This window comes from Coturnix japonica, chromosome 2 (assembly GCF_054131305.1).
Source record: "Coturnix japonica strain WE chromosome 2, WE-NBRP24, whole genome shotgun sequence".
Lineage (NCBI taxonomy): Eukaryota > Metazoa > Chordata > Aves > Galliformes > Phasianidae > Coturnix > Coturnix japonica.
Genome location: NC_140664.1, coordinates 20665717 through 20898886, shown reverse-complemented (window position 1 = coordinate 20898886; position 233170 = coordinate 20665717). Strand labels below are relative to the sequence as shown.

The following is a 233170-nucleotide window of genomic DNA, read 5'->3' as shown; positions in this document are numbered from 1 at the left end:
GCTTTAATGGGATCTGCCACTGCACATGGGAAATACTCACTTTTGTGAAAGAGCAGATAGAGCCTCCTTATCAGAGGGAAGACTGTTAGGCAGCACCATGGAAAAACACTGTTATCAGTTCCTATTTGGCCAGTTTTGATAACAGCAAAGTTTCTTATCCCACTTTTCCTACCATGCAGCTTTAGCCACCCAAACCAGGCTGTTTCTAAGCTATTGAATGCCTGAAGTGTTTCACTTCTATTTTGGTCTGTGGATGTGGGTTTTTCTTCTTTTCAAAGACTGCAAGCTGAAAGTAAATATGCATTGATTAATACAACTTACACATAAGTACCCCAAGTCTGTGAGTATGTAATTAGTATTCTCTAATTAAAGCTGCATCTGGTCTGATGCCTGACATCCCCATATCACTGTGCCCGGAGTGGGCTCAGCTCCCACCAAAGGAGCTGGGAGTATTCAGAGCTGTTCAAGCTGGCTTTGTCCCTCTTGCTTTCTTTTACCACCTCTGGTTTGTAATGGTCACAGAACAGCTTCTGCAGAGCAGCTTTGCAGAACAGGGCCAGGATGTGTCCTGGTCACAGGAGCACAGGCAGCTTTGAAATAAAGCCAGCTGGAGATTTGATGCTGTGCTGTCACCCCGATGATAACATAAGGACGCTGAATCAGCCTGCAGGTTAGTTCCAGTAATGCTTCCAGTGATGGGTGGGCAGATAGAAGACCAGCATGCTGTTATGTGAACTCTTGCACCTGGAAACAAAGCTCCTACTGATCTATGAGCCTGAATAGACCACCAGCTGAAGCTGTCCAGGGTCCCTGGCATTGAATGCCTCCAGGGATGGAGCATCCACTGCTTTTCTGGCCAGCCCGTGACCCAGGGCCTCACATTCTTTATCTGTAGAAATGTTTCATTCCACGTGAACTGGCTTGCAAGGGAAAGAAGGAAAGGATGCTACATGGGATAAATGTTCCTATAAGTGATCGTAAGTGGGCACAAAGCTATGAAGTAACAACACTTCTAGCACACCGCAGTGCTTGGGAGCCAGTTCTGTTTAGAAGACCCTTGCCACTATGGTAAAACAAATCGTGGATGAAGTTTTTTACTGAACAAGAACTCAGACGAAAAATATAGTTCTAAACAGATGGAAAAATCCAGTAACAGGGAGCTGATAGATAGGTTATAATACCTGACTGTGATGGCAATGCACCCATTTGGGATGAAGGGGCCTTGCTGCCAGATCCCCAGCACTGAGGGCTGCCTGCTCTGCACAGCTCAGTGCCACCTTCTGCAGAGCCCTGTGACAGCCCCTGGGCATCCACGTGTCACCCTGTGCTTCAGCCAGCAAGCGGGCGGCTTCTGTTTGCTTTGGCACCTGTGGCCATCAGGAGTTATCTGCAAGTGGGAGAAAGTACAAACAGCTTTTATCATGGAGGAGCCAGGCAGTGTGCCCCCACAGCTGGGAGCCAAACGCATCTGTCTGCAGGGTTAAAACTGCCGCCCATTTATCTGCAAAACCTCTCGCAACACAGAGACCCGCAATATCCTCTTATGGTCACTGAGACAAAGGCATGGGGCTGCACTCTCCAGTTGCATCCAAGCCATTCTGCAGCAGGGAGACGTGGGTGGCAGGAGGGCAGCCTGCTTGATAAACATCACCGGCGTGGAGCAGGGAGTGCTGCAGCACCGCGAAGGGTCTTTCAGAGGAGGAAAACTGACGGCACTGTTGTGATTTGGAAGCTCAAATAATAAATGATTCAACAACTGTACAGTTACCATGGGGACGAATTCTCATTGAGCCTAAAATTACCAAGCTGCTGACAGGGACCTATTTTTAGTATCAGCAGATGTGTATCTTTAAAAACATCAGCACAAGCCTACTACTGTGTGTTTGGGTATGCATGCGTGCTCACGCGTAATTGAGTTTTCTGATGCTGACAACAGAAGCAGAAATAAGGGAATGTCTGATGGCAGCACAGACAATGCAGCCATTTGGGCAGGCGGTGGTGAGTGGGAGCTGCAATTAATACCTGATAAATAAAGCACGAAAAGCGGACAGGTTGCCAGTGTGTAACTAAACTGGTGAGCAGAGCCCTATCATTACCGCCAGCCAACATGCCGCTGTAATGGAGTGTCCGTGTGCAGTGTCTGCATGGCTCTAATGGGAACTGTCCGCATTGTCACAGCCCTGCTGCTCGCACAGGGGGAGGCACAGAGCCCACACAAGCTGCAGGCGCTCCTCCTGGCTCTCTGTGGTCCCCATCCCTTGCACACTCGAGATGTACCTACGTACACACACAAACTGGCAAGGCAAAACTCAAACACAGTGCATTACGGCAGAGGAGCGTAGTAGAGCATTACAGGAGACAGTTCAGCAGTTTAGTTCAGTGCTAGACAAGCTGTTCAGGTTTCCCAGAGGCAGGGATAGAGATGAGTGAGCGCCCTGTGGTGTGCAATAGCAGCCAGCAGTGACTGCTGCGTGGGTGCCGGATGTGCCTCGCACTGAGCAATGGAAAAGAACGGCAGCTCAGTGAAGAGAAAGAAGAATTAAGGGTGGAGAAAAGTCCTTCTGCTAGACATGTCTAGAGAAGCAAAAACAACTGTGAATGATGTTCTGTCTCATAGCAAATGATGTGAAGGGGCTTGATTAGAACATCCATCATTGCCCAATTTTGAGATTTAATTTAATTATTGGCTAGAGTTGGCTCTTTGATATGTGCTGGCCATATATACTCTGCTCTAGAGATTCATGCCTCTATTACAGATGCCACTCAGCTCAGAAATACCATAACATTCCACCACCGCAGAGAACTCCACCCACTTTTTTGTATAACTGGGCTTGTAAAATTTGGGGCTTGAGGGAGTTTTGTTATTCCTGGAAGGAGATGTCCCTGTGGCAGGCGGCCAACCAGTGCTGCAGAGGAGGTTTGGAGATGCTCTCATTCACAAAGACTGACTGAGCAGTTTGGCCATGTTACTGAAGACTAAGCCAAGAGCACTGGAGGGCTTGGATAGCCAAATTGCCTGGGCCGGCCCTGTGCAAGGAAGGCCGTGCTTATGGGTTCCCCTCTGTGTTTCTGAAACCTCCTTCCTTGGGCACTGGGCTGGAACATATTCTGATAAGTCAGTGGTTCACAAGAAGCCACCTCATGATACAGAGGGTGTTGTCAGCTCTTGTTGAGTCCCAGGGCACTACATTTACTGAGACAACACCTGCCATTAGGAGCACGATCCTAACAATGTGAGGGATGGGTTCCTTCCATTCTGGAGGAGGGCTTTTTCTTGCTCTCCTGAGAACCAAAAATAACCCTTACCCTGGGGTGCACAATAACATTGCACCCATTTGTCCCCTCTTAAGTCCAAAGGTAACAAGGGGTGACCCAGATGTGAGCCATGGGGGAATGACTGAGCACCGGAGTCATGAAGGTGACATCTGGTCCTTTCTCTCAGTGATGGCAGAAAAGATGCAAATCTGCCCAAGCAGTGTTGGCTGATCCCTGGATTTCCTCCCTGTGGTGGATGAGCAGCAGGCACCTGGAGAAAGGCTGTTCCTACCTTTGAGCCCTTGCAGATATCAGTGAGGAAAAGCAAAACCGCGATCTTGGGAAGGGAAGGGCAGGTGGAAGAGCTGAGGCAGTGTTACATGGGGATTCAGAGCTGAAGCACTGAGGCAACAAGCAGCACCAATACAGGAATAAGTATGGTAAAACCCTCAAATAATAGCTGTTTTGCTGGGCCCCGCAGGCCAAAAACTAGAGGCCAAAACCCAACAGTGCAGAAGGGAGATGAAGTTGTGCTGACCAAGGGGAAGCCCAGCTGCCAGAGGCCTGAGGAGACCTGGGGCCGTTCCACCATTCAGTGGGCATGGAACAGCCGACCAGCACCCCAGCTATGGAGCTACCAGAGCTCAGCATTACAGTGCAACGGTTGCCAGAGTCCTCCAGATTTAATTACATGGAACTGTCACTTATGACAGATCAGCTCCGGTGTCAGTCCATTAATCTCCTCTGCTGAGTCACAGACATTCAAATAAATTGGAGTGGACTACTTGCGGAGTTCTAATTGCCCACTGAACATCTTCTCTCTTTCCATTTACATTCAGAGGTGCTCAACATAGGATCATCAAATTGTTTAGGCTGGAAAAGAACTAAGTCCAAATATAATCATCAAATCCAACACCTGTAGCTCCTCTTAAAGGGAGAAAAACAAGGGGGAAGACTGCACAAATGAAGAGGTGGGAGTTCTTCTCTCTTATTTCCATTCTGCTACTGTTCTGGCAGCCCCTTGTCTGCCATATCACTTTTTTTTTTTTTTTTTTAATGAGAATGTCCTTGTCCTATGACTTGGCAGGAGGGACTTAGACCAGGTTGAGGATGGAGCAGAAGGTGACAGAGGAGGTTTGTATGGGAGGCCTTGGAGGAGGGAGGGCAGCTGTTGGAGCAGGCTGATGTGAGCTAATGGAGGAGCTACAGCAGCATGATGGAAAATATACATTTTGTGGCCTTCCAAACAGACACACAGACAACACAGCACATTGGTAGGGCATACCTGCATGCTGCCCGGCAGCTGGGCAGAACGCCAGCTGCTAAAGCTGCCTTCTGACAAGGAGAAAGGATTACACACCCCCTCGGTTTCCATCCTCCTGGAGAACCCAGGGACACGCACACATGTGCTCTGTCATCTGCTGCAGCACCGCTTGGTTTCCTGTTGAAAACTGCTAGTTTTCTAAAACCAAAAAGGCATTTCAATGTGGATTTAAGAGCACTAGTAACCCAAATCTTCACCTTAACTGAGAGCCTGTGATTCTGCAGGCTTAAGCCTTGAAACTAGGGCAATTGTTGTGATACAGGCAGAATAAGTCTCGACCTCCTGTAGGAAAATGCTTAGAGCAGCAAATAAAGCCAGCCAGGATCCATTTCCTCTAATTAAAACATTTTCACGTTGGTGCTGTTTCATCACACAACACCAAACGCTGCTCCTAAACACAATGGCACTGAGCTGTAGGACTAAACCTTTCCATCCAGCAGAGGCCACCAGGGACAAGATGGTTTTCAACCATTTGTTTTGATCACTGATGTCCTGACGCCTACAGGAGTGAAGAGTACCCTCGGCTAAGTGTATTACTCCATCAGAAACCACCAGATTAGATAAAGGGAAGCAAAAATAATACAGTTTAAAGCCAGGATATTGCATAAGGAGCCACTAATTCTCTCTGCCCCGGAGCTGATGAAGCCTGGCTTCCTGTAGCTGCCTCTGGTATGGATTGTGCAGCGTCTGCTGCCGTGCTGCCCACTGAGGGCACCAGCTCCCTCCCAGCACACTGCCTTTCCCCACAGCTTTTGCAGAAGTTTCCCACTCAGATTAATTTCTAGTCACCCACACAGAGAAAGCATCGCTTTCAGAAGCATTTACAAAATACAGGAGGAAATTCCCACAGAAGCTGCGAGGAATTTTTCTGTCCTTTTCATCTCGTGTCACTGCAGCTGGGATTTCACCCCCGACTGCTGCCCTACATTGTAAAAGCAGGTATGAAAGGTACCTGCAACTCATCCTCCATATAACAGATATAGGAATTAAAAGAGACCTGGGCTGCCCAGAAGTGGCCAAGCTACAGTATTTGAAGCCAGATGGAGAAACGTCAAAAAATACTTCCTGAAAAGCAACAAAAAGGGCCCAGGTAAGGAGAGAACACAGATGAGGAAGGGAGAATCACAGGGTCAGAGAATGGGTGGGCACAAGGGACACCTTTCCAGTGGACAGAAGTATTCAACTTCAGGTCCACCCCCCAAATACACCCCTCCACCCCCAGACATCTTCACAAATGCATGGCCGTACCATACCGCAAATGCCTCACAGGGTTATTTTTCAGCCCCAGCTCATACACGGACCTGCTGTAATATCTCTTGTTTGAACAGATTTTTCCTCATCAGAGGGAACAAAAAAGGTGGTGATAAAACGTAGCTCAATGCCTATTGTGAAAACACAACTTTCAACACAACACTGCTTTTTCATTTACTAATGAAGACAAGCAGAACATACAGTGAAGGCCAAATGTAGCACATACCTGAATTTGCTCCTCCAGAAAGCAAGCAATGGGTAACTGAGGGTCGGGACAGGAGAAGCAAATGAAAGAACCCCCACTCCACAACACAGGTATTAAAGCTCACAGAAATGCCTGCTTCGCTGCTCAGCCTTTGGGCACCAGAGTCAATGAGGACTTCTGTATCAAAGCTGGTTTTCGTTCCATTCTCACAGAGCACAGCGACAGTATTTGAGACATTTTGCAATGAATCGATGGAAACCTTATGGTGGTATTTCCATTGATCCAACGTGGTGTCACACTTGGCTCCCAGCAGCAAAATAAAGCGCGTTTGATGTGTTTCTCCATGCAGAAGCGACACGTGCACTGCTTTGAATGAGCCAGTTTTAAAGCTTTAAAAGGCAGATGTATATCAGGATGAAGGTTAGTGGTGTGAGCCGGGGATGTTCGTGTTACAAACGATGGAGACACATCACTGAGTTATCCCACACAAGTGCCCAAATCCCTGTGCACACCATCCCACACAGCATTGCATTGAGCTCACTGCAACCCTTCCCATACACACACCGCCCCGCTGCTCACAAAAGGAAAGTAAGAGCTATTTTGGAAGTAATTTAGGAAGCTTAAAAACCAGCCCGTCACCGTGAGATTTATTAGCATCTTTTCTAAGCCTCACTCCAACCGCCAGTTTATTGAGAAGTGTTATTCTAGTAAAATCCATCCAAGGAATGGCTCCGGGCTTTCAGCGACTACAAAGGACACTTGTAAAGTTAGCTGCTCTCATTAGTACACAGGGCTGAGGTCTGGCAGGGGGGGGAGGAGAGGGGAATGCAGAACCGATGCATAATTATCGGTAGGAAGAGACTGCGGGCGGCCCAGCGGATCCCAGCATCGCAGCTGGCAGCGCAGCCATCTGACAGCCCTACCGGCCCCATGCTGTGCCGCCAGCCCCCTCCGGCCCTTTGGGTGCAGGAATCCGAGTACTCAGCCCAAGCTCATCCCGCTGCCGGCACAGCGAGCACGGATCTGCCCGGCCATCCCCACGGCACAAGAGAGCCGCTGCAGTTGTATTAGAGGCTGGGGTTTGATTCTGGGGTTGTGTTCCCTTGAAGTTTTCTTCCTGGATTAAGAAGGAAAGAGCAACACGGCACAGACAGCTCCTCTGAAGCGAGGATGACCTCCACACCGCATGATGTGCTCGAGGTGAAGGACACAGCACATCTGAGCCTATTCCAAACGCTGCAAAATGCCACAAAAGCAGCACAAGTTTGGAGAGGAAGGACTTCGGATGTCTATAACGAAGGAGGCTCTGCGAGTCGCTGAACTTCTTCCCATGCATTTCACACGCCTTGAGACTGAAGCGCTGCATTCTGCTTAGAACTGAACTGAGACAGGGGTAGCGGTAGCGGTAGCAGCGCGTCCCGCTCCCGGCATAGAGGAGCACGGCGGAGCGCCGGGCAGAGCGACACAACGCCAACAAGGGCACGGGGCGGACACGGCCCCTCGGACAAAGGCGCTGCCGTCCGCTCCCGCAGCCGGGGGCTGCTCCGCCACTCGGGGAACCCTCTCTCGGGGTCGCGCCGCATTCGCACCGGGTGCCGGAGCCCAGCGACACCGCGTGCTGCGCGTACAGCGTCTGTTCAAATAACGTGCCCTTCCCGCTGCCTCTCCCAGCGCCTCCTTTTGTCCTCTCCCCTAAAAGCCGGAGCCCGTCTATCCGCGCTGCCCTCGCTCTGCCCTCGCTGCGGCCCGATCGCCCGGCTCCGAACAAAGGCGGCCCGGCGGCGGCTGTTTTACGGATGGCCGTGGCCTTTTTGTTGTTCCGTTCCTCCCTCTGCAAAATGGGGGATGAAGGCACCGGCCGTTCCCCCCCGTCCCGCTTCTCCCCCCCCTTCTCTCCGAGCAGCCGCCGCGGGTTCGTCGGCCCGAAGCGGAACCGTGTCCCCGTTAACAATGAGAAGCGGAGCGCACGTACAAACACGAGCACGTTTATTCGGTACAGACAGGTTCAGTGAGACATCGTCCTGCGAACCAGGAACACATTGCACACACTCCGGTACGAAGCGCATAAATGGAACCAACAGCCGCATCCCGTAGCGGAGCCATTGAGAGTCTGTCGGGGAGGGGGGGATTTATTTTCCTTTTTTTTTTCTTTTTTTTTTTTCTTTGTAGAAAAGCCCGGTTCCGGCGGCCTCCTGGAACAATGAGCTCCGGCTGCAGCAACCGTCGGCCTCACAGGGTAAGTCCAGCTGCCTTCCTCCTCCCGTATTCACATTTGCCTTTCCCCCCCGAACTGCTTCATACAGTCACTAAGAAGGGGAGGGGGGGGGGAATAGATAGATAATAAAGTCTCAAAATAAAAAGCGATAAAAACCTCCCGCCGGTCCCTCCGGGGTTATTGCACGGGGCTCCGCGTTGCTGGAGGAGCGCTCCGTCGGCCGGGGGGCACCGGGCGGGGGGCACCGAGCACCGGCCCCCTCGCCCCCCCCCCATATCCTCCCGCCTATTGCGGAGCCGCGGCCGCCGCCTCGCCGTCCCCTCCGCCGCTCCCCACGGCGGCGGCCGCCAGCTGCAGGCGCCGCACCGCCTCCTTGATGAGGTTCCCGGAGAGGATGAGCTGCTGCAGGAGCCGGTGCGGATCCTCCTCGTGCGGGTCGGGCGGGCCCGGCGGCGGCCGCCGCTGCTGCTTCCTCCTGCGGGCGGCGCTCCGCAGCCAGCCGCGGCCGCACAGCTGCTTGGCCACCCGCTGCTGCTCGGGCCGCGTCGCTCCGGGCGGCAGTGCGGGCGGCAGTGCGGGCTGCGGGCCGGGCGGGCAGCAGCGCGGCGAGTAGGGCGCGGCGCGGTCTCGGGCGCTGCCCGGCCCCGGCTGGTACTTGGGGCCGCGGGGCGGCGGCGCCCGCTGCGCGCTCAGCTGCAGCACCTCGCCCAGCTTGGCCACCAGCGCGTCCACCTCCTTGGAGCCCGCCGGCCCCACGGACACCGAGCGCTCCAGCAGCAGGAAGCGCTCGCCCGGCCGGCACGGCATGGCGGCCCGCCCGCCGGGACCGGCACCGGCACCGCCGCCAGCACGCGCGGCTCCGGCGGCTGCGGTGGAGGCTGGAGCTCGGCCCGCTGGGGTTGGTTTGTAAACAATGGGTGACGCGGGAGCTCGGGCACCTCCCACCGCGCCGGGAGGGGGGGACTCGGTCCCAACGCCGAGCCGCCCGCACCCCGCTCCCACAGCCGGGACGCGGCGCTCGGCCTCGGGCTGGATCCCGCCGGGCACCGCAGCGCGCTCCCGGTGCTGCGGGACGGGCCCCGCTCCGGGCCGCCCCCCGGGCCCACACCACGCAGCAACGAACCCCCCCGTCTGCGCGGAGCGTGGAGCGGCCCGCGTTCAAACCCCGCAGCTCGGGGCGCGGGGCGGGGCGCCGTGATTGGCACGGGGCAGGGACGGGGCGGGGCGATACGAAGGCGGGATGGAGCGCGGGGCCGGGCCTTGAGCCGCCTCACTCAGTGCACGGAAGAGTTAGCAGCACCGGGCACAGCCAGTCATAGAACCCCATGTCCTCAGCTCTCTTCATGCAGACCTTTGTGCTGTCCCCTTGGCAGTCCACCAACTAAATACCTGCTGGGTCTGTGAGGACTGAACCCACTGAGGATTTACCACCTCTACGGAATGAGTGTTGTAAATATGCCCGAAGGCCATTTCAGTTTTGGTTCAATCCAAACCGACTCCAAGAGTGAGGTCTGCACTGTCAACAGCCGTGATCAGATGGAGGTGGCAGCGATCACAGCAGTGCCCTGTCAGCTGTGAGCTGATCACTCGTGTCTCACTACCAGTAGAAGCAAGAACACAGAATCACAGAATTGTAGGGGTTGGAAGGGACCTCTAGAGATCATCAAGTCCAACCCCCCTGCCAAAGCAGGCTCCCTACACCACGTCACACAGGTAGGCGTCCAGGCGGGTCTTGAATATCTCCAGAGAAGGAGACTCCACCACCTCCCTGGGCAGCCTGTTCCAGTGCTCCGTCACCCTCACTGTAAAGAAGTTCTTCGTACATTCATGCGGAACTTCCTATGCTGTACTGTACACAAACAGTGAGTTGTGCAATAACGCAGCTGTCAAACAAATACGTGCCCCGATGCAGATTTTGTGGGCATAAATAACAGGGTTGGCTGCTGGGTAGAGGCCGGGGTTCCCTGTACTGCAGCCATCAAGTCTTTTGGCTGAGCCTCAGGTCAGCTCTAGCAAGTGCCCTTGGAAAACAGCCTTCACATTCAGACTGGGAGAATCGAAGTTAATGTCTTTTGCCTTCTAGTGCTGGTGGTGTGTTCTTGAGCTCTGCTTTTGCTTTAGCAGTTTAGCACAATAGTTTTCATTACAAAAGAAATAAAAGCCAAAACATTATGGATAGGGGCAGATTCATTTCAAAGTAAAAGGGTGAAGACAGCTCCCAAACTGTTGACAACGTTCTCTGACCACTAACAGCATTTTTGACTCTGCTTTTATTTTTTCCCCTGGGGTTGCTACAATTCTCTGCATTGTCTGCTTCTGTTTGGGGCTGCCCAAACTACCACCACAAACGGTCGTCTCAGTCATCCTATTAACCAGGTTGCACGTGATAGTGGGTTCCTTTCCTCTCACTGCTGCGGCTCACCTGCTCTCTTCTTTTGCATTCACCTGTTCACGTTAGAAAACAGTCTTTAAGCTATTTTTAGTAATCCTTGACTTTGAGATGATACCTCTGGCAGAGGCTGGAGCCTGCAGCTTTCGTAAACAAGCACTAATTGCGTCCATTATGTGGCCACCGCCAGTTTTCACATCATTTTACAGGGTATCCCGGAGATGTGTTTTGTTTCAGAATGGCGAGGTCAGTTGATAAACCTTACCTATATTTGCGGTTCTGATCCTGACAAGGTGGACCAGCAGGTGTGACCTGAGCTTTAAACCTATTAAGCACAAACAAAGAAAACCCTTAAATCCCGCGTGAAGTCTGCAATCCGGTGTAATCTCAGCTGCGTAAGTAGGAGTCCTTCCGCTGCATGTTTGTATGTGTTCAGGATCATTCTGAGCAGTGACACAGAAACAACAACCCAGGCGACGTGCTGTGAGAAATCCACCAAGTTTGTGCAGGTGTTTACGTTTCCAACCCCTTTGTGCTGGAGCTGGTTGATCTCTGATCTCAGGCTTCAGTGTTGCATGTTAAAATAAATCAGACTGATAAGTTCACGAAAGAGGCTGCGAAGTGTTGCATCATGATGGTCAAGTATTTATAGAGTTGTTTATGAAACAGTTGGAGGGCTTTGCCCTCCCTGAGCCCCGGGCCGAGGAGGTCCTTTCCAGCCCTTTGTTTCCATGGTCGTTTCTCATGTCTTTTATTTTCAACAGAAACTTCTGTCATATCTATTAAATATGCAGAGCTTCTCTTCGTAACAATAGATGCGGTGCCAGTGACTGATGCTTGTGCAAAGGAAATTAATTTCCTATGCACGCTTTACAATGCAGAATGGGGAGAGGCCAGAATGGCATCCAACTAAGGCGAGTTTAGATTCCCCAATAATCGTTTTGTAACCTGCCTTTATAATACATTTCCAAGAACAAAAGACATTCCTTTAGAAACAGCTGAGGTTGCTAAGTGACACAAATGTATTTACTGTGTCATAACTTGCAAAATCCAGCCACACTAGAGCCAGGCAATTAACAAGGAGAAATGTCATGAGTCTTGCACCGACTCCCAGTCAATATAAATACACTGGCCAACAGTTTTATGGGGCTTTGGATACCCAGTCAGAGACCTTAAGGGAAACGGCATTGTCCACTTTGGAAGTGAAGGCTTTCACTCTTAAGAAGCTGAACTATGCGTCATAGCACAAGAACCTTCGTTCAGATCTACGGGATTTGTTTCTTTCATGCTCTGCTTCTGTTGATCCTCATTCGGTTACCTGAGAATTCTCCTTTAGGGGTGTTGAATACCAGCAAGGCCATCGGTGTAGCCACCTCTGAGGCTTTTGTCTGAAGTTCCTGCTGTTTGTTCACCTTTAGCCAGACCAACCTGCCGTATCTGTGCACACAAGGCAAGAATGTGTCTCTAACTGGGAAGTATTGGTGATGGTTGGACTGGATGACCTTCTAGGTCTTTTCCAACCTTGATAATTCTGTGATTCTGTGATTCTACTCTGGAGAGACCATAGAAGCCCCATCCTTCCCTTTCCCTAAGCTGCAAAACCTCCTCCGTATCCTCAGACATCCCACAAGCGCTTGTGCATCCCCTGTGCCCCAGATGTGCAAATGGTGTACAAGGATTGCTTCAGATCAGTGTGCCGAGCTACCTGGTTATTATGGGCTGTCAAGTTGCCTTGCACAACAGCCCCTGCTAGTTCAGGAATGAGGCAGCAGGCGTGGGAAAGGAGCCTTCAGATACCTCAGTGATGCACTAAACTACGGGGAGACCAGGTCTTTGTTTGTTTATTCACATAATTGACTCACTTCCAGCTTTCCTAATAACCAGAATACATTTAGTGTGTGACATTACATTACAGGCAATGGGCCGGCGCAGTCGGTTGTGTGGGATGTTATGGATTTTCCACATACATATTTCCTTTAAATAATTTCCATTTGTCTGATCTTTTCAATATTAAAATGCATGAAGAAGAGATGAAAACAAAACATTGAGCCAGCCCTGAAATTCTACACAAACAGATTTCTGTGCCATCACTTGAAAAATACCAAAGATTCAGGAGAAAACCTCATGTGTGTGTTGTCACAATTCTCAGTGCGTTTCTCTACCTCTTGACAAAATACCCTTGCTAACTGTTATACCTCCAATCCGTAATTGTTTGTTAACCAGACACGTCTCCTGACAGTTCTGTTAAAACAAGTCTATCTACAGCGAATACTGAAAAGCCACAATCAATAAACTAGTATATAATGATTACAAGTAATGTGTCTCACTTGGCATGCAGGCCAAAAAAAAAAGGGGGGGAGGGGGAAAGCCTCTTGTCTAATTGCGTTTGAAGTAGACTTGTCTAAAATTAAGGGAGCTCTTGTCCCACAAGGACTGTAGCCAACTACGCTGAATCAATGGAACCTGGGTAAGACTGCCAGCTTGCTTTGCCTAAATCCTTCCTTCGTGCATCCTTTGGACATTAAGCTGTTAGGAAAAATGTTGTTTAAAAGGAGAAAAGAAAACACGGCAGCACCTGAGATCTGATAACCCCGCTTTGTGTTTTTAACTAGTTGTTTGTGTAATTCAGGGCCCAACGTGTTCAAGAAGCAGAGCCACTCCTCGGTGAGAAACATCCTGGTGCCATGGCTCTGCTTACGGATATGTCACCTTTCCTCCTCTCTGCTCACTGACTACATCTCTCCCAGCACCACTCCTTGTGGTGTTATTAATGTCATCATGAATTCCTCACTTCTCCCACTTGTTTTAGTCCTGGCCACCTCTACAGTTCATATCTGTTTTTCTAAGGCCCTCAGATGAAGACAGGTGGGTCTTGTCACAGCTTCTCTTTTTGCCTCTTAGCAACGATGCCTGTGACAGCCAAATCCCCTTTTAAGCTAACACAGTCCTTTTGATCTGGTTGTGTTCCTTCTATTCCATTTTTTTTCCCTATTAACACTTAAAAAATTCACGAGCATTTCTGAAGCAGTGACTTATTTCAAGCTCTTCTTCCTTTTTTTCAACCCTGGCTACATGTTTTTTCTTACAGTCACCTATTTGGTCAGCCTGATTTTCCCTTATTAAATCAAGCCAATATATTTAGACAGTGAATTTCCCAATAGCAAAGTCAACAAACAAGATCCGTAAATTATTACCCAGTAATAATTTCCATTGCATTAGCAACTGTGTTTTCCTGTATATTTTGTTTAGAGCTAAATTCACCCTCAGTGGATAATGAAAAACAGCCCTTTAGATTGCAGACCTTTCAGTGTTCGGTGTCCAATGTAATAGATTTCATGAGGTCCTTGGGTGCTGTTAAACATGCATAATTTAGAGTAAGTATCACAGGTCATGTCACTCAGCTTCTTCTGATGTACAATGCTCAAGACTTAGAGGGAAAAAAGCCCTGGCACAAGGGAAGATGCATGGAAACATTCTCGCCTCGTTCACATTTCCCCTCTTCAGGGTCCTGCTGAGCCGCCATAGTTCACAGCTAAGGGCACCAAAGTAAGTTGGCCGTGGTTTTCACTTTCCTCTACAGCAAATATAGACTTGTAGCAATTGTGGAGGTACAGAGGTGCAGGCTGGGCATGTTGAAATAACTTCCCGCTCTTCCTTCTTGCTAGCATCATGTAAATTAAGAGCAAGTAAGTAAGTAAGACTGCTTTTGCCTGTGAAAACTTTACACTGTGAAACCATAGGCTGTGATTTCTGAGACCGCTTACGGCTCTGGTCAGCCCTGTTACTGACTGAGCCATTACTTCTGGCCCAGGCATTAGCAGGATCCTGCCAGGAATAAAGAAGGATGAGTGGGAAGGCATAGGAAGACCAGCAGCATTCAAATGGTGCAAACCTGTGCTCACAATACATAGTAGCTGAAGAGCTGGGCTCACTGTCATACCAGCCTGTATCTTCCCGTTAGCCTTGCTGCCTCAAATGAAAAGCAACTTCAGACTCAGGCTTGTTTTTCTTTTTCTAATGTAGAAAGGGTTCTGATTATAATCAAAACAAATTCTAAGTCAGGTTAGCTTGGCAGTGAAGTTAAGCCCAGAGAGCTTGTAAACAGAAAGCCTGATTGCAAAATTGATGTGAAACTCTATAAGGTAGGTCTGCTGGCACAATTCCATTTTAAAAATGAAGGCAGGACCCCAAAGGCCAACATTTCTAAGACAATTTGTCCAAGAAAGAAACATCCTTTTCCAGTTAATGAACCGCTTTATAAAACACTTAATATTATTTACTTTCATTATAGTTTTCCTTAGAAATACACATTAGATCATCATATTCAGCAAGGAGGGCATTACTCAGGCCATGTATTTCTGGTGTTTGGAGCTCATGCATTTCAGAAGTTCCCTCCTTTGGGCTTTTATTACATTTGTCTACATGATGATCCATTGTAAATGGTTCCTATTTTAAGTTTGTTTCTCTTTCTGAATGCCAAGCTTCAGGAGAAAACTCTCCACGGCATTTGCCAAGATTAATTGTTGTTACAACTTGGTGGGTTTTGCTACTTCCATTTAACACTAAGTTGACTATGAGAGTAAGCTGGGCAAAGCAGTGGTAAAACCAGGGGTTTCACCATGGTTTACAAGGATGCAAATGTATAAATGAGTTAGGTGCAAGGGAGTCTAGGCATAGTCTGTCAATGCGCTTGCAACTACATCCCTTTTACCTCAAAATCATACCTGATCTGAAGCTGTACGACACAACAGAACAAAAATAATTTTAAAATATCAAAGGCACTTCTGGCTTTGGATGACTTTTTCATCGCAGCTATCCTGCTCCTTGTATTCATGCAGATTCTTACTGACATCAGGCATTGCATAGCCTGGGACAGCAAATAGTGGTACACTACAGCAGGGGTAGCAGTGTAAAAACCAAAATATTAATGATGATGATTAAGGTTTTCCTGGGATTCCCACATGTGCTGTCATGTCTTTCTAGGCAATCTCAGTGTTTCTCAGGGGGTAGGTGTGTAGACAAGCCTCTGAAAGCCGTGAGTGTCTGATGCAACCATTCAGCTTATAGAACTGGTGTTTGAAACAAGGATCAAGCACTAAAAAGAGCTATCTCTGTTGAAGTTGGTGAGAGTGAGGTTTTTGGGCCCCTCCAGCTGAGGGTATTTGTCAAATACGGTATTTATGAAGCAATTTTTGTTTGGAGAATGTGGCAGAGTTCAAACAAATTATTCACTATTTTTAGTGAACTCCTTCTCCCAACCTTAGATGTTTGGAATCACACAACTCACAATGAATGCCTCCTGGTGCTACAGCTCAGTCAGAATGTGTGGTGTATTTTGGCAGATCCTCTCCCACCCCTGTCAGTATCTAAAGGAGACTAATACTGCTGGTAAGAAAGCTATGAAGAGCTTTGTGCACATAGTTTCTCTTTTTGATAATAAGGTTCACATGAGTACAATGGAAAGCAACTTCTTTCTGAACTGATTGGTAGTACATGCATTGCTGTTTGGAGCAACAAAGAAGCTGTTGTAATACAAAAAATGTCAGTCCTCAAACAAAAGTTGTTGCTGCAGTTATCTGAACACATAAAAGGTGCTGAGGAACTGCAAAACTCTCTAATATTTATTCTACAAAATGCTTGAATCCCATGCACACTTTCCCAGCCATGCACGTGTGCATGTTTCTTGTATGTCACTTAATACGTGCCGCACTTTATAGCAGGGTCTGAGTAATACGTCACCTTGATTTACTGTATGATTTCCTGAGTATATAACAATCCAGAAATAAGTGCCTTTTTGTGGGTAGCAAAGATTTTGAATGCAGCTCGCCGCCTCCACTGCGTCAGTTAGATCTATTGCGCCATCGTTAACGGTGTGTTCAGAACTACTTCACTACTAAAATTCTTCTAGTGCTGTTTTTAGCTTTGGCAAATATTCCCCACGTGTGTTTGAGTGGCAGTCCATCTTTGGGTGTTTATATTTGCCATCTGGAGACGTCAGCTTTGTTCTGCAGAACTATGAAATGGTGTAAGTAAATCTCAAGAAGTTGTAAAGAACATTTTTTAAAAGGTTTCCACACAAATATAGCCATAAAGAGCATAGAAAAAATGAAAGTTTTAGTCATGTGTAATGGTTTGGACGTGTATTTTTCCTAAGTTATTTTATTATCTGATTTTATATATATTTTTTTGATCCTGTTGCTACAGATAACCCCTAAAGAATTGTAATTCACATGTATCACAGAAATAGTGAACATTCTCATTTTTAGCTTCTTAATTTTATGCATGCGATGGTATGTTCAGCGTGATCAGGTTCATGGTTCTTTGAGCGCTTCTATACCGTGGCAGATTTGCATGGATTTTACACACAACAACTTTTGTGGAAAAGACTTGAACAAAGGATGATCCACTCATAAGATGCAACAAATCCTGGATTCCTTGGACAAGCAGTTGTGACTGTGCTTTGTTCTTATTGCTCTCTCTCTTGTTTTTCCTATTTGTGAAGATTCAAGTGTAGAATCTGTATTTCCTTGTTCTCAGGTACAACTTAGATAGGCATCAGAATTGATTAAATGTAACCGTGTAAAGGATGTAACCTCCAGTTATACTGCAGTAGGTTTGTTCTGCCACCAGCTACTGCCAGATAACCGCTAGCATGACGCTCAGGTCCTGGCAGGTAAAACATTTCCAGCTGAATGTCACCGTTTCCATAACGTGGAATATTTGGAATTATTGCCATGATAAATAGAACAAGACGCAGGCAATGGCTATAAAACACAGAACAATTAAAACTCAGTCCCTAGAAAAGTATTAATGTTCTTTCTGGTTATTTACACAATCGAGATGGGCAGGGACGTCTACAGTACTCATCTCTGTTTATACCGCTGGGAAAGGCTCTGCCATCTGCTTTTCTCTGTCTACTCTTTGCTCTTTGTAAGATGAACTCAGCTCCAATGTCATATTAAGATTTATTGCTAGCGATCTGCTTCAAGTTGTTTTCTGGTCACCAACAGCTTGTTTGGAATCCCTTTTTTCTTTGCTGTTGGCTTTTGCCTCTGTGGGACTCTGGCTTGTCAGAGTTATTTTATACATCATTAGCTCAGCAGTGCAGGGGACGATTACTTTCCCATAGAAAAGTAATTCTTTCTTGGAAGACACTTGTAAATCTTGGCTGTTGAGATGGTGGCTTTTGTAAATTTCCTTGAAAGCCGAATACTCAGGATTTTATTCTTCACAGCCTTGCACCTCGTGCCATCATTTATAGCTCTGCCAAGTGCTTGTAGAACACTTGCTGAAGCAGGGGGATCGGAGGCAGCCCATGCTGTGCGTGCTCGCCTTTGAGACTGCTTGCTTTGCCATCTCAGCACCTTCGTACGTAAGTCTTGTTTACTTCTTCAGATATGATTTCAGCTTCATTTCCTTTAATGATCATAAGTGGGCGGCACGGTTTAGCCCTGAAAAGGAGAGATCCCACAGCCTGCCTGCAGCAGGAGAGGAACTAGGGCAGAGGCCAGCTGGGCAGCGGCCAGGGCTGCGGCTGCTTCCCGGGATGGAGCGCTCCGAGGTGAAATACAATCGGCCACGCTGGAAAACTAGAGGCTGTAAATAGAATAAAACAAATAAGTGCTTGGAAATAAACAAATAAAGAAATAAATATGAAAAAATAGAAGAAGAAAAAGAAAGGATGGCAAGACCTGGCCTCTTTCCAAACATTCTTCCTATTTTTTTTTGATAGAGTCATCATTTCATTGTTACGGCGATGCATGGTCCAGTTCTCAACACTGCCTTTTCCACAGGGTGACACAGGGATAGGATCAGCATGGATACAACACAGATCCCAGACCAATACAGGCCAGATTTTCTGTCATGTTCTTCCTTGTGATACAGTTTGCTGTAAGTCTCATGTGTGGTCCTTGCAGAGTGCGTGAGTTTAACCAGGTGCTATCAGGACAGAGATGCCTGCTTTAGGTTCTTCGGTGTCTTGCTGCTGACATTGGCATGCCTGGGGTTTAAATTACAGTATGTAAGATCCTCCCTGTCCTTCAAATCCATAAGATCTCGGGACCCTCAGCACTACCTTTATGTTTCTCCAAAGGTAGGGTCTGTATTTTAGAACAATTTCTCCTGTGTGCTGTTTGGTTTTCAGTTTGCAAGTAGCCAGGTAACACAGCAGTGCACACTTAGCACTATTCTAATTGCAGCAGAGCTGTGAGCCTTCCCTCCACACTCGGATCACTTCAAAGCCTAGGTGAGCCCATGTACATGCCAGTACTCATTAGCTCAGAGCTCTATTAACCAAGCTGTCAGCCTGACTCAAAGCATTTTCCATTCAGTTTTTATCTTCATGTTCCCCTACGCGTCCACCTTTAATTTCTCCCAGATGAGCCCTGTCCATCATTATCAAGAACAGCACTTTCTGGAGTAGATTAGAAGAACATCAGTGATTCCTTTGTCTTCCATTATTTCCATTTTATTTTAATTAAAACATTATTTTATTCTTCCTGCAGTGTAGCGGTATCACTGAAACAATGTACGTCCTACCAGATAATGGAGAATGGGTCCCCCCGTTATTAATCTGTGTTATTTGTTAAATTCCAATAGTTTTTCTTTATTTAATGGCTGCATAAATTACCTCCCAAGGAAGGCTGCAGAGTTATTAAAGCTTATATCTCTTGGGCCTAATTTTCTCTTGGTTTCTTGCTAGCCATTTATACTCTTGCAAAGTATACATCAAATGCTAGGAGGAGTGTAAATTTGAGATTTAGTAGTATTTTATCTGCATCTGTGAAAGTCTACCGAGTCAAATGTTACGCCAGCACTATGACACTTCTGGGTGAAGGTCTCTTGCTGTGTTCCCACTCTTCCAGGTGAACACCAGACCACAGGTCCTTGTCAAGTTACAGCAGAGACACAAAATCCTTGTCACAGAATCACAGGATCATCTACGTTGAGACCTTCAAGATCTTCAAGTCCAACTATCGACCTACAGAGTTCCATCACTAACCACATCTCTCAGTGCCACATCCACACATCTCTTAAGTACTGCAGGGATGGGGACTCCACCCCCTATCTCCCTGGGCAGCCTGTTCCACTGCTTGACCATCTTCCTCACAAATAAACTCTGCCCAATGCTGGACATAAACCTTCCCTGACACAACTGGATGGAGGAGGAGGGCAGGCAGCTCTGCAGCTTTGCTGCCCATTTGCTTGATGGTTGTTAAAGTGCAGATCTGGAAATATATTCCAGTTGGAGCGGATTTACTGGGGGACTCGTGAGAGAATGGCTGTTTTGCAGGCAGCGTGTAAGGGTGAATTACTGTATAAAATGCATGGGAACTGTGGAATGAAATATCCAAATGTATGAGAGCCTCTGTTTATCCTTACAAGCACACTCAAGATTATTCCTTCATGAGAGGCTGCAAGAAAGAGCCCAGAACAAAAGGAGAAAAAAAAACAGAATCATAATTCTTGTTGATTAGCCAGCAATGCAATATGTAAGGGAAAAAAATGCAGAGAATTTAGGAAGGCCATCAGCACATGGCAGTCATTTATGCTTAGCACCAGCCTGCACCTATTCCTATATGTAGAAGAATAGCAAACAATTAACATAGAACTGGTTAGTTATTACTTGGGCCTGAAGCCAAACCATGTTATAGCTGAGGGTTTATCTGCACCAGCGCCGCTCTCCACCTGTGTTGGTGCCAGCTCCAGCTGCAGGAACAACTGCAGAAGCTCCAGTGGACCAGGCCTGGGCATTTTACTGCCGGGTGGCCTCATCTCATTGTGCACTCACATGTGTGCAGCACTGTGGATGGATGAGCGCTTTACAGCCTCTCCTTAGAAATGGCTTTAATATGCACACCAACAGTCTGCATATAAAAATCATTTCCATCGAGTGATTTCGGTTTATGGGGAAGACAGATTACAAGGCTTGTTATTATGCTACTGTGATGGGCTGTAAAAAGGAAACATTTTTCCTGGCATGTTGTAAATATCTCGTCATGACGTTGCAATCAGAAGATAGGAAACTGTTGCAGCTACGCATGAGAAAGTCAGCACCTCAGCTACAAAATCTCTCCTCTTCGGTCTTCCTAATGATGAGCTGCAAAAAGGAAAACTCATTTATGCCCAAATATTTTAGTTTTAAAAAAAAGAAAAGCTTGTTGTTTACTACAGGCATTCTTACTTTGTTTATAGTCTGTTCTTTACTGTGAAGCACGTGAAAATGGAGCCAGCCCCTGCCTGGCAAGGCTCCTTGCTCACTAAGCTGCTCCATAGCTATGCTCTCAGAAGGACCCAAAATCAGGTTTGAGTGACTGAATACATGCCACTGTCTCAGAGGACTCAGGGATAGGGACATTTGGGAACATAAACCTAAATTTCGAAAAGTAAGCAAGGAGTTAAACAATAAGCCATATCAGGTAGCCTGTTTATTACCATATGGCTATTTCCACTCCTGTTCCCCATAAAGTTGTGCCAGCACTTTCATTTTAAACACTGTTTTTCATTAGTTTATATAACACAGCTGTAAATGTTTCTTTAGGCTGAAACTTGGCATCCAAAATCACAAGGGAGAAACTAGGAAGAAAGAAACCACCCCTGGCTAAACTGCTTCTGGATGATATGAAAGTGAAGTTGCTGGGAGCTTTTCAGGGAACAGGTATGTTCAACTCAATAAAAGCTTTGGATTAAGAAGTGAAGGAGATACAAAGCAGCCTCAGCAGAAGCTCTCCACAAAGCAGGGATCCTGGGAGAGGATGGCGCACGTGTTCATTGAGTCTTGAACTGGAATGGAACTACTCCATAAACAAAATACCGATACGGTGATGATGAAGAACATAATTAGTCATTGTGTGCTGGACTTCTGCTCCCTAGTGTTTACATTGTAAATGTGGATTGCCTCTTTCAAGCATGGGGAGGCCCATGGATGTGAATGCATGCCCTTATGTAAGTAAAAGAGATTAAGGGCCTGATCACCTAGGCTGGAGAGATACAGGACAGCTGAGTAATCTCACAGTCTGTTGGAAAACTTTCCTCCTTGTTTTTTTTAGTTTTCTGCCAGACTAGTGAGTTCAAACACCTCAGAAAGGCAACCAACAGATGTGACAGTCATCACAAGCAGAACAGTCATTTCCTAACACAGGTATCACACAGTTACACAAAGAATTTGGCTGGTGCAGCTCATGAGGCTGCAGGTAGGCTCCAGTGACTGGCAGGTTGGAATGTAGGACAAAGAATCATAAAATCATAGAGTGGCTTGGGTTGGAAGGGACCTCAAGGATCATCAAGTTCCAGCATCGCTACTGTAGGCAGGGTTGCCAACCCCTGGATCAAGTACTAGATCAGATTGCTCAGGGCCCCATCCAACCTGGCCTTGAACATCTCCAGGAATGGGGCACCCACAACCTCTCTGGACAACCTGTTTCAGCACCTCACCATACTCTCAATAAAAAACTTCCCTCTGACACCTAATCTAAATCTTCCCTCCTTTAGTTTAAAACCACTCTGCCTTGTCCTATCATTATCTATCCATGTATAATGTTGATTTCCCTCATGTTTCTAACCCGCCTTTCAGTACTGGAATGCCGCAATTATGTCTCCCTGCAGCTTTACCTTTTCCAGAATGAATAAGCCCAGTTCCTTCAGCCTATTTCCATATGAGAGGTGCTTTACACTGACAGCTTATTGCCAGCTCCCCTAAAAGCCAAGACAGATGGGTCAGGATATCCATTAAAAGCTTTGTTGCATTCAATCAACATGGAAATCAGCTCCAAATCCCACTGAAGTTGCTCCAACACCTTGGAATTCACGCAGCAGGCCCTTCAGGCATGTAGCTCTTGTTTTTGGCATGATTATTAAGAACTCCTTATTTTTGGTTTGTTTTGGATCTAGGCGCCAAATATCCACTGTAAGTATCAAAGCTTTGTCCAGGAACTCCCAGAGTGTGGTGATACCAAATGACAGTTCTCTCACTGAGGGTGTTTGGCTCTTAGAAAGGAGCTCTCAGCACCCTGAGGAGAAATCAGATGGCACAGGGAGGAAGTTTCTCAGTTCTTATACCTGAAAAAATGTTCATGACTACACCTAACCTCAGAGAAAAGCTGCCATGTGTGGAGAGCCCATTGGTGTGTATGAGGTTAGCACTGTTGCCTGGCAAGTGGCTGGAGTAGGTGGCCCAATATTTCAGCTGTGAGTCAATGAAGTTACATAATTCGAAGTACAGCTGTGCTGTGAATGCTACCTGCTATAAACAAACTGCACTATCACGTATTTACTAGGGAGGGTAAACTGGCTCAGCTAAAATAAGAACAGGAAAAAACCTGTGTCCTGCAGCCTTACCCTGTGTAATATCCAGCACAACCTGTCCTGGCTGAAAAGAATTAGCAGAAGCCTCTTTTTTTTTTTTCTTGAAGTCTTTATTGCTTAATTGGGGGAAAAAAAAACAACAACATAACCAACAACCTATGACAGAAACAAGTTTTTATGCAGCATTTCAGCCAAACTTCCCAAGCTGAGCAGAGCAATAAATGTCAGGGACCAGCTGCTTCCTTTCGTACATAAGTCCATGTGGAGAATGTGTGATTCCCTGCAGATCCCCCTTTGGGGAATGCTGGCTGAGAGCACTATTTACAAAAGAAATAAAGGACGTTAGCAAACAGAGGTGGACTTTATATTCCCTTCTCATTTTCCTCTTGCCAACCCCACCTACTGCTCTGGCAACCTTCAGGGGACTTGTAAAACCACTCATCCCATGGCCATTGGGTTCCACTGTTCTCTGGAATTACGTCCTATGTCCCACTACTGTGTGGGAAGAAGTAGGAGCCAAGTGCTTAGAGCCCAGCACGCGCACTCAGCAGGCTCTGGTTGTCCCCTCACCCCATCCGCGGGGACACGCTATGTGTCCTGTGGCACGTCACCATTCTTGCACATGGTGTGAGGATATGAGGGCCTCATCCCCTCTGGAGAATGCTCCGAGTTCCTCAGTGCTATGTAAGTGAGTGATTATTAGAGAGAATTGCTTATGCAGTGCACAGCTCCAGACATCCTGAGATTGCAGTGCTTTCTGTGTTGTTTTGACAATTACCTCGCATTTATATCGCAGGAGCAATCAGATGTGCTAGAAATTGTACTTTCTGGTAGGGAAATTCAGTCTCTGTCACTAGGGGACACTTTTAAAAGAGAAAGAAGGTGGAGGCTGGGGGAAAGGAAACCTGTGTCTGTCTCAGACATAGAGGGAGGGAATGACAGGAGCTTCTGCACACACTTGGAGCACATGTAAAGAAATATGTGGGCAGGAGAACTGTAAATACCAGCTTTCCTGCTTGTGGTATTTGGTTAGAAATCCAATTTTGGAATCAGGGAAGACTTAGCATAGTAGAAGTGCTGGAGGGGAAGAGAGTTAATTGGGATAAGAAAGATAAGTTTGGTGGAGGAAAAGGAACAGAAAGAATGGAATGGAAAAGATACAGAATCATAGGGTGGCTTGGGTTGGAAGGGACCTCAAAGTTGATCCAGCTCTAAGCCCCAGCCATGGGCAGGATTGCCACCCACTAAATCAGGCTGCCCAGGGCCCCATCCAACCAGGATTTGAACACGTCCAGGGATGGTGATGTAGAAGGAGAAGGACAATGGCATCCTGGCTTGTATCAGGAATGGTGTGCTGAGCAGGTCTAGGGAAGAAATCCTGTACTCGGCACTGGTGAAACCTCACCTTGAGTACTGTGTTCAGTTTTGGGCACCTCAGTACAGAATGGACATGGAGGTGCTGCAGCAGGTCCAAAGGGCAACAAGGCTTGTGAAGGGCTTGGAGAATACGGCCCATGAGGAGAGACTGAGAGAACTGAGGCTGTTTAGTCAGGGGAAGGGAGGCTGAGGGGAGACCTTATCGCTCTCTTCCAATACTTGAAAGGTGCTTACAGCGAGAGCAGGGTTGGTCTCTTCTCACTGATGATAGGTGACAGGATGAGGGGAAATGGCCTCAAGGTCATGGTGCCAGGGTGGGTATTTCTCAGGTGTAAACTTCTTAACAAGTAAGCCCTTCAAAGTCATTCCTCCCTGAACACTGTGAGGAAGCCACACCTGCTTTCCCCCAGAATACCATTCCTGACTTGTAGTTTCTTCCTTATCACACCAAAGAAGAGACATCACCTTTGCTCTTCTTATTTCTTTCTTTCTGCTTTCTTTCTGTTTCGCATACACCTGTAATCAGCTCCAGGAAGGCTTTGGGGTACCCTTACCAATGCCTCCTACACCCAACACCCTACAACCCCACACTGCTCCATCAGCTGTGTTACTGCCACTGCTGCTGTGCCAGACAGCGAGCAGGATTGGTAAAACCAATGCAGGTTTGAGGTAATGCTGTGAAACTGGGAGGAGAAGGGAGGGAGAGGCAGGGTTATTTTTAACTTGGATCAATTCCCTTACCCGCTTCATGCCACAACCTTGCAGCCACTCGCATCTGCTTGCAGAGCAGGCAGCGACAAGCTGGTGGCTTGGGAGCATGTGCTGCTGGACCATTCCTTGCCAGCACAACCAGTGTCCCATGCTATGCTCTCTGCTCTGCTCAGCCCTTGCTTTCTATTGCTGTCACCTCAAAACCACACTCTTCATTGCTCTTTCCACAGAGCCGGACCCATTGCTCAGGTGGGTCCCTACAGCATTACCCTGAGTTCTGTGATGTCAGGAGGTTTTGGTTAGGGACCAGCTGCTGGAATCACACCATCGTATGTGAACACATCTTCTTTTTCCTTCCTTTCCAGCTTGTGGCAGGAAAACAAGGGAAGCCTAACAGCACGACACAAAGGCTCGAGCATTTGACGGGCCGTAAAAAAACACTTCCAAAGTACACATTTTGTAAAATCTCATTATTTTCTGAGGGCTGATTTATGATGGTTGAATCGCCAGGCCCGGCAATATTCATATAATGCAGAAGAGCAATAAACATTACAGAAGTAAAAAGGCGCAGCTCTTCTATATCACACGCCAGCTGCAGCGACACTCCGCCTCAGCTGGATTTATTGTGGCATCCTCGAGCAGAGCGAGTGGCAAAGTGCTGCCATTACTTCTGATTATGAACGGATCGGGTGAGAGCATCATGGCTATAAACACCCCCATTACATCACAGGCCACACAGTCCAACACCTATCATAGTAATAATGTGCATTTCTTCTGTTTCTAAAATAGAGCTCTCAGGAAAAAAAGAAACAGCATTCTAGTCTGACACCTGAGAGGAAATGGGGAAGGAAATAACTGTAACTGGCACAGCTAATAGCGGGCTATGATCTTACCCTCTGGGGAGCCAGGAGGAACTGTCCTGCACTTCAGACCGGAATCAGCCTGACTTCTTAAACTTGAATCTGAGTTAATCCTTATAAAAGTTAAAAAAGAAAGGGAACACCTGGTCCCCATCCTGCTAGAGGAGGGCCAGTGATCTGCTGACCTGTTCCACCCCCAGGCTCCCCACAGACAAGGGACATCCCAGTCACCCTTGCTCTCCACTTTGGGTGGACAAGGCTGGAGCAAGCTGCACTTTGGTACCTCTGCCAAATGTCATGGTGCCTGGAGGCCACAGCAATGAGGGCTCATCCCTCCACAGCTGCTCCCACGGCCCCGGGAAGCTCAGCTGCTCCTCTTGCACACCCCAGGAGTGTGCCCAAGTTTCATGGCTGGATGAGAAAGTGTGTTTGGTTTCACCTTGTGATTTATTTTCTTCTGATAGCAGAGGTCAAGATTCAGCCAGAAGGAGCGCAGAGACCTTAGGTATCACCAATGGATCTCAGAGTGGTTTTGGAGGTAGGCAGTTTTATGCTCCATGCAGACACAACACTGATAGCACCAAGTAGATGATTGATTTCCTGAAAATCACTTAGCAAATGACAGATCTGGAAAAAAATGTCAACTTCCAGTGACATGCTCACTTTATTACAGTAGAAGGGTCCTCCTTCTAAACTAAAGGTGGATCTCTCTGCAGAGGCCAACCTTCGCTAAACGCCTGCAACTACAACCCCCTGACCGAGAGGTAGTTTTTGAGCTGAGCCTGTCTTGCTCCCACTTAGAACCCTTCCACCACTCCAGTTCTGCATGAGGGTCCCAGCCTTTGCCCATCCACCCACCCTGCAGAAGTGTGATGGAACACACCCAAGCTATGAGGCACCCCAGTTTACACACTGCAGGCTAAGGCTAATGTGGCAGCTTTGCTTAAGATATGCAGGGCTATGAACAGGCTGCAGCGGAAGGCTGTTGAAGCCTTTTTCCCCTTTCTTCTTTCAGACCAAGCAGGGCACTAGCACAGCTGAAGATCCAAGCTATTTTGTAGTAAGTGTAGATCAAATGAATCTGTCTGAACCTCACTTGTACAATGAGAGACTTCTTTAATGGCAGGAAGTTGGCTGTTCCCATATTCTTTGCCCAGACAAAAGTTCTGGCCACTGCTAGATGAGAAAATAGCGACAGCATTTTCTGAAGTGCCAAGGAAATAAAATCACAGAAGGAAGTGTTCTAAAGCCCTTCAATATAGCAAACTGTGTCGGCAAAGCAAAGATTACATCACCTCCCAAAACAAGGAAACAGTTCTGTGAAGGTAATTACAAAGTATGATGTAAACAGCTGGACAGGGGGATGTGTAAACACTGCAAAACTCAGAGAATACTGAGTGCATTATCCCAGAGAATCGAATGAGAGCATTTCAAGGCATGTGTTAATACACCAGATCTCACCATTATCCCTGAGCATGAGAGGCTGAGTTTCAGCGTTGTCTGAGAAGCTGTGAACACCAAAGCACAGAGATGCACATGCACAACCAGGTCCAGAGTAAAGGATTTTACTCTGCAACGTGCTGTTTCAATGCAATTACATCACAGACACCGGCAGGTAGGAGCAATCTGCAAATGGACACACAGCTTTTACTTCACGAGTCATTATTTCCACTGGGGTAAACAGAAGGAGGACACTTCAACAGGACACAGATGATGCCATGAGCTGTGATCCCACATCACCACAAGGTGCTGCTGGTTTGTGGGATCGCTCCTGTGGTACATGGTGGGGTAGGCAAAAAAAGCATAGCCAGAAGTCACTGATTTCCATTTAGATGCTCACCCTATTAAAACCTTATTATTTACCTTTTGGGGGTAGATGGTACCATTTTTTGAGTTCCAAAACAAACCACTGTGAACAAAGCAGCTCTCCCTGTGGTAGTTGGACCGGTCATGGCGCATATGTGGCAACCAGAGTGGTACATCAGGGTCAGACAGCGGGGGTTTGACCCAGGCACAACACTCCCACACCATTTGGCTGCCAATTTTCTGATTTCCTCTTCCTCACCTGCCATGATGCCAAAAGAATGAGAATGCAAATGAGGAGCAGAGGAGCTCAGTATGGCCGGGCAAGGTGCTCCCCTGGAGGAACTGTCCAAGCATCTTCCCCCCGGTCCATGTGCTTTCCACAGGAGCTGCTTGCAGGTGAGACTGCCATCACACTGCCATTAGCAGTGCTGGGATCTCTCGTTTTGTTTCTCCTGTCCGCAGGACCCTTACCATCTCCCTTACAACCCACATCACACCAGCATCAGTGGCAATCTCCCATGCTTGTGTCAGACAGCCCTCCTACACCTGGGCTGAGAGCAGCACCCCACATGGCCCTGACACAATGCCTGGGATGTGTGTTATGCTTTATGGCACACAGCCTCAATGATGCAGTGGCATGACCTGCTGAGCTGTGTGGGACATTTGCTCTGTGATGAGGTGCAAGTTCTGCATGCTCGGAAAACCTTTGTTAATTTTAAACAGAACGCTGGATGTCAATTTTCCTGTGGGAGATGTGTCAGCATTTGTTAACGCTCTCTGTATTCCTTTATTAATTTTTCATACAGTCATGCATACGCGTCTGCTCAGGGGAAACATCAACAGCAGGACAGCACATTTCCCCACAGGGCCCCATGTTGGGAGGCAGGGCTGGAGCAGAGGGGGAGCTTATCAGAGTGCCTGAGCACACTCACAAATGTATAAAATCACGGAACTTAGAATAAGTGACAGAAATTGTTCTCTGGAAATCGCGGTTCTTTAACGTTGTGCAAAGAGAGTAAAGGCAAAAGGGTTAAGTTAAAGGAGCTGGGAGCTCCTGGCACCTTGTAGAGAGTCTCCCAGCATATGCAACCAGCTCTACCCATCTAGGAAACTGGGAAACTGGTGCAGCACAGCCCTCCAGTCTGTTGACAGCACTAAAATGTGGCTCCACCTCCAACAACCATTTTTACACCAGTTCTTTGATCAGGAAGGGTCGTATTTCAGTCCTTGTACTTTGCTCCTCTCAGAGGATCATTTTCCATTCCTGCACGCTTATGTGTTTCTCGGAACTCAGATGACGTCACCAAACATTTCCTTCTTTGATTATCCCTTTTTTTCAATCTTCAGTCCTCCCAGTAAACCTCAGGCACAGATCTGGTCAAACTGGAGAAGTCACGGACAGATTGGCAGGTGTGATTCTTTCTCCATGGCAGTGGAATTAAGGGGGTTGGATCCACTGCCCCATGTCGAGGTTCCACCCGCAGAACCTTGCCCCACTCTTGGGAAACTCAGGAGCTTGGGGAACCCACTGAGACCCATATTACTGCTATTGATGGTGAGGACTTGGCTGATGCTCTACTTGGAGAGAGAGATCGCTAACGGATTTGGGATCCTGGGGAAGCTGGCCCAGAATTCCACTCTATGGACACCTAAAATGTAACTCCTTGTAACCCTGCTCTGACTCCACAGAGACTTTAGTGCTGCTTTGCAATGAGTTTTAAGGCATGAGGAACCAAACAGACCAAAGCCTTACTACTATAACTCTTCAAGGTACATCCTACTCAGACTTCACATGCTTATTCTGAAGGAGAAATGCCACTTCAAGATATTTATGGACTGGGAATGCTCATCTGAGCTTTATAGTGTTAGAGAAGCCAGTTTGGTTTATGCACTACTGCATAAACCTCCTCTACTCATCCAAAATTTAGAAGTGGTTTTTCCAGTGTCTTGTTGGCTCTGCATGTAGCTAAGCAGAAAGCTGTGATGCCTGTGGCCCTATATTGTGCTGTAACAACCCCTGCCATATCTTGCATGGCAAGGAGACAAAGAAGGTGGATACAGCCCCACGTTACCTCAAATCAGTGTCCAGCAGAGAAGTGTCCTAGCTTGGAATGCTCCTTGTAATGTACCTGGTTCCTGGCTGACCTTTCCCTTCCATGTCTCGTCCTGTTCACTGTGCAGCATGGCTATGGAAGGGGTGCTCTGCTCCCAAAGCTCACAGGAATGTTAATAAATGAAATGGTGAGGGGCTGGTCTTTGAGGTGCCTAAATGCTCCTCATCCGTCCCACCTTCAGGGGAGTGGTCCCTGTTTTGTATGTATCCCTCAAAATGGGCTAACCTGTAGTCTGGGCCAAAATCATGCCAGGAAGCTTGAAGTATTTTTGCTGTTCAGAGAGACTAAAGAGATACAACAAAGTCTGTTCCAGAAGGTCTTTGGGGTAAGGTCTCCAAATGTCCTAGCTGCTCCGCACAGATATTTGAAGGTCAGTTGTTCTCCAACAAGTGACATTGCCAGGCATTGTGGAAATCTTTCTAATCAACTCACAGATTCATATAGCTGATAAGGAAAATGTTTCCTTCCAGATTTTCCAGGTCAGGGCAAGCTCAGTCCTGGGAGACGAAGAGGCTTTCCCTGACTATTCTACCTGCAGTGGTGGGGGCTGCATAAGTCAGGTTCACAGGTCTGCAATGAACATGGACCTGGAGTAGAAATGTGCTGTCGTGGGTGAGGAAGTTCAGCAGCGCTAGCAGTCACAAACCGTAACAAAAAATGGTTTCATTGAGTGAATTCCCCTGAGGTGCCCAGCAAAACATCGATCAGCTACAAAAGGTCCATTTACTCACAAACACTGTTTAGAGTAAAACTCGGCTTTGAAGTTTCGAAGGCACTTTCGCAACGGAGGGGTTTGCCCTGCTGTCCTTGGCCAAAAATAGTCACTTCTCTTATTTTGGTCCTGCTAATGTACGCCAGCTGGCTGCCACCCTCCATTCCAGACACGGCTGCATTTCACTTCTGCTGTTTGTGTCAAGTTTGCGCAGTATGATTTAGGGTCCTTTGGGATGAAATGTACCATGTAAACATAAACTTTTGTTTCCAAAGCATTTCTGTAGCCATTAAAGGCCCAATTCATCCTTCCAAGTACGGTTTACAACCAGCATCATCTGGCACCCAGCAGGTTCACCTCTGGAACATCCTCAAGTTCCTTCTGGAAGTAACACAGCGCTGCTCAGTGCACCAGCACTCAGGTTCAGTTGCTCTCACCAACAAATCCAGCCGTACTGAGAAGCTGTGACTGTTTGTGTGAGGAGAAAATCTGGTCCAGTGTGATTACATCTCTCTGCCTAGGACAAGCAGGAGCCTATCCTAGACTGTGCAACACATACCCACAACACAATGCAACATTTGCAACATAGCAAAGCAGATTATCTATAAGATACAGTTGCCTATTTAAATAAGTTAAAGTGCTCCTGAATATCTACCCATAGAAATTCCCATGTCCTTCCAGCTGCAGAGGGAGCGGAAAACTGGGGTCTTTCTAATACATCTGGACAAATACAGGCTGGTTAAATCAAGGGCATAGGGTAACATGTGCCAGATCAAGGGTATTCAGCCTCCACTGAATGCAGCAGAAATGACATTGAACGATAGATTTCCCTTAGTGTTTAGATGCTGCAAGATGTAAAGCAGAGCTCATGTGCCTTAGCAGCAGCTGAAGGTGTAGTTCTACCTGTGCCCAGCCAGCTCCAGCTGCTGCCAGACCAGGCAAGAAAGCCCAAGCCAATGTCTGGGAGATGGTAAGCAGGGAAATCTGAAGTCTTCCAGCTTCACCTCTGGGCCAACTCCGCAGCACAAGCTTGAGTGCACTTTGTATCAGCACAGCAGCAGCCAGAGCAGCAGGAAATTGGGGAGCTGCCTCAAAGGAATGCTGAGGAGCATTGCCCTGTCAAAACTCAACCATGGGTGGAGAATTGTGGCTATTTGCTGCAGGGTGAGTTCAATGAAGACTAGAAGCAACACACAGAGACCAACACCATGCCTCATGTCAGGGGCTGTGAGTTAGAGGAAGAAGGTCTTGTCTGGCAGCCCTCTTTCCTTCTGAACACTGTAGTCATCAATAAGATCCTCACAGACACTGAATTAACATTTTGGAGATGGTAACTGATACCTGGGGACACACAAGGATCACTGAATCCAGCTCCTGGCTCAATACAGCACAACCCAACACTTAAACCCTGTATATGAGAGAGCAGACCAAGCGCTCCCTGAACTCCGGCACTCGGGGCCGTGCCCACTGCCCTGTGCAGCCCGTTCCATGCCCACCACCCTCTGGTGCAGACCCTGTCCCTCACCCCCAGCCTCCCTTCCCCTGACTTCACTCCATGCCGTTCCCTCGGGCCCTGTCGCTGTCACACAGAGCAGAGCTCAGCGCTGCCCCTCCGCTCCCTGTCAGGAGCTGCAGCCGCCATCAGGCCTCCATCAGCTCCTCTGCTCTGGGCTGCACAAACACGGGCCCTCATGGCAGGACAAGCCCTCCCCTCACCCGCTGGCAGATTTGTGTGCACACAAATCCAGGTTCAGAATCCAGCACTTGTTCTTGTTAAACTTGGTGCAGTTGGAAATTGCCCTGCTCTCTAATCTGTCAAGATCTCTTGAGAGGCCTCTCCACCCTCAAGTTAGTCAACAGCTCCTCCTAATTTAGTATCATCAACTATCTTAATGTGCATTTGAATCCTGATTGATCATTCATAAAACTAAAGAGAACTGGCCCTAAAATTGAGCCCTGGTGCAGCTGAATTTACAAGCAGTATTCACCTGGGCATTTAGCAGGTGAAGGAGACGCTATCCACACCTCCCTTCATTTATAGGATGATACGCCTCCATTAGCCACTCCAGCAGAGCCTATCTCCTTCTAAACAAGGGACTCATTCCTGGCACTTCTCTGAGGAAGAAGTGACCACTGCAGAGAAGAAGCCTGGGTATCCACACATGGGCACTCCTTCCAGGACACCTTGTGGGTACACTGGGCTCATCAGGCCAAGGTGTAATGGTAGCAGAGGATCTTAGGATGCTTGAGGTCCTAACGGCTGATCTGTGAATTGGTAAAGAGCAGAAACTGACTGAAACAGTGATGCTTACAGACCTCCAGAGCTGGCTTGTCCTTGGACACCATGCTGGTCCTTTCACTGTCATCAGACACTGTGAAATGCCAGCATCCCTGGCATTAAAACAGAACAAGACAAAAAACAAAGCAGTGATGGACTCCTGCCATATGCAAAGAGAAAGATGAATGACTCTACAGCATATTGGGCCCTTACTGCTTCAAAGGTTGCTATTTCACTCATGGCAAGCACGTCACCGTAACTGAAACACAGGACCAGTGCCAATGTGACATCATTTTAGCAGAAGTACAAGAAGGGGAAACAACAAAAAAATAACAACATCCTCTTTGTATACCCAGAGCTCTCATAACTCACTTTTCCTCTCCATGGTTCACATTTTCTCATTGTGTTCCCCATATTATACTTCCATTTCGATGAAGACAAGTTCATGTTGTGTTGTTATTCCTGATGTGAGAGGAATGGCAGCAGAAGGTGCACCACAGGCTGGCAAAGGTGCCACCATGTGTAGTCTGCCATCTCCAGCATTGGCTTGGGATGAGTCAAGCAGATAAGTTAGGGAACAAACAAGTGGGAGAGGGAATGGGCCAGTCACTGGTGTGGCAAGGGTGCGCCTGTAGCTGACTCAGAGACCTAATCGATGCATTATCATTTCTCACGCATTCCAGCACAAAACCTCCAGGAGTTCTTATTGGGCTGATGAATTCCTCCTCCTCAGGAACAGGCAGCTGAGCCCTTTGTGTGGGAAACACTCGCATCCTGCCCGTGTGGCAGGAACATCCAGCCAGAGATTGTACACTTAGGCTAATGGATGGACACATGTACCCCAGCTGGTTGGATCTAGCTACATTATCCCTAGAGGCAACTGGTATCAGAAGTCCATGGAAGATTAGATATATTTTCTAATGCAATTAGGTAATTGTAAGGGAAATGGAGCCTCAAAGGAAGAAGTTCAGACATCCTAAAGAACGTAAGCGTATTACGCATATTATGCTAAAACCTAAGTCTGATAGAGACAGTAAAGTCCTGTTTCACAAAATTTGGCAAATGCCTACAAAACCCCATAAGACCTTCTTTCAGAAGATCTCAATGTGATAGGACTGTAATATGACTTCCCCCAACTGCATCTCATTGTACGGGGGGCTAAGGCAGCTGCAAAGCAAGATTCTGTAGCACCAATCTTGAATGAAACACTCTTTGGCTCCTTGCATATGGACATCTCCCAAGGCTCATTGCCTTGTACTACCCTTTTCTTCACCTCTTTTCTGTATCTCTTCCCTCTGGACAGAGTAACAGTGAATGTTAGGGGCTGCTGATCATTTGAGACAGCGTTCTCCCTTCCTCAAGGCTCGCGACCCCTCTCTATTTTGTGCCTGACTGTAAATGATAGTCTTTCTTCCTGCTTTGCCTCAACTGTTCTCGCTGTTCTTCTCTGTCCTTCTCCCACGTTCTCCTAAGCGCATCACCTACAATCTTTCATCTGCCTAGGGTGGGCTCCATGGGTATGCAATGAGCACATAAGCTAATTAGTGACTGATGCTTCAGGGTTTTAATTTGAACCTCGTGTTTCTGTCATGCTTGGAATGTAAATAAGGCACATGTTTTTGGGTGAGCATATGTGGTGTCGTTGGAGAGCTCATCAGTGGAGAACAACCTGCTGCTGAGGCCCAGGTGCAGCCTCTGCAAACGCCCTCTGAAATACTCAGAACACTAAGGCACTACTCACAGATTGTTATGAAAAATCCATCTCTGCTTGAACTTGTGACAAATTCCATTGGTAACTTCAACAAGTGACTTGTAACTGCACACGCGTGTGAACATTGTCAAATTTGCTATGTTTCTTTAGAGAGGTGACAGTGAGCAAAGTTTGAGGCAGTGGTCAAGCCTAGAGATGGCCAGCTGGCCTCCACTTCCAACCCTCCTCTGGTCCCCCATTCAACTAAAGTAAGCTCAACTTAAACAAGAGGAGTACAGTCAAGGCAAAGATGCTCATAAGGTTAAGCTATTAGCATGACAAAGAACAAAGCATTACAAGACAACAAATAAAAATCAAATAAATGCACAAAGATTATCTCAATAATCTCAAGAGAAGAGCAGCTAATCTTTATAAATGTTAAGGAAGGACCTTTAGGAAGCAGCTGTCCTTTTGGTTACAAACATGCTGAAGTTAATTTAACATAGAAACTAGAGCTGCATAAATAGTTTAGTTTTGAGACATCACTATCTAATGTTCACATCAGAGAGCCAGTTATACAGCTGCCTTCTTAGATTTCCGTTCTCACAGAGTGGCTAACCCTTTCCTCTCCTCTGCAGGCATACTATATCAGAGATTGCAACAGAGCAACTCAGACATTATTTTGATGTCTCTTATTAATCTCTCTTATTATCCTGAAACTATGCAGGGCAAATTTAGGGGTTCTAGTTTTTTGTGTGTTTTCTTCTTCTTAAAAGTTTTTATCTTAATGAACCATCACTTAAACCTAAAATATTTTCTGAATGGTGCAGATTTTAGGAATGGACACTTACAAGCACACACACAGCAGTACTTTTGTGATGCAGTGTAAAGTCTAAGAAAGCCCAGACATTTCCCACAGGACTGGGTCTGGAGCAGCAGACATCCCCTTGGCTCAGAACTCCTCTTGAGAAGTCCTTGCTTGGGGGCTAGCAGAGAGGCAGGGGGCAGGAGCAACGCAACCAGAAGAATTTTGGCTTCTCTTTGATGAGACCGTGCTTGGAGAGACTGTAGAGTCAGTCTGCTCTCAACAGCCTTGTTGACCTTAAAGGCGAGATAGCACTGACTTGTCCTTCAGGTCCCTGAACTTTTCTTATTCTTCCTGGTGACATCTCCCTTCTCAGCCAGCAAACAAACTCTGTGCAAGGGCAAACTTGGAGCCACCCCAGATCTGAACTTAGCGAGCGGCAGACTTGGAAAAAATCCCATTTACATCTCCAGAATAAAAATTGGTTGGTGTCTTACAGAGCAGACACTGTGTGTCTGCAAACGTTCCCCTGAGCTTTCATTCTCCTCTCTCCCTCCATTTTTGTCGAGAAAAAATTAAGCAACCAAGATGTTTTCTGAGCATTTTGGCATGGCCTTATCTGGATAAAAGGTCTCATGACAGCCCTGTTGCCAACTTATAGAAATTTCAACAGAAATCTATCCTATAAAAATAGCTGCTTGCCAGGGTTTGTTTTGTTTTCTTCCCAACCACCTCTCGGCATTCATCCATCTGCAAACTCAAAAATAAATGTGCACAATTTATTACTACTGTCATCATTCTTTTCCTAAAGAAAGCAACTTATAGTCATTGTTCTATTTTGGAAATAAGCTAGAAGTCAAGTAGTTTGTCTCTTGCCCTCATTTAGAATAGAAAAACCTGCCAGCTATTTCTTTGCTGAATTGGAGTGGTGCTGGGGTATGATGCTCCCACAGCTGGTGCCTTCTTGGTCTTCTCTACATAGCCTTCCTCCCTTCCCTGTTTTGGAAGGGTGGTGAAATTGATACCGCTGCAATGCTGGAGAGGGCAAGGCGAAGAGGCCCAGAAGGGTTGGACTTGGCTATGTGGGCTGTGATAGGGATGGCGCCTTTCCTACAGCAGCCTCTATTTCCAGTAGATGTGGCACCATGGAGCAGGATGTCTATTTAAAACCATGAGCAGTAGAGTGAAAACTAAAAACATGAACCCTGTGGCTTGCTGCCAGAGAAAAATGGCAAGTGCCATTGTTAACTCTGGCTCAGCATCTTAAGAGAGAGTTATGAGGGACACAGCTCAGCACTGGTTTAGCTATTTATGTTCATTAGTTTATAGTAAATAGTAGCGCCATCATGTATTTGTGTTCTGGACTTGTGTGTCCTTGGTCCTGCACAGCTACAAGAAAACCTCACCCCCAACACAAGAGTTTGAAAACATAGGCAGAGCCACTGGTGAGACTGTGAGAATCCCCTTTTTCTTTTGCTCTAGCTTTCCAGAGCTAGAGAAACACTCAGTTGGCTTTTCCTTTGAAAATTTGACCCTAAACCTCCTGTTCCCAAACTCTCAATCTTCAGTTGTGATAGAATATTTCCCTCGTAGCACAAGAGTTGTATCAAAAACTGTATTCCTATTTGAAGAGCAGTTAGTGGCGGGGCAGCCAAGTGCCAGGCATGGGAATCTCTGCTGATGGAGATGAAGGTTCTGCTGCTGCATGGTATGAGTACATCCCTCCACATGGAGCCAAGAGTGGTAGAAGCTGAGCATCAAATGGGTCTCATGGCACTTGGAAAAGGAGCCATGCCTTTTGCCTCTAAAGAAGAGCAGGCTTAGACCCACTTGCCTGATATAAACATTAAAAGGATTTTGCATGCTTATACTTCTTTCCTCAGAGACAAATTATCCTGCTCTTTGTTGCCATGGTTTCTGGTTTCCCTGGCTACCCTGTGATATGGGGTGGGGGACTCAGGAAGGTGAGGGTAGAGGAGGAGTCCAAAAAGGATGAGAGCCAATTGCAAAGACCCTGAGCAACACAAATGACATCAGCAGAGCTTTCTTTTTTATCCCCGGGAAAAAGGACAAAAAGCTGAATGGATGTCTCTTGGCAAAGACAGTGGCTATGTTTTGTGCTCTTTGATGTTTCATAATTCAGCAGTGGAAACAGTGTGCAACAAAATTAATCATCAGCAAAAGCGTCTAACCCAGTATCCTGTATTTCCTTACAGTTAGCGATAAGAAAATGAGTGGGGAAAAGAAGGATGGTAAGGAACACAAGTGATGGGCGAAGATTAGGCCATAGATGAGCTGGCATGTGAGGCAAGTGGGATGTGCCACCTCCCGTGGCTGGCCAGGTGATAACAGCATGAAACTAACAGAGTGGCTCTCCTCAGTAATATCCCATACAGACTAATACAACATCACAGCCAAGGACTGACCTCCAACCCCCAGCAAAAGCCTCCATTGTTTTCCAGCATGTGGCCAAGCCTTGAGCAAGGGCTAAGCTGAAGTGGCATGAGCCCCTTTTATACAGCCACATGTTTTTGCTTGGGCAAGAAACCCAATCTGATCTCAGTGGCAGCACACCAAGAATTCTCTCACCTTTCTCTTAATATCCTGTGACTCAGTGATAGATGTCAGGCCATTTAAGCCCAGGCAGTGAAGTTCTACACCAATTATATTGAGTAGATGGGGAGACACGCTAGTTGAATGGGAAATAGGTCAGAGGAATGACTTGACTAATAAATTACATTAATGAAAAGTTCTTTAGAGAGCTGTTGGGTTTATGGTTCTGCACTGAAATCAGCTTCATGTGGCACACGGAGTGATTCAGAGATACCTGAACTCATTCACATCAGGAGGAAAATCACTGCTTCAGCTGAGCTCTCTGCCCAGATCACAAAAGCCAGCGTTTCAGCAAGGCTAATTAGTCAGGATTACCAGCAGTAATTCCAACCTTCTATCCTTGTAGAAGCTCACCTAGACCCATCCTGGGTGTCTTCACCCGGCACTATCTTTGCCATACAGAAATATCCATGAGCCTGTTCAAAATCCATTGACGTCAAGTCTTGCCAGTGCTGGCCTCGGAATCCAGCCCAATTCTGGTGTCTAGAAATAGAGTTAGCAGAAAATGAGGAGCTTGCCAGGAACACATAGTATCCTTGTGTTGCCTTTATTAATGGTTCAGTTTGAAATGATTCTTGAAGACTAATTTGCTGTGCTCTGATTTGGAAATTGAGGGGAGGATTTCAGCAGGTTGAAAGGAGCAGAAATTCTTCAACTTCCTGCAGGCACTCATGGATGTATGTCTCTTGCCTGAAGACAAGTTAAGTCAAGACAGGGTTTTGAGGGTACTAATGGCAATTCATTAAACATCCTACAGGGAGTGCAGAGCATTACTGTGTGTTGAGTAAAATTGACAGTGTTGAGTAAACACGGTCCTTTGGAGCCCAGCCATCACCTGTGATAGCAGTGATAACTTCAAAGTGACATTCTCATCACAGCCAACTCAGGCCTAGAGATGTGTGACAGGCCTCGGCTGAGGTCAAATCTCTTCTGACAGTACCTGTTTCCTTCCCCTTCTCAAACAGAAAGCCCAGACACGTAACACCAGGTGCCTGATTCCTGGCAAGTGGACAGACACCACCTGTACCTCCCCAGGGCTGCTGTGGTGAAAGCTGTGTTCCCTCTGCCCAGAGCTCCTGCCACCCCAGCAGCTTTCCCCTCAACAGGAAAGCAGCCCTTCTTCCTGGACAAAATTCATCAGAATATTCTTTTTCAAAGTCTGCCAGTGCCTGCTGGCCAGGAAACAATGCTTCTTTTTCAGTTGTCTGTATGGAATGTACTTTGTGATCGCATGCAGCCCTGAATCGCATTGCACGCACCTGAATTAGGGCCTGCAGGCCTTGGGGTGCTACTGGAACATCTGCCTGGACCAGCAATGCCCTGCACACTGCAGGATGACTTTGGCCAGCAGGCAGAAGGCTGAGCAAACCCTGACATCCATGGGATGGCATTGAGCTGTCAGGGGTGGTGGCCATGGCTGTGGGTTTTGCAGATCAGTATCACGCTTCAGTTCACCCCTTCAGATCCTTCTGTGCCTCCTAAGGAGCAATCAGAGGAGACTGACAGCATGCAGCAAAGCTCAGACAGCAGCAGCAGCCCATCCTGCACCAAAATGGAGCTGAAATGGGGAGAACTGGTGAAACACTGTGATAAAAAACAAGTGCAGTAGACAGAGGCTTAGATGCAGGCATCAGTGTGCTTTACTTGCCCTATAAAGATGCTCCTTGGGCCCCAGAAGTTTGACCTTCTGGTTTCTCCCTCTCTGCCATACAAGACCCAGTACATAGAGTCGTTTATTGCAGGTTGGTGCTGAATTTCATATAGGGCTGATGCTGAGCAAACAGCAGAAACTGGACCTTTATCAGAACTTGCTGTTATTTTTATAGTGGGGTTTGAAGAAGTTCTACAGCACTAACAGTTTAAAAATAATCTTAAGCATCCACGAGATGTTATAAATTGGGGCTTTTATGTATTAGAGACAGGGCAATAAATGCCAAAGTGGATTTATTGGTTATTGCTGCTCTGATAAAAGGGTCATTAAGAGTTGTAAAAGTCCAAACGATAATGGGGGGATGCTATAAATGCAGTAAGTGAATAGAATGAAAGAACATGATATACTTGTCAGCTGAGGTCACTTCCTAATAGATTATAACCCTCTGCTAAGCACTGAAGAGAAGCCTGGCTTTGCCTGACCAGGAGACTGAAAATGCAAATCAGTTTCTCCTCTGGGATCCCAAGCCTCCCACCCAGCCCCTTTTTGACCAGCCCAATGGAGTGAGCCTAGTCCATGTGAGGATGGCGGCACAGGGCACATTGTGCATCACACACGGAACAGTGCCAAGGACCTTCCATCCTCCTGAATGCACAGGGAGTTCCACTGGCAGTCTCCTGGGGGACTGATGATGACTTCACAAGTCTATTTTCTAGATTGACCCTGCACGCAGCACCTGATCAATGAGCCCCATCAACATTTAGATGTGGAAATGATTTTACAACGAGCACCATCAATTCCCACCGCTTATTACAAGCAGGGGTGTGGACAACATCTGTTACTGAGGTCTCCATCATGCTACATTAGAAGCCTTGTTTTCTGTTGCTTACAGTTTTGTCAAACCTTAGACAGTATTTTAGTTCCAGATCTCTGTCTTCTATTGAATTATAATTTCAGGCAGATCAGCTTCCTGTCCAGCTGTGAGGGAAAGAGCCGTCATTAAAACAACCAGCAGTGACTCCTTCTTTGAGGAACCCTGATTTCTTTACTGTTAGAAGATGGTCATGGAAACAGCCTTTTTTTAGTGATCTACTTTTTGCTGTTCCACAGGAAAATTGGAGAAATCTGGTGAATTTTCTGGGAGCAAAATGAATCAGTTGATGCAGCCAGGTGGAAGGGCAGACTGATTTGAATGTGGAGAGTTTAGGATCTGATATACCATATAGAGAGTGGTCAGGCACTGGAATGGCCTGCCCAGGGAGGTGGTGGAGTCGCCATCCCTGGCAATGCTCAAGAGGCATCTGGATGAGGAGCTACGAGATATGGTTGAGTGGCTTGTGGTAGCAATGGTAATGGGAGGATGGTTGGACTGGATGATCTTGTAGGTCCTTTCCAACACTGTGATTCTATGATTCTATACAGGATACAGACAGAATTAATGCGAGGAAGGAGGCAGGAGACAGATGAATTTCAATCCCATACCAGAAAATCACCATCAGATTGATTTTCCCGTCCCTCACCACTCTGTTGCAAAGGAACAATATTGCAGTTGCCAAGCCAAGCACCCGAAGGTGGGAAACGTTTGAGCCGAGTGAGCTACTCTGGAGATCTGATCCCATGAAAACCTGACTAGGAATAAATAGCTCTGTTTTCAAAGCAGGCTGAGGAGTGTACAGTAAATATGGGCTGGGCACACAGCATGGTGTAAACAAACAGCTCATCCTCTGCACAGCAGAGGGGGAAAACTGTGGGCAGTCCTGTGGCTGGAGATGGTATCAGAGTAATTTGGCATTGAGAGACAAATTACAGTTGAGCAAGTGTCCTTAATTCTGGCATTTCTTAACTTTTGAGTGTTTGCCTTTGCAGCCTAACCACATTTTTAACTCCCGTGATACACACGATAGCATGGCACTGCGTATCGCCCAGCCATTGCAGTTCCCTCTGACCTAGAAGGAGAGGCACGTCAGATTACTTCATGCAACAAAACCTGACCAGGCACATTTCCACAGTGTTCTCTGCAGCAGATGATCTCAGGAGCCAGGCATTTTACCTGCCCTCAACTCCTTCCTTTGGTGCAGATCATTGGAACACAGAAGCTTCACTGGCTGCATCTTGGTCAGCAACTGATTTGCTCTGATAGGTACCAGAGCACCTTGGAGTATCAATTTCACATGAGTAAACCGATCTGAAGACTATTAAAAGATTGGCTGGCATTTGGGCAAACAAGATAGATATTTTTTCCTAGTGTGAGTCATCTTCTTATTTGACAAATCAGACAGCTTTTGGATAGTAGGGAAAGTATGTCAGAAGAATGTACTTGTTTTAATCAAAAGGGCATTGCTGTTGATTACACCTGTTTTCAAAATGTCACATTTTCCAGTTAGGAGCAAGCACAAGGATGCAATTATTTTATGGCTTAGCTATAAACTGCAAGTGACCAGAAGCAGGGGATTTCAAAACGTCAGATGAAATGAGAAGGCAGTGCCTGAATCACCTGTAGAACACTTGCAAATAATGGATCAGTGGTGGGAAGATGGAGGCCACGGTGTATACTTGAAGAAATTCATCAATAAAATAGTGTGAACAACTGCTATTGTAAACAACATCTTAAACAACATTATGAGAAAGAGTAAAAGCGAGCTCTGGCAGAGAAGGCTTCTCAGATACATATTTTAAAACAATTGCTGATGTTACTCAGATAAAAGCAGTCTGGTCCCAGTCCTACAAAGACCTGAGCAATTATTTTTTGTGAGGATAACCTCATTTCCAGGGCACGGTTGAGAACAGACAGGCAGGTTTGTTTTGTTTTCCATTCCGTTTTCATCTTCTCGTTGTTGTAAAGGGCATGCTGTTGTTTCAGCTTCCAGCATTATGGTTAAGCTGCTTATATATACAGCATGACTGCAACGTCACTCATGGAAATCATGGTGGGTTTATTTACAAGATTACTCTTGTGTAACTGAGTGGTGAATTCTCCTTCAACCTGAGTGTTCTTGCCTAGCATTCCTCCTTGTTTTTAATAACATATAATATGCATGCTAATACATTTAAGAGCTTTGCTCACGAAATCTACATTTGCAGTGGGCTTGTAATTTACAGCTTGAATGTTATTGTTCACTTGCTTCTTTCCAATAACAAAGCACTACTGCTGTTCCCGATGTTGTCAGAGGATCTGAACGTTCCCTGGGTGTGCTACGTGAAGCTCATCCCGTGACAGCACCTTCCTTGGGGCTGGGGTGGGACAGCCCTGCCTTGTCCTGCTCAGCACATCCCTGCTGAGCATCCTCTGTACAAAGCCTGTGGGGCCCAGAGGGAGGGTCCTTGTCTGAAGCAAAAGAAGAGAGGTTGGTTCCAAACCCCACTCTCTCCAACATTCCCACTTCTTAACAGAAATGCAATCCACCTCTTCCCCCCAGTTTCTAGCTGTGATGCTTGTTTCTTCGATTGCTTACCCAGCAGCATGGCTTTCATCAGGCAAAGCATAGCATGTGCCTAGCATACACTAGCAAATCACAAATCAAGAGCTTAACTCAGAAGTCATTTGATTCCTTTTTTATAAAGCAATGCATTGGGTACAGATTTGCTGCAAGGTTTTGTGTCTTTATGTTTCCATGTTCCTATTTCATGGTGAAGGTTGGGGATTAGCTTTAAAAGAAATAATAGAAAAACACAAAACAGAAACAAAACTGAAGGAGAACAGTTTCTTCCTCAGACACGTGACTTCTGGAATGTGAGTTAAAACCAAAACATAAAACAAACAGAAAGCTTTAGAAGCCACGAGAAGCAGAACCACAGAAAAGACAGATCTTTGCATGGCTTTTATTGTGCCACATGAGTAAATAAACGATGAGGTCAAACAGCAAATAATGACTGTGATATATGATCTACACTGTAAAAAGCTCTATGTTTGGCCTGGATTTATAAACAAACTAAACAGTTCTCAGAAAAACCGTATTTCATATACTTGTACTTTAAAAGCTCTTTTACTCCGTGGCACTATGTGAAATAAATAAGAATCTGACTCTGCATTTACATGCAGTAAATGTGCACAGTGATGTTTTGAAAAGGACGAGAGTTAATAATGCATGAAGGGTGATACAGAGGGAGGTGAAGCATTGGACTGGCTGCTTAAAACTTCTGAGGTGCAACGGGAGCCACGTGGGCCCTATGGTGGGTTTTCTTGGGTCAAATCTGACTTGAACCAATGGAACAATAAATACTAAAGGGGGATGCTATTAGCAGTAAGAGAAAGAGCAGGAGACTGGCTGAATTCTGTCCTGGTACATATAACAGAAAATGAGCAGCAATGTGACACTAACAAAGATGCAGTGAACATAAAGAGTTGTCCCACAGAGGCTGGCACCAGCATGGCAGCCCAAAGCTGGGTCAGGTAGGCATGCTGGCTGCCCTTCTCCATCCCTAACCTATTTGTGGACAAACTGTTAAACTCCACATCCCAAAAGACTTTGGTATTTCAGCCTGACTCTAAGCTCCCTCTTTGCCGAAGAGCTGTTTATCAGTGCTAACTATAAACGATATTGTGGAGTGAGTCTTTATCTCGGCTGATATACTGTGTTCATAAAGGCTGATGTAACAAGGGTCAAAAATGTCATGTGATAAATCTCTTCCATCCTCTTTAACCCCCATGTGAAATCAACCTTCACGTATCCTAGCTTTTATACTGCTGGGCAAGGAGACAGCGTCTTGGCACGAGTGTGTGCAAATCCCTCAGGTGCTGGGAATGAGAAGCAAAGATTCATTACAGTAATAAACTTTCAGCCTTCTAGGGATGAGGTCAAATGAGAGCAGCAGAGGGCTGGCAAATGGGGGCAGAAACTTCTGTACACGTGAGTGATAAATCAGCCTTCCGACTTGGGTTTGCTTCACTCTGCTGAGTAAAAATATCCTCACCACAAAGTAAGAAATGTCCATCGATCAGTGCCATAGAATGGTTTTGTAGCTGAATTTGCATTTTTTGCTTGTTTATCTTTGAGCCTGACTGCCAAGTGATGGGCCATGTCCATTTCTGTGTGTCTCACACCAATGGGAGAGCAGTACAACACAAAGGTGTGTTGAACAATTGGGTATTTGCTGAGTGCTGTTCATTGTAATGGAAGAAATCCAGCATTTGGTGTAAGAGCTGCTCCCTGTTGGAAGCAGGAATGGTGCACTCCAGCATGCTACCCTCTTCTTTCAAGTCATTTAAAACACATGTTCCTGTTAATACATTACCACATTATCTGTGTTTTGTTATGGAGTAGAAACTACTGATCCAAGTGACAAAGCAAACTGAAAAGCATGAGGCCTACCGACAATACGACATGTTGCCATAACATTTCCAACAAACAGGAGCCTCCCTGGTGTGCCGTGGGTGGCACCGCACACCTTTGGGCATGGCTGCACTTATCTGCAGCTGGGATGGCCTTCAGCTGGGCTGTGTTCTCATAACATCCTGAACTCCCCTCACAGATCCCTGTTGAGGACAAAGGCAGCAGCTGAATTTTCCCAGCGCTGCTTTCACAAACAACCTGCCCCTCTGTGCAGCTCAGCGCTGTTACATGGAGGCACGCTGGCTTGCATTTGGCTCCAGATTGCTGCAAGTGCCAATTGCAAACCTACAGTGAGGAGGAGGAGGGAAGAAAACCCTGTAAGCAAATGTAATACAGCTGATACATACACAAACTTTCCTAAGGAAAGGCAGGAATACTGGTTCTCTAGCAGTCTACCAGTTTGCTCTCCTCTTACTTGTGTACGCTCTAGCCTGGCTATAAAATGTTTAGCACAAGAATTTATTGCAGGGGACTGGTTATTGATTTGCAACCACGCACATCTGGAAAACATGAACCAAATAAATCGTCATTCTTGAAATGAAAATTTAATGAAAATATAAACTCAATACTAAAAAAAAAAATCATTTTGGTATAACCAATGTTTTGAATGCTCATCATATAGGCTTGGTTCTCATTTATCATCAAAAGCTCTTAGAGGAGGTCCAGTGAAGCTTTGTGGGGCAGTTTGAATGGTGTTAAGCCACACGAGGGCCTTACAGAGATGATCTACACTGTTCTGAAGTATTCTAGGGAAGGATTACGTGATGGCTGTTCCCAGGGTCAGTGGGATTCACGCTGTGGTCTCCCACGAGACCTCCCTGATGCTTTCTGTGAATGAAACAAGCCAGCCCGTGACCAAGCAATTCAGCAAACTTTCTCTCTGGGAGGGAATCCAGGTTCCCTCTGTGTCTCTTTTTGTTTCATTCTTTCCCATCTCTGCCAAAAATGACGAGTTCAAGGACTAAGCCTGAATTTCCTGCCAATTCCTGTCCAGCCATTGCCATTGACGTGCCGACTCACTGAATGGGGAGGTGTTATCTGCCTCTGTCAACAAATACCATTCTCTTTGCAATTCCCAGGGCAGGACCAAACTCTTCACCTGTAAGGTCAAAGTTACGTAAGCCTGGGAAAGCTATTTAGTAAATGAGTCCAACTCTGATACATGCAGGAAGAAGCAGTGCAGCCAGCTGAGCTGAAACGCAATGCCTCCTTTCCCATCGCAGGAGCCATGTGAATGCTTGGCACTTTCACTAGGAATATGAACCAACATGAAAAATGTTTGCTCATCTGAACTCTTCGTAAATGAATCTCTTCACAAATTACTCACTAATGACAGATCTCAGCCCAGATAGCTGTTTTACCTGTGCAGAAAGCACTTGCATAATCCATTAAAAAACCAACAACATCACACAAAACAAAACTGAACATAAAAACCCCACAGAACAAAAGACCCAGAAAAGTCTTATAAGCAAAGAATGTACCTTTTGTTCTGAGATCACTGTATTCAGACCAGATGTCCAGCTTTCATACTGTCTGCTTGAAGCAAACCCATGGCTTTTGTTCCCTCCCTTTACCTATATTTGCCTCTTCCTTAAGCACTGAAATAAGGTATTACAGTAATAACCATTATAACACCACTAATAACACTGATAATATATATCTAGCATTGAGACAGTGCCTTTCCTCTGAGGTTCACACTGTGCTTTAAAACATCAGATTTGGCTTTTCTTCCACAGCTTCTGTGTGAATGGAATAAACTGAGGTCTCTGCCCATCGTGCTCCTCTCTTGTGCACTGCTTCTCTTTGTGGCATTGCTCCTTTTGCTGCCATCTCTGTCTCAGCAGTTCATTCAACACAACGAAGTCTACCCAGAGCAAACTGAATGGGCTAAACAAGCTGTCATGGGTACCAGAAATGTTATGGCTACTTCAGCTGGGAGCAGAGCACAAATCCAAGCATTGCTGTAACAGAGTTGTGCTGCTCTCTATGCTCAAGTTTTAATAAACTTTATGTGTGTCATAAGCTGAGGTAGGGAGCAAAGATGGTTGGTGGCACTATTAGAGGAGAAATACACTGCAGAAATGAATGAGAGTGGCATAAACAGAAAACTATGGAGAGTTTGGATGAAAGAGGAACAAAACAGCTAAATCATAGCTCATGTGTTTATATCTGTTATCAGAGCAGATAGAAATACACTTGTGTGGAAGAGAAATCGTTTGTAAACAAGGCAGTGATGTTCTAGTAACACTATGAGCTTTGACATGAGGGTGAATCACTCCCGTCAGTCATAAACCTTCCTTAGAAGACCCATCTTTATCATGCATCCATCTCTCATCATCATTAATTGCTAATGAAATTGTAGGCATTTGCTTTGGAACAAGCAGGAAATAGATTGTCTTGAATGAGTACCTCAACCAGTCCAAACATGACAGCAAGGCTTGCTTCCGTCATGGTGATTCCCCAGGAAAAGCACTTATGTAACTGGAGAGTTATGCATAATTATAAAGCAAGTCCTGCCCACTTGTCAGATGTGTTTGTTCCATGCGTTTTTCATAATGCATCACATCTCATAAGAGCAGCTATATGGAATGATGTAGGTGCCAGTAAAAGCAATGATTTCCAATGAGGCCATTCAACTTGCATGAGTCTGGATTTGGGAAGCACCGGTTCTGGGACTGATGTTCAAGCACAGCAATGCTGAGAATGGGTCAGGGAGAGAACAAAGTGCAGATGAGTGCAGATCTTCAAAACATCCAAAAATTACTGCTGTGATTATCAGTGATGCTTGAGAGCTGCAAATCAGATCCCCGGGTAGAAGTTGCATTAAAGAGCAGCGCATTGCCTGAGCCACCTCTCCTGCTGTCTAGGAAATTCTAGCAGCCAACAAACAGCTCAGTAATAGGTGCAGTCCATAGCCGGACTGTGCTTTGCCCTTGCTGCAGTCTGCTCCTACTCAATCCCCTGAAAAGCAGCACCAGCTGCTGAGAGCTGCTCGAGTCCTTTAGTAATATGAGATGCAACTCTCCAGGAGGGATCCGGTGTCTGCTTCACATCAGTGCTATTGGTTGTTTTCCTGATTTATAATGTCAGGACAAACAGCTTAAATCTGGAAACCCATCAGAAGCAGTGTTAGTGCCCCTCCTTCTGTGAGCAGAAAGGTGGGCTGGTGGGCCAGCACCAGGGAATGGGGGTGCAAGGAAGGGAACCTGTGTAAGAAGGGAACCTGTTGGTACCTTTAATGAGACACCAATATATGAATATGTGAAAGATGGCGCTGCACCTCTTCTCTGACAAATCCTTCTGTGACAATGGACAAGCACAATATTCCCAGAGCAGCTTCCTGGCTGCAATCAATCATTTCTGCTAGTGGCAGTGCCAGGAATGAGGTATTAGCAACTTCCAGCCACGTCAGCCCTGCCCTGCACAGACAGCACAGTTATTGGGAAGTGACCTGGATTCTTTGTTTTGCACCAGCTGAAGTGTTTGCCGAGACCTAATCACCTGCACCTGTGAAACGCCACCAATTGCACCATCATCCCACCAGTGTCACCAGGAGCTGTTCCAGGCCAGACAGCTGCTGAAGGGGCAGCGTTGCTGCACAGGGGGGCAAAGGGCCAGGCTGCCTCTTTCCTTGCAAATGCAGCCCTTACAGTAGGGAGGAGAGACCCCCAAGGCTGTGCAGTTTGCAGGGGATGGGTAGAACAGAGTGGCTACCAAATAAACCCGCAGGCAGGGAGATGGGAGCCACCAATAAAAAACCAGCATGAAAAAGCTCTGAACCGAAAGAAGTGATAGTGAAATCAGAGAGATGAGTTGTGTGAGTGTCGTCATCAGCAATAAAAAAGAAATAAAATATAGCAGTTTCGTAAGAGCTGACCAATGTCCAAGGTGGCAAAGTGTGAGTCAAAGGAAGTGCCGAGCTGTGAGTCATCCACCTCAAAGGCCTTTATCCTTGGATAAAAGTCAAAGCGAATGCCCAGAGAGAAAAGGCATGTGGGGAGGAACAGAGGTGATGGCAAGGCACCGAGTCGTCTCACAGCACAGAGGCCAGGCAAAGGGCAAGGTTGGTACCGGCCCCTGGTGCTGCCTTAGAGCTATTTCTGGCCATGAGCGAGGAGTCGCTTAAGGTGGTACAAAGAAATGATGAAGATGACTTCAACAGACTGTTAGAGAGGCAGAACAGAACACAAACAGGACGAGAGGCTGCACAGCACCCCACAGACCTCAACACCAGTTGGCTTGGGAAGTTGTCCTACATTACATGGAAGCAGCAGGAGTGGCAAGGAAAGGAAAGAAAATGAGCACGCTAGATCTGCTGCTTCAGAAATGGCATTGGAAAAGTCATCACTGAAGACATGGCAAGCGCAAGAGGTGGGATAGAAAGCAGAAGAGGAAGGTAGTCTTTGTAATCACATCAGCAGCACCTGCTTTGGTGGAGAGTTGGTACAAAGGATAAGCAAAAAAGGCCCTGGTAGAAATCAAACCACAGATTTACAATTAGAGGACTCAAGCAAACAGAGAAGAGTGTTAGAAGCACATTTCTGGGTGCCCAACTGGTTTCACTACTGCAAATGTAAATAGGCTCTGTTGATTTACTTAGTTTTACAATGAAGCAGACGTCAGTAGAATCTGACTTACTCACACCCTGGGCAATGAAGGAATAGCTGAAGTAGTCGGGCCCATTTGTGCTGAGAGGAAGAAACTCGCATGGAAAATGATCTTTGATTCTCTTACCTTCCATTTTCCCATCTTGGAACACAATGACAAACCATTGAGCAGGTGGGACACATTGCAGCGCTGTATGAGAAATGGAAGAAGGGACAGAATGAAACAGTGATACAAAGAGGGCTTGAGAAGACCAAAGATCACAGCATAACTGTACAGCCATTTGCTTTGCTCCTGTCCATGTATTGATGGTCTGATTACAGAACTGCTTTTGTTGTTTTGATTGCGATGATTATTTGTGCTCATTCCAGTAACTTATAAGGGAATCAAGCTATGAAAAAAATCAAACAGATAAAAACCAACTCCATTAAAAACGCAACGGGTAATTTATGGATCATTACAGAATCACAGAACTATCAAGGTTGGAAAAGACCTAGAAGATCATCTAGTCCAACCATTACCAATACTTCCCAGATAAATCATATTCATCAACACAACATCCAAACGTTTCTTGAACACTCCCATGGTCGGTGACTCCACCACCTCCCTGTGCAGTGCATTTCAATGACTGACTACCCTTTCCGAGAAGTAATACTTCCTAATGTCCAGCCTGAATCTCCCCTGGCACAGCTTAAAACCATTCCCTCTAGTTCTGTCATCGATTACACAAGAGAAGAGGCCAACCCCAAACATTACAAACATAAGCAACTCTTTTAACTATCCAATAAATCAACAATTGCAGGAGTACGTTCAATTTTATTAAAAAACCCAGGAAACCTATAAATCTCATTTTACGCTCCAACAGGACACACAAATTGCTTTAGTTTCTCCTTTCATCTGCCCGACAAGGAACCCAATCAGCTTCCCAGCAGCTGACGGGGCACCAGCCTGTTCCACTGCCGCCTCTGTGAGGACCGTCCCCCGTGTCCGCAGCCGGGCCGCCAGGCGGAGGCGGCAGAGCGCAGCACTGCGCTTCCCATTGCCATAGAGCTCCGGGAACACCGAGGGGCAGCGCCTTCCCCCGGAAGCGGGGCAGAGCGCGCCGCCTGCCTCGGTACCGCCTCGGTCCGCCACCTCCCTCGGCCCGGCCGCCACCGTTCCCCCGCGGCAGAGGCCGCCCGGCTGCGGCGCCAGGAAGCGCGGGGCCGTGGTATGCGAGAGCGCTGCCGCCCGCGGGGCCGACGAGAGCCGGGCGGCGGCGGACGGAGCGCGGGGGGGGCGGCATCGCCTCCCCGCACGGAGCGGCGCGGGGCCCCGGCGGCGGGAGGCGGCCGCAGGATGGAGGAAGGTGAGGGGCGGCGGCGCGGGTGTCACCCCCAGCACGGCCCGGCCGCCTCCGGGTGACGGGGGGGGGAAGGAGGGCGGCGCGGCCCGACGCCAAGAGGTGAATCCCGCTCCCCCCTCGGGGCCGCTCGGTCTCGCTCCTGCGCCGAGCTCAGCCCTCCTGGCGCGGCCCCTCGGCCCCTTCCGTCCGCCGGCGCTGCGGGTGCTGCTCGGCTCCGCATCCCCTCCGTTTCCCCGCTGTTACGTTTTGCAGCTCTTGGCTCGTTTTCCGCCGTGTCTCTCCTGGCCGTCCCCCTCTGTGGGGGTTGAGATGGCGTTCAGCTTTCCAGTGAGCGCTGTGAGAAACGCAAGAGGGAAACGCACGCCCCGCGCTGTCCCGCTCCATCTCCCGGCTGTCCCAAGCTGGCGGTGATTTCCGTGTGTTCTGAAGTCTTCGGCTCGTTGTGGGGCCGTGTGAGCTCTTCATGCACGGAGCACTCCTTGGTAGGAACACCCACAAGCCGGCTCCGGTATCCTCATGTGAGGAACAGGGCTGTACGCAGATATCTGTCCCATCAGCTTTGCAGAGCAACGATAATATCCTAACCTGCGTGCTGAGCTTTGTATGGGAGCCATCACACGCACCTTTCATTGTTCTTTTGGTCCTTCTCTGAACGCTTCCCCCTTCTCTGTCTGTCTTTCGATGGCAGAACAGGAACTGCAGACAGCAGAAGCTTTGCAGGCAACAGATGGATCACTGGAGTGGCTTGCAAGAGCAAGGAGATACCCACGACTAAGTGGAGTGTGTTCTCTAGGCAAGAGTTAAGAACGTATTGAGAACTTGCAGGGAACTAAAGAGCAATGTTGGATGATAAATTGCTTGCTGAATAGAGAGGTACCAGACAGAGGCTGTGTCATCAGTTCGGACTCCTACATTATTTTTAGTCATCACCTTGTTTGACTTTAATTTCACCCCATGTAAAGGATTCAAAGAAGTGGAAACAGCACTTTACTTGTTGGAGGCAGCTGCAAATGAAACAAATGGCATGTTTGGACCTCTTGTTATTACTGTTGGGGGTGGGGGGTGGGGAGCTACTGAGCATTATTTGCTGACTGAGGTGTAGCCGCTTCAGAACTAGGATTTTACCTTAATTTCTCTTTAGAAGTTTCCTGTTGCTGCTGCTAACCCTGGCCTTTACAGGCGTCCTACGCTCCCACTTTGCCTCACTAATGTCCTAAAGGAATGAAGGAAATGCACTTTCCCCCAGTGTTTTCGCTCCATAGCTTTGCTTGTAACCAGGATGACAAGGCCGTGTGGTTGGCTTTGCAAGCAGTTCTGGTGATCTAAATACTTTCTCCAGCATTATCTTGTGTGATACAAGTGATTTCCCATTGCAGCACACTGTGTTTGAGTTGCTGATTGACTTAATGCACAGCACACGGAGAGGTACCAGTGTGTCTTTTGGTTTGGTTTGACATCATGGCATATGTATTACTGCCTCGTTTCTAACTTATAAATCCAGGCACCGGGATTTAAAAGCAGACCCATTTTGCTGTGAATATACCAGCGGAGTCTTTATCAGCTTTACTGGGGGTTGGAAGATAGACACTGCAACTGAAAGTGGAATGGCTGTGCGATGGGGGAGCACTGTTTGGAGTTCTGTAACCACTGTTGGGCAGTAGATCAGTGAGATGATAATGCTGGAGTGTCATTACAGTTTAACCTGAGTGGAAGTGGCACTGATTTGTCCCAGTGTCTGTGCCAGCTTTACCTGCTCTTCCTATTTCCTTCCCTTGTGTAACATGTTGACCAGGGAGTGAAACAGCTCGCTTCCTGTTTGAGCTATGGGCAATCCCAGAGTCTGGCCTCTAGAGAAACCCACTGAGTTTTCAAAGGGATAGCATCCAAATTGACCTCTGCATTGTTGCACTGTGCACTGTGGATTTCTCAGGGTGCGATTTTAGCAGTACCATTGCAATAACATCCTACCAAATGTCCTCAGGGGCAGCAGACCTGCGACAGAGAAGGAAACAAAACTGCACTGAATCTGACAAAATGGCTCCAGAGGAGAGAAACAAAGAAAACTCGAAGCTGGGAAGATCGCCAAAATGTAAGTACAGAATTTTCAGCCGAGTTCTGATTTGATTTTATTTTCATTCTTTTTTTTGACATTTTATAGGAATATATTTCTAGCGCAGTAATTTAGAACAGGCTTATTCAAAAATCTAACGCAGAATGTTTTGAGAGAAACTGGCATTCGCGTTAGAATTCTTTAATGATGACATGTTATGTACTGCAAAGTGCTGTTCCTGGGTTGTTTCACTCGAAGGGAGGGTGTTATGGACCTGATCGTTGTCTATTTGAGCACGTATATATATTGTAATTGCATCTGGAGTAATCTTTGTGTTGACAAGCTGGAAAGTATGAAATAACCGCACTGAAACAAGCATGCACAGAGAGTACCTACAGCTTGTCAAGGCACAGAACTAAGGCCAGGTGTAATTTCAGGCAAAGGCCCATCGAGCTACCAGAAGCTTTTAAGTTAAAAGCACATACTGGCTTGAGGGAGCTACAGGGGGAGTAGATACCAGTTGAATGAAATGGGTAAAATTTGGTTCATTTTTACATTTGAAAAGCAGAATTGGGAACAGAACATCTCAGCACTGATGTTAAATGTGGCACTGAGACCTTTTTCTGTTGACGTGTGTAAGAGTTCTACAGTGTTTTGAGTGAATCCCGGAGTTTTCTCTCTTTACTCGTAATACATTTTCCGCTCTCGAAATTCCTTTACAATTGAAGCTTGTTAGAAGGGTGATAAATTCACAATGCAGTGTGTGGGTACTTCATGCTAAAGGCCCACGAGGTAGCGGCAGTAATCAAGAGAGAAAACTGGGGCAAAGGAAGAACAATCCAGTTCTAAGTGTATCTGTGCTGATAATTCTGATGCCGGTATGTTCACTTGCTCTTCAGAACAAGTCGTGCTTAGGACACGCTCTTTGTTTTTCTTAAGTCCTCTGGACTATTTTAGCTTTTTCCCTGTCCCTTTTCAGGTATGTTAATTCAGCGTTTTGCGAAGCTGTTCTTTGGCTGCCTGGCGGCAGTCACTAGCGGGATGATGTACGCCGTGTACCTCTCCACATATCATGAGCGGAAATTCTGGTTTTCCAGCAGGCAGGTAAAGAAAAAGTTAAACTACCGAAACAAAGGCCAAATTGTGTCCTTGAAATCAAAGCTGATCTGTGCCAGCTTGGAACTGCTTGCTTTCACAATCCTGTGCCTTTCTACTCGGGGGCCTCTGTCTTTGAAATAGCTCTTTAAAACCTGGTGTTTCTGCTGCTTACAGCGGTTCTGCGTGGTCATGTTTTTATCTGATTTTCCTTGTTGTCATGATTAGATGAAATAACTTCTCTAAAATTTGAAGGGGAAAAAATATGCGCTGGGATAAACTATGTTTAGTACAAGCTAAACGTCAGGGATGTGTGCTGTAAGAACTGTTAGTGAATTAGAGAAAGTCAAGTGAAATTCAGGTCTGTGACTATGAAGTGATCTTGTGGGTCTCCTACTAACTTTCTATGTGGATTTGAGTTGCTCTCATTCTGAGCATGCCTGCTAAGTTATAGAGTGTTATATATCTGACAGATGAGCTGGGAAGATTAATGTTCTGTGAGATACTTTGGAGATGTACAGTGGAGTCATAACCATGTGCAGTATTACAAAACCAGACTATCTAAAAATGTATGGTTTTCTATGAGAAGAGATTGTAGGTGAATATATATCTATATATATTTTTTTTCCCTAGGAACTTGAACGAGAAATTACATTTCAAGGTGACAGCGCCATTTATTATTCATTCTATAAAGAACTACTAAAGGCTCCTTCCTTTGAAAGAGGTACAAAACTGTTTGTTTCCTTAACCTTAAGAGGTCTCGTTTTCCTTTTGAAGACAAATACTCTTGTAATTGTTTAGGTTAACTAACAACTGCGCACTGACCAAACTTCAGAGAGTGAGATTTATGTGATGCTGATATTGTCTTATAGTTATTGTTAGGTTTGCCTATGTTGCACAGTGGATTTTTAGTCCTGTAAGCATTATATATATTTAATTTGGAAATATGGGATGGAGATTCCTGTTTCGTCCCATCAGAAGATAGAACAGTTTCTGTCAGGAGTTTATCTGCTCAGTGCTGTCCTTGCCAGCTGTTCCTAAACCTGACAGCTCTAATTTATAGATGGTGATGAGGGTTGAGAAAGGAGGACAGAAGCCACAGGGGAGGAGAAAAAGCCGGTTGTGATGGTGTCTCTTCCCTTCGTGCCTCAGCACTCTGTCCTGCACTGGCTCTGGAGCTCTCCCATCCATAATCTGGGTCATGTCCTTGAACCAGTGGAAGATTAAAACATTGAAAAGAAGCTTGAACAGTGTTTTGCTGTTTTAGTGACTCCAGAAGAGCACCAGGGTTAGCTCAAGGGGAAAGGTGAGAATTCAGGGAGGGAAGAAGGAGCAAACAGCTCTGCCTTGTAGAATTAAGCCACCGAATCAGTTCAGTCCTCTTATGAAACTAAATCTGAAGCCATTTGAACTTTATAGGTATAGTCTTTTTGGTAGCAGTTTCCCAGCTGATGTGCAGCATGTGTCTGTAGGGTACAATAGGGCTTCGGTGTAGTTAGTTTCTCATCATCTCCAGGAAGTTTAATGCTGCTGTGGGCAGATGGGCTGCCCTATTCATGGGCATTCTGCAGCTGGCTCTGCAAAGCCTGTAGGTCTACTTGGTATTTTGGAGGTGCATGGTTTACAGAGGTGTGTCATGGCAGTGCTGAGAGTGGCTTTTTGTGCTCTGTTAGAACAAGGTTGGCCCGCAGAGAAGCAGCTGCAGACCACACATCAGGATATGTTTGGAGCTGGAAACAGTGATCTTATTTTGCTGTTTCATTGTTGTTGGGATTATTGTTCTTTTTTTTTTCCTTTTTTTTTTTTTTTCTTTTTTATAGTTGAAGTATTATTCCCCTTCCTTCCATTGTCCGAAGTAATGACAAGTTATTGTTTCAGTTATAATGTCTCTGAGAGTGATGTATCCTACAAGTATGCCAACTTTATCTCAGTCCCATACAGAAGTGTATTGTGTTGAGAGATTCGTGGAAGTCTCACAAACGCAGGGCTGAGAAAGCCGTCATATCTGACTTCTTTGTGTATGCAGGTTTAATGCATCCTGCTCATCCTTTATAGATCTTTGTGTCGCTTCTGAAGAACCTCCTGTAAGGTGACCTATAGGTAGCTTGTTCCAGAACTGCATGTGTGTGTTGTTTCTGAAAAGACTATGTTTTTTTATGGGGAGGGGTTGACCTTCTACTTAAAGACTAGTTCAAAAAACATTAGTAATTTAATTGCAGCATCCATAGGATGCACTGACATCTAAAACAGTAATTTCTGCTTCCTTTTAAAATTAGAAATGTTAAATCAGTGAGTAGCTTCAGTGGTCAAATCTGTTTCCCCCAACCTTTGAATATACATGCTCCCTTCCAAGAACAACAATAGTAAGTGATTCCAAGAATAACATATTTTCTTTGGTCTATAGGTGTTTATGAGTTGACACACAACAATAAGACGGTATCGCTGAAGACCATAAATGCAGTCCAGCAGATGACCTTGTACCCCGAGTTGATTGCCAGTGTATTATATCAAGCATCTGGTAGTGAAGTATGTGCATTTCTCCTGCTTCTTCTGCTTTCACTGTGTGCATATGTGCCTTTCTCTGTTGTATACAGTAAATACATGCAATTTTTGTTGAATGAATTTAGCTAAGCCTACCACTTCTCTTCAGTTCTCATCAGCATTTGGAGTAGGATTTTGTGGGAGCTTATATGCACTACACTTTTCTGTCTGTTATTTCTTTGCTTCTACAAACCACTTAGAACTGTTGAGAATAACTGTGCTACTCATTCAAAATAAATAGTTAGATCCTTCAGAGTACTGACATTTCCTACAGCAGTACCTGTCTCTATCCGTTCAGTGTGGGTAAAAGGGAAAAACATTTTTGTATATGCACCTACTGTCTCTCTCTGCTCCACGTGGGCTTTGTTCTGCTTATGCTGCACACTTGTGTTCTACCTTATACTCTCTCATTTATCTCTTTAGTTTTTTTCTTATGTATGTGTCCTGTAAACTTATACCTCACTGCAGTATGATTTTTCAAACCTGACACATACAGTGTTGGTGCTATAGCGCATGCACAAGTCATAGCAGTAGCAAGCTGAATTCTGCATGTGCTGTCAGCAGACACTGCTTTGTCCTCCTGAGCCCCAATAAAAGCGTGATTGATTCTTTCTTAGGATAGAAACTGTCTCTTACCTGTTTGTAAAGCATCTAGCACACTGTTAGCAGTATGCAAGCAGTAAATAGCAATAATTTCCAGCTTCGGCTCAGTTGCTGCTATCTCTCTTCATTTTTATTTGTAATTTCAGGAAGTTATTGAACCAGTGTATTTCTACATTGGTATAGTTTTTGGACTGCAGGGAATTTATGTGACTGCATTGTTTGTAACCAGTTGGGTTATGAGTGGGACTTGGCTGGCAGGAATGCTGACTGTAGCATGGTTCATTATTAACAGGTAAGAAAAACATCTTTATACAATCTAGTTTCTTAATAAGGCATTTGAAAATATTAGAGTGGAATAAAATGCTTGTTATTAAACTTGGTGTTGTCATTGTGAGAGCAACCTCTTGTACTGAATACAGAATGTTTCCCACTGACTCCATTGATGCTTTTGGGGCCTTCTGCTGTCCAAACAAGCCACGCTGACAATTGGCCTGAGTTTATGAGCATGTGTGAATACATGAATATGTTCACACAGTTCCATTTTGCAAAAGTGTTCATCAGAAGGTTTGGGTTTTGTTCTGATGAAGGATGAAAACAAATTGCTGATGTTGCTGCAAACGGAGTTATTGTCTGTGGCCAGCTCTAAACATTGTGACCATTATTTTGTTGCTTTGAAGGAAATGACCAAGCACATTTTTTTCTGTAACAAGACTTTGATTGTTTTTTGTTCTTTTTTGGTGGCATTTCTCTGTGCAGTGTGGAATCTTCTTAAATGATTCTGAGCTCAAGAGTTTTTTATCTTACAATGTTTTGTTTGCATGAAAGTATCTCTTCCTTTTATGAAGCACCACAGTGGTAGGGAACTTCATTTAGGCAATGACAACAGTTGTGTTCTGGTTCTTGCTTTGTCACCAGATAGCTCTGTGAACTTGAGAGCACTTATCATAGAATCATAGAATGGCCTGGGTTGAAAAGGTCCTCAAAGATCATCTAGTTTCAACCTCCCAGCCGTGAGCAGGGTCACCAACCACCAGACCAGGCTGCCCAGAGCCACATCCAGCTTTAACTCCAGCACTTATTAATTCTAAAACAATGTTGAGGCCCTTTAAAATAGAAGAGCTATGGACAAGCAAAATATTAGAGATGTACCTTTAAAGCTGAACTGTTGAGAAGCATCTTTGCATCTTTTTGGAGTGTGAAGTCATCATGAACAAACCTATATAGGTAATAGATAAAATAGGTAAAAACACTGCTCACCAACCTGATGTGAGCAGTGAAAAGTAGGAAAAACTGTGAATAAATCTGTCTTTTTCCTTTTTTCACCAGCAAGGAATATTAAGCACTTAAACAATTGAAAGATCCAGTAGTTTAAAGCTCCAGATACACCTCTGTGAGATACTTCAGAAGTAAAAATGAAAGGTGACGCTTTCAAATATCCAAGTGATAAAGGAGCTTGAAGCTCCTTTTTGAAAGCATAGTAGACACAAAGAAAATGATGTATCTCTGAAACCAGTGCCTTTGATTACATGCGAAAGCGTCTCTTGTCCTTCTGAGTCACTGCAGCACTGTATAACTTTCTGCTGTAGCTTTAATTGTGCAGGTACTGTCAGGTCATCCCACAAGAAGACTCTGCTGCTATTCTGTCCCATGCTCCCCATCCATCTTTAACCTCTTGTTTTACTGGCCAGGGTTTTCTCTGTAGACAAAGTATCTGCTGGTGCTGCACTGCTTTGTATTCCAAGTATGCTGCACTCTGCTGCCCAGTCCACTCCTAAAACATCTCCTGTGAGAACTGGAAGAACTCTTCTCACTCAGCAGATGTTCACGTTAGCATGAAAAGCTGCTGTCATGTCCATAATGGGACTGTCACAATGTGACATTTCCTGTGGAGGTAGGGAAAGATGGCTGGAGGTTCTGCTTCTTGGCTTCGGTCCTGTAAATGCCTCCTCATTAGGAGTTCTGCTTAATAAGCGAGTAAAGATCAGACCTTCTGTGCTGATATTAAATTTGTGACCTGTATCAGCAGCAAAACTGTATTAATGTTACTTTGAACCTTTTACAGGAATAGCTTGCTTGCAAGGCCACGGTGCTAACTAAAAATAACGTTTAGGCTTTCCTTGATATTTTTGCTCCATAAATCTTTAATAATTGTGTTTGTCTGTACTTTATTCTAGGACAGATACAACAAGAATTGATTACTCCATACCATCAAGGGAAAATTGGGCTTTGCCATATTTTGCATGTCAAGTAGCAGCTCTCACAGGCTATTTAAAAAAAAACCTAAATTGTTCTGCAGAGGTAAAAGAAAATTAATTTCTTAATAAAGAATTGGTGATAGAACTGTGCTCTAGAGTAGTTACCTGCAGAAAACAGATGTTTTGTTTGCTCTTTTCAAAACAGCCTCTTGGCTTTCAAGTAGGCGTGTGTGGGTTTTGCTAAGCAAAAGTGCCCTGCCCTGTTATGCCCCCAATGAGGGTTAAGAGAGAACAGTGTGGTAATTAGCTGTGTGCTGCCTTTTGAAGATGAACAGAAGCCAAATTTCTCTCAATGTTTAAGCTATTCTGTTGTTTTTCTTGTTGCTGGGAGAAGATGGTGGTAGCTTCCTCTCTCCAACAAAGGCGTTTCTTCCGACTGGCTTTGAATGCTTTTGAATGTTTCAGTAATGACTCTTTTTTTCTGTCTGAAGTGTTAAATACGTCTGAGTTCTGTATCTGAATTATTTCCTAAAATAGTGAATTTCTGTAATTTCTGATGTAATGACCTCTCACTTGCTTTGTGACGGAGATCCATAGGTAGCAAATTGAAGTGCTTTTTCTTTTTTTCTTTTCTCTCGTTCTTTCTCCCTCTAGAAATTTTGTTACCTTTTGGTGAGTGCTTCGACATACACCTTCATGATGATGTGGGAGTACAGTCACTACCTCCTGTTTGTCCAGGCCGTGTCTCTTTTTCTGCTTGACAGTTTTGCCCTGGCACAGTCAGAGAAGGTATCAGAACTCGTCAGCCTACCTATAGCTAAGGGCTGAAATACAGCCTCATACTGCTCCAAAGTGCATCACTTGGGTGTCTCATGGCCTGAGTCCAGCTGAAGTGCATGTCCTGACCACTGGGGGAATGTAATAGCTTTAAACTTGTTCTGAAGAATCAAGTTTTGAAATGTATGAGATCTGCTTATCAATTAGTAAATAACAAAGTGAGTGTCAGTAGCAGAATATGTATTCCTTAGGATAAATGAACAAGTTTTTTGTGAGGACAGGTAAAGGACATGTTGACAGTAATCACCTCCTCCCCTCAAACTGTGTTTTCATGCTGTTACATTGTGGTTACTGCTACAGCACAGTGCTACAGAACAAAGAGCCCTTGTAAAACACTACTACTACGTCTGGTATTTTTCATATTCCCTGTGGAGCAGTGGTGTGTTAGTTACTGAGGCTGACCAGGGTTGTTTTGGTATGAAAGACTTTTCATATCCAGATGGTACCCTGGTAGCCTCCTGAGCTGGAGGATTGAAATGTATCCGTTAATCTCCTGATCAGCAAGGAAATGGACTGAACTGTCTACTGCTCTAGGAAGCAGACTGTGTATCCATTGTAATTTTATCTTTTCTTGTTGACAGGTGCATGAAGTGTACAAAATCTACATGTTTTCTCTCTTCCTGGGGTATTTATTGCAGTTTGAAAATTCAGCCTTACTAGTGTCACCATTACTGAGTCTTGTAGCAGCTTTAATGCTCTCTAAATACCTTCAGGTAACAAGACTCTCCTCTAACTCTGAATGCAGTTTTTATTACTTAACTGAACTCCAAGTGATACAGCATTCTTAAACTGTTTTTGCAGATGAATGTGAAGAAAGGTACATTTATGTCAAGATTGCTGAAAATTATGTACATATATTTGGTACTGACAGTAACACTGACACTAAACTTATTACTAAAGGTAAGATTCTGCTGTACAAAGTCATTTTAATTGTTATAATCTAAATGGAAAGCAATGGCTATATATTGGAAATATTATTTGACATGCTGCTTATCTACATGCTTGGAAAGCATTCAAGGCCAGGCTGGATGGGGCTTTGAGCAACCTGGTCTAGGAGGAGGTATCCCTGGCTATAGCAGGGGGTTGGAACCAGGTGATCTTAAAGATCCCTTCTAACCCAAACCACTATGTGATTCTATGGTACTGATCTGAGAGGTAATAGCTTAATTCATAGCAAATTGAAATACTGAAGACTGAGTAATTTTGTGTCCATATATTTATCTAAAAACATTTTATCTAACAACTCAAGCAGCTGTTTTTCATTTGGGGTTTGAAGTTTTTGGATTGAGATTAAAGCATAGTATTGAAATATTCTTTAAATCACACACTAGTTATAAATGTGTTTTTTGTTATAACTTGGATCACCTCTACCATTTGGGTTGAATATTAAATCAGTATTTCTGTGCATGGAAAAGAGCTAGTAGTTTTAAAGTAGATTATAGTTTTCAATGGGATTTTAACCTGGTCTTGCATTTTGATTATTAACTCCCACTTATCTGCCCTTGCCTTTTGCATAATTAGTGCTTTCCCCTTATGTCTCAAGCTCACCTTGGTTGTATTAATAAACAGTGTCAACATATACATTCAGAACGTAGTGAACCCTAAAAAACGTCGAGACAATGCTCAAACCTGATGTTTTCTTGCACCATTCAGATTAGGCAGCTTTGCTGTGTATCCAGGAATATAAAACCTAATCTTGAAAAATATGACTTAAAATGTGTAGACAGTGCAGAGAACTTTGGCAGTTCAAACAATTTATGTGATGATTACAAATGCTCGTAACTCCTGCTAAGCTGCAGTCCTGTTGCTTAGGAGAGCCAAACACAGTGTTCTTTGGCTTGCTCAGGGGTAAATGTAAGTCCGTTTTCCACGGTCCTTTTCACATAACTCAGTAACCTTCCAACACTTTGCTGACAGCTTTCATTTGCCCTCTCTTTGGGGTGTATGTATGAAATGCAGTGTATGGTGGTCTCTAGGAAAACCTAAAGATAGATTCATTTAAGTGAAGATTTACGGTACCATATTGGTACCTTAACTGATGCACTTAATCTAATTTATTCATTCTAACTAAATCTCAAATAACCAAATTTTCCCTGCCATTTTGTAACCTGAATGAAGTGAGTAATGAAAGCTGCTTCCAACACTTGATAAGATTTTTTTCTCTGCTAAATTAATTTTCAGATGTTTGTTCCTCATAAAGAAAATGAGCATTTGCTGAAGTTTCTTGAGATAAAACTTGGCTTAAACACAACTAAGTAAGTTTATTTACTTTTTTTTTTACACCCTATAAGATATTCAAACTTCTGAAACTATTCTGAGAAGTCTAAAATTTCAGTGGCTTGTCTGTATTTATAGAGGAATTAGAGAAACTTTACCTTTTTCACTTGGTCTTACAAACGAGTTTTAAGAGATGCATATGTAGAATTTACTCAAGGTCTGGAGGTTTCTGAGGCACTTCAGTATTTTTCATCCCCTGGGAGTGAAAACTTTACATAGATTTTTGCTTTATGATGAAGGGCAACAACATCTTCTACCCCAGCTGATGTTTCTAATGAGACTTGGAAGCAGAGATAATACAGTCAGGGTAGTGGTCTTAACTTCTCATGGCTGGAAAACAGGGCTCTGAAGGGTGTAATTAATTCTTAAGTGTTTTGAACAAAAATTCAAGGCTGCCTTTGGTCAGGATTTTGGTTATTTCAGCCATCAGGTATTGCAGATATGTTTATTTCCCCAACAACTTGCTACATGTTACTCTCCAGGCTGTGCAACCCTGTATTGAAGGTGGTGATTGAAACAAACTGGATGCAGCTACCCCTGGAAAGTTGTGTAACTAAATGCTGGAATTGTGGTTTGCAGCATAAAAACTTCAAGATTTGTCTTTTAAGGCTTTTAACATGCTCAGCTGTTAATCCTAAAACTGGTTCTGTCTAACTGAAAGTGGTAGAATTCTCTTGTCTTCACTTGAGGTTAAAAGAAGAGGGGGAGGAAAGCAGAAGAGAATAAGACAAGAATGCTTTCATGACATGATGTGTCACATCAATTCCTGTTGAGAATATGCACTGATAGAACTTCTTGGCAGAGTTTGTTGTCTTTTTGCTCATTAGCTGAGAAAGAGGAATGATCAAGTGGGATCAGTTGCAGGATTAGAATTTCAGCATTGTGGATTCCATCCTTGGCGATGCTTTGGGCTCGTGTGTGATCTCCGATGACCACTTTCCCTTTGGAATGAGGACAAGCATACCTTCTTGTATCAGTATCGCTAGAATCTTAATCCACTGTGACAACGAAGTTCTTTGTGTTCTTCATAACAGTTATACAGGAGGCTGGGTTTTTGTGACATAGAAGAGTCATAGTGTGGCCTCTTCAGATCACAGGCTCTTTTTTTTTTTTTTTTTTAAGATAAGCTTTTGACAGTTACTGTAAGGAGTACTTATAAAGCAGTTCCAAATTATAGAATATCACTTTTCAAAGATGAATTTCAAATAGTTTCCTGTGACATGAGTAGATGAAAATGTGCTTGCTTGTCTACTATTTTTTTTCCCTTCCTAATCTATGTGGCATTGTTATTGGTTTTTAATGGGATGTTTTTGCCTTACTAGGAATTTTACAATGAATTGGCTCCTTTGTCAAGAATCTCTTCAGGCACCCTCCCAAGACTTTTTTTTGCGGCTAACACAGTCATCGCTGTTGCCTTTCTATATTCTAGTATTAATTATCTGCATTTTTTCTGTAACTCAGGTCGTTTTTAGGAGAATTTGGTAAGTAACTTATTTTTATTGGAATATAAGAGGTTAGAGATAAGACCTGCTTGGATATAGAAGTGAATGGCCAATTGTGTAAGTGGCCGAGGCCTTAGCCTAAGTGAGGACCCACTGCACCACTCAGCTTGTAAGGCTGTGGGCAGCAGTGGAAAGCCCTAAGGCTTCTGCAGAAAGTTTATTAGTGAGGAGCTTCCTGAGCATCCCTCTAGTGAGGACAGGGAATTGTCTCTGGTTTTACTTTCTTTTTTTCTTTTGTTTTCCAAAAGGGAAGTTCCTGCAGAGATCTGGCTTTCAATTTTGTCACATGTTTATGTCTCTTACCATTGTGAGAAAGAGGTTTTGTCTGTTTTCCCTTTCCAGCAGCAGTCACTGGATTGTTGCTGGAGGACTTGTCACTCTCTTTTTTCTTTTCTTTCTTTGGTTTTGTGGGGTTTTTTTCCCTTCAAGTTTTCATATTGCAAAGAATGAGAAGGGCGGAGTTGAGAGGATTTCCAGTTTGGATGCTTCCATGTTATTTATTTATTTATTATGTTTACCGTGATCAGGTTCATACCTCTTTGCTGCTTGAAACAGAGCTGAAGCTGCACGGACTCAATTATTTGTAGTTTCACAGTGATTTACAGTTCCCTTGAGAGAAGGGATACTGGAACTGTCCACGTGCAGACTCAGAATGCAGCACTGTGTAAATCCCAGCATAATTTATCCTGGAACTGAATGGCTGGGAAATTACATCTCCCTGGTAGGAGATAAATAGTATAAGTGCTCAGGTTTTAAGGCAAATTTCTCACTTTCCAGCAGCAAAAATCAATAACTTTTTTTTTTTTTTTTCCCTTCTTTTCAAGGAGTAAGACTTTCAATAGATACAGATTATAGTGGTGTAAGTGAAAATGTATGTCATGTTGGAGGTGCGATGATAAATTCAAAACAAGAAAGCAGACTCTACCGATCTTTGCTGTTGGCCCTATTAGCTGCATAATGTTTTGTGAAGTGCAGTAACTTCATTATATCCTATGGGTTTTTAAGAAGAGTTTAAAATAAACTTTCTCCCTTCTCAAAAGAAAAACTTCCTGATTTACAAGCAGTTAATTGCTTATTACAACTTTCTAACTGGTATTGCTTAATGGTGGAACAAAATGTATGTCACGTGTCTTGCTATCTTGTTTTCAGAAGAACATTCATTGTAAGATTTTGGTTGTGATTGGCTTTTTATTTGCAGTTTATTCCTGTAAGTTCTAGTACTGTGACTAAAAACTGGTTTTGTAGTCTTATTTGTGATAAGATGGTGTGTATGTAGTAATATGGGTTCTGAATTTTTTCAGCAACTTAATGACATGAAAGAACTTAGATGAAGCACTCTGTAGATGTATTTTAAGTGTTTGTGGTGTATGTGTGCTCTTCAATTAGGTTGAATCTTGTTGCTGAAGCACCATAGATAGAATTTACGGTCCTAGATGATGACCCTATTGTATTAATTCATAACTGTTGCTCCAAAGAAGTTGTAGTCCAATACAAGGGACTGCAGGTCCCTATAGATCACTGACAAAGATCAAAAACCAATTAAGCAGTGCAAACAGTAGTTTATGATATGAAACTGAATGATCTCAGTGTACTGCTTACCTAATGGTCATAAAAATATTTTTATTGACACCTTTGCCTGAGATAATGTCTGAATTAAGTGATGTCTCATTTTCTCCAACTGCAGTGGTGAACCACTGAAAGAGACAGTTAAACTTGAGGATGGTCGAATTGGAGAGAGGCCAGAAATAGTTTATCATGTAATTCACACAATTTTACTTGGTTCTCTAGCGATGTGTTTGGAAGGGTAAGTCTTGTTTTGATGTATCTCTTTTGAAAGCAACAGTGATCTCTTAACTGGATGTGATGGGCTATTTACCCCTTTCAAATGTATCTACAGCTCAAAAGTCTTTTCAGAAATATATTTGGCATACAGTGGTACACGTTGGTAGGGGAGGTAGCAAAGAGAATTTTCACTGCAAATCAAAAAGAGGAGTATGATGAATTGTGCTTGGTCTCTTTAGTGCATTCTGTAAGCTTTAATGCAGCCAGAATCCAAGAAATTAATTAGAGGAAATTGAATCCCTCTCCTTATGGTATTTAAGCACAGAAGTGCTCTATCGTTCTTTGAATGTTGTATTCTAGTGAGATCTCGTGCAGTGTTTGAATGGATAGTGTGTGTTCTCGAATGTTCTTCAAGGTGTGGAAGATTTCTCAACCATCTTATTGTATGTAGACAAGCACTGAATATACCTTTGCCTGACATGTTAGGCAGCAGTGAAAACATCATCAAAAATATTGTTGAGTATTAGTTCTTAAAGCTACAGGAACTTGTGCTTGGATAACCATTTTGTTCCAGTCTAGCTCTCAGCCAAATCAGCTGGAAAGTGGCAGTTGTGTTTATACATTTACATTAATCATCCTAATATCTGAATATGCATAAATTATTAAAGTGAGCAAACTGTTGTGTTGCCAAATATCTGTCTTGACTCATCTATCCTCAAGAGGCAGAAAAAAACCAACAAATAGTAAATTGTTTATTAAATATTTTCCTTTCCTTTCTTCAGGAAATCCCTTATAATACAGTGTCTGTACAACTTTGCTGGATAGCTGCTTTTTTGTCCTTATCTGGCTGGAAAGCTGTAACAGCCAAGTGACTTCACAAGTCTTGTTTGTTTTATTTCTTTCATCCTCCCCTGAACTCTGTGAAGGATTTTGTTATCTGGGATCATACCTCTACATCTTACAGCAAATAATCAGGTGCCTGCTCTTCTGCTAGAAATTTCCTTTGCCCTCTGATGCCACCAGATTTGATCTTGGATTGACTTGTTTGGAAAAAGCCAAAAAAAACCTGTTTTTTTTTATAAGTAGCCTGAATACGATGATGTGTGCAAAGTGCCAATGTAGTTCTTGCAATCTTTTTCAGAATGAAATACCTGTGGACTCCATATGTTTGCATGCTCGCTGCATTTGGTGTTTGTTCTCCTGAGCTTTGGATGACGCTCTTCAAGTGGCTGCGACTGAAAGCTGTGCATCCGATACTGCTGGTGAGCTGCTGTCAACGATGTCTTGGAAAGTGAAGCTCACTGTCATATCACTTTTCCAACGACAATTACTTAAGACTTAACGAAAAGCCCACTAAAAGGACGTGTAGTTCTGTAAACAGTAGATCTTGTTTTGCATTCCTAACTGCGTGTTTTCCCATGTTCTCTGGTACCTGGTGATAAAGCAGAGCCTTTTTCTCATGAGGAGCAGAGCAATCTTTATCCCTCTTTCTCAAACACATTTAATTTCTTTTAATAGATCTTTGAGACCTCAAGCCCTCTGTCGTATTTAGTTGAGACTGGCCAAGAAGGTCAAGTGTTCTGTAGAAAAAGCACACAAGAAAAAGTACAGGCATGCAGACATGCATTGACATAAGCCTTGTTTCACTAGGAAATTTGACTAAAAGGTGGTAGGTATTTAATCAGTGAGAGTAAAACAACTTTCTAAGAAATAGTAGCTGCAGTGACTTTGTGTTGGATGTGTTCTGGTGTAGCCATTTCAGAGAAGTGCTGTTCTTAGATGAGCAGTAATTAACAGTCACTAATATTGGTGGTAAATATAACATGGGTCAAATCAGTTACACAGTGCTAAGTTAGACAGATTATTTTTTGCAGAAAGCTTTTTCCTGCTAGAAAATTGCAATGATTCACCTGCAATCACTCTTAAGGTTTCAGGCATAAACGTAGCCTGCTGCTATACAAACAGCAACAGCTTAGTTGAGGTTGGAGAATGGAGAACAATCCATAATCCTTTTCTTCTAACATCTGTTTTCTAGGCTCTCATTCTGAGTATGGCAGTTCCCACAATAATTGGATTCAGCTTGTGGAAAGAGGTAGGAAACATACTGTTCTGTATTTTGTTTTGTCTTTAGGCAGCATATGAGTCAAAACACTGAGCAAACGTAACGTCAAGGTGAAATAAAAGCTGGCATCCTCTGAAAATGTGCTGGCTTTTCTATTTTATTTTACTTCATTTTGTTTTTAAACAAAATTGTTTATGTTTTTCAGTATGAGGTATTTAACAATTCAGCTTAGTAACAATGACTTCCTGTAATTAAGAAGCATTTGAATTTAAATGAAAACATTATAATGTTCAGCTTTTATGCTTTGAATACATGCACTAACTCAACAAAGAAAATATTGCCAAATAAATACTTGGAATACTGAAAAGCAAGTTGTGTGTCTATCTTCTTTTTAGTGAGAACTTACATGGAAATAAAATTACGGAAGGTCATAGGCAAACAATGTGTTTGAAAAGCTGTCAAATTATAGCAGAGTTAAAGCCTTACACACCAATACAGGGAGGAAAAATCTGCAGATTTAAGTATTTTTTACAAGGCATCGAAATATATAAGTCAGTCTTCACTGACTGTACTTTAACAAACTGTATAATGCCTGTCATTAATAGATTTGTTTGCAGCATAAACTGGCTCCTACCAGAGTAACAGATAATTCTCCTGAGGGGGGAGGAAAAAAAAGCTAAAGATGCTCAAAATTATGCAGTCAGTTACAATAAAGAAAATTCAATTGACAGAAGAATTCATCTACAGATTATTTGTTAGTAATAGCAGTGTGGGGATTTGGACTCTAGAGGGCTTCATCCCTTGGAAATCCCACTTCTGCTTTTAGTAGTGAGCATGTCCTCTCTGGGTTCTTAACTCACCCCCGCGCTTGGAAAGTTTGATTAATAGGATGAGGGTAGTGCAAATGGCCTGAGACTTGTACTCTGTTACTCTGGCTTTAAAGAGATGAGTGTACAGCTCAGCATCTTTCTACTTGGCTGCCTTCTGTCTCAGTCAGGCATAGTCCCTCATCTGCTACATTTTTCTAAGGGCTCTGAGTGATCTTGATCTGAGTGATCAAGATCTCTCTCTCTTTCTGTTTCTGAGATGGTGCAGGTATATGTATAACAGCTCCTATGTGCTAGAACTCTCATATTAACATGGGACAGCTGTTATTGTGCTACCTTAATTTGTCTGACTGCTGACTGGTAACGGGGGTAGAATCTCCTCAGCTAAGAGCAGGTTCCCATTTCCAGATATCATACCTACTATAGGTAATAAGTTGTCTCTTTAGTCTGCCATAGTTGTAACCAAATAACATTTCCATCAGTTTTTCCCTAGGATAATGACAGAGCTTTCAGAACTACAAGAATTCTATGATCCTGATACAGTAGAACTTATGACATGGATAAAGTAAGTATGAATTCCTGCACTTCTATTTTAATTCTTTGCCCGGGTACTTATATCTCAGTATATTGTGGAGCTACCTATATTAATCCGAGCTTTCCCTTGCCAAGTCATTACATGATGTAGGGGGAGATGGGAAGATAAATGATTACTTTAGGCTTGGTATTCCTCCCATGCAAAGTAGCAGGAATTTATCATTGGTTACAAGATCCTGAAACGTGCAATCCACTTATCTTTAGTATCATTACTAGATATGATTTCCAAAGAAAGATGAGCATCTATTACATCCTGATTCTTTACATGCTGACTTTTCAGCAGGTTAGAAGACTCATATTGACTATAATGCCACAAGGGAGAGAAACAATGAAATTTGTGTGTATAGGAGCCAGTGAAACACATGCCTGATGTAAAGATTTAGAGATTTTATTCAAGGAACGTGGAGTGTAATGTGGAATTCAAACTTCCCTTTTAAGCAGAAGGCTGCAGTGGATCTTATCTGGCTGACTGGGTAGGGCACAGCAAATGCTGAGCTTAGAGTCAGGATATTTTCACAGATATATTTTTATCTTCATCCAAAGTTTCAGAACTAGATTCTGGTCTCATTCAATTTAATTTGGATCTGTGTCATTACTAACTGCACTTCTGTGAAAATGAGGTCCCCTGCATTCAAATAACTTACTTACCTTTGAATGCATTTATTAAAGAATATTATTTTCTGTATTTATGGAGTCTTTAATGCCAACCTGTTCATCTTCAGGAAAGACAAGGCTGGTAATTATGGTGTTCCAGCCAATTTCTTCTTTCTGTTAATAGTAGTGTATGTTGTTTGTCACTGCTGCAGCTTTTGAAGGCAGCAAGTGGAATAATGCCAAGTATCCTAATGGCTTTTACATTAGTCTGCATATATTACACTTCAAGTACGTAATTAATCATGGTGAATTGCACTGAGATTCACTCAGCTAAGAGCAATTTGACTACCCTTATTTGTAGCAGCTGTTCATATTTTTAATGAAAAGGATTTTTTAGTGCTTATGCCTAGATATCCATATTGGAATTTTAATTGAATGTCATTATTATAAGTAAACTTCCCTATGATTTTCTCTCTGATAAAATGAATTTACTTGAATTTTCTCTATGGGAAAAGTTGCTGGAGATCTGTAATAAGGTGTGATAATGGTTGTTTTCTTTCACTAACACTGCAATATGAATACAAAATCAAAATCTCGAAACGTAATTACTGTAGATGTTATTCTGTAGGACAGTATTTACTCATAAATGATGAAATATCTTGTCCTACGTATCAAATAAGCATAACCACAAGTCTTTCACTTACAAGATAACATCATGCTGTTCTGCTGTCTACCTGCCCTCCATCTCAAGCTTATTTTGTCACAAGGCAGCAACCACTCAGAAGAGCAATAGTTTGATCCATTCTGGGACCATTCTGAGTGGTGCTTCATGAATTACAAGGAGAGGATGGCCATCAGCTCTTAACCCAGCAGACCTTCCTTGCAAATTCCTCATTGCTGCCAGTCTGTGCTTTTCCTGGTAGGGAAAGCAATGCTACTGGAGTGTTAATGCCAATTGTAATTAGACCCCCAAAGATCACAGAGTCATTTGAGTTGGAAGGGGTTCTTAAAGATCATGTAGTACAACTCCCTGCATGAGCAGGGGCACCTGCAGCTTGATGAGGTTGCTCAGAGCCCCATCCAGCCTGACCTTGAATATCTTCAAGGATGGGCATCCCCCACCTCACTGGGCCACCTGTTCCAGGGCCTCACCACCCTTATTCTAAAGTACTTTTTCCTTGTATCCAATCTAAATGTCCCCTTCATTTCCCCTTGTCCTATAATGGCAGACCCTGCTGAAGAGTCTGTGCCCTTATTTCTAGGTAGTGTCATGCAAGCCAGTTCTTGCCATAGCATTTGCAAAGATTTGTACAGTTATTAAAATTAGAAGTATAATTTTGGGAAGTGGGTCCTGCACTCAGACATGTATTTTGATGTTGCTTTTGCAGAAGACAAGCTCCTGTGGCTGCTGTGTTTGCAGGCAGCCCACAATTAATGGGTGTGATTAAGCTTTGTACTGGATGGATGGTGTCAAGCTTGCCTTTATATAATGATGATGATCTTCTAAAAAGAAATGAAAATGTAAGTATCCAATTCTATAAATATGTGTGTATTACCAATGATTTGTAGACTGTTCCATCCTGTAAGACTCAAGTACCTGATTGAGATGTGTGGGAGTACTGTGAACATTCATAAACAGATGTTTTATAGCTTGGCATCTACATATAATACATATATAACTTGTTATTAAAGATAAGTCATCCTTTGCTCACCACCGTTTTCACGATATTAAATTTTCCACTGATCTTTACCATGCATTAAAACGTGTTCTTAATTTATAGATCTATCAAATATATTCAAAAAGGTCAGCAGAGGATATTTATAAGATTCTCACATCTTACAAAGCCAATTTTTTGATCATTGAAGATTCAATTTGCAATGAAGTGGGACCTGTAAGAGGATGCAGAGTTAAAGATCTACTGGATATTGCCAATGGTCATGTAAGTAACAGCAATGCAAAAGTGAGTGTCTGAATGTGTAAATAATTCATTTTAAAGGAAACATTCTTGCAGTGTTGATCTTACTTTTCTAATTATAATGGGTGTGTAGACAAAGACTTATAAGACTTCAAAGTGATCCATTCGGTTTTGAGGTGTCTGTTTCTTAAGTAACTGTAATCTTACCTCATTCTATTCCTTACCTGTCCTAATTCCTTCTCACAGTATCACAGTCTGGTGCGGGTTGGAAGGGACCTTAGAGATCATCGAGTCCAACCCCCAGGATTCGAGCCTCTGTGCAGCAGAGCGGCACTTCTACCACTTGTGCCACAGGGGGGATACGAACCCCTAATACATTAATATCAAGCATTGCTGCTTTTATGCCAATCATTAAATACAGTTTAGGTATATATATCTGTTTATGACTGTAATACCTGCGGAAGTTATTACAAAATCAGCAAAGCCATTCCTTAAAGGTCATTCTTCACTGGCTATAAAGATGAAAACCTTTACAATGGATAAACTCTTCTTCTGAAGCTTTACCAGGGAGCATACTGGCATGAAGTCCAGCCTACTGCTCAATTCAGTACAGCCTCTTTGCTACTGATCAGGCTGTAAGTCTGTTTGATCCAGTCTTTTGGGCTAGGTTAGTCACCCCTTAGGTAGACTAAGCCAGAGCTGGTAGAAAGATTAGTTCAATAAACTGTGGGGCTGTGAAAATATACTACTGACATCAACATGCCATGTCTGTTCTGAATGCCATCAGTGTTGTTGAAGTAGGAAACAGGGTGGGTTTTGTCAAGTGCTCTCATCACCTGCTTCCTGAAAAGCCAGTTGAAGTTTTGACCTTAAAGACAGGAGTGGCTCTAAACTCACACAGCTATTCATTATTTATTCTCAGGTCAATAGAGGAGATAGTGCCAACAGTTACTTCTGAGCAATCATAGGTTAACTTGTCTTCATTATTTTTTTTTCCCTGGACAGGAAATGCAAGCATGTTTGACATTTCAACCTGTTATGTATTAACTGTACCAAACTGATCCTCAACTTGAGTACTTTTTTATTGGTTGGTTGATTTGTTTTCAATGGGGAAGATAAATTTCATGTATATAGTCTTATATGTCATTCTTGGGAAAAGGAGAGGACGCTGAGAGGGGTCTATGGATCTTCATTGCTGTGTGCCATGTGTGCTGTGTGATCTCCTCCTTGGGGATGTTGAGAAGCTGCCTGGCCATGGGCCTGGGCCCCCTGCTCTGGCTGTCCCAGCTGGAGCAGGGGTGGGCCTGATGGATCCAGAGGTCCCTGCCAGCCTCAGCCACCCTGGGGTTCTGTATTTTCCACATTGCCATCCTTTAGGTGAGAATGTAGGTACTGCATTCTAAATTGGACTATAAAATTGGACTATTGGACTATAAATGTAAGTTGCCCGGTATCCTATTTCTGACCCTGGCTAAGAGCTTTTATGGTTTATACGGAGCAAGACAGAAATGTTCTCCAGCAGTCTGATGCTGAAGGTCTATCTCACTGAGAGAAACTATCTTGGTGTTTTGGGAGGAGGGCAACAAAGCTGGTGAGGGGTCTGGAGCACAGGCCATATGAGGAGAGGCTGAAGGAGCTGGGAATGTTCAGCCTGGAAAAGAGGAGGCTCAGGGGTGACCTCATTGCTCTCTATAACTTCTTGAAGGGAGGTTGTAGTGAGCTGGGGGTCGGCCTCTTCTCTCGTGTCATTAGTGACAGGACCAGAGGGAATGGTTTTAAGCTACTGCAGGGGAGATTCAGTCTGGACGTTAGGAAATATTACTTCTCAGAAAGGGTGGTCAGGCACTGGAATAGACTGCCCAGGGAGCTGGTGGAGTCACCAACCTGGGATGTTCAAGAAGCAATTGGATGTTGTGTTGAGGCACATGGTTTAGTGGGAGCTATTGGTAATAAGTGAACGGTTGGACTGGATGATCTTTTAGGTCTTTTCCAATCTTGGTGATTCTATGAGACATTGAAAGATTTGTTTATTTACATTTCTGCATGAATTCATTCTATCACTTTTTATTTTTACTTTATTTTATCCCTGCAAACTTCTGCAATTGGAAAGGGTAGAAAAGTGATGTATTAATTCACAAGGCTGTTTTAGATGGTAAAACCAATTGTAAGGGAGTATAATTCATACCTTACTGGAATCGTACAGTATGGAAATAAATATCTGGAGTGTCAATGAAATAAATGAATGTACAAAGTTGCATCCTGCAGTCATTTATCTTCAGTGTTTTAATCATTTTTCTTCTTTCCTGACAGGTGGTTTGTGAGGAAGGTGACAGTTACGCCTATTCAAAATATGGACGATTTTGTCATGAAATCAAAATGAACTATTCTCCATATGTGAACTATTTCACTCGAGTCTACTGGAATAGATCCTACTTTGTGTATAGGATCAACACTGTGATATCCTTCCAGTCGTGAAAAAGCATGCAAGCTTCTTTTTGAGGATTGACTGTGGTGGAATTCAGTTGGAAAAATTCCTGTTGATTAAGAGAATGATTTCTACAGACATGTGGGTGCAGCGGACTGACCAGGTTTTGGAGTTTTGCTTTTTTTCCACCAAACTGGAACTGTTTGAACTCTACAGACCAACTGTTACAGATACCTTCTTTGAAGGAACCAGGAAAATCAGACCATTTTACAGTCTCTACAAGAAAGCGTGACAGTCTTCCATGTTCTTGCATTTGTCTTCCTGTTGTAAATCATCTTAATCTTCATTTAACAGGCATTTCTAACTTCAGCATTAGAGAGCTGATGTGGATAGACTTTGGCAGAAGTTATGTTGAAGAGCTCGTTTGAGTCATGTAGCTTCTATTTCTAGTAAGAAATCACGTGGTGTATCCTAAGTCTTCAAGTGTTTTGGTTTGTTTAATATTTCTAATATTTTTCTTTGGTTCCTGTGTTGTTTTTTTTAATTCTTCCTGTTTTCCACTATAAACAACACTACATTTATCGAACACATTCACACGCCTTATGTGTAGGTGAAGTATTTGTGTAATTCAAGTAAGGAAGATGTTATTTAAACAATTCCACAGATCGAGGCGCTGATCTCTGCATTGTTGGAGACGTTTTGGTGGAAGTGCTTGGACTTGGATGTACCTGTAGGAGCTGACAAAGTCAGATTTCCAGCTTGGAAAGAACTTGACTTCAGGATTCTTCCATGCTTACATATGTGTGTATTTGTGTTTTAGCAGCCATCAGAATGGGCCAGTATACAACACTATGCTGTACTTTAGACAAGTGTAGCAGGACGACTAGGTTTGCTGCTGAGATTGCTGCTCTTCACTCCTGTGTGCGAGCTGCTGTGTGCGTGTGTGTGTGTGGCAAGGGATGGGTGATGGTCATTTCATTCAACTTAATATTTCGTGATGGATTAAGGTAGTCATAACTGTACTTTTAAACACCATCATCGCCATCATTGATCAGTTACGGCACAGTAGTTCATAGCTTTTTATACATTAATTAGTCAACTATGCTGGCAACTCTGAAAACGTGGGAAAACACTCTGTTATCTTGCTTCCCTCCAAAATTTGCCTTCATTATGTGACCCCATTTGTCTCTACAACTTCCTTAAGTTTTTCTGTTCATCCTGTTTTATTGCTAGAGAATGAACAATTCTTTAATTCCAGCTCTGGGCCTAATCCTGGTGTTGTGAATGGGAAGCTCCACGAAAGGTAGTCTTAACTTTGCTGACGTAGCTGCAGCTGGACAGAAAGCCAGGACTGAAGTTCCACCAGGAGCTGCATGCAGTTATGGATTATTGTCACATCTGGCCCAGAGACCAGTCTGCCAGGCATGTGGGAATGATTCTTTGGAGTCGATGTCTTTAAAGAAACATCTGGCTTAATAGGATGAACCTTCAACTGAACAACCAATGAAAGCTGCAAAACTATCCCATCCCTACTGCATTTGTTGGCTAAAATGCAAATTCAGAGGGACTGACCCTGAAATTGTTAGGAACTGCAATGTGGTGATGTATATACACGATTCCTATCTGCTGTATGCAGATACGGTGTTTACACTAAGAGATAGCGCAGAGGTTTCTAAACATCTATTATCACTATTGGAGTGATTTAAAAGAGGAAAGCTTTACTGTTGTAAATGTCAACGAGTCTGTAATCTGTTTGTTTTTCCTTATAATCTGGCTGTATTTTTAGGCCTGCGAGTTTAGACCAAGTATTGAAATTATTCCTTCTATTTGAAACCAGTGCTCAGCTAAACCCATCGAAAATATCCGATGCGATCATTGGGGGAAACATCTATTAGTGTAACTGGGTTACAAGTTAGGAGTAAATATCCTTTCTAGGGATGCAGTCATTGTGCTGAGGGTAGCATGCATATCTCTGGCTGAAAGCAGCCTGGTTATTTCCTTATGCACAAGTCTGTATGTTTTGTTGCACTGTAACAGTTTCAGACTTTTCAATTGCAATATCAAGATAAGTTTGTAAACTAACGTGGATTATGGCAAGCAATCAGGAACCTTGTATGTGCTATGGAGTCAATAATTGGAAGTAAGTGTAGAGTTCCATATACAACTTACGTTTGTTTGAATCACTGTGTGGAATTACATGTCTACGTGTCAGTGATCCGCTCTCTTGAAGCTGATTGTTCACAAGCACCATTTCATACCAGCAATAAGGCATTCCAGGTACCACATTTCAGGGTTACAATTGCACTTGGGTGGATGAAGCCGCTCAGCTTATGGCTTCTTGCCTTATAATGCCACACCAATGTGCAGCGTTCAACTATCCTGGACTGCCTGTTGTGTTTTACTGCGACGCTGTGTGTATGTGTGACCACATGGAGCGTAGTTTGAATACTTACATGCAGAACACATGTGTTAAGAAAAACACAAATGAGGCCAACCGTACATGTAAGGAAATGACATATGTTGTAGCACATTAGCCTATATACATGTTTGAATGAACGTGTTGAGTTTTATTTGAACTGTGACATAGTTGTTATTAGTTTTATCATAAAGATGTATTCTTGATACTCCAGTCGATTCTGCATTAAGAGAATCAGTTAAGATTTTTACCTTGCTTTTATATTAGAGAAGATTGTACAGCAGCAGCCTTAAGTAACAGAGAAGGAGCCTTTTGTTGGGAGAAACGTCGCTGTCGTCATGGAACAACATGGAAGATTCGTATCTTGTGAAGAAAATGATATTCTTGAATTTCTTATCCAATTACGGATTAGCAAAAATACTGTTGTATGCTCTAATCTCCACCTTCCGTGGGCAAAGATGGCAGCAGTAAGTTGTGTGATATCCCTCGGAAGGACAACCATGGAGCATAACCACATCTGACTGGTGCACACACCCCCAGCTCGGTTATCAACCCAGGTGGTGGGTTTCAGTTCCTGAGAGGGCTGGGGGAATGATTTGCAAACCTGGATCTGTTTTGCTGTAGATGTTGCAATTCAGTTGAAACATGTGCCTTGCGAGCTTTGATTAAACAGACAAACGACTCCATTGGTGTTTCTCGTTGTGAAGGTGCTTCCATAAGAAATTCCCGTGCCTTTGATTCCTATGGCTTCTGCTGTGTGGGTGGCTATTTTATCAAAGGGATGTAGCAATAGTGGATGATAGTGAATATTTTTCTCTTGCGACAAACTTGCATTGCCAAAAAATAATGTGGACAGATGTGGCTCTGGGCAGCCTGGTGTAGTGCTTGGACACCCTGCACAAAGCAGGGGGGTTGAAAGTAGGTGATCGTTGTGGTCCTTTTCAACCCAGGCCATTCTATGATCGTGTGATGTCTGGGACACAAACCATTTTATGCTTTCTTTGCCATTCTGATACCTTTTTGAGAAAAGAAGACAAGAGTTTAATAGTTCCTAATGAATGAACCTTTCTCTATTGCTGTAATAAGACAATGTTTGTATCTGTGCTGACTATTTTGTAATCATGTACTATATAACAGTATGAAAACCTTGAGATTATGATAGCTGAAGTTTCTAAAGATGGTAAAAAGATCAGAAAAAATAATTGGTCATACAACCAGCCTGTTCTATAAGATGAGAGTGAATGTAGAACCACTGTGGCACTCGCACCTCATTCAGAAGGCTGGTAAAGGACAGGCAGGAGTGTTGCTCCTCTTCTGTGCTACACCATAGGAAGCTCCATCAGAGCCCGGGCCTCAGAATGGGGTATGAGGAACAGCTCATGTTTGCTAGATAGGAATCCCAAAGATGATTTCACTGTGATCTTTCAGCACCAGGAGCTGGCCATTTATTCCTTCCCTGTTTCCTATCTGAGCAAAGAGCCACTATCACCGCCAAGTGCACCTCCACTGCGCTTGCATCTCTTCTCACTGTAGAGTGGGATTTGTGTCCACCAATATATATGTGCACGTATATCTGTTGTCACTGCAATGACTTTGTGCAATCAAGGGTTGAAAATAACGTGTCTAATGCTCAGGATGTGGCTGGCTCAGATTAAGGACTACAATTTAGTTTTCTTCCTGGTGCCTTTCTGAGGTCGGTTATTGTTCATGTTCATTTTAGGTGAATGTACAGGGGACGCACTCAAACCTTGGGGCAGTGAGTTGCCCCTTGCTGGATCCTTATGGCCAGCTCTGTGGCATTAGAGCAAACCACTGCTGGAAGTGGTTGGGTTCCTAAGCTTTCCCTTGGAGAAGGCAGATATTGTGCTTCATGTTAGCAGGAATGGGAGGCTGCTGGGACCCGTGCTTGGAGGAAATGTGTAAATGGGTGACCCTCCTTTTGATGAGTGGTGGGAAGTGGTTGGCTTGGGGTCACACTTCCAGCAATAGGATGGGATGTAACGGCCTCAGGTTGTGCCAGGGGAGGTTGTGCCTGGCTCTGTGGGACTGCTTCAGTACCACCCGTGAGCAGCACGTTGTCCACCCCCCGGGATATCCCTCCCAAAGACTGAAAGGTAGTTGGCGTGTTGCGCTGATCCCGCTCGGATGCCCGTCCTTGGAGGTGTTCAAGACCAGGTTGGACGGGGCCCTGGGCAACCTGATCTAGTAAAGGTGTATGTTTGGTGGCCCTGCCAGGCAGGGGGTTGGAACTACATGATCCTTGAGGTCCCTTCCAACCCGGGTCATTCTGTGGTTCTGTGGAGCTTCCCATAGGACGCGGCTGCCGGCAGGGCTCCCCGGCCCCTCCTATAGCTGCAGGGGGGGCGGGCCGGGCCGCACGTGGTTGTGGCTCGGAGCCGCGGTGCGGCAGCTGGGCGCGATGCTGGGTGCGGGCGGGCTGCTGCTGGCCCTGCCGCTGCTCTGCGGGGCGGCGGGGCTGGGGGCTCCCCGCCCGCTGCGCTTCTCCGGCCAAGTGCCCGAGAACAGCCCGGCGGGGACGAGAGTGCGGGGCCCCGCGGAGCCGCCCGCCCGCTGGGCGCTGCGAGGGGACGGCGCGCACCGCTTCGTGCAGCCGCGGCCGGGGGGCGAACGGGGGGCGCTGGAGGCGAGACGGCTGGACCGGGGGATGCGGCCCACGTCGCGCCGCCTCCGGGTGTGGGCGCGGGACCGAGGCCGTCCGGGCGCGGCGAGGAGGCGGCGGGCGCGCTCGCTGTCCCCCGTCCCCCGGCGGTACGCGGCGCGGCTGCCCCCGGGGGCGCGGGTGGGAGACACCGTGTTCACGCTGCCGCGGGGCCGCGAGTCCGACGCGTGGTTCGAGCTGGCGGCACCCGGAGCTGCGCAGCTCGGCGTGGACCGCGCGTCGGGGCGGCTCTACCTGCGGCGGGAGCTGCCGGCCGGGGGCGGCGCCGAGGCGCTCGTCAAGGTGCATCGCGGAGGGGGGACAGGTAAGGGCGGCCGGGAAGTGGGGAGGGGGCTGGGCTGGGCTGTCGGGGTGAGGCACGGGGTGAGCTTATCGCTCTCTGCTACTGCCTGGAAGGAGAGTGTGGCGAGGAGGGCAGCTGCCTCTACTCGCAGGTGGTAGCCGTAGGATAAGAGGTATAACGGCTTGAAGTTACGCCGGGGAGGTTCAGGCTGAATATTAGGACAAATCTCAGGAAGAGCACGGGCTGCACAGGGAGGTGGTGGAGTCAACGTGCTGCCTGGCGGCCTTGCTTATTTTGAACGCAGCAATTAACCTTGTGAGCGATGTTGTGTAAATCAGACATTCTGTCCTCTCCAGTGCAGCGCTGTGCCATGTATTTGCACTCACATCCGTGCACAAATAACATATTGACACGGGATGAGCCTCGGGGAGAAAGGAGTTCGATGGACAATTGGGGCAAGGTCGTTTTGGTGCTCCTTTGAGCTGCTTTTAAAATCAAAACTGTTCTGTAGCTTTGTCCAGGGATGAACTGAGGATCTCGTATGTTACGTGATCAGAGCTGGAGGCTCTGAGCTGCTTTCACTTGTGTCTGCTTGTCATTTCTCCTTCCTTGTGCCCCTTGCCAAGTATAATTAACAGCAGGTGACTGGCAGCCTCAGGTTGCCCAGAGATGCGGTGGGTGCCCCATCAGTGGAAACACCCAAGGACAGGCTGGAGGGACTCTGGGCAACCCAATGTAGCTGTAGGTGTCCCCGCTCATTGCAGGGGAGTTGGACCTGATGGCCTTTAAGGGTCCCTTCCAACTCATCAATTCTGTGATTCTAAGACACAGCACTTGTGCTGCGCAGCTGAAATACTGACATGTGTTCTGTGTGTGGAGTGCCACAACCTCCTGCTTCCCAACTGGCTCGGTAGCGCTGATGGACATGGGGTGCGAGGGCTCCATAGCTGGCCCTGTGGAAACACAGCCAGTAAGGACCATTTACAGCTGTCAGTGAACCCAAAGGAAATAGACCATAGCTCTGAGCAAGGAGCCCACTGCTCCTGATTTTGGGGTGGTCCTGTGTGGAGCCAGGAGCTGGACTCAATGGCCCTTTCGAGTCCCTTCCTTATCCTTATTTGTAACCAAGGGATAATGCTGAAGCCTTGGGGACATGCTGGTATATCCATGAAAATCAGCTCCTTAATTTTGACTGCTGGCTGGATCTTACCAAAGCTCTTATTCAATTGCATGGTTTCAATCCCAGTGTTTTATCCCATTGTCTTCTTCACAAGCTACAGAGCCTGCTTTCCTGGATTGCTTGTTTTCAGCAGATGATTCATATTGACAAAACGGGTGAGCTGTTGTGTTTGGAGTTGATAGGATGCTACAGTTGTGACAGGGGAAAAATAAAACATTATTGATTTCAATGACTTGATCTGTTAATGGTTTTCCAGTTCTGACAGCTGAAAAACCAATACAAAGCTGGAAGATCTTTTAGGTCTTTTCCAACCTTGGTAATTCTATGATTCTATTGGGAGCTATTAGTAATAGGTGAATGGTTGGACTGGATGATCTTTTAGGTCTTTTCCAACCTTGGTGATTCTATGATTCTATGAAGAAAATTATCTTCCTTGCTGGGACTGGTTTTGTTGTATGCCTGTACATCTGTCAGGCAGAAGCTTTGTGTGGTTGTGTGGCATCTGCTTTCTTTGGACTCAGACCTGGAGAAAAGATGGGCCTGAGACCTGAAAGCAGCTCAAATGCTGAGCAGGAGGGACTGAGGCAGGAAAACTTAGCTAAGAACTGCTAAAGAGATCTGCACACCTCAGGTGCGGGCCTTAGGCCTATGCGTGCACCCACAGCCACGACCTGAGCATCTTCCATGGTCCAGCATTCTAAACACAAAGTGCCTCATCTTTGCTTTGTTTGTTTGTTTGTTTGAACTTATTATGTGCATTTAATGATCCCAGGACAGATATAAACTGGGCACAGAATGGACTGAGAGTCGCCCTGAGGAGAGAAACTCATGGGTGTTGGTTGATAAGTGCTCAACATGAGCCATCAGCGTGTCCTTACAGCAACCTGTGTCCTGGTCTGCATCAAAAGTGGTGTGACCAGCAAGTGGAGAGATTTATGCTGTATCAGTTGAAAATAAAATGGTCAGGTTTCACCTGGCTTTAGATAAATGTGCATTTAGAACTGTTTGATGGCCAAGTGGTATAACTGGCGCAGTGTTTAACATGCATATCTAGTTAATTTATATCTATTATTGTAAGTACTTTTAGGTAGTTGTTAACTGTACTCAGTGCTCATCAAGCTGAGAAAGTCCATGTGTAAACTGAATTCTTCATGCATGCAGTAGGATGAGTGTGATGGGTGATTCAGCTTGGTTCACAACTGCTGAAGGATCTGACCGTAAACGCTGCTGTGATGATGAGAGTTTGTGAACAATCTGCCTGGCAAGGTGTGCATCTTTTGCAGATGATGACTGGTACCTCTGCCACGTGACTCTTCTGGCCCCAGAAGAGGAGCTCCTGTCCTGGGCCATGTACCCTTATCCCTACCTGGCACGCGTTGATCCGGATGCACGGAAAGGGACTCTTGTCTACCAGCTTGCTGCACAATACAGCAACAGCGAGAACACCAGTGCTTCTGTATCTTACACACTGATTGCAGGTAGGTCTAGTCTGAAAGAAATGGTGAACTTCTGCAAAGCTGCAGGTTTTTCCTATCAATTTCCCCTGTTATCATTTTAGTTGATAGATCTTACCCCTTGGGAGGTTCTTATGGATACAGCAGGTAAAGAAGGTAGAAGTGCTTTAGGAAGAACAGGTGTGTGGGTGGGAGCTTTCCTTGCTTCACTTTACTTCTATTTTGAAAGTGACTGCAACCTCACATTTTTTATACATTTTCTCCTCTTTTACTGCCCACCAGTCAAGATAACATGATATGAATTAGAGACAAGGAGAGGGAAAAAGAAATGCATGCAAGGATACAGGTAGATGATTTGAGGGTAGTTTACTTTAAAACTCTGAAGACGTCAATGTGGCTGCCCCCTCCCTGGAAGCATTCAAGGCCTGGTTGGATGGTTCTTTGTGCAGCCTGGTCTAGAGGGAGGTGTCTCTGCCTATAGCAGGGCTTGGAACTAGATCCCTAAAGGTCCCTTCCAACCCGAACCATTCTATGATTCAAATGTTCGTGCTGTGGGGCATTTTTCAGACCAGCTCTGTATGTACACTGGTAGGTGGCGAAGAGCGATTTCAGGTCGATGTGGATACTGGGATCGTGATGACCACGGGCTTACCTTTGGTATGGAACAAGGAGTATGTGGTCACAGTGCAAGCCTCGGATGAGTATGGCAACAAGAGCCCTTTGGCCTCCATCTCTATCCTGGTGGGCTCCCGACCTCCACAGTTCACTAACATGTCCTACAGTGTGTTTGTTCCTGAAAACACTCCACCAGGAGAAAAGTAAGTTCTGCTTTGTTAGGTGAGCTGTCTCACTTGTGTCAGGGATCAGTTTGGAGTAAAACACTATTCTCTCTCTCTTTACAGAGTGGCAGTGGTTGAGGCTGTTTCCTTTCAGAGCCAGCCACTCTCCTACTCACTGCTGACAAACCCCAGTGGGCTGTTCACTGTGAGGCAGGAGAGTGGTGAGCTCTTGCTCACCCACCCTGTGGACTATGAGGGCGAGCACCACCTTTACCACCTCCTCCTGAAAGCCGTGGAAACTGGGAGTGCACTGAGCAGTGTGACTGAGGTACAGGGAGTGCTTCGCTTGACACCCACTGTCCCATCCATCTCCATCACCTCATCATCTGAATGATTTATCATGTATAGAGAGTCCAGTACCTAAAGGGGGACTGTAGGAAAGAAGAGAACCGACTTTTTAGAAGTGTCTCTTGTGACAGGACAAGGGGAAATGGTTTCAAACTAAAAGAAGGGAGATTTAGATCGGATATAAGGGAAAAGTCTCTATGAGGTGCATATTTTCCTAAGCATAGAAAACGAAGTTATGTCTCAGCATGTCCTTTTTGTCTCAGGTTAAGGTCCACATCACAGATGAAAATGACTGTTCTCCTGAATTCCAGAACTCCATTTACAGCAGGGACAACATTCCTGAAACCATTCCTATTGGCACATCTCTCCTGCAAGGTGAACACCTTCCTGGCACCTCTCACCTCAGTCTTGTCACAGACCCATTCGTTGGTGATACAGGTTCATGTTTCTGTCGTAAGAAAATACTCTTCTGTGGTGGGCAATGGCTTTATAAAACGTGTGTTGTGGCAGCAGCTAGTTTTGTCTCATAAACAGTTTTTAATACTGTATAACTGACTTTAAAAGTGTTAAAGGAGAAACCTTTGGAAAACTCATGAACTTTTACATTTATTCTTGTGGATTATTGATCACTGTTCCAAGTTTGTTGTGTGTAGGGTGATCATGCATTACTTGGATGTGAACCCTGATCACAAACGTGAGGCTTTTAGGTTGGAAGAGACCTTAAAGCCTACTCAGCTCCAACCCCCTGCCATGGGTAGGGCTGTGCCCCACCAGACCAGGCTTCCCAGGGCCCCTTCCAACCTGGTATTAAGTGTCTCCAGGGATGGGGCACCCACCGCTTCTCTGGGCAGCTGTGCCAGGACCTCACAGCCTTCATAGCGGAGAGTTTCTTTTTTATATCTAATCTACTAATTACATAGCCAATCATGATGCCACATGTAGAACAGAAATGCACTGCTTAAAGCTCAGGCCTTCCTCAACCCTGCTGGCTGCTGCAGTGGCCACGCTTGTGTCCTGCTGCCTGAAAGAGGAGGTGGTTTAGTGCTGGTGTGGGTATGAGCTGAAGCCTCGTTGTTTGAGCAGGAAAAATGGCAGAGTAATTAAAGAGGTGAGCTCCCGCTCTTACAGTGCTTGTGATACAGCATGTAAGCACTCTTTGTTCTGCTGATTTGCTGCTGCCGAGCAGATGGGACACCGCTGTACTGAGCAAACACTTGCCAGGGAGCGATGTTTAATCACTCTTTATACCTTGAAGTGCCAGGTAATTAAAAAGCGCTTTAGCTATAACGTAGCTGGGAGCTAATTAAATGGGAACGGCATCCCCTGAGAGAGCGAGGACACAGTTTGTGGCTGATAATGCTCTAACAGTGTGCATATTGATTGTGTGGTAATTACCGGTGCTGAGTGCTGCTGGCACAAGGCAGGATGCAGTGCTGGGCTCCCTGCTTTTGCATTGCTGCTGGGATGCACGTGGGACAGAGCTGTTGGCTTGCTTCCTGCTGTGCTCCTTCCCGCAGCAACACAACTTCCATGGAGAAAAGAGTTTTGCGCGAGGTCTGTCCATAAAGAAGTTTAGTGGGTGGGAAACAGCACAGCGAAACCTTCTGTCTGGCATGACAGGTCTGTTAAATGTGTTCCCTGACAGTGCGTGCCACAGACTGCGACTCTGGCTCCAACTCAGAGATCGTTTACTTCATCCAGAGCACTGATTTTTCCATCACCCCCCACGGGGTCATCAATTCTAACCAGCGGCTGAACTTTGAGCGAGAGAAACATATGTATGAGTTTGTGGTGATCGCTGTCGATAAAGGACACCCCCCTCGGACGGGAACCACGTCAGTGCGCATTCGAATGGCCAATGTGAATGATGAGGCCCCTGTGTTCTCCCAGCCTGTGTAAGCCAGCCTGAACACCTGCTTTGCTTTGTACAGATGCTGTTCATGTGTGTAACCTTGATAAAGCTTGACTAAATGCTTGGGGTTTTTTTTGTACCAGTGATGTGTCTGAAGGGCTTTGGAAGCTGTAAATGAATGTGATTGATTGCTCCCTTTTATGCCTCAGTTACAGAACATTCCTCTCAGAAGATGCTGGTCCCAGTGCCTTAGTGGCTACTGTCCGGGCCAAGGACCCCGATGGAGATGGGGTGCTCTATCTAATTGCTGGAGGAAATGAGGAGGGCAATTTTGAACTGGATAGTCAGAAAGGTAAGAGAGCTTTTACAGCATGGCTGTAAGGGAATGCAAGTACCTGGATTAATCACTCTGAGGCAGATATTCAGAGAGGTTTTGAAGATTCCATCATTAGTTTTCCTATAACTCTAAGTCCACATCCTTTTACTATCCATAGTTTTAACAGCATTAGTCTACAGCAGTTAACCTCGTATAGGCACATTTAGGAGATATAACAATTCTAAGCAATCTTTTATATTTTAATTTCCATACTCCAAACACAAATTCAGCATAGGAGAAAATGGATCCTAAAAAGAGAATAGATTTTACTTAAAATGAATACATTCTGGGGCTACCAAGTACCTACAGCCTAGTTTCTGCTGTCACATAATAAATAGTGTCTTACCTCAGCACTAGTCCTTAAGTCACTTAAATGTCTGCATTTTGAATGAAGTGTGGCACTGTTCAATAAAGGAGGAATATCTAATTGGCTTCTATGCAGGTACATCTGTCGAATGCACAAAGCAAGCATGTTTTGAAACCTTGAGATAAAAATAAATAAAAAGAAAGGTATTTTTGAAGGTATAACAGTGGTTCTTAAGGACTGCATTGTCTGATGTGATGGCTGATGTGATTCAGTGATGACTGGGCCCTGTGCTTTGCAACCAAGATATAGTGGCAGGGAAATACGATGCTCTATTTATTTTGCTTATTTGTTTACATGGTAAAATAAAGCACTTCATGCTTCCAAATGCAGGTATCATTAAGCTCCGCAGAAGCCCTGCGCCCAATCTGAAAGGGCCTCAATACATCCTAAACATCACTGCAATAGATGACAATGTCTCCGGTGGACCCACTCCTCTCAGCAGTTTTGCTGAGGTTATTGTAGGAGTTAATGACATTAATAACAACAAGCCTGTCTTCAGAGAGGTAAGATGTCTTCCTTTCCCATCTATTACTGACCTTATAGATTCTTCTGAGTTCCTGGTGAAGGAAATGTGTAAAACAGAGTAAGTCTGTAATTGAACACATTTCTTTGTACTTACATAGAAAAGTCTTCATTCTATTTTTTTTCCATCTTCTTTCTTCCTTCCAGCTTTATTTCTTTGTGCCTATATAGTTTTCTTCTGAGTTCTTCTCAGATGTGCTGCCACTGTGCAGCTAATTCACATGGCTTGGTGTAATGCATAGGGCTGGATGTTTGGGTGTGTTTTTTAGTGCACTTACTACAGTGACAGCACCTGGGTTCTGGAGAACCAGCCTCCGGGCACGTACGTGCTGCAGGTAGAAGCCTATGATGCAGACCTTGGTGTTAATGGAGAGGTGAAGTATGGGCTCATGCACCGTGATGGAGCTTCCTTGGGCTTCAGCATCGATTCGGACACCGGTCAGTGGCTTTTGGGTTGCTGTGTTGAAATGAAAATGCCATTGTATTTCAGTGAGAATGCCATGGTCTGATTGGTGGGTTAACTATAACAGCTACGTGGATAACCATGTATATTGATTAACTTAAGTTGATAGCGATTAAAAAGACAAATTAGGTAGGGCAACAAACCCCAGTTCAATACAAATGTAAAAAACTATTTGGAGTCAATTCTCTTCCTATTGGATCAAGTGCAGCTATAAAATGTATGGTAGAATCAAACAGCTTGAGTGTGTAGTTCCCTCTCTCCTGTATGGGAGCAGTGGTGGCCCCTCTTTGCAGGCTCAGCCCTGAGGCTGTGGCACACAGTCAGGAGGTGTCCGTGTCCTCAGGGGTCATCACCACCACGCGGAGCTTTGACCGTGAGGAGCAGAGGGAGCACACCCTGTCTGTCACCGCGACAGACCAAGCACAGGAGCCGCTGATGGGCGTCTGTCAGATCACCATCCTGATTGCTGATGTCAATGACAACGATCCCAAGTTTGAGAACAGTCGCTACCAACGTGAGTGATTAGTTAACCACCTGTCCCAGAGCTGTAACACGAACCTGATCAATAGTTCCTAATACTGATTATGAGTTTTTATGTCTTTATTTGCTGCCAGCTGAGCCAGTTACTGCTTATCTCATTGCTAGCACAAGTATGAAAAACTGATCACTGTTATAAGCATTTTATTCAGTGCAATACTCTTAAAAGCAGTCCTACAAACTATCCAAATCTGATCCCTTTCCTATGTGTCTTTCCCTTGCCCCGTCTTTCTGCACACTGAATTTTTGTTCAGTATCTTAAAACAATGCATGACATTGTGGCTGAGAATTCGCCAGCCCTGGCTAGAAGAGCAATCATCATCTTTGTCCCCTTGATGGAGTGCCCCTATTCAAATGGGTTGGAGTGATAGTAGATATATCTCTTGTCAAACAACCTGAAATCCTTGGCTTGTAGTCTGCAGCTGGCTGTGAGCCCTGATCCCTCATATAACTGTGCTGCTGAGCTTGCTCTTCTGATTTGCCCTGGTGCCATTCCCTTTTTCATCCCTACATGATGCCCTTTTCATCAGTCTTTGATCTAACTTTACTTGCTGCTCCTCCAACTGAATGGTGCACTTGGGTACATTTCATGCCATCCATAAATGACAAGCATGCTCCTTAGATGACAGACTAGGACAGGTAATAACCTCGTCAAGAATGGCAAAAAGAATAAATGGCTGATGACGTATGAAAATGGCTCAGTTTTGGAGGCTTTTTGCTAGTTATATGGAAATGTCACACAAGACACCAACGTTCTATTCAGATGAAGATGGCTCATAAGTATGTTGGCTCTAGCATCAGAGAGGCCAGAAGTTTTTTGCAGGATTCAAAAAGTTGAATGCTTTATGGCGGGATTTTATAATGGGGAAGTGAACTGCTAAGAAATAATCTAAATATATGTCTATAGAATCACCGAATGGTCTGGGTTGAAAAGGATCACAATGATCATCTAGTTTCAATCCCCCTGCTATGTGCAGGGTCGCTAACCACCAGACCAGGCTGCCCAGAGCCACATCCAACCTGGCCAGTCTATACATTAGCAATATGCACAAAGACAGAAATGAATTTATTTTGCACCTTTTAGAGTATCTTATACTAACTTCAAGACCCGCCTGGATGCCTACCTGTGCGACGTGGTGTAGGGAACCTGCTTTGGCAGGGGAGCTGGACTCGATGATCTCTAGAGGTCCCTTCCAACCCCTACAGTTCTGCATTCTGTGAAATGACAAACTGGTTAAAAGGTACTGACTGGAGATAGGAATTTCTGCATTTCCACCAGTGTTTTCTCTACCTTCACTGTGAAAGCTGTGCCCTTGAGTGGTGGCACTCGGTAGTTATGGTGACTGGCACTTGTGAGGTATGGGCATAATTTTTCTTTTTGCACTAACCAGCAGAGGTCCTGTAGCAAAGGCAGATCTTTGGGATGGGGAAACTGCAGACAATGAGGTCACTTTATGTGGAGCACTTTTCCAGTGTCTGCAGCTATGTGATCAATGTGCATACGTCACAGAATTAAAAATAGCTTCCTCTCTGCCAAGATCAAATGCCATTAGTCATAGGTTTCTGCTCTTCTTGGAAGTTGTGGTTCTTTGTTTCTGTGCACTATCATATGAGTCAAATCCCTCATTTAAGCCACGTATCTTATAAATCTGCATGAAAGGAAGGCATTAAACAAATGCTTAACTCTGCACAGTGTGGATGGCACAGTAATTGCTAGTTATGTCAGCAGCAAGTAAAAGTACGTGAAATAAGAGAGAAAGACCCTTCCAAGTAACGTTTTTATTCACAACGTGATTTAACAGGACTTGACTCTAAAAGTATAAATCTAAACACAAAGAAAGGGTATTTTACAGTGTTTCTTTGTAATAAATCCCATTTTCATTAATCTATTTTAATGCTGGTAGATCTCTTCTGAGTGCAGTTCTGGCTGTACTGACACACCGGGGACATGAATCCTAGGCCAACTAAACACCTTGGGGGATAAGAAGCTAATTAAAGCTCAACTTTGTGTTCGTGGAGTGGTGCTGGTTTATAATTTTACTGCCCTGCTGCCAACAAATGTAGATATTGAGGGAGAAAAAAATTATGCACCTTTTTGCTGGCAGGTTTTCAGATGACAGTTACAAAAGCAGGTTCAGAGGAGGGCTGGGCTGCCTCAAACCCTTGGCACGAAGGCACTGCCATCACACCCTGCCTCCCCGTTTGGGTGCTACTGCTCACATTCAGCCCCGATTCCAGAGTCCCTCATGATGCCAGGCACAGAGTGACAGAACGGTTCTGACAGAGGCAGTCAGAACAAATGTGCTGACAATACCTTTCTCTTCTCAAAGATTTCCTCAGTGAAGACACTCCTGTAGGGATGAGTTTCCTTCGTGTCACAGCTCATGACAGTGACCAAGGTGTGAACGCTGCCATCACGTATTCCATGTTAGCACATCAGGTTCAGTACTTCCAGATCCATCCCAGCACGGGTTGGGTGTACGTGAACCACAGGATCCCCCAGGTAATGACCGCTTGCTAGAACAGAGCAGCCCCCAGACCCATCACAGAGGGTCTTGATGTTCACAAAATGCTTTGCAAATATCCTTGATCCTTCTTCATTTTGTAGACAGCACGCATTAGTCACTATATTGTAGCAACGGATGGGGGCAACAGGAGCAGCACAGTGGAGCTGACCGTAACCATCACCAGTGCATTCAGCCAGCCACCCTGCTGGGAGCAGCGCAGATACTGGGTAACGATCCCTGAAAACACCATCCGTGACACCAAGATAGTGGTATGTTATGAGTGTGATTGCTTACCTCCCTCTTCATTTCCTCTTTCTTTGTTGTGCTCTCTCTGCATCTGTGGCAGAAATGTAGAATCACTGAATGGTTTGGGTTGGAAGGGACATTGATGACCATCTAGTTCCAGCTCTTCGCTATGGTCAGAAACACCTCCCATTAGACCAGGTTACCCCAAGCCCCACCCAACCTGGTCTTGAATGTTTCCAGGGTTGGGGTATCCGCAGCTTCTCTGTGCAAGCTACGTCAGTGCCTTAACATCCTAATAGCAAAGAATTTTTTCCTAATATCTAATCTAAATCTTCCTTCTTTTAATCTAAAGCCTTTACCCCTTGTTCTAGCAATGCATTTCCCTGACAGTTAATCCCTCCCCAGCTTTCCTATAGGTTCCCTTTAGATACTGGAAGGCTGCTATGAGGTCTTCTCAGAGCCTTCTCTTCTCTAGGATAAACTGTACAAGCAGGTACATTTGTTCTTGGTTAAAGACCTGCAACAAGCATAAATGTTGTGTGTTGAAATTCAGATATTCAGAATGGACCTTAACTGTTTCTCTCATCTGTTGTCCTAGTCGTGCATGCACTGTTCTCCCCATCAAACCGAACACTGAACACTTCCAACCCTGTGCTTCGTCAACACACGTGGTGGCTCTTTTCTCCTTCAGACCATCAAAGCCACGTCCCCTCTTGGAGATCCCAGGGTTACATATAACCTGGAAGAGGGTCAAATTCCAGAGACAAACTTGCCAATTCGTTTCTACCTGAGGCCAAATAGAGCTGATGGATCTGCTTCTCTTCTTGTTGCTGAGCCACTTGACTTTGAGACAACCAAATTCTTCAGGCTGACAGTCCGGGCACAGAATGTGGCAATGACTCCTCTAGCTTCCTTTACCGTTGTTTATGTTAATGTAACAGGTAAGCGTTGCTGTTGGTTGAGCAGCTCATTCAGAACAATATTCTCCTTATTTCTCTTTATTTTTACTATAACACCATGAGTTAAGGTGAAGCACATGAAATGACAAACTTGCCTAAGAAATTCATGCATTTCCATGCTATCAAAGGAAGTTGTACAGTCATAAAAAAGCCTGAGACGTGTTCTAAGTACAACCAGAAGTTCTGGAAATGTAGTAATGCAGAAATGGTGTGTCAATGTTTACCTGCTGCTAATACTTGCTTTTCTAAATGTAAGCACAAAGAATTCTTTTTGTAGAGGGGGAAATCTAATAAAGATCCCAAATTATCACTGGAAATATTCTTCACTATAGAAACAGCTACAATAGGTTACTTTTGAGCTTGATATAAGAAATTTAACTTTTTCATTACGTTCATAATTTTTTATTTAACACTGAGGTAAAAACAGTTTAAATGAAAATGTCCTTACAACAGGATCGATTTTGAAAGATTTGACCTAACACACCATGTATGAAAATCTCTCTGTAAGGCTCTACTCTTACAAAGCCACATAAACCTACGCCCATTTTTTTCTCCAAACAAGATTACAGTTGTGGGGAAAAATTAGAATAAATAAAGATGTTCTGGAAGACTTCAAACATTATCTCACTCTGTCATCTTTTGCAGATGTCAACGATAATGTTCCATTCTTTGTGTCTTCCAACTATGAGGTGTCTGTGCCAGAAGGAGCTGATGTTGGCACATCAGTGGTTCAGGTTTTAGCAACAGACTTGGATTCAGGTCTTCATGGACAGGTTTGACCTTGCATCCAACTTTTTTCCTTTCAGCAGGCAAGTTTTGATATTGTAAATAATTTAATTGACTCCTGCCAGCCACTGTTGGAGGTGAGACACTGTGCTTGATGGGCCTTGACGTGGTTGGTGCAGTTGGCCTGAGAACTGTGTTGGGTTTTTTGTTTGTCTTAATTTTGAGACAGAGAAAAGTCTTCTCAAATTCTGTCCAGATGAGAGCTTTTTCCCTTAGAGCATTGCCATCTTGCAGAGAGACCCAGAAAGCTATTGGGGGAGGGGGAGGTCATGACACCTGGACATGCAAATGGAAGTGGAAAATGCAACTCGCCTTAACTATTTGCCTTTTAGGTTCGCTACTTTATATTGAAAGATGCTAGTGAGGACTACCAGTTCTTCAGCATTGAGCCTGACACAGGAATTATTTCCACTCGTGCATCTTTTGACCGAGAGAAAAGAGCCTCCTATTTGATTGAAGTTCAATCTCAGGACTCTTCAGAATCTGCCAGGCCTGGTGTCCGTGGGCAGCCCAACACAGGTAAAACTAGTAATAAATTCTATATTGGGTATATATCAGAAAATGGGTTCCTTAGCTTTACTGGATTAATCAGGTGTGCGAGATGTCTGGAATAAGCGTTTCACCTCTGCCTTTCAAGTGTGCTTGTTCATCTTGCATCTCCTTAGACACGGCCTATGTGAGGATTTTTGTTAGTGATGTGAATGACAATGCCCCAGCATTTCCTCAGCCGGTGTATGAGGTCAGCATAGATGAAGACAGGGATGTTGGAAGTCCTGTTGTGACAGCAACGGCAGATGATCAAGATGAGGGTGAGTGGTCTTGCCCTGCATGCCTTTCTCTTTAAGTTTTCTTAGTATTCCTAAGCGTTGTCCATAAGGTTGTTTCTCTAATGGTCAGATTTACAGGTCAAATGTTCTCAGATGAATTATTTCTCAAAACTGAGCAATGCCATTATATTTTAGCACCATCCAGTGGTAAAAAAAGAAACCAAGAAAGTTAACGAATGTTGGCACTTGAAGTAGAAGGTTAAGGAAACCCTATGCAAAAACAGCTTCTAATATTTTGATTGTGCTTTACTTTTTTATTTTAAATGAGTGAACAATAAATTAGAGGTACACGATTCTTTCGTTACCAATAAACAGGGACTTGTCTGTGATTGCAAATCATATTTGTGGCTAAAAATACAGATCTGACCCCAAATCTCCCATACATATACCCTTCAGCTTACATGCATGGATCATGTTTGTGACTGTGCCTCCTACACACTCTGTAACATCCTTTTCTGATTTGAGTGAATAAGGTTTGTCTCAGGTACGTGTCCACCATGTAGAACTGAATTGAAGAGTGACCGTACAGGCTGCAGTCATTGGCTTTCTCTTGTAGGTGCAAATGCCAGACTTAGGTATCAGATCACATCAGGAAACACAAAAGGAATTTTTGATGTGGAACCTGAGGCTGGTACTGTCTTCATCGTTCAGTCTCTGGATTATGAAGAAGAACAACGTTATGAGCTTCGGCTTGTAGCATCTGATGGAAAATGGGAAAATCACACTCTTATCATCATCAATGTGGTCAATAAGAATGATGAAGCACCAGTGTTCACTCAGGATGAATACCAGGGCAGTGTCCTGGAGGAGCTCACAGATCTGCCTGTGCTTGTTCTAAAGGTAAAAGAGTTTGCATGAAGCTGGACAAAACCTGACATTTTTTTTCCAGGATTGAGCTCAGGATGGCTCAGTCCCATCCGTTCACAGAAATACAAGGAGACAGTTTCAAGTGAGTAAGCCCTGGTAACTGGGATTCAGCCAGGAACTTTCTGTAAGTAAGAGAATAAGGAGAGCCTGGTTGACTTTTCTTGAACTTTCTACCTTGACCACCACAAATGCTGAATGATAAGTTGGCTTTCCTTACAAAGCAAAGGAATGTTTATTTGAGCTCAGACATTTAAATTCACAGGCACGCATACCTCATAACATTTAAGTTCACAGACTCTTTAGCTACACATGCTACAAAATAAACATTTAATGGGATGTTCTTGGATTGTGGGACTCAGCCATCTTCACTGTTTTGTTGTTAGAACATGCCCTGGCAAGGGGTTTGCCTTTCTGACTCAACCAGTAGACTTCCAAACTATCCCTGGGTGCAGATCAGGAGCTGGGAGTTAGTTCTCTATGCTGGTAATCAACTTGGATGTGCAGGCACCCTGTCTTCACAGCCTTCTGTTCGCTCTGAGAGAAAGTTGCTATTTCTCTTTGTATTACAGCTCTGAATAGTTTAATAAGAAACATGTGCTCAACAGATCTATTATTACTCCCACTTTCTTCTTTCTGCAGTTATTTCCTCTTTCCAAAATAAAATGGGAAGTAGAATACATTAGTCTCTCTAAACATGATCTTTTTGTTTCTCCAGGCTGTGCATTGATGTTTATTGAAAGTACTTGACCTAGGTGACTCAAGCCAAGAGTTGTTTGTTATTAAAATGCATGCTATTTTTTTTTAGTCTGCACAATCCTAACTGCTATCAATAAAAGAAGAATGTTTTACTGGTTTCTTTTGCATAAATGTTTCCTTGCTGTGTTTTTGATCTAGGTTTCTGCAGCAGACCCCGACCAAGAGGCAGATCAAAATGCTATTAGCTACTCCCTGCATGGGCAGGGAGCTGGGAGTGAATTCAGCATCAATGAGAACACAGGTGAGATCAGTGCAAACAGAAGATTGGACCGTGAAAAACAATCAACGTGGCGTTTTCTTGTTCTTGCAACAGATGAGAACGGAGAGGGACTGACTGGCTTTGCAGATGTGATCATAGAAGTGAAGGACACGAATGACAATGCACCCCTTTTTCTCTGCATGTCGGATGATTGTTTCATGGGTTATGTCCCTGAGGATTCCCCAGCAGACACAGCTGTCATGGAGATGACTGCAATGGACCTTGATGACCCAAAGGCCAGCACGAATGCTGTGCTAACATACCAAATCATTCAGAATGTCCAAAATGAAATCAACCTGAACTTGTTTTCAGTTAACCCAGTTAGTGGCACCATCTATACCATGCTTGGGTCCCTGGATCGGGAGAAGGAAGACAAGTACCTCTTAGTGGTTGAGGCCAGAGATGGAGGAGGACTCACTGGGACTGGCACTGCTACTATTCTGGTGACTGATGTAAATGATCATGCTCCGGTCTTCCTGCAAAGGATCTACACAGCATTTGTCTCTGAGAATGCAAGTATTAGCACTGAGGTTGCGGTGCTGTCTGCTATGGACAGAGATGAGGGAGAAAATGCCATGGTGACATTTAGCATTGTTGATGGTGACAATGACCACAAGTTCTTCATAGAGACAGATGAAGTCAACAACTGTGGGTTTATACGTCTACGAAAGCAGATTGATTTTGAGAAACCTCATGAGAGGGTGTTTAATTTGACTGTGAAAGCTGAGGACTTGGATTTCTTCAGCATTGCTCATTGTGTGATCTATGTGGAGGATGCCAATGACCATGCTCCTGTCTTCTACCCCCAGTTCTATGAAGTGGCATCTCTGGCAGAAGATGTGCCTCTAGGCACCAAGGTTGTTCAAGTTTCTGCTGTTGACTTGGATTCTGGCCTGAATGGAAGGTTCTCTTTCCACCTGCTGAACAAGTCTGATCCAGGTGGCCAGTTCTCTGTGGCTAGTGATGGTTGGGTGATAGTTGCAGGAGTGCTGGATCACGAGACAGTGACACAATACCAGCTCATTGTTGTTGCCACCGATATGGGACACCCCCCTCTGTCTTGCAGTGCCACAGTTCTAGTGACTCTGCAGGATGTAAATGACAATGGGCCAGAGTTTGAGGCTCATTATAACCCAGTGGTCTGGGAGAACACAGCTTCTCCACAGTCTGTCCAAATGAACGAGACTTCTACTTTGCTGTATGCAAAGGATCGTGACACTGCAGTTAATGGAGCGCCTTTCTCCTTTCACTTACTCAGCAATTTCGATAGTCTTGGTAACTTCCACTTGCAGGATCTCCATAACGGCAGTGCCTTGCTTACTGCAGTGCATACCTTTGACAGGGAAGTGCACAAGGTCTTCCACTTGCCCATTCTGATCACAGACAGTGGGATTCCACCCATGAGCTCCACCAACACATTAACTGTGAATATTGGGGACCAAAATGACCACCCGCATTCTGCTGGCTACATGGAATGTCTCATTTACAGCTATGATGGTAAGTCCTCTGATGCTTGCATCCAAGTATTACAGTATCAAAGGAGCAGCTGTGAGATTCTTAAGAGGACTTTGTTGTGTTCCATATAAGTTCTTAGCAGCAGTGCCACTGAGGTTTGCTCAAGCCCACATAAAGAACGGTAAGTGGGCAGTGCACAGGTCTCTGGACCTCTTGCTTTGTGAAAGGCGCTGAGACAGCCTTGATTTGAGAGGATAGCTGGCTGCTGTTCTGTATGTTTCTATCAGAGTTGAGTAATGGCTGCTTGTTTCCGGATGCACTTACAGCACAGTTAACATTTCAGAGAAAAAAAGAAAAGCTGACAATTGCTGCTAGAGGGCAATTTTCTGCAGATGTTGGCTGCAGCACTGCGAGAGAGACCTCCTTTCCCTCTCTGCTTTAGCAATTAGATTGCAGTTCTCCTGTGATCCAGTGTCCTACACAATATGCCCATCAGCAGATTAAACCACACAAGTAAAAAGACATTAGGTTGCTTGCATCCATGTAGGCTCAGGTCAGTCCTTCCTTCCCCTTCTCCGCTGTATGACATATGGTGCAATAGGACACTGAATAGGGTATGAATTGTGGGCGTTCTAGAAACTACTTCTGTATAGATGCTCCGCTTGACCCTCTGTTTGTGTTGAAATGTTCTGCCTGTTCTATACCCACTCTTAATTCAGCTTATTGTAAAGCTGAAACCAAGCCTGGCTTTTTCTTTTCTGTCAAACACTGGGAGTCTGCTTCTAAGCCAAGTACCAGATCTTTTCATTAAGCCTGAATTTTCTGTTAGCTGCCTCTTTAAAAGTAAAACTCATCTGTACTGCTGATTTCTGGGAGAGAGTGCCATTTCCTTTCACAAGGTGAAATCCTGCATTCTTTGGTCTTTATGTATCGTTGGTTCTTTACTTAGTGGATGTATGAATTCAAATATTTGTGGATCTTTCCTTCAGAAATGGCTATTGATTTTAAACAAAAGCAAGCCCCAAACCATTTATCTGTGAGTTTTTCTTAGAGGATTTATAAACAGCACAATACATACCACTTTCCCTCTCACCCCAAAGTCTTACCACCTACACCAAATAAGCCTGAGTACTGTATTTTGGACATCCTCTCTATCTTGCTGAAGTTTCTTCCAAATTGTTATTTTTTTGGTTGTTCTTTTGGGTTTGTTGTTTTTTTTTTTTCCCTCTGTAATTCAGTCAGTATTTTGGTTGTTTATTCTGCCAAACCCCAATCCCTGTCTAAACCACTCTTCAAGCTGGTTGGGGACTACAGCCAAAATAGTGAAAAGAATTGTTCTGGCACTGTTTCTGGATCTCTCTTACATCTTTCTTCAGAGGTGGCTGTTTTTTTTCCTTCCTGATTGTTTTTTGTGCAGCCCCTGATTGAACTGAATCCATACAGCCATGTAGCAAACACCCAGTTAGCATTACAGTAAGTGGTATTTACATGCTGGTGCACATCATCAAGGAATCAGCATAACTATTCCTGTAGGGGTTTAAGGCAAACCAGTAATCCTTGAGTGGCCAATCTATTTGTGTAGATATGATTGTTCTGACTATGCTAGTTATGTGCTGTGTTGTTTTAGGTATCCTGCCCACGACTGTCCTGGGTCAAGTCCTTGCCCCTGATGAGGATGATTGGGATAGTAAAATTTACCAATTTGAAGGAAAAACATCAAGGTATTTAAACAGAAAAGTGGAAGTGGGGTGAAGTGTATGGGAAACTTACCCACACACAAAAACACTGAATGCATTTAAACTGTCTTCCTTTAAAAAAAAGTGTGCAAAAGCACGTTGTTGGTAAGACTGCTCTCCAGAATCCCGACTGAGTGTGAGACGACAGTAAATAATGCTGTGTGCCAAAGCGACCCATTTCCTGTTGCCTGCTGGGATGCCCTATCCACCAGGACACTGTTCCAAAGTCCCCATTCATAGTCATATCCATAACCAGTATCAGTGAGCCACTACAGAAAAAATACCCATTGCCTTCCAGCCTGTCTTCTCCAGACTACTGGAGTTTAGTGTTCCAGTCTCACCACTGTTTATAAGAACATATATGTGTTGGATGTGTTCACACCAAAGTTGTGAGCAGAGTTGGGATGTACGCGTGCCATTGGGGTGGGTTGTGTCCCTTGGAATGAACGTACCTAAATTAGCAATTCACACTGTTTGCAAAGGTTTGGCTACACTAGCATCAGTCTTCCTACTCAGTTTTCTATAGCACAGAAGCAGGAAGAAACCTCAGTGTACTCGTGGAGGTTCTGCCCTGTTCCTTCATGAGGGAACACATCTGCCATCTTTAGTAGCTTTCCCAAAATAAAGTGCATCAGAGGAACCATCAGTGATAATAGTGACTTCTTAGCTTTTTAACTTCTCACAGCTTGTTCCTTGGCTTAACTCTTATTGCAGGTACTTTATCCTTAATGATAACTCAGGTTTGCTAACTATTAAAGAAGGAACCCCACCAGGAACATACAACATAAGGGTTAGAGTCATCGACGGTGTTTGGCCAGATGTTGTCTCAACTGTAAAGATTATAGTGAAGGAAATCAAAGATGATGCCCTCCATAATGCTGGTTCTTTACAAATCAAAGGTAAGCATGGTGACAAAGTACACTGGGATCATAATGCTGAAATCTACCTCTTCAATGTTACTGCCATGTTACTTCAAATTTTAATGCTCTTTAGTATGATAGGAGTCAGCAGCTTGCTAGATGAGGGTTTGAAAATGCATCAGCATTTGCATGTTCTTCTAACGGATCCTTACTGTATGTAAGGAAAAGGTCTGGAGGAAAATCAGCCAGAGATGCATGTCTGGTGCAGAAAACAAAGACACAAGATTTCTACACCAACATTTCAACAAAACACCAATTTATGTTTCAGGGGAAAAAAAAAAATCCTTGTTTGAACAACTGCCTGCCTGAAATTCAGCAAATTGTTTCAATCTTGGTGAAAAAGTAAAACATACTTAACTATGTTTCTGATTTAAAAGAATAAAAGAAAGGAACAAGATTCAAAAAGCTTCAGAATGCAAATTGTGAGCAGAAGCCAGCATGAAAAATTTCAGAGCCTAAAAGTGAAAAGAGTGATGAATTTGCAGTTGAATTCATGTTCTGCAGCCTTAATATTTGCTCTGCGGTGGTCTCCTCTCTTATTGCTGCAGCAGTTATGAGGTACGTGTTTGTTTAAATTCTGTTACAGATATCACCCCAGAGGAGTTCGTATCCCAATTCCCTGAAAAAGAGAGTAAATACAACCAGTTGAAGAAGCTGCTCTCAGAAATCATATCAGTCCAACTTGAAAATGTCCACATTTTCAGTGTACTAAAGTCAAGTCAAACACAAGGGGTTGATGTTTGGTTTGCAGTTTATGGCCCACCCTATTATAAAGCAGAAAAACTTAATGGCAATGTAGCGGCCTCCAGAGCATGGGTAAGTACATATAAGAAACCACAGCATCTTCTTATTGTATCTGTTCAGATTATGTCCACTGCCTAATGAATGTGCCTATTTAGAAGTACTGAGGGATGTGTGTGAGAAAAATGGATAATTTTAGTCAAGAAAGTCAAATTGTCCCGTAGTGTTTATATTAGAAGTTTCAACTAGGCAAGTTTTAAAAGCCAGCCTATAAATTCATGCTGAGTCACAGTGATCTCACTTTTGGGGATGTGAGCATGTTTTTCCTGTTGAAAAGACTGTAAAACCCTGTAAAAAGGACGTTGTCTGGCGGCTACCTTTCTACATGGGTGCCTTAATGTTTCAGTTTATTTTCTCTTGAACAGAAATGTTCTGTAGCTGAAGCTCACAAACCTGTGCTTACTCAAAAGTTCCAGCTTTCTGAGTAAAGAACACAAAGCAATAAAATAGCCATTATCCAGTGGAGAAACAAGTTGGACGTGTGCATTGAAAATGTAATGAAGTTTGCGCGCATCCTAAATAAATAAATAAATAAAGTAGTCTCGCTAAGATCTAAATGACTCTCTTTTGGAAATGTGTAATTGGTGCTGCAGTAATAATTCACTGTTGCCAGAAAAGGTTTGCCAAGTTTAGTTCACCCTTCCCAGTATTAAGTCACAAGTCCAAATTAAAAATAGATCTCAGATTCTACATAAATAATCTATCAGAACTAAAAGTGAATAGAACTTACTTAACTTATGAAGACCATGACAAGACTTTTGTCTTCTAATGCTTACTCACACTATAATTGACTTCTACCAAGGCTTTTGCCTTAATACATACCAGGCTGAGCTGCCTTTAGCTGCATAGACTGAGGTAGATGTTGGAAGGAAATGGCACAGCAATCACTTTTGAGAATAAATAAGGCTTGGTCTTTTCATGGCTGTCATTTGACAGCTTCCTCTTGTGGAAAAGCTAGATGAATATAACTAATTGTTCTCCACAGCTGGAAAACATCTTGGATATAAATATCACCCAGACTGGCATTGATGAATGTGTGACCGCTAACTGCACTCATAGCAGCGGATGCATCAGCAAGCATGAGCACAGTCATGTGCCAACGATAACCACAGCTGGAAGCATTTCACTGGTATCTGTGACGGTCCTGAGCACTGCCCTGTGTAGCTGTGCGGCTCGGGAGAGTCCTCGTCTCTCCTGTTCCTCAAACCCATGTCTGAATGGTGGCACCTGTGTGGATACTGATTTGGGCTACAGGTTGGTTAGAGCTTTATCTGGGGTGCAGCTTCTGCATTGGTCTATAAGGAGGAGGACAGGCAGCTTTGGGGGATGGATGTCATTGCATGTCTCCTCACTGTGACAGGTCTGAGTTCCGTTGTACTTCACACAGGTCCAGCAAATGGACTTGTGTTTTCAAGTAGGTATCTGGGTTTGTTGTAGTCTTCATGGAACCATTGGGAATTTTGCAAGCAGTCATGGTTCCCTTAATGTCAACCTGCAAGATGTCCTTGTTTCTTGCAGCCTACCTCGATGTCACTGAACACTTTAATCGTGTCACTTAGATTACCGAATAACCTGCTTAGATAGTGGATTTTTTCTTATTTTTTTTTCACAGATGCAGGTGTTCTGCTAATTTCCATGGACCAGACTGCCAGCAGACAAAACACAGCTTCAAGGGCCATGGCTATGCCTGGTTTCCTCCTCTTAAGCCTTGCTTTGAGAGTCGCATCTCCTTAGAGTTCATCACTGAAGTCGCGGATGGCCTTCTGTTGTACCAGGGACCAGTAGCACGAGGGCAGCCTGGACAGCTGGAAGATTTCATTGCGTTGGGTTAGCACCTTCATCAGTATTTTTTCTGTGTTCTGTGTGAAAATGAATTACCATTTGTTTGTTTATGATTCAGAAAGATACTTTTGGGGAATAAGGAGGATGCAGTACAGACCAGAATTAGCGGCATTTGGACTCGGTCATCCCTGTGGGTCTGTTCCAACTGGGGATGTTCTATACCCAGCAGTTTGAGTTCTGTCACTGTATTGGAAGTTGGACTTTTTAAAACTAAATTCCATCCAGTAGCTAAAGAACTCCTCAAACTAAAGCGTTATTTTGAGCTCAGCTGGGTGTGCATGGGGACATGGGTGCTTATCCAGTAACAATCTTTTCTCTGCAGAGCTGTCTGGTGGTGTCCCAACACTGACTGTGAGCCATAGCTCTGGTGAACTTTACCTCCAACTGTCCAAAAAAGTTAATGTTGCAGATCGCCGCTGGCACAATATAAAAATTAAAAGTGATGGAAAGGCAAGTGTACATATGGACGATCCTGATGAAGTACTAATTTATGTCTCTAGTTATCCCTTAAGAACCCTTTCTTGCTTCTGTAGAGGTTTTTCATCAATAATTATTTTCTTCAGAAAGTGAAGCTGGTTCTTGACCACTGCATAAATGGCTCAGCTAGAGACAGTGATGGTGTTGTTAAGAAGATCTCTCAAGTGGATCTGTCCTCCTGTGAAGCCTCTGAAGAGACTATGGGGACGTGGAGGTAAAAACAAATAATAATATTCCCTGAACTGGAAACATGATTACTTAAAAGAGCTAAGGGAAAGGAAGGGAGGGGAAAAACCAAACCAAACCAAAACCAGCCAAATGTGTTCTTTCTTTCCATTAATTCTTTCCCCTTCTTCCCCTCAGCATGAGCAGGATCTTCAGTGGTCACCAGCCCCTACAGCTGGGTGGAGTGAAGAAGATTTTGCCTCATCATGACTCACAAAGGCGCTTCAGAGGGTTTGTTGGCTGCATACGCAATGTCATTGTTGACACTAAGGTAGAGATGCTAAGGCCAGTCTTGGGTCTACCGCTGCCAACTGTAGACATTTAGTGTGATGCTTCTCCTTGTCCTTTCCTAGGTTTATGACTTGGAACGCCCTGCAGAGTCCCTGAACAGCTCTCCAGGATGCATCCTCACAGATGAAATGTGTCAGAGTACTGGGATGGTCTCCTGTGGTGTCCATGGTCGGTGTGTTGGTGACTGGAACTTCTTTCACTGTGACTGTACCCCAGGATATGCTGGACCCACGTGTGACAAAGGTACTGCAAGTTCTAGTGGGAAACTCATGGCAGGGATCAGTGGGAACAGCATCAAACACACTGCTCTGAATTTGCCTTTGCTTTGAACTTAGGATCTTAATAAGACCATGCTGTATTCTGGGAATGTTTTAGATCTGCAGCGAAGCAAAGATCCTTCTAAATCTTGTTGAATGAAGGTAATGACACAGATGAGGGTCTTCTGCTTTACTTTGTGGAGTAGGCAAATGGTCAAATGCATTGTTTTGCCTTTTTCATCACATGGCACCTTATTTCTCAGTGGTTTAAGATGAAAAAAAAAAATGCTTTGTGCATTCTTCATCTGACCATAGTGATCAAAAGTTTATTTTAATAAGTGTGGTGCTGTTTGTCATCCTGCAGCGGTCTGAAAAGTGATTAGGTATCAGCTTGGAATGTTCTCTCTATGAAACCTGGGGATACAAAACTAGAGTCCTCCGGCCCAGTTTTCTATCCATAAAAGGAGGATAATTGCATTTTCTTCTGCCACTGGAATGAATTGGAGGTTGTGTAATGCCATTAGACCACAGCAGTGAGTTCGTGTAGGGACATAAAGCAAGGACAGCTCCAGCAAATGTGTTATCCCATGCAAAATCAGCATGAAATGTGCATCGGAGAACAAAAGCATGCAAGAGGCGATAATGAAAACCTCTGACGCATTGTAAGAAAGTACAAAGTTTTAGCAACATTCAAAAATCTAAACAATGAAGTCTTTAATGTGTGAAGTGCTTCTAATAGCCCTCAGCCATGTTCGGTGCACATATGCTTGAACTGGCTTTGACTTTCTCATCTTAATACCTTCATCAGCCGTTGCTTGGAAACACAAACCAGATGTGAGTTATAGGTGCGTATTGGGACTACCTGCCATGTGCCTGTCTTCTATCTCTAGGAACAAGATAGGAACAGTGAAGTTAGTTGTAACAGTCTCTATCAGTACCAGTGCCCCATAACATCTGAAGCTTTGTGTGAAGTTGGAGGGGAACTAGCCCCCTCTGCACCTTAACCTGAATGCACTAATCAGTTGGAAAGGAGTATATGATAGGTAGCACTGAATCAATGTGTTGCAGGACAGGTGTATTGCACGTACCCTTTCAATTTAATGCTATTACTTTTCCATCCTGCATACAGAATAATACCCTGCAATCATCCAGACCCTTTCTTTCTTTCTCTACCTCCCACACAAGGCTTAAAAGGTGACATTAAATGACTCAGTGGAAGCTTGCCTGATGGGGACTCGAGTCATGATTGGCCCTCACTGTTTATAATGACCATGTGAATGGTCAGTATAGTTCAGTTATTTGTATTAATGTTTTGCAGATATACGATACTTGTTCATAAACATCTGCCTAGATTTAATTCTCATTCTATTTTGCATTATACTGGGATGCTGATTCAGAAGCCCAACTGCTTATTTGATATAGATGTATTGGTTTCTACTTCTCACCACTGTGGAAGAAACTAAGTGCTCAGAGACAAGTTGTTTAAAATCCACAAGTCATACCCTGATGTGTTAGGATCACTCCATTTGGTTCCAGTTTCTTCTTACATGTCGAGCTGCAAATGCTAGTGTTGAGCTAAACAAAAACAAAGGGTTCTTTTCTTCTTAATTCTCTTAAGGAAGATACACGCATATGTGAATTTAATTGTTTGGAGTGGGGGAGCGCTTTCCAGAATGCTTCATTACTTTCTAAAAGTTTCTTAAGAACTGAAATTCTGATGTTCAGAAATGGTTAATTCTCAAGCACTGAAGCTCTGAAGGAGCAGCAGTTTCTGAGATTTTCTCTTTGCTTTGGTGCATGTTGTGAGTAGTTCTTCCAGAATGGGCTTTTGGAAGGGACAGCTGGATCCATTATGAGCCAAGGAATACCCTCAGCACGCTCAGCACTCGGATCCAGCTGATGGTGCGCACCCGCATCTCACGCAGCACGCTGCTCAGCTTGGCTTCTGCAGATGGGAGCAGCTTCATCCGGCTGGAGGTGGGTGCTTTGGAGCCCTTCTGCCTCAGTCCTCCTAATTTGTATTGGGGTGTAGCAACAGGAAGAAATGATGCAGTTTCTGATTAAGAGCATCTACTTTTGAATGTAATAAACAGCAAGAATTGTCCACACGAGGGCAACCACTTTCATTTGTGTTGTCCTCAGAAATGAAGCACAATCAAAACAGTGATGCTTGCTGATGCAATAATAATAATAATAATAATAATAATAATAATAATAATGAAACAATAAAGGAACATCCTCTGCATAGTAAAAAGCTGATAACTCCTGAACCTGCAGTTTTCTTGTGGTAACTTTTTATCTGGAAATAAAGCACTTTTCACACCCTTAAAAACAAGAACGCCATTTCAATTTTAAAAACTCAGGTTCATTTTTTGAGGCAGGACAGTGCAATAACACTCAGAAGGGGATATCTGTTATTAAAGGTCTTTATTGTCTTTTTAGGTGGATGAGGGCTACTTTTGTGTTAACTTCAGCTTGGGGGACAAAAGTCACACTCTGAGAATGAAGACGTTACGTATAAATAATGGCCAGTGGGTCCTGCTGGCCATGGAGCGCTACAACAATGAGTTTACTCTGCGCGTCAACAGTGGTGGTGGGGATCAGGAAGTGACATCTGTCTTGGGCACAGATAGGTGGTTTGAGATGGACTGGGCAAGTGTTGTGCTAGGAAACCGCCTTCCCAGTCATCCAGAGAGCGATTTCCAAGGTAAGTGATGTAATGAGCTGTCAGAAGCAGGGAATTACAGCCTAAAGGCAGCATCTTTGAGTGCACTGGAGCGTCTAAAACCCAAGTGAGAATTCTCATGTAGGCTGCTATGCTCATGAAATTCCTCCTCTGCTTTGCTTCAGGTTGTTTGCGTGATGTCCAGCTCAATGGCCAGCCTCTACTTGTGGAAGGCAGGAGCACAGAGTTTGGCTTCGTTCTGAGGCGGCAGGGTGTCACGATGGGATGCCATTCTGGTGCCTGCAGCAGCCATCCCTGTTACAGCCCTTTCCTTTGTGTTGATCTCTGGAGAAAATATGAATGCCGGTATATTAAGCTATTTCTTTTCATGCAGGGATGGTTGGGAAGCTCTTTATTTTTCCACCTTTGGTCAGGCAAATTGCTTTCAACAGAACTCCCTGCTGTTTCTTGCCAGAAGGATGCCAAAGACAAATCCTTCTCTTCATCTCATCTCCTGTCATGGGCCAAACTTGCAAATCTGGTGTCAAACCTACTTATTCCACCATTTTTTTCTCCCATAATAATTAAATAATAATAATAACAGGCACTCTGTTCTTCAGTCCTGGTGCAAAAGATCAGTATTGAGTCTCTTCTACAGAAAACAGATCTGTGTTCCTCACAGTATTCCTGCATGGCCCCTCTGACTACACATCAGAAGAAATTATTTTCTCTGCAGATTCAGTGGCTGTTCAGAGCAGACCAATGACCATTTATTTCCCAAAAATCCAGATGAACATTATAAAGCTTATTCTAAGTACTAACCAGCCTTTTTCCCATTAATCTCAGCTACCTACTTCTGGCTAAGGGTTTTTGAACACCTCTGTAGAAAAAGGCTTAGTGCACTCAAAAGCTGACATTTAAAAACAAATGCTTCACCTGCCTTAAAGATACCTTGTACTTTTGTTGGACAGGTGTCCAGCTGGGAAAGTGGAAGTGACTGACAATCTTACAGGGCTCAGACACTGTACCTCATCACCTTGTGGACACTGGACCTGTAGGAATGGGGGTACCTGTGTGGCTCAATCCCAAGACAAGACTATCTGTCAGTGCCCTGAAGGCTACAAGGGAAGATGGTGTGAAATTAGCCAGGTGAAGGCTGGAAGACCTGTTGGACTCAGCTCTGGCTCTATTTTGGCAATCAGCATGTGTCTCCTTGTCTTTCTAGGTAGGAAAGAAAGTACATTTCCTTTTTATTTTCAAATCTTCTATCCTACTCCATTGAATCAAGTGTTTTAGCCTTGGATGTTGTGATCAGTATTTCTCCTTTTCTGGAAATCATCAGTTAGGAATTCATTTAAGGATGCTAAGGAACATATATTTACAGTTTACTTGCTTGAAGCCACTTGAGGCAAATTTAGGACTTCTGACTTCCAGAATCACTTATTTTCAGTCCTTCATAAATAAGAATTTTCACTTGTGTGTGCAAATCTGTGTGCAGCCATATCCATCTGAAACTCTCACCTGCCCAGGGCCCTCACATTCATATTAAGTAGGATCTACTACTAGGATCTAGCATGTGCTGTTCACATATTAGGAAGGTAGAGAGCTTTTTTCCAGAGGGTTTATGAGCTTAACAGGCAAGTCTCATTAAGAGTGCAGGGCAGAAAGAAATGTTCACAATGTATACTCTTTTAGGCACGCTTTGGCTGAAATGTTGGTACACTGTAAAACTAGTTGTTTCTCATATAAAAAAAATGAAGTGCATACATATCTCAGAATAGTAATGACTCCAATGATTATATTACATTTGTAACCTTCATTAAAACAGTGTTTTACTTACTTTGGATATCTTATTTACTCAGGATTGGTGAAAGGCCAGAGATTGGCCAAAATGCCTTCTATTTAAATGGATTCCTTTAGGTAAGTAAAATACTCTTTTAATGAAGTTTATGATATAATATGCATATTTGACTCTTTACCTTCCTGAATATAAATTGTTTATGTATTAATGATTACACAGTTTTTAACTGGGAATTTGATTGTCAGATTAAAAGTGGATTAAATGTGGAGGTTGGCAGCCCTGCATGCTGCAGGGGGTTGGAGCTTGATTATCCTTCAGGTCCATTCCAACACAAGCCATTCTGTGATTCTATGATGGTTCCAGGAATCATGTAACTACTTGTTTATTGTACATCAGATTTTGTCATATGTCATATAACAAATATATGTATTCATTTCTTTCAGCTCTCTTAGTTTCCTATACAGTGTGGAGTCAGTGGGGAAGTTCAGGGTTTCGGAAAGGAGGAATTTACCACATTCCTGAAGAGCGTGAAAGCTGGGAGGATGTTAGAGAAAATGTCTTCAATTATAATGAAGAAGGGGGTGGAGAACATGACCAGGTATGATGCAGCTTCAATCCAGTCTTTGCAAACCCAGCCTTTGCAAATCTAGCTTTTCCTTACTTTCCTTTCCCATCATTTTTATTTTTTCCTCTATTGTCCTTAGCTCTTTGAGTGGGAGAATTCAGTGTAATCTGGCCTTTTCGTGCTTGTCATCTGTGGCTACCATTAGGGGGGGCTTCTCTGGACACACCATTCTAGATTTATTTGAAGACTGCCATCACCCAAAGGGCATGATCTGAACTCAGCCCTCTCTTCAGTTTATATACAACTTGGAATCCAGTTTTGTGTTGCATCGGTCTTAAAAACAATTTTTTGACCCATTTTCTTTTACATTCTCTCTCTGACATTTGTATTTTTGTTTTTGGTTGTTTTTTTGTTTGTTTTTTCCCAGAATGCTTACAATGTAGATGAACTGAAGAAACCTCTCCGTAACATTCCCCACTTCTCCTTGAGGGCAGCGTTTCCATATTCCAGGACACCCACCAGACCAAAAAGAGTCTCAGTCCCAAACCGTGCACAGCAAAAACAATCAACATCAGCTGTTAGTGGTGTTCCAGACTTGAAGGAATATTTTTCTCAAATCATCCGGGATGCAGACAATGATCTACAGAACCTTCCAGCTGACACTATTCATTTCTACTGCTTGGAAGGAGAATGCCCTCTAGCAGCGAGCCTTAGCTCCTTAAACTCCTTTAGTGGTGATGAAGATCTAAACTATGACTGCCTCCAAGAGTGGGGGTCCAAGTTTGACAAGCTCAAAGAACTCTGTGAGCCCTCACATGAACATTTGTAACTGGATTGGAAGGAACTCGAGATGTTGGTGGGACAGATGGATGCTACTTTTAAAACATGCCCTTTTTTATACATAAATACACCGAGTAATTTACTTGATACATGTTTTTAGTTATAATAGTATGAAACACGTTTCCCAGGAAAATAGTCTTTTTGATATGTACTGTATAAATTGTTATTTAATGGTAGAAGCTATAAGGCTTTTAGCTTTCTTCAAAGCTTTGGAATGCAGGATTTGAGTACTAGAGAATTATAATATCCCTTTTTGTTTGTGTGGAGAGCTACTAGAATCATCCTGAATGAAAGAACTTTACTTTCTCCCTGATGTGACTTTTACCGGGGGGTAGCAACGTGTAGGGCCCTCTTGTTTTCAGCTGCATTCATTTCAGATGTTGAAATAAGGGTTATAAAAGTTAAATATAAAACACTGTAAATGCCTGTGGTTCTCGTCAGCTTTTCTTTTCACAGAATGACCCGGGTTGAAAGGGACCTCAAGGATCACGTAGTTCCAACCCCTCTCGGTGCTTTTAAGCAGCACCGAGGCCTGTGGCGGCCTCCACAGCCGCCATCTTCCCCCGCCCCCTCAGCAGGCGGGGTTTGGGCGCAGCGCCGCCCCTGACGCAGCGGCGGCCATCTTGTTGTCGGGGCCGCCTCCTGGCGGGCGGGTGCGGTGTTTGTTGTGTCCGTGGCTGCAGCCATGAGCGCCGAAGCGGCGGACCGGGAGGCCGCCACGTCCAGCCGGCCCTGCACTCCGCCGCAGACCTCGTGGTTCGAGTTCCTGCTGGAGGAAGATCTGCTGGAGCAGCACCTGCGCAAGCCCTCTCCCGGTGCGTGCGGCGCGGTATCGTGGCTGGAGCGGTGCGGGGCCTGCGGGCCGGAGTGCGGCACACCGTGCTGCTTCTGCAGCAGTCATCGCGTTCAATGGTTTCCTGGGTTCTACCAGCAGGGGATGCGATTATTAAGTTCTTCAGAACAGCCCTGCGGTGCTGGGGAGTCTTTTATTGTATGCTGGAGCATCTTTGGTTTTCATATATCCCCAAAATAGCCCGCTGTAGCAGGAGATGTTGGACTTGGTGATCTCCAAAGGTCCCTTCCTACCCCTATGATTGGTTCTATGTGTGATCGTGGCTGCAACAAGAAATGGATTTCTGGGCTTAGCTGCCTTCTGACGAGTGTTCAGCCTAGAGAAGAGAAGGTTGCAGGGTGACCTCATTGCAGCCTTTCAATACCTGAATGGAACTTACACCCAGGAGGGGAGTAAACTCTTCGAAAGGGCTGACAATAACAGGACACGGGGAAATGGCTTTAAGTTAAAAGAGGGAAGATTTAGGTTGGATGTTAGGGGGAAGTTCTTCACTAGGAGAGTGGTTAGGCCATGGAACAGGCTGCCCAGGGAGGTTGTGGATGCCCCGTCCTTGGAGGTGTTCAAGACCAGGTTGGACGGGGCCCTGGGCAACCTGATCTAGTAAATGTGTATGTTTGGTGGCCCTGCCAGGCAGGGGGGTTGGAACTACATGATCCTTGAGGTCCCTTCCAACCCGGGTCATTCTGTGATTCTGTGAGTGTCTGTGTTCTCTGCAGATCCTCCCCCTGTGCAGCTGATTGTCCAGTTCCTGGAACAAGCTTCCAAACCATCGGTGAATGAACAGAACCAGGTCCAGCCACCTCCTGATAACAAAAGAAACCGCATTCTAAAACTTCTTGCTCTTAAAGTTGCTGCTCATCTGAAGTGGGATTTGGATGTATTGGAGAAAAGGTACGGTCTGAATAGCTTTATATGAAAGCTACTGCATTGCAGAGTTACTTAGGTTGGAAAAGACCTTCAATACTAACAAGTGCAACCACTGTACTGTACAGAAAAAAGCACCTGGTGTACAATAGGTTTTACATATACTTTAGCTGTATGTGCATTTGCACAAGGTAGGGTTTTTTAAGGCTGCTTCCCTTCTTGCTAGGAGTGATGGGACCCAGTCTGTGTGCCTTCTGGTTTTACCAAGGAAGGTTCTGTCCCACCTGGCATCTGGCTTCATGTACTGCAGCTTGCAATGGAACGACAGGGTGCTAATCCAGTTCTTAGTCTTACCTTTGCTGTTTGGTGATGGACGCAGAAGAAAAGGAGATAAGCCATTGCAGCACAGATAGATGTGGTCTTTATGTGAGTAAAGTTCCCCGTGATGTGGTAATTGTTTACCTACTGGATGTATGATCTGTAATTGCTTTGAGACTTCCTCACTAACTTGGATGTGCTGCAGTAGATGACTGAATTGTTGGGATGTGTCTGAACCAGACTGATACAGCATGCATAGAAGTAGTTCAGCTCTGTTGGAACTGCTTTCCTCTTCGACTTAATTTAGGCTAATAACATTGGTAACTGTTTTACATCCCTGACCTAGAATGCCATCAGATGTAGAGCATTTCATTCTGCTGAATAGGTAAGAAGGTATAATCTAGTTTTCAGAAGAAAGGTTGAGAGAACTGGGAACTGAGAAGTGAAGGCTCTGGGTAGGCCTCATTGTGGCCTTCCAATATTTGGAAGGAGCATATAAACAGAAGGGGAACAGCTGCTTAAGAGGGTGGATACTGATAGGACAAGGGGGAATGGTTTTGAACTGAGACAGTGGAGGTTTAGGTTAGAGATTAGGAGGGAGTTTTTCACACAGAGGGTGGTGATGCACTGGAACAGGTTGCCCAAGGAGGTTGTGGATGCTCCATCCCTGCAGGCATTCAAGGCCAGGCTGGATGTGGCTCTGGGCAGCCTGCTCTGGTGGTTGGTGACCCTGCACACAGCAGGGGGTTGAAACTGAATGGTCATTGTGGTCCTTTTCAGCCCAGGCCATTCTGTGATTCTATGATTCCATACTTTGTGACAGTTAAGCAATAAGGTAGTACTGAGTACCAGCGTGTATGTCATGTAAAGATTCCAGAAGTAGATTTACTGTGTCAAGTACTTTATACTCTTATCTTTCATAGCTTATCTGTTCCCGTATTGAACATGCTACTGAATGAACTCCTGTGCATCAGCAAAGTTCCCCCAGGGACTAAACATGTGGATGTTGACCTGTCCAGCTTACCCCCAACCACTGCCATGGCCATACTACTCTACAACAGATGGTAAAGTACTTTTAAGGCAATGGCCTTAAAACCACACTAGGGCTATATATTTGTAAGCAGAATGAGAGAATCTCAAAGTAGTGTTAATATTGTGATGTCTGGGTAGGTTATAGTGCGGAGCAAAGTCAAAAAAGTGATTTTAAAGCTGTTTCTTTTCCAATAAAGTAGTCAAGGGAGTGATTAAAATAAAATATATGAAAATAAAAAATATTCCTGCCTTTTAACTTTTTAAACGTTTCTATAATAGCACAGGATATATTCTAGTGATTTAAAGTAAATGATATGATAAACTGATATTTTAAGAGGCATATAATCTTACTATACTTTTGAGGCTAATGCCATTGTTTGCTTAACGTTCTCCCCTGTGTAGGGCCATAAGGACCATTGTTAAAAGCAGTTTTCCTGTAAAGCAAGTGAAACCTGGTCCGCCTCAACTAAATGTGTAAGTTACCAGTACAGTTCATTTGGACTTAATATGTATTTTGTAATCAGAAATATAACTTGTAAGTATATTAAATCATGCTAATGTACAGTTGTTTAATATGGTTAATGGTAATGTGGTAAACTAGCGGTTATTTTAACTATATTTCTGTTAAGCACATTTAATTTATCTGTATTTACATGGTTCTACTTCTTTAGTACCTTATCTGACATTGTAGAAGTGTGAAGAATCACAGGCAGAAGAGAGCTGGCAGTCTCAATGGGACAGAAAGCTTATTCTCTAGTTTAAACAAACTACTTCTTACATCCTGTTTAACTTGCTCTGGCTTGCTTGATACAGTTTTATTATAACAATTTGCCACACTGTATATCTGATAACCTGAGAAATAATGAAATGATTTTATTGGTTTCATTGGGCAGTACTAACTTAAAGTCAGTACTGAGTTTACATGCTAGAAGTTGTGCAGCTTCAGTTACTGCCTGTTCTTGGAATGGACTTTTACATTCCATGTTTCTCGTATAAATTTGGGAGCATCTCAGTGGTGCTTTTCGTATGTTTTTGGGGCTGTAGATGCCCCATCCTTGCAGGCACTCAAGGCCAGGCTGGATGTGGCTCTGGGCAGCCTGGTCTGGTGGTTGGTGACCCTGCACATAGCAGGGGGGTTGAAACTACACGATCATTGTGGTCCTTTTCAACCCAGGCCATTCTATGATTTTGTGATATGATTCTGTGAATGATACTGTAACTGGGACGAGTCTGTTAAGCATGTTGATTGAAAATAGTGCTAGTAATTCTATTTGTAATCCTGAAGTGCCCTGTCTGTATCCAAATCTGGTTGTGATTTTGCTAGTGAAGCTTCAAGAGACTTCAGGATGTGCAAAGTGATTGCTTTTGCTGATATTAACAATGTGATTTTAAAAATAAATAAAAATACAGTAAAATAAAATAAAAGGAAGGCAATGAAAACTTTGATACTACCTTTTAATTAAATCATATTCTCATCTAAAGCCTTTCATTTTATTTTTATATAATTATGTCAGATAAAGATAGCTAAGAACATTCAGTGGTCTGGCATAGCAATGTTAAAAAGGTAGTGAAGCAAAAGGTATTTAGGAATTAATTGTTGTGGCCTTGAGCATGAAGTGATGTGATGGTTTGCTGTAGAACTGAAGTGTTGACCACATCCCTCTTTTTCCAGAATGAACCAGATGCAGCAGGAAAAGGAACTAACTGAAAACATTCTGAAAGTGGTGAGCTTCTCTGTGCTCTTAATTTTTTGCTTGAATGTACGTGTGATGTGATTATCTCCCGTCCATTCATGTTTACAGTTTTGTTGGATTCAGTACACTGAGGTGATGTTTGCTGCTTCTAGCATTTCCTACCATTCCTTCGTGTTTGTTTTGGATGGTGTTGTTTCTGTATTGGATGTTGTGTGGGACTTGTTTTGTGAGGTTTAGCTGTTCTCTCTTCAGCCCATACTTGGAGCTGTAAGAAGCAAGCAAGCTTCTACAAAGTCAGTGTGTAATTAATTATTAAGGCCATACATGAGCTATAGAAGTGCATGGCAGCAAAATAGGTGATAATGTGTCCCACATTGAGAGAGGCAAGAAAGGAGAGGAATAAAGCCTCTACTTCCATAAGCAACTTAGCTCCTTCTATTAATCTTATACTTAGAATCAGTTACAGTGACTGCATTTATTCTTTTCTCTACACTTAAAAAAGAAATCATCGAAAACTTTCTTTCTCAAATACTGAATGTAAGTGAAGCTTTACCAGTTTACCATAAAATCTGCCAAAATTTTGCTATTCATAGAATCACAAGGTTGGAAAGGACCTATAAGGTTATCTAGTCCAACCATTCTCCCTTTACCATACCTACAGGAAACCCCTAAACCATATCTCCTAGCTCCCTATCCAGATGCTTCTTGAACACTGCCAGTGATGGCGACTCCACCACCTCCCTGGGCAGCCATTCCAGTGCCTGACCACTCTCTGAGAGAAAAAGTTCCTTCTTACGTCCAGTCTAAACCTCATCTCATACAACTTGTGGCCATTCAAAGAGAAGCTGCTTCGATTACAGCTGTGAAATAATAGCTGAGAATTTTCAATCCAATTTCATTCTCCAGAAGTGGACAGAAACATGGGTATAGCTCAGAGAAAAGTATTCTATTGGAAGCTGTGATCCTGTTTCTCTAAGCTTCTGAAATGACGGTGACACATCTGTTTTTTGTACAAGAAATACAGGTGCAGTGAGACGAGTGTGCTAAAGAAATTCTTGGCTGTCTATTTATTTTGCTGTTATAGTGTTAATTTGAAGCCAAAAGCTAAACTCCTAACTATGTTAATGTATTTGAATTATTGTAGTTGAAAGAGCAGGCTGCTGATTCCATCCTGGTGCTAGAAGGAGCACTTAAATTGAACAAGGATCTCTATGTGCACACTATAAGAACTCTGGATTTGTTAGCCATGGAGCCTGGTATGGTGAATGGAGAAACAGAGAGTTCCACAGCTGGGCTGAAGATCAGTGCAGAGGAGATACAGTGCCAGGTACTGTACCTTCTAGACCAAAGGTTTCTGTTTATTTCTGTTTCTTTTGACAAGTTGTCATGTAATATTTTGAGGTAAGCTGCAATATTTTTCTGTCAATCTTTTCTTTGTTCTTTCCATAAAGCAATAAAATACCACTGACATCATTTTGATGCTGATTTATGCTTCTTTCAATATTGTAAATATTATCACTCTTTTTTTCCCCCCCCAAACTCTTTTTCCCACTCTGGAGTAAAGCACAGTCTGACCGGGACTGCTGTTTGCAACATTGTTACTGTTATGGAAATCACTCTGTAGCTTTGTACTGCCCTTGCAGAGTTACCCCTACTGAGATCACACAAGTAAAGAGGAAACAATTAAGGCATGTGGGGAAAGATGCACTGTGAACGCAAAACAAAACTGGGAGTAGTTTGAAGAACATGTAGGAAAAGATAGGGCTGAAATACTTGATGTTATATAAATATCTGAGATAATGCTTTCTATATCAACGCTATTTGCAGGTTTGCTATGACTTGGGTGCAGTCTACTTTCAGCAAGGAGCGACAAATGCAGCTCTTCATGAAAATGCTAAAGAGAAGTTTTTCAAAACAAAGGAGTTGATTGCAAAGGTAATGAGTGTTTTATTACTGCATGTTCAACTCTTCTAAAGTTTTCTTTCTAAACATTTCTGAGTTAAGCTTATGTTTCATAATATTTTTGATCACTAAGTTTTAATGGACTGCTGCTTTTCAGATTGGTTCATCTTCACTTCATTGTACCATAGATGAAAAACGATTAGCTGGATATTGCCAGGCTTGTGGAGTTCTTACCTCATCTGATGATGATGCGTCTCAACAGGCATCTCCGTATAATCAAATCCATAACTGCATGAAATCTGGCAACTATCAGGTACTGTGGTTAATGCCCACTTAATGGCCTCAAGTTGCGCCAGGGCAAGTTTAGGTTGGATATCAGGAAGAACTTCTTTACAGAAAGGGTAGTTAGGTACTGGAATAGGCTCCCCAGGGAGGTGGTTGAATTGCCATCCCTGGATGTGTTTAAGAGCCATTTGGATGTGGTACTCAGGGATATGATTTAGTGTAGGATTTTTAGAGTTAGGGTACTGGTTAGGCTGCGGTTGGACTTGATGATCTTCAAGGTCTTTTCCAACCTGGGTAATTCTATAAGTGGCTTTTTCAGTCTAGCTGTAATTCTTTGGATTTCAGAGTATATTGCTTCTAAGATGTGTATGTTTTTACCTCCTGATTCTCTGATGAGAAAGAACCTTTTTGTTGTTAGTTTGCTTTCTAGTGGTGTGTAGTGATTTTTAATGTTATATGTGGGTATAAGCTGCTTTACTTTCTTTGAATATTTTAACAGATAGAAAATTTTTCATATTTGAACTATCCAGTGAATGATTCCAGTTGTGTCTGTGTTGCAGGATTTGGTGAAGATATTCCTTGAAGATAACTTAGCCCTCAGTTTACCTGTTCAGTTCAGACAATCAGTGCTAAGGGAGCTGTTCCAAAAAGCTCAGCAAGGGTGAGACATATTTTAATGATCTATGCAGTGTTTATGAAAATATATATATACACACACATTTGTTAAACTTATAACTAAGTTAGTGCCTCTTTGAAGGTCTTCTGAAACTTGAAATCAAAGCTGATAAATCTGCTGTACTGAGCAGTGATGTTGCAGGAGATGTGGACTTCACTGGGAGCACTGGTCCTACAGTTTGCCTGTGATTAGGTGCCTTGTGCACTGCCACACCAGCCCAGTCCAGGAGAATCAGTATGGGACTTTAAACAGACATGGATATACAAGCATGTTACGGTGGCAGCTTGTGGATGGCTCCTGAGAAATGCTAAGTGTGTGGCCATATCTGAAATTCAGCCTTCAGTGGAATTTAGACACTTGAATCAGGGCTCTGTGGAAGACGTCTTCATTAAGTGAAGATAACATGTCTCTGAGGGGAAGGTGCCTATAGGCATGTCAGTTACAGAGAGTAAGTCTGTATTTCACAAGCAGACATGGGAAGGAAAATACATTAATTAGGATAGTTTCAGTTTTCAGGATCACAAGATTTAGAAAAGGATCTTAGAGGGTGTTCTTATCAGTGTACTCATGTACATGAGGTGCACACTTTGTCTGATGATTGTGCATTCTGAGGTACATGAACATGCCTGAAGTTTTGGCTGTCAGTGATGAGTAGAGTGTGCTGACTGAGACATGCATGTCAGCCACCTCTGATTGGGGTCCAGCAGTGCAGGGAATGAAGGTTGCCTGTAAAAAAGAGCAGCGGTCTAGGAGGAAATTCTCTGTGAAAAAAGTGAGGTCTTGGGTAAAATATGTAGATTCTGAGTCATTTTTTTCTGCGGTGTGGACAAAGGCGTGTGCTCCAGTCTTGTCTTGGGATCTGATGTGGAGATTTGATATCAGCTGTGTTTGTCAGAGAAGTCATGACCTTGAGTTTTGTATTCATGCAGGAATGATGCTCTGGATGAAGTTTGCTTCAAAATCTGCGTGTGCAACACTGTCTGTGATGTACTGCAGGGTCAAATAATTGATATTCAGTTCTGTCAGCTGTTCCTCAAGCCCAACAAAGAGAAAATAGACTTCCTCTTGGAGGTAAGGAATTATCACCTGAAACTAGAGGGAGAAATGGTATTTAATGGAGTACATCTTTCCTTCATTAACTGTATTGCTGTTTCAAGTAACGCTTCTGAAGCAGAGAAAAGTGTGTTATAAGGTAAACTCTCAAACTTTATTCAGCTTTATTACAGCTAGCACAAATACACTTTGTATCATTCTTCCATCTGTATTCTTAGTTCATCTGCTGGGCTGAAGCTGTGCTGTATTGCTTCAGCTTGGATTTGAAATTGCTGTGTTTCCTTCCTTCATTAAAATGAATAGCAATAATCTGGAACAAAGGAGGAATTTTGAGGAACAAAGGAGTGAAGTCAGAGAGAGAGAGAGAGAGACTCTGGAACAAAGTATCTGTGAAAGTGGACACTTGCTATTTTTTTACAACAAACTGGCCTGTGATGAAGCAGCTCAGTTGCTGTACATGTGAGACCTAAACTCTTGCCCTCAGTGAAGCTTTTTAAGAAACTGTTGCTACTTAGTCAGAACTTATTCTTTTTGTTGCCTTGCTATTCATATCCTCTGTTACTTAATTTGGGTCATGTCTTTTGCTTGTCAGATGCAGCTGTTCTCTTCAAGTATGTGTTGCAAATTGACTGGTGTATTCCATACTTCAGAGCCAGCAAAAGCTTTTCCAACTGTTTAAATTAGGAGCAAGCCTATTTCTTAAAACAAAAGATTTATTGCAAGCTGGTAATTATTCAACTGTTCAGTTCTCTTGAAACACCTTCATTTTTTTGAACAAGTTAATCCTAGCAGGTCTTACCATTTTGCACTTGGAAATATTCGTTCATTTTTAAACTCCCGCAGAAGGACTTTACTATGTACTTAATGATGGTTTTTACTGACTCACACTGTGACATTCAGCGTTGTAATGCCTAAATACCTGAGCAATTGGCAAAAAAAAGAATGTGGGTTATGTCAAGGAAGGTCACAGTTGTCTGAAAGGGCTTCTTGTATCCCAGTTGAAAGAGATTCTGATCCATCCATGATAACTATGGTATTTATCAGATAACTTTGTTGCCTCCTTTGAGGAGAGGGTTGCTACCTGATACTAATAAGGAGTTAGAAGACTGGAAAGCAATGCTATCTCTAGCAAAATATTGTAAATTTTTGGAGCCCTGGCTTAATTATTTACTGCTTACTTTTCCCAGGTTTGTTCAAGATCAATAAACTTGGAAACTGCATCTGAACCTCTGAAGAGAAAAATGGCAGCATTTCTCAAGTACGTATTGATTCTAAGACATCGTTAACTTGCATCTTATAAGTAATGTAGTGCAATGTAATAAGTACTTTTGAGAACTTAGAACTTAACAAACAAATGGCTTATTCCTGCTGATTATTAATTTTTTTTTTATTTAGAAACTTATGTTTGAGTTTGGAAGACCTTCAGCTTGTCTTCATGATTTCATCTCACGAGCTGTTCATAAAGCTTCTGAAAGATGATGAACGGAAACTGCTTGTGGATCAAATGCGGAAGAGGTCTCTTCGAGTCAACCTGTCCACAAAACCTGTGACTTCATTTTATGATATCCCAGGTAATTTTCAATGTTTCTATTGACTTCTATGTATGCAGCTACCTATTTTTGTACTTGAAGTTGCTATGCATAGAACTGTTCTCAGAACAAGTTCAGAGAGAATGGTTTTTAGGGTTGAATACGTCTCACCTTCAGTCAGTGAATGCCCTGCCTTTTCAAGAATGTTGTTCTTTGCTTCTGCTTTGTATCTTAGCTGAATGTGTGCTTGCTGACAAGTGAAAGAGGGGTATGGCAGTTGGTTTAAACTGGATCTATCTGGCAGCTGTTCCACAGTAAGGGGTATTTCTTCTGCCTTTGGATTTACATTAGCTCTAATGCTAGTGTGACTGATGAGCTGGACCAGGAATACCATCTGGATGAAGTTTTTAACCTATCAGCGTGTAACCCCGATATTTTTCAGTAAGCTCATTTCCCAGATGCAGCTGGCTGGCTGTGCAGCAGCACAGAATCACAGAATTATCAAGGTTGGAAAAAACCTAGAAGATCATCTAGTCCAACCATTACCAATACTTCCCAGCTAAATCATATTCCTCAACACAACATCCAAACATTTCTTGAACACTCCCATGGTCAGTGAGGAGTGAGGTGAGGAGTGACTGTGTGCATCAGTATAGGTTAGGAGTTGGCCTGCTGGAGGAAAGCTTTACAGAGAAGGACCTGGATGTCCAGGTGGACAACAGGTTGACCATGGCCAGCAGCATGCCCTTGTGACCAAGAACACCAGTGGTATCCTGGGGTGCATTAAAAAGAGTATGGCCAGCAGGCTGATGGAGGTTCTACTGTGCCCTGATGAGGCCACATTTGAATTACTGTGTCCATTTCTGGGCTCCTCAGTTCAAGAAAGACATCAAACTTCTAGAAAGAGTCCAGTGGAAGGACACAAAGATGATGAGTGGCCTGGAGTATCTCCCTTGTTAAGGAGAGGCTGAGAGACCTGAGGCTGTTGAGCCTGGAGAAGAGAAGACTGGGGGGGATCTTATCAGTGCTAGGATGGGCTAGGCTCTTTTTGCTGATGTCTATCAACAGAACAAGGTGTAGTGGGCACAAACTGGAAATTAGGAAGTTTCATGCAAATATGCGGAAGAAATTCTATACTGTGCGACAGAACACTGGAACAGGCTGCCCAGAGAGGTTACGTAGTCTCCTTTAGAATTATCAAGATCTATGGACGCTTTCCTGTGTAACCTACTCTGTGTCAGCAGGGGGGTTGGACTGGAGGATCTCCAGAAGTCCCTTCCAACCCCTGCAATTTTGTGATTTTATAAAGGCGTTGGTGTACCCACTGTCCTTAGTTTATTGTTTAAAATGTCATATAGTGAAGTATTATAAGGATCTGCATTGTGAAGGAGTGCCCTGGAAGCCTCATTGCCTTTTTTTCCCTAGCTTCAGCAAGTGTCAATATTGGCCAGCTTGAACATCAGCTCATATTGTCAGTAGACCCCTGGAGGATTCGTCAGATCTTGATTGAATTGCATGGTATGACTTCTGAGCGCCAGTTCTGGACTATTTCAAATAAGGTAATTTATTCTACACGTTCATGTGACTGAACTGTTTTCTATGAACAGTAAATATTTTACCATAGATCCTCAATGTATTATTTTCATTTTCCTCTCTCCACGTAATGGTAAAAATAACAGTGCATGTCTAAACTGACATTCTGTAATTAAAATACTGCAACAAAATGCCTAACCTTCATTTTAAGTAATTGCTGTTTGTACTGCAAAGCTGTTCAAATTTCTTTAGCTTTTGTTTGCAGTGCTCTGGCCAATTAGGAAGAGAGAGGAATAGATTTCTTTTGGTTAAGTTTTTGGCTTTTTTTGTCTTTGTCTCCCAAATGGCTGCATACTCAACATATGAACAAAGTACAGTAGGTAGCCCTTTTTAGGGTACCTCTGTGTGCCTGAGCCATACCTTACTGCTGATGGAATGCAACCATTTCTGAAAGATTTGGCACTTAGAATGTAATTGCTCTCCACGTTTTGAGCTTTATTTTTAGTTTTTAAGCACATGTATGCATTCTAAAATCTGTTTCTGTGCAAATGTCTTGCATGTTTCTCTCACAGTGGGAAGTACCAAATGTTTATGGCAATGTTATTCTAGGAATCAAAGATAATCTGACTAGGGATTTGGTCTACATCCTGATGGCAAAGGGATTACACTGCTGTGCAATTAAGGTGAGCAATCCATCCCAACTTGCTGTGAGTTGGTTTGAGCAATTGAAGCTTAATGACAACAGCATAGGAAGCCCTTTTTGAGAAGAAGGCCTGAAGAATCGGGAGGTGATAGAGATCTAGTAACGAGCTGTGTGTGTGTGTGATATAACAGTTAAATATTGCCCTCAGTTTTCCAGAGAAAGGATAATGGCTTTCCAGTGAGTTGGGCCTGGAGATCATCTCATTCATATGCTTTGACCGGGATGTACTAAATGATGTATCTAAACTCAGCGCATTGATATGAAGAATTTATTAGAATGCTGTTTTATTTGCCCTGTAATTGACTGTTCTGTAGTTTGCTGATCTACAGGGAAAAACTAAAATGTCTGCATAATATGCTTGCACACAACTTACATTATGTTTTAGCTTGAGCTTGTCGTGTTTGAAGAGCCTGAAACTATGGCAACTGTTGATCTTAATAGCAAGTCTAAATAACTCAGTAATGCAAATGGTAATTGTGAGTTTCCCAAGCAGTGTTGACAATGAACATGAGTGCTCCTTCAGCCAGGATTTCAGCCCTGTTGTCTTTCCTTATGAATCCATTTGGAGCCATTAATATATAACCTCTTTGCTGCAGGATTTTGTCCATGCTAAGCAACTTTTTGCTGCCTGCTTAGAGCTTGTGACAGAATTTTCTCCAAAACTCCGTCAAGTCATGCTGAATGAAATGCTGCTTTTGGACATTTACACGCACGAGGCTGGACCTGGTGCTACCGGGGAACGTCCTCCTTCTGATCTTATAAGCAGAGTCCGAGGATACTTGGAGATGAGAGTACCTGGTAAGTACATTTCTTTTTCTCCTGTGATGCAGCAAAGCACAAAGCTTTATTAAAAATAAATAATAAAGGAAGCATTTGATCCTCAGTTTTTGTTGGCTTTGTTGGTTTCTTATAATGCTGTTTATCTCAAAATAAAATAAAAATGCCCATTTTTTCCCAGATATTCCTCTTCGACAAGTTATAGCTGAAGAGTGTGTTGCCTTCTTGTTAAACTGGCGTGAAAATGAGTACTTGACCATGCAAGTTCCATTACCTTTGGTTCAGACTAATCCTTATGTAAAGGTAATAAGCGCTTAGTCTCAAAGCCTTGTCAGACTGTAACTGGCTTTTTCTTGTTGAGGTCTCTTGTGCTTCTGAAAGCATTTACCTTCCTGTCACCAGGGTGGTCAAGCAATAAAGCTGAACTGCAGTTGTGTTATGTGATGTTCATTTTTGGTCAGGTTTGGTTAGCTGAGGTGCTGTTTAATTGCCATGTTGACCTTTTGATTTCTCTGTGTAGCAAAGAGTACCACTGCAACATTTTATTTCAGCTTGTTTATTGTATAGGTATCAAAGGGATCTAGTCATTTTAATACTTTTTGTGCATTGTATTATGTGAATAAGTGGAACATAAGGCTTGTTTTCAGGAGCTCTTCATAATGAAGTACCCCATAAAGAAACTGCTACAGGGAAGAATGTGGTGTTGTTTTATTCCTGTCTTCCATGTTACAGATCAGTGTCCTCTGCTGCAAAGTTCAGCTACATTGCACTGTAGTTTGTAGCTTAGAATTGTTTTCTTGACAGTTTCTCTTTGCTCCGGTGAACATTCAGAGAAGCTCTCTGTGTTGTATTTCTTCCTTTGCACTGTATAGCTGGGGCAGTTGTTGGCTGCTACATGCAAAGAACTCCCAGGTCCCAAGGAAAGCAGAAGGACAGCCAAAGATCTCTGGGAAGTCGTCGTACAGATCTGCAGTGTATCTAACCAGCACAAAAGGGGGAACGATGGCAGAGTGAGTTTGATAAAGCACAGAGAATCAACACTCGGCATTATGTACAGGTATGTTTCCTTAAATTGCTTTTGAAGGTTGTTTGAACTGTGTATCTAACCCAACAGTTGTGAGCAGTGGTCAGTGTTTGGTATTAGGGCAGCATTGTTGACTTTCCTTTTTGGAGACAGAAAGAGGGGTGGATGGGTGGATTCAAAGCAGTATTTAGATGCCAAACGTGTGGTGTATAATCATCATGATCAGCACAGATCATAAAATCATAGAACAGCCTGGGTTGAAAAGGACCACAAAGATCATCTAGTTTCAACCCCCCTTCTATGTGCAGGTTCCCAACCACCAGACCAGGCTGTCCAGAGCCACATCCAGCCTGGCCTTGAATGCTTCCAGGGATGGGGCATCCACAAACTCACTGGGCAACCTGTTCCAGTGTCTCACCACCCTCACAGTAAAGAATTTCTTCCTAATATCTAGTCTAAATCTACTCTTTTCCAATCTAAAACCATTTTCTCTTGTTGCTACGTGCCCTTTTAAAAAGTCCCTCCCCAGCCTTCCTGTAGGCCCCTTCAGGTACTGGAAGGCCACTATAATGTCCCACCAAAGCCTTTTCTTCTCCAGACTGAAGAACCTCAGCTCTCTCAGCCTGTCCTCATAGGAGAGTTTCTCCAGCCCTCTGATAATCTTCGTGGCCCTCATCTGGACCCACTCCAGCATATCAGTGTCTGTCTTGTGTTGGGGGCCCCAGAACTGGACGTAGTGCTCCAAGTGGGGTCTCATGAGAGCAGAGGGGCAGAATCACCTCCCTAGTCCTGCTGGTCACAATTCTCTTGATGCAAGCCAGGACATAATGGCAGCTTCTTTACTTTTTTTCAGTTATAAAAGTGGGATTTGCCAGCAGCTGTGTTGAAAGCGATTGTATATTTTTATTTATATACCCTGTATTTTTAAGCTTAGAGCTGAAGGGACGTTTTGGCAGATGAAGGATTTGCTTTACTGACTTGTTTCTAGTGAATTAAGTTTGCCTGTGCTCTCAGTTGTGGATGGTGACTCACAGATATTTGTGTTCCTGATTTAGGAGTGAACTGTTGTCCTTCATCAAAAAGCTTCGGGTAAGTTGCAGTGGACCTGAATATGTTTGGAACCAGAACTTTCTTTTAGTATCACATTTCTTTGGAATTTAACACAAAAAGTCCAGAAAAGTGAATGGCTGAAGAGCTCAGTGTATGATACCTGCCGTACAGCAGTGGTGAAAATAGTCTGAAATGATTAAAGATTATATAAAGAAATGCTCTTGCAGTGTTCCTGTGCTGCAGGATTCTTAACAAAATACTGATTATAGCAATGTCAGAACATATGACATAGCTTCAGAGCACAGGGAGAAAAGTGCATTTCCATGATTTCATGGAAGTATCTTTTCTTTTCTTTACAGGAACCGTTGGTTTTAACTACAATATTGTCCCTGTTTGTGAAGCTTCATAATGTTCGGGTTAGTATATATATATATAGGGATGGCATTAGGATTTCTTGAAGCTCTTACCTTTGTAACCTGCTTTATTGTCCCTCTTTCCTTAGGAAGATATTGTGAATGATATTACAGCAGAGTACATCTCCATTTGGCCCTCATCCATTCCCAAGTAAGATCATAAACTCTCAAAGACAACTTAGAAAATATATGTAGGTCGTTGGTTTGGTTCCAGTTGCTGTGCAGAAGTTATCACTATTAGTGTGACTTTTGGCATTTAAGGGCATCAATTAACCCTGTTGTTTGGTTTGTTCTGGCCAGGCTGAATTGCATTTCTCCAACTGGGAGGCTCCATGGAGCTACAACTTTGCACAATCATCTGGGAGTTCATTCTTTCTCCTTTTTTTCCCTTCAGCCTTCAGTCAGTGGATTTTGAAGCCGTGGCTGTTACAGTGAAAGAGCTTGTCAACTATGCGCTGACCATCAACTCCAACAACCACTTCTGGTTAATTATCCAGGCAGATATTTATTTTGGTAAGCAACGCCAGTATCTTTTTTTAGTTGCATGCATGGGGACAGTGTTTATTTTGAAGTTTACCTGCCTTCATAACCCTCCTTGTGTTTTCCTGTATGGAAAGAAGCTTATATGATGTGACTTCAGAGTCTATGGGGGCAGTAGTGTAGGTGACTTTGCCTAGGAGGCTGTTTGAGCTGACACAGCTTTCAGTGGATCACGTGGACTTGCTCCTGGGGTAGGGGAAACTTTCAGAGTTGCTGTGAATTTTGCTTCATTCAGGTGGTATATTAGTGCAATATTAGTGTATTATTAAGTGAATGAAAGTGTTGTGGATAGCGTTTGTGTTCAAATGTGAAGATCAGCTTTCCTGAAGCAGAAGATGAGCAAAGAGGATCTGTATCTTATACAGGAGGTATCTAGGGTTTGTATACAACAAAACATGAACTGGTTTGGAACTGGTTGTGGTGGGAAACCCTTCCCTGTCTTTCTGTCCTCAATCTGCCTCTTCCCTGGTGCTTATCCCAGGGGCTCATAGCTGGGAGCAGCCTTTCAGGTATTTGAAGAGAGCAATCAGGTCTCCCTTCAGCCTCCTTTTCCCCAGACTAAACAGCCCCAGTTCCTTCAGTTTCTCCTCATAGGCCATATTCTCCAAGCCCTTCACAAGCCTTGTTGCCCTTCTTTGGACCTGCTGCAGCACCTCAGTGTCCGTTCTGTACTGAGGTGCCCAAAACTGAACATGGAGCTCACTTATATGAAGTGGAACAGCATCCCAGGGAGAGGTTTCTGTGGGGTTCCTCTGAAGCTGGCACCTGAGGGAGCAGGGGTGCTTGGGCCACCTGAACCTCCCTGCCACCCATGTGCTGAGTTCCAAGAAAAGCAAACTGCTTTGCTGCTCTGAAGCTGGTGGGCTTAGAATCAAATACCTGGAAAGTGAGAAGAAATGTTCAGAGCTCAGACCTTGGCCTGTGTTGTCAGTTTGGCTAGATGGTGTGCTTCTCTACAAACCTTACTGCCTCCCATGTCTGTGCTTTCTGCAGATGATATGCAAGTCATTTTCTAAATAGAATTTAGCTGAGATTACGGCGTCTGAATGATTCTATGAACAATTGATCTGAATCTTAGAAATGAACTGCTGTATTTAATTGCAAGTCCTTGTTTTGCCCTTTTTCCACCACAGCGACAAACCAGTATTCAGCAGCCCTTCACTATTACCTGCAGGCAGGAGCTGTGTGCTCTGATTTCTTCAATAAGATGGTACCGCCCGATGTGTTCACAGACCAGGTGAGTTACAGAGTTGGAATGGAATTCAAGTGTACAAGTGGGATGGGGTGGATTCAGTGTCCTCATCCTCCGGGGTTATAAATCTACTGCATTTCAGCAGGGCCCATCACAGCTATGCTCTGTGCTGGGCTGTAGCCGTCCAGAACTCCAGGCAGGGATGTTGTGCCCCCAGCGTTGCAGTGTGCCCTAACACAAGGACAGGGGAAGGGAATAGAAGATTGATGTACAGCTGATCCTATTTAATAAAATGAATAGAGATTTGCTGCTCGGTGTGTTCCATTGTTAAAAGTTTGACAACGCTTTTTAACCATTCCCTAGGTGATAAAAAGAATGATAAAGTGTTGCTCCTTACTCAACTGTCACACACAGGTAAGAGCCCGAGTGTGGTACTAAGGAAATGGTGTCTGTAAATGCTTTGAATTCAGAAGCTGCAGGGAAACTTTCTGAAAGTAACATTGGAATCCAGCTTTCCTTGCAAACGCAACCCACATAAAATCACTTGCTATACTTGCCTGTAGAACATGTAAAGATCAAGTTAACAAATAAACACATGCTTGGAAATGATTAAGGTTGGAAAGGACCGCTGAGGTCACCCAGTGCAAACATTCCCCCCCTGCTCCATGTGGGAAGGAGCTCTTGCCTGGGTCTCTGCATCTTGTGGCAGACTCTCCATCGGTGGGGGCTAATGCCATGGAAGACACTGAGCCTGTCTTTGTATCTTTGTAGGTGGCTATTTTGTGTCAGTTCCTCAGAGAAGTAGACTACAAAACGGCATTCAAGGCACTGCAGGAGCAAAACAGGTGATTATTACGGTAAAACTTGCGGGTTAGATTAGTAACATGTCGCTATACAAAAATTACATGTATAATGATCCATGTTTTCTTCCAGTCACGATGCCATGGATTCTTACTATGAATACATCTGGGATGTCACGATCTTGGAGTATTTGACGTGTATCCTTTCAGTGGGGTGCTGCTCATGTTCAGGCTGGGTGTTCATGGCTGGGGAAAGCCAGCAGTCCCTACATCTGTGCTGCCCTTAACTTCTCATTAGATCTCCACCACAAGAGAGGTGAGACGGACAAGAGGCAGATAGCGGTGAGTTAATGCAATAGCAGTGAGTTAACGCGGTGCTTTGGGGGAGGAGTCCTTTAACATAACTGCTGCTTGTGGCTGTAGTTGTATTTCAGTCTGGGTGCTGGTGTGAGTGCATGGGGAGAAGCATCCACCCGTCATCATCTCATTGATTAGCACTGAAACTGTAAGAGAACAGCTGTATATAATATATAACTGCTGCTCCTGTTCTGTCTTCAAGATCAAAGCTATTGGCCAGACGGAGCTGAACGCCAGCAATCCTGAGGAAGTCCTACAGCTTGCTGCACAGAGGAGGAAAAAGAAGTTTCTTCAAGCAATGGCAAAGCTTTATTTCTAGGCTAATGCTGGAGGACTACCATAGAATACATGAGAAGGGACAGGAAACTTCTCTCAAGACTTGGGTTTTATTTTTAAATTCATTTAGATTTTTGTACAACATTTACAGTCTGGTATCTTTCTTATAGAAATAGATGAAATATTATAATAAAACACCATATCTTTACAAACTGTACAGAAGGCCTAAAACAACAACTTCAGGTATCGCTGGACTGGGCTGTTTGAAGAAGCCCTGAATTCAAGTTTGCAAAGGTGGCAAAGACGGGTTTCATGAGTTGCTGCTGTAGTGCAGCTTCTTGTGCTGCTCATGCTGGGAGTTGGCCCTGTGTGCTTCTGCAGCTGGAAGCATCTTGCTATGGGAGGAGCCAGGGTCCAGCTTTCCCTATGCTGTCTCTTCAAGAGGAGCACCTCACAGCCAGAGGTAGCCAATATTCCACGAACACACACAGTAGTTAATGCTGGTTAACAGTTGTGGCAGGATTTGAGCAGTTATAGAGAACCAGACTGGGAAAAAGTAGGAAAAAAGCTCTGCTGCTCATTGTGTTCTTATCTATTGAGTGCTGGTGGCCGAGTCTTATACAACAGAACTCATTCCTTCTGAGACTGCATTGCATCCAGTTAAGATTACTTCAGCAGCATTGTTCTGTTTGTACCCTTACCTGACTTACCTGAGGTCAGTGGGAACTTCAGGGCTGCCATAGACATAACAGGTGCTACTGACCTCCTGGAGAAGCTGAGATTTGAAACAGGGCTGGCCGTGCCTTAATGCGAGGGCACAGTGGTTTTAGAAATGTAAACTGTTCACTCACTGACCTCTGTAATACTGCACCTGAGCTCATACGCTGACTGTAAGCTCTGAGAGAAAAGAAAGGTCAAGAAGAGGTAATACGTGCATGTTGGCACCAAGGTCTCGTGCGTGGCTATCCCACATTAAAGCACATGGACACGTAAGTGGACAAACCTTCCACTCAGCCATTACAAAACATATTCCTGAAATTCATAAGTTAGGAATGTTCAGAAAGTTGAACTACAGAAGTCATATCTGAGAAGGGACTCGTGTAGTCCAGGCTCCTGTGCTGACACAGGGAGGGCTGCTTGGTCTAAGTTCTTTAATCAAGTTTCAAGGAAGATGCTGCTATCGGTCCCATCCGCTGCTCCATTTGATGCATCCCTTACTGCTCAAGTCTTGAATAGCAGTAAGGAGCATTAAAGTGAGTCACCCTTAGTGTGGTCTTGTTCTGAAGCACCTGGTCTTGTTTCTGAAACTGTTCATAAGGATTGCTGCCCGCACTTCATTTCTTCTCCGTGCTTTTGGGAGGAGTTATTATTCCTGCTGTTGACACGGGTGATAACTGACCTGGTGCAGTAGATGTTACTCCGCTGTTAACTTCTTCCTGTGTAGAGGGTGAAGAAGACAGTTAATAGCACGCAGAGCTCTGCTTCAGAGCTTTTTCCTCATGCTGATATTATGATTCAGGCACCCCGCAGATACGTTTCATGACAAAGAGTACCAGCTTTTAAATGCTTCACTCTTGGCTCACAGCTTGTGGGAGCACATGCACCTTATCTATCTCCAGAAAGCCAGAACCACAAGGTGTTACATTGACCTCGTTAGCCTGGAGAACCTTCAGCACCTCAGGAGAAGGGCTGTACAAAGCACAGGCCAGCAGGCCACCTACCAGCATGTCCAGGTAGTTTGTGTGTGTCTGGATATTGTGGCAGTCTTCTACTGCGACCTTCTTGAAATGCTTCAGCTTCACAGAGACTTTCCTTGCCACGTTGACAAAGGGAACCATCCACTCCACGCACTCTGAAATGCTGTCCCAGTCCAGGCCTACGGGAGAAAACACAGTGATACACCTGGAAATCCTGGAGGAGCTGTACAGTATTTCCTTGCATTTGTTACTTCAACGTGTTGTGGCAAAGGACGTGATCACAAGCCCCAAACAAGCAGCTCTGTGGCCATGAGGGTTTCTGCTGCTCACCGGTACATTAAAGTAAGGCTTTACCCTACTGTGACTCTTTCAGCTTGAGTGAGGTCATCAGTCAACAGCCATCAGTGCTTAACGAGATCATAAACGCTTCTTACCTGAAACTTTCTTAACTACTTCAGTTGAGGTATAGTGGCAGAGTGCGGCAGCAGCTAGTGTTCTGTACTGGAAGTCTAACGAATTCACATCCAGAATACACAGGTCTAAGAGCTGAGGAAACAGAATTGAGGACACAGAGGTTACAAACTCCAAGAAGATGCTTTGGTGTCATCCTATCCCAGAACTTGCTGTATCTGCACTCATGGTCTGGCAGTCAAACCTGCATATTCATTAACAAAGTAACGGGTGAGGTGAAACAAGACAGAGTTCAGCTTTCAGGGATACATCAGCTGTAATAACTCCAAACCAGCACTTTCCCATAGAGTTTGTTAGCTACCTGTGCTATCTGAATGAATTTTTCCTGAGAATACTGAGGTAGAAGCACTTTCGGAACGTCCTTCAGAGCATCCACTTGCAAATAGAGGTTCAGCCAAGAGATGATTGTCACAGGACAGAGTTCCCATTTTAAAGCCTGTAAGCATTAAACAAATACGTAAACGCATTAAACCATGCAAAGACTGTTCTGGGCTCTGATCTTTCTCCCCCATGCTTCCCCTTCTCAGCTCATTGCACAGATTCCCAAAGACACTTGAGGTCAAACCCACTTGTAAGTGCTCGTTATAGATCACATTCCTCCTACTGTTTGAAGAGAGTGACAGTAAAACACAACATTACCCTGGAGCAACATTTCAAACAAGTCTCACAAACACCAAATTACCTTTAGCATAATAAGTTCCATTCGTACAATATCATCTTCACTGCAAGCACCATCAGTGACGTAAGCAAATTCCTGTATTTTTGGAGCGTAAATTTCCTTCAAAAGGAGGAAGAAAAAGATCAGAAGATGGAGCTCAATAATGGCTGAGCACATTGAAATATTCACTTCTCTTACACTAGGACTGTTTTTTCTTGCTACGTGGAGTGATGTGAAAGTTGCACAGTAGGAGATGCTCAAAACAAGTAAGTTCTACGTTGTGTGCTATATAACACAACAAATTTACTGCAACCTTTTTAGCTTCGGAGAAAATAATAACAGAACAAAAGGGTAATGGTTTTAAACTGAGACAGGGGAGGTTTAGGTTGGACATCAGGAGGAAGTTTTTCACACAGAGGGTGGTGACGCACTGGAACAGGTTGCCCAAGGAGGTTGTAGATGCCCCATCTCTGCAGGCATTCAAGGCCAGGCTGGATGTGGCTCTGGGCAGCCTGGTCTGGTGGTTGGTGACCCTGCACATAGCAGGGGGTTGAAACTGAATGATCGCTGTGGTCCTTTTCAACCCAGGCCATTCTATGACTCCATGACACAGTAAGTTCTAAAGGTCCAGACAGCTGACATAAAAGCATTACCTCTACCTTTTTAGTTATTCTATATGTTATCTTTCTTCCCTGTAACAGAGCTGCTTACCTCGAGTTTGGAGGCAATGAACAATGAGGTAATTCCTATCAGCTGGAGCATGCTCTTGTTAATGTTCTTCTGTGTCAACATGAACCTATCAAAGAAGTCTTGAGCCAGGTAGAAGGTTTCCCTGTGGAGTGCATACACCTCACACACCTACAACAGGACAAAAATTACCTTAGTAATAAAACTCATAAAATAATAAAAATATCTCCAAAGCGATGTTACAGAGGACCGGGTTAGGAGCTACTGCAGAATTCCAAGTGATTTTACTTCAGCATGTAGAAATATGGAGGTGGACAATGGCCATAAGGTCAGTGTGAACACTTTAATTGATGACTTCCTAACAGTTCAAGACTTAAATAAATGACACCCAATCCAGAGGCAGCGTGCCAACACCACATTAAAGGAATCAGTGAAGTACACAAGTGGCATTATTTCTGTATTCATACCCCACCTAAAAACTGCACATCCCTTCCCCTGCAATCCCCTATTGGTGCTGTTCAACAACCAGGCAGTGAAAACGCCACTGTAACATCTGCTTCCTCAGAGCACTGGGCATCATAGAGCTGACAGACCTGCAAGATCCCTCCTACTGGTGAGCAAGAGCTACGTGAGTGCAAGGTTGCTTTTGGCAGTGGCAACCAAATATTCTGCAATACAGCATGTTCTTGGAAACTACTCCTGAACATAGCTCTCTATTTACAACACTAGTTCTCCTTCACGTAGGGTTGGCTGCCAGCACGAGAACCTCCATTTTGCTTGACAGCTGGAATAGTCTGAAGTACAGTAATTAGACTGGAAAGGATTGTTTGGGCATTTATCGTACATTCTGCTATCAAACCCCTTACATAAAAGCTCTGTTTTAACTCCCCACCTCACAGGGGTGGGAATAACACAAAGCACACACCTCTAGAAGCCAGTCCAACAGTATCGACCTCATGTGCGGCTGCAGACTTGAGTGTAGCGACGTGAAGTGTTTGCAGTGAGCGTATCGGTTCTCCTTCTTCAGGATGTTGAGCCACACGTCTTTGGAATTGCCCCAGCTATGGAATAGAGTTACAAATCATTGTCAGTTTGCACACACCTTCACAAGGGAAGCATAAAAACATGGTCTATAAGTACTCAGTGCACAAAAAGATCCTCACAGCAATTAGAAAACTGCAGGCATACTTTGAGCATGTAACATAATCACAACAGCAGATTGTCAGGATCATCAGCAAGTCCAGTTTCATTGAACAGCCAATAAAACTGAGTACATACATCCTGAAGATGCACATGCAGCCACAAAGAGATTCCCATTTTACTTAGCAGAAAACAGAGCTCAGCTTTACCAGATCCTGACTGACAAGATCATGTTAACATCGAGGATGATGATTTTGAGGGGAAAATCTGAATGTATCTTGGGGATCCCAGCAGTTCATTAAGGGTGATGAGCCTTTTCTCTTCAGCAATGCCTTCGTAACACATATGTAAGAATACAGAATATAGAAAAGCAACTGCTACATTCAGTCAACTTACGTGAGTTCAGGCAGCGGGGATGGATTTATGAAGAGGTTCCTGAACCTGTATTTCTTGAACCTTGAGAAGTCAGTGGTCACTGATTCTTTGTGAGGCGTTTCAATGATGATGCAAGGCGAGATGCCTCCTGTTATTGTGGGCGTCCAACAGCTCTGCAAACACAAACAAGTTGCCTTCTGAATGATGGTTTTACTGTGACAGCAAGAGAGGCAAGACGAAGACCACTGTAACAACAAGGCATGTTGCTGGTCCCATCTACTTATCTATGTGGAGGGAAAAGAAAGGAGAGGGTGGAGGTCCTGCTGTCTTAGGGGAAGTTCTGCAACTTGTTATCTTCCAAGTACTCCAGGGAGGAGCCACCCATCTCAGCTCCAAAGCCTGATACCCCCCCAGCTGTGAACTATCTCTCAGCTCGCCAATGCCAAATACTCAGTGTCTTCAAAGGAGTCTGAAGTCATTTCACGCAGAAAGCTTCAGAGAAAGAATTCTAGGTTGGTTCAGCTAAATCTGCAACTTGTCTCATTGCACATGATACTTCCCTACATGTATTGATTAAGCACATGAAGCATATGCAAAGCTGTAATGGCTGACAGCCTTCAAAATGGTGACAACTGAGCTTCAATTACGGTCTTTGGAAAGAGGGAGATTCCTTATACAAAGGATAACAAAACCTGCCGATGAACACAGGAACATTTCCTGCAGAGCTTTATATCGAGGTAAAATTACCTTAATTTCATATTGATGTTTCTTAGCAATTTTCCCATCTTCTTTCTTCTTAATCTCCTGCTGAATAAAGAAAACACAGTCAATAGGTTGACAATGAGCAGCAAACCCATCTCTAACAACACAGCAAGCTGGTGCTACTCCTTTCTGTGGAGGAAAGGTGACCCCCATCCCAGTGACCAGAATAATGTGCAGTATTAAGTCAACTGAATGGGTCACCTCTGCTGTTCTCCTCTTCCTGGTCTGGAGAAGCTCCGGTGCCTGCAGCTCACGTGGAGTCTCTTCTTGACACAGCAGCGGCGGCTGCTGCTGCTGCTTGGCCTGCAGTCGGCTGCTGCAAGGGGCAGAGACACTCAGTGTTAAGGGAGCAGCAGCTTTGAGGGGAGCAAAGGGCACGTGGGTGTATCACCATGCAGACAGCTTACCTGCGTCTTGACATCTTCGGGCGGTAAGATCTGTCTACCTGGACCAAAGGAATAACAACCAAATTAAGGTATATTCTCAAAGTTGTGCCCTAACACAGTGCAACTGTGTTGCTTTGAGTCTCACATGGCTCAACAACCCAAGCAGGGCACTGTTATTTGACCAGTGCAAGGCACACCTTGCACGATATCCCTGTGCTTCACAAGCACCCACATCCCTTGGGGGTGTTACGATGCTAAACCCAGATCCCCACAGCGCATCGCTGAGGGATGGACGCTCCTTTACACAGCTCCTATGCCTACCTGAGTGTGGGGGGGAAGCAGCAAAACGGCCTTTCCCATGTAAAAGGGCACAGAGGGGGCACACACACACGTACACATCTACACAAAGGGGGATCCCTCCCGCACCCCCCACCTGCCGGGCCGGGCCGCCCCTCAGCGCGGGTTCCGCGCCAATTTGCTGAGCGGGGAAGCAGAGGAGGAGGAGGAGAAGGAGGAGAAGGCGGCCTCTCAGCGCCGCGCCTCGGCCGGCCCCGGGGCGAGCGGGGCTCAGGCGGGGCTGGTTGGGGGGTGGGAAGAAGAGAACGCCGGCCAAACTTGGGGTCCCCGCGGAAGGCGCCGATCAACCCCAGGCGGGGCAGCACGGGGTGTCTATTTGTGCTGCAAGGGGTATCTGTGCTGCACGGGGTATCTGTCTGTGCTGCACGGGGTATCTGTCTGTGCTGCACGGGGTATCTGTGCTGCGGGACCTCGGCCCTCCCTCCCTTCCTCTCGCTCCCGCCTCGGTGCGCGCCGGGCTCCCTCCAAAACGCGGGAGGGTTCCGGGACGGCGCCGCCACCTCACGGGGATCCCGCGCTCACGGGGACACCCCGACACGGCGGGGACGCTCCTCTCAGGGGACACGTCCCTGTGTTGAACGGGGGCAGCGCGGAGCCGAGGCCTCGCCCTGGGGGACGCGGCCGGCCCGGAGCGCCGCGGGGTGCGGGCGGGCGGCAAACGGGGTCAGCGCGCCAACGGCGCTCCCCGCCCCCATCGGCGGCGGGAGGGAGGGAGGGCAGCGCGCCGGGACGGGATCCCGCCGAGTGCGGGGCTGAGCGGGGCTGAACAGGACGGTGCGGGGTTGAGCGGGGCGATGCGGGGCTGAGCGGGCTCGGATGGGCGCCTGCACCGCTCCGCCAGAGCCGCTCTCCCTCCAAAACGGCGACCGGGCGCGCATGCCGCCCGCCGCTCCCGCCCGCGCCTCTGCAGCACCCGCAGCGCTCAGAGCCGCACCGCCCCGCACCGATCCGCGCAGCTCCAGCACCGCACCGCGTCCCCAGTGCCCTTACACCCCTAACACCCCTAACATCCCCAGCGCCCCATGCCTCCATCCCCCCCATCCCGCCATCACCGCACCCCGCTGACTCCTTCCCGCCCGCTGCTCCCCGCTCACCTCCTTTGCTGCCGCCCGACCCGCGCTGCTCCCCTGCCGCCGGCGCCAACCCGCTATATAGCGCGGCCCGCGCCCGCGCTGCGCATGTGCGAGGGCGGCAGACAGCTCCCCCGCCCCGCTGCCCCAGCGCCGCCCCTCGGCCGCGGCGCCCACCCCGGCCCGGCGGGCATCAGGAGGGAGCCCTGAGGGAACCCTACGAGCACCCTGCGGGCATCCTGCGGGCACCCTGCAGTCGCCGCCGCCCGCCCGACCCCGGCTCTGCCCGCCTCGGTTTCCCCCGTGAAGGCGACCCGCGGTAGTACAGGCAGGAATGGCCGCTCCGCCGTCCCCGCCCGTCCCGCCATCCCCGTCCCCACGCACGTACCCATGGCCCCGCATCACCGTCCCTGCCCGCCGCCCCGCTCCCGCAGACACCCGCTGTACCGGCCCCACGCTCCGCGCACGCCGCGCTCCCGGCGAGGCCCGGCCCCGGGGCGGAGCCGCCGCCTCCATCCCGCCAATGGCAGCGCGCATCGCGGCCACAACGTGCGGCGGCGGCGGAATGTAAACACGCGCCGCGCGCCGCTCCCGCCGCAGCACCAAGGCGGGGCCGGGCCGCTCCTCCTGTCAGCGCGGCTCCACAGCGCGGCCAAACGCAGCCGCTGCTCCGGGCGCCACGGACTCGGCGGTGCTGAGGGGAAGGAGCCAACCGCCGGGCACCGCCTCTATGTCCCGCCGCTCCACACGTCTGAAGCAGCAAGAAGTGCATCCAACTGGGAGAACGGCCTCTCCTTGTTACCTGAATAAATCAGACCGAAAGCTGCTTTCCCGTATTAGAAAGGCTGTGCACGGGTATTCTGCTCCAACAGCCAAGTCATTCACAAAGATGGTCTGCCATTATAGGAGTAATGGAATCATAACATACTCAAGTTGGAAGGGTCCCACAAAGATCATCGAGACCTGGCTTCACACAGGACCACTCAAAGACCAAATCTTGAGGGAAGGGATGTTAGGGGGAAGTTCTTCACTAGGAGAGTGGTTAGGCCCTGGAACAGGCTGCCCAGGGAGGTTGTGGATGCCCCGTCCTTGGAGGTGTTCAAGACCAGGTTGGACGGGGCCCTGGGCAACCTGATCTAGTAAATGTGTATGTTTGGTGGCCCTGCCAGGCAGGGGGGTTGGAACTACATGATCCTTGAGGTCCCTTCCAACCCGTGTCATTCTGTGACCAAATCTTGTTTGAGATCATTGCTCAAATGCTTCTTGAGAAGAAGTTGAGTTGAGAAACAATGGTTCACGGGAAGGCCTTCTCTGGGCCCTAATTAGAAAAGTCAAGCACACCCCAATGCGACACCCATCCATTTCAGATTGAACAGACAGGACAGAAGGCTGACACTTTTAATAGGCCATTTATTGAGTTCACGTCTCCCCACAGTGCGCGTAACGCACCATGGAAACAAAATACAGAAGACCACTTCAGTAAATACACACCGTGAAGCAATGCTACTTTTTGGCAAGGTGCTGTATTTTGTCAGCTTTCGGCTTGTGTTAGACTAGTAAAAATAAGAGCGAGACATTCTTCCATATCAAAAAGACTGCTACAAATTCAAAGTGGCTCTGGAAAGAAGCTGCCGTATATGCATAGACTGATACACAGTATTAATCCTATCTGAAATGTCCCTTTTGTATCTTCAAGTTTGCTGTGTAAAGTTACACCTAGAAGGCACAGTTTAAAACGCGGCTGTTGACCGATAGAATATGAAAATACCGCTTCAAAAATTCATGAGTATCAACCAGTATGAGACAGCGCGAGGCCTCCACTCGGACAAGTAAAAACACACATCTGAATACAACTCAAAAACCATATAAAAAGCCACACAGCTCACTAGGAAAAACAAGGAACCAAAAAACAAACCTAATCGCCCAACAGCTCCAGGCATAAAACGGGGCTAAACCAACATAAATACTTCAAACAAATGAACAAAAAGCCATTGATGCGGTACTATCTCACACAATGCTACGGGTTCCAATATTACAGGTTGAGAAGCACAGCTTTGTGCAACAAAACAGTTTATATCCTGAAAGATATAGGCGTTCATCACCAGAAAGTCATCTAGTAATGTAGTATAAAAAAAGAGCTCGGTTTCTCCCAACTCTAGGAGCAGTCTAAAGTTGCATTTACTTGCCTGCTAAGAAGAACAGACCAAGGCTCTCATTCTAACGCCTGGGAGCCTTTATACTCTCAACTCCATCTCCCTGTTGAGATTCAAAGGATTAGTCGCTCCTTTCAACACAGGGAGGTGGAGACATCATCTTCCTTCATTGAACTTTAAGAAAATTAAAGCTGAAGGAAAGTAGTTACTTGATATATCAAGAAAAAATAATAATACAGGAAAGCAGAGAATTTTCCTGAGCTAGGAAGGTGGCAGTGAGGAGAAGGAAGTTTAAGCTGGACACAGAGTTGGAGTGGTAAAGGTAGATCATCTGAGGCAAGTACAGGTTGATGCCAGATGCAGATACGTACAGATGCAAGGCTGGAGAAACTACAGCTACTTGGGGATAAGCCAAAGTACTTGGACCACAAAAGTTTTGTATGGACACGGGTATATAAGGCTTCAAGGAGTAGTTCACACTCTCACTGCTATTTCTGAGGCTCACGATGTGATCAACTTTGTTCTCTTTCCCAGTTCACATGAAGTCCACATGTTTTAAAGACCAGCGTATCCAGGAAAGCACCACTTGCTCTTACATGTGCATGTACCTGCCAACATCCCTTCGCAACGACCCTAATTAATCCCAGGGAAGCAGCAGAACTGAAGAGAGAAATGAAGACTGAAATAAATGCTGTTTTCTGCACACTAGGTATGTTCCCAACAATTCCAGCTGCTCTATGAGCAGTAACTACACCATGCACTACATGATGCTCTAACTACATCAATACTAATTCAAATTGTTGGGCTTCTGAGGAAATCTGAAGCATTTGGATGGATTTAGAACACAAATGATGCAGGTCTGGGACAATTCACACTGATATCACCCCATTTCCAATGCTCCCTGTATAAGTCCTTATGCCTAAGGACCACTGGAAGACATGACTGAATGCGACATTAACACTGTAATGCCCTAAGCACCCAGCACAGGGAGACAAAAACCACACAACATTTGGGCACCGACAGGGAGGAGGTAAAATTACTTATTCTCCCCCATCTTGTGAGAATTTCTGCTCCCTCTCCCCTTCAAAGAGATTTAATACACCTCCTAGGTTACCTATCAGTGTTCAGCATGCCATGTAGCTTCAATGCAATGCACAATCTATTAGTAAGCTATTTTTTGCCTTGAAGTGCCCACCTACTTCCAACATATCTTGCAGAGTGTTCTTAAGAGCGTATACTTAAGTATTCTTAAGTATCTGTTAGTTTTGAATGGCTTTTCTTCCCTGGTGGCCCATCTAATTGATATCCAGTCTTCCTGCCCCCTGTTGACTTAGAAAAAAACCCAAAAAAACCAAAACACAACAACACTACTGCTGAGGTGCCTCAAAATTTTACATCCCATTGCCTGTATTTAGTTTAAGACTGTCTCAGAATGCTCTTCTCCTTGCCACACACTGCCCTTCATTTCCAGTCACAATTTATCTCAGACTTGATTGAGTGGGAGGACAGGTAAGACAGAGTGAGTTAGAAGAGCTTCTGATAAAAGTCCTCCTTCCAGCTATTTTTGAGCAACTCTCAGCCTGTAAACAAGACAATCTGACAGCAATCAGCAGCTCAGAAATAGCTGAGCATCAGCCTGACTTCTCTGAACAGCAGTCAGCTACCAGTGGGATTAGAACAACAGTTGATCCACCATTTTTTTTGTAACTAGACTGCAGAACAAATGGAATAGATTAGGATTTAGGAATAAAATTGATCTTCAACAATAAAAAGAGTTAGAAAGGGAAGAGAACTCAAACTGTACCAGGTAGAACAGATCAGCTCTCTGGGTTATGCATCTGTACTTAACCCGTAGGTCCACTCTTCCTTTCACTCCACTGTGAGGTACTTCATTTGTAACACCAGTGCCATAGATACTGCAGGAACACCAAAGGGACGTTTAACCCTTTTCTGATACTCATCTTAAGTACCTAACACAACTACACAGACTCCATGCAAACACAGGTAGGTACTCGCCAATTCAGATTAGTCGTCCTTGTAACAGTTCAGCATAGCTATGTAATATTCACTGGCAGCTACAGTATTTCCTTGTTAGAACTTAATCATATACGCCCAATGCGGACAGATACACAAGCTGTCAAGTACTTGTCATTAAAGCATATGGCTAACTTCGAATTTTCAAACTCCACTTTGATTAATGCAAAGACGCAACTGATTTTCTACCTCAGTTAAGCTTCTTTAAGAGACTATCTATGAACCTATCTAGACATAGTAGATAGGTCAGCACATGAGCTACTGTACTGACAGGCTTCTAAGACACTGATATTTAAGGTAATTTAGACTTGCAGCAAGATTCTTGGAGATGTGTCACTTCAAACGAATGCAGCACTAGTTGTGATTGTGTCTGAGGGATCAACGATCAGCTGCAGGCTGACCACGCTTACCTACGCATGAAAACATGAGCAACCTAAGAAACAATGAGATCATAGATTAAAACCACCAGAGCCATCAGTAATTGAACTGACGCTGGCAAGGCTGGTGAACAAACAGTCCGTTGTGCTTGATGTGCCGAGAGTGGCAATCCCTGGTGAGGTTTTGGCGACGGAGACCATTTCTGTTGAGATAGTGTCTTTCACTGTGTTCTTTCACCCAGTGGGTAGGACGAAAGCTCTTGTTTTTTTCCAGAAAGCTTGAACGAGTAGGAAGAGCTGCAACGAAGCAATGAACGCGCTGTCCTGGTTCATTTCGGGCCTCCAGTCTAGAAACAAAACAAGCACATTCAGATTGTTTGAGTTAGGTGTGGCAGACGCGAGCTATGGAGGGCACATAACATGAGCAACATCCAGCATCTCAAGAAGGGGCACAATGATTGTACTGGGTAAAGATCTGGGCTGATGTTAGGCCAAGCCAGTTTAAGAAGATCACATCAGTAAGCAGCACTGCCAGCTTGCTTTTACTATCAAGGCAACACAACAGCTTTGAGGCTTCTGGTGTATTATGCCACTGTGCCCTTATTTTCCCACTCCACTTCCCTAACCCCACGATACAGCACAGATCAGAAATACAAGGCAATGTGCGTCACCAATCCAGCTTTAGAAGACTTAAATTTATCCTCTAGACAAAGTCTGGTTTAAAGAAAATCACCTTGAACACTGGTCGTTTGGACTGGAAACAGAAGCACACTCATGGAAGGGTACATTTGCATTGTGAGCCATACGAGTAAATTGAACGTTCATGCACAGGAGTGGGAAAGACAGGCAAGTTGCGACACACGCTGGAAACAACTCAAAAGGCTCATTCTCCAAACAGTCCCCTTGATTTCATGAGTGGAGAGTCAGCAGTTTTGGCAAACCTTTGCATCATGCACTACTGAGAAACAAAGCAGCAGCCTACACAAGCAGGGACTGATGGACTGAGAGAGGACTTCCCTACTGCACTGAACAATCACTGAAGTTTCCTGAAACTTCAAGAGTCAATATAAAAATAACTTGGTGGTTTTCAAAGTGAAAGAAGCAAGATCCAAGTCAGAGAGACACAGCTGGTGTGAGACCAGAGGCACCAGCATTACCAGCCTTCTCACTTCCCCACCTACCAGTGAGCAACTCAGTGATACCCAGAGAGGTGTCTGGGAGGCCAGGAGTTTGCTTAAGCATGAGCAAGAAATCCCTTCATCAATCTGTCTTTTAGCAATAGCATGCCTCTATGTGGGATTTTTGGGGGGAAGGATTAACCTGAATTTATCTCCATGGGCTCCTGGAGAGCCTGTAGTAAGCACAGACTGCCATGACCATGCTTATGCCTTCTCAGCCTCCTCTAGGAGGTGACTGTCACAGAGCTGAGCTCCTCTACCTGCCTCCACTCCATATAGAAGGATAGATATACTCGGTCAGAATGGGACTTCTCCCCTCCTCTCTCCTTTTTTCTTCTACATATCAAAATCCATGTAACCCACTAGCTTTTTAAGCTCCTAATTAACCTGAAGCAACTGCGCTGAAGCCTATAGAATAGCAATACATGACATGCTCATTTTCTTCTCTCAGTTTATACCAGAGTGCATGCAAACACTGGGCTACCATTTCCCATATCTGGTGGCCCCTTCATAGGTTCAACAATGCTGGAGCTGGAACTCCAAACAAAGAGAAAGCCTTAAGGAGTTAGGAAGCCACACCACAGTGTGTTATTTGAATGTGTTTCTCCTATACACACTTTTGTCATTAGCTAAAGAAGTGCATTAACTGCTAATCCCAAGTGTTAGGACTTATGATGGGGAAAAAAATACAACTGAATGAACACAGGGGAAGTTTATGACAGGAATTTAGAAGGAACAAATGAAGACTTCCTAAGCAAAAATTCAGTATTTTGGGGTATCTGAGTGGCTGCCTTGTTAGCCAGGCCCTAATGAGCCCCAGGCACTGGGAGAACTGGGCTGATGACCCTGAACCACAGGGTCAAAGGCATCTTTTTAGATGGGCTATATGTAAAGCCAGCCTGCTGCTCCAGACACTCTGTGTGCCCAGCACCTGTATCGCTATAAAGCACTGCTACTACAGTTACAACACAGCCAGAGCTCACAAGAGATGCTATAGGATTCAGACCCCACACCAATTAATATTTTAAATTCATTTTTTTGCACTTAGCATTTCGGCTTGTTAAAGCAGATGTAGTTAGGCTTGATCGATTGACATTATTCGGCACAAAGGTTAGTCCTAAAAATGAGTATTGTTTTGGCATATGAGGCTCTAGAGGAAGCAGTGTTGCTAGCAGACTGATCAAACAAGAAGCACTATCCCAAAACAGCAGTACTTACTGTGCCAGTGTGCCTTAAGCAGCTTTTCTTGGCCCTACAACATTAAATGGCCAACCATTAAATCACTGGGGACTTAAAGACAGCTTTCAAAGCTCACTGTGCTTTCAGCACCATTGATTTTCCCAGTTTGCGATTTACCTCAGCTTTACACTTGAAATCAACCCCCAGTTCTGCCACCCCAAATAGTCTGGTTTTATACAGCAGCCTAGATCCTCCAATAAGGTAACAAATGAGAAGACAGCACGTGGAAACTTAATCATATGCCAGTTAGGGAAACTAAAGCTGAGATCTTCAACATGACCAAGGTGCTTAACTCCACTGCATCACATAACACAAGATTCTTCTCCCAAATTTATATCATTACCTCTTGCAAAGAAGCCACCAGAGAAGCCAGTATCTGACTTCAGGTGTTCCTATCCACTGGAGATGCCTTATTAAAGCTGGTCTTTTCTTTACTAGGCCAGATCTAAGAACATATGATTGCCCTCCTAACCCAAGTTTTAGAAGGTTCTGTGTGCACGCAGCTTCCCCTTTAGTTCAGTTAGGCCCTCAGTGCTTGACACCATAAGCTGCCCTCCCAGATAATCACAAGGAATCCCACATTCTGTATGCGTACTGGTATCTGGTATCAGTGCTATGCTCAAAACACAGCAATGTGCATCATCTCAGTCATTCACTTCCTTGAAATGAGCAGTTTAAACGTGATAAGTACCTGACCCAAAGTCACTGGGCATCTACCTATAGCAGCTTGTGCTGTTTCCCTATACAAAGCTTTCTATAATGCAAGTCGCTTTGCCATCAACCAGGATACCCAAAAACATCCCATTAATTCCAATTAATGGAACACAGGCAAATGTGGAGTGACAGCAACGAAGATATTTGTATGCATATACACATGGTATATGGACTAGATGCGTACACTGGGCACTTCACAGCAAGGAAGTAGTGCACCTAGAAAGCACATCTAGAGTCATCTTACATGGCAAGAGTGTTAGAACTCAAGGCTAGAACAGCACAACTTCTCACCTTGGTATAAGTTTGCAGTGCAAGTTCTCACCTTGTGGGATGTAAGTTTTGTTATTTCAGCACCTGCAATCAGCTATGCAGCAACTGCCACCAGTTTCAATGGACCTTGAGTGTGCTCTATGAAGGAACCACTGCTCCATAAATACCCCTCAGTGTCAGAACAGCACAGCTAATTTCCTCCTAGCGCAGTCATCTCTTGTAACATCTTTCTAGGCAGGCAGCCCTGATCACCCTACCCAACCTGTGTAGTATTCATGTTATTCACTTGCTCTGAAATAAGCTGGAAAATTCAGTATTAAGTGTCTATACTGATCAAGTAGAAACCAGATATATTTAGCAGCAGACAAGCAGCACTTGCTTGGCAAAAAGCAAAGGTACCTGGGACTGCCCGGGCTGCAGAATTCCTCATCTCCACATCCAGCGTCGCTGAGGCTGTGGCAGGCGTTGTGGACAGCATAAACAGACATGCTGGGGTGCTCAATGAGGAGGTTCTCCATGGGGCTGGTTTCCACTTTGATGGCAGTCAGCCCACCTGCAGTGAAACACGGCGGAGGGGTGATGAACCAGCTCTCCTCCATGGGACACGACTCAAACTGGATGAAGCACGACTCTCCAGGCTCAGGCAAGTGCTCCAAGGGGGATGGCAGGCAGGTGAAGACAGGGGAGCTGCCCGCAGGTGATGTTTCAGCGATGTCATCTTGCTCCGTGGTGCAGTTAGTGCAAGTGTCTGCTGCAGGTGGTCAGGGGAAGCCATCGACATCAGCAATTGCAGGACAAACACAGCAAGGTCATCGCCAGGAACAGGATATGAAACAAAAACAGAAACAAACCCCTATCAGTATGTACACAAGTTTTTACGAGCCAAGGGGAGGAGAAAAGGGAGTTCCCTGACAACGCAGGTTAGACACGTAAAGCAGCCGTTATCAGCAGAGCGATACAACTGTGTAATAAGGCAAACACACTTTATCTGTACAAGTGGTTCTGCTGAAGCTCATGGCAGGCTTATAAACCTGACGTAGTTCTTCTCACCAGTTTACATAATATGTTTTGCTGCACGTGTTCAGAAGACACCCTGCACTTCCATCCTGCTGACTGTATGGTTTCTTCACACGGAAACACAACCAGGACAGGCTAGAGCTCAGTCTGACAGGCACCTTACCTATGAAATCAACCAGAATCCACTCGTCATCTTCTTTCTCACTGAACTCTGGCTCTTGGCTGGACAAGCCATCAATCTCTCCCATGAACATGTTATTTAACCTCTGGAACATTACTAAGGCAGGAATGAGACTTTGGCTGGTAGATCTTGATATCCAAGGTTCAAGGCACAGCTCACGCTGTTCTAGCAGGGTGGCATAGACTTCAGATTAAAGTGCACAGATGCTTTATTAGCTTCGGTACAGGACACGCAGAGTCATGGCTGGTAAACAGCTTGTGTTAAACCTGCAAAGAAACAGAGACAGGGTTCTTAGCAACACAGCAGCAGTACTCTGCCCTCACTGACTCCAAGGAATGAGCAGTGATAATTTGTTTTAATTATAGCAACGTTTACTTCTTAGCATACTTCCCTAGATCTAGGTGTAACAACAGCCAGCCGTGCATGTAGAGGTTGGGATGAGGGCATCCCATTGCTGCTGAGAGCTGAGCATCCAGCTGTCCCCACACTAGCATGCAGACAGCCCTTGAATATCCTTGTACAACCCAAGGAACTGAAACCAGCTGAATAAGTAACAGCTACAAGCGAGAAACATTCAGGGACTGAACCATAAGCTCATCTCATCTCACCAGAACAATATTTGACTTACTTCAGCTCGTTGGAATTCTTACAGATAAATACCTGCTTAAATAATTAACTAAGGAAAATGAGATGCATGGCAGAGGCACAAGTGTCCCCATTCAGAATGGGACAGACACCACAGGAGACAGCACCAGCCAACAGCACTGCTTACAAGCTGCATCCTTTATCAAGGCCTGCATACCCCTCACCCACTGCTCTCAGACCACACTGGCTTCCAATCTCAATGTGCTGTTTTCTCCACTCCAAGGAAGATTCAAGGTAACACCTGAAGCTGCACCGACTTTAGCTGGTTTTTTAGCAAAGAGCCTTTGAACATGCCAAGTTTTCATGCTGATATGAGGTTGCCTGTGCCAGCACCTCACTGCTCCTCCTGAGATTCACCCAACCTCAACAATCCCAGTGCAGTGTAATGCCATTCCCTCTAGTTATTCCCTCATTGTTACCTGAGAGAAGAGGCCAGCACCCCCCGTTACCACAACCTCCATTCATGCAGCTGTATAGAGCACTAAGGTGTCCCCTGAGCCTCCTCTTCTCCATGCTGAGCAACCCCATCTCCCTCAGCTGCTCTCCATAACCTTGTGCTCCAGACCCTCACAGCTCTGCTGCCCTGGACACACTGCCGCACCTCGGTGACTACTTTGTACCGAGGAGCCCAAAGCGCGGCCATTCCATGGCCGAGCAGAGCAGGACGCTCATCCCTTTGCTCCCGCTGGCCATACAATTTCCGATACGAGCCAGGACGCCGCTGTCCTTGCTGGGCACACGCTTTGCCGGCTGTCAGCTCACACGCCCAGCTCCTTTTCCTCGCCCATCTTTCCACGCACGCAGCGGGACACGGGGCCGACGCGGTCGGCTGAGGGCGGCTCAACGAGCGGTGCCCCGCCCAGCGCGCAGCCAACGGCCGGGAATGAGGGACGGGCTGGAGGAAAGAACCGAACGCGACGAAAAGGAAAGAAAAGATAAGAAAGAGCCGTAGGACAGAGCAGCCCCGGCCGGCAGCGCCGCCGCTATAGCCGGGTTGGTTGTTCCCGCTGCCGCCAGGCGGCTCCAGGCGCTCCCGGCCGGGATACGGGCGCTGCGCGGCGCTGCCCGACCCCACCAGCCCCACCGACCCCACCGCCCGGTGGGAGCGCAACGCACGGGACGCCGCGGGGCTGCTCCGGGCCGCAGCGCCCACCCGGCGGGGACAAAGCGGCGGCGACCCGGTCTCCCCGGCCGCCCTTCCGGGTGCGGCGGGGACGGGCACGCGGGAGGCGCTCGGTGCCGAGAAGCGGCGCTGAGAAGCGGCCGGGACCCCGCTGCCCCGTACTCACCTCCGTCCCGTCCCGCCCCGCTCCCAGCGCCGCAGCCGCTCAGCTCCGCGCCCCGCGCCGCCCTTTGTTGTTGTACCGTCGCACAGCTGACGGCCGCCCCGCCCCGCCGCCAATCGGCACCGCCGGCGGCTGTCGCTAACGCACGTGACGGGGGGGCGGGCTCCGTGCGGGTGGGTTTGCGGTTCGTACATGGGCAGTGTGAGTTAATGTCAGTGTTAGCGGCCACAGGAGTGAAATGGCTCTGTGGGGCCAAAGGCAGCTGGGGCCAAAGGTGACGTGTGTAGAATGAATGCCCTGTGGGATGTGTGTGTCTCAGCGTTAGGCTGTGTTGGGACATGTTCACTGAGGCCACACAAAGCGCTTTGAGGGGTGAAAACCACCATGTCTGGGTCACACTGGGTCAGCAACCCAAGCCATCCCTGCTTACAGTGACTGTTACATTAAATTAAGCATTGATCATTAGCAAGAGGTATTTTTCTGGCACGGTCGAGCCCTTGGGTTGTACCTGAGACAAGCCTAGAGAGGAGCTGAGAGTAAAGTGGAGACACAGCGGCCCTCCTTGGTTGTCCCAGCCATTGCTGCCATTGTAGCCCCGCAGCGCTGAGGTCTGGGAACAGCAGTCCCTGTGCTCCGGGACTATCCGGGCACAAAGGATTTCCTTAAGGGAACTGACATTTGTATTTGCGTTGCAGGCAAAAAACAACAGCAGTGCTCTCTGGCACAATGACCTGCTCATGCTTCCACCATGCCCCGGCACTCCGTGTATCATAAAGGCAGGAGGTGACTGGGCAGCACTCCCCTGTTAGTTTTGCTGCCACACCAGCAGCAGGCACAGGGGGTGCCCCAGCTCCTTCTTCCTCCTCCAGAAAGAGGTAAATACAAATCCCTTGCAAACTATCACTCCAAGAGATTTGCATGAACATCAATCACTTGTACACAGCATGAGCCCAATGTATCTGCAGAGGAACCTCCCAGCCATTCTTCTTTCCTTACACATCTGCTTCCAAGGTTTGGTTTTCCGGGGAGGAATCATGGTCTGAAAACACCAGCCCTGCCAGCCCTCTCCCAAACGGTCCTTGGATAGACAGAGGAAAGCTTGTTTTCCTTGAGGGACTGTCAAGCTGCAATCCCTTCAATTCATATTGTCGAAGAGCAAAACCAGGTGTTATTCAAATGTTCCTTGGCAGGAAGCCACTGTAAATCCCCGCCACGTTAAGAAATAACGGTGAGCTTTAGCTGTGCTTTGAGCTCTTTTCCTTGCCTCCATCAAAACAAAAACCCAGTGCTGGATAGGATATTACCGTGGTTATTAACCCTTCCAGTTGTTCTTTATTTCAATGGCTGTGTTACAATAGTTGGTGTCCCACATGCCGGCCAGTGCTCTTGAGCAACACTCAATGCTGGGGAAGCTGCTGCTCAATCAGTTATTCTGCACCCACTGCAGGCTGAGCTTAGGAGGAACGCACCTTTGTTCCGTGATTTACTTTCTGCGCTGGATTTATCTTTGTAATGACTGTCACTTAATGCTTGGTGAAGGGAGAAGTAGGTCTCTCTGTTGGTAGCACATCCATGTTTTAAATCACGTGGGAATGACAGATGGTGATGAAATATTAGAAGCTTGCAGAGCTTCCCCCTTAAACTGCTCCTCACAGCATGTTTTGTTGTGGGGCCAGCCATGCTTAAACCCTTCTCTGAATTGTTTTGCACAGCCATGGAGTCTGCAGACACGCACTAACCATCTCTGAGGCAGTTCTGGCCTTAGCAGGGATCCACTTGTTTCCTTTTGGCTTTCCCACTGATTCATGGGCTTCTTAAAATAGAAAGCACTATCTTTGTCTTGTGGCGATGAGTAACAAAAGAATTAGCAACATCAGCTTAGCACCAAGAAATACAAATCTGGTCATTCTAAAATGTCCTTGGATTTCAACAGCAAGACTCCATCCAATGGTGTGTTATCATTACCTCATTAGGAGCTCCTACTCTTTGCAGTGCACAAAGCATTTGATTCTGCGCTGTAATTCTTTTCAGCCGTGGGTGTTTCTTGCAAGTTCTGAGCCCAGAGTTTCTCCCCATTACTCACAGTGGCCCCAGGAGATAAAAAATGTGCCAAATACTTCCGAGAGCAGATCAAATGTCTTTTGGGCTCTGTGCACCCCTTGCTTGCTTAGGACACACATGGTGCATGCCAGCACCCTGTGCCAGCAGAGCTCTACTGAATGAATACAGGCCTTGGGAGGTCTCGATGCGCTAGACAGCATCTCATAGGAGCCAGGTGCAGGAATCCTGTATATACTGAGTCAGTGCAACTGCCAATCTGCTGTTACATGCAACTGAAGGGCTCTTTTCAGATCACAGTTTAAAACTGGTTATGCACAACAACAAACCAATGAGATCTCAGGGTCTGCAGGATCGAGGCTAATGAAGCCTCTCAGCAAGAGACAGATCCTGCCTCGTGCCCTTCCTGGCTGGAAAAGCCAGCTTGCACAGGGAGGTACAACTTCCACGCAAATCAAGATAGCTCCCTAGGTGCTAGCAAAGTTCTCAATGAAACGTGCCAGTGAGACAGCCTTGTCCAGCTGCTACAGCAAGAGACCTGTGCTCCGGGTTTAGTTGCTTTGGGGCTTTGGGCAGGCTGTGTGACTCTGCCTGAGTTCCTGGTAGGTAGGATGTGGTTGGGTAGCCAGCCAGGCACCAAGGGGTGATGCAAGAGGCCTTGTGCACTTAACCCTTTGTGCTGTAGGCTCTCCAAGAGCTTCTCCAGTAACTGTGAGTTGTCAGAAAGGCTCCGTGGTGACGTGAAGCCAAACTGCTCCTGGATTATTCTTCCAGGGTGTGTGAAGATGCATCTTTCTATGCTGTGGAGAAAGGGCAGGTTCAGGTCGGACATTAGGAAAAATATATCCTCAAAAAGAGTGGTGAGCATTGGAACAGGATGCCCAGGGAGCTGAGGGTGTTCAGGAGACGTGGAGATGTGGCACTGAGGGATGTGGCTACTGGGCATGGTGGGGGTGGGCTGATGTTTGGACCAGATGATCTTAGACTTCTTTTCCAACATCAATGATCCTATGAAGAATTATTAGCATTATTATTATTATTATTCCAGGGATTTTGGAAAAACATCGTGACTGTGGTTGTGACAGAATGAGGAACGTGTTGTAAGAAAACACAGCTCAAGAGAAGAGCTAAATAAAAGACATTTAAATTGAAAGAATTCTTTTTTTCTCTTTGCATTTTCTCATCAGCCTAATGTCAGCGTTTGAATAATTAAAGTGGTGTAATGAGATGTAATTGCCAGAGCTGCAAGGACAGTAAATATAACTGTGCTATTACCAGGACGAGCTGAGCCTCCAATGGTGCAACAGGTCAGACAGCTGTAATCACACCACTGCACCTGGAACAGGGTCAGCACAGAGGCCACGTGCAGCCTGAACATGAACACGTTGTACCTGGGCTCTGGAGCTATAATTAGAGTAAAGCTGAAGGTTTATAGATCCCAACACAAACCGGTATGGGAAAGCTTAAAAGATATGGAAGTAAATTGGAAGAAATATGAGTTTGCTATTCAAATGAGCAATGCCACATTGTCTTAATGGCAGCTGGGATGGAATTGTTTTCTGGAGAGCGTGTGGAATGATGCTGGGTTTAGTTCTAGGATGTAAACAATGCTGATAACACACCAGTGTTTATAGTTGCTGCTACACAGTGTTATACAGAGCCAAGGCCTCCATCTTCCACTGCTCAGGGGGCAAGTTAGGCAACAGCTGACAGGTAGTGAGCAATTGCTTATGTGTTTCTTGTTATATACATTCATACATATACATAGAGAGAGAGAGTCATAACTATTGTCCTTTTCCTTTTCCCTATCTTAGTAAATAGTTTGATCTCAACTTTCCACTTTTTTTTTTTTTTCCGCCCAGTTCTCTTCCCCATCCCACTCAGAATGAAGGGAATGAGCAAACAACTGTGCGGTGTCCAGCCACCTGCTGGGTTAAACCACAACACACATTAATTAAGTGCACACTAACTGTTAGTGCAAAAAAATAAGATGCTATTAAAAAAATAAGAAATGCAAAGTTTTCTGTTTGGTCAACTGCAAAAACAGACTGAGGAGCAAAGAGTAGGGAGCCGCCCTGCAGAAGCGTTCTGGAGGTTACAAAAAAAGCAAACTTCATACTGAGATGAGGCTATAAAAGAGAGGCTATAAAGTACATGAAGTAATTCTTCCACTTTACACAGTCTTGGCAAAACTCAGCTGGAGCTCCACAAGTCTGGCTTGGGGCACCGTGCTCAGGAGAGGTACTCCCCCTGTGCTCAGCACTGGTGAGGCCACACCTCGAGTACTGTGTCCAGTTTTGGGCCCCTCACTGCAAGAAAGACATTGAGGCCCTGGAACTTGTTCAGAGCAGGGCTACAAAGCTGGTGAGGGGTCTGGAGCAGAAGTCTTATGAGGAGCAGCTGAAGGAGCTGGGAATGTTCAGCCTGGAAAAGAGGAGGCTCAGGGGAGACCTCATTGCTCTCTATAACTTCCTGAAGGGAGGTTGTGGTGAGCTGGGGGTCGGCCTCTTCTCTTGTGTCATTAGTGATAGGACTAGAGGGAATGGTTTCAAGCTACGGCAGGGGAGATTGAGGCTGGACATTAGGAAATAATACTTCTCAGAAAGGGTGGTCAGGCACTGGAATGGACTGCACAGGGAGGGGCTGGAGTCACCGAACCTGGGGGTGTTCAAGGAAAGACTGGATGTTGTGTTGAGGGACATGGTTTAGTGGGAACTATTGGTAATAGGTGAACAGTTGGACTGGATGATCTTTTAGGTCTTTTCCAACCTTGGTGATTCTGTGATTCTGTGAACACTGATCAGGGACATGGGAGAGCAATGTGTGCCATCAGAGCTCTGGAAAAACACAACTTAAAGGGAAGAGTGAGGAAAGGAGGTGCTTGCTGCAGTGAAGGCAAATCTGATGAAGATAGGAGTCTTCAAACACTAAGAGATTAAAAAATAATAAGACATTAAATTTCAGCATAAATACTTTGGTTAGACATTAGGAGAAGCTTTCTGAAGATAAGTGATGCATTAAGTCAGATTGCCTGGGGATTGTAAATCTTTTTAAGAAGTGATCAGAGAAAATTTAGTCAGGAATGAAGAGAGAAAATGAATCTATCCCTAAAGAGTGGGATGGTAGAGATGGCTTCCCGAGATCCCTTTTCATCTGGATGTTCCATCATCATCCATAAACAAGGGTTTTCAGAAGTGCTTGTTGAGCCACGCTATTCACTTGCATGTTCACCTTGGAAATGGAAATCAAATTGTTCAGTCCCAGTCAGCACTGATTTCAGGCTTTTCTTGTACTCCGCAGCAACTCAACATGACTGTGTTTAAGTTGCAAGGATGTCAGGACTGAGTTTAGAATAGCATTAGTTAAAATAATAAAATTTGAAGCAATGCTCATACTGATTAAAATACCTATCGTTGGCCTTACATCAAAAGATTTCATTAAAGCAAGTCACATGTTGTATGTCAGGTAATTCGTTGTCCCTTTTACATTTCAGAGGTTTCTGTGTTTGGATAAATATTGCAGTTTTACTGGTACAAGCAAAGCAGAGTTAGAAATAAAAGCACATAGATCCAGTCTATAAAGCATCCCTTCCAGCTCTGGCTTGCTGTGGGGGAGGGAGGTAGGACTCTTGCTGCCATATTACCATGCATATCCACGGAGCTGCTTGGAGTCCCTCTAAAACAAAGAAGCTGCAGGTGGATTTAAACCTGCTCACAGTGATCTGACCGGGCAGGTGGACCTTGAGGAAAGACAAAGCTTGACTGAGCACAGCAGTTCAGGCCTCATCCTGATTCTACAGACACCACTGGTGTTTTTCTTCACCCCATGTTCCTATGGCAGCAGAATCAAAGCCTTGAACAGCTAATCCTCCTGCCTGCATCCTGGGAGATTTAGACACCGATGTGAATACACTTCTGTCTCCATGTAATTTTGGTTATTTACCAAGAGACTTTTAGCTCAACGTCAAATTATTACAGCTCCGGTAGAGTGATTCTTGTTGCAACACGGTAAGACAGTTGGCTTCAGAGCAAGAGTCTTATAAAATGGATAAAGGGCTTCTACCTATTATGATTAATATTATTTTCCTAAATATGGAGAACACTTTCGCTCCCCTCGCCCCAGGTTGCTAAAGCAACACACATCTGTAAGGAATCATTCTTTTAATTGTGTCAATTAGGCTTATGTAAGAGTCCTTCAGCAACTTTAATGTTGTGGAAAGCACAGTCTGAGGTCTGGTCAGAGATGAACCTCATGCTTCAAACACGCAATTATTTCAGAATTCCTCCTGCTGTAATTGCCATGCTGTGCGTATGTAGGCAGGGCTAGCAGGCAGGACCAAACTGTGCAGGTTTGCTGAGTTCCCAGATGCAAGGAAGCACAACGGATGGCTTCTTAAGTGCATCTTTGGAACAGAAGAAACACAGAGTTGATCATAACATCATAGAATGGTTTGGGTTGAAGGGATGATTGAGTTCCAAAACCCCTGCTGCAGGCAGGGTTGCCAACCATTAGGTCAAGTACTAGATGAGATTGCTCAGGGCCCCATCCAACCTGGTCTTGAAACCTCCAGGGATGGGGAATCCTCAGCCTCTCTGGGCAATGTGTTCCAGCACCTCACTACTCTCTCAGTAAAAACTTTCCCCTGACATCTAATCTAAATCTCCCTTCCTTTAGCTTTAAACCATTTCCTCTTGTCCTATCACTGTCTACCCATGTAAAAAGTTGATTTCCCTCCTTTCTATAAGCTCCCCTTAAATACTGGAAGGCCACAACGAGGTCTCCCTGCAGCCTTCTCTTTTCCAGGCTAAACAAGCCCAGCCCCTTCAGCTTGTTTTCACAGTAGAGGTGTTCCAGCCCTTGATCTTATATTTCATTTGCAAGACATTACGTTCCAATGAAGAAAAAACAAATGAAGGTGCAAACCTGGCATGTAACAGTACCGGATTAATGATTAATATTTTGCAGCTAACTGATGCCTGGTTAATGACTAGTGGTTTACAACTACACATTGCTTTTCAAATGAAGCCTATCTGTGAAATGCAGAGAGATGTTCAAGTCTACAGTAGTGAAAGTGCAGCAAACTGCTGACTGACAACTTTGGTGGGAGCAATGTGAAAGCTGCAAGGCCACATGGAACCTTTCCAGACAACAGCAGTGCCTTTCTTGTGTGAGAAAACTATACTGTTCTTCACACAGTAAAATGAAATGAAGAAGTTTGTTCTAACCAGCTGCTTATTTTATTAGCTTTATCCTCCTGGACCATTTCTGCAACCCAAGTAATTGTGTGTGAATAACAAGCACTTTCTGAAAACTTGGTCTAATTCAGAGGGTTGTCATTAAAGCATTAGAACAAGAGAGTGCCTTGCTGTTATGTGACATTGTGCCACCACACTTGCCATGTTTTGCTGATGATGTGACTCACCATTGGCGTCTGATAGAGATCAGTTCTTGAATTGCCATCCAATTGCAATAACCATTGCCTGAAACCTCCTGAAATAAAGAAAATGGCAATTTTATAGTGAGACAGCTATGCCCAGTTACATCCAGTGATGGTCATATGATCATATAATTGTCCAAACAGAACAGTGTGATCATTCTAATGCACGAGTCCATTCATCCAAAAGAAAAGTTTTGAAAATCAGAATGCTTATATACTTTCCACAGGTTGCCATTCTCTGTTGCAGTGGAATTGCTGGTGAGGCTGGATTATTACTTACTGCATAACAGTGGTACAGGAGTTTCTCTCTGGTTTATTTGTAATGCAGTTACTGAGGGAAGGACACACAGTTGTGTATGAGTTCCCTAAACTGGATCCTTCTCAGTGTTGTTGTATTAAATGATTACATTGAGCTACATAGAATAAAAGATGAGAAAATGACTCCCTAATCTCACATATGCCAAAATGAAGTAACATCTACATTTAATAACTTGCTAACTTCAGGACAAAACAAGAGTAACTTACTTTATCTTTGCATAGGGCCGAGGCTTTTGGTTAGGAGCCAAACTGTGCAGCTGAGAGAAATCACACCACCGAAATGTCCAGCTTCCTTTTGTTAATGAGGGAGTGGAGAGAAGGCAGCGTGGGGGCAGGAGCTGATCAGAGCAGTTCTCCAGCTCAGGGTTTCCACTTCAGGCCTTGACCTATGGTGACCTGCCTCCCAGGACTGAGCTTTGCCATACTGATGCAGAAAGGATTACTTCCCCATGGTTTTTAGTCATCAATCTTCCAACCTAAAGCTCCTTTCTGCTGTAAGGTTCTCAATAATTCATCTGTTTCAGCAACCAGAGAATCGCCATAAATCACCTTTCTACATCGGTACTTTTTCTCCTCCTATGCTCTCTGAGGGTGTTTTGTCATTAATTCTGTCTTCTCCGCGTCTCTTTTCAGTATTTTAGCTGCATTTAATTAGCGTGACCATTTATAATGCTCGGAATTGAACTCTGGTCTGTTTGTGGATTTGGGTAGTCAGTTTCTGAAAGGAGTTTTAGAAATGCTTTAGGATCCAATAGCACCAGGAAAGGAAAATTAAAAAAGGTGGTTGGGTGTTGGGGGGAGGGAGTGGAAAGCAGGGCAGTAACTAGGCATCCTTTTCCCAGCAACTGCTGTACTTGCTGTACTTGACCAGTTACGGTTGGGTGGTAAGGGGCTCAGTAGGTTGAGAACGTTTCTGCCTCCCATTGCAGATTCCCATGTGCGTGTCCTGGAACCCTCTGCAGACGACCCTCCCAGGTTCTGTCCAGATGAGTCCCCTCTCCTTTAATCCTTGGATCTGACAGATGTTTGGCCAAGCAGAGCTTGGAGGGACAGATCCTGGTTGAGATAAGCGTGCCATCTCTATGCCAGTGAGGATGCTAATTGAGAAGTCAGGCCCTGCATGCTGTTCTGAGGAGCTGGAAGTGCCCAAGAATTTGTCAGGAAAAGCATTGAAGTACTCAAGGTGCTATTTCTGGTGCCAGCTGTAGCATCTCCTGCACAACAGCATCTCTTATCACCTCAGGGACCAACCCCAGGAAACCTAGTGTCCCAGGACCTACACCCGCACCTCCATGCTATACTCTGCAGTTCCATGCCTACAGTGGTCCCCGGTGGTTTGGAGTGTATGAAACTGTTCTGTCCTTCGAGGATATTTCAAGTAGGGTTGGCAGCCTTGCATTCTTTTGCATCTCTCAGTGCTCACACTTCCCACTCCTTGCAGCAGAAACACATCTCTTGGCAGCCACGTGAGCTGACAACAATGGGGCTGTGCTTGCGTTGTGAGAGGTAACCAATGTGGAGTTAGACTTTGGAAGGCAGCTGTGTTGCACTAACAGCCTGTGGGCCAAGCTGGGCCCTGCTTACATCCAGGTCACACCCCAGCAACAGGGTCAGCAAAGGGACTGAGCACCCACAGCTTGGAGTGGCTACATGTGGCCTTGGGATGCAGGTGTCCGAGGACGCTGGGACCAACCTGTAGGTATCATGGTGTGGGGGAGAAGTAGTTTTTCAAAGGAAAAGGCATAGGAGTAAAGGAGAAGGCTTGTGGTGTCTCAGCTCTGCCAGGAAGCCCAGTCAGCGAAGCAAGGCTTTCATTATTCATGCATGTATATATAAACAAAAACTTCATTGCCATTGGGCTTTTCAGGCTTTTGTTTCAAAACACAAAAGGTACACAGAGTTGAAGTGCTGTTTGCTCACCTCTGTAAAGGTTTCTGAGGCTCCCGGGATTTCTTTTCCTTGTTCAGCCATAAACGGTCCTTGTCCCCAGACTGTGCTGTATAAGACGCTTGTGGTAGGAAAAGAACTGTGGCTATCAGTAATACTCAGCAGGCACTATCTTTTCAGTGAGGAACCAGCAGGGTTTGAGGCATTCTCCTGCAAGCCACTGACTGCATGGCCTGCTTAAATGGGGACAGCCCGGTATGTGCCACAGCGGGCTGGGATAAGGAAGGAGAGCCCAGTTTCTTATCATGAGCCACTGGGAGCTGGAGACCAAAGGTTAATGTGGAATGAATACAACTCTGTGTCCTTGCAGACCTGTAGCTTTTGGACATGTTGCTGCTGGATCTTTGTTACGTGTGAGTGTCCCAAAGCATTATCTCCTCCCCAGAGACTGGCACACTGCCCAGTGACAAGGTGGCCTGCAGCACCCCGGAATGCCTGTTCTGAATGGAAAGTTTGCTCCAAGTCCTTGTACAAGCTGTACAAGAACATTGGAGGAAGCAAGGCTGCTTGGGATGGATGCTGTATCACTGCCAGCAAACCTGCAATGTTTTGCTCAGCTGCTGGGCAGCACGCTCAGCCCTGCAAGAGTTTGGAGCCTGGTTAAAGTTCCTTGGCCATAATGGAGAGGGATCTCTTCAGGCCACTGTTTTTTTAAACAACAGGAGTGTCTGTTGCAAGGTATCCAAGGGCCAAGTTGCCATCACCGAGGCCTCTGCCAGAGCAATCAGCTTATGGGTTACCTTCAGTGACAGCCTGCGGTGCCCTTCCTAGTTCTTATACAAACAGACCCGATGTGGTAGGCAGCAATAGGAACACATGCCCTGTTAGAGTCTTTTGTTTTGGAAAATGGCAATAGGTGAACTCCCTCATGACCGGAGGTCTAGGACAGGGTGCTCACCATGCCAAGTTTACCCTCTGCCTTGCTCTAACACAAAAGCAACAAGCAGCAGCATGCCTGCACAGGGAGCGCGGGGCAGGCAATGAATGGCAGAGCAGGGAGCGGTTCGTACCCAGGCACACCAAGAGCTGTTGGTCTCATCCTTTTTGCCTCAGGTAGCAAAGGTGGCAACAGGCCCAGGGATGTTTCCTTGGTGGGACATGTCTCATACCTCCCCATGTCCCTGCTAATACGCAGTAGTGATGTGTTCTCTACATCCAAAAGGCCTTGGGACTCGAGCACTAAGTTAAGATGGCTTGCTCCAGGGACCAGAGTGTCAGCCTCTCTAAGGGGTGACCATCTGAGAGTACAAATGTCACCCACGGGAACTTAGTGATAGGCCTTTAAAACCCAAGTGACCAGCCTTGTGCATTAGTTATTCAGTAGTTCTCTCTCACACAAGTTCCTAAAATGAAGCCACACAGGAAAACGTAGAGGTCTCAGTGGAACATGATAAACTCCCAGAACAAGCTGTTCTCCCCCACTGTTGTTTCTATACTGGAAAGCCTTAGGACTTTCACTACGCCATATCTGCTGGGTCATTTCTTTCCAGTCTTCTTAGGAACAGGCCCCAGTGATGCCGTTTTCCATTATTCACCTTCCCTCCATCCAAATGCTAGTTCAGGTTGCAAGATCTAAACAAGAGTAGCATTCACAACACACACATCTGCCTCCAACACAGCTCTATCTTAGAACCGGCTAAAAAGCATTCACTGTGTAGATTCCACTGAAATCCTTCTTTTGTTTGTGACTGACTTCATCTGCATGCCAAAAAGCAGCTTGCACGCTCCTCTTTCTCATCTCCCTCCCAATAACTTCACAAGAATTTCAAACAAGAAAAGGCTGGCAACTTGTTGAAGGAACACAAAGACCTTGTCCTTGCTAGCTGGAGAAACAGCACTGGTACCTGTCTGTCAAGAACCTGTGGCTTTTCAGTTTGCATGTTTCTTGCTAACAGTGTTTATCCAGGTAGCACAGATGGGGCGTATCATTTGGCAAGCTTACCTGTAAGCTTTTTACAACAAAGATGATAACAGGTGCAAGATAAGGGACACGTACAAAACCAGAGTTCATTACAAATACATTTGCATCCAAAGCAGCAGCAGCAGGACTTGGCTCTGCTTTATCTTAAAAGCTTACACTTTGTGAATTCCATTCAAATACTCCCTGTATTTGCATCTGATATCACCCCAGGCAACAACATGGAACCAAGTTGTGTTTGCGTAGGCCTGCGCTTCTGCGCAAGGGCAGACAGATAAGTCATCTCTCATGACAATCTTGAGTTTTCAGGGTGGCTCTTGAAAAACCAGAGCCAAAATTCTGAAGAGACTGCATTGTCCCCACAGGGAGCTGGGTTTTCAAAGGAATGCCTTAGATAAATAGCAGTGCCTTCTCAGTTTGATGGCAAAGTGGAAGCTGGGCAGCTATGTGCTAAGCCCTTGAAAACTTGGCTCCAAGTTCTGCTTCTGCCTGTGTGCTCAGTGAATGTGCTACTGCAATGGAGAGGTTCTTGGTCAGAGAGGATTTGTAACCAGCAATTAGGAGAGTCTGAGGTTAATTAGAATGATGTGTGTGCTGATACTATGTCCTTATTCTGAGTTACTCTCTGCAAAAGTCCTGTTTTGCTCCACTGGGTAAAAAGAGATAAGAGACTATCCTAAGAAAAGATAGGTATCGAAAGGTATCGTGCAACAGAAGTTGCATGACCTGAATACCCACTGCTCCACTCACAGCTCTGCAGCCTGAATCACAAATAACTGAGAGCTAGTTAACATCCATCAACATGCTCGATGGCATATTTAAAGTTCATTGAGAGATCCACCTATGGGAGTAAAACGGGACCTCAAGTAAAACTGCAGGTTTGAGAACACCAGGTGGGCAGCAATTCCTGCTGAGTGCAGTGGAGTGTGCCCATGGTTGGCAAAGGCGTCAGTGGACATGGAAAAAAGAGCTGTTTGCTTTCCATCAGCTGAACAGTCAGTTCAGTCCTTCAGCACACAGCCAAGGAAGCACACAGTGGTCCTCATGCTTCATAAGTGAGAGACCTTTGTTCTCCGCTGTCATTAGAATAGCACCTCTTGCAGTTTGCATCTGTGATGGAAACTAGGGAGTGCAGGATGGTAATAAGAAAGAAATGAACGTTTATAAGCACATTAATCTGCAGACAAAACCACAAGGAATAAACACACGCAGCAGCAACAAAGATGAACCCCCTTCACTGCAACATCAGTTTGGAACTTTCTATCTACTTTGCAATTAAAGGCTTCATTATTTAAACCACGTAAAGTGGGATAAGTGTGTTTTCAAGTAGCTCACTGCTTGTTACCACACGCATGAATGTATTATTCCATGGCCAGGAATGGAACGACTGCAGTTAGTCATGTTTTGTTAGTGTACTCCCTTTAAACAGAGATTTTTGGCTGAGTATTTTTCGTAGTTCAGGTAAATTATCTCTACCTAAACCAGCTGTTGTTGTCACTAGCAGTTCTGCCAGAGCTACAATCAATACAGACCTGAAGCTTATTGATAACTATACATTATGTGTGAAGTTTTTGTTTAATAAGGTAATTTAATGAGAACAGTGAAGGTACAGAATGGCCAGAAACAAATGTCGGTGTGCTGAGAAAGAGGTCAGGACTTTTATAAGACATCTGGTTAATTCTTCTCTTACTGAGGGTTTAAATGAGTTTAGCACCGTTTTGGTTCATTCAGAGATTAACCAAATTTAATATTTTATAAGATTTATTTATAATACCCTTGAGGTTTAGAGTATGTTTATGTAACCTTTCTGGCAGGAACTGGCAGCAGCTGAAAGAGCTGGATTCATTTATCTAGGGGTTCTCTCTGAAAACTTAAACAACAGCAGTTTCGGCCTCCACCCAGAAATCTACCAAAGCTAAATGACCTCCTTTGGGTGCCCTGACAAACATAATTCCTGCTCAAGGCAGAGCAGGGATTCAAAACAAGGTCCAGAGCTTTGAGACAAAGAGAATGTTAGAGACAAGGGAAAGGGAAGAATAAAGACTCAGCATAAACCCACAAGAGCCACTAATCAATAAAATAAATAAGGCTCGGGTGAGATTCCCAGGCTTCCTTTCCTCCTCTCCCATGTTGTCTTGCCATGATACAAAATAAAGGCTTGCTCTCATTTCCAAATAGAAGCCCTGTGACTTCAATGTGGCTGCCCACTCAGAACTTGTCCATATGCACTGTGTGGCTCCAGTCACAGAATCACAGAATTGTAGGGGCTGGAAGGGATCTCCAGAGATCATCGAGTCCAACCCCCCTGCCAAAGCAGGCTCCCTACACCACGTCACACAGGTAGGTGTCCAGTCGGGTCTTGAATATCTCCAGAGAAGGAGACTCCACCACCTCCCTGGGCAGCCTGTTCCAGTGCTCCGTCACCCGCACCGTAAAGAAGTTCTTGCACACATTTGTGCAGAACTTCCTATGCTGTACTTTCATCCCGTTACCCCTAGTCCTGTCCCCACGCACTACTGAAAAGAGACCAGTCCAGTTAGCTCTGCTTGCAAACACGTATATTACGAGGCCTGACCCCATGTGTGGTGGGCAGTGGCCTGTCTATGAATACAGCCCGTCAGAGTTTGGGACCGCAGCAACAAGGCATTTTATCACGTCGCCGCTCCAGGCTGAGCGGGCGCTGTGTGAGCTGGGCTTCCAAGGAGCACTGCCGCTCACATCGACCCATCTGCGGAGGCCATTTGCAGGACAACAAAAGGCCACGCAGCGCTCCCATACCTGGGCCAATATCGCTCATTCTGGGCCGCCCCCTACCGGCCCCTCGCTCCGGCGCACTGTGAGGAAGGGGCCGCCCCGTGGGCTCGGCCTGGCTGCCGGCAGGGGCGGAGCAGAGCAGCAGCGCTGTGGGCAGCATGGCGGCCGCCACGGCTGCGTGCGGGATGCGGCCTGTATCGTCCCCCCGTCTGCTGAGGGCGGTGGGGGCCCGCGGCGGGCTGCTATGGCCGCGGGGCGGGAGGGCAGCGGCGGCGGGCTGGAGCCGGCCGGAGCCCGGCGGAGAAGCGCAGTACTGCGCAGAGCTGCTGCGGTGAGCGCTGCGGGGGGAGCCCGGGCCGCGAGCAGCCCGCATCGGGGGTGGGCACAGCCGCTGCGTGCCGCCGGGAGGGCGGCCCAGGTCCGCTCGGGGATCACAGAATCACAGAATGACCCGGGTTGGAAGGGACCTCAAGGATCATGTAGTTCCAACCCCCCTGCCTGGCAGGGCCACCAAACATACACATTTACTAGATCAGGTTGCCCAGGGCCCCGTCCAACCTGGCCTTGAACACCTCCAAGGACGGGGCATCCACAGCCTCCCTGCGCAGCCTGGATTGGGGTTGGGGCTGCGGGAGGCGGGTCGGTCCCAGTCACGGCAGATAAGGTGGATGTGACCATTTTATTTTATTTTATTTTCAAATTTTAACAGGAAAAGCATTGCTTAAACTCGCAAGCATTCAGAGTGCTTTTGACATCATTTGTCAACATAGTGTCAACAGCAGTTCATATGCTGCATGGAAGTCATACCTGCTGGGGAGAGCGAAAAGGCTGAGGTGGTGGAACAGAAATAAATCGCTTCAGGCAGTGCAGGCAGCTCTCGTTTATTACAATAAAAGCTTTTCTTTTGGTGCTTGCGAACTTCCCAGCTGTGCCCAGGTTGGACAATGCTGGGTGTTTTTATGGCCTGTTCAGAAACAATTTGTAGGTGTTGAGCTGTTAATGCTTTGCAGAAATCCTCCTAAACTGAGGAAGGTTTGATGCGTTTGTTCTTAATTAGGAATGTGGCTGAAAAGCTGCTAAAATCCAGAAATGCCTTTTTTGTTGTTGATATTTGTGGCTTTGCATCAGGCTCTAACACAGGTTCCACACGTGTTATGAGAACTCGAAGTATCTGCTTGTTATCAGCTGTTGTGATCATTCTCCCTGTGCTCTGATTGTTCTTCATTTAACTGCACACCCAAGCGGCCAAACAACAGTATATCACTTTAGGTTGGCAACGAGTGCCAGAGTTCTTATACTTCCCATATAGCTGTCAATAAACTATAATATTCAATAGTTAATCCGTTGCTCTTCTGTCGAGCTCCAGCGCACAATCTTTCAACAGAATATGGTTTCATATTTAGCAGTCTGGAAGTCAGACAGTCTGGATTCTGTTTGCTGTTCTTCCACAAGCTTGTTCTGTGCCTTTAGCCAAATAACTTGGGATCTGGATTTGAGTGGTGCATTGAGAGTTCAGGTTGCACTCCCCCCTCTTGGAGCTTGCCTTATTTCAAACTAAGCTTAAAAGCTGCTGCTTTTGCAAAAAGTTGGACTTCTGAACTGTAACTTGCCGCTACTGTTGTAGGAGCCCTATACTAAGCAGTAGCATGCCTGATTTACTTGGGGCTATAAATAATATATTCATTCTTATTGTCCTTTTATAGAAAGCGTGACTATGAAGGGTTCCTGTGTTCTCTGCTGTTGCCTGCTGAATCTCGAAGCTCTGCTTTTGCCTTGAGAGCCTTCAATGTGGAACTGGCTCAGGCAGGTATTACAATATATTTGTGAGCTCTGCAAATGTGTAATTTAGAGTTTCAGAAGCGTTATTTAACAAGTAGCTGGTGTTTTGCTGAGATTAACTTTTTGTGCTATAAAGGACAATGAAAAAAGAAGTCAGTACAAACCTCTAATTTCGAGTGGCCCTTGGAAAATTGCCTCCCTAATTGTTTTGTTCACTTGTATAGATTTAGTGACTCTCCTTTATGTTCTGTATTTTCAAAATGATGTGATAACAAACAGGCTGTGGTCTGTGGTACTGCTTTGTGACTGCATCTGTGCTGGCTTCAAATGCACAGAGTGAGTTAGGAAAGTGTAACTAACCCCTGTCTGTGGAATGCCCGTCATATACTTGGATGAAGGAGTCACTTGCTGGCAGAAGTTAAGTAAAGGAAGTGCTACAAAGAGGGAAGTTTGTAATTAGAGATTTATGGTATGGGAGTGGCTGCAGTTTCTCACCTTTGCTGGATGGCCAGAAACTGCTATTGAAACCACAAAAGTGGGTGGCACTTGGCAGAAGGGAGCAGAGCAGTCCAACAGATGTGCTTACTCAGCAAACCCTATGGTAAGTCTCTGTGGGCTGTGCTGCTGGCAGCCTGTAGTGCTTCTCTCCTTCGCTGCTGTTACCACTGCTTCTTATCCTGAGAAGAATGCTAAGGTGGGAGTTGTCCTGGACTTAAACTCTGAGTGCCAAAGTCACAATGTGCTGAAAGTATTATTTTTAATGTATTCTCTGTAGTGGTTGTAAGTTTCATTAGGAGTAAACAAAATGAGAACCAAGCCTTTTTCCTAGAGCATTAGTCTGTGTCCCTGTCTTTTCAGTAGAAGCAGACCAAAGTGCCTTAAGGAGACTGTGAATTTCACTCCAGGTGTATCCTTTCCAGATTAAAGACTCCATAACTCAGAAGACTACGGGTTTGATGCGAATGCAGTTCTGGAGGAAAGCTGTGGAAGATATATACTGCGATAACCCACCGCATCAGCCAGTTGCTGTAGCACTGTGGAGAGTAAGATACATCTTTGTTATCCTGAAGTTCTCTTGATAAAGATATTGCTGTGCGAAATAATGTTTTGTATGCGCTGTGTTGCATTGTTAACTGTGTTATTTTATATAAAACACTTAATGTAAAGGGCGTGTATGTCTGTATGGCACCTTCCCACCTATAATCACAGAATAGAATCAAAGGAGGATATTTAGATGAGACCTAGTTGAAATCATAGTATCACAGTGTGGCTTGGGTTGGATGGGATCCAGTTCCAACCCTGCTGTTTATATGCAGGGACATCTGCCACTGAACCAGGTTGCTTAAACCTGGCCTTGAACACTTCCAGCAATGAGATACCCACAGCTTTTGTGAGCAACCTTTTCCAGTGCCTCACCACTCTCGTAGTAGAGAATTTATTCCTAATATCTAATCTAAATTTGCCCTCTTTTAGTTTTGCCATTACATTTCTCTTATAAAAAGTCTCTCCCCATCAGGCCTCCTTTAGGTACTGCAAGGCCACTGTAATGTCACTCTGGAGCCTTTGCTTCTGAAGGAGTGAAGAAGCCCAGCTGACTCAGCCTTTGTTGGTAGGAGAGGTGCTCCAGCCCTTAGAGAATCCTCATAGGCTCCTCTGAGCCCCCTCCAAAAGCTCCATGTCTTTCTTATGCTGGTGGCCTCAGGCCTGGATGCTGTTGTGCAGATGAGGTCTAATGAGGATGAGTAGAGCAGGACAGTCACCTCCGTCACCCTTCTGGCCATGCTGCTTGGTTATAGTTGGCTTTCAGTGCTACAAGTGCACACTGTTGGCTCATACTGAGCTTTTCATCAACTAAAACTTGCAAGTCCTTTGCAGTGCTGCTCTCAATCAGCTTCTTGCCCAGCCAGTATTGTGTTTGGGATTGTCCCAATCCATTTGCTTGGCCCTTCTGAACTCTGCAAGGTTAGAATGGGTCCGTCTGTCGTCCTGGGTTGTCACTTCCCTCCAGTATGTTGACCTCACCACACAGTGCGGTGGTGTTGGCAACTTACTGAGTGTGCACACAGTCCTGCTGTCAAATGTATAAATCAGCTTTCCTAAGTGAGTGCTGGTTCTGCCTGAAGAACAAGTTCTACAAAGAAACAGGAGATAAGACACAGGGGTTAATCCAGCAAACTGTGTATGAGGAAAAGCCCAAGACCTTCATACCTACTTGCTGCATAACAGGGAGAATCTTCATATGGGCTCTCTCCTTGCTGAAGGGTTGTTGGATGACTTCTATTTATATAAGATATTTAGTGCAAATCCTTTTGTGTCTGTTGAGTAACAGGAAATATACTTGTGAACTTAAAAGTTTATTTTTACCAAGACATCTGTATTGAATTCTAGCCGGCAGCAGAACATTACTCACAAAGTACACCCACAAACCTGTTCCTCTTTGGGTTGTGGCTGAAGAAAAGAATTTCTGTACAAATTTGTTATTTCTAAGTAGAGCTGCCATTGAGAAGTTCATCAGAAGACCAAAGGCATTATGAATTGATCTCCCTTGATCATGATTTGGAGTCACAGAGTAATTTAATTGGTATGGGTTTCTGGTTGTTATCTAGACCATGTTCCCATTCAGAGCTGGTTGAACTTTAGAGCAAGGTCAGATTTTCCAGAGTGATGTTGAGTTGAATTTCTTCAGGGATAGCAACTCTGTGTGGTGCTGGCTGGTCATCTTAGGGCCACATCAAGTCATAGAAGCCTTACAGCAGGTGATTTTTTGGCTAGGTTTTGTAAGATGAGAACTTGTGTGTAAGTGGGAGATCTCTGGGCTCCTGGACAGGAGAAGCTGCTGGTTGTCCAGGTCTCCATAGCTGAATACAGTTAATGTAGATCCCATAGGTAGGTAGTTGGATGGACCAGCTGAAAAGCAGGCAGACAGATCTGGACTCTTCTTCCAAGTACTCGTTTGCTTTGTTTGCATTAGAAATCCCTGACTCACTGTAATGCTGGGTTGGAACAGAGTGGTTCCTGTGGGACTGGAGCGTTTTAACTTTAGTTCTCTGTTGCACCTCTGAGACCACACAAATGAGTTCTTTCCAAATCTTCTTTGAATGATTGTTGACAGTGCTAAAACTGTGGCCTGTCCCTGGTTGTTCTTCCTTTGAGTCTGAAATAAACCATAAGTGAGCGTTTGCTCCTGTCTGTCAACACGTGGGTTAAAGTTGGATTTAAACTAGATACTGTTCATTTAAGTAAGAGAAAGCACAGATGAAGCCAAGAAGTAAAATAAAGGAAGAACACCTGTTATTTAGTCACTTTTAGGAAGAGCAGAGTTATGCACGGGTATCTTTAGCTCCTATGAAGTGTATGCCATAGCCACAACAGAGTGTCCACGCATTAGAATAAAGGCTGGCAAATGTTGCAGTAGAACACAATATTGATGGTTCTGCCTGTCAATCTGTCCGTGCCTTCGAATTTCTTTTCTTCCTTCTTTCTGTTTCTGTTTCAGTGCATGGCAAACCGCCCGGAAACAAGATTGTTCTCTCCCCAAATGCTTGTCTCTTTTCCAAGGAGGAACTTGCTTTTGTGAAGTTTATTTTTGTTTCTGAAAATATCCTCACTTTTAATTGTCTGAGTAGATTAGGTACAAGTTGGTTTTGGATATGATTGTATGTATTCTTTCCATTACTTCTAATTTCAGGCTGCTTATGTGTATATCAGCGCGGGGCAGGAATGTTTGTTAGCTAAAGATTAACTTTCAGCAAACATAGTTCAGATATAAATTGCAGCCCTTTCCAACAGCTATGGCTGCTGGTCATGCTCTGTTCTCACACAGAAAGCTGGTTTTGAAGTAGAAGAAAGAATTGGCCTATCTGTATAATAAGATTTGATGTCTTATGTGTGACGTCTCTGAAGGAAGACTGATAGAAGACAGTCCAAACAGTATCTGAAGTAAGGTGTGAGGAAAAGTTGTAAGCAAGTCAGGTACAAGTTAGGAGCCAAAATCCAGATGTGTGAATATGAAATGCTTTAAAAACATCAAACCCCAAACATCCCCAAACTGTAATATACAATACGTTACATATTTTGTTATAAAAATGCTTTTAGTTAATTGTTATTCAAGGTTTCTTTTTGGTGTATGTTAACTCAAAGCAAATGCCAGTTAGACTATTTTCACATTTGAAGATTGCCCTTTTTTCACTAACCTACCACTTTGATTCAATTTTGATTCAGTGAATACAGTCCTTGTAAAAAAGTGCTATCAAAAATAGTTTTCAATTGTCATAATGCAACATTGCCATCATTTTTTATACATTAACATCAATTTTTAATGTATTTTTCAGGCAGTTAAGAGGCATAGCTTGTCTAAAATGTGGTTCATTAAGATCATTGATGAAAGAGTAAGTATTTACCATTTGGAGTCTCATTCTCTTTTCAGTTGTATTAGACTTTTTCCTCATAATTTCGTGTGTTTGAGTGTAAAACCAAAGGTTGAGTAACTCATCTTTATCAGACAGTGGTATTTCTCCTGAGAAGAACACTTTGTATTTCCTTTTAATTCTCCCTTGATGTTCTTATGGTTTCTGCTCTTGCCAGAAAGGTAATAGAATCCCTTTAGAATTTAAAGCAGAGCTTGTGAGTCTGTATCTTTTTTATTCTCTGCTCCGATACCATATCTGTGCTCACATTTTTATACTTCAGACCTTAGTTTCTGATTTAAAGTAGTTGCCTTTAGTGGTAGTTCACTGTGAGTTCCACTTGGCCTTTCTGTTTGTGACTGAGGGATGTCCTGTCTGGTGAGATTAAACAGCAAGGTCTCTACATACAACTATTAAAAATGCTGGAGAACTACATTTTAATAGAGATGGAAATGAAGATGTGCAAGAAGTAAACCTCGTACATGGTCTCTTTTTATGCCATGCCAGTTCTGCTCTTGGCATCTCTGTATTCTTTTTCATCTCTTATATTGCCATGTGAATTTTGCCCCTAAATTACCTTATCTTGTAATGAGTCACACATATGAAACCTCAGAATTGGAATAACCTGCCTGAACTTTTCTGCCATACTTTGCTCTTTTTCTCCCTTGTTCCCAGTGCCCAATGTCCAAGCTGTAAAATAACATGAATCTAATACCCACTGTTTAGGAGGAGAAAAGGAGAGAGAGAATTTCACAGGTGCAGTGATGCTGCTACCAGCTGTGACATGAGGGCAAGACTGAGGGCAGGAATTCCTTGAAGTGGCTTTGCTGCTGAGGCTGGTTTCTCATGAAGTTACATTGCGAGCGAATTGACTGCCAGTTACTTTCAGTGTCGTTGCTATGAAAGACTTGAGAGTTTTAAGTACTAAAACTGGTAGATTTTAGCCACAAAAGCCACTAGGACAGGAAGAATGATGTCAGAAATCCTGTTCTGGGGAGTGTTTGCATGTGACTTTGAAATACATGTGTGATGGATTGATTTTATTGTTCTTGTTGTCAGTGCATGTTCTAAAGCATAGATTCCTGTTTATTTTCTATTCTTCGGTTGCTAATAAAGTATTAAAATTGGCAACCTGGTAGTATAAGGATACAATAAAATGTTTCCTATTGGAAGTATCATTTTTTTTTTCCTTTAATTTTTTGGTTTGTCATTGCAAGAGGTTGTAATTGCTCCAGTCACCAGACTTGGTTGCAGTTAGATGTACTTATATGTGGTAGAGTTGCTATGGCCGTCAGTGCCTGCTTCTATCTGAGTATATGCTATATCTCTTAATTTTATCTTTTCATGCCAATAGTGGGTTAGGCTAATCTGAACAAATAGCTGGCACAAACAGCAGTTGTATTTACCTTTTACTGAAGTTGTGTGTTTAAATTACAGGAGAAGAATCTGGATGACAGAGCATACCGTAACATCCAGGAGCTTGAAACATACGCTGAGAACACTCAGAGTGCTCTCTTATACCTCACGCTGGAAATGCTGGGTAGGTGCTTTCCCACTTTGAGGTGTGTGCTGCGTCATGGTTGGTACTATTGCCTGTATGAGCTCAGATGTAAAAAGGCTGGGCTTTATTTTTTAGCAGTGTAATATTTAGCGTGAACATTGTAGTCACAGCATCAGAGTCGTATGATGGAATGTCAATGCTGAGGTTGAAAGGGGAAAAAAGAGTGGTAGAAAGAGCACATTCTTCTCATAAGGAAGTGAAGAACCCACATCTTAACATCTGGTGCTTGCTTTCTCAGTAGGGATTTGGTGAAATCTTGCAAATGTCTGAGCTTATGATTGTAGAAATGTAGGACTATGAAAAATATGAATGTCTTCCATGCTGAGGAATGTCTTTAATACTGAAGGATTCTTTGCTCACTTCTGATGCAAGTCAGATGATCTTGTTCTTGTAATCCGTAGTGGGGACTCCAGATTTTCTGTGGCTTCCTATCATGTTTAACTTCTCTTAAATATACCAGTTTAACTAAATATCTAAGCAAGAATCTCCTTCACTACACATAAAGCAATTATCCCGTGTTTTCTTCCAAAAGTGATGAAATCAACTGAACATAGGCTAGCTGTTTCTCATCCTTATATTCTGGTTCAGCCCTGTGTTATAAGCTAACACTATATGGTCTTGCCATGAAGAAGGATGGTGCTGCTGTGCCCCAGTCACCATCCTCTTGTCTCAGTTAGTAGCTAGGCAGGAACCAAAGTTAGCTGTGCTGGTTTACCATGCTGCTGTCTCATTACTCCTGGCAGCACAGGTGGCAGACATATGGGTACAGTGCGGGGAAGCATATGGCCATTCTTCTTGGCTTCAGGGCACTGCTGAATCAGCTGCAGCTAATGGGTGAAACCACACTGTAAGCATTAATGTTGGTCAGGAATCTCACACTTGAATGATTTCTCTGGCAGGGAAAACAGTTCTTGGAATGTTGCTATCCTGGAAGAGGATATGCCAGTGTAAATGGCTGTGTGTAGCAATGGTTAGTATCTGAGCAGGAATCAATGCCTTCCCTACTGCTTTGCACCTCTGAGGTGAGGTCTCAAGGCAGATTATGAGCTTATGCAGTTCTGTAATGCGTCAGTGCACTTGTTAGCATTCCTTAATTGTGACTGTAATACATGTTGGAGAAGACCCCTCACAAGGCCTGACAATATCACATACCATTTCTGCCATTTCAGGTGTGAGGGATGTCCATGCTGACCATGCTGCCAGTCACATTGGGAAAGCACAGGGCATCGTTACCTGTTTGAGAGCTACTCCGTATCACTGTACAAGGAGAAAGGTCTTTCTGCCCATGGACATTTGTATGCTGGTAAGAGCTGTAGCCATGGCAGCTGTTACTCCTTCATCTCTAGTCTGTATTTTTACATGTTAATGCTGTTCTTTTTGTGCTTGAGCAAAATTCATGTAATCATGGTGACACTTAAGGCACTTGTAGTCTCTATATAATTTCAGTACAGTTGAAAGTTCTGATTTGAAGTTTAGTCACTTAAGTAGTCTGCAAAAGGCATAGACACTAATGTAGGTCATATTTATGGGACTGCAGGAAGAAGCTGCTCCTTGCTTTCAGCCCTTCTGGAACTGGATGGTATGTGAGACCTTCCAAGGTTTTTAGGTTTTCAGCTGTAGGCTGGAAATTCACAGTCATCCCTGCTGTGAAAGGTGTTGTACAGCGAAACTGCATAGTTAAAGATCAGGGGACAGGCTGACAGCTTGTGCAAGCATTTCAGCTGCAGGCACGTATTGCAGAGTTGTACTTGAATCTGTACCTCTGTGGGGCTCACTTGCCTACTTTAATACAGTTTTCACATCTAAATGTTGGGAAGAACAGGATGCTGGTGCAGTTCTGAATGTACTGTATTCTATCTTCCTGATTACTGCAGTCAGAGAATGCATTTTTTTGATGTTTTTATTTATTCTGCAAACCTAGCACTGCCAGTCCCAAGGCAAACGTGGCTTCTGTGTTTACTGTTGCTGGCTTTGTTGTGTTTTCTATTGTTTTTTTTCGGTTTAAGTTGATACAACTTCCCAAAACTTTAAAGCCTCACACGGTTGTCTGTCTGCCCTCAGTGTCTTTAGGGAACAAGTCCAGGCAGAGAGAATCAGTTTCAGATGTTCTTTTTATTCTCTTCAATTGTTTTCCAAGTAACTGACAAAATAAAAGGAGTTGGGGGGGGGGGGTAATACAGCAGCAGAACACACCTGGGCTTCTTTAGTCTTAGATCAGCAGTTTGGTTGCTGGGACAGGCTTTTAAATTTTCCTATCTTTTGTGAAGCCAAAATGGAGATGTGGTATTTGTTGAGTTTTTTACTTCTTGCTTTTCCTTCCTGTGTCTAGCATGGAGTTTCACAAGAGGATTTCATAAGATGCAAGCAAGAGAAAAATGTGAGAGATGTAATTTATGACATTGCCAGCCAGGCCCATATTCACCTCGAACATGTGAGATTCCTTCCCCGTTTTCTTTCCTTTGATAAAAATAGTCGATGCTGTCCTTTACAAAGCACTGTGAATACGTTCTTAGATGTCTTATAGCTGCATGCTTTATTTCAGGTATTTTAACCTAAATTCATTTGTGAGAAGTTAGAAACCTTTAAGTATTTCACAGCTACTTCTGTATGGATATTATATTAACCTGTTGGTACAGGAGGCTGTTTTCTCACAGCCAGGTGCAGTTACAGTATAAGTTGCAGTATAAGTACTGCCTAAAAGCCTTATTACTGGGAGAGAAACTTTGAGCAGACTGTTCTAAGTGCGAGAATAAGCCAGAATGGTATCAGCACCATAGGAAGGTGCTGCACATATGGTACCTCACAGCACAGCGGGAGAGCAGGGTATTTTGGCTCTAACTGCTGGTTAATGTTTAGGAGGGGGGAATTCATTCTTCAACGTGACCAGACGTGCTCAGAGCTGTGTTGGGAAATGTGTTTTCTGTTTCTTTCTTTTTGGGCTCCCAGCCAAGTGCATTAGGAAGGGCACTTCTTGCTTGGAGCGCTAGATGATGAATTCTGAAGACCTGCATGGTCTTTTAATAAATGCTCTTATTTTAGCTACACTCAGAACCTAATGCAAAGAAGCAAAAGAATGCTTCATCAGCAGTGCGCTGTTAGTTTCCCTTTAGCTGGAAAATAAAACTTTCAGGAAGCGCTCTGAAGAGTTCTCTTACGTCAGCAGCACTTGCACATTGTGTGCTTTGAGTATTGCATTCAGGACAGGTAGTGTGAAAAGACACTGCTTCAAGGCAAGGAAATGGTGGAATATTTTGTTGCTGCTGTTGCACAGAGTCTTTGGGAAAGAAGCAAAGAGGGAATTCAGCTCTTCAAAGCCTCTCAATTAACATGACTGTGTGACTATTCTCACTGTGATGGTGCCCTGGCTGCCATCCCTCCATGCCAAACGGCTTCTGAAGTGAGCAGTCACAACCCTACTCCTTTTCCTCCCTGCTCCATTCCTAGAGCCCTGCCCATGTTATGCAGTGGGAGGGCTCTGTGGAAAATACGCCATGGAACTGGAGACTATGCAGAAAACATGAAGAGAAGGAAGCCACGTTAGGACAACACTGGCATTTCATTCAGTTCTGTGTTGGTCTTGACATCTTCCCTTGCTTTTTGTAAAATCATCTTAATTAAAAAGAATCTCTTAATACACATTGCTGAACTCCAGCATCATCAGTGATGATCTTCTTGATCCTGTGCTGCTGACCAGCAGGGGGCAAAATAAGACAATGAAGATTGAGGTTTTCTTTAGCAGTGTTGCGTTTATCAGGATAAAAGCATGTGATGCAGGTGCTGTCTCAGTCCCACACAGCCCCTTGAGATGTGTTAGCAGTCTGTCCTTGTTCCCCATCTTTGCCTTCAGAGCTATCTCCTGCCTTTCCCCTGGAGGCACTATTTTCCCCTCCTAAAGTTTTAGCCCCATTTTCTGGGGGGATCCATGGAAAACTGACACAGACTCATAAATACTCATCAGTATCTGTGAGAAGCGTTTTTGTTTTAGCTTGTAAGAAGAGGTGAAACAAGAAGGGATTCTGTATTTATAATTAAGCCCTACAGGAAGATTTGCTATAGCTGAGTGGTACGTGCATTGAAACTGTAGGGTTGATTCAGCCGTGATTTAGTTTACAATGTTTACAGATAGACACTGAGGGCCTGAGGCACTGAGATACTTGCAGAGTCCCATGAATATAAATGGAACGTAATTGAACTTCTGGAACTGATGGTAAGACTGGCCCCAAAAGATCCACTCAGAGAAATGCATTTCTGGTCCACTGATTCTGTCTCTTGAGATGCAGAGAATTATTTGATACAGTGTCGTATTTTAATAAATATGATCCCATATTTATTAGAATAGATGCAACTTGGAACTTTACAGGAATGAGGGAGGCTAATTTACATGGTTTTATTATTATGCAAACTGTAGGTTTGTCAGAAGGTCAAAGAATTCTAGGAGGGATCTCCCAACGTAACACACTTCTTGCATAACTACTTTTGTATACAGCGAGGGATGGTGCTGGCGTACCCATAATGGAAAGTAATAGTTTCAGTATGTCAGAGAATAGCATATTCTGGTTCTAAGCATTATAATAGTACTTCATGTTTAGTCTGAAATGTTCAACTGTTCTGATAAGCTCTTTCTTTTCCATCTTATCCCGTTTACTTTCAGGCTAGGTCTTTCAGTAAGAAAGTTCCTGCGAAGGCATACCCTGCTTTTTACTATACGGTGGGTGTAGTATCATGCAGCATTGAAATGATGACCTCGCTTTTGTGCTGATATGTTTGTGAAAAGCAGAGGAACAAATAAAGCTTAAACTAATTAATTAAAATTGTTTACTAATACTTGACATGTCCATGGGAAAGCGCAGTACCTGAAACTTATTAAAGACTTCATTTACTGCTGTGGAACCTCATAGTTTGAGCAAAACTTTCCCTCTTTCTTTAACTACAGAATATCTCCAATGTTGTCTGTACTCTAAGATGACCCTTCTGATGCAAGAAGCCAAAATCTTGTCTATTTTGAATCACTTTCTGGTTGGTGTAGTGAAAGATAATGCTTCTCAGAAGTTGTCTTTTGTGTTTTCTTCGCATGTGATGGTTACATTCCGCTTGCTAAAGCGGACATACTGCCAAGCCTTTTTGCAGTTCCTAATCTGGTTGCGTGTATCACTTTAGATTTCATGCCCGGTTATCCACGTACACCATATGGACTAAGCTTTTTCTTCTCTTTTCTAGGTTGCTTTAGATGATTATTTATATAACATGCGGAAAGTGGACTTCAATATATTTCATCCAAGCTTACAAAAGAGGAATACGCTATTGCCGTTGTACTTATATATTAGAACTTGGAAGAAAACATATTAAAATTTTCTTAATATAAAGTTCAGATTGCTGTTTTTTTTTTTTTTTCCTCTTTAATGACTTGACTTGATAGAATTGTTAAGTGTCTGACTTCACACTTCTGCGAACTGTACAAACTGCTGTTCATGGTAATAGCGGATGTGCGTGAACTGTAGCTGTCAGCTTGCTGGCAGCAGTGAAGTTTGTTCTTGGAATGCTAGGCTGATATCTCTGCTTCTCATGTCTGCCAAGTCATCTGTCCTTGTCTGAGATTACTTTCCTTGACTCTTTTCTTGTAATAACAGCAGTATGATAGGATTCTTCTTGGACAAATTCTGTACTAATGGATACATTAAGGGTTTATATGTTTGTGACAAAATAAACCAAAACCAACCCCCCAAAAAACCTTTGTGCCCCAACACAGTAAAGCTATTTCAGCAAATATATTGGGTATCAGTTAAGCAATTCTATCTAGGGCAGATCATGGAGTCCAGCATACCCATAGTACCCTAACGACCCTCCACTAAATCATGTCCCTCAGCACCACATCCAAACAGGTTTTAAACACATCCAGGGATGGTGACTCAACCACCTTTCTGGGGAGCCTATGCCAGTGCTTAATAGCCCTTCCTGTGAAGGGTGTTTGCTGATTTCCAACCTAAAGTGACTTGAAGTGACTCTGGGTAGTAGGAGAAGAGCTTTATGACCAATGAAGAGAACTCTTACATGGTTTTCCTCCTTCCTCTCCCCGTTATCGGCCACAGCTGTCACTGGGCCTGGGTGCCCCATTATTCACATCCATTGTGTCTCACAGGACACCCTATGTGGCTTCTCTGAATTCTTTCCGTTTAATACTCTTAAGAGATATATTCTTAAACGTGCTGGGTCATTTTAGTCCTCTCTCTCAGCAAGTGTACTGCTCTGTTTGTTTGTTAGGGAATGACAAGGAGCTTTGTACTCAGCATCTCTTAAGATCAAGCGTTAAGTGCAAAATACTTGCTTGACTTGCTTTTTTTAGTGAAATAATACTTCCTAACATCTAGTTTGATTCAGTTACACAAATCCAGTAGTCTCCTCTGCCATCATCCTCATTCTATTAAATAGGTTTTATCCTAGGGATTTTTTTTGTCATCAGAATTAATCTCCCCAGATGCTTGGTTGTATAACAGCATCCTGTATTTTGGTTTACGATGCTACACAGCACATTTCTGAGAACAAGATTGGTGGCTTTTTGAACCACAGAATGTGCAGGCGTGGTGGAAGTCTCAGGAACCCAACATTAAATCATTCAGTGGTTTCATTATATAGGTTTGAAGTTGGTTTGTGATGTCGACCTTAGTTAATTCTCTAGTTTCCTATGCCTGAGTAAAACATTTCTCCTTGAATTTGTTCAGTTAGTTGTCCTCTGTCCTCTTAAGTCAGCTGCTGTATCTTAGTGTTGGTATTCTTGAATTGGGCAAAGGGGTGAAAAGAAAATAGTCCCTTCCATTGCACGCACTACAGCTCTTCCTGCCAAATTAAGAGCAAAGGCTTAGGCTCTGTTGCTCCTACCAGGCCAGCTGCACATTCACTCTGTTTATGTTCTGGAAAAGGCATTACAAATGTCTCTTTCTGCAGTTGGTCCTCATTTTGTTCCCTGCATGCTGAGTCGGGACAATAGAGGCAGCCCTGTCTTCCCTTTCAAAACGAATCACTCTCCTGTAAAGTTAACTTTTGGCAGGAACTACAGTAACTCAACATCTATGGAGGAGGAGGAAAAGAAGGAAAGAAAACATGCAGTATAACAAAGTACACTGAGTGGCTTGGAAGCAAGAAAGCACTGTAGCAACAAGGCTGGCGCTTTGCTTTGGTGTTGAAGTGGAACAAATCTTCACAATGCGCTTAGAAAGGAAGCAGTGGAAGGACTGGTTTGTTCTAATGTGGAAAAGAAATAGTGTGATGCAGTGAATGATAAGCACGGTGAGAGGAACTTACCAGTAAACAAGATATGGAGTAACGGAATTCAGGTTATGATTTCATTTGCAAGAGAATTGTAAGCGACCTCAGGAAGTAAAATAGCTTGAAATGCAAGTGACAGGAGGCTGCCTGAATACACCGAATCACACAGAATCACAGAATTATCAAGGTTGGAAAAGACCTAGAAGATCATCTAGTCCAACCATCACCAATACTTCCCAGCTAAATCATATTCCTCAACACAACAAGCAGCCAATGTCTCATTTGTGTCCTGTAAAGAGCAGTTTATTTTCCTGGATGGTCGTGCCAAATTTGGCCCTTAGAAACTGGGCTGTGAATGGGAGTGTTGAACACCTGTCAGACAAGGTAGCTGCAGTACAAGTACTTTCACTAGTACTATCCTGTTGTATTTCTTCCTATCAGTTGGTGCCACAGGAGAAATCCTGCTTGTTGGTTCTGATAATGTGTAATTCTGCATCCTACAAAAACATCCTCTTCTGCTTTTTTTGTTGGATCTGACAAAATATCTTCTTACAGTGGTCATTATCTACTAGTCCTTCGTATCAGAAGAACATTAGCACGTTGCTAGCTGCTAATTACTGGTCTGGAAACAATTTCCATGCCTAATTGAATCACGTTTAATTAATTTAGCTCTTGTAAAATAGCAGTCCAGCTGCTGTTATCCTCAGGAGCCTTACGTGATGCCTTGCACATCTATTCCATTGTTAAGGTCTTGTTTTCTTTCAGTTAAACACTGAATTGTGTTTTCATCTTTCTTTTCAGAGGAGCTCACTGGGGTGTTCCAGAGTGTCTTTCCACTTAGACTTGCAGGTTTAAGATTGTAAAACATCATTGTACTGTTCTTGTAACAGATTGCATCTTATCTGCAGTATGTAAGAACTGTGCAGTCAAAAGTGCTGAACAAACAGAAATTGACATCAGGTATCACTTGACCGGTGAGTTTGCAGTTGAGTTTGTTTCTGGATTAACCTGAGTAAAAAACAAATGGAAGATTTAAAGGAACAATCCCCAAATCTCCATCACATTTGAGATCTACATCCACCGGACTGCACCCACTTCTCCCAGACCTTCACAACTTTGCATGTGAATATTTACATCTTATTTTGTTCCTGTCTGTAATGTGCTATAATGCTCCTGTCGTGTGTAATGTGCTATGAGGTCTAGGAGCAGCTGTCTGTGCACTGCAGGCTGAGCTAAGGATGATTTTACCCTGTACATCCTATGCTGAGCACAATTCTTTCCTATTCAGGCTGTTCAAACTTTACATTTTCTTTACTTTTGCTTTAATTGAGTTGTCCTTGTATTAAATTAGCATCACAGTGCTCTGGGGAATCAAAGCCAAAACGTTGGGGCCAGGGTGGGGGGATCGTTTGGACTTCATGCAGTTCATAGTTGAAGAAACAAAACAAAACAACCCCCTCCAAACTGTTAAAAATTCAGAGCACGTGTTTATTTTTACCAGGGTATATTTATATACTGTTTCTTGACTTATTACCGCATGTAATCAGTTAAGGATGAAGCGTGAAAGCTTAGATTTTGTGATTTCACACCTTCTTTAGTTACCCCAGGCAGAGCGAAACACTGGGGTTTAGGGCATCCATGGCCATTTAGATTGCCATGCTTAAATAAGCATAAAATTAAATGAGGGGGAGGGAAAAACAGTTGAGCTGTCACTGTCAGGCTTCTCCAGCGTCACAAGGACCTCGTTCCTTCAAAGTGCTTGTGTATGGCATTCTGGTTTAGGGCTCCAGTGTCTCTCCTAACTGAAAAAGCCTTAGTAAATGTTTTCACTCTGTACGAATTAGAAATTAGAGATCTGAATTGTGTAGCTGTGAAAGTTGCGTGAGGTCTGCCCGCATGCAAATAATTCATCTTTCTGTGTTGTGCAGGTGAAGGATGTGAGCAACTAATGCACGGCAGAGCAGGAATTCACCCTGCACGTCTAAAACCACAATGCAAATAACTGCTGCTCAACAGCTGCTGCTAATCCATGCAGACCCCTGGCTGTAAAGGTGCCTGGAGCTGTGGCTCTGGGTGGGCTCAGAGCTGTCCCAGTGTCAGTAGTGCACTGTTTATCTCATTAGCACATCATGCAGGATCTGGATATACGGCTAAATACTACTGAGGACATAAGAGTACACTGTACACAGTGTACAGCCATAGCTACAGTCCTTCAAGGGCATCCCAGCAGCAAAAGCCCCCACCAGCTTCCCTCCTAGCTTGAAGCCCTTTCAAGCCCTTGCTATGCCAGAGGATGCCATACCTGCCAGGAGACAGCTAGTATGAAGCTGCTGGCAGTGTAAATAGGCGTCTCTATGGCAGCTTTTTGTACTGGTGTTACTCCACAATGCAGCACGGGATTTGCAGCTCATCTGGAAAGGGAGATGACTGTACAGGACTAGTGGTTGTATTCACCACTGTCCTCTTCTGAGACCGAGAATTGGGTGTTTATGTGCTTCTGAGATCTGGATCTCAGTCTGCTGGAAAGTATTATTGCAGATCGTTGTTGGAGGGATAGAGGGCTGAAACTCCTTTCCTGCCAACCCACAGTCAGACCCTGCTATCATTGCTCAAAACCCCCAAAGATTCAAATACAGCAAATACATCTGTTTGTTGCCTCCTAATGTCAGGAGATGTAAAAGCACCCTACAGGCCATCCACGCTTTTTAAACTGAGTTATTGCCCATTTCTGTCCAAACAAAACACAAAAAAGTGTTCGTCCTCTTAAACCATAGCCATAGAACCATAGAACACTTTAAGGATGGGATTCCAGATTTCAGCATATGGTTTATTCAGAATCAAACACATGGGACCAGATTCCTTCAGTGTTTTGCAGAACGTTTCTCAGTGCCAGACTCCTGACAAATATATATGATTTGTATATTTACAAATTGTATAGTTTAAGCTTTTAGTAAGATAACACACATCAAGCTGCAAAAACACTCTCCTTTTAAGGGGCTTGGAAAGCCAGAAAGTACCAAACTGAGGACCCAGTTAAGCTTTCTGCTTAAGAAATCTATCTTATCAGATTAATTTCTTAGAAGGGGTGAAGAGTCGTCTTCTAATTTCAACAGAGCAAGTTTAGAATCAATCATTACTGGTTAGCTATTGAAAATGGACACCAGGAATAATGTGAGTATTGGAAGGGTCAGCATGAGACACACTGATCCTTAGGAAACAAAGAGTTAATTCTGGTTCAGCTCCTGAGTTCAGCCCTTCCTTCTCAGGTTGTTGGCTAGAAGTTTGGCTGAATAAACTGAGGAAAAGGAATGCTGTTTGGAAGGGATGGAATGAACACTGAATGAATGAAAGGTTTTTCTGTGTTTATGTTATTTTCTATTACAAACATTATTTTTAGGGAAGGGCCTTGCTTGTTATGGTTACTTCTCTGCCAAATTCTTCCGTACCTTCAACATGAGGGCGTTCTCTTGGTTACGATGAACTCTTCAGCATATGAAAATGCAGCACAGATGATAGATTTTCCCTTGACTGGTAGGAAGTTGTCATAGAATCATAGAATTACCCAGGTTGGAAAAGACCTTGAAGATCATCAAGTCCAACCGCAGCCTAACCAGTACCCTAACTCTAACAACCCTACACTAAATCATATCCCTAAGTACCACATCCAAATGGCTCTTAAACACAACCAGGGATGGCGATTCAACCACCTCCCTGGGGAGCCTATTCCAGTACCTAACTACCCTTTCTGTAAAGAAGTTCTTCCTAATACCCAACCTAAACTTGCCCTGGCGCAACTTGAGGCCATTTCCCTTCGTCCTGTCACTTGTCACTACTGAGAAGAGACCTGCCCCACTCTCACTGTAAGAACCTTTCAGGTACTGGAAGAGGGCGATAAGGTCTCCCCTCAGCCTCCTTTTCCCCAGGCTAAACAGCCCCAGCTCCCTCAGCCTCCCCTCTCCATGTAATTAATATGACCTTGCAGTAATTATTTTCAAATTAACTGAAATTACAGATGGTCCAGCTTTACTGGTCTTTTTATCATAGGAAAGAGACAAATGTTGTGTCTTTTCATGGGAAGAAAAAATACACCACACATTCAGGTAGATGTTTTAAAAGATGAAATGTCTAAGACCAATCATATCTGAGTACATCAGACTGATTGTCTTTTAAATGCTTCCTCTCATTAATGTTACATGCAAAATAATAACCACTGTGTATCGATTTTGTGTTAAATGCAGCTCCATTAAAATGGTGTGAGGATCCTTAATTATCACTCAGGTATTTCCTGTGGTTATTTTATGATGAACTTGTTTTTCTTTTTCTTTAATGGCAAGAGCATAATTCTAATCCCACCTTGACCTGACTGAAGTTAGAATGCCTGCTGACCTGAATCCCCAGAGGATCAAGGTGTTCAGCAATGATTAACGCAGGTTTCCGTGCTTCATCCCTGGCTCTCTCCAGCCCATTAATTGGCTGTAGTGAGCTTGCCATGAAGTATTGATCAAAGGTTAGCGAGCAGAGTGGCAATTTTCAGCGTACAAACATTGCTGGCTCCTATAGAATGAACAGAAGTAGATGGGAGCAAAATTATAGATAATACATATTTTATTTTGAATTGACTCCTTCAATCATCAAATAATGAACTTTAAAAGAATAATTACATTTGCCTGTTGTTCTGAAGGTGAAAAAAAGGAATTAGAAGAATTAGATAAATGAGGGTGAGGAGTTATGGAGTCTCCTTCTCTAGATATATTCAGAACCAGCCTGGATGCCTCTCTGTGTGACCTGCTGTAGGGAACCTGCCTTAGCAGGAGGTTGGACTAGATGAGCTCCAGAGGTCCCTTCCCATCCCTGTGGTCCTGTGTGGATTGTTAGCAGTTGGTATCTCTTAGAGGAGTGTATTAACGGCAGCCTCTGTAACACTGAGGCCCACACCTCAATAAAGAAAGAAAATAAGAAATAATAATAATAATAAAAGACTCCTTAGAAGCTCAGTTCATGAGATTAGTAGGAAAATGTTCTATTTTTACATGGTTTTCCTCAGTCTCCACTAGCAGTCATTGCTGGGTACAGGGTGTGAAGTTAATGGGTGCCAAACAAGACCCCTTAAGCTCCTAAGATCCAAGAATGGGCAGATCTGGTTGGGGCATTATGGGACTCTTACAAAATTGTTATTTTCCCTTCTATTTTGTTGACTATATCAAAATGAATGAGGTGAGGAAGTGATAACAGTGAAAACTCCCAAGTTTTACGACAAATTCAATTGAAATTAGGAAATAGTTGCTACCACAGGAAAGCCCCACTGCTTCACTGGCTTTTTTTTTCCCCTTAGAAAATGGGGAAAAACGGTCACCCTGCCTCATTGCCCAACAGTTGGTTGCAGTGTGAAATGGGGAAAGCCAAACCCGCAGTGTTTCCTGCCAGTGAGAGTTTCCTTCAGCAGAGCCTGAGGCTGGTTTTCGATGCGGTCATTGCAGTGGAGCGGTGTCACAGCAGGCCCCGAGTCCCGTGTTGGAGCTGTTACTGCCTCGCTGTATTTATGAGTTCTGTGGTGTTTCGGGTACAGTTCGTACTGTCAGGCCGGGGTGCGTTTTTCCGAGCTGACTGACTGGCAGCTATTCAAACTCCAACAAGTCAGCGACTGCCTTCTGTGTGCTACAAAGCGTAGACACAGAGATTGATAAAAAAGAGCACGACAATCCTTAGCGTTCAACTCAAGGAAACGGCGCTTGAAGCGACAGACCGCTGACTCAAAGAATGGAAAGGCTCTTTCCAACAAGTTCCCACAGCGGGGTGATGTTTTCGAGCCCCCTGAATCACAGAATGACCCGGGTTGGAAGGGGATCATGTAGTTCCAACCCCCTGCCTGGCAGGGCCACCAAACATACACATTTACTAGATCAGGTTGCCCAGGGCCCCGTCCAACCTGGCCTTGAACACCTCCAAGGACGGGGCATCCACAGCCTCCCTTACCCCCACTGCACACGCCGACATCCCCCACCCCACTGCCTCCTTCTCACCCCTCAGCGCTTCCCGCCCGCCTGGCTCCGCCCAAGATGGCGGCGGTCCCGCCCCGTGCGGGCGGTGTCCCGGAGCCCGGCCCCGGCGGGTGCATGACCGCGGCCGAGCGGGGAGAGCGCGGCGGGGTCGGGGCGGCAGTTGGAGCGTGGAGCGTCGGGCGGGGCCGGCTGAGCAGCGCGGTGAGGGCAGCGCGGAACCGGTGTCTTCCCGCTTGGGGTTCTGCCGCCGGAGCGTGGGCGGGAGGCAGAGGCTGAAACTTTCCTGACGGAGCGTTTCCCTCTCTGGGGCTCCGGGCGCTCCGCCGCGGCCATGTTGGGAGCCGGGGGCTGCCCCGCGGGCGGAGGGGCGGCGCGGGGCCGGGAGCTGCCGCTGCTCGGCGGGAGGGCGCTGCGGGCGGCTGACGGGAAGCGAAGGGGCGGCGGCGGGAGCTTGTTTGTCCCGTCCGAAAGGAGTTGGGCTTTAACGGGGGGAAAAGCCCCGCAGCTGCCAGTATCGGGCGTTACGTAAGTGTGTGGAGACCTCCACCCGGTGCTCGTGGGCTCCAGGGGTGCGTGAGTTGGGCCCCAAATTGAGAAATAGTTAAAAAGCAGCAGCAGGAAGGAGGTGGAATTGCGGAGCTGCGTCTGTCAGCGCGTCGGTTGGACGTGCGTTTCTTAGGGGAGCTGCGATGGATGTGTGCTGCCCGGGCAGGCGGGCACGCTCGGCTCCTGAGCTGGAGCTGGCTGTGCAGCGGTGGCAGGGCGGTGTGTGCCGGCTGAGTGCCACAGTTGTCAGTGAGGCAGCAGCCCTCGGGACGGCCCGGCTTCGGGAGGCTGGTTCCGTACCGCCGAGCTCCGAGCTGTGCCGGCACGGGTTGCGGCCGGGCCAGCGGCTGGGGCGGGCCTGAAACCAAAGCCTGCAACCGGGGCGGATTTCAGAGCTGAGATTGTCGATTCCTCTTTCTTTCCCGGAATAAGGAGAACTTCAGCGCTCAGCTTTCGGTTCTGTGGTGTGTTTTGGATTGGTTGAGGCTCTTTGAAAGTAGGGAAGCGCTTAAAGGCTTAATGTCAGTGCGGAGACCCCACGGACTGCAGCCATCAGCGTGAGGGGAGGACGGGGATCTTCAGCACCGAAGGAGCTTTTTACCCCCCCTTTGAATTGTGTTGTGTAAATAACGTTGACTAATCCAGTGAGAAATCCCTGTGTAGCTGAATACAGGCTGGAGCAGCTGAGTTTTGTTCAAAGTATTTAAAACTTTGTGCAGCAAATACTCTGTGGCTCTGGGCAGCCTGGCCTGGTTGTTGGCAACCCTGCACATAGCAGGGGGGTGAAACTATATGATCACTGTCCTTTTCAACCCAGGTTATTCTGTGATTCTATGAAATACAGGGTTTGCTGTTGTACAACTTTGTGTTCGTGATTTAGTGGAGGACTTATTACGTTTGAAAGGGGAATGAAAGCTGCTTTGTAGGTGGGTGTGGTAAAACATACTTCCACCAAGCCATTATCTTGGCGTTGGCATAAACTATAAGCCCTGATGACAACTGCGTTAGCAAGTAGAGTCCTGCAAATTCCTACCCACGTCAGTAGTGCTGTTGCAGTGAATGGGTCTGCGTGCAGAAAGAGTCGTTTGACTGAGAGCTGCTGGACGAAGATTCTCCTTTTCCAAAAGGAAGCATCGTTGTGTGCAAGTGTTACTGAACAGAGCACTATTTTTCATGATGTTTTTACAGCCTGATATTTTACACAGTCAAAAATGCACTGATATGTTTGCTTTGGCTCCTCGATGTTACATAAATAGGTAGGAATGTTGCTACCATGGGTGTAATGATACTTTCCTCCTGCTTCTGTTGCAACAATGAATAATTTAAGGGTTTTGAAATCTATTTTCAAGTGGTGCTGTTTGTTTTGTTTTGTTTTTTTTTACCCCCCTTTGCGTGTTGGCATTTTACAGCAATACAGTGTTCAGAATGTTACATATTCAACATAGGAGCATTTAGGCTTTTTGTCTAAGTGGAAAAGAAGGGCAAACAGTTGAACTTTCAGGCTTTCAAACACAGTAACGCTTGCCCCAGCCCTGTTCCTGGCACATAACGTGGCACCATGCAAGCAATGAGCTCTGTGGGGCTGTGATGCAATGTGTCCTGGTGCTCAGCAGGGCAGTGGGCTGCCACCCCTCCTGTACAAGGGATGGCATTGTAATGGGTGCTCCAGTGCTCTACATGCTTTCCACAGAACTCGGAAGTGCATCGAGTGCATTTGACAAGCTGTCAGAGGCTGCTGAGTGTGTTTCCCAAGAAGGCCTTGTAGTTAAGTTGTTATGATTAAGGGATTCTTTCAGGAACTGCTTATGTGAGAGGACTGAATCCTCTGTTCTGCTTCGACTGACAGGCAGCCTGCCTCCCTGGAACTGGTTTATGGCCTGAAGCGTGCGGTAACTTTTTTCTTAAGTAAGCACTTCTATATAGCGTATAACATTGACGTGTGACGTGTGGAAGTGCCTCCGCGTGCGCCTCCAAAGGCAGTGATTGATGCTTACCACTGAAACAAGCTGATTTTGAAGAGAGGCTTGTGGAGTGGGTTTGGCGACACTTGAAGCTGCTGTAACTGGGTGGTGGGTTATGTTTTGTGCTAATGATGCTGCTCCTCTTCACAGAATCACAGAATGACCCGGGTTGGAAGGGACCTCAAGGATCATGTAGTTCCAACCCCCCTGCCTGGCAGGGCCACCAAACATACACCTTTACTAGATCAGGTTGCCCAGGGCCCCGTCCAACCTGGCCTTGAACACCTCCAAGGACGGGGCATCCACAACCTCCCTGGGCAGCCTGTTCCAGGGCCTAACCACTCTCCTAGTGAAGAATTTCCTCCTAACATCCAAATCAGTGTTTCTTCCTTGCTGAAGTTGATTGTATTGAACGCCAAGCTGTAAGGGAAGGAGGTGTGTAGAATCCACACGAACCATTCTGTGATAATGGAAGCTGGCAGAGCAGCTGGGACAGCAAAAAAGCATCTCTCTGCTCTCACTGTGCTGCTGGGCAAAGCAGGTGGGGAGAGGCTCCTGCTAAAGATAGATTCTGTATCCAAACGCACTTGGGAGTGGGCTGGGGAATGTAAGGTCGCATAGTTTGAAAGATCCTCCTAGAAACAGTCTCTGTAGTGGAAATGTAAAAGGCCTTTCTAGGCATTTTTATCTGGCTCTGGGAGATGTTAAGGGTAATGGGCTTGTCTTGCAGGTTTGACAATAAAGCTTTTGTTTGTCTTCATTTAAAAACATTTACATTCCACGAGCTATTCTTACCCAACCAGTGAATGAAAAGGAAATGACAGTTCTTCCTTCTAAGTTAGGGTATTCCAGAATTCCCAATAGCATACTGAAGGAATTCTTAAGCTGCAATTTATTAGGATAAAATAGGAGTTAAAATAGGAGCTGCCATGGCCTGTGCCCTGAAAAAGTGAGACTTGGGACAGCTATTTACAGGAGCATTTGTCTTTCCATCCTGCTATCTGTACTTAAGAAGGTCAGAAGAGATTCTGGGTTAGGATTGTGCTGGAGAACTGCAGAGGGTCTCATGGCCTCATTTCTGCTGTTTCTGTGTCCGCTTTGAATTTGTTGCTTCGTATTTTTCTGCAGTGTCGTGGTCGTAGAGTCACAGAATGGCCCAGACTGGAAGGGACCTCAAGGACTATGAATCTCCAGCCCCTCCACAGGCAGAGCCACCAACCTCCACGTTTAATACCAGACCAGGCTGCCCAGGGCCCCATCCAACCTGGCCTTGAACACCTCCACTTGATGGTGTCTTTTGTTAACATTGCTTTTGTTAACATCTTTGGGTATCAGCACTTATCCTCTCCATCCATACCAGCTGCTTAGAGCACCGATAATAAGGCAGTTTGTGAAGTGCCTTAAGGAATACTTTGCAAACAGAGTAACCAGAGAACTGCTTGTTAGGAGGCTGCACTGCTTTAGAAATAGAGTTGTCCTGTCTCATCTTTCATCCAGCCCATGTTGTCCCTTTGTGGCTCACGACAGGCAGTGCTGGTTTGTGCATGAACGCAGCAAGCCTTATTTTGCCAGCAGAGATGACTTGGTGAAGCATTTGGGACAAGTGATGGCATCGTCCCTTGTTGTATGTGCTGACGGAGGCTGTGTAGGAGGTGGAACTGGTGAGATCGGAGGCTCGCACTGATTTATCTCCTGACCTGCTTCAGAAATGTGGACTATCTGCTGTGCTCGTGTTTAGTTCAGCAGTTTTCCCCAGTGGAACTATTTTCAAAGCATTAGAGATGGCACATGAAAAATTCACGCTGTTTTGTTTGGCGGTGGTGCAGAAGGTCAAGTGTTGCACTTAAGAACACTACATGTAATGCTAATAGAGATTAAAGTACTGTTGCGGTACTGATGTGCCTTCATAGCTGAGTTCGTCCACAAAAAGGCAGAGAATTACTGTGTCAGAGCCTTTAATCACAGGGTTGTATGAGGGTTTTGGTTAACTTAATCCTTTGTGTTCATGTTTATTCCTCAGTAAGTCAAATGAGCGTGTCCTCCTTGCACAAAGATCAGGAGGAAAGCTGAAGACATGTGACCTGGAAATATGGAGCATAACCATTACTTGAAGCCTGTTACTGAAATGCATATGGAACAGGAATGTATGTTAAGTGACTGCACCCGATGGGCTGTCCTCGGGGAGGGGTGAGCTCTTCCTCTGATCCCAGAGAGAAGTTTCCTTACAAATCAGTCACTTAATGCCGATTAGGTGTCTGCTTTGCAGATGGTCTGTGTCTGTCTTGGGTTTACAGTTGCTTTAAGTTTGTACAGGCCTTACGGAGCTTCTGTACCTCTCGTGCGCATTCAGCTTCTGTAATTAATTGTAATAAGGCTGGATGGAGTTCTGCTTGAAACTGGTGCTGCCCAAAGCCTTTGATTTGTGGGGTCAGACTTGACTTGATGAAACCTTTAATTGTTTGACTCTCGTTTGTATTGAAAAGCTGCCCTGTTTCTTCTCTCTTTTTCAGTTCTCCTCACTTGATTCCAGTGGCATCACCGAGGTTACAGTCAGGCTTGTGCTGGTCCCGTTTCACCCATTTGGGTGGTGTGGCCAGATACTGTGGTTACTGAAATGTATTCATTGGTACTTGTGTTACCGAGTCTGACTTGGAAACATCCAAGCTCTGTTGCTGCTTTAGGACAAGACGGACCTTTAGTGCGGTTGGTTTTGAGCGCTTGTGTGCTTTCTAGTAGAATCATAGAATTACCCAGGTTGGAAAAGACCTTGAAGATCATCAAGTCCAACCGCAGCCTAACTAGTACCCTAACTCTAACAACCCTCCACTAAATCATATCCCTGAGTACCACATCCAAACGGCTCTTAAACACATCCAGGGATGGTGATTCAACCACCTCTCTGGGGAGCCTATTCAAGTACTGAACTACCCTTTTTGTAAAGAAGTTCTTCCTAATATCCAACCTAAACTTGCCCTGGTGCAAGTAGCTCAGATACACTTTATTTTTCTTTCCTATACAGCTGTCACCTGAATTGTAAATGCTTGTAGCAATGAATGAGCTGCCTGCTTCCTGATACTGTGACCCTGCAGAATCCAGTCTGCCTGGTCTATGTAAATGTAACGTGTTAAACATAATTGTTAGCAACTTAATTGCTCATTGTGATGAAGATAATAGATGAGCAGGCAATGAAGGCAAGGCCAGTATCATTTTCTTCCCTTCAAAGAATGCTGAAGCACAATAATGTTAAAAATCATGTGCTTATTGATTAATGCTTGTCGGCGGGGGCTATGCATTGAATGAGGCTGGTTCTTGCCTAGGCCAGAAAGTAATGGAGCTGTGCTGGTGCTTTTCTGAAGGAGCCAGATTTGGGGTTGTGTCCTTCCCACTCATGGAAGTGCTGCGCACTGAGCAGGGTAAGGAAATGAGGCTGTGCTGAGCTGTGTGCAACCCGCAGCACTGAGACATAGCATAAGCATTCTTCTCTTTTAAGTAACATCTCTACAAGAATTCCATTTGTAAAGATTGCTTTAATCATCAGGATGCTGCAGCAAAAAGAAACGCTTGTGTGCCAAGTGACCGGTTTCATACGCAGCCACTTCAAGGATATTATCAGTCAAGTGGCCTGGAGTGCAATGTATTTGCTGAAGTTTCTGACTTCCTCAGTGTGCTTTGTTGTGGATAAGTGAAATTTCTTATGGGGGTTGGTTAGGTTAGATTTTAGGAGGGAGTTTTTCACACAGAGGGTGGTGACGCACTGGAACAGGTTGCCCAAGGAGGTTGTGATGCCCCATCCCTGCAGGCATTCAAGGCCAGGCTGGATATGGCTCTGGGCAGCCTGCTCTGGTGGTTGGTGACCCTGCACGTAGCAGGGGGTTGAAACTACATGATCATTGTGGTCCTTTTCAACCCAGGCCATTCTATGATTGTGAGAGTGTGGATGCCTAAAGTGGGAAATGAGACAAACATGATGGAAGTCTTAACAACGATGCTTGAGAGTCTTGATTTCATAGCATCTACAGACTGATACTGTGTGTAAAACAATACTGCTCTCCTTAAGCGGATTTATCTAGTCTGCCATTTTGAAGCCCCTGGTTCTTTCTTGTTTCCTGTTTGCTTTGGGGAAGATGTGGGGCTTATTTCCAGCAATTTGCCATCACTCGGGGATTGTTTTGTTTGATCAGATCTTGAAAGTTCTGCATCTCGAGGGCAGAATCCAACTGAAAGTACAGCCTTGCCCAAGCTTTGGATCCACGTGCCTCAGTTTTAAGCCACGATGATGCTTAAGCATTCCCTGTTAGAGCTGTATTCTCTTAGGTTGCCCTAGAGATCATTTAATTAAAACCTTTAGCCTCTTCTCCCCCTGTTTTCTCCTTGCAGGGACTTGTATTTTGAAAGCTCACGCAGTGACCTTGGGCCGAGTTAGCTCTTTGCTGGCAGCAGGAGTAGGAGCGCAGCTTGCGGGTTGCTGTCATCTCACACCAAGAGCTTGCTGCAGTGACTTGTATGGTTGTGGGTAGTTTTTTGTTTCACTTGATTTTTTTAATCTCTTGTGAACTAGCAGAATCACTCAGCTTGTGATTTACACATCAGTGATATGAAGCATAGGCTTAGGAGCAGTGTGTGCTGGTAGGGGTTAGCAGAGAAGTGCAGCGTCCCCCTGCTCTGCTGCTCTGTTTCCTTCTCCTCCTTGCAGGGGATGAGGAGTTGCTGGGTGACCCCATAAGTGGCAGCCCAAGGCCACCCTTGGTTTGCATGTGGCACCAAGTTGCTCAGGGGGGCTGAGTGCTGCCTGTGTTGTGAGATAGCAGTGATTGCTGTTAGCCCTCACTGCAGGCCTTGATCTTGGAATGTGATTTTTTTGAACCGAGGGCAACAACAAACAAACTGGGAAACCTTGTGTACCAACATCTGCATTCCCTCCTTGGTGCTTTCTCCTTGGTAGAGAGGGGGCTGGCAGCTGGGTAGTTTCTTCCTACTACTGTTGCAGTAGAGGTGAAGCTGGTTGTTTACCTAAAACCTCATTTAAGGTTCTTTGCTAGTGCAGGTGGTGGTAGGTGGCTGTAGAGATTTAAAAAGCGATAACAGTGTGTCTAGATGTTAACGCTGAACACAGGTAAATGTAGGTTGTGTGTGCACACCCATGCGTGCTTGTGTTTGCACTGGGACTTGGAGTGCTTCAAAGAACTGAGGTTCTGTTGGAAGGTATGTGTGGGGTATGCCTGAATAGTAATGTCATTAAAAAAAGAAACACAATAGAATGAGTCATGTTGATGTAACTTGAATCTGTTGCTATTCTCTGGGCGGGGGAAGGAAAGTGTTTACTGTAATATCATGTTTGCTCGTGGGTTGAAGCCAGCCTGCTTTCTGTGCCCGGCCCTGACTGAGCATCTCCTCACCATAAATGTGCATCGCTACATGAAGAGGGTGGGGCTCTAACTTTTAAGTTTGGTGCTGTGGGATGTAGGGATTCAGCAGTGTCCTTCTTGGGCATCTGTCTTTAAGAGAGTGATGGGCAAAGCTTTGGGGACCTTGGCAAGAACAGGAACAAGAAAATCCAGTTTGGAACATCTGGCTGGGGAAGGAGATAGGTAGCAAGCGTTGTGTCTTGGTTTGTTTTTCTCCCTTCCATTTGGACTCCCTGTCTTCTCTTCAGAGATAAGCAACAAGCATTTCAGCAATCAGAAAACTTAAAGATAGTGGTGGTTATTCTGGTTGAAGGCCAGAAAGAAATTTATCATCTGCAGCAAAGCTGACTTAAGCATGGTGCTAGGGAAGTCTTAGAATCACAAGGTTGGAAAGGACCTACAAGATCATCTAGTCCAACTGTCCTCCTATCACCATTACTACCACTAAGCCATATCTTATAGCTCCTGATCCAGACACCTCTTGAACAAATACAGTGGATATAGTTGAATATAGTGTCTATAGTTTTGAAATGTTTGTCTTGTATTTGAGTAAGTCTGCTTGTCTAAACTACTTTAGCATGTTCATTGAAATTGTTCATAGGGGTAGTACGGCTCTCAAAGCAGTTACTTAGAAGTTGCTTTTTAATCACATTTAGCTGTGGGTTTGTGGAATGTAAATAAGGGAGCATATTTGTTTAGGTAAAGCGTGATAAGGGAGACCTCTGCAGATGAATTCCTGTATGGGAGTTCTGTTGCTGTTCTGTAGGGAAGTACCTCAGTTTGAGCAGCATCAAGGCCTTGTTCCAGCCCTGCTTCATTTCATTTAAAGGCCGATCCCACACCAGAGGCAGGCAATCTGAATGAACAGATAAGTGAATATAGAGGACCCTTTTTTGACCCCTGCATGGGAAGCTCTGAGTTAAGGGCACGTTAAAGAGCTGGTTGCAGGGGTGTGAATCGCTGCAGGAACTTATTTTCAGCTGACCTTTGGGTACTGTAATGTCTTGCCCTTACATGAGAAGATCTTATTCGCTGTTCGGGAAAGAAAAAGGGGATGGTTTAATCCATAACTGGAACATATTATTCTGTAGCTTATTTTATCAGCACTTCCTGACACGCAAAGCCTTCCTGCCTCAACTTTCAGCCAGTTCAAGTCACTCACCGTTTTTCAGGAGCAATGAGGAGCTGTGTGACCTGCCCTCTGTGGTGGGCTGCCTGTGGGCATTATGTAATTGGGATGGATGTAGATGTGTTCAAGTCAAGATGTATGTAATAACATTACTAGAGGGGAAGCCTCCGAGTCTGTTGCCTGAAGCTCTCAGGAACAGCACTGTAGGTGCTGTCTGTGTAATAAAGATAGCAGCTGTCAGCTGAATGGAACATTTCTGCTTCTAAAAAGGACTAATCAGTTGCTAAAAATTCTCAGGAGTTAATACTTACTGAAATCTAGTCCAAGTTGGCACTTGTGAGCCAGCAGGTTCTGTCGGATATTCAGAGCAATGTGGGGTTGGTGCCATCCTTCTGGAAGTCTGCTGTTGAATCAGTTCTGTTCTCATTACAAACTTGTTTTTTTTTTTCCTACTTTTAGGATACTTGTGAAAGATGGTGGATCGCTTGGCAAACAGCGAGGCAAATACTAGAAGAATAAGCATAGTGGAAAACTGCTTTGGAGCAGCTGGTCAGCCTTTGACTATCCCTGGTCGCGTTCTCATCGGAGAGGGAGTATTAACGAAGCTGTGTAGGAAGAAGCCCAAAGCGAGGCAGTTCTTCCTGTTCAATGACATTCTTGTCTACGGTAATATTGTCATCCAGAAAAAGAAATACAACAAACAGCACATAATCCCGTTGGAGAACGTCACCATTGATTCCATCCAGGATGAGGGAGACTTGCGGAATGGGTGGCTCATCAAGACGCCTACCAAGTCTTTTGCAGTTTATGCCGCCACAGCTACGGAGAAGTCTGAATGGATGAACCATATAAATAAGTGCGTTTCTGATTTGCTTTCCAAGAGCGGGAAGACTCCTAGCAATGAGCATGCGGCTGTCTGGGTGCCGGACTCGGAAGCCACTGTCTGCATGCGCTGTCAGAAAGCAAAATTTACCCCCGTCAACCGCCGTCACCACTGTCGCAAGTGCGGCTTTGTCGTCTGCGGCCCTTGCTCTGAGAAGAGATTCCTTCTCCCCAGCCAGTCTTCCAAGCCTGTACGGATATGCGACTTCTGCTATGAGCTTCTTTCTACTGGGGAGATGACTGCTTGTCAGTCCACGAGATCAGACTCCTACAGCCAGTCGCCTAAGTGTTCTTTAAATGATGCATCTGATGATGACGACGATGAAGACAGTAGTGATTAAAGACCAAATGTTTGTGTTTCAGACCGTATGGAGCTGCTTTTGGGGGAAGCTTGTAGTGAGGTTCCCTGGAAAATTCCTGTTCTAGCCATGAAATATGCCTGAATATCTTCAATTGTGATGTGCCTCGATCTATGAGTTCTCTAGACAATAGATTTTTCACTCCTCTGCAGGGATAGACTGTTGGAAATGTTACCAGATTGTTTTCCAATTTCTTATACTTGAGTTATGTCTAAGTTAGACTTCTGTGGAAGATTGGAAAATAGAAAGTACTTTCTTGATTGAACAACCCACGCTTCCTAATGTTTCATATCAATATGTTATGTGGGGTTGGTCGGTTTCTTTTGGTATGGAGAGGGAAACTGTAAGTGTGCGTAGAACAGTGATGTCTTGGTTAACCCCACAGCCCATCTGTTTTACTAAACATGGTATACGACAAGTTGAAATGTGACATGATTACGAACCTCAGTGTCACAGAACTTGGGAACTGTCTTGTTTTGCTCTTATTTATGACCTCCTATACCAAGCAGTGCCTTGTAACACTTTGTGCTGATTCAGGAAGAAGCAATCCTATTCTGCGTTGTCTGTATTCACCTGATGCTGGTATCTGAGAGATTGTTGGTGCTATAGAGAATAACTGCTGTGTTCAAAGCGGAGCTCTCAGCTGCACACCCACAGGCTGAGGAGATCTGGATCCCACACCCTCACCGCTTACACAGCCCCAAAGCTGCCTGACCCAGCAGGCTTCAGTGGGGTTCTTTCCACAGGAGCTGTGCTGTGGGTTGGGACCTGGAGGTGAGAAGCTGCGGGTGACATCTCACAGGGATATCCACACGTTTAGAGCAGTTTAGAAGTTTAAAATCTGGCGAATGCACGTTGAGATTTTAGTGGGGCAATACAGCATTTTGCTGTGATAGTTTATATTTTTGGAGCTACTTCCCAAATGCGACACTAACTTGTTTCTCAAGACATTGATGAGAGGGTTTTTTTTTTCCTACTTTCTTCCCAAATCTCACTGGCTTTGTATAAGAGTAACCTCACATTTTGAACAAGCAGCCTGCAAATCTGCGTATGAAATTGGCTTTCCTTTGTACACAGCTGACCTCAGGATACACGTGAGATGCAAGTTGTTTCATTCTAAGTGTGTACCCAGGACCAAGAAAGATATATTTAAGAACTATAATAAGATAGTGCAGAAAATGTCTCTACCGTAGCATTCATTTTTATTCTTAATAAGTTCTTAATACAGAAATGTCATGTTCCTGTGTATATGTCAAGGTTAGACTTGTGAAAACATGTTAACCCCAAATGCTATGTTTTTATATTTTTATAAAGGTAATGTCAATTTCGAAGGGGAAAAATATCTTTGAGATAGTTGAATATAATAGCAACTGACTTTATACAGAAAAAGGTTAAACTTTTGTGTATCTTTAAGTGACAGTTTCTGCACTGTTTGCCTTGGCTGGCAATAATTGGGTTAAGTATTTATTGAATAAACAATCGATGCTGCATATTGCACTAGTCTCCCATTCTTGTATGCTGTATGTCTGTCATTTAAAGAACTAATTAGCAAAGCTCTTTAAGCCATCTCACTCAGCGAGATTCCTGGTAGCTAACGATGCTCCCAGCATCTTCAGGGAGGCACTCTGCCTTAATTGTCTGCAGTGCATTGCTTCGGGTGAAAGTGAGGAGAATGGTTTGAGCTGGGGCAGCTTCTGAAAAGGACTCTTTAAAAGCACTGAAGAGCACTTGATCTGCTTTGCAATAAACACAAAAAGGAGAGCACGCCTTCAGATAGATGCTGGGGACCAGGAAGGTTGTGTAAGGTTGCCAGATAAGCAATGTACAGCTGTATGTATTTAAAGACTGAAATAAATAATTACATACGCGAGGGGTTGAAACTGGATGATCTTTGAGGTGCTTTTCAACCTAGGCCATTCTATGACAGGGAGAAGGCCTCTGTAGGTTTTTAATTGAAGCCTGTGACTTCAGCCTGTGCCCTTAATCTGTGCTGTTATCTCGAGATAAGTGAGTCTGTTTTGCATCGGATGCATGTGAACTTCGTGCATCCAGTGAGTAACCTGCAAGGAGTGAGCTCTGCTGCTCTGCTTCAAAGAAAGTTACAAACTAAAACAAAGCAGGTGAGTGGATTTAGTGAAAGCTGAGGGGCTTTTAGTGTCCCTCCTCTAACAGGCAGGTTATGTAAATGACATACAGAAACATTCTGCTCCTTGTGGGGCTTTCCCCTGAGGATCGGCTTGAGTTAATCTCCCGGTACAAATGAAATAGGGGTTATCATTGTTACTGGTTAATGTTTAAATGGAAGCAGATGAGGGATTGTGTTACCATCGCTTCGTGTTTTCCTCTAATTGCTGATAGAAGACCTCCTGGTTCTGTTAGCAGATAGAGCTGCACGAGGGCAGGGATCTTCCCCTTCCTGATTATTTTTAGCAGCAGCAAATGATGGCAGTAAATATTAGAAACGGTCTTGGCTACGTACCGCCTTGTGTTGGATGAAATGTGAGAGCCTTGTTTGTGCCTGAGAACTGCCTTTGTCAGAGCTGGCTCTGGGTGCAGAGAATCTCTGCTCTGTCCTCTTGTTGTGCTGAAGTTTGGGGTTGCCGGGCAGTGCAGCGCAGTGACAGATGGCCCCGCTGTGCGTGAGACGGCTCTGTTACCCTGTATGGGTCTGAAAGAGCCCTACAGCACCGCTGGGAACCAGGAGCCTGAACCTCAGTCTTCAGAGAAGTGTTTTCTGAACTGCTTTTTAATCGTCCATAAAACGCTACCTGTGACCTGGGTGAAAATTGGAACACTACATTGAATGTATGTTTGGGTTCACTTAGGATGAAAACAAAGGAAAGTGAGATTAGATTGGACCAACTGAACTTCTGTGAAGTCCCTCTCCATCGTGAGCTTGGCACCTGCTTCCTTGCATACAGATACATAGATACGCACAACCACTTCCTTCCTGATCCACCTGGCTTCCTTCATACCAGCCCTATCATGAAGATAACAGCCGTGGGCTGAGCTGCCTCTTCTGCCTGACAGACCATGTGAATGCGGCTCTGCAGATAGGCTGTGCCGTGGGAGCTCTGGTGTGTGGGGAACAAGGACGGCAACAGAGGTAATAGCAGCACTGAGAAAATGAGTGTGTTAACAAATTAACATAGTCTGGAAGCCTTTTAGTCCATCATGAGCATTCGGAGTGCTGCGAGGAGAAGAGTCCAGCTGTGGTGAGAAGAGGCTGCAGAGCTTCGTCTGCTCCCGGCTCTTTGTCTGAAGTGAAAGTTACTACATTTTATAAAGGAATCTGTAGTAGTGTTATTCGTGGTGTGCGTCTAACCTGGCCCTTATTATGCATACCGTGGTCTTTGGAGCAGTGATATTTTATGTTGTTGTAATTCGGCAGAACTGAGAGTACTGTATGCAAGGAGGAATGCCCCCCAAGTGCATTTTGAATCTGGTTCACCTTCGTTTTTTGTGGTATTTAGCTCTTTCACGAGCTCTCTGGAAGCAGAGAGAAGCTGCCTTCCGGGTGCTTGCTCTCTGATGCTTGTCACTCTGTGTTACGGGTCAGCTGCTTGGGGAGGTGTGGACATGGCACTAAGCAACATGGTCAGTGGTTGGACTGGTTGATCTGGTTGGTGGTTGATCTTGAAGGCCTTTTCCAACCTGGCTGATACCATGACAAGCAGTTAACTGCTGAGCTGCTCGGCACATACAAACCAAGGGTTCTGCTCAAGGGTAGAGCGTGATCTTTAGTGGCCACCAATGGCAGAGTCCTCTCACGGAGCTGCTGGGAGAGGAAACTCCCAGTACTGCCAGCTGTAGCATCCCAAAACCAGGAATGGGGATGGAACTACGCTTACTCTGAATACCTATTCAGGGTGCGGGTAGGATTGGATGGATGTGGAAATTCCTGAGCAAAGCAAGCACAGAGGCTGCAATCTGCTGTTGGCAGCAAGTGGCAGCACGCCTGTGTGTGTCGCCTGCTTTGGGTCTGGCAGGTGGGGCTTGGCTGTGAGCTCCTGGCTCCAGCGCTGCTGCCTGTGGGCTTTATCTGCAGTTTCTGTGTTGGATCTTGTGATGTTTGGCGGTTTTAGAGGTATCCTTAGTTGTCCTCTCACTTGTGCAAGCCTCAGTGTGTATGTACAGGTGTGTCTGAAGTGTCTGTCCCTGCTGGTTTGGTGGCAGATCCTTCCAGTGGAGCAGTGGGCACACTGAGCCTGCTCCAGCAGCCCCACAGCATTCTCTTGCTGGCTCAGCACCAGGGCCATGCAGAGGGCCATGGGGGCAGTGCTGCTGCTCCGCCTCCAAGAGCAACATCAAAACATCAGGTTCTATTATGCAGCAGGTGGTTTTGGAGGAAAACTGAAAACATGAACCCTAAAGGCTCCTAATCTGAAAGTGAAATACAGAGTCTGAGTGTATTATATGTAAATTCTTTCTCTGGTAGTGCTGACTCCTTATCTTTGAATTGCTGAGAGAAGGAAGCTCTGAGAAAGGTGTTGCTGTGCTCCTGTATTTCATCCTCTGTTTGGTAGTTGGGTGCCTCTCCTGTCTAAGCCACAGTGTATCTGAGGACTTTGAAGCTCTTAGCACAGCCAGATCCTGCTGTCCTGGATGCATCTCCATGCTCTCTCCTGCTTGCATCAACTGTTTTCCTTTGGCTTCCGCAGTAAATGGCATGATGGCCTGAAAGCACAAACCTTTTAAGCAAAGCAAGCCACTTGTCTTGCTTAATAATTTAACAGCATCTTTTGTACCAGCCCAGGGGCATAAACTGCCTTTGGGAAAGTGGGGAAGAGCTGCATGCCTGCAATAGAGCTGTACTCACAATTATGTGGGGGCAAGGAGTGCATCGTTTGTGCTGCCAGGTGCCAGCTGGTAAGTTCAGGGGCTCCCCTGGGGCTTGTGCTGATACAGTCTCTGCCATGTCCTTGCTGTGTCCTGCGTGTCCCTGCCTGCACCACTGGTCCTGGTACACCAGCCCTGCAGCATCCCTCTGAGGGTCTGAGGCTTGTACTGCATGGCTGCCTGCTAGGATTCAGTACAGCAGCACCTTCGTCAGTGAGGTCCTGTGTCACCTGGCTCCCTGAGGTGTGTACTCAGGTGTGGAGTATGGCCTGTGGGTCTCCCCAGGCCTCAGGCCCTGTTTGGTCCATGGGACGCAGCATTGGGTGGGTTTTGCTCCACCCTGAAGAACCAGAAAACCTACTTGTGGTGCTTGGGGCTGAGTCACAGCCAGCCAGCACTGCTGGGCTGAGTCACACCATGCCCTCACTCCTGCCCAGTGCCCACAGAAGCTGCTCACGGCTTCTGCCTGGGGAGAGCAGCTGCACGCAGGTATTTGTTTACAGGCATCACAGGGAGCGTGGTGGAGAGCTGCCAGGTAACCTGCTTGTCATGGCTGCTCTGGGGCAGCTGGCTGGGAATCACAAACATTAGCTCCCTGAGATCCATGCAAAACACAACCATGCCACGCTGTACCATGTTGCATAAAGTACATAGGCAAAATAAGCAACAAAGGCATCTATATACTGTGTCCTTCACTTTATTACTTATGTTCAGCCTCCTACTAACTTCTCTACTGCTCATGGTGCCCTGTGCTCCTCCTTGTCACTGCCTGTCACTACAGCAGCCCTGATTTCCCTCAGCGAGGCCTGTTGGTGACATGGGGTGGCGGTGATGGAGCTCCAGGTACATCAGCTCTGTGTCAGTGAGCAGCCTCCCAGCTGCCTTAACGCCTCCCTGCTCTGACAGCACCAGCCCATGACGCTCACCTGTATGAGCTTCAGGTGCTCTCTTTTTTGGCCAGAGGAAACATCTGCATGTTGATGTTTGCAATTAGAGAGGTGGTTGCCTTGTGCCGTGATTTATATAGATGTAAAACAGCTGCAGAAATAGCTGTGCTTTTTGCCGCGGTCTCTCTTTTATGATCTAGCTAAATAACAGTTTGCTAAAGGACATGTCTACACAAGGACATCTATACACAACCCCCCTAAAGTTTCTCTTTGGTAGATTTTTCCTTCTATTTCCTATATTCCTTGTCAATATTTAACATGTCAATTGTCCCATGAAAAGGACCCCAGATTTCACCTTAGAGTGGGTCTGGCCTGTCAAATGTTGTAACAAGAAATGCAGACCTGATGTTGTTCTCAAAGGGTGACAAATCCCTTTGACATCTTTCGTGACCTACCTGCAGGTGTAGGAAGCGCACGCTGAAAGTGACTGAGAAGTGATGATAGAGGCAGGTATGCAATAAACCTGTTTGAAGTGCAAGCGAGGGTATGCATGCAGTGTTTTGTGAGAGCTGAAATGAATTTAATTGAGTCTGTTCAACTGATGCAATCTGTAGTTAGTTAGATAAGCTCCTAAGCTATGATTTTTAAACTGGTTTCCCTAGGAGAGTATGGGGAGGGCTGTTCTTATTTCTGGCTTCCGAGGCCTGCTCAGAGATAAAGGAATGATACAAAACTGCCTCAGCCGGTTTGATGTAACCAGCAAAACAGCAAACTGGTCCTACTGTGAAGCTGTCCTAGAGCCAGCAGCCATGCCTAGATACAGGACACTGCAGAGCTCAGACACAAAATCGGTACAGGGGGGTACATCAGCCAGCTGCCTTCATTTTGCCTTTAATCAGTGGCAAAAGAGGACTGTTGGTGTGCAATTAGAGGCTAACGCCACTTGGCTGGGGATGCGTTCTGCTGTAAGGGAGGGCTGGCTTTGAGAGCAGAAGCCCCATGAAGCCATCGGCAGTGCTGCTTCTGTGTGTGTGCATGTCTGTTTGTCCCACTAGTAAGTTATAAACATGAACATCACCCAAAGCATCAAGCTGCATCACTGTCAGCATCACAGGAGCCAGGAATGCCCATGGGTACTTCAAGCAAGGGAACAGGGAACAAACATTTGAGAGCCTTAAGATCTTCATCTGGTGGTCAAGTCCTCTGACTTTCATTCTTCCCCCACTTTCAGATTCTAAGACACTTAATGCTGATTTCCAGGGACTGCTCTTCCCTTTAGTGCCGTGTGGCACCACCCAGCTGGGCATCCTTTGCGGTAAGCCTACCCAGCGCCTTGTCACAGAGGTAGCACACTGATGTTTCCCAGACATGAGGTGGGGTGCTGTGGGGAGGAGAACCCCCTTGGCAGGGGCTCGGCTGTGTGAGTTCAAACATGTTTGTGCTCTTCTTGCTGTTACTGAGCAGCAGCACCAGCCAGCACCGATGGAGATCTCAGCGATGACCGGGGGGCCTTGATCCCTGTGCAACCGTTTCATCCTTTAATTCAGGTTAATGCTCCAAAGAAATGCTGTGCTTATCCCCATTGCGTAACCACACTTCAGACTGTGCACTGCAGAGACGTTTCGGTGCCTGTGGACCTTATTTTAGCATCAGCTGCTGCTGAAACCGCTACATTCCCAACACTGTCATATTGATTTAATTTACAGACCAAGTGGAGATAATTTTTCAAGGTTACAAGAAGTAGAAATCTGTGGGCCAGGGCCACATTTCATTTACACTTTTAAACCTGAGGCTGTAGCTTATTCTATGTTTCTTTACCTTTCTGTGTTTTCCTCGCCAGGGCTGTGATTTGCGGGGTTCTTAAAGAGATGATGCTTTGCAGAGAGCTCGTCTGCCTTTCAGACACTCCAAACAACGCAAATGTCTGAAATTCCCCAAACTTTTACAAAGATCCAAGCCCTGCTGGAGCTCTTGGCTTTGCTTTCGTGCCCAGGCAATGTACATGGAAGCACCAGCAATGCTGGCAGCTGGTGGGACGCTGCCCAGAGCATGGCAGGGATGCGGCCCTTTACATGCCCCTCCATGTAACCCAGTGGCAGGAGCTCAAGGAGGATATTTGCACAGGAGTGTGTTAATGAGCTGTAATCTATGCACCAGTGCTGAGTCAGACTACGCTGGAGTGAAAAGACTTCTACAAACACACTTTGCATCGTGGTAAGAATTTGCCTCTGGGTTTTGAAAGCCAAAGTCAGCTGCTGCCCAGGTTACAGTGTGGCAGGGAAGGGCGCAGGAGAAGCGATGCTGTATTTTAAAATGGTTTAAGTGTAAATGTTCTAAGTTAATGGGATACTGTCAGAAGTGTTGCCGTCTTCTCCCATGTCCATCTGCTCTGGGCTAAAACACAGCTCAAACCATTGGGTAGCATGAGAGAGGGATGTCCCTCCTGCTCCTCCAGGTAGAGGAACCCTTGCTGTCTTTCCTTGGCCACCAATGGCCAATGCAGCAGCTACAAGAGCAGGGGGCACTGCTGGTGGACCTATATGGGCTCAGCATGATGCGCCTTGACCCTGGTGACGCCTCTCAAGCAGTGTTGATGCAGTTCACTTCATCATTTATGACAAGTTAATGGGCTCCCATTTTGAGACCTTAGCCCTTGAAATGGCAGGACAGGAAATGTGAGTAACTTGCAGTATCAGACAGAAAAGGAAAGTGGCTGTTTTGCTCTTTTATGGCCTGTCAGGTATGGGACAATGAAGTGAGAATGTGTTGGGGCGGAGCTGATGAGGTGCTGGTACTGTCGGGTGCTGTTAGGCTGTTTGCTTTTCTCCTGTTTAAAGGTGTCCTTTGCCTTGTATTGGATGCTAGAAATACTCCACGTAACCAAATGCCCAGAGCTGGCTGAGAACTCGGTAGCCAACTGTTATTGCAAGGTCTGCAAAACCATTGGACATCTGGAAACGATCCGCTTTGCAAACACATCCTTTACAAAGAACTAATACTCTCTAGGCTTTGGGAGCCATTTCCAAGGTACGGCAGGGAGAAAGGAACTCTTGCAGAAACAGAGAGACGAAGGATTTTCGCTTACCCAGCAGCTGTGTGTGAAGCACCTGGCTGGGCACTGGGTGCTGGCTGCTGCCAGCTGTGTCAGCAGTGATCCCAGGCACAGCAGGAGATGTGCCCGACCCACCGTGTGCTGAGCAGATGGACTTGGTTTCTCCTTGGCTTAAGTTGCCTTAGTAATTCGGTTCCAGAACGTTCTCTTCATGATTCCCCAAGACAGACATATGTCGCTGCTCTTCAGAAGCACTGGTAGACTCTTTTATACCACTCTCATTTTTCATAGTTTAATTGTTTCCAGCCTTCCTCGCCAGAATTCAACTAAATATATATCTAGTGTGGGAAAAAAAAATGTGAAAAGAGGTGTTTCAGACATATGTGGGAAGATGCAGCCGAAAAACAGCTTTAAAGTGTTTCCAGGTCTCAATTTTAGCTTGAATCAAGTTCTCAGAAAAATCTGAACCAATTTTGGAGCATACTTGGGGGGAGAAGGGAGGAACAGGAATCTTCATTCATAGAAAAGTCAGTGCTGAGGATGGTATGGTTTCATGTTGACTCTTCATCCACCGGTGCATTGACTGAATGGTGCCTTGCTTTGCTGTAGGCTCAGATGGATTTCCACTAGATATACACAGAAATCAGAAAGAAAGTCACATGTTATGTTATTGAGCAACTGTGAAGAGTTTTGAGGCCATCCATTATGCACTGGAACAGGTTGCCCAAGGAGGCTGTGGATGCCCCATCCCTGGAGGCATTCAAGGCCAGGCTGGATGTGGCTCTGGGCAGCCTGGTCTGGTGGTTGGTGACCCTGCACAGGGGGTTGAAACAGATGATCACTGTGGTCCTTTTCAACCCAGGCCATTCTATGATTCTATGATTCATCTTCCACTTGTGAACCAGGCGCCTGATTGATTCAAAGCACGTAAAACAACACCACAGCAATGCTGCTTATACCTCTAAAGTGCTGGAACTGGTCTGTATCAGATCTTACCAAACCCCTCATCCAAAATTTAAACTAGATATTATGTTGTGCATTAGGATTCAGGAAAGGCTCATATATCTTTAGAAGCAATAAGACTAATGATAACACTTAGTATGATAAAAGCTTTTACTGTTAAAAGACACATGCCCTCCTTCTTCACCATGCAAGACAATCTCTTCCTGCAAGTGACAGTGTCAGAGACGGAATGAGGCTGTACTACACCACGGTAAGCATTATTTTGGATAACCAGATATAATCTCTTCCTAAACCCTTCTGCATGCTCGAGATCATACCCTGATTACACTGACATGAAGGTCTTCCCAGGAAGGGACACGCAGCAGCCTGCTGGAGCAATCTGTGCGCTCCTTATCGGCATCCTGAGCAGCCCGCTCTGCCAAGATAAGGAGCTGGATACTAAATTCAATCTTCCTGTCTGGGGTAGCTGCTTCCCCCTTCCTGTGAACGCTGTTTACATCAGTGCAGGCAGGACACAGTCTTCCAAGCACAGAAAGCCTTTTACACACAGTCTTTTGCAGTTCGCTACTCAGCCATGCTTGCTGTTCTATTCTCTACTAAAACTTCTTGTCAACTATTTCTCCTATTTAAAGGAAATAAATAAGGAAAGACGTTACTGAGATGACTCACCCATGGAGTAACTAGGCTGAACTCAGATGATGTTCTTCACCAGCAAAATAAGCAACTTTTGATTTTATGGTTTAGATATATTTGTGCTCCTGGTTAAAAGCATGTTATGGCTTTGGGTGCTGAAGCTAGCCTTGTAACTACAGAAAGAGGCACAGCCCCACAGGTTAATAGAGACTGTATTTAGTACATCCATCTGCTGATTTATGGAAGGACCTCAACAACATTTTCAGGGTAAATTAATTAGGGCAGGGTGAAAGGTAAATCCTGAAGGAGACTCAGTTCTTCCACTGATGCTGCTAGAAGATGATAGATGTATGTGGGTGTGTATGTATGTGTGTATGTTTATGTATACGTACACACTTTTGTAGTACGATTCTTTAGCTGAGAGCTAAAACATAACTGGCTTTAATATGGGCCAAGGACCACTTGAGTAGTTTGGATGAAGTCATGCAAAACTCAAGTGGAGTTGCCACAGATCTGGCTGCCCCATTTGTAATTACACCAATAGGAGACAAATACAAAAATAGGTCGGGTGAATGTAAACCTTCATTACTCCAGAATAGCTGAAGTCTGTGGTTGTATAGCTGGGCAGAAGGCTGGACTGCAGCACTCAGCGGTGTTGCTCTGCCCTCTACAGACTACGTTGTATAATCACATTTTACACATCTGCTCTTACCATGTTCACACTGCCTGCTCAGAACAGGCAACAATTGTTGCCCAAAAGGCACCAGTACCTGGAATTCAAAAGGAAAATGGATTATAGGAAATATTTATGTCGATCACTCTAATCTGTGCCATGCAAAATTTCTTCATGATGGAGAAACAAGATTTGTTCCAACCCTGTCCCTTGATCAATATCTCACCTTTAAGTGACCACAGTGAAACCACTGACAGCCTGCCCTGACTGATACACAAAGGTACCAGCATCCCACACTGCAAGTTCAGCTATATGCCACCTCCCACAGCAACTGTCTCCAACTTTTATCATAGCTAAATGTTCAAGAAATGTGATCAATGCATCTGCCTTCATGAACTCGATTCAATTTAATGTACTGTCCATGTGCTGTCTGATACAGAATGATGAAACTCTTTTACTTCACATATAGCTGCCACATCCCCAGTGAGGTATGAAAACATTTACTTACTCTTGCTCGTGATCTTGACTGTGCCAATATCCTTAATAAAAAAGCCATAAAGTAAAACCGTAATAAAATACATTATGTACATCAGAGCTTTATTTCTCTTTAGAAGTTCTGCAAGAACACAGACTTTAAAACGTTGCTATGACATTAAACCACCAACTACACTTTCCAGCTGCACATTTTTGCATGGATTCTCACTTTGTTATGCTTCATTGCTAGTTTCGTTGAGGGATCTGCTACGGACTAATGCTGCAGGCTAGAAAATTTCCAAGTGCATCACCCAAGCCAAATGAAAGTGTTGTGATCACCTCACCTACTTCACAAACAGGAATGGTATCATTTCTTCCAAAGCAAAAATAACGGTTGCATTTAGACTTGGCAAAGCTGTTCTCCAGCACTTCTGCCTGACAACAGCTGAATAGCATTCTCAAGTGGTCAGTTCATTCTGTAATCCCAGCTGTCTCCAAGAAGTGACATGGAAGCATCACGTAAGTCTGGGCAGTATCTCGAGAACCTTTGTGCAATCTTAGAATACTGTTAAACACAGAAGATCCAACGTTACATCTTTTGACATTCTTTTCATTTGAAGACTTTGAAGTGGTTTGTAACACCTAACACTGAAGGTAAGGAACTCAAACACTTAATACCAGTCCTTTTTCTGACAAAATAATTACATTTAATGACATGCTATTCTCAGATCTAGAAATACGCTGAATTCTATCACAGAAAACACTGCAATAAACACTATTTCAGGCTGGACATTAGGAAGTTCAGGCTGGACATTAGGAAGTATTACTTCTTGGAGAGAGTAGTCAGGCATTGGAATGCACTGCCCAGGGAGGTGGTGGAGTCACCGACCATGGAAGTGTTCAAGAAACGTTTGGATGTTGTGCTGAGGGATATGATTTAGCTGAGAAGTATCGGTAATGGTTGGACAAGATGATCTGGTAGGTCTTTTGCAACCTTGATAATTCTGTGATTCTGTATGTGTTTGTAACTTCGCTTGAACAATGTGCTGTCATACCCCATCAATCTGACCAAGGCCAGGATCAAGTCGATATACTTGAGTCAATGTGATTTCAGAGGAATGCTCAGGCTTCAATACACACTTACCAATAAGGATTATTTTCTAACATTTTCAGGGCTTGGAGACTGGTATTAGTGATGTTAGTGATAAGATCATTTGATAACAATTGTGTATGAGAGCACATAGTTTCTACAAGTGTCTGGGTTAACAGATGACTGAGGGCTGAGGTGACGCAGGAGAACTGCTGATGTAATGGTATCAATCAATATTCACAGCAGTTTTCACTTCTGCACTCTTAGTCTACACATCTCAATTCCTCCCTAGCGTCCCCTTTTCAGGTGCTGCAGGTCATCTTCTTGTCATAAAAATCACTAAGACAGATGCCTTGAACTTTGTTTCAGCAAGGTTCCATGCACTTGGTAGCACCAACTGTTCTAGAGAGGGTGACAACTTGTTTAAAGCAGGGTGCAGGAGACATTCTTCTTCTCCAAGTCACATGAGACTTAGTCACTTAGAACTGACATAAGTGTTAGGACTTTCCCTGTTTCCTGCTCACAAGTTGCAAACCTAACTTGTTTTCTACTCTATGGCACCTGGAAACCCTGACCAAAGCAGCATCCTGTGGGGCTACTTGGTCATCAATCTCAAATGGCCTCGAAACAGACAAGCCAAGATAACTCAGTACTCTTTGAAACGCATTCAAGAAGAACAAAATTTCTTCTCTTTGCTCAGGTTGGAAAAGACCTTAAAGATCATCAAGTCCAACTGCAACTTGACCATACTACCTTCACTCTATCAACTCTCCACTAAATCATGTCCCTGAGCACCACATCCAAGTGGTTTTTAAACACGTCGAGGGATGGTGACTCAACCACCTCCCTGGGGAGCCTATTGCAGTGCTTAACTACCCATTCTGTAAAGAAGTGTTTTCTGATATCCAACCTAAACTTGGACTGGTGCAACTGGAGGCCATTTTCCCTTGTCCTATCATCTGTCACCAGTGAGAAGAGACCAATCTGCTCTCACTGTAAGCACCTTTCAGGCTTTGAATATTATAGACTGCATAGCAGAAATACTAACAGACTTCCCATTATGGGACTTTTCAATACTATGATTGCCAAGATAATCCTGACCTTCCTTTTTCTCTTCTGAAATCCAAATCCATCCCTGCGTTATTTATACATAGTGAAAAGCAGGAGTTCACTAACTACAGTGACACAAAGTACAATTCACGAGAATTCACCAAGTAACGTGATACTGGAAGTAGAGTTATGATGTTGCTGGGGGAAGGGAGTGTGCTGTAACAGACAGTTACACATTTGAATAACAATCAGAACTGAAGCTAAAGTGAAAGCTATGATAGCTGAAAAATATCCAGACGTGAATGTCGGTGGGGATATATGGCTTTCTCACTCTTTACAGACCAAGCCCCTTTTTTTTTTCCCCTTGAAAATATCAATAGAAGTCATATACTCTTCAAAATATCTTTTAAATTGTATATTTAATAGTTGCACAATAACCTGTTCATCTCTTGCAGTGAAGGCTGAAGGGAAGTCCAAGAAATTCCCTGTGGTAAAAGTCCTGAGTCAGCAGAAAGTGCCTTAAAGAAAGCAGTGTGAATTGGAAGGAAATTTCCAACACCTGCAGATTTTGGCTATTGTCAGCGAAAATAAAGTGTTGGGAGTGTGCTGAAACCTTAGAGGTGAGAGCTGATCTTGTAGTATAGTTTTAAGAGATCTACAACCACTTGCTCATTAGCAGCTATGAGCAGAGCAAAAGAGTATTCATTTCTGTGTAGGAATTTATACGCCTGTGTGTCACGGCTGCATCTCAGCCCACTGTTTTCTCCAAGTCCAACATTCTGCAGCCAGGGGACAAAAAGCACCGTACTAGATAGGAAGAACACGCTTAAGGTGCTCTATCTGTGTCTAAATCTGTCCTTTTCCTCTTCCTTTCCCTTACGCTGCAGAATACAAGATTTAACTTTATTCAGTCTCCACAAAACCTCCAAATTGTTCCTCCTAATAATTCTACTCCCCATACTGCTTGCAAGACAAAGCGGAAAAAAAAAGAGTTTTGGGATAAAACTCTGAGTGTTATGATCTATTTCTAAATAGAAATATGAAGGTTTCACTCAGCTGTCAGAAAGCTGCAGGTACCACACACAGGAGGATTTCATTCTGCATGTTTACCACAAACCCATCGAAGCTGCTGGTCTGCTTGGAGGTCAGTTAATTCATCGATGGATCTCCAGCTGCACTGACAAGCATATGCTCGCGATCCTTTCTTCTTTATCATCTTTGCTCTTAGTTTGCTGAGCTCAGGCATGTTATTCCTGTCAAACAAGGGAGTTCAGTTTAAAACTGTCCTTTTTTTAAAATTTCTTTCCTTTTAAGAAAAAAAATCACAAGCCTCTGTCATTTCAGAAAAGCTCTTAATGTTTCTGTGCACCACTGACAGTTATGAATTTAGGGATATGCTTAAACTCTGTTTTAAACAGAATCCTTTCCTGAGGGCAGAACTCAGTCTGTAGTTTCTGTACTCTCAAATCAGTTTAATCTCAGTCTAATGTTTCTGTAAGTAATGTTCTCTGTCTTGTCTGGAGACACTGCTTCAGCATCCAGAGAAATAACTGGGTAGAATCGATGTCATTAATAAGAAATTATACATAAATGCATTGACCTTATCAACCTTTCATCAAAATTACAATTATCTGACACTACCTCCTTTATGTTATTATATTTTTTATAAACTCAAGATCTCAGAAGCAGAACAATTTAGCCTTCAGGTAAATTGAAGAATCGTGCTTTTATTAAATCTCTGTATCTCCCAAACTCATTTTAGGAGATTAGGGCAGCACTGTATTTTTACATTTATTTTACAAATGTTGCCATTTTAAAGTACAGACAATAAAACTGAAAAAGAAATGCAAGTTTTTGAAACCAGAGGGAAATCATAGGAAAACCAAACACATAGTATAAGAGAAATAATGGAACAGGAGAGGGTTTATCCATTCCTGCTCTGTTCCAGCTACCACACCCCCTGGTGGCCAACCACGTACTATGAACAACACAACAAGAAAGTAAAAACCCAGTTAATCTCCAGTTAATCAAATACTGCTTCAAAAAGAAGCCTGTTAAGAAAGCAAGCTATTTGATTTTCACTGGACATGGCAGGACATTACTGGAAAACAGAAAAACTGACTTGAAACAATTGTAGCTTGTGCCACTGCAGGTATGGTGAGAAGTACATGCTGGCACTACATTCAATTCATTTTACATCCAGCAGCAGCTCACCACAGGCCAACCCATCACACTGATTACCTGCTTACTTTGACAGTAATGCTGCCTCGCAATTTACCAAACCTGAGTGCTTTTTAAAAGCGGAGAGTGAGGGTGATGGAGGAAGAAATGGAAAGGCATGAACGCAGATGGTGGGATGCTGCATCCTTCTTCCAGCAGACTCTCCCAAGTAATCACTGAAGAGACTGTATCCTCACTCCTTGTTAGATAACACAGACAGCCAAGGACTCTTCACTTTCCCTGTTCCCATCAAGCCACGAAGCAGAGTAAAACATTGCTAACACCAAACCCACCTGAGACGTACCTGAAAAAGAGATAGTCACAGGACTGATCCCAGATGTAGTCATTGAAAAGCGATACACGGAAGTCACAAGCAGTACAACGCAGCTGGTCACACGTTCTGGTCAAAGACAGAAAAAGCACCAGAAGTCTCCAAGTGCTTATAACAGAAAGAGAAGCTACACAAATCAGTACTGTTTTAAAACCACACACACTCAGAAATACCTGAAGGGTGGTTTACCTGTCATCTTAATTTTTCACACCTCTGGATGCTTCGATATGTAAGTATTCAAGCTTATGATCACATAATAACTTTTCCAGGTTCCCTGGATATATCAAATGAACTGATACTTTCCATATATACTCTTTGATCCTCTTCACTGCTATCACCTGCATAGTTATCATGTGTATAATTACTACAAAAAATCCCAGATGGAAATGCTCTGATTTTCTATTGGATATCAGAGCTATATATCTGAAGTCCCTTTCCTCCTCTGTCTGTCCTCAGTTGAGGCTCTGGGATACCTGACTGGGATGACTTCAACCAGCCTAGTGATTCAGGTGGCATACTCTGCCATCACACAGAAAGCTGAAGTTAAGCACAGAGAAACACAAGGCTCCAGAGCAACAACCTGCTAAACTACATGAGTTTGGTTTGTGGAGTCTCTTGCCTCATTTGCACATATTCTTCAACTCCTCAAATGAACAAAGGATCCTGTGGTCATGAACAGCAAACTCAAACTGCAGTTACAGGCAGCTGTGCATTTCAATGGATACAGAGCTGTCCCTACAGTTCAAACTCAGGGCTCTACACCACCACAGAAACATGGATATGATTAAAACTAATGATAAATATATACATATATATATTTTAAACCTTTTTGAAATATTCGTTCCTATGCCGTTTGGTGAAGAGCTTCCACCCAGGTACACTGGACAGCACCTGTATGGATTTAATCAAAAGAAAATAATTAAAATAATAGCAAAACATTTTGAAACAAGGTAGAACAACGCTAACTTAAACAGCTGTGGACTCTATGATCTCTAAGGTCTTTTCCAACCTGAGCTGTTCTATGATTCCATGTGACTAAATACTGCAGTGTTTGATAACTGCATTTGTCCAGAAGGCAAAGGAAACTGTTGTTCCATAATTACTTACATAGTAAATAATTTTGACCACATAAAAAAACATCCATAATTCTTTAACATTAACTTTTTTACAATTTTTAACAGTTTAACAGTTTGTTTTTTCTAAGTTAACTGAATATTCACTTTTTTTTTTCTTAGTTCACATCAAGACAAATTAAACACGAGTAATACAGTCAGACAGACAACAAGCTATAACCAAGCTGTGTTCAAGCAGCATGTTCAAGCAAGTTTTTCGTTTACCTTTTCCTATGAGCCTGTACAACAGCGCTATTGCTTCCAGGTGTGACACTTGGGGAGTCAGACTTCAATTTCTATTTAAAAAGCAAAGAATAAAAGTCAGCATTTCAGCAATACAGCAATAGGGCGTTTTACTTAAAAAGCAAGAGCCAGGAAATCCAAATAATCCAGTAAAACAGGGTCTAAGAATTTGGGATTTTTCTTGCTCAGTTTTCTGTAAGGCTGTTTGAGACAAAATGTGCTGAAGTTACAGATGGACAGGTGGCAAGGCTTCTCTCCCCATACTGAATTTCCAGTTCTGCCTGAAGGAACTGAGCATGACACAGTCACCTTAACTTCAGAATCAAGACCTCCTCCTGGATATGCCTGGAGGGCTGTGCCCCATACAAAAGTGATATGGACACCACGGAATAGGTCCTGCAAAGCACCATGAAGGTGATTAAACGCTTTAGACGACCTGACATACAGATAGTGGCTGAGAGAGCTGGGACTGAGACAGATGTGGAAAATTAAGTTCAGGAGAGTCTTTTCAATGGATAAAGATATTTGTTGGGGACAAGCAAAGATGATGTATTCACACTATTGTCAGTTTGTGTCAGTGCCCACTGACGAGAGGAGGGGTAATGGACACAAACTGAATCACAGGAAATTTTACTTCAACATCAGAAAAAGGAATTCTTGTGAGGATGATCTGACACAGGAATGTGTTACAGGTTCAATCTGTGAGATCTCCTCTCTTGAAAAGCCTAATTCAAAATTCAAAACCTAACTGGACACATTCCTAAGCAACTGGCTTGAGCAGACCATTAGACTTTTTCTTTTACATTCAGCAATACGATCTACCTTGAAGTAGTATTTCATTTAACTGCCTGCATGAGATGATCTCTTTATTTCTCTCCTGTTCATCCCTATAGGATCACGGTGCTTTCCTTCCTGCTTTATTCTCCAAGTTTATCCTACAGCACATTTCAATTCCTTCTTGTTTTAAATCAGTTTTAGTTTGTAGTGCTTCTTTATGTTATTCCATCACTGAACTTAACTCCTTCTGCATTTCTCCAGGCTCGCACTCACCACAGGTGTTCTGGCAAAGCTGCTGTCGTTACAGATTTCATCAATAATGTCATCAATATCATCTTCATCGCTGCCAGCGCCCATTAACACTTCAGCTGATCTGAAACACAAACAAATGGAATGTGTTCAGAGGAGGGCTATGAAGCTGGTGAGGGGTCTGAAGCACAGGCCTTATGAGGAGCGACTGAGAGAGCTGGGATTGTTCAGCCTGAAGAAGAGGAGGCTCAGGGGAGACCTTATTGCTCTCTATAACTTCCTGAAGGGAGGTTGTAGTGAGAGCTGGGGGTTGGCCTCTTCTCTCATGTAATCAGTGATAGAACTAGAAGGAATGGATTTAAGCTGCGTCAGGGGAGATTCAGGCTGGACATTAGGAAGTATTACTTTTCGGAAAGGGCGGTCAGGCATTGGAATGCACTGCACAGGGAGGTGGTGGAGTCACCGACCATGGGAGTGTTCAAGAAACGTTTGGATGTTGTGTTGATGAATATGATTTAGCTGAGAAGTGTTGGTAATGGTTGGACTAGATGATCTGGTAGGTCTTTTCCAACCTTGATAATTCTGTGATTCTGTGAAACCAACCTTGATTTTGTAGCATGATCAGAGCAATTACAAGAACCATAAGTTAAAAACATCAAATTAGCCACAATCTTTTCCCCTAATATTACTGTGGTAAGGTAGGCCATCCAAACACTGACAGATAAGATGCACCATGCAGGATAAGGCCTCTTCATTGCACTGTCCCATCACTGGCCTCCTGCTTATTGCTTTTAATCCTTACCACTTCCAACCTTCAATACAGCGGTGATAATAGAAGCCCTGAGATAACAGAGGCCAACTTCCGTGCATTGACAAAGTTCTTCCTTACATCCCATCTACATCTCGTTTAGTCTGAAACTAAACGACATTGCTAAATAACATCTGGCCGCCACTCGCAAACAGACAGACTCAGGTTCAGTGCCACATTTGTCCCGATACTCCTGACAAACGGCGGCTCTCACACTCGGGGCCGCAATCCCACAGGTTAAGGTCCGGCCGGCCCCACCCCGTCCTACTCCACCGGCAGTAGGATTGCCGCTCACCTGCCCGCCGCCGCCCGCTCCGTGTGCTGGTTCTGATCCCCGCCCGCTTCCCCCCGCTCCGGCACGAGGCAGAACCTCCGTTCTACCTCATCCAGCAGGCGGTCCAGCTCATCCGCCATCTTGCCGCCGCCAGCCGTTGCCAGGGCGGCCTCGCACCGCCCCCCTTGTCAGGGCGGAGCCTCCGCTCCCGCCGGGTGCCGAGGGGGTCCCGGGGCGGTTGTGTGGCGGTGGAGCCCGTGAGCGCAGCTGGCTGCTGTGTGAAAAAGGACGGAACAGTTCTAAACAAAATAGAACAAATAAAAAGATCACCTGGAACCCTACAGCTCCAGGTCGTAGTCGGCAGGATTCGAACCTGCGCGGGGAGACCCCAATGGATTTCTAGTCCATCGCCTTAACCACTCGGCCACGACTACGCATGCTGGATATAGTTTACCCAGTCTACTAGAGCTACATACGCAGCTGCCGCTGTTAAAACCGGAGCCGTGGTGGTTCGGATTTCAGGTCTCTGTCGGTAAAGCGGAGTGTATGAAACAGCGCTGACGCCTAACGGATGCCTGTAGGAAACCTGCACAGCTGGCCATTGGCGTGGATGGGACGGTGGTACTGGGATGTGTCAGGCGCTGGCCAGCCTCAGACAGTTCTGGATGGTTCTGGGCAGTTCACAGAATCACAGAATGACCCGGGTTGGAAGGGACCTCAAGGATCATGTAGTTCCAACCCCCCTGCCTGGCAGGGCCACCAAACATACACCTTTACTAGATCAGGTTGCCCAGGGCCCCGTCCAACCTGGTCTTGAACATCTCCAAGGACGGGGCATCCACAACCTCCCTGGGCAGCCTGTTCCAGGGCCTAACCACTCTCCTAGTGAACAACTTCCCCCTAACATCCAACCTAAACCTTCCCTCTTTTCCGCCTGGTTCTGGCTGGTTCCAGACAGCATGTTGAGAGTAGTGCTGAGGGAAGTGGCTGTGGGCAGGCCCAGTCAGTTTAGAGTGCCCTAAATGCACTCACCCCTCGCCAGGACCATCATGATTTGTCTGTGGTGGTTTACAATTCTCCTGGCATTGCCAGCAATGAACTGCCAGACCTGTTTGGATTCCCTCTTACTTCAGCTTTTATTTACTTGTTCCATTTTCCCCCTCATACATCCTGGGGTTCTTTGATACCTTGTCTGGAGCAATGGCTCTGCTGCTGGGAGATGTGTGGGGTTAAGGCTCCCTGGTTGATTTAATAGAAGAAACCAAATAGCACTGATGCTGCTCCAGCTCTTTAAAGTGGTCCCTTGGTCAGAACTCAATGTCGTGTAGGTAAATTCAATCCAGAAGAAGTGGATTTTGGGGTGGAATTTTTACATCCATCTCTCACAGCTGTGGAGAGTTTAAACTAATCACAATTCTCCCTGGTATGCTATCATCTCTGTAATTTGAAAAAGGATCAGGAGCCCACAGGCTTGGAAAATGCTGAAGAAATGCTTGTCCTGAAATACATCATCACATGTGGAAAAGACCATTTGCTGCATCATCGTAAAGGAGCTTAAGAATGCTGAAATCCAGTATCATTCTGGCATTCTTTCAGATGGCCTTAGAAATCCGAGTACATTCTCTTTTGACTGCAAAACAGCTTCTTTCCCTTTCCATCAATCCTGTGGCTGTCAATGTGTCTGCTGCAAGGTGCCAAAAATGTATGGAGTGTCTATGGGATAACGGTGCCAAAGTTGGGGTGCCTCGAGGCCTTCTCCCATCAACCCACTGCTGCATTTGCTCAGTTGGAAAGCATTTGAAAGAGAAAAAAAAAAAGAATAAAGAAAAAAGAAGTCACAGACCTCACAGACCTTTAGAATTCTTTTAACTACAGAGATTGTTTTTTGTGCAGATTACTGCCTGCTGTTTAGATCTTGTTGTCCAAAACTTGCCTGATGCAATCAAAGAGACTTACTGGGTCAAATTAATTCCAGACTAGTTTCTGGAATCGCATGGAGGTGAATCTGACATACTGGACCATCAGCTAAGCTGTGGTCAGCAGGAAGGAGCGCAGGAGAAAGGAGCTGAGGTCGCGTCCTGAATTTTGCCCTCTCTTAGGAGATGAATGAACTAATTTGTGCAAATCATGTCTTTTGCTGACATTATATCGCTGCAAACAGAACAGTTACTGACTACTGAGGGCTGGAAATGTGTCAGTCTCGAGTACAGAATGACCGTTCTGTCTGGCAATGCTAGTTTTTTATTTTTTGGAGACTTTCATAGTCTGTCCTCAGGAGAAGAGGACTGGGAGGCTGGCCTGGGTGGAGGCCAGCATGCTCTCTAATGCTCAGGGCACTGCAGCCTTCTTTGCAGTGCTGATAAAACTGGCTTTTTTTTAAGGACAAAATATCTTCCTAGGGCTGGATGTTAATTTGCCTGCCCTGTTTTCTCTGGGAACCAAAACCAGCCTTAACAGGAGTTGAGCAGAACTTTCCTCCTCTGAATGACAAACTCGGGCTCAGGCAATGATAAAGGCTGACAGTTGTAATTTCTTCTGTTCCTTCAAGCTGCTGCCAGCCAGGAGGGAAAGGAATGCAAAGAGGCCTTCTTCCCCTGCTGATAACACCACTGCAGACTTTTCTGCATTGTCATCTCTTGCCTCAGGGGATGGGAAGGAGGTAGAAGCACAGCAGCTGTCTGTCACCAAGGTGTTCTGCTACCTGTAGCAAATGTGAATGGGTCAGACCTCATTTTACAACCAGTTCAACTTCTTGCTTCCCATCACAGGAGATTGTTCCAGTGCTGTTCCTGGTCACACTCCAGTATATCATTTGGAGTGACACTATGCTTATTTTCCAGTAGTGGTACAGCGCATTGACATGAGTAAATCCAGGCCACATGTAGATTCTTGGCCATAATTTAATCACTAGCAAGCATTTCTGTGGATGAAATTATTTTCTGTAAAGATATCAGATAGGGAGACAACGTTTTGAAAGACTGCTTGGCAGAAGAAATAGCAAAGTGTGCAAGATTCCTTATGTAATGTTACTCGCTTATTATGTTGAGAGACAGCCTTGGATCAGAGAGCAATTTAAACTGGAATCCAATTCAGTCTTGGACTTTGTTGCTGATCCTTCCGTCAAAAGTGCCAGCTCAGAGGGTAAATATTCATTTAGGTTTTCTGGCACAGCTCCCTCACCCTTGGTGGACCAGACTGGCATTAGAACTGGAAAAAAAAAATTCAGCTACTTCCAATCTTGAAATTAATCATTTCAGGGTTAGGGTGTGAGCACCCACTACCTGATTCCTGGGTTATCCAAGTCTTTTGCATAGGAAGACTTTCCTGAGGAGATCAGTTAAGTGTCCACAGAGGCAACCTAACATGTATTGTCAGGAGTTAACATTATTTTGGATCATTGTAGTCACACATGCCCGCTTTCAGGAGAGTATGACAATGAGGGAGGAGAAGGTTTTCAGGGCAAAACTTGTTTGGGGGCATTTAAAGAATCACAGAATCATAGACTTGATTATAGAATGGCTTGGGTTGGAAGGAACCTTAAAGCCCACCCAGTTCCAACTACCTGCCATGGGCAGGGCTGCCACCCACCAGCTCAGGCTGCCCAGGGCCCCATCCAACCTTGAATAACTCCAGGGATAGGGCCCCCTCAGTTTCTCTGGGCAGCCTGTGCCAGGGCCTCCCCACTCTCTGAGTAAAAATTCTTCTCCTAACATCCAATCTAAATCTCTCCTCTTTTGGTTTAAAACCATTCCCCCTTCTCCTGTCACTGTTAGACTGTGTAAAAAATCAGTCTCCCTTCTGCTTGTAAGCTCCCTTCAAGTACTGGAAGGCCTCAGTGAGGTTTCCCTGGGGCCTTCTCTACTCCAAGCTAAACAAGCCCAGCTCCCTCAACTTTTCATCGTAGGAGAGGTGCTCCAGCCCTCTGATCATCCCTATGGCCTCCTCTGGGCCTACTCCAGCAACTCCAGCCTGGCATAGTCTTGAAAACTGCCTATAAACGTGACATTTTGATCTCCATGAGGGCATAGCAAACATTGTAAAGTCATTTCTGGAAAACAAAACAAAACAAAAAAAGAACCTTACAAAAAATCCCAACCTGTTAGCTTCTAAGGCTGTGTATCAAGAAGGTCACACTTTGAAATCTGTTAGAATTACGTGTAACTTCACATAAAAATGGTGTTGCCAGGCGCTGCGTGGCTTTCCTGCACCTGCATTCTCTGGCACGCGGGGTGTCTGTCCCTGTAAAGTAGAGCAGGGGGAGGCATGTGGTGATAAAGCAGGTTAATGCAGAGGAACCATCTCATCACAAGGAAAAAATGTTTCCATCTAAAAGATAGAAGTAATAACTGGGAGTAAATGTAACGTAACTGACTTGCCGGGAAGTACCTAAGCAGTAGAACATGAGTAGTAAGGAGCAGGTATCCAGCAGAGAGGTACAGGGGTTAATGTAGAAGAATCCTTTCTACTTGCCCATTGCGTAGCTGCAGTGAGGCTCTGGTTACTGGTTGGGCCAGCAATGTGTAACCCCACTGCAAGTTTTCTGAGATTTCTGTATCTGCTGATCTGTCTGATCTATCTGATCTGTCTTTGCCATGATGTTGTCCTGAACATCCACATCTACTCCAGTCAGGCTTCTCTGTGGGCCCCTCAGGTTCATTGAATTTGAGGGGAGCAGTGTAGGGACAGGCCCCGTCTCCCTCTTTTTCAGCAACCCAACCCAAAGGCTATGTCTTCAAATGCAGAAGAGGGGACTTTAAGGAAGAAAATGTGGTCAAATCTGAATCTACATGCTGTGTGGCTTCTCTGTCCTCTGACTTTGATCACTACCAGGGGGTCCATCCTGTTTTGTGGCATCTAGAAATAGATGCTCTCTTGCCTTGTCTTTTACATAATCAGTCAGCTCTTCTTCTTGCAAAAGCTTTCTTTTGCCTTGATAGGATAGTAAATATTCTCCTATTGGTAGTTTTCATGGACTAGATCAAATCAGAAGCTATGTTTCTGGTCTAAGTATTCAGTATGGCTTTACATAAAGGGCTTTGGATCTTGTTTTGTAGTTCTAAGTAGGTTCTGTGATATTTTGCTATTTTTGTATGAATCATGCACGAGATAAAATTAGCAGTTTGAGATATTATTATTCTAGATGCAGAACCTTCAGCAGAATGGATTCAGACTTTTCATGCTTGGGCCCCAGGATGCTGCATCTCGGAGGGACTTGGAGGTAATACTTAATAGGGTTGACATTGTCATATTTCAGGTTCTGGATACATTCCTTTGTTTTACAGCATAATATGTACCTGGTTTCTGGTACCATCATGCCTATCAGTGAAAATACATGTTAGATGTAGTCATGTGGTATTCGAATGCTGTTTGCATGTGTGACTTTGTATGTGTACGGTCTTTCACTTTAAAATGACTTTTAATAATGTCAAAAAGAATAATGTCTTTTACAGCTTCCTTGTAACACCTCTCTTTGAGCTCAATAGATACTAAAAAGAGACCCTGTAAATCAGTAACACAGTTTTCATTTGGACTTCAAATAAACAGCTTTATTCCAGTGCAGTTAGTGAATGAAAAATGTCATTTTCTAAAGGGGAAAGATTAAAGGTGAGGCAATTTAAACTAAAAGCTACAACCGCATCAATTTCAGTGGTGTCAGGATTTCATAGTGAAGGTGAAAATCCAGTCCATGTCATCAAAGTGTTGTTTGTTGCTCGAGGACACAAACTTGTAGCTTTCCTGCCAAGTCGTGTCTCCCAGCAGAGGGCATTGCAGGGTGACATTACAGTTTTTAGAACAATTTGGCAGAAGGTGAAGTGAATTTCAAGGAGTTGTTTGACTGGTCTAGAATTTATTTTAATTACCTCCACTGGGAGAGTAGATTATCAGTCACTTAAAAGATGCTGCTGGTGAACTCGTAGTTGGAAGATAAAAATAATGTTTTCTTGTAATCTAAAAAGACTCTGACTGCCAGAAAGAGAAAATTGATGCCAGAAAGCATTTACTCTTCAGAATCTCTATCACACAGCTTATTTTCTTCTCTTAAATGACACCACAGGCTGAACTGCAAAAGCTTGTTTCAGTCTGAGACCCTCTTGATGTTCTGTAAAAAATAATAAACCGTTCCCTTTGTAAGTGAAATGCAGGATTCAAGTAAAAATGATGTGAGCATTACGGAGAAGAGAGGAACTTCATAATTCATGGTGGATGGGGTGAGGCAAACATAATTTCAAATGGTAAACATAGGAAAAAAGATTATAACAAATACAGAGGTGTGCTCATACCCACGGGCATAGCCTTCAGCACCTGCCTTCTGTTTTTACTGCCAACTCTGCCCCAAGCCCTGCATCTCTCCACATTACATTTCTGCAGCACTTCCAGGGGGAAGACAGGGATGTAGGTGCCCCACGGAGCAGATGAAGTGTGGCCCATCCTTTCTCTAGGTAGTGTTCAGGTTGACTCCACAACACGAGCATCATGTTTGCCTGTAGGCAGCTTTTTGTCTGGCTTATTGTGTGGCCCTCCAGCAATCTGAGTGAACCTATGTCTTGAAAGAGCAAAGTGAAGGGTTGAGGGGAGAAGGAAAGGTGTGGAGTGTGTGTGGAGTGATAGTACTTTCTCTTGTCTACCAGTTGTTCTTTGGCAGGTCACAAGAAATCATCAGAAGTTACTCCATCAGTGTAGTTTTACAGGTGGGAAAACTGAGGCGTGCAGGAGAGTGTATCCTGCCCAGAGATCTTCAGGTAAAATTACCCCCAGAAGTACTAAGACCACTCTGATCACTTCTGCTGCTGAAGTTTTAGCCTAGTACACTGTATGTTATACTTGGCTATATAATACTTAGGTGCTGCAGTGAGGAGCACTCGCAACGTTAAAACAAAATGCAGGTGGCTGAATTCTCATAAATTGATTTTTGATAGTTTTCTCACCAAAGTTACTTAATGGCATTAAAACCAAGCAGGCCTGAACAGAGCAAAGATCCCAAATCTGAATGTCAATGAACGATACTGAGGGAGTGGTTGAGGTATTTTATAAATACTCTAAAAACACCTAATGGGCAATTCTGCTTGGGGGGACTTGAAAGGACCATAACCTTTCCTACAGTTTAACAACACCTATCTCCATAAAACCAACTTAAGAGAAATTCCCTGCATTCCCACATTGAATACTTAGCAGTCTTTTCAAACTTATGATATGGCAATAAATATAGCTTATAAACATAAAATTAAGGTTATGTGGACTTGTAACTTTTTATTTTATGCTAGCTCAGTGGGCCACTAGCAAACTCTACAGGGTTTACTGTCCTGAAGTCTGCAATGAATTACGTGAGTAAAGCAAGAGGAAACAAAATACAAAATAGAAAGCTACGCTCACTCTTTAAACAGACATTGGGTGTTTAAGGGGAGAAGAAGGGCAAACAATGGGAATGGGAATCCACCATGAAATTCACAGCTTCTCATGCTCAGTTTCTTTTAACATAGATCTTTGTTCTGTACAGGCAGCCAGCTAGTGTATGTGGTTGTCATTGCACTCATGGGGTGCTTAATGGCTACAGAATGACTGAAGAAAAGGTGATATATCTTGCATGTAGTGAGTAGTGTTTCCTTGGAAAGCTTCTGCTGAAGTTCTGGCAACCTGTTCTACATGAAGCTCAATTTTTTTAAGTGTAGATGTTCTTTACTGGGATGTAACTCCTAAATGTTTTCTGTGTGGCTGTGTCCTTACAAATAGCATGACAGTGTGCAAAGTCAGAGATCTCCTGGCTCCTCCAGAAAATGTGAGCTGCTTTTATGATGTGGTTTTACAGCACATAGAAGACCTTTGGCTTTCCAGTAATGTGACTGTGAACTAAAGCATAATAATCTGCTTTTTTCAGTAGTGAGTGCAGAGTCAAGTTCCCTCAGCTGTTAGTTCTCTGAACAGTAACTCTTGAAAGACTTCTGCTTTTAAGAGAACAGGTGAGTAGAATTTTCTGCAAATCAGCCTTTTCTAGGGTAAATTTGTGACCACCTTTCAGTGTATCTGTGATCTTCTGACAGTCATTCTGCAGTCTTGAAAATGTTGAGAGCTACCTGCCACCTAAAGGACAGCCTTGCTTAACATGAAAACCCAGTGTCTTGAAATCTCTGTCTGGCTTCTGCAGTGATTACAAGCATTTGGACTGCATGGAAATTGGATGCATCTTTACTGACTCAGGCCCTTAGCTAAAAGAAATACAGCCACAGCAGGAGGGGGCTAAGGAAGGGAGCAATTCATTTAGTTTTCCAATAGTATTGCATAAACATGGCCGTCATAATTTAAAAGCCTTTGGAACAGTCTTCTTCATTTCCTCCTATCCCACTCCCTGCACTTTCTGTCTTGGTCTGGCTTTTGTTCGCTTCACACAGCCTGCCAGACCAACCCGAGCCTGCCTGAACCCAACTAGTTGGTCCCTGACGTAATCCTGAATGGTGACCTGAGAGGCCGACCTCAAGATCTGCCGGGCGGAAAAGGACCCACTTGGTTTTAAAGTGCTGGCTCTGTTTTGCAAGGAGCTGGCAAAGTATGTTTTTCTTTTTACTTTTATAGCTTGTTCCAAAGTCCGTGGAGGATACACAGCTGGCTGGCAATACCACAGCTAATTCCATGGCTACAGAGTCTTAAAAAGCCTCTGGTGATGATGCTCGAAAGCAATGCACAGGAGTAGTGCACACTAAGTAATATGTATGCTGCCTACAGACCTGCACGCTCTCCACAAATGCACAACATTTGTGAGGTGTTTCATTAATCTGTAGTGGAAATAAAGCACACATTTCTATAGATAGCAAATTCTAGGTGCTCCTGATCTATGTCACTTTTCATTCTACCCTGCTGCTTCTTGCTCTCCCTGTCTAATGCCATCTAAAGTGATTGACACCTTCCAAACCTGTTTCACATTTTTGTACTTGCTTTGTCCAGGTGAGTGCAAGTTGTTGTTTTAAAACTCTTTGAATGAACATTCTGATTCCAAGTCATCTTTTTCTCTTATTTGGCTGTTTATTGATGATAGTTTTGTTTTCCCACTTGGCATCCAAGCCAGTTGTGGATCTAGTCCTAGGTCTCCAAATGGACTGAAACTTTTAGATCTTCTCAGGGCTAGGTCTCAGGGACAACATCAATATGTCATGATGAGGATGTAACAGAGCCTCTGCTCTTTCAGAGGAAGGTTATTACTACATCCTTTTACAGCACCCCCCTCAGAGCCTAGAGATTAATGCCTTTACCAAGGATGTGGACAATCCAGATCCAGTTCCATTTTCTGCTTGAAGAAGTCCAGAACTATTTTCCCCACCCATTTCAGGAAGAAGTCTTTATACTTGCTTGTTTGGAGAGGTGTTCTCAGTTCTTGTGGTGTAAAATAGAAACCAAGACTTAATAGCTACCATTTAATGTTTCTTTGTTGTTAGCTTTATGGTGGTTTTAGGGACACTCTTCTCCAAGAGTTTTATGAGTGATTTTTCATTTCACACTGACTAATTAAAGGAGGGCTTTAATGTACGCCTTGTACCACAGGCTGGGACTTGAGTTCTGCTCATCCTCAATGAGTGTCCCAGGAGGATATGCAGCCATTATTGTATGGTTTTGGCCGAAGAGCCTGGAGGGATGTTTTGTGGTTAGGTCAGGAAGTGTGAACTATTCAGCAGAGGGAAGAACTGCTAAAGTGCTCTATCCAGTTGACTGCTGTATGAAACAGTGATGGTAGGATCTCTGTATACCAACATTTTAAAGGCAAGAATGATCTGTAGCTAGATCAAGGACTGAATTTCAAGTGGAGCTTTGGGGCTCTTGATCTGAAGGATGATGGGGTACTCTGCAGCACAAAGCAAGGAGTTTCAGCTGTGGGGGAAAAGGAAGCTGCTGACACCCTTTTGCTGCCCATGTTTCATGTTAGTTGGCTCTACATGTGCTTTGGCAAATGCTGAGCAGAGCCACTGAAGCAAGAGGTAGTGAGTATATCTCACTTCCTTCCATGAAGGAAAACAGCTTACCTCAAGAGATATTAATTATAGAAAGGTAAAATATTCTGTGTTAGGCAGACAGAAAGAGTTAACATGCTCCTAGGATATGTATGTATCCATGGTCTTATTTCAACTTCTGTGTCTTTTTCCTTCATCACCAGTTTCTTTCATCTTCATTTTTCTTCCCTTTCCCCAGTACATGACTGTCTGTCAGTTCTGAAATGCTCCTCTTTTTGTGTCCTCTGCCACCCTGCCAGCCAAACAGTGGCCTGAATTAGGGGCCTGATCAGGCACACCTATCCTCACTCACTACCCTGTGCCCTAAGGCTCTGTATCTTCATAGTCACAGGCTCCTGGCACATTGAGCATTTATTCCTTTCCTCATGCACACCAGCCATTCAACCCACCTTTATCTTCACCCACTCTGGCTCATATTTAGGACACTTCCTGGTATCTATCTTGTTATCCTCAGTGTGTCAGCTCCCTACCTTGAGATCTGGCAATACCTCGGGGTTTATCTGGAAGAAAGAGAGTCAAAGATTTGTTTCTAGAGGTGAAATATAGCTAGTGGAGGAAGAGGTGCAGAAAAGGAGGAGAAGCTGCTGTCCTTGCATGCGGGAATGGGTAGAAATGAGGGCATGCTTTGAAGGGTGTGCATTTCAAAGCGGGGAAAGAGAAAGCGAATAGGGCTTGGATGGTGTTTGAGTCACAGGAGGTGTTTTTCCTAAATGAACAAGAAAAACTTCTTCCATGAGAAAAACTGATAGAATTTACTGCTTGTTGAACACCAAAGCATGAGCAGTTGTCTATGCCTGTCACCTGAACATCAAGCTCCTGTATTATTCTGAAGACAGACTATTAGTTTTAGTAGGGTTTTAAATTTGCTTCTGTTATTTGCTCTTAACCACTGTCTAGGCTATAACTAACATGAAAAAAACAGGAGTAGCCAATGAAAGCCAAAGGGCAAAAGTGAAGTTGCTTGATGAAGATAAAATTGAGCTTCATGTAAACATGCATTTTATAATTGTTATGATGATTTGTGATTGTTTTCCAGGCAAGAAATGTCAGTATCTGTAAAACTGCACCTGCAGCAAGGCTGTATTTTCTGTATGTCTCTAAAGGAAAATGTGAAACATAGATTATTAAAGGTTTATTTCTTGATAAGTCATGGGTTTTCCATTATTACAATTCCTTTAGGACAACACTGGAGACTTGAGTTCATATTCTCTGGGGTGCCTGCATGTAGTTTACATGCAATTTATGGGAAGAAGATAAGTGCTTGAGAGGACTGAATTGTGCGGTCACTGAAAACTGGAAGGAGAGAAGACTTTACAGCTAGATCTCATGGTCCAGGTTAAATCTTAATCACACTGGTATAAACCCAGACTAAATCCTCAGGGAGCTCCATAGGGTCCTGACCACGCTGTTGCTGAATTAAATAGCTCCTGCCTAGTGTGTTCCAAGACACTAAGGTGTAATTATCCTTTGGTGGATGTATATGCAAGTCCAGGCAAGTTCAGAGGCAAGATCCCAATTGTCTTAATTATTGCTGCTTTCCAGGGCCCTGCTGCGGAGCCTGGTAACCAGAGGCAAAATACAAAGCTATATGGTTACTCTAGAAAATTTCAGACCTAAGAGAAAAATATAACTAATGAAAATATTAAAGAAATGTGATTCTGAGATTAACAGAAGTCATTAGCTGGGTTGCCAGTTCTGTCTAGATAGTGCTATAGAATTGTAGAATCACCAAGGTTGGAAAAGACTCCAGAAAGATCAAGTCCAGCTGTTCACCTGTCACCAGTATTTCCCCACTAGACCATGTCCATTAGTATAACATCTAAATGTTTCTTGAACCATTTTGGCTATGATGACATTTGAGGAAATACAAACAATATTGCTGAAGACTTTGTAGGAACCAGTGCATGTCATAGGTTGTGTTACCCCCTCTGTGCGCATTTAGTCAGGGAAGACTATACCATGTAGGAAAATTAGTGAGCCTAACACATTTAACATCATGGTTATCCCTGGCACGCTTTCTATAGTTAGTTTAAAATCGTGTTCCATGGATTTACAGTACTTTCTTTGATTTGTTGCCAACATTTACTTGAGCAAATCGAAGAGCTCATGTTATACTAGGGTAGAAAGAGTGATAAATTGCATAAATGCAGTAAATGTTAAAACTAACAATTTTTCAACAGAAATCTGTAGAACTTATTGTCAAGGCTGATAACTTCAACGGGTGGAAAGGAAAACACGTGAACACATAACACAGTCAGTAAGTGAGAACTTCTGATAGATGGGTGGTGCGGGTTCAGATATCTGCAGCACCTTGAAGAGGTTTTGGCAAAGTAGTTTTATTGGGTTCACTGAATCACAGTTCATTCGTGTTCTAAACAATAGCTTTGAATTGTAGAAAAAGCTTACCAATTTTGCTATTCAAATGTGAGAAGAGAGGCTCAAATCTGCCTACAGAAAGTACCTGCAGCCCCAGTGTTGACTTCAGGATGGAGTTTGATCCTGTGTAGTTATTTTAGCCTCTGTTGTTGTTGATAAAATGTATTAGTTTTATCTGTGCACATGTGAAGAAAACTTGTAGGAAGGGTACTGGAAATATTCAGTACCCTGAGGCACATAGTGAAGGTGATACAGGCTAAAACTAAAAACCTAACTGGGACACTAATTTTGCTGCACATCAAATCTTACATATAAGTTTTGGACTTTCTGGGAATCTCTTTAAATACAGAAAACCTGACAGATTATTATCTGAATGTATGAAAATCAAAATACTCTCAAGGATATTTAATAGGATGTATTCTGTCTTCTTGTTTATGCTTGTGGGCACTATTGGAAGTCCAAAGATATGTATGTTACTTAGCACTCGTTAAAGCCAAGTGAATGTTATACAAAATTATTTGGAATTGTTTGTTTCAAAAGAAGAAAAGAAGGAGCTGACTGAGTTGCAGGACTATTGGAGTCTGGCATCCCACTGCCTTATTACTTCTAAGTGGGATCCTAAATATTTGACTGAAGCTGCCAGTCCAATTAGATGGTTTTCTCAGATATCTGAATGATTTCTGTTAAAATGTGATTACCTGATTGGCCTCTTCATGGATGCTTATTAAATATTTGCACAGATTTTTATACAAAAAAAGGTATTAAGAGCAGAGGCAATAGTGAATATATGCCCATGCATATAGACCTTCCAGCGCCGTAAGGATCAGGTAATACTGTCACCCCATGGGGTGTGTAATACCAAATCCAGTCCTTGAATAGTAAATAGCATATAACAAATAGCAAAAGAAAAAACTGAAGTGAATCACTTGAGAACAATCTAAACAGCTGAAATATGTTCACTGACACAGTTATTTGAACAATTGTGAATAACAACCAGATGAATTAAAGTCAAGGTTTGTCCATAATAATTCACAAAGGGAACAAAAGGCTTAATCCACTAAATAAAACATTTGCTATGAAAAGCTTGCCCAGCACTAGTTCATATATTGTAAAAGGAGGTTGGCTTAAGATATGCTTTATTGCCCAACTCAGATAAAGATACAGGGAAATGCTGCCTGAGAATTTCATTAAAGGAACTATGGTCTATGGTATCTGAGAGTGGTCAAGGGGTGAAATGAAAGTATTTTACAATTTCTTATGGCTTTACTGTAATAAGAAGAGCATGTAACCAGTGGAACTTGGGGGAGGAGGCAAGCAGAGGAAAGTCAACACAAAGCTTGAGGGCAAAATGATAAGCCATCTTTTGGCAAGCTTGTTTTGACTTTCTGAGCTGGAAGGGAGAGCAGCTATGGACACTCTCCTTTACTAGGAGAGTGGTTAGGCCCTGGAACAGTCTGCCCAGGGAGGTTGTGGATGCCCCGTCCTTGGAGGTGTTCAAGACCAGGTTGGACGGGGCCCTGGGCAACCTGATCTAGTAAATGTGTATGTTTGGTGGCCCTGCCAGGCAGGGGGGTTGGAACTACATGATCCTTGAGGTCCCTTCCAACCCGGGTCATTCTGTGATTCTGTGACAGTCCCTACCTCCCACCATTATGCAACGACTTCCACTCCATTCTCCATTGCTAGCCCTCTGTTCAATGAACACATTCATAAATATTAATTCACCCTTCTATGTCACGAGACACCACCGGACTCAGGCCAGTGAAGTTCCTTAGAGCAACTCCCTGCTTCGACAGAGTGCTGGCCAGTTCCCCTCCTGTAGACAAATGCACATGGCTTTTACTGTGATAACTTCCTCAAGGTTATATTGACCTTAAGTTACGAATCAAGTGGATAATATCCTTGTGAGGGGGGAGGACTTTGCGAAGGTGGATGATGAAAATCCTTTCTTAGGTTTCCTGAGAGACCACAAAGAAGAATGTTCACACACACACAAAAGTAGGAGTGTGCATTTGGAAGGAGTATTTGTTTCCAGGTGTGGTACTTTCTGATGGGTACGGAAAGACTTAAAGTGTGTTAGAGTCACTGTAACTTGCACGAGAATCCACACTAATGACTCATGGTGCATCCTCTGCTGCGCAGGACTTCATGCTTTTCAGTTCTTTCATACACAGCAGTTCTGTGGACTTCAGGGAAGGGATAATTGGTTTGTCTTGAAAATTGCATTGGGGCTTTATTAATTCACAGTCATATATAAATTTAATGCATCTTCCTCAATTTTTTTACAACATCTATAGAACAATCCCTGAATGGCACTAGGGATCTCAGGTGCTTCGGTAGCTCACTAATTGTTCCTAGTGAAGGGCAGTTGCTCACAAATTGATTAATGCTTGTATTGTATGTTTGCAACATCCTAGATGCATCCACTAAAGGCTGACAAGGACACAGATGAGCACAAATTACAGGAATGATATGTCTTGTCTATCTTTCAGATTCCAGATTGCCTGTTCTCTCCTATCACACATTGAAGGCACTGACAAGAATTGATGGTGGTTCTGAGGACCAGAGAAATTTAGGGAGGTGGGTTGGTAAACTGAAAAAAATCCAGCAAACCTAATACCACAGACAGTCCTCTGAAAAATCCAAAGCAAAGCACAAATTCAATAGCACTGCAACTGTTCACAGGTGGGAGTTGAGGAATTTCTAAGGAAACCTTAGAAAACTGAGGTCATGTCTGCTATGCCTAGACATTAAAGATTGTGTGGTGCTCCATATAGGCTTTATCCTAATGTCCAGAGCAAAATGTAACCTTCTTCCCAGAGCAAAGGAGCATACCATCCTCTGATTAGAGGCTCTTCTCCGTTCTACAGGTGTCTGCATGGCACTTACTTATGTAGCTTGTCCCACTTGCGTCTTTGTGTAAATACACATGTAAGCATGCACTTTATGGCTTTGCACATAAATTCAAGATTCCTGTGTTTGTGCAGAGTGTGAGCAAGCTTATGGCTATTCCTTGTGCAGTATTCTGGAGTCCTTTTTTATGTTGGGATTGGATGGACAAATGTCATATATGGGAATATTTGATTTTATCAGAACTGTATGCAGTATCATCAGCATTTAACAAAATTCAGTTCAAGTTTGGAACTTCATTTGGGTGAGGAAAAGAATTTGCAAGTATACAGTTAAATCTGCAGGAATATTTGAGGAGCAGAACTTTGATTTATCATTAGTGCTTCCAAGTTCTGTGTTAATAGGTTGGAATTTGTCTTTCCTATTTCCTAATTAAAAAAAAATCTCAACACAATTTTATTTCATCTCTTAAAGCACTTTTACTCTAGGGATCAAAATAACTTGGACTTCAATACTATGTTATATCAGAGACTAGTTCTCATTGCATAGATTTTGAATAGTTGCTATTTCAACAGAAAAATAAAAACCTTCCACTTAATGTGTAATTAATAGTTTGGCATTTCCCTAAGGCTTTACCCAGGACCCTTTCTGTTTCTGTTTTGTATTATTGAACTCCCTTGCTAAATATTTCCAGATCACATAGATTTAGATAAGACATACTCCAGAACTTATAAAATCTTTTATTTTGACTTTTACTGTATTTATTAGTGTAATGAAAATAATACTTTGACAAGTCCCCAAATAAATGGTAATATTCGTCCCGGGATAATTAAGTGAAACGTTCAGAGGCTGTAGTCCATGGTTATTTAACCATGCTTGTATTGGATACATAAAAACTATGATAAATATTTTGGTGTAGATCCCTTAAAAACCCATGACCCAACCTGTTGACCAATGCCCCAATCCTGCAGTTTGAGTAGCTTAGGAAGACATTGGCAGACATGAGAAATGCCACTGAAATCCAGAGAGCTCTCCTTGAGGTACAAGGGGGCTGTAGGACTAATGACATGATTCTTTAGAGTGCCTTTGTAGCATTCTCTAGGATCTCTGGTTTCTATGCATATTAAAACAAAAACAAAGACAGCAAAGCGTACAGACAATTTGGTGATGAATTAACATGGCCTTCTGCATTCCTAGTGATATAGATTTATCCACATTCACCAATAGGTATGAAATTACAAAGGCTACTTTTGTTCTTAAAACTATACGAACTATTTTGAAGAGCGTAGGAATAATCATTTCTGTGTAACAGATTGTGTGACTAAGGCCTGTAAAATCTTAAAGGCGACATTTGTTGTCTTTGTTAAGCTTTTAACACACTTTTGAGACCATTCAATAATTAAGGAGCCTTCAAAATCCAGGCTGGATCATGGGATGTGTGTGGATACCGAAAGAAGGGTTTTGTGGAGCTCTCTGGCCAAAATGAGCACATTTTCTCCTTTACTGGGCAGCTCTCAGCTTATGGCTCCCTGGTCACATCTTCACATCGTCATTCTTTTCCTGGTGAATGTGAGTCAAGTGATCTTTACCTCTGCTCCCTTTTCATACTCATGCAGTCTTACAAGTTAAATTTTAAAGAGAAAAACACCAGATTAAAAACAAGAGCTGTTCAGTTTCCAATTGGAAATGTTAAAAAGCAGTGTGTTGACTTTCCCCCAACCAAATGCTTCTTATCTGAAATGTTTCAACATAATAAGGATCTCTTATTATTTCTATCAGCCAGAACAGTTTTTCCAAACATGATTCATTTATAAGTTTATGTTCTTTAAAAAGTGAAGTAGTTTGAAACTTATATATGAATCGCAACTACTACCTCCACCTTTTCTGTAATGCTGTAATACCTCACACCAAACTACTCTGCTGCACCAAGTCAGCTGTCAGCTTGGGTATCACAGAATCACAGAATTGTAGGGGTTGGAAGGGACCTCTAGAGATCAATATTATTTGTTAAAAAAATAATAATTGTGTGAGTGACACCAGGTTTGCTATATAATGCCTTTTCCTCATCAGGAATAAGGAGCACAAGGGTGCTTTCCTTTCAAGCTGCGCCAGGGGAGATTCAGGCTGGACATTAGGAAATGTTACTTCTCGGATAGGGTGGTGAGGCACTGGAATGCACTGCCCAGGGAGGTGGTGGAGTCACCGACCATGGGAGTGTTCAAGAAACATTTGGATGTTGTGCTGAGGGATATGATTTAGCTGGGAAGTATTGGTAATGGTTGGACTGGATGATCTTCTAGGTCTTTTCCAACCTTGATAATTCTGTGATTCTGTGATTCCTGTCAATAACTCTTGCTTTATTTTGAATAATGTTAAGGTATTTTTCTTCTTTTGATTCTTCCAGAATAGCCCACGCTGAATATACATTCAAATGTTTATTTACTTGTTTGCAGTTGTTTATTAACATGCTGATGTAGTTCAGTGAATTTGGTTGCATAAAACTTAGCTTTATGCAGTGATTTCTTTAATGGAAAACTTCATACTTTGAAGAAATTCCCTTCTCCGTGTATTTTCCCAACATATACTTCCATGTATACATAAAGCACATGTGTCTGACTACACAAAGACATTGAGAAGTTTGAGATGTATTTGATATTAATTCTGAATGCACAGTATATTTTTTTCTTCAGTACATGAAGAAGAGATCAGTTCCTTCTTTGGTAGCACTGTACAGACATTGTCTGGCACCATTTCAGGATGACTGCAAGATCTGTCGGCTCAGAAATCCCATAATGTACGACTGTCTGTCTTTCCTAGAAGAGCCTGAAACTTCATGAGGTGATTCATCCATTACCTCAACCTGTTGCAAATGAATTGTATTTAGAACAACTCTACAGAATTCTGTCTGTTTGCAAATGCCATGTATCTGGCAAACTAATTGGATCTGAATGTAATGCATTTGAAAAGAAATTCAGCCAGCTGCCATGTCTACTGTTCACCAGTGTATATAAGAAACATTATGATGTTATCATCTCTTTCTTTCCTCTAGTTTTTTTGTCTACAACTGCTGTTATGTGATGGATCGGCAGGTACACATGATTCACAGTCCCTGATGATTAAGAAGCTAAGTGATAATAGATTCTGCTTAACCATAATGTGTATGAAAACTTAACAGCATTTTCAAGTTTTTACAGATCTGCTTCAGTACCAAAAGAAAATGAAAACTTTCTGATTTAATCTGATTAAAATAATATTTACAAGATTAAATTATGATTAAAATCTTAATGTGTTAGCCTGTCAGTAGAGTTAATATATTAGTTAGTCTCCACCAAAACATAGTTTCAACATGTTTTGCTGTTGAAATGCTATTGTCAAATAATAATAATGTCAAATGCTATTGTCACATCTGTGCAAGTAACTGGTTTCTTCTGGAGCTTTGATTCCTGTAGGGATTATGGGGGAGATTTCAGACTCTCCTGTGTGGGATGGAAAATGAGAGTAAAAAGGTGAGGCAGCATTAGGGGGTAGGGACAATGTGTGTTAAGTTGTACAGATTTAGCATGCAGAATTATGTATTGATTGAATAAGTCTGTATGTTTTGTGATTTTTAAGCAACCCAGCTCTAGAAATCTCTCCTTAGAGTGAAGTTAGGTGGTACCCTTCTTGGGACACCCTGGAGGATGGGTGCAGTGGAATCAAGGGCTGTCAGAGCTGGTCATCTGGACTAAGAATTGATGTTTGTATTGCTGGGAAGAAAGATTTTTCTGCACTGGATTGAAAATAAGTTGTATTTCCCTCCTCCTGACTTTCTTTTCTCCTGACCACATGCCAGTGGTATTTCTGTGGAAAGAACTGTTTAGGCTAGGTTGGCCAGTGGTATTTCAGTGACAATCTTGCAGCATTACTGTAACATGTAAAGTTTGCCGCAGTCAGAAATGCTGATGGGAATACAAATCCTTATAGATTCATTCTACAAATCCAAGTTTACCTCTTAATGAGCCCAATTAATTTCTGCTGAGCAGAGGCTCTGTTTACACTGGCTGTGACAAAAGACTTCACCTCTGGCAGCGGACAGAGTTAAGCTCACTTCCAGCTGAGATGGCTTATGGAATGTTTTTGCAAACCTGTGTGGATAGCACCAAACAGTGTCAGAGCCACATTTACAAACTGTGTTCTCCTCCAGGAACTGGAGACCCAGTTCAGGAAAGGATGAAAGAGCCACTTGTGCCACAACATACACTGTCAGAGCACAAGACAAACACTAGCTCACAGGGTGCAGCCACAAGCCAGCCAAAGCCTGCTGGAAGCAGTGTTGGAATAAGGGGAGCATAGACATGCTGTGCCTATGAGCTCCGGTGGGAGGCTCTGCAGAGAGGAGAAGCCAGTGGGGCTGCCAGGAGCCGGTAGAGAGGTACAGATATTTTTTGTGAAATGTAGGCAGGCAAGGAACATCCTTAGACCTTGATAGGATGATTGCATTTCATTGCCTTCTATATACTAATGCAGAAGGGAAATTACTCTGAAATCCTTCAGAGCACTAGAAAATGCACCAAAGCAAAGACTTTACGAATCACTCTTCAGTCCAGCACTTTCTGACTACATCCACAGACTGACAGCCTGGATCTCCAAATTCATCCTGAACAGCTGCTGATCCCAAACAAGTTTCTGGGACAGGTTGTTCCTTCAAAGTAATTTCTGCTTTCTGTCTTCCGTGTTTGATTGACAAACAGTCCTAACCCATGTAATGTGATCAAGAGGGCTCTCTACAGACTGCAGAGATCTTTCTAACCCGCCACTGTTTGACTATTTTTACCAGTTTCCTGGGCAGTCATAGGGTGTTTACTTTCCCAGAGTGAAGATACATACCATCAGGCCACACTCTAACACAGCTAATTAGATAATGCTGTCTGTGCTCATGTACAAGAGCAGCCATACCAAGAACTGATGGCAGTTTTGCCGCAAGCTGAAATACCACATCCTTCATTTCACTGCATTAAAAAGCAGTTTGTTAAAAAAACACTCCACTGGTAGAATTAGAACTTGCCTGGCGTCTAATTTGGCAACAGGAAGAACGGCTTTTTGGACTGATGTTTAAAATAAAAACCAGTTGCTGACGATAGCAAGGCACTTCAACTTTCTGCCATGAAGAATAGCTTCCAGAATCAAGAAAAATGTGAAGTCTGTGGTCTGTGTTCTTTACCGATCACTGGTGCAGGATGCTATGGTCTATCAATTGTTAGCACAGACCTTCAACAAATCACATAACTCTTTCAACCTCTCCACTTTAACTGCGCAAATGAAAAAGTAACTGTAAATCTTGTTGACAATTACTTCTATATCTATTGGCAGGCAGTCAACTTTGGCCTTAACAACATGGGAACAATATGTGCAGCTCAGCCAATGCCCATTAATTGTCTCTTTACTTTCTCCTGCAACCTGTAGAGCACATTTCTCCCAGGTGATCTGCTTCTCTAAACATTAGTACAAGCTTGTCTGGCACAGAATGCCAGTAATTTATGAGTTAGATTCTGGTTTTCAGTAATTTTTTACAGTGTGCTCTGATGTAGAGCGCAGTGGATTCTCTAAGTACAAATGAGAATGGAGGAAATGTGCTTTTATTTATTTATTTAGGTTACCTTTAAGAAACAATGATAAATTATTATGCTTTGTTTTTATGGACTGTTTTATCAGCTTACACAGACCCAGGGGGTGCTTTCTTCCTCCATCCACATATGTTTGTTCACTGGTGAATGACACAAGGATACTGTAACTGGAAGCATTTAGCAGATATTTCTCTCTCTGTGGCACGGGACTGCTGTCTTGATTGCCTTGTCATCCTGATTCCCAGATGTTCTGCTGTCCTGTTTAATCACTGTCATTTTAGTCTCCTTCACTTCTCTAAGACCTCCCCCACATTTTGGGGATGGGCACTGTGACAACAGCCAATAATAATGGCTTGGCTGGGATGGATACTTCCCTAGTGGGAATGGTTGACCTTTCACTCTCTGCTTCTGAACTAGTCTCTCAGTGCTGAATGTGTTATAACACTTATTTAATGAGCAATCTCTTCTCAGCTCTCCCAAGGACTTAATAGCAGAAGCTGTAGCAAGATCTCCTATCATCATCCTTTTTTGTTCCAAAGGCATTGCTGAACACACCCCAGTTCTTTTCATAGTATAGTTGCAGCTAAATCCAAGTTATATGCAAAAGCAGAAGATATCCTGCATGAGTTCTACCTCTTTAACACTCTTCATTCAATTTATACAGTTCAGTCACATGAAACCCACTGAGGCATGGAATGCACTGGGCTATTCTAGTCTTATTACATAAAAGTTCAAGCTGTTGTTTAGGCGTGGAGTTGAATTAATTCTGAATTACAATTTTAAGGATCACTTGAAATCTCATGCTCTTGGGTCTGGGGCTTGGAATCAGGCTTGACTTGTCTTTCAGCAGAATGTTCTTGGTGCTGAACATCTTTAAATATCAAAAATGAAACCCTGGAGGTCCGCATG

The 233170-nt window shown here is 44.4% G+C and overlaps 9 protein-coding genes, 1 long non-coding RNA gene and 1 other non-coding gene across 39 annotated transcripts; 6 read left to right on the top strand and 5 right to left on the bottom strand.

Moving 5' to 3' along the window:
- Nucleotides 1-8004: 8004 nt before the first annotated feature.
- FRAT2 (FRAT regulator of Wnt signaling pathway 2) lies at nt 8005-9393 on the bottom strand. Its single transcript, XM_015855990.3, has one exon. It carries the CDS (start codon nt 9055-9057, stop codon nt 8536-8538), a length of 522 nt encoding a protein of 173 aa, XP_015711476.1. The 5' UTR covers nt 9058-9393; the 3' UTR covers nt 8005-8535.
- Nucleotides 9394-50555: 41162 nt separating this feature from the next.
- DPY19L4 (dpy-19 like 4) lies at nt 50556-77241 on the top strand. Of its 5 annotated transcripts, XM_085537203.1 has the most exons (20): nt 50556-50842; nt 52821-52928; nt 53869-53993; nt 54618-54708; nt 56389-56510; nt 57275-57420; nt 59303-59426; nt 59978-60112; nt 60742-60873; nt 60962-61060; nt 62342-62415; nt 63760-63918; nt 65624-65743; nt 66863-66983; nt 67757-67813; nt 69093-69175; nt 71187-71319; nt 71580-71742; nt 72888-73012; nt 74025-74662. In XM_085537203.1, the coding sequence occupies exons 1-20, from the start codon at nt 50707-50709 to the stop codon at nt 74187-74189; spliced, it is 2418 nt and encodes an 805-aa protein (XP_085393329.1). In that variant the 5' UTR covers nt 50556-50706; the 3' UTR covers nt 74190-74662. The 5 variants fall into 5 exon arrangements, 4 of the variants coding, with proteins under 4 accessions (XP_085393329.1, XP_015711421.1, XP_015711422.1 ...); XM_015855935.3 differs by lacking the exon at nt 72888-73012 and having other exon boundaries at nt 71580-71738; nt 74025-77241; XM_015855936.3 differs by lacking the exons at nt 50556-50842; nt 72888-73012 and adding an exon at nt 51187-51321 and having other exon boundaries at nt 71580-71738; nt 74025-77241.
- A 1693-nt stretch (nt 77242-78934) lies between these two features.
- Nucleotides 78935-108904, top strand: LOC107310350 (neural-cadherin-like). 2 transcript variants are annotated; one of them, XR_014942480.1, is made up of 34 exons: nt 78950-79539; nt 81982-82176; nt 82745-82970; nt 83055-83259; nt 83543-83654; nt 84925-85174; nt 85341-85483; nt 86205-86377; nt 86666-86834; nt 87203-87373; nt 89727-89899; nt 90005-90172; nt 90841-91090; nt 91754-91881; nt 92227-92413; nt 92560-92703; nt 93278-93561; nt 94483-96100; nt 97686-97779; nt 98509-98693; nt 99301-99530; nt 100501-100769; nt 101128-101342; nt 101680-101807; nt 101921-102048; nt 102198-102330; nt 102413-102593; nt 104418-104584; nt 105050-105314; nt 105458-105638; nt 106244-106497; nt 107135-107192; nt 107517-107671; nt 108066-108904. XR_014942480.1 is itself a non-coding variant. In XM_015855901.3 (33 exons), the coding sequence occupies exons 1-33, from the start codon at nt 78975-78977 to the stop codon at nt 108465-108467; spliced, it is 8148 nt and encodes a 2715-aa protein (XP_015711387.2). In that variant the 5' UTR covers nt 78935-78974; the 3' UTR covers nt 108468-108904. The 2 variants fall into 2 exon arrangements, 1 of the variants encoding a protein (XP_015711387.2); XM_015855901.3 differs by lacking the exon at nt 107135-107192 and having other exon boundaries at nt 78935-79539.
- A 225-nt stretch (nt 108905-109129) lies between these two features.
- On the top strand, nt 109130-127566 carry INTS8 (integrator complex subunit 8). Of its 3 annotated transcripts, XM_015855947.3 has the most exons (27): nt 109130-109293; nt 110048-110222; nt 111437-111577; nt 111948-112019; nt 113218-113269; nt 114384-114566; nt 115067-115174; nt 115299-115454; nt 115987-116087; nt 117032-117173; nt 118343-118413; nt 118551-118726; nt 120110-120243; nt 120790-120900; nt 121517-121718; nt 121879-122000; nt 122570-122754; nt 123777-123810; nt 124131-124187; nt 124274-124335; nt 124579-124697; nt 125858-125961; nt 126280-126330; nt 126688-126761; nt 126850-126914; nt 127015-127058; nt 127276-127566. In XM_015855947.3, the coding sequence occupies exons 1-27, from the start codon at nt 109164-109166 to the stop codon at nt 127390-127392; spliced, it is 2988 nt and encodes a 995-aa protein (XP_015711433.1). In that variant the 5' UTR covers nt 109130-109163; the 3' UTR covers nt 127393-127566. The 3 variants fall into 3 exon arrangements, 2 of the variants coding, with proteins under 2 accessions (XP_015711433.1, XP_085393322.1); XR_014942481.1 differs by lacking the exons at nt 126850-126914; nt 127015-127058; nt 127276-127566 and having other exon boundaries at nt 120827-120900; nt 126688-126730; XM_085537196.1 differs by lacking the exons at nt 109130-109293; nt 110048-110222; nt 111437-111577; ... (3 more) ...; nt 115067-115174; nt 115987-116087 and having other exon boundaries at nt 115358-115454.
- Nucleotides 127441-135008, bottom strand: CCNE2 (cyclin E2). Of its 4 annotated transcripts, none has more exons than XM_085537198.1 (12): nt 134977-135008; nt 133547-133584; nt 133341-133455; nt 133125-133184; nt 132399-132550; nt 131788-131923; nt 130887-131033; nt 130200-130295; nt 129819-129953; nt 129481-129592; nt 129071-129225; nt 127441-128785 (listed from the first exon to the last, which is right to left on the bottom strand). In XM_085537198.1, exons 2-12 carry the CDS (start codon nt 133558-133560, stop codon nt 128684-128686), a joined length of 1224 nt encoding a protein of 407 aa, XP_085393324.1. In that variant the 5' UTR covers nt 133561-133584; nt 134977-135008; the 3' UTR covers nt 127441-128683. The 4 variants fall into 4 exon arrangements, with proteins under 4 accessions (XP_085393324.1, XP_085393325.1, XP_032298693.1 ...); XM_085537199.1 differs by having other exon boundaries at nt 133125-133181; XM_032442802.2 differs by having other exon boundaries at nt 127441-129225.
- Nucleotides 135009-136342: 1334 nt separating this feature from the next.
- Nucleotides 136343-146137, bottom strand: TP53INP1 (tumor protein p53 inducible nuclear protein 1). 6 transcript variants are annotated; one of them, XM_015855945.2, is made up of 5 exons: nt 146050-146137; nt 144098-144381; nt 143317-143668; nt 141913-141946; nt 136343-139863 (listed from the first exon to the last, which is right to left on the bottom strand). In XM_015855945.2, the coding sequence occupies exons 2-5, from the start codon at nt 144207-144209 to the stop codon at nt 139846-139848; spliced, it is 516 nt and encodes a 171-aa protein (XP_015711431.1). In that variant the 5' UTR covers nt 144210-144381; nt 146050-146137; the 3' UTR covers nt 136343-139845. The 6 variants fall into 6 exon arrangements, with proteins under 6 accessions (XP_015711431.1, XP_015711432.1, XP_015711429.1 ...); XM_015855946.2 differs by having other exon boundaries at nt 143317-143665; XM_015855943.3 differs by lacking the exon at nt 141913-141946 and having other exon boundaries at nt 145362-146137.
- A 123-nt stretch (nt 146138-146260) lies between these two features.
- LOC146761723 (uncharacterized) lies at nt 146261-149260 on the top strand. The gene is made up of 2 exons (XR_014942479.1): nt 146261-146921; nt 149153-149260. It is a non-coding gene; the product is annotated as an uncharacterized LOC146761723 (long non-coding RNA).
- Nucleotides 149261-160586: 11326 nt separating this feature from the next.
- NDUFAF6 (NADH:ubiquinone oxidoreductase complex assembly factor 6) lies at nt 160587-173587 on the top strand. Of its 2 annotated transcripts, none has more exons than XM_015855968.3 (9): nt 160587-160809; nt 162182-162281; nt 163178-163300; nt 166589-166645; nt 168101-168203; nt 169394-169527; nt 170554-170655; nt 172876-172932; nt 173442-173587. In XM_015855968.3, the coding sequence occupies exons 1-9, from the start codon at nt 160637-160639 to the stop codon at nt 173568-173570; spliced, it is 978 nt and encodes a 325-aa protein (XP_015711454.1). In that variant the 5' UTR covers nt 160587-160636; the 3' UTR covers nt 173571-173587. The 2 variants fall into 2 exon arrangements, with proteins under 2 accessions (XP_015711454.1, XP_032298694.1); XM_032442803.2 differs by having other exon boundaries at nt 160605-160809; nt 162182-162285.
- On the top strand, nt 169393-193255 carry PLEKHF2 (pleckstrin homology and FYVE domain containing 2). Of its 3 annotated transcripts, none has more exons than XM_085537186.1 (2): nt 169393-169527; nt 190984-193255. In XM_085537186.1, exon 2 carries the CDS (start codon nt 190998-191000, stop codon nt 191745-191747), a length of 750 nt encoding a protein of 249 aa, XP_085393312.1. In that variant the 5' UTR covers nt 169393-169527; nt 190984-190997; the 3' UTR covers nt 191748-193255. The 3 variants fall into 3 exon arrangements, with proteins under 3 accessions (XP_085393312.1, XP_015711450.1, XP_015711451.1); XM_015855964.3 differs by lacking the exon at nt 169393-169527 and adding an exon at nt 181586-181684; XM_015855965.2 differs by lacking the exon at nt 169393-169527 and adding an exon at nt 181845-182008.
- A 7775-nt stretch (nt 193256-201030) lies between these two features.
- On the bottom strand, nt 201031-211592 carry CFAP418 (cilia and flagella associated protein 418). 11 transcript variants are annotated; one of them, XM_085537189.1, is made up of 8 exons: nt 211462-211592; nt 210383-210482; nt 209315-209385; nt 208803-208868; nt 207951-208085; nt 206537-206679; nt 202852-202909; nt 201031-201169 (listed from the first exon to the last, which is right to left on the bottom strand). In XM_085537189.1, exons 1-7 carry the CDS (start codon nt 211578-211580, stop codon nt 202857-202859), a joined length of 687 nt encoding a protein of 228 aa, XP_085393315.1. In that variant the 5' UTR covers nt 211581-211592; the 3' UTR covers nt 201031-201169; nt 202852-202856. The 11 variants fall into 11 exon arrangements, with proteins under 11 accessions (XP_085393315.1, XP_085393314.1, XP_085393313.1 ...); XM_085537188.1 differs by lacking the exon at nt 201031-201169 and adding an exon at nt 202008-202128; XM_085537187.1 differs by lacking the exon at nt 201031-201169 and having other exon boundaries at nt 202253-202909.
- Nucleotides 211593-211792: 200 nt separating this feature from the next.
- Nucleotides 211793-211874, bottom strand: TRNAS-AGA (transfer RNA serine (anticodon AGA)). Its single transcript has one exon. It is a non-coding gene; the product is annotated as a tRNA-Ser (tRNA).
- Between the last annotated feature and the right edge of the window lie 21296 nt (nt 211875-233170).

Coding starts and splice junctions, on each gene's coding strand:
- FRAT2 (XM_015855990.3), bottom strand. CDS start 9,057: ATGCCGTGCCGGCCGGGCGAGCGCTTCCTGCTGCTGGAGCGCTCGGTG.
- DPY19L4 (XM_085537203.1), top strand. CDS start 50,707: ATGCGAGAGCGCTGCCGCCCGCGGGGCCGACGAGAGCCGGGCGGCGGC. Junction 60,874..60,961: donor TGCTCTCTAAATACCTTCAG/GTAACAAGACTC, acceptor CTGTTTTTGCAG/ATGAATGTGAAGAAAGGTAC. Junction 63,919..65,623: donor GTCGTTTTTAGGAGAATTTG/GTAAGTAACTTA, acceptor CTCCAACTGCAG/TGGTGAACCACTGAAAGAGA.
- LOC107310350 (XM_015855901.3), top strand. CDS start 78,975: ATGCTGGGTGCGGGCGGGCTGCTGCTGGCCCTGCCGCTGCTCTGCGGG. Junction 98,694..99,300: donor TGGTTCTTTACAAATCAAAG/GTAAGCATGGTG, acceptor ATTCTGTTACAG/ATATCACCCCAGAGGAGTTC. Junction 104,585..105,049: donor GCAGCTTCATCCGGCTGGAG/GTGGGTGCTTTG, acceptor TTGTCTTTTTAG/GTGGATGAGGGCTACTTTTG.
- INTS8 (XM_015855947.3), top strand. CDS start 109,164: ATGAGCGCCGAAGCGGCGGACCGGGAGGCCGCCACGTCCAGCCGGCCC. Junction 110,223..111,436: donor TTGGATGTATTGGAGAAAAG/GTACGGTCTGAA, acceptor TATCTTTCATAG/CTTATCTGTTCCCGTATTGA. Junction 124,188..124,273: donor TGAAGCTTCATAATGTTCGG/GTTAGTATATAT, acceptor CTCTTTCCTTAG/GAAGATATTGTGAATGATAT.
- CCNE2 (XM_032442802.2), bottom strand. Junction 133,185..133,340: donor GGAAGAGGAGAACAGCAGAG/GTGACCCATTCA, acceptor TTCTTTATTCAG/CAGGAGATTAAGAAGAAAGA. Junction 132,551..133,124: donor AACATCAATATGAAATTAAG/GTAATTTTACCT, acceptor TTGTGTTTGCAG/AGCTGTTGGACGCCCACAAT.
- TP53INP1 (XM_015855943.3), bottom strand. CDS start 144,209: ATGTTCCAGAGGTTAAATAACATGTTCATGGGAGAGATTGATGGCTTG. Junction 143,669..144,097: donor GATTCTGGTTGATTTCATAG/GTAAGGTGCCTG, acceptor GACCACCTGCAG/CAGACACTTGCACTAACTGC. Junction 139,864..143,316: donor TGCAGCCCGGGCAGTCCCAG/GTACCTTTGCTT, acceptor TTTTGTTTCTAG/ACTGGAGGCCCGAAATGAAC.
- NDUFAF6 (XM_015855968.3), top strand. CDS start 160,637: ATGGCGGCCGCCACGGCTGCGTGCGGGATGCGGCCTGTATCGTCCCCC. Junction 162,282..163,177: donor TCAATGTGGAACTGGCTCAG/GCAGGTATTACA, acceptor TATCCTTTCCAG/ATTAAAGACTCCATAACTCA. Junction 169,528..170,553: donor CCATGGACATTTGTATGCTG/GTAAGAGCTGTA, acceptor TCCTGTGTCTAG/CATGGAGTTTCACAAGAGGA.
- PLEKHF2 (XM_085537186.1), top strand. CDS start 190,998: ATGGTGGATCGCTTGGCAAACAGCGAGGCAAATACTAGAAGAATAAGC.
- CFAP418 (XM_085537189.1), bottom strand. CDS start 211,580: ATGGCGGATGAGCTGGACCGCCTGCTGGATGAGGTAGAACGGAGGTTC. Junction 208,086..208,802: donor GGAACGAATATTTCAAAAAG/GTTTAAAATATA, acceptor TTCTGTTATAAG/CACTTGGAGACTTCTGGTGC. Junction 206,680..207,950: donor TGTGACTATCTCTTTTTCAG/GTACGTCTCAGG, acceptor CTTGTTTGACAG/GAATAACATGCCTGAGCTCA.